Raw genomic sequence first — 288,358 nt, forward strand, 5'->3', positions numbered from 1 at the left:
TAAATCCAACACGGTTTGTGCTAGCTTCTTGAAACTTGACACAACAAAATAGTTTCACGTTCTATCTCTACGTTTTGTTTCCTCTTGATGTAGCCCTAAGCAGTGACTGGCGAGAAACACTTTCATGGGAAGGGTTTGCCAAGTCTCCAAAAATTACGAATCTCCAGAAATCTCAGCAAATATTTTTTCACCCAAACTGGATGATACTTTCAGGTAATGATCAGTACACTAAGGCGACTTGGTTCCCCAAATTTCGTTGTTCTATGTTGAAGCGTTCATTTCCAGTAACAGTTTGAATTTTTAGGTTTCACTCTGTTTTCTCCTATATTGATAGATGTATTTGGAACTCTAAATCCAACACGGTTTGTGCTAGCTTCTTGAAACTTGTCACAACAAAGTAGTTTCAAGTTCTATCTCTACGTTTTGTTTCCTCTTGATGTAGCCCTAAGCAGTGACTCCCGAGAAATACTTTCATGGTAAGGGGATGCCAAGTCTCCAAAAATTACGAATCTCCAGAAATCTCAGCAAATATTTTTTCACCCAAACTGGATGATACTTTCAGGTAATGATCAGTACACTAAGGCGACTTGGTTCCCCAAATTTCGTTGTTCTATGTTGAAGCGTTCATTTCCAGTAACAGTTTGAATTTTTAGGTTTCACTCTGTTTTCTCCTATATTGATAGATGTATTTGGAACTCTAAATCCAACACGGTTTGTGCTAGCTTCTTGAAACTTGACACAACAAAATAGTTTCACGTTCTATCTCTACGTTTTGTTTCCTCTTGATGTAGCCCTAAGCAGTGACTGGCGAGAAACACTTTCATGGAAAGGGGTTGCCAAGCTTCCAAAAATTACGAATCTCCAATAATCTCAGCAAATATTTTTTCACCCAAACTGGATGATACTTTCAGGTAATGATCAGTACACTAAGGCGACTTGGTTCCCCAAATTTCGTTCTTCTATGTTGAAGCGTTCATTTCCAGTAACAGTTTGAATTTTTAGGTTTCACTCTGTTTTCTCCTATATTAATAGATGTATTTGGAACTATAAATCCAACACGGTTTGTGCTAGCTTCTTGAAACTTGACACAACAAAGTAGTTCCATGTTCTATCTCTACGTTTTGTTTCCTCTTGATGTAGCCCTAAGCAGTGACTGGCGAGAAACTCTTTCATGGAAAGGGGTTGCCAAGCTTCCAAAAATTACGAATCTCCAATTATCTCAGCAAATATTTTTTCACCCAAACTGGATGATACTTTCAGGTAATGATCAGTACACTAAAACGACTTGGTTCCCCAAATTTCGTTCTTCTATGTTGAAGCGTTCATTTCCAGTAACAGTTTGAATTTTTAGGTTTCACTCTGTTTTCTCATATAATGATAGATGTATTTGGAACTCTAAATCCAACACGGTTTGTGCTGGCTTCTTGAAACTTGACACAACAAAGTAGTTTCACGTTCTATCTCTACGTTTTGTTTCCTCTTGATGTAGCCCTAAGCAGTGACTGGCGAGAAACACTTTCATGGGAAGGGCATGCCAAGTCTCCAAAAATTACGAATCTCCAGAAATCTCAGCAAATATTTTTTCACCCAAACTGGATGATACTTTCAGGTAATGATCAGTACACTAAGGCAACTTGGTTCCCCAAATTTCATTCTTCTATGTTGAAGCGTTCATTTCCAGTAACAGTTTGAATTTTTAGGTTTCACTCTGTTTTCTCCTATATTGATAGATGTATTTGGAACTATAAATCCAACACGGTTTGTGCTAGCTTCTTGAAACTTGTCACAACAAAGTAGTTTCAAGTTCTATCTCTACGTTTTGTTTCCTCTTGATGTAGCCCTAAGCAGTGACTGGCGAGAAATACTTTCATGGGAAGGGGATGCCAAGTCTCCAAAAATTACGAATCTCCAGAAATCTCAGCAAACATTTTTTCACCCAAACTGGATGATACTTTCAGGTAATGATCAGTACACTAAGGCGACTGGGTTCCCCAAATTTCATTCTTCTATGTTGAAGCGTTCATTTCCAGTAACAGTTTGAATTTTTAGGTTTCACTCTGTTTTCTCCTATATTGATAGATGTATTTGGAACTCTAAATCCAACACGGTTTGTGCTAGCTTCTTGAAACTTGACACAACAAAATAGTTTCACGTTCTATCTCTACGTTTTGTTTCCTCTTGATGTAGCCCTAAGCAGTGACTGGCGAGAAACACTTTCATGGAAAGGGGTTGCCAAGCTTCCAAAAATTACGAATCTCCAATAATCTCAGCAAATATTTTTTCACCCAAACTGGATGATACTTTCAGGTAATGATCAGTACACTAAGGCGACTTGGTTCCCCAAATTTCGTTCTTCTATGTTGAAGCGTTCATTTCCAGTAACAGTTTGAATTTTTAGGTTTCACTCTGTTTTCTCCTATATTGATAGATGTATTTGGAACTCTAAATCCAACACGGTTTGTGCTAGCTTCTTGAAACTTGACACAACAAAGTAGTTTCACGTTCTATCTCTACGTTTTGTTTCCTCTTGATGTAGCCCTAAGCAGTGACTGGCGAGAAACACTTTCATGGGAAGGGGTTGCCCAGCTTCCAAAAATTACGAATCTCCAGAAATCTCAGCAAATATTTTTTCACCCAAACTGGATGATACTTTCAGGTAATGATCAGTACACTAAGGCGACTTGGTTACCCAAATTTCGTTCTTCTATGTTGAAGCGTTCTTTTCCAGTAACAGTTTGAATTTTTAGGTTTCACTCTGTTTTCTCCTATATTGATAGATGTATTTGGAACTCTAAATACAACACGGTTTGTGCTAGCTTCTTGAAACTTGACACAACAAAGTAGTTTCACGTTCTATCTCTACGTTTTGTTTCCTCTTGATGTAGCCCTAAGCAGTGACTGGCGAGAAACACTTTCATGGAAAGGGGTTGCCAAGCTTCCAAAAATTACGAATCTCCAATAATCTCAGCAAATATTTTTTCACCCAAACTGGATGATACTTTCAGGTAATGATCAGTACACTAAGGCGACTTGGTTCCCCAAATTTCGTTCTTCTATGTTGAAGCGTTCATTTCCAGTAACAGTTTGAATTTTTAGGTTTCACTCTGTTTTCTCCTATATTGATAGATGTATTTGGAACTCTAAATCCAACACGGTTTGTGCTAGCTTCTTGAAACTTGACACAACAAAGTAGTTTCACGTTCTATCTCTACGTTTTGTTTCCTCTTGATGTAGCCCTAAGCAGTGACTGGCGAGAAACACTTTCATGGGAAGGGGTTGCCCAGCTTCCAAAAATTACGAATCTCCAGAAATCTCAGCAAATATTTTTTCACCCAAACTGGATGATACTTTCAGGTAATGATCAGTACACTAAGTCGACTTGGTTCCCCAAATTTCGTTCTTCTATGTTGAAGCGTTCATTTCCAGTAACAGTTTGAATTTTTAGGTTTCACTCTGTTTTCTCCTATATTGATAGATGTATTTGGAACTCTAAATCCAACACGGTTTGTTCTAGCTCCTTGAAACTTGACACAACAAAGTAATTTCACGTTCTATCTCTACGTTTTGTTTCCTCTTGATGTAGCCCTAAGCAGTGACTGGCGAGAAACACTTTCATGGGAAGGGGTTGCCAAACTTCCAAAAATTACGAATCTCCAGAAATCTCAGCAAATATTTTTTCACCCAAACTGGATGATACTTTCAGGTAATGATCAGTACACTAAGGCAACTTGGTTCCCCAAATTTCATTCTTCTATGTTGAAGCGTTCATTTCCAGTAACAGTTTGAATTTTTAGGTTTCACTCTGTTTTCTCCTATATTGATAGATGTATTTGGAACTATAAATCCAACACGGTTTGTGCTAGCTTCTTGAAACTTGTCACAACAAAGTAGTTTCAAGTTCTATCTCTACGTTTTGTTTCCTCTTGATGTAGCCCTAAGCAGTGACTGGCGAGAAATACTTTCATGGGAAGGGGATGCCAAGTCTCCAAAAATTACGAATCTCCAGAAATCTCAGCAAACATTTTTTCACCCAAACTGGATGATACTTTCAGGTAATGATCAGTACACTAAGGCGACTGGGTTCCCCAAATTTCATTCTTCTATGTTGAAGCGTTCATTTCCAGTAACAGTTTGAATTTTTAGGTTTCACTCTGTTTTCTCCTATATTGATAGATGTATTTGGAACTCTAAATCCAACACGGTTTGTGCTAGCTTCTTGAAACTTGACACAACAAAATAGTTTCACGTTCTATCTCTACGTTTTGTTTCCTCTTGATGTAGCCCTAAGCAGTGACTGGCGAGAAACACTTTCATGGAAAGGGGTTGCCAAGCTTCCAAAAATTACGAATCTCCAATAATCTCAGCAAATATTTTTTCACCCAAACTGGATGATACTTTCAGGTAATGATCAGTACACTAAGGCGACTTGGTTCCCCAAATTTCGTTCTTCTATGTTGAAGCGTTCATTTCCAGTAACAGTTTGAATTTTTAGGTTTCACTCTGTTTTCTCCTATATTGATAGATGTATTTGGAACTCTAAATCCAACACGGTTTGTGCTAGCTTCTTGAAACTTGACACAACAAAGTAGTTTCACGTTCTATCTCTACGTTTTGTTTCCTCTTGATGTAGCCCTAAGCAGTGACTGGCGAGAAACACTTTCATGGGAAGGGGTTGCCCAGCTTCCAAAAATTACGAATCTCCAGAAATCTCAGCAAATATTTTTTCACCCAAACTGGATGATACTTTCAGGTAATGATCAGTACACTAAGGCGACTTGGTTACCCAAATTTCGTTCTTCTATGTTGAAGCGTTCTTTTCCAGTAACAGTTTGAATTTTTAGGTTTCACTCTGTTTTCTCCTATATTGATAGATGTATTTGGAACTCTAAATACAACACGGTTTGTGCTAGCTTCTTGAAACTTGACACAACAAAGTAGTTTCACGTTCTATCTCTACGTTTTGTTTCCTCTTGATGTAGCCCTAAGCAGTGACTGGCGAGAAACACTTTCATGGAAAGGGGTTGCCAAGCTTCCAAAAATTACGAATCTCCAATAATCTCAGCAAATATTTTTTCACCCAAACTGGATGATACTTTCAGGTAATGATCAGTACACTAAGGCGACTTGGTTCCCCAAATTTCGTTCTTCTATGTTGAAGCGTTCATTTCCAGTAACAGTTTGAATTTTTAGGTTTCACTCTGTTTTCTCCTATATTGATAGATGTATTTGGAACTCTAAATCCAACACGGTTTGTGCTAGCTTCTTGAAACTTGACACAACAAAGTAGTTTCACGTTCTATCTCTACGTTTTGTTTCCTCTTGATGTAGCCCTAAGCAGTGACTGGCGAGAAACACTTTCATGGGAAGGGGTTGCCCAGCTTCCAAAAATTACGAATCTCCAGAAATCTCAGCAAATATTTTTTCACCCAAACTGGATGATACTTTCAGGTAATGATCAGTACACTAAGTCGACTTGGTTCCCCAAATTTCGTTCTTCTATGTTGAAGCGTTCATTTCCAGTAACAGTTTGAATTTTTAGGTTTCACTCTGTTTTCTCCTATATTGATAGATGTATTTGGAACTCTAAATCCAACACGGTTTGTTCTAGCTCCTTGAAACTTGACACAACAAAGTAATTTCACGTTCTATCTCTACGTTTTGTTTCCTCTTGATGTAGCCCTAAGCAGTGACTGGCGAGAAACACTTTCATGGGAAGGGGTTGCCAAACTTCCAAAAATTACGAATCTCCAGAAATCTCAGCAAATATTTTTTCACCCAAACTGGATGATACTTTCAGGTAATGATCAGTACACTAAGGCGACTTGGTTACCCAAATTTCGTTCTTCTATGTTGAAGCGTTCTTTTCCAGTAACAGTTTGAATTTTTAGGTTTCACTCTGTTTTCTCCTATATTGATAGATGTATTTGGAACTCTAAATACAACACGGTTTGTGCTAGCTTCTTGAAACTTGACACAACAAAGTAGTTTCACGTTTCTATCTCTACGTTTTGTTTCCTTTTGATGTAGCCCTAAGCAGTGACTGGCGAGAAACACTTGCATGGGAAGGGTTTGCCAAGTCTCCAAAAATTACGAATCTCCAGAAACCTCAGCAAATATTTTTTCACCCAAACTGGATGATACTTTCCGGTAATGATCAGTACACTAAGGCGACTTTGTTCCCCAAATTTCGTTCTTCTATGTTGAAGCGTTCATTTCCAGTAAAAGTTTGAATTTTTAGGTTTCACTCTGTTTTCTCCTATATTGATAGATGTATTTGGAACTCTAAATCCAACACGGTTTGTGCTAGCTTCTTGAAACTTGACACAACAAAGTAGTTTCAAGTTCTATCTCTACGTTTTGTTTCCTCTTGATGTAGCCCTAAGCAGTGACTGGCGAGAAACACTTTCATGGGAAGGGGATGCCAAGTCTCCAAAAATTACGAATCTCCAGAAATCTCAGCAAATATTTTTTCACCCAAACTGGATGATACTTTCAGGTAATGATCAGTACACTAAGGCGACTGGGTTCCCCAAATTTCATTCTTCTATGTTGAAGCGTTCATTTCCAGTAACAGTTTTAATTTTTAGGTTTCACTCTGTTTTCTCTTATATTGATAGATGTATTTGGAACTCGAAATCCAACACGGTTTGTGCTAGCTTCTTGAAACTTGACACAACAAAGTATTTTCACGTTCTATCTCTAAGTTTTGTTTCCTGTTGATGTAGCCCTAAGCAGTGACTGGCGAGAAACACTTGCATGGGAAGGGTTTGCCAAGTCTCCAAAGATTACGAATCTCTAGAAATCTCAGCAAATATTTTTTCACCCAAACTGGATGATACTTTCAGTAATGATCAGTACACTAAGGGGACTTGGTTCCCCAAATTTCGTTCTTCTATGTTGATGCGTTCATTTCCAGTAACAGTTTGAATTTTTAGGTTTCACTCTGTTTTCTCCTATATTAATAGATGTATTTGGAACTCTAAATCCAACACGGTTTGTGCTAGCTTCTTGAAACTTGTCACAACAAAGTAGTTTCAAGGTCTATCTCTACGTTTTGTTTCCTCTTGATGTAGCCCTAAGCAGTGACTGGCGAGAAACACTTTCATGGGAAAGGGTTGCCAAGTCTCCAAAAATTACGAATCTCCAGAAATCTCAGCAAATATTTTTTCACCCAAACTGGATGATACTTTCAGGTAATGATCAGTACACTAAGGCGACGTGGTTCCCCAAATTTCGTTCTTCTATGTTGAAGCGTTCATTTCCAGTAACAGTTTGAATTTTTAGGTTTCACTCTGTTTTCTCTTATATTGATAGATGTATTTGGAACTCTAAATCCAACACGGTTTGTGCTAGCTTCTTGAAACTTGACACAACAAAGTAGTTTCACGTTCTATCTCTACGTTTTGTTTCCTGTTGATGTAGCCCTAAGCAGTGACTGGCGAGAAACACTTGCATGGGAAGGGTTTGCCAAGTCTCCAAAAATTACGAATCTCCAGAAATCTCAGCAAATATTTTTTCACCCAAACTGGATGATACTTTCTGGTAATGATCAGTACACTAAGGCGACTTGGTTCCCCAAATTTCATTCTTCTATGTTGAAGCGTTCATTTCCAGTAACAGTTTGAATTTTTAGGTTTCACTCTGATTTCTCCTATATTGATAGATGTATTTGGAACTCTAATTCCAACACGGTTTGTGCTAGCTTCTTGAAACTTGACACAACAAAGTAGTTTCACGTTCTATCTCTACATTTTGTTTCCTCTTGATGTAGCCCTAAGCAGTGACTGGCGAGAAACATTTTCATGGGAAGGGGTTGCCAAGCTTCCAAAAATTACGAATCTCCAGAAATCTCAGCAAATATTTTTTCACCCAAACTGGATGATACTTTCAGGTAATGATCAGTACACTAAGGCGACTTGGTTACCCAAATTTCGTTCTTCTATGTTGAAGCGTTCATTTCCAGTAACAGTTTGAATTTTTAGGTTTCACTCTGTTTTCTCCTATATTGATAGATGTATTTGGAACTCTAATTCCAACACGGTTTGTGCTAGCTTCTTGAAACTTGACACAACAAAGTAGTTTCACGTTCTATCTCTACATTTTGTTTCCTCTTGATGTAGCCCTAAGCAGTGACTGGCGAGAAACATTTTCATGGGAAGGGGTTGCCAAGCTTCCAAAAATTACGAATCTCCAGAAATCTCAGCAAATATTTTTTCACCCAAACTGGATGATACTTTCAGGTAATGATCAGTACACTAAGGCGACTTGGTTACCCAAATTTCGTTCTTCTATGTTGAAGCGTTCATTTCCAGTAACAGTTTGAATTTTTAGGTTTCACTCTGTTTTCTCCTATATTGATAGATGTATTTGGAACTCTAAATCCAACAGGGTTTGTGCTAGCTTCTTGAAACTTGACACAACAAAGTAGTTTCACGTTCTATCTCTACGTTTTGGTTCCTCTTGATGTAGCCCTAAGCAGTGACTGGCGAGAAACACTTCATCGGAAGGGTTTGCCAAGTCTCCAAAAATTACGAATCTCCAGAAATCTCAGCAAATATTTTTTCACCCAAACTGGATGATACTTTCAGGTAATGATCAGTACACTAAGGCAACTTGGTTCCCCAAATTTCGTTCTTCTATGTTGAAGCGTTCATTTCCAGTAAAAGTTTGAATTTTTAGGTTTCACTCTGTTTTCTCCTATATTGATAGATGTATTTGGAACTATAAATACAACACGGTTTGTGCTAGCTTCTTGAAACTTGACACAACAAAGTAGTTTCACGTTCTATCTCTACGTTTTGGTTCCTCTTGATGTAGCCCTAAGCAGTGACTGGCGAGAAACACTTTCATGGGAAGTGGATGCCAAGTCTCCAAAAATTACGAATCTCCAGAAATCTCAGCAAATATTTTTTCACCCAAACTGGATGATTCTTTCAGGTAATGATCAGTACACTAAGGCGACTGGGTTCCCCAAATTTCATTCTTCTATGTTGAAGCTTTAATTTCCAGTAACAGTTTGAATTTTTAGGTTTCACTCTGTTTTCTCCTATATTGATAGATGTATTTGGAACTCTAAATCCAACACGGTTTGTGCTAGCTTCTTGAAACTTGACACAACAAAGTAGTTTCACGTTCTATCTCTACGTTTTGTTTCCTGTTGATGTAGCCCTAAGCAGTGACTGGCGAGAAACACTTGCATGGGAAGGGTTTGCCAAGTCTCCAAAAATTACGAATCTCCAGAAATCTCAGCAAATATTTTTTCACCCAAACTGGATGATACTTTCTGGTAATGATCAGCACACTAAGGCGACTTGGTTCCCCAAATTTCATTCTTCTATGTTGAAGCGTTCATTTCCAGTAACAGTTTGAATTTTTAGGTTTCACTCTGTTTTCTCCTATATTGATAGATGTATTTGGAACTCTAATTCCAACACGGTTTGTGCTAGCTTGTTGAAACTTGACACAACAAAGTAGTTTCACGTTCTCTCTCTACATTTTGTTTCCTCTTGATGTAGCCCTAAGCAGTGACTGGCGAGAAACACTTTCATGGGAAGGGGTTGCCAAGCTTCCAAAAATTACGAATCTCCAGAAATCTCAGCAAATATTTTTTCACCCAAACTGGATGATACTTTCAGGTAATGATCAGTACACTAAGGCGACATGGTTACCCAAATTTCGTTCTTCTATGTTGAAGCGTTCATTTCCAGTAACAGTTTGAATTTTTAGGTTTCACTCTGTTTTCTCCTATATTGATAGATATATTTGGAACTCTAAATCCAACAGGGTTTGTGCTAGCTTCTTGAAACTTGACACAACAAAGTAGTTTCACGTTCTATCTCTACGTTTTGGTTCCTCTTGATGTAGCCCTAAGCAGTGACTGGCGAGAAACACTTCATCGGAAGGGTTTGCCAAGTCTCCAAAAATTACGAATCTCCAGAAATCTCAGCAAATATTTTTTCACCCAAACTGGATGATACTTTCAGGTAATGATCAGTACACTAAGGCAACTTGGTTCCCCAAATTTCGTTCTTCTATGTTGAAGCGTTCATTTCCAGTAAAAGTTTGAATTTTTAGGTTTCACTCTGTTTTCTCCTATATTGATAGATGTATTTGGAACTATAAATACAACACGGTTTGTGCTAGCTTCTTGAAACTTGACACAACAAAGTAGTTTCATGTTCTATCTCTACGTTTTGGTTCCTCTTGATGTAGCCCTAAGCAGTGACTGGCGAGAAACACTTTCATGGGAAGGGGATGCCAAGTCTCCAAAAATTACGAATCTCCAGAAATCTCAGCAAATATTTTTTCAACCAAACTGGATGATACTTTCAGGTAATGATCAGTACACTAAGGCGACTGGGTTCCCCAAATTTCATTCTTCTATGTTGAAGCTTTAATTTCCAGTAACAGTTTGAATTTTTAGGTTTCACTCTGTTTTCTCCTATATTGATAGATGTATTTGGAACTCTAAATCCAACACGGTTTGTGCTAGCTTCTTGAAACTTGACACAACAAAGTAGTTTCACGTTCTATCTCTACGTTTTGTTTCCTGTTGATGTAGCCCTAAGCAGTGACTGGCGAGAAACACTTGCATGGGAAGGGTTTGCCAAGTCTCCAAAAATTACGAATCTCCAGAAATCTCAGCAAATATTTTTTCACCCAAACTGGATGATACTTTCTGGTAATGATCAGCACACTAAGGCGACTTGGTTCCCCAAATTTCATTCTTCTATGTTGAAGCGTTCATTTCCAGTAACAGTTTGAATTTTTAGGTTTCACTCTGTTTTCTCCTATATTGATAGATGTATTTGGAACTCTAATTCCAACACGGTTTGTGCTAGCTTCTTGAAACTTGACACAAGAAAGTAGTTTCACGTTCTCTCTCTACATTTTGTTTCCTCTTGATGTAGCCCTAAGCAGTGACCTGCGAGAAACACTTTCATGGGAAGGGGTTGCCAAGCTTCCAAAAATTACGAATCTCCAGAAATCTCAGCAAATATTTTTTCACCCAAACTGGATGATACTTTCTGGTAATGATCAGTACACTAAGGCGACTTGGTTCCCCAAATTTCATTCTTCTATGTTGAAGCGTTCATTTCCAGTAACAGTTTGAATTTTTAGGTTTCACTCTGATTTCTCCTATATTGATAGATGTATTTGGAACTCTAATTCCAACACGGTTTGTGCTAGCTTCTTGAAACTTGACACAACAAAGTAGTTTCACGTTCTATCTCTACATTTTGTTTCCTCTTGATGTAGCCCTAAGCAGTGACTGGCGAGAAACATTTTCATGGGAAGGGGTTGCCAAGCTTCCAAAAATTACGAATCTCCAGAAATCTCAGCAAATATTTTTTCACCCAAACTGGATGATACTTTCAGGTAATGATCAGTACACTAAGGCGACTTGGTTACCCAAATTTCGTTCTTCTATGTTGAAGCGTTCATTTCCAGTAACAGTTTGAATTTTTAGGTTTCACTCTGTTTTCTCCTATATTGATAGATGTATTTGGAACTCTAATTCCAACACGGTTTGTGCTAGCTTCTTGAAACTTGACACAACAAAGTAGTTTCACGTTCTATCTCTACATTTTGTTTCCTCTTGATGTAGCCCTAAGCAGTGACTGGCGAGAAACACTTCATCGGAAGGGTTTGCCAAGTCTCCAAAAATTACGAATCTCCAGAAATCTCAGCAAATATTTTTTCACCCAAACTGGATGATACTTTCAGGTAATGATCAGTACACTAAGGCAACTTGGTTCCCCAAATTTCGTTCTTCTATGTTGAAGCGTTCATTTCCAGTAAAAGTTTGAATTTTTAGGTTTCACTCTGTTTTCTCCTATATTGATAGATGTATTTGGAACTATAAATACAACACGGTTTGTGCTAGCTTCTTGAAACTTGACACAACAAAGTAGTTTCACGTTCTATCTCTACGTTTTGGTTCCTCTTGATGTAGCCCTAAGCAGTGACTGGCGAGAAACACTTTCATGGGAAGGGGATGCCAAGTCTCCAAAAATTACGAATCTCCAGAAATCTCAGCAAATATTTTTTCACCCAAACTGGATGATACTTTCAGGTAATGATCAGTACACTAAGGCGACTGGGTTCCCCAAATTTCATTCTTCTATGTTGAAGCTTTAATTTCCAGTAACAGTTTGAATTTTTAGGTTTCACTCTGTTTTCTCCTATATTGATAGATGTATTTGGAACTCTAAATCCAACACGGTTTGTGCTAGCTTCTTGAAACTTGACACAACAAAGTAGTTTCACGTTCTATCTCTACGTTTTGTTTCCTGTTGATGTAGCCCTAAGCAGTGACTGGCGAGAAACACTTGCATGGGAAGGGTTTGCCAAGTCTCCAAAAATTACGAATCTCCAGAAATCTCAGCAAATATTTTTTCACCCAAACTGGATGATACTTTCTGGTAATGATCAGCACACTAAGGCGACTTGGTTCCCCAAATTTCATTCTTCTATGTTGAAGCGTTCATTTCCAGTAACAGTTTGAATTTTTAGGTTTCACTCTGTTTTCTCCTATATTGATAGATGTATTTGGAACTCTAATTCCAACACGGTTTGTGCTAGCTTCTTGAAACTTGACACAACAAAGTAGTTTCACGTTCTATCTCTACATTTTGTTTCCTCTTGATGTAGCCCTAAGCAGTGACTGGCGAGAAACACTTTCATGGGAAGGGGTTGCCAAGCTTCCAAAAATTACGAATCTCCAGAAATCTCAGCAAATATTTTTTCACCCAAACTGGATGATACTTTCAGGTAATGATCAGTACACTAAGGCGACTGGGTTCCCCAAATTTCATTCTTCTATGTTGAAGCGTTCATTTCCAGTAACAGTTTGAATTTTTAGGTTTCACTCTGTTTTCTCCTATATTGATAGATGTATTTGGAACTCTAAATCCAACACGGTTTGTGCTAGCTTCTTGAAACTTGACACAACAAAGTAGTTTCACGTTCTATCTCTACGTTTTGTTTCCCGTTGATGTAGCCCTAAGCAGTGACTGGCGAGAAACACTTGCATGGGAAGGGTTTGCCAAGTCTCCAAAAATTACGAATCTCCAGAAATCTCAGCAAATATTTTTTCACCCAAACTGGATGATACTTTCTGGTAATGATCAGCACACTAAGGCGACTTGGTTCCCCAAATTTCATTCTTCTATGTTGAAGCGTTCATTTCCAGTAACAGTTTGAATTTTTAGGTTTCACTCTGTTTTCTCCTATATTGATAGATGTATTTGGAACTCTAATTCCAACACGGTTTGTGCTAGCTTCTTGAAACTTGACACAACAAAGTAGTTTCACGTTCTATCTCTACATTTTGTTTCCTCTTGATGTAGCCCTAAGCAGTGACTGGCGAGAAACACTTTCATGGGAAGGGGTTGCCAAGCTTCCAAAAATTACGAATCTCCAGAAATCTCAGCAAATATTTTTTCACCCAAACTGGATGATACTTTCTGGTAATGATCAGTACACTAAGGCGACTTGGTTCCCCAAATTTCATTCTTCTATGTTGAAGCGTTCATTTCCAGTAACAGTTTGAATTTTTAGGTTTCACTCTGTTTTCTCCTATATTGATAGATGTATTTGGAACTCTAATTCCAACACGGTTTGTGCTACCTTCTTGAAACTTGACACAACAAAGTAGTTTCACGTTCTATCTCTACATTTTGTTTCCTCTTGATGTAGCCCTAAGCAGTGACTGGCGAGAAACACTTTCATGGGAAGGGGTTGCCAAGCTTCCAAAAATTACGAATCTCCAGAAATCTCAGCAAATATTTTTTCACCCAAACTGGATGATACTTTCTGGTAATGATCAGTACACTAAGGCGACTTGGTTACCCAAATTTCGTTCTTCTATGTTGAAGCGTTCATTTCCAGTAACAGTTTGAATTTTTAGGTTTCACTCTGTTTTCTCCTATATTGATAGATGTATTTGGAACTCTAAATCCAACAGGGTTTGTGCTAGCTTCTTGAAACTTGACAAAACAAAGTAGTTTCAAGTTCTATCTCTACGTTTTGTTTCCTCTTGATGTAGCCCTAAGCAGTGACTGGCGAGAAACACTTTCATGGGAAGGGTTTGCCAAGTCTCCAAAAATTACGAATCTCCAGAAATCTCAGCAAATATTTTTTCACCCAAACTGGATGATACTTTCAGGTAATGATCAGTACACTAAGGCAACTTGGTTCCCCAAATTTCGTTCTTCTATGTTGAAGCGTTCATTTCCAGTAACAGTTTGAATTTTTAGGTTTCACTCTGTTTTCTCCTATATTGATAGATGTATTTGGAACTATAAATACAACACGGTTTGTGCTAGCTTCTTGAAACTTGTCACAACAAAGTAGTTTCACGTTCTATCTCTACGTTTTGTTTCCTCTTGATGTAGCCCTAAGCAGTGACTGGCGAGAAACACTTTCATGGGAAGGGGATGCCAAGTCTCCAAAAATTACGAATCTCCAGAAATCTCAGCAAATATTTTTTCACCCAAACTGGATGATACTTTCAGGTAATGATCAGTACACTAAGGCGACTTGGTTCCCCAAATTTCATTCTTCTATGTTGAAGCGTTCATTTCCAGTAACAGTTTGAATTTTTAGGTTTCACTCTGTTTTCTCCTATATTGATAGATGTATTTGGAACTCTAAATCCAACACGGTTTGTGCTAGCTTCTTGAAACTTGACACAACAAAGTAGTTTCACGTTCTATCTCTACGTTTTGTTTCCTCTTGATGTAGCCCTAAGCAGTGACTGGCGAGAAACACTTTCATGGGAAGGGTTTGCCAAGTCTCCAAAAATTACGAATCTCCAGAAATCTCAGCAAATATTTTTTCACCCAAACTGGATGATACTTTCAGGTAATGATCAGTACACTAAGGCGACTTGGTTCCCCAAATTTCGTTCTTCTATGTTGAAGCGTTCATTTCCAGTAACAGTTTGAATTTTTAGGTTTCACTCTGTTTTCTCCTATATTGATAGATGTATTTGGAACTATAAATCCAACACGGTTTGTGCTAGCTTCTTGAAACTTGTCACAACAAAGTAGTTTCAAGTTCTATCTCTACGTTTTGTTTCCTTTTGATGTAGCCCTAAGCAGTGACTGGCGAGAAATACTTTCACGGGAAGGGGATGCCAAGTCTCCAAAAATTATGAATCTCCAGAAATCTCAGCAAATATTTTTTCACCCAAACTGGATGATACTTTCAGGTAATGATCAGTACACTAATACGACTGGGTTCCCCAAATTTCATTCTTCTATGTAGAAGCGTTCATTTCCAGTAACAGTTTGAATTTTTAGGTTTCACTCTGTTTTCTCCTATATTGATAGATGTATTTGGAACTCTAAATCCAACACGGTTTGTGCTAGCTTCTTGAAACTTGACACAACAAAATAGTTTCACGTTCTATCTCTACGTTTTGTTTCCTCTTGATGTAGCCCTAAGCAGTGACTGGCGAGAAACACTTTCATGGAAAGGGGTTGCAAAGCTTCCAAAAATTACGAATCTCCAATAATCTCAGCAAATATTTTTTCACCCAAACTGGATGATACTTTCAGGTAATGATCAGTACACTAAGGCGACTGGGTTCCCCAAATTTCATTCTTCTATGTTGAAGCGTTCATTTCCAGTAACAATTTGAATTTTTAGGTTTCACTCTGTTTTCTCCTATATTGATAGATGTATTTGGAACTCTAAATCCAACACGGTTTGTGCTAGCTTCTTGAAACTTGACACAACAAAGTAGTTTCACGTTCTATCTCTACGTTTTGTTTCCTCTTGATGTAGCCCTAAGCAGTGACTGGCGAGAAACACTTTCATGGGAAGGGTTTGCCAAGTCTCCAAAAATTACGAATCTCCAGAAATCTCAGCAAATATTTTTTCACCCAAACTGTATGATACTTTCAGGTAATGATCAGTACACTAAGGCGACTTGGTTCCCCAAATTTCGTTCTTCTATGTTGAAGCGTTCATTTCCAGTAACAGTTTGAATTTTTAGGTTTCACTCTGTTTTCTCCTATAATGATAGATGTATTTGGAACTCTAAATCCAACACGGTTTGTGCTGGCTTCTTGAAACTTGACACAAGAAAGTAGTTTCACGTTCTATCTCTACGTTTTGTTTCCTCTTGATGTAGCCCTAAGCAGTGACTGGCGAGAAACACTTTCATGGGAAGGGGATGCCAAGTCTCCAAAAATTACGAATCTCCAGAAATCTCAGCAAATATTTTTTCACCCAAACTGGATGATACTTTCAGGTAATGATCAGTACACTAAGGCGACTTGGTTCCCCAAATTTCGTTCTTCTATGTTGAAGCGTTCATTTCCAGTAACAGTTTGAATTTTTAGGTTTCACTCTGTTTTCTCCTATATTGATAGATGTATTTGGAACTATAAATCCAACACGGTTTGTGCTAGCTTCTTGAAACTTGTCACAACAAAGTAGTTTCAAGTTCTATCTCTACGTTTTGTTTCCTCTTGATGTAGCCCTAAGCAGTGACTGGCGAGAAACACTTTCATGCGAAGGGGATGCCAAGTCACCAAAAATTACGAATCTCCAGAAATCTCAGCAAATATTTTTTCACCCAAACTGGATGATACTTTCAGGTAATGATCAGTACACTAAGGCGACTGGGTTACCCAAATTTCATTCTTCTATGTTGAAGCGTTCATTTCCAGTAACAGTTTGAATTTTTAGGTTTCACTCTGTTTTCTCCTATATTGATAGATGTATTTGGAACTCTAAATCCAACACGGTTTGTGCTAGCTTCTTGAAACTTGACACAACAAAATAGTTTCACGTTCTATCTCTACATTTTGTTTCCTCTTGATGTAGCCCTAAGCAGTGACTGGCGAGAAACACTTTCATGGAAAGGGGTTGCCAAGCTTCCAAAAATTACGAATCTCCAATAATCACAGCAAATATTTTTTCACCCAAACTGGATGATACTTTCAGGTAATGATCAGTACACTAAGGCGACTTGGTTCCCCAAATTTCGTTCTTCTATGTTGAAGCGTTCATTTCCAGTAACAGTTTGAATTTTTAGGTTTCACTCTGTTTTCTCCTATATTGATAGATGTATTTGGAACGATAAATCCAACACGGTTTGTGCTAGCTTCTTGAAACTTGACACAACAAAGTAGTTTCATGTTCTATCTCTACGTTTTGTTTCCTCTTGATGTAGCCCTAAGCAGTGACTGGCGAGAAACACTTTCATGGAAAGGCGTTGCCAAGCTTCCAAAAATTAGGAATCTCCAATAATCTCAGCAAATATTTTTTCACCCAAACTGGATGATACTTTCAGGTAATGATCAGTACACTAAAACGACTTGGTTCCCCAAATTTCGTTCTTCTATGTTGAAGCGTTCATTTCCAGTAACAGTTTGAATTTTTAGGTTTCACTCTGTTTTCTCCTATATTGATAGATGTATTTGGAACTCTAAATCCAACACGGTTTGTGCTAGCTTCTTGAAACTTGACACAACAAAGTAGTTTCACGTTCTATCTCTACGTTTTGTTTCCTCTTGATGTAGCCCTAAGCAGTGATTGGCGAGAAACACTTTCATGGGAAGGGGTTTCCGAGCTTCCAAAAATTACGAATCTCCAGAAATCTCAGCAAATATTTTTTCACCCAAACTGGATGATACTTTCAGGTAATGATCAGTACACTAAGGCGACTTGGTTCCCCAAATTTCGTTCTTCTATGTTGAAGCGTTCATTTCCAGTAACAGTTTGAATTTTTAGGTTTCACTCTGTTTTCTCCTATATTGATAGATGTATTTGGAACTCTAAATCCAACACGGTTTGTTCTAGCTCCTTGAAACTTGACACAACAAAGTAATTTCACGTTCTATCTCTACGTTTTGTTTCCTCTTGATGTAGCCCTAAGCAGTGACTGGCGAGAAACACTTTCATGGGAAGGGGTTGCCAAACTTCCAAAAATTACGAATCTCCAGAAATCTCAGCAAATATTTTTTCACCCAAACTGGATGATACTTTCAGGTAATGATCAGTACACTAAGGCGACTTGGTTACCCAAATTTCGTTCTTCTATGTTGAAGCGTTCTTTTCCAGTAACAGTTTGAATTTATAGGTTTCACTCTGTTTTCTCCTATATTGATAGATGTATTTGGAACTCTAAATCCAACACGGTTTGTGCTAGCTTCTTGAAACTTGACACAACAAAGTAGTTTCACGTTCTATCTCTACGTTTTGTTTCCTCTTGATGTAGCCCTAAGCAGTGACTGGCGAGAAACACTTTCATGGGAAGGGGTTGCCAAGCTTCCAAAAATTATGAATCTCCAGAAATCTCAGCAAATATTTTTTCACCCAAACTGGATGATACTTTCAGGTAATGATCAGTACACTAAGGCGACTGGGTTCCCCAAATTTCATTCTTCTATGTTGAAGCGTTCATTTCCAGTAACAGTTTGAATTTTTAGGTTTCACTCTGTTTTCTCCTATATTGATAGATGTATTTGGAACTCTAAATCCAACACGGTTTGTGCTAGCTTCTTGAAACTTGACACAACAAAGTAGTTTCACGTTTCTATCTCTACGTTTTGTTTCCTCTTGATGTAGCCCTAAGCAGTGACTGGCGAGAAACCCTTTCATGGAACGGGGTTGCCAAGCTACCAAAAATTACTTATCTCCAGAAATCTCAGCAAATATTTTTTCACCCAAACTGGATGATACTTTCAGGTAATGATCAGTACACTAAGGCGACTTGGTTCCCCAAATTTCGTTCTTCTATGTTGAAGCGTTCTTTTCCAGTAACAGTTTGAATTTTTAGGTTTCACTCTGTTTTCTCCTATATTGATAGATGTATTTGGAACTCTAAATCCAACACGGTTTGTTCTAGCTTCTTGAAACTTGTCACAACAAAGTAGTTTCAAGTTCTATCTCTACGTTTTGTTTCCTCTTGATGTAGCCCTAAGCAGTGACTCCCGAGAAATACTTTCATGGGAAGGGGATGCCAAGTCTCCAAAAATTACGAATCTCCAGAAATCTCAGCAAATATTTTTTCACCCAAACTGGATGATACTTTCAGGTAATGATCAGTACACTAAGGCGACTGGGTTCCCCAAATTTCATTCTTCTATGTTGAAGCGTTCATTTCCAGTAACAGTTTGAATTTTTAGGTTTCACTCTGTTTTCTCCTATATTGATAGATGTATTTGGAACTCTAAATCCAACACGGTTTGTGCTAGCTTCTTGAAACTTGACACAACAAAATAGTTTCACGTTCTATCTCTACGTTTTGTTTCCTCTTGATGTAGCCCTAAGCAGTGACTGGCGAGAAACACTTTCATGGAAAGGGGTTGCCAAGCTTCCAAAAATTACGAATCTCCAATAATCTCAGCAAATATTTTTTCACCCAAACTGGATGATACTTTCAGGTAATGATCAGCACACTAAGGCGACTTGGTTCCCCAAATTTCGTTCTTCTATGTTGAAGCGTTCATTTCCAGTAACAGTTTGAATTTTTAGGTTTCACTCTGTTTTCTCCTATATTAATAGATGTATTTGGAACTATAAATCCAACACGGTTTGTGCTAGCTTCTTGAAACTTGACACAACAAAGTAGTTCCATGTTCTATCTCTACGTTTTGTTTCCTCTTGATGTAGCCCTAAGCAGTGACTGGCGAGAAACTCTTTCATGGAAAGGGGTTGCCAAGCTTCCAAAAATTACGAATCTCCAATTATCTCAGCAAATATTTTTTCACCCAAACTGGATGATACTTTCAGGTAATGATCAGTACACTAAGGCGACTTGGTTCCCCAAATTTCGTTCTTCTATGTTGAAGCGTTCATTTCCAGTAACAGTTTGAATTTTTAGGTTTCACTCTGTTTTCTCCTATATTGATAGATGTATTTGGAACTCTAAATCCAACACGGTTTGTGCTAGCTTCTTGAAACTTGACACAACAAAGTAGTTTCACGTTCTATCTCTACGTTTTGTTTCCTCTTGATGTAGCCCTAAGCAGTGACTGGCGAGAAACACTTTCATGGGAAGGGGTTGCCCAGCTTCCAAAAATTACGAATCTCCAGAAATCTCAGCAAATATTTTTTCACCCAAACTGGATGATACTTTCAGGTAATGATCAGTACACTAAGTCGACTTGGTTCCCCAAATTTCGTTCTTCTATGTTGAAGCGTTCATTTCCAGTAACAGTTTGAATTTTTAGGTTTCACTCTGTTTTCTCCTATATTGATAGATGTATTTGGAACTCTAAATCCAACACGGTTTGTTCTAGCTCCTTGAAACTTGACACAACAAAGTAATTTCACGTTCTATCTCTACGTTTTGTTTCCTCTTGATGTAGCCCTAAGCAGTGACTGGCGAGAAACACTTTCATGGGAAGGGGTTGCCAAACTTCCAAAAATTACGAATCTCCAGAAATCTCAGCAAATATTTTTTCACCCAAACTGGATGATACTTTCAGGTAATGATCAGTACACTAAGGCGACTTGGTTACCCAAATTTCGTTCTTCTATGTTGAAGCGTTCTTTTCCAGTAACAGTTTGAATTTTTAGGTTTCACTCTGTTTTCTCCTATATTGATAGATGTATTTGGAACTCTAAATACAACACGGTTTGTGCTAGCTTCTTGAAACTTGACACAACAAAGTAGTTTCACGTTCTATCTCTACGTTTTGTTTCCTCTTGATGTAGCCCTAAGCAGTGACTGGCGAGAAACACTTTCATGGGAAGGGGTTGCCAAGCTTCCAAAAATTATGAATCTCCAGAAATCTCAGCAAATATTTTTTCACCCAAACTGGATGATACTTTCAGGTAATGATCAGTACACTAAGGCGACTGGGTTCCCCAAATTTCATTCTTCTATGTTGAAGCGTTCATTTCCAGTAACAGTTTGAATTTTTAGGTTTCACTCTGTTTTCTCCTATATTGATAGATGTATTTGGAACTCTAAATCCAACACGGTTTGTGCTAGCTTCTTGAAACTTGACACAACAAAGTAGTTTCACGTTTCTATCTCTACGTTTTGTTTCCTCTTGATGTAGCCCTAAGCAGTGACTGGCGAGAAACACTTGCATGGGAAGGGTTTGCCAAGTCTCCAAAAATTACGAATCTCCAGAAATCTCAGCAAATATTTTTTCACCCAAACTGGATGATACTTTCCGGTAATGATCAGTACACTAAGGCGACTTTGTTCCCCAAATTTCGTTCTTCTATGTTGAAGCGTTCATTTCCAGTAACAGTTTGAATTTTTAGGTTTCACTCTGTTTTCTCCTATATTGATAGATGTATTTGGAACTCTAAATCCAACACGGTTTGTGCTAGCTTCTTGAAACTTGACACAACAAAGTAGTTTCAAGTTCTATCTCTACGTTTTGTTTCCTCTTGATGTAGCCCTAAGCAGTGACTGGCGAGAAACACTTTCATGGGAAGGGGATGCCAAGTCTCCAAAAATTACGAATCTCCAGAAATCTCAGCAAATATTTTTTCACCCAAACTGGATGATACTTTCAGGTAATGATCAGTACACTAAGGCGACTGGGTTCCCCAAATTTCATTCTTCTATGTTGAAGCGTTCATTTCCAGTAACAGTTTTAATTTTTAGGTTTCACTCTGTTTTCTCTTATATTGATAGATGTATTTGGAACTCTAAATCCAACACGGTTTGTGCTAGCTTCTTGAAACTTGACACAACAAAGTATTTTCACGTTCTATCTCTAAGTTTTGTTTCCTGTTGATGTAGCCCTAAGCAGTGACTGGCGAGAAACACTTGCATGGGAAGGGTTTGCCAAGTCTCCAAAAATTACGAATCTCCAGAAATCTCAGCAAATATTTTTTCACCCAAACTGGATGATACTTTCTGGTAATGATCAGTACACTAAGGCGACTTGGTTCCCCAAATTTCATTCTTCTATGTTGAAGCGTTCATTTCCAGTAACAGTTTGAATTTTTAGGTTTCACTCTGATTTCTCCTATATTGATAGATGTATTTGGAACTCTAATTCCAACACGGTTTGTGCTAGCTTCTTGAAACTTGACACAACAAAGTAGTTTCACGTTCTATCTCTACATTTTGTTTCCTCTTGATGTAGCCCTAAGCAGTGACTGGCGAGAAACATTTTCATGGGAAGGGGTTGCCAAGCTTCCAAAAATTACGAATCTCCAGAAATCTCAGCAAATATTTTTTCACCCAAACTGGATGATACTTTCAGGTAATGATCAGTACACTAAGGCGACTTGGTTACCCAAATTTCGTTCTTCTATGTTGAAGCGTTCATTTCCAGTAACAGTTTGAATTTTTAGGTTTCACTCTGTTTTCTCCTATATTGATAGATGTATTTGGAACTCTAATTCCAACACGGTTTGTGCTAGCTTCTTGAAACTTGACACAACAAAGTAGTTTCACGTTCTATCTCTACATTTTGTTTCCTCTTGATGTAGCCCTAAGCAGTGACTGGCGAGAAACACTTTCATGGGAAGGGGTTGCCAAGCTTCCAAAAATTACGAATCTCCAGAAATCTCAGCAAATATTTTTTCACCCAAACTGGATGATACTTTCAGGTAATGATCAGTACACTAAGGCGACTTGGTTACCCAAATTTCGTTCTTCTATGTTGAAGCGTTCATTTCCAGTAACAGTTTGAATTTTTAGGTTTCACTCTGTTTTCTCCTATATTGATAGATGTATTTGGAACTCTAAATCCAACAGGGTTTGTGCTAGCTTCTTGAAACTTGACACAACAAAGTAGTTTCACGTTCTATCTCTACGTTTTGGTTCCTCTTGATGTAGCCCTAAGCAGTGACTGGCGAGAAACACTTCATCGGAAGGGTTTGGAAAGTCTCCAAAAATTACGAATCTCCAGAAATTTCAGCAAATATTTTTTCACCCAAACTGGATGATACTTTCAGGTAATGATCAGTACACTAAGGCAACTTGGTTCCCCAAATTTCGTTCTTCTATGTTGAAGCGTTCATTTCCAGTAAAAGTTTGAATTTTTAGGTTTCACTCTGTTTTCTCCTATATTGATAGATGTATTTGGAACTATAAATACAACACGGTTTGTGCTAGCTTCTTGAAACTTGACACAACAAAGTAGTTTCACGTTCTATCTCTACGTTTTGGTTCCTCTTGATGTAGCCCTAAGCAGTGACTGGCGAGAAACACTTTCATGGGAAGTGGATGCCAAGTCTCCAAAAATTACGAATCTCCAGAAATCTCAGCAAATATTTTTTCACCCAAACTGGATGATTCTTTCAGGTAATGATCAGTACACTAAGGCGACTGGGTTCCCCAAATTTCATTCTTCTATGTTGAAGCTTTAATTTCCAGTAACAGTTTGAATTTTTAGGTTTCACTCTGTTTTCTCCTATATTGATAGATGTATTTGGAACTCTAAATCCAACACGGTTTGTGCTAGCTTCTTGAAACTTGACACAACAAAGTAGTTTCACGTTCTATCTCTACGTTTTGTTTCCTGTTGATGTAGCCCTAAGCAGTGACTGGCGAGAAACACTTGCATGGGAAGGGTTTGCCAAGTCTCCAAAAATTACGAATCTCCAGAAATCTCAGCAAATATTTTTTCACCCAAACTGGATGATACTTTCTGGTAATGATCAGCACACTAAGGCGACTTGGTTCCCCAAATTTCATTCTTCTACGTTTAAGCGTTCATTTCCAGTAACAGTTTGAATTTTTAGGTTTCACTCTGTTTTCTCCTATATTGATAGATGTATTTGGAACTCTAATTCCAACACGGTTTGTGCTAGCTTGTTGAAACTTGACACAACAAAGTAGTTTCACGTTCTCTCTCTACATTTTGTTTCCTCTTGATGTAGCCCTAAGCAGTGACTGGCGAGAAACACTTTCATGGGAAGGGGTTGCCAAGCTTCCAAAAATTACGAATCTCCAGAAATCTCAGCAAATATTTTTTCACCCAAACTGGATGATACTTTCAGGTAATGATCAGTACACTAAGGCGACTTGGTTCCCCAAATTTCGTTCTTCTATGTTGAAGCGTTCATTTCCAGTAACAGTTTGAATTTTTAGGTTTCACTCTGTTTTCTCCTATATTGATAGATGTATTTGGAACTCTAAATCCAACACGGTTTGTGCTAGCTTCTTGAAACTTGACACAACAAAGTAGTTTCACATTCTATCTCTACGTTTTGTTTCCTCTTGATGTAGCCCTAAGCAGTGACTGGCGAGAAACACTTTCATGGGAAGGGGATGCCAAGTCTCCAAAAATTACGAATCTCCAGAAATCTCAGCAAATATTTTTTCACCCAAACTGGATGATACTTTCAGGTAATGATCAGTACACTAAGGCGACTGGGTTCCCCAAATTTCATTCTTCTATGTTGAAGCGTTCATTTCCAGTAACAGTTTTAATTTTTAGGTTTCACTCTGTTTTCTCTTATATTGATAGATGTATTTGGAACTCTAAATCCAACACGGTTTGTGCTAGCTTCTTGAAACTTGACACAACAAAGTATTTTCACGTTCTATCTCTAAGTTTTGTTTCCTGTTGATGTAGCCCTAAGCAGTGACTGGCGAGAAACACTTGCATGGGAAGGGTTTGCCAAGTCTCCAAAAATTACGAATCTCCAGAAATCTCAGCAAATATTTTTTCACCCAAACTGGATGATACTTTCTGGTAATGATCAGTACACTAAGGCGACTTGGTTCCCCAAATTTCATTCTTCTATGTTGAAGCGTTCATTTCCAGTAACAGTTTGAATTTTTAGGTTTCACTCTGATTTCTCCTATATTGATAGATGTATTTGGAACTCTAATTCCAACACGGTTTGTGCTAGCTTCTTGAAACTTGACACAACAAAGTAGTTTAACGTTCTATCTCTACATTTTGTTTCCTCTTGATGTAGCCCTAAGCAGTGACTGGCGAGAAACACTTGCATGGGAAGGGGTTGCCAAGCTTCCAAAAATTACGAATCTCCAGAAATCTCAGCAAATATTTTTTCACCCAAACTGGATGATACTTTCAGGTAATGATCAGTACACTAAGGCGACTTGGTTACCCAAATTTCGTTCTTCTATGTTGAAGCGTTCATTTCCAGTAACAGTTTGAATTTTTAGGTTTCACTCTGTTTTCTCCTATATTGATAGATGTATTTGGAACTCTAATTCCAACACGGTTTGTGCTAGCTTCTTGAAACTTGACACAACAAAGTAGTTTCACGTTCTATCTCTACATTTTGTTTCCTCTTGATGTAGCCCTAAGCAGTGACTGGCGAGAAACACTTTCATGGGAAGGGGTTGCCAAGCTTCCAAAAATTACGAATCTCCAGAAATCTCAGCAAATATTTTTTCACCCAAACTGGATGATACTTTCAGGTAATGATCAGTACACTAAGGCGACTTGGTTACCCAAATTTCGTTCTTCTATGTTGAAGCGTTCATTTCCAGTAACAGTTTGAATTTTTAGGTTTCACTCTGTTTTCTCCTATATTGATAGATGTATTTGGAACTCTAAATCCAACAGGGTTTGTGCTAGCTTCTTGAAACTTGACACAACAAAGTAGTTTCACGTTCTATCTCTACGTTTTGGTTCCTCTTGATGTAGCCCTAAGCAGTGACTGGCGAGAAACACTTCATCGGAAGGGTTTGGAAAGTCTCCAAAAATTACGAATCTCCAGAAATCTCAGCAAATATTTTTTCACCCAAACTGGATGATACTTTCAGGTAATGATCAGTACACTAAGGCAACTTGGTTCCCCAAATTTCGTTCTTCTATGTTGAAGCGTTCATTTCCAGTAAAAGTTTGAATTTTTAGGTTTCACTCTGTTTTCTCCTATATTGATAGATGTATTTGGAACTATAAATACAACACGGTTTGTGCTAGCTTCTTGAAACTTGACACAACAAAGTAGTTTCACGTTCTATCTCTACGTTTTGGTTCCTCTTGATGTAGCCCTAAGCAGTGACTGGCGAGAAACACTTTCATGGGAAGTGGATGCCAAGTCTCCAAAAATTACGAATCTCCAGAAATCTCAGCAAATATTTTTTCACCCAAACTGGATGATTCTTTCAGGTAATGATCAGTACACTAAGGCGACTGGGTTCCCCAAATTTCATTCTTCTATGTTGAAGCGTTCATTTCCAGTAACAGTTTGAATTTTTAGGTTTCACTCTGTTTTCTCCTATATTGATAGATGTATTTGGAACTCTAATTCCAACACGGTTTGTGCTAGCTTCTTGAAACTTGACACAACAAAGTAGTTTCACGTTCTATCTCTACGTTTTGTTTCCTGTTGATGTAGCCCTAAGCAGTGACTGGCGAGAAACACTTGCATGGGAAGGGTTTGCCAAGTCTCCAAAAATTACGAATCTCCAGAAATCTCAGCAAATATTTTTTCACCCAAACTGGATGATACTTTCTGGTAATGATCAGCACACTAAGGCGACTTGGTTCCCCAAATTTCATTCTTCTACGTTGAAGCGTTCATTTCCAGTAACAGTTTGAATTTTTAGGTTTCACTCTGTTTTCTCCTATATTGATAGATGTATTTGGAACTCTAATTCCAACACGGTTTGTGCTAGCTTGTTGAAACTTGACACAACAAATTAGTTTCACGTTCTCTCTCTACATTTTGTTTCCTCTTGATGTAGCCCTAAGCAGTGACTGGCGAGAAACACTTTCATGGGAAGGGGTTGCCAAGCTTCCAAAAATTACGAATCTCCAGAAATCTCAGCAAATATTTTTTCACCCAAACTGGATGATACTTTCAGGTAATGATCAGTACACTAAGGCGACTTGGTTACCCAAATTTCGTTCTTCTATGTTGAAGCGTTCATTTCCAGTAACAGTTTGAATTTTTAGGTTTCACTCTGTTTTCTCCTATATTGATAGATGTATTTGGAACTCTAAATCCAACAGGGTTTGTGCTAGCTTCTTGAAACTTGACACAACAAAGTAGTTTCACGTTCTATCTCTACGTTTTGGTTCCTCTTGATGTAGCCCTAAGCAGTGACTGGCGAGAAACACTTCATCGGAAGGGTTTGCCAAGTCTCCAAAAATTACGAATCTCCAGAAATCTCAGCAAATATTTTTTCACCCAAACTGGATGATACTTTCAGGTAATGATCAGTACACTAAGGCAACTTGGTTCCCCAAATTTCGTTCTTCTATGTTGAAGCGTTCATTTCCAGTAAAAGTTTGAATTTTTAGGTTTCACTCTGTTTTCTCCTATATTGATAGATGTATTTGGAACTATAAATACAACACGGTTTGTGCTAGCTTCTTGAAACTTGACACAACAAAGTAGTTTCACGTTCTATCTCTACGTTTTGGTTCCTCTTGATGTAGCCCTAAGCAGTGACTGGCGAGAAACACTTTCATGGGAAGGGGATGCCAAGTCTCCAAAAATTACGAATCTCCAGAAATCTCAGCAAATATTTTTTCACCCAAACTGGATGATACTTTCAGGTAATGATCAGTACACTAAGGCGACTGGGTTCCCCAAATTTCATTCTTCTATGTTGAAGCTTTAATTTCCAGTAACAGTTTGATTTTTTAGGTTTCACTCTGTTTTCTCCTATATTGATAGATGTATTTGGAACTCTAAATCCAACACGGTTTGTGCTAGCTTCTTGAAACTTGACACAACAAAGTAGTTTCACGTTCTATCTCTACGTTTTGTTTCCTGTTGATGTAGCCCTAAGCAGTGACTGGCGAGAAACACTTGCATGGGAAGGGTTTGCCAAGTCTCCAAAAATTACGAATCTCCAGAAATCTCAGCAAATATTTTTTCACCCAAACTGGATGATACTTTCTGGTAATGATCAGCACACTAAGGCGACTTGGTTCCCCAAATTTCATTCTTCTACGTTGAAGCGTTCATTTCCAGTAACAGTTTGAATTTTTAGGTTTCACTCTGTTTTCTCCTATATTGATAGATGTATTTGGAACTCTAATTCCAACACGGTTTGTGCTAGCTTGTTGAAACTTGACACAACAAAGTAGTTTCACGTTCTCTCTCTACATTTTGTTTCCTCTTGATGTAGCCCTAAGCAGTGACTGGCGAGAAACACTTTCATGGGAAGGGGTTGCCAAGCTTCCAAAAATTACGAATCTCCAGAAATCTCAGCAAATATTTTTTCACCCAAACTGGATGATACTTTCAGGTAATGATCAGTACACTAAGGCGACTTGGTTCCCCAAATTTCGTTCTTCTATGTTGAAGCGTTCATTTCCAGTAACAGTTTGAATTTTTAGGTTTCACTCTGTTTTCTCCTATATTGATAGATGTATTTGGAACTCTAAATCCAACACGGTTTGTGCTAGCTTCTTGAAACTTGACACAACAAAGTAGTTTCACATTCTATCTCTACGTTTTGTTTCCTCTTGATGTAGCCCTAAGCAGTGACTGGCGAGAAACACTTTCATGGGAAGGGGATGCCAAGTCTCCAAAAATTACGAATCTCCAGAAATCTCAGCAAATATTTTTTCACCCAAACTGGATGATACTTTCAGGTAATGATCAGTACACTAAGGCGACTGGGTTCCCCAAATTTCATTCTTCTATGTTGAAGCGTTCATTTCCAGTAACAGTTTTAATTTTTAGGTTTCACTCTGTTTTCTCTTATATTGATAGATGTATTTGGAACTCTAAATCCAACACGGTTTGTGCTAGCTTCTTGAAACTTGACACAACAAAGTATTTTCACGTTCTATCTCTAAGTTTTGTTTCCTGTTGATGTAGCCCTAAGCAGTGACTGGCGAGAAACACTTGCATGGGAAGGGTTTGCCAAGTCTCCAAAAATTACGAATCTCCAGAAATCTCAGCAAATATTTTTTCACCCAAACTGGATGATACTTTCTGGTAATGATCAGTACACTAAGGCGACTTGGTTCCCCAAATTTCATTCTTCTATGTTGAAGCGTTCATTTCCAGTAACAGTTTGAATTTTTAGGTTTCACTCTGATTTCTCCTATATTGATAGATGTATTTGGAACTCTAATTCCAACACGGTTTGTGCTAGCTTCTTGAAACTTGACACAACAAAGTAGTTTAACGTTCTATCTCTACATTTTGTTTCCTCTTGATGTAGCCCTAAGCAGTGACTGGCGAGAAACACTTGCATGGGAAGGGGTTGCCAAGCTTCCAAAAATTACGAATCTCCAGAAATCTCAGCAAATATTTTTTCACCCAAACTGGATGATACTTTCAGGTAATGATCAGTACACTAAGGCGACTTGGTTACCCAAATTTCGTTCTTCTATGTTGAAGCGTTCATTTCCAGTAACAGTTTGAATTTTTAGGTTTCACTCTGTTTTCTCCTATATTGATAGATGTATTTGGAACTCTAAATCCAACAGGGTTTGTGCTAGCTTCTTGAAACTTGACACAACAAAGTAGTTTCACGTTCTATCTCTACGTTTTGGTTCCTCTTGATGTAGCCCTAAGCAGTGACTGGCGAGAAACACTTCATCGGAAGGGTTTGGAAAGTCTCCAAAAATTACGAATCTCCAGAAATCTCAGCAAATATTTTTTCACCCAAACTGGATGATACTTTCAGGTAATGATCAGTACACTAAGGCAACTTGGTTCCCCAAATTTCGTTCTTCTATGTTGAAGCGTTCATTTCCAGTAAAAGTTTGAATTTTTAGGTTTCACTCTGTTTTCTCCTATATTGATAGATGTATTTGGAACTATAAATACAACACGGTTTGTGCTAGCTTCTTGAAACTTGACACAACAAAGTAGTTTCACGTTCTATCTCTACGTTTTGGTTCCTCTTGATGTAGCCCTAAGCAGTGACTGGCGAGAAACACTTTCATGGGAAGTGGATGCCAAGTCTCCAAAAATTACGAATCTCCAGAAATCTCAGCAAATATTTTTTCACCCAAACTGGATGATTCTTTCAGGTAATGATCAGTACACTAAGGCGACTGGGTTCCCCAAATTTCATTCTTCTATGTTGAAGCGTTCATTTCCAGTAACAGTTTGAATTTTTAGGTTTCACTCTGTTTTCTCCTATATTGATAGATGTATTTGGAACTCTAATTCCAACACGGTTTGTGCTAGCTTCTTGAAACTTGACACAACAAAGTAGTTTCACGTTCTATCTCTACGTTTTGTTTCCTGTTGATGTAGCCCTAAGCAGTGACTGGCGAGAAACACTTGCATGGGAAGGGTTTGCCAAGTCTCCAAAAATTACGAATCTCCAGAAATCTCAGCAAATATTTTTTCACCCAAACTGGATGATACTTTCTGGTAATGATCAGCACACTAAGGCGACTTGGTTCCCCAAATTTCATTCTTCTACGTTGAAGCGTTCATTTCCAGTAACAGTTTGAATTTTTAGGTTTCACTCTGTTTTCTCCTATATTGATAGATGTATTTGGAACTCTAATTCCAACACGGTTTGTGCTAGCTTGTTGAAACTTGACACAACAAATTAGTTTCACGTTCTCTCTCTACATTTTGTTTCCTCTTGATGTAGCCCTAAGCAGTGACTGGCGAGAAACACTTTCATGGGAAGGGGTTGCCAAGCTTCCAAAAATTACGAATCTCCAGAAATCTCAGCAAATATTTTTTCACCCAAACTGGATGATACTTTCAGGTAATGATCAGTACACTAAGGCGACTTGGTTACCCAAATTTCGTTCTTCTATGTTGAAGCGTTCATTTCCAGTAACAGTTTGAATTTTTAGGTTTCACTCTGTTTTCTCCTATATTGATAGATGTATTTGGAACTCTAAATCCAACAGGGTTTGTGCTAGCTTCTTGAAACTTGACACAACAAAGTAGTTTCACGTTCTATCTCTACGTTTTGGTTCCTCTTGATGTAGCCCTAAGCAGTGACTGGCGAGAAACACTTCATCGGAAGGGTTTGCCAAGTCTCCAAAAATTACGAATCTCCAGAAATCTCAGCAAATATTTTTTCACCCAAACTGGATGATACTTTCAGGTAATGATCAGTACACTAAGGCAACTTGGTTCCCCAAATTTCGTTCTTCTATGTTGAAGCGTTCATTTCCAGTAAAAGTTTGAATTTTTAGGTTTCACTCTGTTTTCTCCTATATTGATAGATGTATTTGGAACTATAAATACAACACGGTTTGTGCTAGCTTCTTGAAACTTGACACAACAAAGTAGTTTCACGTTCTATCTCTACGTTTTGGTTCCTCTTGATGTAGCCCTAAGCAGTGACTGGCGAGAAACACTTTCATGGGAAGGGGATGCCAAGTCTCCAAAAATTACGAATCTCCAGAAATCTCAGCAAATATTTTTTCACCCAAACTGGATGATACTTTCAGGTAATGATCAGTACACTAAGGCGACTGGGTTCCCCAAATTTCATTCTTCTATGTTGAAGCTTTAATTTCCAGTAACAGTTTGAATTTTTAGGTTTCACTCTGTTTTCTCCTATATTGATAGATGTATTTGGAACTCTAAATCCAACACGGTTTGTGCTAGCTTCTTGAAACTTGACACAACAAAGTAGTTTCACGTTCTATCTCTACGTTTTGTTTCCTTTTGATGTAGCCCTAAGCAGTGACTGGCGAGAAACACTTGCATGGGAAGGGTTTGCCAAGTCTCCAAAAATTACGAATCTCCAGAAATCTCAGCAAATATTTTTTCACCCAAACTGGATGATACTTTCTGGTAATGATCAGCACACTAAGGCGACTTGGTTCCCCAAATTTCATTCTTCTATGTTGAAGCGTTCATTTCCAGTAACAGTTTGAATTTTTAGGTTTCACTCTGTTTTCTCCTATATTGATAGATGTATTTGGAACTCTAATTCCAACACGGTTTGTGCTAGCTTCTTGAAACTTGACACAACAAAGTAGTTTCACGTTCTCTCTCTACATTTTGTTTCCTCTTGATGTAGCCCTAAGCAGTGACTGGCGAGAAACACTTTCATGGGAAGGGGTTGCCAAGCTTCCAAAAATTACGAATCTCCAGAAATCTCAGCAAATATTTTTTCACCCAAACTGGATGATACTTTCTGGTAATGATCAGTACACTAAGGCGACTTGGTTCCCCAAATTTCATTCTTCTATGTTGAAGCGTTCATTTCCAGTAACAGTTTGAATTTTTAGGTTTCACTCTGATTTCTCCTATATTGATAGATGTATTTGGAACTCTAATTCCAACACGGTTTGTGCTAGCTTGTTGAAACTTGACACAACAAAGTAGTTTCACGTTCTCTCTCTACATTTTGTTTCCTCTTGATGTAGCCCTAAGCAGTGACTGGCGAGAAACACTTTCATGGGAAGGGGTTGCCAAGCTTCCAAAAATTACGAATCTCCAGAAATCTCAGCAAATATTTTTTCACCCAAACTGGATGATACTTTCAGGTAATGATCAGTACACTAAGGCGACTTGGTTACCCAAATTTCGTTCTTCTATGTTGAAGCGTTCATTTCCAGTAACAGTTTGAATTTTTAGGTTTCACTCTGTTTTCTCCTATATTGATAGATGTATTTGGAACTCTAAATCCAACAGGGTTTGTGCTAGCTTCTTGAAACTTGACACAACAAAGTAGTTTCACGTTCTATCTCTACGTTTTGGTTCCTCTTGATGTAGCCCTAAGCAGTGACTGGCGAGAAACACTTCATCGGAAGGGTTTGCCAAGTCTCCAAAAATTACGAATCTCCAGAAATCTCAGCAAATATTTTTTCACCCAAACTGGATGATACTTTCAGGTAATGATCAGTACACTAAGGCAACTTGGTTCCCCAAATTTCGTTCTTCTATGTTGAAGCGTTCATTTCCAGTAAAAGTTTGAATTTTTAGGTTTCACTCTGTTTTCTCCTATATTGATAGATGTATTTGGAACTATAAATACAACACGGTTTGTGCTAGCTTCTTGAAACTTGACACAACAAAGTAGTTTCACGTTCTATCTCTACGTTTTGGTTCCTCTTGATGTAGCCCTAAGCAGTGACTGGCGAGAAACACTTTCATGGGAAGTGGATGCCAAGTCTCCAAAAATTACGAATCTCCAGAAATCTCAGCAAATATTTTTTCACCCAAACTGGATGATACTTTCAGGTAATGATCAGTACACTAAGGCGACTGGGTTCCCCAAATTTCATTCTTCTATGTTGAAGCTTTAATTTCCAGTAACAGTTTGAATTTTTAGGTTTCACTCTGTTTTCTCCTATATTGATAGATGTATTTGGAACTCTAAATCCAACACGGTTTGTGCTAGCTTCTTGAAACTTGACACAACAAAGTAGTTTCACGTTCTATCTCTACGTTTTGTTTCCTGTTGATGTAGCCCTAAGCAGTGACTGGCGAGAAACACTTGCATGGGAAGGGTTTGCCAAGTCTCCAAAAATTACGAATCTCCAGAAATCTCAGCAAATATTTTTTCACCCAAACTGGATGATACTTTCTGGTAATGATCAGCACACTAAGGCGACTTGGTTCCCCAAATTTCATTCTTCTATGTTGAAGCGTTCATTTCCAGTAACAGTTTGAATTTTTAGGTTTCACTCTGTTTTCTCCTATATTGATAGATGTATTTGGAACTCTAATTCCAACACGGTTTGTGCTAGCTTCTTGAAACTTGACACAACAAAGTAGTTTCACGTTCTCTCTCTACATTTTGTTTCCTCTTGATGTAGCCCTAAGCAGTGACTGGCGAGAAACACTTTCATGGGAAGGGGTTGCCAAGTCTCCAAAAATTACGAATCTCCAGAAATCTCAGCAAATATTTTTTCACCCAAACTGGATGATACTTTCAGGTAATGATCAGTACACTAAGGCAACTTGGTTCCCCAAATTTCGTTCTTCTATGTTGAAGCGTTCATTTCCAGTAACAGTTTGAATTTTTAGGTTTCACTCTGTTTTCTCCTATATTGATAGATGTGTTTGGAACTATAAATACAACACGGTTTGTGCTAGCTTCTTGAAACTTGTCACAACAAAGTAGTTTCACGTTCTATCTCTACGTTTTGTTTCCTCTTGATGTAGCCCTAAGCAGTGACTGGCGAGAAACACTTTCATGGGAAGGGGATGCCAAGTCTCCAAAAATTACGAATCTCCAGAAATCTCAGCAAATATTTTTTCACCCAAACTGGATGATACTTTCAGGTAATGATCAGTACACTAAGGCGACTTGGTTCCCCAAATTTCATTCTTCTATGTTGAAGCGTTCATTTCCAGTAACAGTTTGAATTTTTAGGTTTCACTCTGTTTTCTCCTATATTGATAGATGTATTTGGAACTCTAAATCCAACACGGTTTGTGCTAGCTTCTTGAAACTTGACACAACAAAGTAGTTTCACGTTCTATCTCTACGTTTTGTTTCCTCTTGATGTAGCCCTAAGCAGTGACTGGCGAGAAACACTTTCATGGGAAGGGTTTGCCAAGTCTCCAAAAATTACGAATCTCCAGAAATCTCAGCAAATATTTTTTCACCCAAACTGGATGATACTTTCAGGTAATGATCAGTACACTAAGGCGACTTGGTTCCCCAAATTTCATTCTTCTATGTTGAAGCGTTCATTTCCAGTAACAGTTTGAATTTTTAGGTTTCACTCTGTTTTCTCCTATATTGATAGATGTATTTGGAACTATAAATCCAACACGGTTTGTGCTAGCTTCTTGAAACTTGTCACAACAAAGTAGTTTCAAGTTCTATCTCTACGTTTTGTTTCCTTTTGATGTAGCCCTAAGCAGTGACTGGCGAGAAATACTTTCATGGGAAGGGGATGCCAAGTCTCCAAAAATTATGAATCTCCAGAAATCTCAGCAAATATTTTTTCACCCAAACTGGATGATACTTTCAGGTAATGATCAGTACACTAAGGCGACTGGGTTCCCCAAATTTCATTCTTCTATGTAGAAGCGTTCATTTCCAGTAACAGTTTGAATTTTTAGGTTTCACTCTGTTTTCTCCTATATTGATAGATGTATTTGGAACTCTAAATCCAACACGGTTTGTGCTAGCTTCTTGAAACTTGACACAACAAAATAGTTTCACGTTCTATCTCTACGTTTTGTTTCCTCTTGATGTAGCCCTAAGCAGTGACTGGCGAGAAACACTTTCATGGAAAGGGTTTGCCAAGCTTCCAAAAATTACGAATCTCCAATAATCTCAGCAAATATTTTTTCACCCAAACTGGATGATACTTTCAGGTAATGATCAGTACACTAAGGCGACTGGGTTCCCCAAATTTCATTCTTCTATGTTGAAGCGTTCATTTCCAGTAACAATTTGAATTTTTAGGTTTCACTCTGTTTTCTCCTATATTGATAGATGTATTTGGAACTCTAAATCCAACACGGTTTGTGCTAGCTTCTTGAAACTTGACACAACAAAGTAGTTTCACGTTCTATCTCTACGTTTTGTTTCCTCTTGATGTAGCCCTAAGCAGTGACTGGCGAGAAACACTTTCATGGGAAGGGTTTGCCAAGTCTCCAAAAATTACGAATCTCCAGAAATCTCAGCAAATATTTTTTCACCCAAACTGGATGATACTTTCAGGTAATGATCAGTACACTAAGGCGACTTGGTTCCCCAAATTTCGTTCTTCTATGTTGAAGCGTTCATTTCCAGTAACAGTTTGAATTTTTAGGTTTCACTCTGTTTTCTCCTATAATGATAGATGTATTTGGAACTCTAAATCCAACACGGTTTGTGCTGGCTTCTTGAAACTTGACACAAGAAAGTAGTTTCACGTTCTATCTCTACGTTTTGTTTCCTCTTGATGTAGCCCTAAGCAGTGACTGGCGAGAAACACTTTCATGGGAAGGGGATGCCAAGTCTCCAAAAATTACGAATCTCCAGAAATCTCAGCAAATATTTTTTCACCCAAACTGGATGATACTTTCAGGTAATGATCAGTACACTAAGGCGACTTGGTTCCCCAAATTTCGTTCTTCTATGTTGAAGCGTTCATTTCCAGTAACAGTTTGAATTTTTAGGTTTCACTCTGTTTTCTCCTATATTGATAGATGTATTTGGAACTATAAATCCAACACGGTTTGTGCTAGCTTCTTGAAACTTGTCACAACAAAGTAGTTTCAAGTTCTATCTCTACGTTTTGTTTCCTCTTGATGTAGCCCTAAGCAGTGACTGGCGAGAAACACTTTCATGCGAAGGGGATGCCAAGTCTCCAAAAATTACGAATCTCCAGAAATCTCAGCAAATATTTTTTCACCCAAACTGGATGATACTTTCAGGTAATGATCAGTACACTAAGGCGACTGGGTTACCCAAATTTCATTCTTCTATGTTGAAGCGTTCATTTCCAGTAACAGTTTGAATTTTTAGGTTTCACTCTGTTTTCTCCTATATTGATAGATGTATTTGGAACTCTAAATCCAACACGGTTTGTGCTAGCTTCTTGAAACTTGACACAACAAAATAGTTTCACGTTCTATCTCTACATTTTGTTTCCTCTTGATGTAGCCCTAAGCAGTGACTGGCGAGAAACACTTTCATGGAAAGGGGTTGCCAAGCTTCCAAAAATTACGAATCTCCAATAATCTCAGCAAATATTTTTTCACCCAAACTGGATGATACTTTCAGGTAATGATCAGTACACTAAGGCGACTGGGTTCCCCAAATTTCATTCTTCTATGTTGAAGCGTTCATTTCCAGTAACAATTTGAATTTTTAGGTTTCACTCTGTTTTCTCCTATATTGATAGATGTATTTGGAACTCTAAATCCAACACGGTTTGTGCTAGCTTCTTGAAACTTGACACAACAAAGTAGTTTCACGTTCTATCTCTACGTTTTGTTTCCTCTTGATGTAGCCCTAAGCAGTGACTGGCGAGAAACACTTTCATGGGAAGGGTTTGCCAAGTCTCCAAAAATTACGAATCTCCAGAAATCTCAGCAAATATTTTTTCACCCAAACTGGATGATACTTTCAGGTAATGATCAGTACACTAAGGCGACTTGGTTCCCCAAATTTCGTTCTTCTATGTTGAAGCGTTCATTTCCAGTAACAGTTTGAATTTTTAGGTTTCACTCTGTTTTCTCCTATAATGATAGATGTATTTGGAACTCTAAATCCAACACGGTTTGTGCTGGCTTCTTGAAACTTGACACAAGAAAGTAGTTTCACGTTCTATCTCTACGTTTTGTTTCCTCTTGATGTAGCCCTAAGCAGTGACTGGCGAGAAACACTTTCATGGGAAGGGGATGCCAAGTCTCCAAAAATTACGAATCTCCAGAAATCTCAGCAAATATTTTTTCACCCAAACTGGATGATACTTTCAGGTAATGATCAGTACACTAAGGCGACTTGGTTCCCCAAATTTCGTTCTTCTATGTTGAAGCGTTCATTTCCAGTAACAGTTTGAATTTTTAGGTTTCACTCTGTTTTCTCCTATATTGATAGATGTATTTGGAACTATAAATCCAACACGGTTTGTGCTAGCTTCTTGAAACTTGTCACAACAAAGTAGTTTCAAGTTCTATCTCTACGTTTTGTTTCCTCTTGATGTAGCCCTAAGCAGTGACTGGCGAGAAACCTTTTCATGCGAAGGGGATGCCAAGTCTCCAAAAATTACGAATCTCCAGAAATCTCAGCAAATATTTTTTCACCCAAACTGGATGATACTTTCAGGTAATGATCAGTACACTAAGGCGACTGGGTTACCCAAATTTCATTCTTCTATGTTGAAGCGTTCATTTCCAGTAACAGTTTGAATTTTTAGGTTTCACTCTGTTTTCTCCTATATTGATAGATGTATTTGGAACTCTAAATCCAACACGGTTTGTGCTAGCTTCTTGAAACTTGACACAACAAAATAGTTTCACGTTCTATCTCTACATTTTGTTTCCTCTTGATGTAGCCCTAAGCAGTGACTGGCGAGAAACACTTTCATGGAAAGGGGTTGCCAAGCTTCCAAAAATTACGAATCTCCAATAATCTCAGCAAATATTTTTTCACCCAAACTGGATGATACTTTCAGGTAATGATCAGTACACTAAGGCGACTTGGTTCCCCAAATTTCGTTCTTCTATGTTGAAGCGTTCATTTCCAGTAACAGTTTGAATTTTTAGGTTTCACTCTGTTTTCTCCTATATTGATAGATGTATTTGGAACGATAAATCCAACACGGTTTGTGCTAGCTTCTTGAAACTTGACACAACAAAGTAGTTTCATGTTCTATCTCTACGTTTTGTTTCCTCTTGATGTAGCCCTAAGCAGTGACTGGCGAGAAACACTTTCATGGAAAGGCGTTGCCAAGCTTCCAAAAATTAGGAATCTCCAATAATCTCAGCAAATATTTTTTCACCCAAACTGGATGATACTTTCAGGTAATGATCAGTACACTAAAACGACTTGGTTCCCCAAATTTTGTTCTTCTATGTTGAAGCGTTCATTTCCAGTAACAGTTTGAATTTTTAGGTTTCACTCTGTTTTCTCCTATATTGATAGATGTATTTGGAACTCTAAATCCAACACGGTTTGTGCTAGCTTCTTGAAACTTGACACAACAAAGTAGTTTCACGTTCTATCTCTACGTTTTGTTTCCTCTTGATGTAGCCCTAAGCAGTGACTGGCGAGAAACACTTTCATGCGAAGGGGATGCCAAGTCTCCAAAAATTACGAATCTCCAGAAATCTCAGCAAATATTTTTTCACCCAAACTGGATGATACTTTCAGGTAATGATCAGTACACTAAGGCGACTTGGTTCCCCAAATTTCGTTCTTCTATGTTGAAGCGTTCATTTCCAGTAACAGTTTGAATTTTTAGGTTTCACTCTGTTTTCTCCTATATTGATAGATGTATTTGGAATTCTAAATCCAACACGGTTTGTGCTAGCTTCTTGAAACTTGACACAAAAAAAGTAGTTTCACATTCTATCTCTACGTTTTGTTTCCTCTTGATGTAGCCCTAAGCAGTGATTGGCGAGAAACACTTTCATGGGAAGGGGTTTCCGAGCTTCCAAAAATTACGAATCTCCAGAAATCTCAGCAAATATTTTTTCACCCAAACTGGATGATACTTTCAGGTAATGATCAGTACACTAAGTCGACTTGGTTCCCCAAATTTCGTTCTTCTATGTTGAAGCGTTCATTTCCAGTAACAGTTTGAATTTTTAGGTTTCACTCTGTTTTCTCCTATATTGATAGATGTATTTGGAACTCTAAATCCAACACGGTTTGTTCTAGCTCCTTGAAACTTGACACAACAAAGTAATTTCACGTTCTATCTCTACGTTTTGTTTCCTCTTGATGTAGCCCTAAGCAGTGACTGGCGAGAAACACTTTCATGGGAAGGGGTTGCCAAACTTCCAAAAATTACGAATCTCCAGAAATCTCAGCAAATATTTTTTCACCCAAACTGGATGATACTTTCAGGTAATGATCAGTACACTAAGGCGACTTGGTTACCCAAATTTCGTTCTTCTATGTTGAAGCGTTCTTTTCCAGTAACAGTTTGAATTTATAGGTTTCACTCTGTTTTCTCCTATATTGATAGATGTATTTGGAACTCTAAATCCAACACGGTTTGTGCTAGCTTCTTGAAACTTGACACAACAAAGTAGTTTCACGTTCTATCTCTACGTTTTGTTTCCTCTTGATGTAGCCCTAAGCAGTGACTGGCGAGAAACACTTTCATGGGAAGGGGTTGCCAAGCTTCCAAAAATTATGAATCTCCAGAAATCTCAGCAAATATTTTTTCACCCAAACTGGATGATACTTTCAGGTAATGATCAGTACACTAAGGCGACTGGGTTCCCCAAATTTCATTCTTCTATGTTGAAGCGTTCATTTCCAGTAACAGTTTGAATTTTTAGGTTTCACTCTGTTTTCTCCTATATTGATAGATGTATTTGGAACTCTAAATCCAACACGGTTTGTGCTAGCTTCTTGAAACTTGAAACAACAAAGTAGTTTCACGTTTCTATCTCTACGTTTTGTTTCCTCTTGATGTAGCCCTAAGCAGTGACTGGCGAGAAACCCTTTCATGGAACGGGGTTGCCAAGCTACCAAAAATTACTAATCTCCAGAAATCTCAGCAAATATTTTTTCACCCAAACTGGATGATACTTTCAGGTAATGATCAGTACACTAAGGCGACTTGGTTCCCCAAATTTCATTCTTCTATGTTGAAGCGTTCATTTCCAGTAACAGTTTGAATTTTTAGGTTTCACTCTGTTTTCTCCTATATTGATAGATGTATTTGGAACTCTAAATCCAACACGGATTGTGCTAGCTTCTTGAAACTTGACACAACAAAGTAGTTTCACGTTCTATCTTTACGTTTTGTTTCCTGTTGATGTAGCCCTTTGCAGTGACTGGCGAGAAACACTTGCATGGGAAGGGTTTGCCAAGTCTCCAAAAATTACGAATCTCCAGAAATCTCAGCAAATATTTTTTCACCCAAACTGGATGATACTTTCTGGTAATGATCAGCACACTAAGGCGACTTGGTTCCCCAAATTTCATTCTTCTATGTTGAAGCGTTAATTTCCAGTAACAGTTTGAATTTTTAGGTTTCACTCTGTTTTCTCCTATATTGATAGATGTATTTGGAACTCTAATTCCAACACGGTTTGTGCTAGCTTCTTGAAACTTGACACAACAAAGTAGTTTCACGTTCTATCTCTACGTTTTTTTTCCTCTTGATGTAGCCCTAAGCAGTGACTGGCGAGAAACACTTTCATGGGAAGGGGTTGCCCAGTCTCCAAAAATTACGAATCTCTAGAAATCTCAGCAAAAATTTTTTCACCCAAACTGGATGATACTTACAGGTAATGATCAGTACACTAAGGCGACTTGGTTCCCCAAATTTCATTCTTCTATGTTGAAGCGTTCATTTCCAGTAACAGTTTGAATTTTTAGGTTTCACTCTGTTTTCTCCTATATTGATAGATGTATTTGGAACGATAAATCCAACACGGTTTGTGCTAGCTTCTTGAAACTTGACACAACAAAGTAGTTTCATGTTCTATCTCTACGTTTTGTTTCCTCTTGATGTAGCCCTAAGCAGTGACTGGCGAGAAACACTTTCATGGGAAGGGGTTGCCAAGTCTCCAAAAATTACGAATCTCCAGCAATCTCAGCAAATATTTTTTCACCCAAACTGGATGATACTTTCAGGTAATGATCAGTACACTAAGGCGACTTGGTTCCCCAAATTTCGTTCTTCTATGTTGAAGCGTTCATTTCCAGTAACAGTTTGAATTTTTAGGTTTCACTCTGTTTTCTCCTATATTGATAGATATGTATATGGAACTCTAAATCCAACACGGTTTGCGCTAGCTTCTTGAAACTTGACACAACAATGTAGTTTCACGTTCTATCTCTACGTTTTGTTTCCTCTTGATGTAGCAGTAAGCAGTGACTGGCGAGAAACACTTTCATGGGAAGGGGTTGCCAAGCTACCAAAAATTACGAATCTCCAGAAATCTCAGCAAATATTTTTTCACCCAAACTGGATGATACTTTCAGGTAATGATCAGTACACTAAGGCGACTTGGTTCCCCAAATTTCGTTCTTCTATGTTGAAGCGTTCATTTCCAGTAACAGTTTGAATTATTAGGTTTCACTCTGTTTTCTCCTATATTGAAAGATGTATTTGGAACTCTAAATCCAACACGGTTTGTTCTAGCTTCTTGAAACTTGACACAACAAAGTAGTTTCACGTTCTATCTCTACGTTTTGTTTCCTCTTGATGTAGCCCTAAGCAGTGACTGGCGAGAAACACTTTCATGGGAAGGGTTTGCCAAGTCTCCAAAAATTACGAATCTCCAGAAATCTCAGCAAAAATTTGTTCACCCAAACTGGATGATACTTACAGGTAATGATCAGTACACTAAGGCGACTTGGTTCCCCAAATTTCATTCTTCTATATTGAAGCGTTCATTTCCAGTAACAGTTTGAATTTTTAGGTTTCACTCTGTTTTCTCCTATATTGATAGATGTATTTGGAACTCTAAATCCAACACGGTTTGTGCTAGCTTCTTCAAACTTGACACCACAAAGTACTTTCACGTTCTATCTCTACGTTTTGTTTCCTCTTGATGTAGCCCTAAGCAGTGACTGGCGAGAAACACTTTCATGGGAAGGGGTTGCCAAGCTTCCAAAAATTACGAATCTCCAGAAATCTCAGCAAATATTTTTTCACCCAAACTGGATGATACTTTCAGGTAATGATCAGTACACTAAGGCGACTTGGTTCCCCAAATTTCGTTCTTCTATGTTGAAGCGTTCATTTCCAGTAACAGTTTGAATTTTTAGGTTTCACTCTGGTTTCTCCTCTATTGATAGATGTATATGGAACTCTAAATCCAACAGAGTTTGCGCTAGCTTCTTGAAACTTGACACAACAATGTAGTTTCACGTTCTATCTCTACGTTTTGTTTCCTCTTGATGTAGCACTAAGCAGTGACTGGCGAGAAACACTTTCATGGGAAGGGTTTGCCAAGTCTCCAAAAATTACGAATCTCCAGAAATCTCAGCAAATATTTTTTCACCCAAACTGGATGATACTTTCAGGTAATGGTCAGTACACTAAGGCGACTTGGTACCCAAATTTCATTCTTCTATGTTGAATCGTTCATTTCCAGTAACAGTTTGAATTTTTAGGTTTCACTCTGTTTTCTCCTATATTGATAGATGTATTTGGAACTCTAAATCCAACACGGTTTGTGCTAGCTTCTTGAAACTTGACACAACAAAGTAGTTTCACGTTCAATCTCTACGTTTTGTTTCCTCTTGATGCAGCCCTAAGCAGTGACTGGCAAGAAACTCTTTCATGGTAAGGGTTTGCCAAGTCTCCAAAAATTACGAATCCCCAGAAATCTCACCAATATTTTTTCACCCAAACTGGATGATACTTTCAGGTAATGATCAGTACACTAAGGCGACTTAGTACCCCAAATTTCGTTCTTCTATGTTGAAGCGTTCCTTTCCAGTAACAGTTTGAATTTTTAGGTTTCACTCTGTTTTCTCCTATATTGATAGATGTATATGGAACTCTAAATCCAACACGGTTTGAGCTAGCTTCTTGAAACTTGACACAACAAAGTAGTTTCAAGTTCTATCTCTACATTTTGTTTCCTCTTGATGTAGCCCTAAGCAGTGACTGGCGAGAAACACTTACATGGGAAGGGGTTGCCAAGTCTCCAAAAATTACGAATCTCCAGAAATCTCAGCAAATATTTTTTCACCCAAACTGGATGATACTTTCAGGTAATGATCAGTACACTAAGGCGACTTGGTTCCCCAAATTTCATTCTTCTATGTTGAAGCGTTCATTTCCAGTAACAGTTTGATTTTTTAGGTTTCACTCTGTTTTCTCCTATATTGACAGATGTATTTGGAACTCTAAATCCAACACGGTTTGTGCTAGCTTCTGCAAACTTGACACCACAAAGTACTTTCACGTTCTATCTCTACGTTTTGTTTCCTCTTGATGTAGCCCTAAGCAGTGACTGGCGAGAAGCACTTTAATGGGAAGGGGTTGCCAAGCTTCCAAAAATTACGAATCTCCAGAAATCTCAGCAAATATTTTTTCACCCAAACTGGATGATACTTTCAGGTAATGATCAGTACACTAAGGCGACTTGGTTACCCAAATTTCGTTCTTCTATGTTGAAGCGTTCATTTCCAGTAACAGTTTGAATTTTTAGGTTTCACTCTGTTTTCTCCTATATTGATAGATGTATTTGGAACTCTAAATCCAACACGGTTTGTGCTAGCTTCTTGAAACTTGTCACAACAAAGTAGTTTCAAGTTCTATCTCTACGTTTTGTTTCCTCTTGATGTAGCCCTAAGCAGTGACTGGCGAGAAACACTTTCATGGGAAGAGGATGCCAAGTCTCCAAAAATTACGAATCTCCAGAAATCTCAGCAAATATTTTTTCACCCAAACTGGATGATACTTTCAGGTAATGATCAGTACACTATGGCGACTTGGTTCCCCAAATTTCGTTCTTCTATGTTGAAGCGTTCATTTCCAGTAACAGTTTGAATTTTTAGGATTCACTCTGTTTTCTCCTATATTGATAGATGTATTTGGAACTCTAAATCCAACACGGTTTGTGCTAGCTTCTTGAAACTTGACACAACAAAGTAGTTTCACGTTCTATCTCTACGTTTTTTTTCCTCTTGATGTAGCCCTAAGCAGTGACTGGCGAGAAACACTTTCATGGGAAGGGGTTGCCCAGTCTCCAAATATTACGAATCTCCAGAAATCTCAGCAAAAATTTTTTCACCCAAACTGGATGATACTTACAGGTAATGATCAGTACACTAAGGCGACTTGGTTCCCCAAATTTCATTCTTCTATGTTGAAGCGTTCATTTCCAGTAACAGTTTGATTTTTTAGGTTTCACTCTGTTTTCTCCTATATTGACAGATGTATTTGGAACTCTAAATCCAACACGGTTTGTGCTAGCTTCTTCAAACTTGACACCACAAAGTACTTTCACGTTCTATCTCTACGTTTTGTTTCCTCTTGATGTAGCCCTAAGCAGTGACTGGCGAGAAACACTTTCATGCGAAGGGGTTGCCAAGTCTCCAAAAATTACGACTCTCCAGCAATCTCAGCAAATATTTTTTCACCCAAACTGGATGATACTTTCAAGTAATGATCAGTACACTAAGGCGACTTGGTTCCCCAAATTTCGTTCTTCTATGTTGAAGCGTTCATTTCCAGTAACAGTTTGAATTTTTAGGTTTCACTCTGTTTTCTCCTATATTGATGGATATGTATATGGAACTCTAAATCCAACACGGTTTGCGCTAGCTTCTTGAAACTTGACACAACAATGTAGTTTCATGTTCTATCTCTACGTTTTGTTTCCTCTTGATGTAGCCCTAAGCAGTGACTGGCGAGAAACACTTTCATGGGAAGGGGTTGCCAAGCTACCAAAAATTACGAATCTCCAGAAATCTCAGCAAATATTTTTTCACCCAAACTGGATGATACTTTCAGGTAATGATCAGTACACTAAGGCGACTTGGTTCCCCAAATTTCGTTCTTCTATGTTGAAGCGTTCATTTCCAGTAACAGTTTGAATTATTAGGTTTCACTCTGTTTTCTCCTATATTGAAAGATGTGTTTGGAACTCTAAATCCAACACGGTTTGTGCTAGCTTCTTGAAACTTGACACAACAAAGTAGTTTCACGTTCTATCTCTACGTTTTGTTTCCTCTTGATGTAGCCCTAAGCAGTGACTGGCGAGAAACACTTTCATGGGAATGGTTTGCAAAGTCTCCAAAAATTACGAATCTCCAGAAATCTCAGCAAAAATTTTTTCACCCAAACTGGATGATACTTACAGGTAATGATCAGTACACTAAGGCGACTTGGTTCCCCAAATTTCATTCTTCTATGTTGAAGCGTTCATTTCCAGTAACAGTTTGAATTTTTAGGTTTCACTCTGTTTTCTCCTATATTTATAGATGTATTTGGAACTCTAAATCCAACACGGTTTGTGCTAGCTTCTTCAAACTTGACACCACAAAGTACTTTCACGTTCTATCTCTACGTTTTGTTTCCTCTTGATGTAGCCCTAAGCAGTGACTGGCGAGAAACACTTTCATGGGAAGGGGTTGCCAAGCTTCCAAAAATTACGAATCTCCAGAAATCTCAGGAAATATTTTTTCACCCAAACTGGATGATACTTTCAGGTAATGATCAGTACACTAAGGCGACTTGGTTCCCCAAATTTCGTCTTCTATGTTGAAGCGTTCATTTCCAGTAACAGTTTGAATTTTTAGGTTTCACTCTGGTTTCTCCTATATTGATAGATGTATATGGAACTCTAAATCCAACACAGTTTGCGCTAGCTTCTTGAAACTTGACACAACAATGTAGTTTCACGTTCTATCTCTACGTTTTGTTTCCTCTTGATGTAGCACTAAGCAGTGACTGGCGAGAAACACTTTCATGGGAAGGGGTTGCCAAGCTTCCAAAAATTACGAATCTCCAGCAATCTCAGCAAATATTTTTTCACCCAAACTGGATAATACTTTCAGGTAATGATCAGTACACTAAGGCGACTTGGTTCCCCAAATTTCGTTCTTCTATGTTGTAGCGTTCATTTCCAGTAACAGTTTGAATTTTTAGGTTTCACTCTGTTTTCTCCTATATTGATAGATGTATTTGGAACTCTAAATCCAACACGGTTTGTGCTAGCTTCTTGAAACTTGACACAACAAAGTAGTTTCACGTTCTATCTCTACGTTTTGTTTCCTCTTGATGTAGCCCTAAGCAGTGACTGGCGAGAAACACTTTCATGGGAAGGGTTTGCCAAGTCTCCAAAAATTACGAATCTCCAGAAATCTCAGCAAATATTTTTTCACCCAAACTGGATGATACTTTCAGGTAATGATCAGTACACTAAAACAACTTGGTTCCCCAAATTTCATTCTTCTATGTTGAAGCGTTCATTTCCAGTAACAGTTTGAATTTTTAGGTTTCACTCTGTTTTCTCCTATATTGATAGATGTATTTGGAACTCTAAATCCAACACGGTTTGTGCTAGCTTCTTGAAACTTGACACAACAAAGTAGTTTCACGTTCTATCTCTACGTTTTGTTTCCTCTTGATGTAGCCCTAAGCAGTGACTGGCGAGAAACCCTTTCATGGAACGGGGTTGCCAAGCTACCAAAAATTACTAATCTCCAGAAATCTCAGCAAATATTTTTTCACCCAAACTGGATGATACTTTCAGGTAATGATCAGTACACTAAGGCGACTTGGTTCCCCAAATTTCATTCTTCTATGTTGAAGCGTTCATTTCCAGTAACAGTTTGAATTTTTAGGTTTCACTCTGTTTTCTCCTATATTGATAGATGTATTTGGAACTCTAAATCCAACACGGTTTGTGCTAGCTTCTTGAAACTTGACACAACAAAGTAGTTTCACGTTCTATCTCTACGTTTTGTTTCCTGTTGATGTAGCCCTTTGCAGTGACTGGCGAGAAACACTTGCATGGGAAGGGTTTGCCAAGTCTCCAAAAATTACGAATCTCCAGAAATCTCAGCAAATATTTTTTCACCCAAACTGGATGATACTTTCTGGTAATGATCAGCACACTAAGGCGACTTGGTTCCCCAAATTTCATTCTTCTATGTTGAAGCGTTCATTTCCAGTAACAGTTTGAATTTTTAGGTTTCACTCTGTTTTCTCCTATATTGATAGATGTATTTGGAACTCTAATTCCAACACGGTTTGTGCTAGCTTCTTGAAACTTGACACAACAAAGTAGTTTCACGTTCTATCTCTACATTTTGTTTCCTCTTGATGTAGCCCTAAGCAGTGACTGGCGAGAAACACTTTCATGGAAGGGGTTGCCAAGCTTCCAAAAATTACGAATCTCCAGAAATCTCAGCAAATATTTTTTCACCCAAACTGGATGATACGTTCTGGTAATGATCAGTACACTAAGGCGACTTGGTTCCCCAAATTTCATTCTTCTATGTTGAAGCGTTCATTTCCAGTAACAGTTTGAATTATTAGGTTTCACTCTGTTTTCTCCTATATTGATAGATGTATTTGAAACTCTAATTACAATACGGTTTGTGCTAGCTTCTTGAAACTTGACACAACAAAGTAGTTTCACGTTCTATCTCTACATTTTGTTTCCTCTTGATGTAGCCCTAAGCAGTGACTGGCGAGAAACACTTTCATGGGAAGGGGTTGCCAAGCTTCCAAAAATTAGGAATCTCCAATAATCTCAGCAAATATTTTTTCACCCAAACTGGATGATACTTTCAGGTAATGATCAGTACACTAAAACGACTTGGTTCCCCAAATTTCGTTCTTCTATGTTGAAGCGTTCATTTCCAGTAACAGTTTGAATTTTTAGGTTTCACTCTGTTTTCTCCTATATTTATAGATGTATTTGGAACTCTAAATCCAACACGGATTGTGCTAGCTTCTTGAAACTTGACACAACAAAGTAGTTTCACGTTCTATCTCTACGTTTTGTTTCCTCTTGATGTAGCCCTAAGCAGTGACTGGCGAGAAACACTTTCATGCGAAGGGGATGCCAAGTCTCCAAAAATTACGAATCTCCAGAAATCTCAGCAAATATTTTTTCACCCAAACTGGATGATACTTTCAGGTAATGATCAGTACACTAAGGCGACTTGGTTCCCCAAATTTCGTTCTTCTATGTTGAAGCGTTCATTTCCAGTAACAGTTTGAATTTTTAGGTTTCACTCTGTTTTCTCCTATATTGATAGATGTATTTGGAATTCTAAATCCAACACGATTTGTGCTAGCTTCTTGAAACTTGACACAAAAAAGTAGTTTCACATTCTATCTCTACGTTTTGTTTCCTCTTGATGTAGCCCTAAGCAGTGACTGGCGAGAAACACTTTCATGGGAAGGGATTGCCAAGTCTCCAAAAATTACGAATCTCCAGAAATCACAGCAAATATTATTTCACCCGAACTGGATGATACTTTCAGGTAATGGTCAGTACACTAAGGCGACTTGGTTCCCCAAATTTCATTCTTCTATGTTGAAGCGTTCATTTCCAGTAACAGTTTGAATTTTTAGGTTTCACTCTGTTTTCTCCTATATTGATAGATGTATTTGGAACTCTAAATCCAACACGGTTTGTGCTAGCTTCTTGAAACTTGACACAACAAAGTAGTTTCATGTTCTATCTCTACGTTTTGTTTCCTCTTGATGTAGCCCTAAGCAGTTACTGGCGAGATACACTTCCATGGGAAGGGGTTGCCAAGCTTCCAAAAATTACGAATCTCCAGAAATCACAGCAAATATTTTTTCACCCAAACTGGATGATACTTTCAGGTAATGATTAGTACACTAAGGCGACTTGGTTACCCAAATTTCGTTCTTCTATGTTGAAGCGTTCATTTCCAGTAACAGTTTGAATTTTTAGGTTTCACTCTGTTTTCTCCTATATTGATAGATGTATTTGGAACTCTAAATCCAACACGGTTTGTGCTAGCTTCTTGAAACTAGACACAAAAAAGTAGTTTCACATTCTATCTCTACGTATTGTTTCCTCTTGATGTAGCCCTAAGCAGTGACTGGCGAGAAACACTTTCATGGGAAGGGTTTGCCAAGTCTCCAAAAATTACGAATCTCCAGAAATCTCAGCAAATATTTTTTCACCCAAACTGGATGATACTTTCTGGTAATGATCAGTACACTAAGGCGACTTGGTTCCCCAAATTTCGTTCTTCTATGTTGAAGCGTTCATTTCCAGTAACAGTTTGAATTTTTAGGTTTCACTCTGTTTTCTCCTATATTTATAGATGTATTTGGAACTATAAATCCAACACGGTTTGTGCTAGCTTCTTGAAACTTGTCACAACAAAGTAGTTTCAAGTTCTATCTCTACGTTTTGTTTCCTCTTGATGTAGCCCTAAGCAGTGACTGGCGAGAAATACTTTCATGGGAAGGGGATGCCAAGTCTCCAAAAATTACGAATCTCCAGAAATCTCAGCAAATATTTTTTCACCCAAACTGGATGATACTTTCAGGTAATGATCAGTACACTAAGGCGACTGGGTTCCCCAAATTTCATTCTTCTATGTTGAAGCGTTCATTTCCAGTAACAGTTTGAATTTTTAGGTTTCACTCTGTTTTCTCCTATATTGATAGATGTATTTGGAACTCTAAATCCAACACGGTTTGTGCTAGCTTCTTGAAACTTGACACAACAAAATAGTTTCACGTTCTATCTCTACGTTTTGTTTCCTCTTGATGTAGCCCTAAGCAGTGACTGGCGAGAAACACTTTCATGGAAAGGGGTTGCCAAGCTTCCAAAAATTACGAATCTCCAATAATCTCAGCAAATATTTTTTCACCCAAACTGGATGATACTTTCAGGTAATGATCAGTACACTAAGGCGACTTGGTTCCCCAAATTTCGTTCTTCTATGTTGAAGCGTTCATTTCCAGTAACAGTTTGAATTTTTAGGTTTCACTCTGTTTTCTCCTATATTAATAGATGTATTTGGAACTATAAATCCAACACGGTTTGTGCTAGCTTCTTGAAACTTGACACAACAAAGTAGTTTCATGTTCTATCTCTACGTTTTGTTTCCTCTTGATGTAGCCCTAAGCAGTGACTGGCGAGAAACTCTTTCATGGAAAGGGGTTGCCAAGCTTCCAAAAATTACGAATCTCCAATTATCTCAGCAAATATTTTTTCACCCAAACTGGATGATACTTTCAGGTAATGATCAGTACACTAAAACGACTTGGTTCCCCAAATTTCGTTCTTCTATGTTGAAGCGTTCATTTCCAGTAACAGTTTGAATTTTTAGGTTTCACTCTGTTTTCTCCTATAATGATAGATGTATTTGGAACTCTAAATCCAACACGGTTTGTGCTGGCTTCTTGAAACTTGAAACAACAAAGTAGTTTCACGTTCTATCTCTACGTTTTGTTTCCTCTTGATGTAGCCCTAAGCAGTGACTGGCGAGAAACACTTTCATGCGAAGGGGATGCCAAGTCTCCAAAAATTACGAATCTCCAGAAATCTCAGCAAATATTTTTTCACCCAAACTGGATGATACTTTCAGGTAATGATCAGTACACTAAGGCGACTTGGTTCCCCAAATTTCGTTCTTCTATGTTGAAGCGTTCATTTCCAGTAACAGTTTGAATTTTTAGGTTTCACTCTGTTTTCTCCTATATTGATAGATGTATTTGGAACTATAAATCCAACACGGTTTGTGCTAGCTTCTTGAAACTTGTCACAACAAAGTAGTTTCAAGTTCTATCTCTACGTTTTGTTTCCTCTTGATGTAGCCCTAAGCAGTCACTGGCGAGAAATACTTTCATGGGAAGGGGATGCCAAGTCTCCAAAAATTACGAATCTCCAGAAATCTCAGCAAATATTTTTTCACCCAAACTGGATGATACTTTCAGGTAATGATCAGTACACTAAGGCGACTGGGTTCCCCAAATTTCATTCTTCTATGTTGAAGCGTTCATTTCCAGTAACAGTTTGAATTTTTAGGTTTCACTCTGTTTTCTCCTATATTGATAGATGTATTTGGAACTCTAAATCCAACACGGTTTGTGCTAGCTTCTTGAAACTTGACACAACAAAATAGTTTCACGTTCTATCTCTACATTTTGTTTCCTCTTGATGTAGCCCTAAGCAGTGACTGGCGAGAAACACTTTCATGGGAAGGGGTTGCCAAGCTTCCAAAAATTACGAATCTCCAATAATCTCAGCAAATATTTTTTCACCCAAACTGGATGATACTTTCAGGTAATGATCAGTACACTAAGGCGACTTGGTTCCCCAAATTTCGTTCTTCTATGTTGAAGCGTTCATTTCCAGTAACAGTTTGAATTTTTAGGTTTCACTCTGTTTTCTCCTATATTGATAGATGTATTTGGAACTCTAAATCCAACACGGTTTGTGCTAGCTTCTTGAAACTTGACACAACAAAGTAGTTTCATGTTCTATCTCTACGTTTTGTTTCCTCTTGATGTAGCCCTAAGCAGTGACTGGCGAGAAACACTTTCATGGAAAGGCGTTGCCAAGCTTCCAAAAATTAGGAATCTCCAATAATCTCAGCAAATATTTTTTCACCCAAACTGGATGATACTTTCAGGTAATGATCAGTACACTAAAACAACTTGGTTCCCCAAATTTCGTTCTTCTATGTTGAAGCGTTCATTTCCAGTAACAGTTTGAATTTTTAGGTTTCACTCTGTTTTCTCCTATATTGATAGATGTATTTGGAACTCTAAATCCAACACGGTTTGTGCTAGCTTCTTGAAACTTGACACAACAAAGTAGTTTCACGTTCTATCTCTACGTTTTGTTTCCTCTTGATGTAGCCCTAAGCAGTGACTGGCGAGAAACACTTTCATGCGAAGGGGATGCCAAGTCTCCAAAAATTACGAATCTCCAGAAATCTCAGCAAATATTTTTTCACCCAAACTGGATGCTACTTTCAGGTAATGATCAGTACACTAAGGCGACTTGGTTCCCCAAATTTCGTTCTTCTATGTTGAAGCGTTCATTTCCAGTAACAGTTTGAATTTTTAGGTTTCACTCTGTTTTCTCCTATATTGATAGATGTATTTGGAATTCTAAATCCAACACGGTTTGTGCTAGCTTCTTGAAACTTGACACAAAAAAAGGAGTTTCACATTCTATCTCTACGTTTTGTTTCCTCTTGATGTAGCCCTAAGCAGTGACTGGCGAGAAACACTTTCATGGGAAGGGGTTTCCGAGCTTCCAAAAATTACGAATCTCCAGAAATCTCAGCAAATATTTTTTCACCCAAACTGGATGATACTTTCAGGTAATGATCAGTACACTAAGTCGACTTGGTTCTCCAAATTTCGTTCTTCTATGTTGAAGCGTTCATTTCCAGTAACAGTTTGAATTTTTAGGTTTCACTCTGTTTTCTCCTATATTGATAGATGTATTTGGAACTCTAAATCCAACACGGTTTGTTCTAGCTCCTTGAAACTTGACACAACAAAGTAATTTCACGTTCTATCTCTACGTTTTGTTTCCTCTTGATGTAGCCCTAAGCAGTGACTGGCAAGAAACACTTTCATGGGAAGGGGTTGCCAAACTTCCAAAAATTACGAATCTCCAGAAATCTCAGCAAATATTTTTTCACCCAAACTGGATGATACTTTCAGGTAATGATTAGTACACTAAGGCGACTTGGTTACCCAAATTTCGTTCTTCTATGTTGAAGCGTTCTTTTCCAGTAACAGTTTGAATTTATAGGTTTCACTCTGTTTTCTCCTATATTGATAGATGTATTTGGAACTCTAAATCCAACACGGTTTGTGCTAGCTTCTTCAAACTTGACACAACAAAGTAGTTTCACGTTCTATCTCTACATTTTGTTTCCTCTTGATGTAGCCCTAAGCAGTGACTGGCGAGAAACACTTTCATGGGAAGGGGTTGCCAAGCTTCCAAAAATTATGAATCTCCAGAAATCTCAGCAAATATTTTTTCACCCAAACTGGATGATACTTTCAGGTAATGATCAGTACACTAAGGCGACTGGGTTCCCCAAATTTCATTCTTCTATGTTGAAGCGTTCATTTCCAGTAACAGTTTGAATTTTTAGGTTTCACTCTGTTTTCTCCAATATTGATAGATGTATTTGGAACTCTAAATCCAACACGGTTTGTGCTAGCTTCTTGAAACTTGACACAACAAAGTAGTTTCACGTTTCTATCTCTACGTTTTGTTTCCTCTTGATGTAGCCCTAAGCAGTGACTGGCGAGAAACCCTTTCATGGAACGGGGTTGCCAAGCTACCAAAAATTACTAATCTCCAGAAATCTCAGCAAATATTTTTTCACCCAAACTGGATGATACTTTCAGGTAATGATCAGTACACTAAGGCGACTTGGTTCCCCAAATTTCATTCTTCTATGTTGAAGCGTTCATTTCCAGTAACAGTTTGAATTTTTAGGTTTCACTCTGTTTTCTCCTATATTGATAGATGTATTTGGAACTCTAAATCCAACACGGTTTGTGCTAGCATCTTGAAACTTGACACAACAAAGTAGTTTCACGTTCTATCTCTACGTTTTGTTTCCTGTTGATGTAGCCCTTTGCAGTGACTGGCGAGAAACACTTGCATGGGGAGGGTTTGCCAAGTCTCCAAAAATTACGAATCTCCAGAAATCTCAGCAAATATTTTTTCACCCAAACTGGATGATACTTTCTGGTAATGATCAGCACACTAAGGCGACTTGGTTCCCCAAATTTCATTCTTCTATGTTGAAGCGTTCATTTCCAGTAACAGTTTGAATTTTTAGGTTTCACTCTGTTTTCTCCTATATTGATAGATGTATTTGGAACTCTAATTCCAACACGGTTTGTGCTAGCTTCTTGAAACTTGACACAACAAAGTAGTTTCACGTTCTATCTCTACATTTTGTTTCCTCTTGATGTAGCCCTAAGCAGTGACTGGCGAGAAACACTTTCATGGGAAGGGGTTGCCAAGCTTCCAAAAATTACGAATCTCCAGAAATCTCAGCAAATATTTTTTCACCCAAACTGGATGATACTTTCTGGTAATGATCAGTACACTAAGGCGACTTGGTTCCCCAAATTTCATTCTTCTATGTTGAAGCGTTCATTTCCAGTAACAGTTTGAATTATTAGTTTTCACTCTGTTTTCTCCTATATTGATAGATGTATTTGAAACTCTAATTACAATACGGTTTGTGCTAGCTTCTTGAAACTTGACACAACAAAGTAGTTTCACGTTCTATCTCTACATTTTGTTTCCTCTTGATGTAGCCCTAAGCAGTGACTGGCGAGAAACACTTTCATGGGAAGGGGTTGCCAAGCTTCCAAAAATTACGAATCTCCAGAAATCTCAGCAAATATTTTTTCACCCAAACTGGATGATACTTTCAGGTAATGATCAGTACACTAAGGCGACTTAGTACCCCAAATTTCGTTCTTCTATGTTGAAGCGTTCCTTTCCAGTAACAGTTTGAATTTTTAGGTTTCACTCTGTTTTCTCCTATATTGATAGATGTATTTGGAACTCTAAATCCAACACGGTTTGAGCTAGCTTCTTGAAACTTGACACAACAAAGTAGTTTCAAGTTCTATCTCTACGTTTTGTTTCCTCTTGATGTAGCCCTAAGCAGTGACTGGCGAGAAACACTTTCATGGGAAGGGGTTGCCAAGTCTCCAAAAATTACGATTCTCCAGAAATCTCAGCAAATATTTTTTCACCCAAACTGGATGATACTTTCAGGTAATGATCAGTACACTAAGGCGACTTGGTTCCCCAAATTTCGTTCTTCTATGTTGAAGCGTTCATTTCCAGTAACAGTTTGAATTTTTAGGATTCACTCTGTTTTCTCCTATATTGATAGATGTATTTGGAACTCTAAATCCAACACGGTTTGTGCTAGCTTCTTGAAACTTGACACAACAAAATAGTTTCACGTTCTATCTCTACGTTTTTTTTCCTCTTGATGTAGCCCTAAGCAGTGACTGGCGAGAAACACTTTCATGGGAAGGGGTTGCCCAGTCTCCAAAAATTACGAATCTCCAGAAATCTCAGCAAAAATTTTTTCACCCAAACTGGATGATACTTACAGGTAATGATCAGTACACTAAGGCGACTTGGTTCCCCAAATTTCATTCTTCTATGTTGAAGCGTTCATTTCCAGTAACAGTTTGATTTTTTAGGTTTCACTCTGTTTTCTCCTATATTGACAGATGTATTTGGAACTCTAAATCCAACACGGTTTGTGCTAGCTTCTTCAAACTTGACACCACAAAGTACTTTCACGTTCTATCTCTACGTTTTGTTTCCTCTTGATGTAGCCCTAAGCAGTGACTGGCGAGAAACACTTTCATGGGAAGGGGTTGCCAAGTCTCCAAAAATTACGAATCTCCAGCAATCTCAGCAAATATTTTTTCACCCAAACTGGATGATACTTTCAGGCAATGATCAGTACACTAAGGCGACTTGGTTCCCCAAATTTCGTTCTTCTATGTTGAAGCGTTCATTTCCAGTAACAGTTTGAATTTTTAGGTTTCACTCTGTTTTCTCCTATATTGATAGATATGTATATGGAACTCTAAATCCAACACGGTTTGCGCTAGCTTCTTGAAACTTGACACAACAATGTAGTTTCACGTTCTATCTCTACGTTTTGTTTCCTCTTGATGTAGCAGTAAGCAGTGACTGGCGAGAAACACTTTCATGGGAAGGGGTTGCCAAGCTACCAAAAATTACGAATCTCCAGAAATCTCAGCAAATATTTTTTCACCCAAACTGGATGATACTTTCAGGTAATGATCAGTACACTAAGGCGACTTGGTTCCCCAAATTTCGTTCTTCTATGTTGAAGCGTTCATTTCCAGTAACAGTTTGAATTATTAGGTTTCACTCTGTTTTCTCCTATATTGAAAGATGTATTTGGAACTCTAAATCCAACACGGTTTGTTCTAGCTTCTTGAAACTTGACACAACAAAGTAGTTTCACGTTCTATCTCTACGTTTTGTTTCCTCTTGATGTAGCCCTAAGCAGTGACTGGCGAGAAACACTTTCATGGGAAGGGTTTGCCAAGTCTCCAAAAATTACGAATCTCCAGAAATCTCAGCAAAAATTTTTTCACCCAAACTGGATGATACTTACAGGTAATGATCAGTACACTAAGGCGACTTGGTTCCCCAAATTTCATTCTTCTATGTTGAAGCGTTCATTTCCAGTAACAGTTTGAATTTTTAGGTTTCACTGTGTTTTCTCCTATATTGATAGATGTATTTGGAACTCTAAGTCCAACACGGTTTGTGCTAGCTTCTTCAAACTTGACACCACAAAGTACTTTCACGTTCTATCTCTACGTTTTGTTTCCTCTTGATGTAGCCCTAAGCAGTGACTGGCGAGAAACACTTTCATGGGAAGGGGTTGCCAAGCTTCCAAAAATTACGAATCTCCAGAAATCTCAGCAAATATTTTTTCACCCAAACTGGATGATACTTTCAGGTAATGATCAGTACACTAAGGCGACTTGGTTCCCCAAATTTCGTTCTTCTATGTTGAAGCGTTCATTTCCAGTAACAGTTTGAATTTTTAGGTTTCACTCTGGTTTCTCCTATATTGATAGATGTATATGGAACTCTAAATCCAACACAGTTTGCGCTAGCTTCTTGAAACTTGACACAACAATGTAGTTTCACGTTCTATCTCTACGTTTTGTTTCCTCTTGATGTAGCACTAAGCAGTGACTGGCGAGAAACACTTTCATGGGAAGGGGTTGCCAAGCTTCCAAAAATTACGAATCTCCAGCAATCTCAGCAAATATTTTTTCACCCAAACTGGATAATACTTTCAGGTAATGATCAGTACACTAAGGTGACTTGGTTCCCCAAATTTCGTTCTTCTATGTTGAAGCGTTCATTTCCAGTAACAGTTTGAATTTTTAGGTTTCACTCTGTTTTCTCCTATATTGATAGATGTATTTGGAACTCTAAATCCAACACGGTTTGTGCTAGCTTCTTAAAACTTGACACAACAAAGTAGTTTCACGTTCTATCTCTACGTTTTGTTTCCTCTTGATGTAGCCCTAAGCAGTGACTGGCGAGAAACACTTTTATGGGAAGGGTTTGCCAAGTCTCCAAAAATTACGAATCTCCAGAAATCTCAGCAAATATTTTTTCACCCAAACTGGATGATACTTTCAGGTAATGGTCAGTACACTAAGGCGACTTGGTACCCAAATTTCATTCTTCTATGTTGAATCGTTCATTTCCAGTAACAGTTTGAATTTTTAGGTTTCACTCTGTTTTCTCCTATATTGATAGATGTATTTGGAACTCTAAATCCAACACGGTTTGTGCTAGCTTCTTGAAACTTGACACAACAAAGTAGTTTCACGTTCAATCTCTACGTTTTGTTTCCTCTTGATGCAGCCCTAAGCAGTGACTGGCAAGAAACTCTTTCATGGGAAGGGTTTGCCAAGTCTCCAAAAATTACGCATCTCCAGAAATCTCAGCAAATATTTTTTCACCCAAACTGGATAATACTTTCAGGTAATGATCAGTACACTAAGGCGACTTGGTTCCCCAAATTTCGTTCTTCTATGTTGAAGCGTTCATTTCCAGTAACAGTTTGAATTTTTAGGTTTCACTCTGTTTTCTCCTATATTGATAGATGTATTTGGAACTCTAAATCCAACATGGTTTGTGCTAGCTTCTTGAAACTTGACACAACAAAATAGTTTCACGTTCTATCTCTACGTTTTGTTTCCTCTTGATGTAGCCCTAAGCAGTGACTGGCGAGAAACACTTTCATGGAAAGGGGTTGCCAAGCTTCCAAAAATTACGAATCTCCAGAAATCTCAGCAAATATTTTTTCACCCAAACTGGATGATACTTTCAGGTAATGGTCAGTACACTAAGGCGACTTGGTACCCAAATTTCATTCTTCTATGTTGAAGCGTTCATTTCCAGTAACAGTTTGAATTTTTAGGTTTCACTCTGTTTTCTCCTATATTGATAGATGTATTTGGAACTCTAAATCCAACACGGTTTGTGCTAGCTTCTTGAAACTGGACACAACAAAGTAGTTTCATGTTCTATCTCTACGTTTTGTTTCCTCTTGATGTAGCCCTAAGCAGTGACTGGCGAGAAACTCTTTCATGGAAAGGGGTTGCCAAGCTTCCAAAAATTACGAATCTCCAATTATCTCAGCAAATATTTTTTCACCCAAACTGGATGATACTTTCAGGTAATGATCAGTACACTAAAACGACTTGGTTCCCCAAATTTCGTTCTTCTATGTTGAAGCGTTCATTTCCAGTAACAGTTTGAATTTTTAGGTTTCACTCTGTTTTCTCCTATAATGATAGATGTATTTGGAACTCTAAATCCAACAGGGTTTGTGCTGGCTTCTTGAAACTTGACACAAGAAAGTAGTTTCACGTTCTATCTCTACGTTTTGTTTCCTCTTGATGTAGCCCTAAGCAGTGACTGGCGAGAAACACTTTCATGGGAAGGGGATGCCAAGTCTCCATAAATTACGAATCTCCAGAAATCTCAGCAAATATTTTTTCACCCAAACTGGATGATACTTTCAGGTAATGATCAGTACACTAAGGCGACTTGGTTCCCCAAATTTCGTTCTTCTATGTTGAAGCGTTCATTTCCAGTAACAGTTTGAATTTTTAGGTTTCACTCTGTTTTCTCCTATATTGATAGATGTATTTGGAACTCTAAATCCAACACGGTTTGTGCTAGCTTCTTGAAACTTGTCACAACAAAGTAGTTTCAAGTTCTATATCTACGTTTTGTTTCCTCTTGATGTAGCCCTAAGCAGTGACTGGCGAGAAATACTTTCATGGGAAGGGGATGCCAAGTCTCCAAAAATTACGAATATCCAGAAATCTCAGCAAATATTTTTTCACCCAAACTGGATGATACTTTCAGGTAATGATCAGTACACTAAGGCGACTGGGTTCCCCAAATTTCATTCTTCTATGTTGAAGCGTTCATTTCCAGTAACAGTTTGAATTTTTAGGTTTCACTCTGTTTTCTCCTATATTGATAGATGTATTTGGAACTCTAAATCCAACACGGTTTGTGCTAGCTTCTTGAAACTTGACACAACAAAACAGTTTCATGTTCTATCTCTACGTTTTGTTTCCTCTTGATGTAGCCCTAAGCAGTGACTGGCGAGAAACACTTTCATGGAAAGGGGTTGCCAAGCTTCCAAAAATTACGAATCTCCAATAATCTCAGCAAATATTTTTTCACCCAAACTGGATGATACTTTCAGGTAATGATCAGCACACTAAGGCGACTTGGTTCCCCAAATTTCGTTCTTCTATGTTGAAGCGTTCATTTCCAGTAACAGTTTGAATTTTTAGGTTTCACTCTGTTTTCTCCTATATTGATAGATGTATTTGGAACTCTAAATCCAACACGGATTGTGCTAGCTTCTTGAAACTTGACACAACAAAGTAGTTTCAGGTTCTATCTCTACGTTTTGTTTCCTCTTGATGTAGCCCTAAGCAGTGACTGGCGAGAAACACTTTCATGGGAAGGGGTTGCCAAGCTTCCAAAAATTAGGAATCTCCAATAATCTCAGCAAATATTTTTTCACCCAAACTGGATGATACTTTCAGGTAATGATCAGTACACTAAAACGACTTGGTTCCCCAAATTTCGTTCTTCTATGTTGAAGCGTTCATTTCCAGTAACAGTTTGAATTTTTAGGTTTCACTCTGTTTTCTCCTATATTTATAGATGTATTTGGAACTCTAAATCCAACAGGGTTTGTGCTAGCTTCTTGAAACTTGACACAACAAAGTAGTTTCACGTTCTATCTCTATGTTTTGTTTCCTCTTGATGTAGCCCTAAGCAGTGACTGGCGAGAAACACTTTCATGCGAAGGGGATGCCAAGTCTCCAAAAATTACGAATCTCCAGAAATCTCAGCAAATATTTTTTCACCCAAACTGGATGATACTTTCAGGTAATGATCAGTACACTAAGGCGACTTGGTTCCCCAAATTTCGTTCTTCTATGTTGAAGCATTCATTTCCAGTAACAGTTTGAATTTTTAGGTTTCACTCTGTTTTCTCCTATATTGATAGATGTATTTGGAATTCTAAATCCAACACGATTTGTGCTAGCTTCTTGAAACTTGACACAAAAAAGTAGTTTCACATTCTATCTCTACGTTTTGTTTCCTCTTGATGTAGCCCTAAGCAGTGACTGGCGAGAAACACTTTCATGGGAAGGGATTGCCAAGTCTCCAAAAATTACGAATCTCCAGAAATCACAGCAAATATTATTTCACCCGAACTGGATGATACTTTCAGGTAATGGTCAGTACACTAAGGCGACTTGGTTCCCCAAATTTCATTCTTCTATGTTGAAGCGTTTATTTCCAGTAACAGTTTGAATTTTTAGGTTTCACTCTGTTTTCTCCTATATTGATAGATGTATTTGGAACTCTAAATCCTACACGGTTTGTGCTAGCTTCTTGAAACTTGACACAACAAAGTAGTTTCACGTTCTATCACTATGGTTTGTTTCCTCTTGATGTAGCCCTAAGCAGTGACTGGCGAGAAACACTTTCATGGGAAGGGGTTGCCCAGGTTCCAAAAATTACGAATCTCCAGAAATCTCAGCAAATATTTTTTCACCCAAACTGGATGATACTTTCAGGTAATGATCAGTACACTAAGTCGACTTGGTTCCCCAAATTTCGTTCTTCTATGTTGAAGCGTTCATTTCCAGTAACAGTTTGAATTTTTAGGTTTCACTCTGTTTTCTCCTATATTGATAGATGTATTTGGAACTCTAAATCCAACACGGTTTGTGCTAGCTTCTTGAAACTTGACACAACAAAATAGTTTCACGTTCTATCTCTACGTTTTGTTTCCTCTTGATATAGCCCTAAGTAGTGACTGGCGAGAAACTCTTTCATGGGAAGGGTTTGCCAAGTCTCCAAAAATTACGAATCTCCAGAAATCTCAGCAAATATTATTTCACCCAAACTGGATGATACTTTCAGGTAATGGTCAGTACACTAAGGCGACTTGGTTCCCCAAATTTCATTCTTCTATGTTGAAGCGTTCATTTCCAGTAACAGTTTGAATTTTTAGGTTTCACTCTGTTTTCTCCTATATTGATAGATGTATTTGGAACTCTAAATCCAACACGGTTTGTGCTAGCTTCTTGAAACTTGACACAACAAAGTAGTTTCATGTTCTATCTCTACGTTTTGTTTCCTCTTGATGTAGCCCTAAGCAGTTACTGGCGAGATACACTTCCATGGGAAGGGGTTGCCAAGCTTCCAAAAATTACGAATCTCCAGAAATCACAGCAAATATTTTTTCACCCAAACTGGATGATACTTTCAGGTAATGATTAGTACACTAAGGCAACTTGGTTACCCAAATTTCGTTCTTCTATGTTGAAGCGTTCATTTCCAGTAACAGTTTGAATTTTTAGGTTTCACTCTGTTTTCTCCTATATTGATAGATGTATTTGGAACTCTAAATCCAACACGGTTTGTGCTAGCTTCTTGAAACTAGACACAAAAAAGTAGTTTCACATTCTATCTCTACGTATTGTTTCCTCTTGATGTAGCCCTAAGCAGTGACTGGCGAGAAACACTTTCATGGGAATGGTTTGCCAAGTCTCCAAAAATTATGAATCTCCAGAAATCTCAGCAAATATTTTTTCACCCAAACTGGATGATACTTTCAGGTAATGATCAGTACACTAAGGCGACTTGGATCCCCTAATTTCATTCTTCTATGTTGAAGCGTTCATTTCCAGTAACAGTTTGAATTTTTAGGTTTCACTCTGTTTTCTCCTATATGGATAGATGTATTTGGAACTCTAAATCCAACACGGTTTGTGCTAGCTTCTTGAAACTTGACACAACAAAGTAGTTTCACGTTCTATCTCTACGTTTTGTTTCCTCTTGATGTAGCCCTAAGCAGTGACTGGCGAGAAATACTTGCATTGGAAGTGGATGCCAAGTCTCCAAAAATTACGAATCTCCAGAAATCTCAGCAAATATTTTTTCACCCAAACTGGATGATACTTTCAGGTAATGATCAGTACACTAAGGCGACTGGGTTCCCCAAATTTCATTCTTCTATGTTGAAGCGTTCATTTCCAGTAACAGTTTGAATTTTTAGGTTTCACTCTGTTTTCTCCTATATTGATAGATGTTTTTGGAACTCTAAATCCAACACGGTTTGTGCTAGCTTCTTGAAACATGACACAACAAAGTAGTTTCACGTTCTATCTCTACGTTTTGTTTCCTCTTGATGTAGCCCTAAGCAGTGACTGGCGAGAAACACTTTCATGGAAAGGGGTTGCCAAGCTTCCAAAAATTACGAATCTCCAATAATCTCAGCAAATATTTTTTCACCCAAACTGGATGATACTTTCAGGTAATGATCAGTACACTAAGGCGACTTGGTTCCCCAAATTTCGTTCTTCTATGTTGAAGCGTTCATTTCCAGTAACAGTTTGAATTTTTTGGTTTCACTCTGTTTTCTCCTATATTGATAGATGTATTTGGAACTATAAATCCAACACGGTTTGTGCTAGCTTCTTGAAACTTGACACAACAAAGTAGTTTCACGTTCTATCTCTACGTTTTGTTTCCTCTTGATGTAGCCCTAAGCAGTGACTGGCGAGAAACACTTTCATGGAAAGGGGTTGCCAAGCTTCCAAAAATTACGAATCTCCAATAATCTCAGCAAATATTTTTTCACCCAAAGTGGATGATACTTTCAGGTAATGATCAGTACACTAAGGCGACTTGGTTCCCCAAATTTCGTTCTTCTATGTTGAAGCATTCATTTCCAGTAACAGTTTGAATTTTTAGGTTTCACTCTGTTTTCTCCTATATTTATAGATGTATTTGGAACTCTAAATCCAACACGGTTTGTGCTAGCTTCTTGAAACTTGACACAACAAAGTAGTTTCACGTTCTATCTCTACATTTTGTTTCCTCTTGATGTAGCCCTAAGCAGTGACTGGCGAGAAACACTTTCATGGGAAGGGGATGCCAAGTCTCCAAAAATTACGAATCTCCAGAAATCTCAGCAAATATTTTTTCACCCAAACTGGATGATACTTTCAGGTAATGGTCAGTACACTAAGGCGACTTGGTTCCCCAAATTTCATTCTTCTATGTTGAAGCGTTCATTTCCAGTAACAGTTTGAATTTTTAGGTTTCACTCTGTTTTCTTCTATATTGATAGATATATTTGGAACTCTAAATCCAACACGGTTTGTGCTAGCTTCTTCAAACTTGACACCACAAAGTACTTTCACGTTCTATCTCTACGTTTTGTTTCCTCTTGATGTAGCCCTAAGCAGTGACTGGCGAGAAACACTTTCATGGGAAGGGGTTGCCAAGATTCCAAAAATTACGAATCTCCAGCAATCTCAGCAAATATTTTTTCACCCAAACTGGATGATACTTTCAGGTAATGATCAGTACACTAAGGCGAGTTGGTTCCCCAAATTTCGTTCTTCTATGTTGAAGCGTTCATTTCCAGTAACAGTTTGAATTTTTAGGTTTCACTCTGTTTTCTCCTATATTGATAGATGTATTTGGAACTCTAAATCCAACACGGTTTGTGCTAGCTTCTTGAAACTTGACACAACAAAGTAGTTTCACGTTCTATCTCTACGTTTTGTTTCCTCTTGATGTAGCCCTAAGCAGTGACTGGCGAGAAACACTTTCATGGGAAGGGTTTGCCAAGTCTCCAAAAATTACGAATCTCCAGAAATCTCAGCAAATATTTTTTCACCCAAACTGGATGATACTTTCAGGTAATAATCAGTACACTAAGGTTACTTGGTTCCCCAAATTTCGTTCTTCTATGTTGAAGCGTTCATTTCCAGTAGCAGTTTGAATTTTTAGGTTTCACTCTGTTTTCTCCTATATTGATAGATGTATTTGGAACTCTAAATCCAACACGGTTTGTGCTAGCTTCTTGAAACTTGACACAACAAAGTAGTTTCACGTTCTATCTCTACGTTTTGTTTCCTGTTGATGTAGCCCTAAGCAGTGACTGGCGAGATACACTTGCATGGGAAGGGTTTGCCAAGTCTCCAAAGATTACGAATGTCCAGAAATCTCAGCAAATATTTTTTCACCCAAACTGGATGATACTTTCAGGTAATGATCAGTACAGTAAGGCGACTTGGTTCCCCAAATTTTATTCTTCTATGTTGAAGCGTTCATTTCCAGTAACAGTTTGAATTTTTAGGTTTCATTCTGTTTTATCCTATATTGATAGATGTATTTGGAACTCTAAATCCAACACGGTTTGTGCTAGCTTCTTGAAACTTGACACAACAAAGTAGTTTCACGTTCTATCTCTACGTTTTGTTTCCTCTTGATGTAGCCCTAAGCAGTGACTGGCGAGAAACTCTTTCATGGAAAGGGGTTGCCAAGCTTCCAAAAATTACGAATCTCCAATTATCTCAGCAAATATTTTTTCACCCAAACTGGATGATACTTTCAGGTAATGATCAGTACACTAAGGCGACTTGGTTCCCCAAATTTCGTTCTTCTATGTTGAAGCGTTCATTTCCAGTAACAGTTTGAATTTTTAGGTTTCACTCTGTTTTCTCCTATATTGATAGATGTATTTGGAACTATAAATCCAACATGGTTTGTGCTAGCTTCTTGAAACTGGACACAACAAAGTAGTTTCATGTTCTATCTCTACGTTTTGTTTCCTCTTGATGTAGCCCTAAGCAGTGACTGGCGAGAAACTCTTTCATGGAAAGGGGTTGCCAAGCTTCCAAAAATTACGAATCTCCAATTATCTCAGCAAATATTTTTTCACCCAAACTGGATGATACTTTCAGGTAATGATCAGTACACTAAAACGACTTGGTTCCCCAAATTTCGTTCTTCTATGTTGAAGCGTTCATTTCCAGTAACAGTTTGAATTTTTAGGTTTCACTCTGTTTTCTCCTATAATGATAGATGTATTTGGAACTCTAAATCCAACACGGTTTGTGCTGGCTTCTTGAAACTTGACACAAGAAAGTAGTTTCACGTTCTATCTCTACGTTTTGTTTCCTCTTGATGTAGCCCTAAGCAGTGACTGGCGAGAAACACTTTCATGGGAAGGGGATGCCAAGTCTCCATAAATTACGAATCTCCAGAAATCTCAGCAAATATTTTTTCACCCAAACTGGATGATACTTTCAGGTAATGATCAGTACACTAAGGCGACTTGGTTCCCCAAATTTCGTTCTTCTATGTTGAAGCGTTCATTTCCAGTAACAGTTTGAATTTTTAGGTTTCACTCTGTTTTCTCCTATATTGATAGATGTATTTGGAACTCTAAATCCAACACGGTTTGTGCTAGCTTCTTGAAACTTGTCACAACAAAGTAGTTTCAAGTTCTATATCTACGTTTTGTTTCCTCTTGATGTAGCCCTAAGCAGTGACTGGCGAGAAATACTTTCATGGGAAGGGGATGCCAAGTCTCCAAAAATTACGAATATCCAGAAATCTCAGCAAATATTTTTTCACCCAAACTGGATGATACTTTCAGGTAATGATCAGTACACTAAGGCGACTGGGTTCCCCAAATTTCATTCTTCTATGTTGAAGCGTTCATTTCCAGTAACAGTTTGAATTTTTAGGTTTCACTCTGTTTTCTCCTATATTGATAGATGTATGTGGAACTCTAAATCCAACACGGTTTGTGCTAGCTTCTTGAAACTTGACACAACAAAACAGTTTCATGTTCTATCTCTACGTTTTGTTTCCTTTTGATGTAGCCCTAAGCAGTGACTGGCGAGAAACACTTTCATGGAAAGGGGTTGCCAAGCTTCCAAAAATTACGAATCTCCAATAATCTCAGCAAATATTTTTTCACCCAAACTGGATGATACTTTCAGGTAATGATCAGTACACTAAGGCGACTTGGTTCCCCAAATTTCGTTCTTCTATGTTGAAGCGTTCATTTCCAGTAACAGTTTGAATTTTTAGGTTTCACTCTGTTTTCTCCTATATTGATAGATGTATTTGGAACTCTAAATCCAACACGGATTGTGCTAGCTTCTTGAAACTTGACACAACAAAGTAGTTTCATGTTCTATCTCTACGTTTTGTTTCCTCTTGATGTAGCCCTAAGCAGTGACTGGCGAGAAACACTTTCATGGGAAGGGGTTGCCAAGCTTCCAAAAATTAGGAATCTCCAATAATCTCAGCAAATATTTTTTCACCCAAACTGGATGATACTTTCAGGTAATGATCAGTACACTAAAACGACTTGGTTCCCCAAATTTCGTTCTTCTATGTTGAAGCGTTCATTTCCAGTAACAGTTTGAATTTTTAGGTTTCACTCTGTTTTCTCCTATATTTATAGATGTATTTGGAACTCTAAATCCAACACGGTTTGTGCTAGCTTCTTGAAACTTGACACAACAAAGTAGTTTCACGTTCTATCTCTACGTTTTGTTTCCTCTTGATGTAGCCCTAAGCAGTGACTGGCGAGAAACACTTTCATGCGAAGGGGATGCCAAGTCTCCAAAAATTACGAATCTCCAGAAATCTCAGCAAATATTTTTTCACCCAAACTGGATGATACTTTCAGGTAATGATCAGTACACTAAGGCGACTTGGTTCCCCAAATTTCGTTCTTCTATGTTGAAGCGTTCATTTCCAGTAACAGTTTGAATTTTTAGGTTTCACTCTGTTTTCTCCTATATTGATAGATGTATTTGGAATTCTAAATCCAACACGATTTGTGCTAGCTTCTTGAAACTTGACACAAAAAAGTAGTTTCACATTCTATCTCTACGTTTTGTTTCCTCTTGATGTAGCCCTAAGCAGTGACTGGCGAGAAACACTTTCATGGGAAGGGATTGCCAAGTCTCCAAAAATTACGAATCTCCAGAAATCACAGCAAATATTATTTCACCCGAACTGGATGATACTTTCAGGTAATGGTCAGTACACTAAGGCGACTTGGTTCCCCAAATTTCATTCTTCTATGTTGAAGCGTTTATTTCCAGTAACAGTTTGAATTTTTAGGTTTCACTCTGTTTTCTCCTATATTGATAGATGTATTTGGAACTCTAAATCCTACACGGTTTGTGCTAGCTTCTTGAAACTTGACACAACAAAGTAGTTTCACGTTCTATCACTATGGTTTGTTTCCTCTTGATGTAGCCCTAAGCAGTGACTGGCGAGAAACACTTTCATGGGAAGGGGTTGCCCAGGTTCCAAAAATTACGAATCTCCAGAAATCTCAGCAAATATTTTTTCACCCAAACTGGATGATACTTTCAGGTAATGATCAGTACACTAAGTCGACTTGGTTCCCCAAATTTCGTTCTTCTATGTTGAAGCGTTCATTTCCAGTAACAGTTTGAATTTTTAGGTTTCACTCTGTTTTCTCCTATATTGATAGATGTATTTGGAACTCTAAATCCAACACGGTTTGTGCTAGCTTCTTGAAACTTGACACAACAAAATAGTTTCACGTTCTATCTCTACGTTTTGTTTCCTCTTGATGTAGCCCTAAGCAGTGACTGGCGAGAAACTCTTTCATGGGAAGGGTTTGCCAAGTCTCCAAAAATTACGAATCTCCAGAAATCTCAGCAAATATTATTTCACCCAAACTGGATGATACTTTCAGGTAATGGTCAGTACACTAAGGCGACTTGGTTCCCCAAATTTCATTCTTCTATGTTGAAGCGTTCATTTCCAGTAACAGTTTGAATTTTTAGGTTTCACTCTGTTTTCTCCTATATTGATAGATGTATTTGGAACTCTAAATCCAACACGGTTTGTGCTAGCTTCTTGAAACTTGACACAACAAAGTAGTTTCATGTTCTATCTCTACGTTTTGTTTCCTCTTGATGTAGCCCTAAGCAGTTACTGGCGAGATACACTTCCATGGGAAGGGGTTGCCAAGCTTCCAAAAATTACGAATCTCCAGAAATCACAGCAAATATTTTTTCACCCAAACTGGATGATACTTTCAGGTAATGATTAGTACACTAAGGCAACTTGGTTACCCAAATTTCGTTCTTCTATGTTGAAGCGTTCATTTCCAGTAACAGTTTGAATTTTTAGGTTTCACTCTGTTTTCTCCTATATTGATAGATGTATTTGGAACTCTAAATCCAACACGGTTTGTGCTAGCTTCTTGAAACTAGACACAAAAATGTAGTTTCACATTCTATCTCTACGTATTGTTTCCTCTTGATGTAGCCCTAAGCAGTGACTGGCGAGAAACACTTTCATGGGAATGGTTTGCCAAGTCTCCAAAAATTATGAATCTCCAGAAATCTCAGCAAATATTTTTTCACCCAAACTGGATGATACTTTCAGGTAATGATCAGTACACTAAGGCGACTTGGATCCCCTAATTTCATTCTTCTATGTTGAAGCGTTCATTTCCAGTAACAGTTTGAATTTTTAGGTTTCACTCTGTTTTCTCCTATATGGATAGATGTATTTGGAACTCTAAATCCAACACGGTTTGTGCTAGCTTCTTGAAACTTGACACAACAAAGTAGTTTCACGTTCTATCTCTACGTTTTGTTTCCTCTTGATGTAGCCCTAAGCAGTGACTGGCGAGAAATACTTGCATGGGAAGTGGATGCCAAGTCTCCAAAAATTACGAATCTCCAGAAATCTCAGCAAATATTTTTTCACCCAAACTGGATGATACTTTCAGGTAATGATCAGTACACTAAGGCGACTGGGTTCCCCAAATTTCATTCTTCTATGTTGAAGCGTTCATTTCCAGTAACAGTTTGAATTTTTAGGTTTCACTCTGTTTTCTCCTATATTGATAGATGTTTTTGGAACTCTAAATCCAACACGGTTTGTGCTAGCTTCTTGAAACATGACACAACAAAGTAGTTTCACGTTCTATCTCTACGTTTTGTTTCCTCTTGATGTAGCCCTAAGCAGTGACTGGCGAGAAACACTTTCATGGAAAGGGGTTGCCAAGCTTCCAAAAATTACGAATCTCCAATAATCTCAGCAAATATTTTTTCACCCAAACTGGATGATACTTTCAGGTAATGATCAGTACACTAAGGCGACTTGGTTCCCCAAATTTCGTTCTTCTATGTTGAAGCGTTCATTTCCAGTAACAGTTTGAATTTTTTGGTTTCACTCTGTTTTCTCCTATATTGATAGATGTATTTGGAACTATAAATCCAACACGGTTTGTGCTAGCTTCTTGAAACTTGACACAACAAAGTAGTTTCACGTTCTATCTCTACGTTTTGTTTCCTCTTGATGTAGCCCTAAGCAGTGACTGGCGAGAAACACTTTCATGGAAAGGGGTTGCCAAGCTTCCAAAAATTACGAATCTCCAATAATCTCAGCAAATATTTTTTCACCCAAACTGGATGATACTTTCAGGTAATGATCAGTACACTAAGGCGACTTGGTTCCCCAAATTTCGTTCTTCTATGTTGAAGCGTTCATTTCCAGTAACAGTTTGAATTTTTAGGTTTCACTCTGTTTTCTCCTATATTTATAGATGTATTTGGAACTCTAAATCCAACACGGTTTGTGCTAGCTTCTTGAAACTTGACACAACAAAGTAGTTTCACGTTCTATCTCTACGTTTTGTTTCCTCTTGATGTAGCCCTAAGCAGTGACTGGCGAGAAACACTTTCATGGGAAGGGGATGCCAAGTCTCCAAAAATTACGAATCTCCAGAAATCTCAGCAAATATTTTTTCACCCAAACTGGATGATACTTTCAGGTAATGGTCAGTACACTAAGGCGACTTGGTTCCCCAAATTTCGTTCTTCTATGTTGAAGCGTTCATTTCCAGTAACAGTTTGAATTTTTAGGTTTCACTCTGTTTTCTCCTATATTTATAGATGTATTTGGAACTCTAAATCCAACACGGTTTGTGCTAGCTTCTTGAAACTTGACACAACAAAGTAGTTTCACGTTCTATCTCTACGTTTTGTTTCCTCTTGATGTAGCCCTAAGCAGTGACTGGCGAGAAACACTTTCATGGGAAGGGGATGCCAATTCTCCAAAAATTACGAATCACCAGAAATCTCAGCAAATATTTTTTCACCCAAACTGGATGATACTTTCAGGTAATGATCAGTACACTAAGGCGACTTGGTTCCTCAAATTTCATTCTTCTATGTTGAAGCGTTCATTTCCAGTAACAGTTTGAATTTTTAGGTTTCACTCTGTTTTCTCCTATATTGATAGATATATTTGGAACTCTAAATCCAACACGGTTTGTGCTAGCTTCTTCAAACTTGACACCACAAAGTACTTTCACGTTCTATCTCTACGTTTTGTTTCCTCTTGATGTAGCCCTAAGCAGTGACTGGCGAGAAACACTTTCATGGGAAGGGGTTGCCAAGCTTCCAAAAATTACGAATCTCCAGCAGTCTCAGCAAATATTTTTTCACCCAAACTGGATGATACTTTCAGGTAATGATCAGTACACTAAGGCGAGTTGGTTCCCCAAATTTCGTTCTTCTATGTTGAAGCGTTCATTTCCAGTAACAGTTTGAATTTTTAGGTTTCACTCTGTTTTCTCCTATATTGATAGATGTATTTGGAACTCTAAATCCAACACGGTTTGTGCTAGCTTCTTGAAACTTGACACAACAAAGTAGTTTCACGTTCTATCTCTACGTTTTGTTTCCTCTTGATGTAGCCCTTAGCAGTGACTGGCGAGAAACACTTTCATGGGAAGGGTTTGCCAAGTCTCCAAAAATTACGAATCTCCAGAAATCTCAGCAAATATTTTTTCACCCAAACTGGATGATACTTTCAGGTAATAATCAGTACACTAAGGTTACTTGGTTCCCCAAATTTCGTTCTTCTATGTTGAAGCGTTCATTTCCAGTAGCAGTTTGAATTTTTAGGTTTCACTCTGTTTTCTCCTATATTGATAGATGTATTTGGAACTCTAAATCCAACACGGTTTGTGCTAGCTTCTTGAAACTTGACACAACAAAGTAGTTTCACGTTCTATCTCTACGTTTTGTTTCCTCTTGATGTAGCCCTAAGCAGTCACTGGCGAGAAACACTTTCATGGGAAGGGTTTGCGAAGTCTCAAAAAATTACGAATCTCCAGAAATCTCAGCAAATATTTTTTCACCAAACTGGATGATACTTTCAGGTAATGATCAGTACACTACGGCGACTTGGTTCCCCAAATTTCGTTCTTCTATGTTGAAGCGTTCATTTCCAGTAACAGTTTGAATTTTTAGGTTTCACTCTGTTTTCTCCTATATTGATAGATGTATTTGGAAGTATAAATCCAACACGGTTTGTGCTAGCTTCTTGAAACTTGACACAACAAAGTAGTTTCATGTTCTATCTCTACGTTTTGTTTCCTCTTGATGTAGCCCTAAGCAGTGACTGGCGAGAAACACTTTCATGGAAAGGGGTTGCCAAGCTTCCAAAAATTAGGAATCTCCAATAATCTCAGCAAATATTTTTTCACCCAAACTGGATGATACTTTCAGGTAATGATCAGTACACTAAAACGACTTGGTTCCCCAAATTTCGTTCTTCTATGTTGAAGCGTTCATTTCCAGTAACAGTTTGAATTTTTAGGTTTCACTCTGTTTTCTCCTATATTGATAGATGTATTTGGAACTCTAAATCCAACACGGTTTGTGCTAGCTTCTTGAAACTTGACACAACAAAGTAGTTTCACGTTCTATCTCTACGTTTTGTTTCCTCTTGATGTAGCCCTAAGCAGTGACTGGCGAGAAACACTTTCATGCGAAGGGGATGCCAAGTCTCCAAAAATTACGAATCTCCAGAAATCTCAGCAAATATTTTTTCACCCAAACTGGATGATACTTTCAGGTAATGATCAGTACACTAAGGCGACTTGGTCCCCAAATTTCGTTCTTCTATGTTGAAGCATTCATTTCCAGTAACAGTTTGAATTTTTAGGTTTCACTCTGTTTTCTCCTATATTGATAGATGTATTTGGAATTCTAAATCCAACACGATTTGTGCTAGCTTCTTGAAACTTGACACAAAAAAGTAGTTTCACATTCTATCTCTACGTTTTGTTTCCTCTTGATGTAGCCCTAAGCAGTGACTGGCGAGAAACACTTTCATGGGAAGGGATTGCCAAGTCTCCAAAAATTACGAATCTCCAGAAATCACAGCAAATATTATTTCACCCGAACTGGATGATACTTTCAGGTAATGGTCAATACACTAAGGCGACTTGGTTCCCCAAATTTCATTCTTCTATGTTGAAGCGTTCATTTCCAGTAACAGTTTGAATTTTTAGGTTTCACTCTGTTTTCTCCTATATTGATAGATGTATTTGGAACTCTAAATCCAACACGGTTTGTGCTAGCTTCTTGAAACTTGACACAACAAAGTAGTTTCAAGTTCTATCTCTACGTTTTGTTTCCTCTTGATGTAGCCCTAAGCAGTGACTGGCGAGAAACACTTTCATGCGAAGGGGATGCCAAGTCTCCAAAAATTACGAATCTCCAGAAATCTCAGCAAATATTTTTTCACCCAAACTGGATGATACTTTCAGGTAATGATCAGTACACTAAGGCGACTGGGTTCCCCAAATTTCATTCTTCTATGTTGAAGCGTTCATTTCCAGTAACAGTTTTAATTTTTAGGTTTCACTCTGTTTTCTCTTATATTGATAGATGTATTTGGAACTCTAAATCCAACACGGTTTGTGCTAGCTTCTTGAAACTTGACACAACAAAGTAGTTTCACGTTCTATCTCTACGTTTTGTTTCCTGTTGATGTAGCCCTAAGCAGTGACTGGCGAGATACACTTGCATGGGAAGGGTTTGCCAAGTCTCCAAAGATTACGAATGTCCAGAAATCTCAGCAAATATTTTTTCACCCAAAGTGGATGATACTTTCAGGTAATGATCAGTACAGTAAGGCGACTTGGTTCCCCAAATTTTATTCTTCTATGTTGAAGCGTTCATTTCCAGTAACAGTTTGAATTTTTAGGTTTCATTCTGTTTTCTCCTATATTGATAGATGTATTTGGAACTCTAAATCCAACACGGTTTGTGCTAGCTTCTTGAAACTTGACACAACAAAGTAGTTTCAAGTTCTATCTCTACGTTTTGTTTCCTCTTGATGTAGCCCTAAGCAGTGACTGGCGAGAAACTCTTTCATGGGAAGGGTTTGCCAAGTCTCCAAAAATTACGAATCTCCAGAAATCTCAGCAAATATTATTTCACCCAAACTGGATGATACTTTCAGGTAATGGTCAGTACACTAAGGCGACTTGGTTCCCCAAATTTCATTCTTCTATGTTGAAGCATTCATTTCCAGTAACAGTTTGAATTTTTAGGTTTCACTCTGTTTTCTCCTATATTGATAGATGTATTTGGAACTCTAAATCCAACACGGTTTGTGGTAGCTTCTTGAAACTTGACACAACAAAGTAGTTTCATGTTCTATCTCTACGTTTTGTTTCCTCTTGATGTAGCCCTAAGCAGTTACTGGCGAGATACACTTCCATGGGAAGGGGTTGCCAAGCTTCCAAAAATTACGAATCTCCAGAAATCACAGCAAATATTTTTTCACCCAAACTGGATGATACTTTCAGGTAATGATTAGTACACTAAGGCGACTTGGTTACCCAAATTTCGTTCTTCTATGTTGAAGCGTTCATTTCCAGTAACAGTTTGAATTTTTAGGTTTCACTCTGTTTTCTCCTATATTGATAGATGTATATGGAACTCTAAATCCAACACGGTTTGTGCTAGCTTCTTGAAACTAGACACAAAAAAGTAGTTTCACATTCTATCTCTACGTATTGTTTCCTCTTGATGTAGCCCTAAGCAGTGACTGGCGAGAAACACTTTCATGGGAATGGTTTGCCAAGTCTCCAAAATTTACGAATCTCCAGAAATCTCAGCAAATATTTTTTCACCCAAACTGGATGATACTTTCAGGTAATGATCAGTACACTAAGGCGACTTGGTTCCCCAAATTTCATTCTTCTATGTTGAAGCGTTCATTTCCAGTAACAGTTTGAATTTTTAGGTTTCACTCTGTTTTCTCCTATATTGATAGATGTATTTGGAACTCTAAATCCAACACGGTTTGTGCTAGCTTCTTGAAACTTGACACAACAAAGTAGTTTCACGTTCTATCTCTACGTTTTGTTTCCTCTTGATGTAGCCCTAAGCAGTGACTGGCGAGAAATACTTGCATGGGAAGTGGATGCCAAGTCTCCAAAAATTACGAATCTCCGGAAATCTCAGCAAATATTTTTTCACCCAAACTGGATGATACTTTCAGGTAATGATCAGTACACTAAGGCGACTGGGTTCCCCAAATTTCATTCTTCTATGTTGAAGCGTTCATTTCCAGTAACAGTTTGAATTTTTAGGTTTCACTCTGTTTTCTCCTATATTGATAGATTTTTTTGGAACTCTAAATCCAACACGGTTTGTGCTAGCTTCTTGAAACATGACACAACAAAGTAGTTTCACGTTCTATCTCTACGTTTTGTTTCCTCTTGATGTAGCCCTAAGCAGTGACTGGCGAGAAACACTTTCATGGAAAGGGGTTGCCAAGCTTCCAAAAATTACGAATCTCCAATAATCTCAGCAAATATTTTTTCACCCAAACTGGATGATACTTTCAGGTAATGATCAGTACACTAAGGCGACTTGGTTCCCCAAATTTCGTTCTTCTATGTTGAAGCGTTCATTTCCAGTAACAGTTTGAATTTTTAGGTTTCACTCTGTTTTCTCTTATATTGATAGATGTATTTGGAACTATAAATCCAACACGGTTTGTGCTAGCTTCTTGAAACTTGACACAACAAAGTAGTTTCACGTTCTATCTCTACGTTTTGTTTCCTCTTGATGTAGCCCTAAGCAGTGACTGGCGAGAAACACTTTCATGGGAAGGGGATGCGAAGTCTCCAAAAATTACGAATCTCCAGAAATCTCAGCAAATATTTTTTCACCCAAACTGGATGATACTTTCAGGTAATGGTCAGTACACTAAGGCGACTTGGTTCCCCAAATTTCATTCTTCTATGTTGAAGCGTTCATTTCCAGTAACAGTGTGAATTTTTAGGTTTCACTCTGTTTTCTCCTATATTGATAGATATATTTGGAACTCTAAATCCAACACGGTTTGTGCTAGCTTCTTCAAACTTGACACCACAAAGTACTTTCACGTTCTATCTCTACGTTTTGTTTCCTCTTGATGTAGCCCTAAGCAGTGACTGGCGAGAAACACTTTCATGGGAAGGGTTTGCCAAGTCTCCAAAAATTACGAATCTCCAGAAATCTCAGCAAATATTTTTTCACCCAAACTGGATGATACTTTCAGGTAATAATCAGTACACTAAGGTTACTTGGTTCCCCAAATTTCCTTCTTCTATGTTGAAGCGTTCATTTCCAGTAGCAGTTTGAATTTTTAGGTTTCACTCTGTTTTCTCCTATATTGATAGATGTATTTGGAACTCTAAATCCAACACGGTTTGTGCTAGCTTCTTGAAACTTGACACAACAAAGTGTTTTCACGTTCTATCTCTACGTTTTGTTTCCTCTTGATGTAGCCCTAAGCAGTGACTGGCGAGAAACACTTTCATGGGAAGGGTTTGCGAAGTCTCAAAAAATTACAAATCTCCAGAAATCTCAGCAAATATTTTTTCACCAAACTGGATGATACTTTCAAGTAATGATCAGTACACTAAGGCGACTTGGTTCCCCAAATTTCGTTCTTCTATGTTGAAGCGTTCATTTCCAGTAACAATTTGAATTTTTAGGTTTCACTCTGTTTTCTCCTATATTGATAGATGTATTTGGAACTCTAAATCCAACACGGTTTGTGCTAGCTTCTTGAAACTTGACACAACAAAGTAGTTTCACATTCTATCTCTACGTTTTGTTTCCTCTTGATGTAGCCCTAAGTAGTGACTGGCGAGAAACACTTTCATGGGAAGGGGTTGCCAAGCTTCCAAAAATTACGAATCTCCAGGAATCTCAGCAAATATTTGTTCACCCAAACTGGATGATACTTTCAGGTAATGATCAGTACACTAAGGCGACTTGGTTCCCCAAATTTCGTTCTTCTATGTTGAAGCGTTCATTTCCAGTAACAGTTTGAATTTTTAGGTTTCACACTGTTTTCTCCTATATTGATAGATGTATTTGGAACTCTAAATCCAACACGGTTTGTGCTAGCTTCTTGAAACTTGACACAACAAAGTAGTTTCACGTTCTATCTCTACGTTTTGTTTCCTCTTGATGTAGCCCTAAGCAGTGACTGGCGAGAAACGCTTTCATAGAACGGGGTTGCCAAGCTTCCAAAAATTACGAATCTCCAGAAATCTCAGCAAATATTTTTTCACCCAAACTGGATGATACTTTCAGGTAATGATCAGTACACTAAGGTGACTTGGTTCCCCAAATTTCGTTCTTCTATGTTGAAGCATTCATTTCCAGTAACAGTTTGAATTTTTACGTTTCACTCTGTTTTCTCCTATATTAATAGATGTATTTGGAACTCTAAATCCAACACGGTTTGTGCTAGATTCTTGAAACTTGTCACAACAAAGTAGTTTCAAGTTCTATCTCTATGTTTTGTTTCCTCTTGATGTAGCCCTAAGCAGTGACTGGCGAGAAACACTTTCATGGGAATGGGTTGCCAAGCTTCCAAAAATTACGAATCTCCAGAAATCTCAGCAAATATTTTTTCACCCAAACTGGATGATACTTTCAGGTAATGATCAGTACACTAATGCGACTTGGTTCCCCAAATTTCGTTCTTCTATGTTGAAGCGTTCATTTCCAGTAACAGTTTGAAATTTTAGGTTTCACTCTGTTTTCTCCTATATTAATAGATGTATTTGGAACTCTAAATCCAACACGGTTTGTGCTAGCTTCTTGAAACTTGTCACAACAAAGTAGTTTCAAGTTCTATCTCTACGTTTTGTTTCCTCTTGATGTAGCCCTAAGCAGTGACTGGCGAGAAACACTTTCATGGGAAGGGGTTGCCAAGTCTCCAAAAATTACGAATCTCCAGAAATCTCAGCAAATATTTTTTCACCCAAACTGGATGATACTTTCAGGTAATGATCAGTACACTAAGGCGACTTGGTTCCCCAAATTTCGTTCTTCTATGTTGAAGCGTTCATTTCCAGTAACAGTTTGAATTTTTAGGTTTCACTCTGTTTTCTCCTATATTGATAGATGTATTTGGAACTCTAAATCCAACACGGTTTGTGCTAGCTTCTTGAAACTTGACACAACAAAGTAGTTTCACATTCTATCTCTACGTTTTGTTTCCTCTTGATGTAGCCCTAAGCAGTGACTGGGGAGAAACACTTACATGGGAAGGGGTTGCCAAGCTTCCAAAAATTACGAATCTCCAGGAATCTCAGCAAATATTTTTTCACCCAAACTGGATGATACTTTCAGGTAATGATCAGTACACTAAGGCGACTTGGTTCCCCAAATTTCGTTCTTCTATGTTGAAGCGTTCATTTCCAGTAACAGTTTGAATTTTTAGGTTTCACTCTGTTTTCTCCTATATTGATAGATGTATTTGGAACTCTAAATCCAACACGGTTTGTGCTAGCTTCTTGAAACTTGACACAACAAAGTAGTTTCACGTTCTATATCTACGTTTTGTTTCCTCTTGATGTAGCCCTAAGCAGTGACTGGCGAGAAACGCTTTCATAGAACGGGGTTGCCAAGGTTCCAAAAATTACGAATCTCCAGAAATCTCAGCAAATATTTTTTCACCCAAACTGGATGATACTTTCAGGTAATGATCAGTACACTAAGGCGACGTGGTTCCCCAAATTTCGTTCTTCTATGTTGAAGCGTTCATTTCCAGTAACAGTTTGAATTTTTAGGTTTCACTCTGTTTTCTCCTATATTGATAGATGTATTAGGAACTCTAAATCCAACACGGTTTGTGCTAGCTTCTTGAAACTTGACACAACAAAGTAGTTTCACGTTCTATCTCTACGTTTTGTTTCCTCTTAATGTAGCCCTAAGCAGTGACTGGCGAGAAACACTTTCATGGGAAGGGGTTGCCAAGCTTCCAAAAATTACGAATCTCCAGAAATCACAGCAAATATTTTTTCACCCAAACTGGATGATACTTTCAGGTAATGATTAGTACACTAAGGCGACTTGGTTACCCAAATTTCGTTCTTCTATGTTGAAGCGTTCATTTCCAGTAACAGTTTGAATTTTTAGGTTTCACTCTGTTTTCTCCTATATTGATAGATGTATATGGAACTCTAAATCCAACACGGTTTGTGCTAGCTTCTTGAAACTAGACACAAAAAAGTAGTTTCACATTCTATCTCTACGTATTGTTTCCTCTTGATGTAGCCCTAAGCAGTGACTGGCGAGAAACACTTTCATGGGAATGGTTTGCCAAGTCTCCAAAATTTACGAATCTCCAGAAATCTCAGCAAATATTTTTTCACCCAAACTGGATGATACTTTCAGGTAATGATCAGTACACTAAGGCGACTTGGTTCCCCAAATTTCATTCTTCTATGTTGAAGCGTTCATTTCCAGTAACAGTTTGAATTTTTAGGTTTCACTCTGTTTTCTCCTATATTGATAGATGTATTTGGAACTCTAAATCCAACACGGTTTGTGCTAGCTTCTTGAAACTTGACACAACAAAGTAGTTTCACGTTCTATCTCTACGTTTTGTTTCCTCTTGATGTAGCCCTAAGCAGTGACTGGCGAGAAATACTTGCATGGGAAGTGGATGCCAAGTCTCCAAAAATTACGAATCTCCGGAAATCTCAGCAAATATTTTTTCACCCAAACTGGATGATACTTTCAGGTAATGATCAGTACACTAAGGCGACTGGGTTCCCCAAATTTCATTCTTCTATGTTGAAGCGTTCATTTCCAGTAACAGTTTGAATTTTTAGGTTTCACTCTGTTTTCTCCTATATTGATAGATTTTTTTGGAACTCTAAATCCAACACGGTTTGTGCTAGCTTCTTGAAACATGACACAACAAAGTAGTTTCACGTTCTATCTCTACGTTTTGTTTCCTCTTGATGTAGCCCTAAGCAGTGACTGGCGAGAAACACTTTCATGGAAAGGGGTTGCCAAGCTTCCAAAAATTACGAATCTCCAATAATCTCAGCAAATATTTTTTCACCCAAACTGGATGATACTTTCAGGTAATGATCAGTACACTAAGGCGACTTGGTTCCCCAAATTTCGTTCTTCTATGTTGAAGCGTTCATTTCCAGTAACAGTTTGAATTTTTAGGTTTCACTCTGTTTTCTCTTATATTGATAGATGTATTTGGAACTATAAATCCAACACGGTTTGTGCTAGCTTCTTGAAACTTGACACAACAAAGTAGTTTCACGTTCTATCTCTACGTTTTGTTTCCTCTTGATGTAGCCCTAAGCAGTGACTGGCGAGAAACACTTTCATGGAAAGGGGTTGCCAAGCTTCCAAAAATTACGAATCTCCAATAATCTCAGCAAATATTTTTTCACCCAAACTGGATGATACTTTCAGGTAATGATCAGTACACTAAGGCGACTTGGTTCCCCAAATTTCGTTCTTCTATGTTGAAGCGTTCATTTCCAGTAACAGTTTGAATTTTTAGGTTTCACTCTGTTTTCTCCTATATTTATAGATGTATTTGGAACTCTAAATCCAACACAGTTTGTGCTAGCTTCTTGAAACTTGACACAACAAAGTAGTTTCACGTTCTATCTCTACGTTTTGTTTCCTCTTGATGTAGCCCTAAGCAGTGACTGGCGAGAAACACTTTCATGGGAAGGGGATGCGAAGTCTCCAAAAATTACGAATCTCCAGAAATCTCAGCAAATATTTTTTCACCCAAACTGGATGATACTTTCAGGTAATGGTCAGTACACTAAGGCGACTTGGTTCCCCAAATTTCATTCTTCTATGTTGAAGCGTTCATTTCCAGTAACAGTGTGAATTTTTAGGTTTCACTCTGTTTTCTCCTATATTGATAGATATATTTGGAACTCTAAATCCAACACGGTTTGTGCTAGCTTCTTCAAACTTGACACCACAAAGTACTTTCACGTTCTATCTCTACGTTTTGTTTCCTCTTGATGTAGCCCTAAGCAGTGACTGGCGAGAAACACTTTCATGGGAAGGGTTTGCCAAGTCTCCAAAAATTACGAATCTCCAGAAATCTCAGCAAATATTTTTTCACCCAAACTGGATGATACTTTCAGGTAATAATCAGTACACTAAGGTTACTTGGTTCCCCAAATTTCCTTCTTCTATGTTGAAGCGTTCATTTCCAGTAGCAGTTTGAATTTTTAGGTTTCACTCTGTTTTCTCCTATATTGATAGATGTATTTGGAACTCTAAATCCAACACGGTTTGTGCTAGCTTCTTGAAACTTGACACAACAAAGTGTTTTCACGTTCTATCTCTACGTTTTGTTTCCTCTTGATGTAGCCCTAAGCAGTGACTGGCGAGAAACACTTTCATGGGAAGGGTTTGCGAAGTCTCAAAAAATTACAAATCTCCAGAAATCTCAGCAAATATTTTTTCACCAAACTGGATGATACTTTCAAGTAATGATCAGTACACTAAGGCGACTTGGTTCCCCAAATTTCGTTCTTCTATGTTGAAGCGTTCATTTCCAGTAACAATTTGAATTTTTAGGTTTCACTCTGTTTTCTCCTATATTGATAGATGTATTTGGAACTCTAAATCCAACACGGTTTGTGCTAGCTTCTTGAAACTTGACACAACAAAGTAGTTTCACATTCTATCTCTACGTTTTGTTTCCTCTTGATGTAGCCCTAAGTAGTGACTGGCGAGAAACACTTTCATGGGAAGGGGTTGCCAAGCTTCCAAAAATTACGAATCTCCAGGAATCTCAGCAAATATTTGTTCACCCAAACTGGATGATACTTTCAGGTAATGATCAGTACACTAAGGCGACTTGGTTCCCCAAATTTCGTTCTTCTATGTTGAAGCGTTCATTTCCAGTAACAGTTTGAATTTTTAGGTTTCACACTGTTTTCTCCTATATTGATAGATGTATTTGGAACTCTAAATCCAACACGGTTTGTGCTAGCTTCTTGAAACTTGACACAACAAAGTAGTTTCACGTTCTATCTCTACGTTTTGTTTCCTCTTGATGTAGCCCTAAGCAGTGACTGGCGAGAAACGCTTTCATAGAACGGGGTTGCCAAGCTTCCAAAAATTACGAATCTCCAGAAATCTCAGCAAATATTTTTTCACCCAAACTGGATGATACTTTCAGGTAATGATCAGTACACTAAGGTGACTTGGTTCCCCAAATTTCGTTCTTCTATGTTGAAGCATTCATTTCCAGTAACAGTTTGAATTTTTACGTTTCACTCTGTTTTCTCCTATATTAATAGATGTATTTGGAACTCTAAATCCAACACGGTTTGTGCTAGATTCTTGAAACTTGTCACAACAAAGTAGTTTCAAGTTCTATCTCTATGTTTTGTTTCCTCTTGATGTAGCCCTAAGCAGTGACTGGCGAGAAACACTTTCATGGGAATGGGTTGCCAAGCTTCCAAAAATTACGAATCTCCAGAAATCTCAGCAAATATTTTTTCACCCAAACTGGATGATACTTTCAGGTAATGATCAGTACACTAATGCGACTTGGTTCCCCAAATTTCGTTCTTCTATGTTGAAGCGTTCATTTCCAGTAACAGTTTGAAATTTTAGGTTTCACTCTGTTTTCTCCTATATTAATAGATGTATTTGGAACTCTAAATCCAACACGGTTTGTGCTAGCTTCTTGAAACTTGTCACAACAAAGTAGTTTCAAGTTCTATCTCTACGTTTTGTTTCCTCTTGATGTAGCCCTAAGCAGTGACTGGCGAGAAACACTTTCATGGGAAGGGGTTGCCAAGTCTCCAAAAATTACGAATCTCCAGAAATCTCAGCAAATATTTTTTCACCCAAACTGGATGATACTTTCAGGTAATGATCAGTACACTAAGGCGACTTGGTTCCCCAAATTTCGTTCTTCTATGTTGAAGCGTTCATTTCCAGTAACAATTTGAATTTTTAGGTTTCACTCTGTTTTCTCCTATATTGATAGATGTATTTGGAACTCTAAATCCAACACGGTTTGTGCTAGCTTCTTGAAACTTGACACAACAAAGTAGTTTCACATTCTATCTCTACGTTTTGTTTCCTCTTGATGTAGCCCTAAGCAGTGACTGGGGAGAAACACTTACATGGGAAGGGGTTGCCAAGCTTCCAAAAATTACGAATCTCCAGGAATCTCAGCAAATATTTTTTCACCCAAACTGGATGATACTTTCAGGTAATGATCAGTACACTAAGGCGACTTGGTTCCCCAAATTTCGTTCTTCTATGTTGAAGCGTTCATTTCCAGTAACAGTTTGAATTTTTAGGTTTCACTCTGTTTTCTCCTATATTGATAGATGTATTTGGAACTCTAAATCCAACACGGTTTGTGCTAGCTTCTTGAAACTTGACACAACAAAGTAGTTTCACGTTCTATATCTACGTTTTGTTTCCTCTTGATGTAGCCCTAAGCAGTGACTGGCGAGAAACGCTTTCATAGAACGGGGTTGCCAAGGTTCCAAAAATTACGAATCTCCAGAAATCTCAGCAAATATTTTTTCACCCAAACTGGATGATACTTTCAGGTAATGATCAGTACACTAAGGCGACGTGGTTCCCCAAATTTCGTTCTTCTATGTTGAAGCGTTCATTTCCAGTAACAGTTTGAATTTTTAGGTTTCACTCTGTTTTCTCCTATATTGATAGATGTATTAGGAACTCTAAATCCAACACGGTTTGTGCTAGCTTCTTGAAACTTGACACAACAAAGTAGTTTCACGTTCTATCTCTACGTTTTGTTTCCTCTTAATGTAGCCCTAAGCAGTGACTGGCGAGAAACACTTTCATGGGAAGGGGTTGCCAAGCTTCCAAAAATTACGAATCTCCAGAAATCTCAGCAAATATTTTTTCACCCAAACTGGATGATACTTTCAGGTAATGATCAGTACACTAAGGTGACTTGGTTCCCCAAATTTCGTTCTTCTATGTTGAAGCGTTCATTTCCAGTAACAGTTTGAATTTTTACGTTTCACTCTGTTTTCTCCTATATTAATAGATGTATTTGGAACTCTAAATCCAACACGGTTTGTGCTAGATACTTGAAACTTGTCACAACAAAGTAGTTTCACGTTCTATCTCTACGTTTTGTTTCCTCTTGATGTAGCCCTAAGCAGTGACTGGTGAGAAACACTTTCATGGGAATGGGTTGCCAAGCTTCCAAAAATTACGAATCTCAAGAAATCTCAGCAAATATTTTTTCACCCAAACTGGATGATACTTTCAGGTAATGATCAGTACACTAATGGGACTTGGTTCCCCAAATTTCGTTCTTCTATGTTGAAGATTTCATTTCCAGTAACAGTTTGAAATTTTAGGTTTCACTCTGTTTTCTCCTATATTAATAGATGTATTTGGAACTCTAAATCCAACACGGTTTGTGCTAGCTTCTTGAAACTTGTCACAACAAAGTAGTTTCAAGTTCTATCTCTACATTTTGTTTCCTCTTGATGTAGCCCTAAGCAGTGACTGGCGAGAAACACTTTCATGGGAAGGGTTTGCCAAGTCTCCAAAAATTACGAATCTCCAGAAATCTCAGCAAATATTTTTTCACCCAAACTGGATGATACTTTCAGGTAATGATTAGTACACTAAGGCGACTTGGTTACCCAAATTTCGTTCTTCTATGTTGAAGCGTTCATTTCCAGTAACAGTTTGAATTTTTAGGTTTCACTCTGTTTTCTCCTATATTGATAGATGTATTTGGAACTATAAATCCAACACGGTTTGTGCTAGCTTCTTGAAACTTGTCACAACAAAGTAGTTTCAAGTTCTATCTCTACGATTTGTTTCCTTTTGATGTAGCCCTAAGCAGTGACTGGCGAGACATACTTTCATGGGAAGGGGATGCCAAGTCTCCAAAAATTATGAATCTCCAGAAATCTCAGCAAATATTTTTTCACCCAAACTGGATGATACTTTCAGGTAATGATCAGTACACTAAGGCGACTTGGTTCCCCAAATTTTGTTCTTCTATGTTGAAGCGTTCATTTCCAGTAACAGTTTGAATTTTTAGGTTTCACTCTGTTTTCTCCTATATTGATAGATGTATTTGGAACTCTAAATCCAACACGGTTTGTGCTAGCTTCTTGAAACTTGACACAACAAAGTAGTTTCACGTTCTCTCTCTACGTTTTGTTTCCTCCTGATGTAGCCCTAAGCAGTGACTGGCGAGAAACACTTTCATGGGTAGGGTTTGCCAAGTCTCCAAAAATTACGAATCTCCAGAAATCTCAGCAAATATTTTTTCACCCAAACTGGATGATACTTTCAGGTAATAATCAGTACACTAAGGTTAATTGGTTCCCCAACTTTCGTTCTTCTATGTTGAAGCGTTCATTTCCAGTAACTGTTTGAATTTTTAGGTTTCACTCTGTTTTCTCCTATATTGATAGATGTATTAGGAACTCTAAATCCAACACGGTTTGTGCTAGCTTCTTGAAACTTGACACAACAAAGTAGTTTCACGTTCTATCTCTACGTTTTGTTTCCTCTTGATGTAGCCCTAAGCAGTGACTGGCGAGAAACACTTTCATGGGAAGGGGTTGCCAAGCTTCCAAAAATTACGAATCTCCAGAAATCTCAGCAAATATTTTTTCACCCAAACTGGATGATACTTTCAGGTAATGATCAGTACACTAAGGCGACTTGGTTCCCCAAATTTCGTTCTTCTATGTTGAAGCGTTCATTTCCAGTAACAGTTTGAATTTTTAGGTTTCACTCTGTTTTCTCCTATATTGATAGATGTACTTGGAACTCTAAATCCAACACGGTTTGTGCTAGCTTCTTGAAACTTGACACAACAAAGTAGTTTCAGGTTCTATCTCTACGTTTTCTTTCCTCTTGATGTAGCCCTAAGCAGTGACTGGCGAGAAACACTTTCATGGGAAGGGGTTGCCAAGCTTCCAAAAATTACGAATCTCAAGAAATCTCAGCAAATATTTTTTCACCCAAACTGGATGATACTTTCAGGTATTGATCAGTACACTAAGGCGACTTGGTTCCCCAAATTTCGTTCTTCTATGTTGAAGCGTTCATTTCCAGTAACAGTTTGAATTTTTAGGTTTCACTCTGTTTTCTCCTATATTGATAGATGTATTTGGAACTCTAAATCCAACACGGTTTGTGCTAGCTTCTTGAAACTTGACACAAAAAAGTAGTTTCACGTTCTATCTCTACATTTTGTTTCCTCTTAATGAAGCCCTAAGCAGTGACTGGCGAGAAACGCTTTCATAGAACGGGGTTGCCAAGCTTCCAAAAATTACGAATCTCCAGAAATCTCAGCAAATATTTTTTCACCCAAACTGGATGATACTTTCAGGTAATGATCAGTACACTAAGGCGACGTGGTTCCCCAAATTTCGTTCTTCTAAGTTGAAGCGTTCATTTCCAGTAACAGTTTGAATTTTTAGGTTTCACACTGTTTTCTCCTATATTGATAGATGTATTAGGAACTCTAATTCCAACACGGTTTGTGCTACCTTCTTGAAACTTGACACAACAAAGCAGTTTCACGTTCTATCTCTACGTTTTGTTTGCTCTTAATGTAGCCCTAAGCAGTGACTGGCGAGAAACCCTTTCATGGCACGGGGTTGCCAAGCATCCAAAAATTACGAATCTCCAGAAATCTCAGCAAATATTTATTCACCCTAACTGGATGATACTTTCAGGTAATGATCAGTACACTAAGGCGACTTGGTTCCCCAAATTTCGTTCTTCTATGTTGAAGCGTTCATTTTCAGTAACAGTTTGAATTTTTAGATTTCACTCTCTTTTCTCCTATATTGATAGATGTATTTGGAACTCTAAATCCAACACGGTTTGTGCTAGCTTCTTGAAACTTGACACAACAAAGTAGTTTCACGTTCCATCTCTACGTTTTGTTTCCTCTTGATGTAGCCCTAAGCAGTGACTGGCGAGAAACACTTTCATGGGAAGGGGTTGCCAAGCTTCCAAAAATTACGAATCTCCAGAAATCTCAGCAAATATTTTTTCACCCAAACTGGATGATACTTTCAGGTAATGATCAGTACACTAAGGCGACTTGGTTCCCCAAATTTCATTCTTCTATGTTGAAGCGTTCATTTCCAGTAACAGTTTGAATTTTTAGGTTTCACTCTGTTTTCTCCTATATTGATAGATGTATTTGGAACTCTAAATCCAACACGGTTTGTGCTAGCTTCTTGAAACTTGACACAACAAAGTAGTTTCACGTTCTATCTCTACGTTTTGTTTCCTCTTGATGTAGCCCTAAGCAGTGACTGGCGAGAAACACTTTCATGGGAAGGGTTTGCCAAGTCTCCAAAAATTACGAATCTCCAGAAATCTCAGCAAATATTTTTTCACCCAAACTGGATGATACTTTCAGGTAATGATCAGTACACTAAGGCGACTTGGTTCCCCAAATTTCGTTCTTCTATGTTGAAGCGTTCATTTCCAGTAACAGTTTGAATTTTTAGGTTTCACTCTGTTTTCTCCTATATTGATAGATGTATTTGGAACTATAAATCCAACACGGTTTGTGCTAGCTTCTTGAAACTTGTCACAAAAAAGTAGTTTCAAGTTCTATCTCTACGTTTTGTTTCCTTTTGATGTAGCCCTAAGCAGTGACTGGCGAGAAATACTTTCATGGGAAGGGGATGCCAAGTCTCCAAAAATTATGAATCTCCAGAAATCTCAGCAAATATTTTTTCACCCAAACTGGATGATACTTTCAGGTAATGATCAGTACACTAAGGCGACTGGGTTCCCCAAATTTCATTCTTCTATGTAGAAGCGTTCATTTCCAGTAACAGTTTGAATTTTTAGGTTTCACTCTGTTTTCTCCTATATTGATAGATGTATTTGGAACTCTAAATCCAACACGGTTTGTGCTAGCTTCTTGAAACTTGACACAACAAAATAGTTTCACGTTCTATCTCTACGTTTTGTTTCCTCTTGATGTAGCCCTAAGCAGTGACTGGCGAGAAACACTTTCATGGAAAGGGGTTGCCAAGCTTCCAAAAATTACGAATCTCCAATAATCTCAGCAAATATTTTTTCACCCAAACTGGATGATACTTTCAGGTAATGATCAGTACACTAAGGCGACTGGGTCCCCAAATTTCATTCTTCTATGTTGAAGCGTTCATTTCCAGTAACAATTTGAATTTTTAGGTTTCACTCTGTTTTCTCCTATATTGATAGATGTATTTGGAACTCTAAATCCAACACGGTTTGTGCTAGCTTCTTGAAACTTGACACAACAAAATAGTTTCACGTTCTATCTCTACATTTTGTTTCCTCTTGATGTAGCCCTAAGCAGTGACTGGCGAGAAACACTTTCAAGGAAAGGGGTTGCCAAGCTTCCAAAAATTACGAATCTCCAATAATCTCAGCAAATATTTTTTCACCCAAACTGGATGATACTTTCAGGTAATGATCAGTACACTAAGGCGACTTGGTTCCCCAAATTTCGTTCTTCTATGTTGAAGCGTTCATTTCCAGTAACAGTTTGAATTTTTAGGTTTCACTCTGTTTTCTCCTATATTGATAGATGTATTTGGAACTATAAATCCAACACGGTTTGTGCTAGCTTCTTGAAACTTGTCACAACAAAGTAGTTTCAAGTTCTATCTCTACGTTTTGTTTCCTTTTGATGTAGCCCTAAGCAGTGACTGGCGAGAAATACTTTCATGGGAAGGGGATGCCAAGTCTCCAAAAATTATGAATCTCCAGAAATCTCAGCAAATATTTTTTCACCCAAACTGGATGATACTTTCAGGTAATGATCAGTACACTAAGGCGACTGGGTTCCCCAAATTTCATTCTTCTATGTAGAAGCGTTCATTTCCAGTAACAGTTTGAATTTTTAGGTTTCACTCTGTTTTCTCCTATATTGATAGATGTATTTGGAACTCTAAATCCAACACGGTTTGTGCTAGCTTCTTGAAACTTGACACAACAAAATAGTTTCACGTTCTATCTCTATGTTTTGTTTCCTCTTGATGTAGCCCTAAGCAGTGACTGGCGAGAAACACTTTCATGGAAAGGGGTTGCCAAGCTTCCAAAAATTACGAATCTCCAATAATCTCAGCAAATATTTTTTCACCCAAACTGGATGATACTTTCAGGTAATGATCAGTACACTAAGGCGACTGGGTTCCCCAAATTTCATTCTTCTATGTTGAAGCGTTCATTTCCAGTAACAATTTGAATTTTTAGGTTTCACTCTGTTTTCTCCTATATTGATAGATGTATTTGGAACTCTAAATCCAACACGGTTTGTGCTAGCTTCTTGAAACTTGACACAACAAAGTAGTTTCACGTTCTATCTCTACGTTTTGTTTCCTCTTGATGTAGCCCTAAGCAGTGACTGGCGAGAAACACTTTCATGGGAAGGGTTTGCCAAGTCTCCAAAAATTACGAATCTCCAGAAATCTCAGCAAATATTTTTTCACCCAAACTGGATGATACTTTCAGGTAATGATCAGTACACTAAGGCGACTTGGTTCCCCAAATTTCGTTCTTCTATGTTGAAGCGTTCATTTCCAGTAACAGTTTGAATTTTTAGGTTTCACTCTGTTTTCTCCTATAATGATAGATGTATTTGGAACTCTAAATCCAACACGGTTTGTGCTGGCTTCGTGAAACTTGACACAAGAAAGTAGTTTCACGTTCTATCTCTACGTTTTGTTTCCTCTTGATGTAGCCCTAAGCAGTGACTGGCGAGAAACACTTTCATGGGAAGGGGATGCCAAGTCTCCAAAAATTACGAATCTCCAGAAATCTCAGCAAATATTTTTTCACCCAAACTGGATGATACTTTCAGGTAATGATCAGCACACTAAGGCGACTTGGTTCCCCAAATTTTGTTCTTCTATGTTGAAGCGTTCATTTCCAGTAACAGTTTGAATTTTTAGGTTTCACTCTGTTTTCTCCTATATTGATAGATGTATTTGGAACTATAAATCCAACACGGTTTGTGCTAGCTTCTTGAAACTTGTCACAACAAAGTAGTTTCAAGTTCTATCTCTACGTTTTGTTTCCTCTTGATGTAGCCCTAAGCAGTGACTGGCGAGAAACACTTTCATGCGAAGGGGATGCCAAGTCTCCAAAAATTACGAATCTCCAGAAATCTCAGCAAATATTTTTTCACCCAAACTGGATGATACTTTCAGGTAATGATCAGTACACTAAGGCGACTGGGTTCCCCAAATTTCATTCTTCTATGTTGAAGCGTTCATTTCCAGTAACAGTTTGAATTTTTAGGTTTCACTCTGTTTTCTCCTATATTGATAGATGTATTTGGAACTCTAAATCCAACACGGTTTGTGCTAGCTTCTTGAAACTTGACACAACAAAATAGTTTCACGTTCTATCTCTATGTTTTGTTTCCTCTTGATGTAGCCCTAAGCAGTGACTGGCGAGAAACACTTTCATGGAAAGGGGTTGCCAAGCTTCCAAAAATTACGAATCTCCAATAATCTCAGCAAATATTTTTTCACCCAAACTGGATGATACTTTCAGGTAATGATCAGTACACTAAGGCGACTGGGTTCCCCAAATTTCATTCTTCTATGTTGAAGCGTTCATTTCCAGTAACAATTTGAATTTTTAGGTTTCACTCTGTTTTCTCCTATATTGATAGATGTATTTGGAACTCTAAATCCAACACGGTTTGTGCTAGCTTCTTGAAACTTGACACAACAAAGTAGTTTCACGTTCTATCTCTACGTTTTGTTTCCTCTTGATGTAGCCCTAAGCAGTGACTGGCGAGAAACACTTTCATGGGAAGGGTTTGCCAAGTCTCCAAAAATTACGAATCTCCAGAAATCTCAGCAAATATTTTTTCACCCAAACTGGATGATACTTTCAGGTAATGATCAGTACACTAAGGCGACTTGGTTCCCCAAATTTCGTTCTTCTATGTTGAAGCGTTCATTTCCAGTAACAGTTTGAATTTTTAGGTTTCACTCTGTTTTCTCCTATAATGATAGATGTATTTGGAACTCTAAATCCAACACGGTTTGTGCTGGCTTCGTGAAACTTGACACAAGAAAGTAGTTTCACGTTCTATCTCTACGTTTTGTTTCCTCTTGATGTAGCCCTAAGCAGTGACTGGCGAGAAACACTTTCATGGGAAGGGGATGCCAAGTCTCCAAAAATTACGAATCTCCAGAAATCTCAGCAAATATTTTTTCACCCAAACTGGATGATACTTTCAGGTAATGATCAGCACACTAAGGCGACTTGGTTCCCCAAATTTCGTTCTTCTATGTTGAAGCGTTCATTTCCAGTAACAGTTTGAATTTTTAGGTTTCACTCTGTTTTCTCCTATATTGATAGATGTATTTGGAACTATAAATCCAACACGGTTTGTGCTAGCTTCTTGAAACTTGTCACAACAAAGTAGTTTCAAGTTCTATCTCTACGTTTTGTTTCCTCTTGATGTAGCCCTAAGCAGTGACTGGCGAGAAACACTTTCATGCGAAGGGGATGCCAAGTCTCCAAAAATTACGAATCTCCAGAAATCTCAGCAAATATTTTTTCACCCAAACTGGATGATACTTTCAGGTAATGATCAGTACACTAAGGCGACTGGGTTCCCCAAATTTCATTCTTCTATGTTGAAGCGTTCATTTCCAGTAACAGTTTGAATTTTTAGGTTTCACTCTGTTTTCTCCTATATTGATAGATGTATTTGGAACTCTAAATCCAACACGGTTTGTGCTAGCTTCTTGAAACTTGACACAACAAAATAGTTTCACGTTCTATCTCTACATTTTGTTTCCTCTTGATGTAGCCCTAAGCAGTGACTGGCGAGAAACACTTTCATGGAAAGGGGTTGCCAAGCTTCCAAAAATTACGAATCTCCAATAATCTCAGCAAATATTTTTTCACCCAAACTGGATGATACTTTCAGGTAATGATCAGTACACTAAGCCGACTTGGTTCCCCAAATTTCGTTCTTCTATGTTGAAGCGTTCATTTCCAGTAACAGTTTGAATTTTTAGGTTTCACTCTGTTTTCTCCTATATTGATAGATGTATTTGGAACGATAAATCCAACACGGTTTGTGCTAGCTTCTTGTAACTTGACACAACAAAGTAGTTTCATGTTCTATCTCTACGTTTTGTTTCCTCTTGATGTAGCCCTAAGCAGTGACTGGCGAGAAACACTTTCATGGAAAGGCGTTGCCAAGCTTCCAAAAATTAGGAATCTCCAATAATCTCAGCAAATATTTTTTCACCCAAACTGGATGATACTTTCAGGTAATGATCAGTACACTAAAACGACTTGGTTCCCCAAATTTCGTTCTTCTATGTTGAAGCGTTCATTTCCAGTAACAGTTTGAATTTTTAGGTTTCACTCTGTTTTCTCCTATATTGATAGATGTATTTGGAACTCTAAATCCAACACGGTTTGTGCTAGCTTCTTGAAACTTGACACAACAAAGTAGTTTCACGTTCTATCTCTATGTTTTGTTTCCTCTTGATGTAGCCCTAAGCAGTGACAGGCGAGAAACACTTTCATGCGAAGGGGATGCCAAGTCTCCAAAAATTACGAATCTCCAGAAATCTCAGCAAATATTTTTTCACCCAAACTGGATGATACTTTCAGGTAATGATCAGTACACTAAGGCGACTTGGTTCCCCAAATTTCGTTCTTCTATGTTGAAGCGTTCATTTCCAGTAACAGTTTGAATTTTTAGGTTTCACTCTGTTTTCTCCTATATTGATAGATGTATTTGGAATTCTAAATCCAACACGGTTTGTGCTAGCTTCTTGAAACTTGACACAAAAAAAGTAGTTTCACATTCTATCTCTACGTTTTGTTTCCTCTTGATGTAGCCCTAAGCAGTGATTGGCGAGAAACACTTTCATGGGAAGGGGTTTCCGAGCTTCCAAAAATTACGAATCTCCAGAAATCTCAGCAAATATTTTTTCACCCAAACTGGATGATACTTTCAGGTAATGATCAGTACACTAAGTCGACTTGGTTCCCCAAATTTCGTTCTTCTATGTTGAAGCGTTCATTTCCAGTAACAGTTTGAATTTTTAGGTTTCACTCTGTTTTCTCCTATATTGATAGATGTATTTGGAACTCTAAATCCAACACGGTTTGTTCTAGCTCCTTGAAACTTGACACAACAAAGTAATTTCACGTTCTATCTCTACGTTTTGTTTCCTCTTGATGTAGCCCTAAGCAGTGACTGGCGAGAAACACTTTCATGGGAAGGGGTTGCCAAACTTCCAAAAATTACGAATCTCCAGAAATCTCAGCAAATATTTTTTCACCCAAACTGGATGATACTTTCAGGTAATGATCAGTACACTAAGGCGACTTGGTTACCCAAATTTCGTTCTTCTATGTTGAAGCGTTCTTTTCCAGTAACAGTTTGGATTTATAGGTTTCACTCTGTTTTCTCCTATATTGATAGATGTATTTGGAACTCTAAATCCAACACGGTTTGTGCTAGCTTCTTGAAACTTGACACAACAAAGTAGTTTCACGTTCTATCTCTACGTTTTGTTTCCTCTTGATGTAGCCCTAAGCAGTGACTGGCGAGAAACACTTTCATGGGAAGGGGTTGCCAAGCTTCCAAAAATTATGAATCTCCAGAAATCTCAGCAAATATTTTTTCACCCAAACTGGATGATACTTTCAGGTAATGATCAGTACACTAAGGCGACTGGGTTCCCCAAATTTCATTCTTCTATGTTGAAGCGTTCATTTCCAGTAACAGTTTGAATTTTTAGGTTTCACTCTGTTTTCTCCTATATTGATAGATGTATTTGGAACTCTAAATCCAACACGGTTTGTGCTAGCTTCTTGAAACTTGACACAACAAAGTAGTTTCACGTTTCTATCTCTACGTTTTGTTTCCTCTTGATGTAGCCCTAAGCAGTGACTGGCGAGAAACCCTTTCATGGAACGGGGTTGCCAAGCTACCAAAAATTACTAATCTCCAGAAATCTCAGCAAATATTTTTTCACCCAAACTGGATGATACTTTCAGGTAATGATCAGTACACTAAGGCGACTTGGTTCCCCAAATTTCGTTCTTCTATGTTGAAGTGTTCATTTCCAGTAACAGTTTGAATTTTTAGGTTTCACTCTGTTTTCTCCTATATTGATAGATGTATTTGGAACTCTAAATCCAACACGGTTTGTGCTAGCTTCTTGAAACTTGACACAACAAAGTAGTTTCACATTCTATCTTTACGTTTTGTTTCCTGTTGATGTAGCCCTTTGCAGTGACTGGCGAGAAACACTTGCATGGGAAGGGTTTGCCAAGTCTCCAAAAATTACGAATCTCCAGAAATCTCAGCAAATATTTTTTCACCCAAACTGGATGATACTTTCTGGTAATGATCAGCACACTAAGGCGACTTGGTTCCCCAAATTTCATTCTTCTATGTTGAAGCGTTAATTTCCAGTAACAGTTTGAATTTTTAGGTTTCACTCTGTTTTCTCCTATATTGATAGATGTATTTGGAACTCTAATTCCAACACGGTTTGTGCTAGCTTCTTGAAACTTGACACAACAAAGTAGTTTCACGTTCTATCTCTACGTTTTTTTTCCTCTTGATGTAGCCCTAAGCAGTGACTGGCGAGAAACACTTTCATGGGAAGGGGTTGCCCAGTCTCCAAAAATTACGAATCTCCAGAAATCTCAGCAAAAATTTTTTCACCCAAACTGGATGATACTTACAGGTAATGATCAGTACACTAAGGCGACTTGGTTCCCCAAATTTCATTCTTCTATGTTGAAGCGTTCATTTCCAGTAACAGTTTGATTTTTTAGGTTTCACTCTGTTTTCTCCTATATTGACAGATGTATTTGGAACTCTAAATCCAACACGGTTTGTGCTAGCTTCTTCAAACTTGACACCACAAAGTACTTTCACGTTCTATCTCTACGTTTTGTTTCCTCTTGATGTAGCCCTAAGCAGTGACTGGCGAGAAACACTTTCATGGGAAGGGGTTGCCAAGTCTCCAAAAATTACGAATCTCCAGCAATCTCAGCAAATATTTTTTCACCCAAACTGGATGATACTTTCAGGTAATGATCAGTACACTAAGGCGACTTGGTTCCCCAAATTTCGTTCTTCTATGTTGAAGCGTTCATTTCCAGTAACAGTTTGAATTTTTAGGTTTCACTCTGTTTTCTCCTATATTGATAGATATGTATATGGAACTCTAAATCCAACACGGTTTGCGCTAGCTTCTTGAAACTTGACACAACAATGTAGTTTCAAGTTCTATCTCTACGTTTTGTTTCCTCTTGATGTAGCAGTAAGCAGTGACTGGCGAGAAACACTTTCATGGGAAGGGGTTGCCAAGCTACCAAAAATTACGAATCTCCAGAAATCTCAGCAAATATTTTTTCACCCAAACTGGATGATACTTTCAGGTAATGATCAGTACACTAAGGCGACTTGGTTCCCCAAATTTCGTTCTTCTATGTTGAAGCGTTCATTTCCAGTAACAGTTTGAATTATTAGGTTTCACTCTGTTTTCTCCTATATTGAAAGATGTATTTGGAACTCTAAATCCAACACGGTTTGTTCTAGCTTCTTGAAACTTGACACAACAAAGTAGTTTCACGTTCTATCTCTACGTTTTGTTTCCTCTTGATGTAGCCCTAAGCAGTGACTGGCGAGAAACACTTTCATGGGAAGGGTTTGCCAAGTCTCCAAAAATTACGAATCTCCAGAAATCTCAGCAAAAATTTGTTCACCCAAACTGGATGATACTTACAGGTAATGATCAGTACACTAAGGCGACTTGGTTCCCCAAATTTCATTCTTCTATATTGAAGCGTTCATTTCCAGTAACAGTTTGAATTTTTAGGTTTCACTCTGTTTTCTCCTATATTGATAGATGTATTTGGAACTCTAAATCCAACACGGTTTGTGCTAGCTTCTTCAAACTTGACACCACAAAGTACTTTCACGTTCTATCTCTACGTTTTGTTTCCTCTTGATGTAGCCCTAAGCAGTGACTGGCGAGAAACACTTTCATGGGAAGGGGTTGCCAAGCTTCCAAAAATTACGAATCTCCAGAAATCTCAGCAAATATTTTTTCACCCAAACTGGATGATACTTTCAGGTAATGATCAGTACACTAAGGCGACTTGGTTCCCCAAATTTCGTTCTTCTATGTTGAAGCGTTCATTTCCAGTAACAGTTTGAATTTTTAGGTTTCACTCTGGTTTCTCCTATATTGATAGATGTATATGGAACTCTAAATCCAACACAGTTTGCGCTAGCTTCTTGAAACTTGACACAACAATGTAGTTTCACGTTCTATCTCTACGTTTTGTTTCCTCTTGATGCAGCCCTAAGCAGTGACTGGCAAGAAACTCTTTCATGGTAAGGGTTTGCCAAGTCTCCAAAAATTACGAATCCCCAGAAATCTCACCAATATTTTTTCACCCAAACTGGATGATACTTTCAGGTAATGATCAGTACACTAAGGCGACTTAGTACCCCAAATTTCGTTCTTCTATGTTGAAGCGTTCCTTTCCAGTAACAGTTTGAATTTTTAGGTTTCACTCTGTTTTCTCCTATATTGATAGATGTATTTGGAACTCTAAATCCAACACGGTTTGAGCTAGCTTCTTGAAACTTGACACAACAAAGTAGTTTCAAGTTCTATCTCTACGTTTTGTTTCCTCTTGATGTAGCCCTAAGCAGTGACTGGCGAGAAACACTTTCATGGGAAGGGGTTGCCAAGTCTCCAAAAATTACGAATCTCCAGAAATCTCAGCAAATATTTTTTCACCCAAACTGGATGATACTTTCAGGTAATGATCAGTACACTAAGGCGACTTGGTTCCCCAAATTTCATTCTTCTATGTTGAAGCGTTCATTTCCAGTAACAGTTTGATTTTTTAGGTTTCACTCTGTTTTCTCCTATATTGACAGATGTATTTGGAACTCTAAATCCAACACGGTTTGTGCTAGCTTCTGCAAACTTGACACCACAAAGTACTTTCACGTTCTATCTCTACGTTTTGTTTCCTCTTGATGTAGCCCTAAGCAGTGACTGGCGAGAAGCACTTTCATGGGAAGGGGTTGCCAAGCTTCCAAAAATTACGAATCTCCAGAAATCTCAGCAAATATTTTTTCACCCAAACTGGATGATACTTTCAGGTAATGATCAGTACACTAAGGCGACTTGGTTACCCAAATTTCGTTCTTCTATGTTGAAGCGTTCATTTCCAGTAACAGTTTGAATTTTTAGGTTTCACTCTGTTTTCTCCTATATTGATAGATGTATTTGGAACTCTAAATCCAACACGGTTTGTGCTAGCTTCTTGAAACTTGTCACAACAAAGTAGTTTCAAGTTCTATCTCTACGTTTTGTTTCCTCTTGATGTAGCCCTAAGCAGTGACTGGCGAGAAACACTTTCATGGGAAGAGGATGCCAAGTCTCCAAAAATTACGAATCTCCAGAAATCTCAGCAAATATTTTTTCACCCAAACTGGATGATACTTTCAGGTAATGATCAGTACACTATGGCGACTTGGTTCCCCAAATTTCGTTCTTCTATGTTGAAGCGTTCATTTCCAGTAACAGTTTGAATTTTTAGGATTCACTCTGTTTTCTCCTATATTGATAGATTTATTTGGAACTCTAAATCCAACACGGTTTGTGCTAGCTTCTTGAAACTTGACACAACAAAGTAGTTTCACGTTCTATCTCTACGTTTTTTTTCCTCTTGATGTAGCCCTAAGCAGTGACTGGCGAGAAACACTTTCATGGGAAGGGGTTGCCCAGTCTCCAAAAATTACGAATCTCCAGAAATCTCAGCAAAAATTTTTTCACCCAAACTGGATGATACTTACAGGTAATGATCAGTACACTAAGGCGACTTGGTTCCCCAAATTTCATTCTTCTATGTTGAAGCGTTCATTTCCAGTAACAGTTTGATTTTTTAGGTTTCACTCTGTTTTCTCCTATATTGACAGATGTATTTGGAACTCTAAATCCAACACGGTTTGTGCTAGCTTCTTCAAACTTGACACCACAAAGTACTTTCACGTTCTATCTCTACGTTTTGTTTCCTCTTGATGTAGCCCTAAGCAGTGACTGGCGAGAAACACTTTCATGGGAAGGGGTTGCCAAGTCTCCAAAAATTACGAATCTCCAGCAATCTCAGCAAATATTTTTTCACCCAAACTGGATGATACTTTCAGGTAATGATCAGTACACTAAGGCGACTTGGTTCCCCAAATTTCGTTCTTCTATGTTGAAGCGTTCATTTCCAGTAACAGTTTGAATTTTTAGGTTTCACTCTGTTTTCTCCTATATTGATAGATATGTATATGGAACTCTAAATCCAACACGGTTTGCGCTAGCTTCTTGAAACTTGACACAACAATGTAGTTTCAAGTTCTATCTCTACGTTTTGTTTCCTCTTGATGTAGCAGTAAGCAGTGACTGGCGAGAAACACTTTCATGGGAAGGGGTTGCCAAGCTACCAAAAATTACGAATCTCCAGAAATCTCAGCAAATATTTTTTCACCCAAACTGGATGATACTTTCAGGTAATGATCAGTACACTAAGGCGACTTGGTTCCCCAAATTTCGTTCTTCTATGTTGAAGCGTTCATTTCCAGTAACAGTTTGAATTATTAGGTTTCACTCTGTTTTCTCCTATATTGAAAGATGTATTTGGAACTCTAAATCCAACACGGTTTGTTCTAGCTTCTTGAAACTTGACACAACAAAGTAGTTTCACGTTCTATCTCTACGTTTTGTTTCCTCTTGATGTAGCCCTAAGCAGTGACTGGCGAGAAACACTTTCATGGGAAGGGTTTGCCAAGTCTCCAAAAATTACGAATCTCCAGAAATCTCAGCAAAAATTTGTTCACCCAAACTGGATGATACTTACAGGTAATGATCAGTACACTAAGGCGACTTGGTTCCCCAAATTTCATTCTTCTATGTTGAAGCGTTCATTTCCAGTAACAGTTTGAATTTTTAGGTTTCACTCTGTTTTCTCCTATATTGATAGATGTATTTGGAACTCTAAATCCAACACGGTTTGTGCTAGCTTCTTAAAACTTGACACAACAAAGTAGTTTCACGTTCTATCTCTACGTTTTGTTTCCTCTTGATGTAGCCCTAAGCAGTGACTGGCGAGAAACACTTTCATGGGAAGGGTTTGCCAAGTCTCCAAAAATTACGAATCTCCAGAAATCTCAGCAAATATTTTTTCACCCAAACTGGATGATACTTTCAGGTAATGGTCAGTACACTAAGGCGACTTGGTACCCAAATTTCATTCTTCTATGTTGAATCGTTCATTTCCAGTAACAGTTTGAATTTTTAGGTTTCACTCTGTTTTCTCCTATATTGATAGATGTATTTGGAACTCTAAATCCAACACGGTTTGTGCTAGCTTCTTGAAACTTGACACAACAAAGTAGTTTCACGTTCAATCTCTACGTTTTGTTTCCTCTTGATGCAGCCCTAAGCAGTGACTGGCAAGAAACTCTTTCATGGTAAGGGTTTGCCAAGTCTCCAAAAATTACGAATCTCCAGAAATCTCAGCAAATATTTTTTCACCCAAACTGGATGATACTTTCAGGTAATGATCAGTACACTAAGGCGACTTAGTACCCCAAATTTCGTTCTTCTATGTTGAAGCGTTCCTTTCCAGTAACAGTTTGAATTTTTAGGTTTCACTCTGTTTTCTCCTATATTGATAGATGTATTTGGAACTCTAAATCCAACACGGTTTGAGCTAGCTTCTTGAAACTTGACACAACAAAGTAGTTTCAAGTTCTATCTCTACATTTTGTTTCCTCTTGATGTAGCCCTAAGCAGTGACTGGCGAGAAACACTTTCATGGGAAGGGGTTGCCAAGTCTCCAAAAATTACGAATCTCCAGAAATCTCAGCAAATATTTTTTCACCCAAACTGGATGATACTTTCAGGTAATGATCAGTACACTAAGGCGACTTGGTTCCCCAAATTTCATTCTTCTATGTTGAAGCGTTCATTTCCAGTAACAGTTTGATTTTTTAGGTTTCACTCTGTTTTCTCCTATATTGACAGATGTATTTGGAACTCTAAATCCAACACGGTTTGTGCTAGCTTCTGCAAACTTGACACCACAAAGTACTTTCACGTTCTATCTCTACGTTTTGTTTCCTCTTGATGTAGCCCTAAGCAGTGACTGGCGAGAAGCACTTTCATGGGAAGGGGTTGCCAAGCTTCCAAAAATTACGAATCTCCAGAAATCTCAGCAAATATTTTTTCACCCAAACTGGATGATACTTTCAGGTAATGATCAGTACACTAAGGCGACTTGGTTACCCAAATTTCGTTCTTCTATGTTGAAGCGTTCATTTCCAGTAACAGTTTGAATTTTTAGGTTTCACTCTGTTTTCTCCTATATTGATAGATGTATTTGGAACTCTAAATCCAACACGGTTTGTGCTAGCTTCTTGAAACTTGTCACAACAAAGTAGTTTCAAGTTCTATCTCTACGTTTTGTTTCCTCTTGATGTAGCCCTAAGCAGTGACTGGCGAGAAACACTTTCATGGGAAGGGGTTGCCAAGTCTCCAAAAATTACGAATCTCCAGCAATCTCAGCAAATATTTTTTCACCCAAACTGGATGATACTTTCAGGTAATGATCAGTACACTAAGGCGACTTGGTTCCCCAAATTTCGTTCTTCTATGTTGAAGCGTTCATTTCCAGTAACAGTTTGAATTTTTAGGTTTCACTCTGTTTTCTCCTATATTGATAGATATGTATATGGAACTCTAAATCCAACACGGTTTGCGCTAGCTTCTTGAAACTTGACACAACAATGTAGTTTCACGTTCTATCTCTACGTTTTGTTTCCTCTTGATGCAGCCCTAAGCAGTGACTGGCGAGAAACACTTTCATGGGAAGGGGTTGCCAAGCTACCAAAAATTACGAATCTCCAGAAATCTCAGCAAATATTTTTTCACCCAAACTGGATGATACTTTCAGGTAATGATCAGTACACTAAGGCGACTTGGTTCCCCAAATTTCATTCTTCTATGTTGAAGCGTTCATTTCCAGTAACAGTTTGATTTTTTAGGTTTCACTCTGTTTTCTCCTATATTGAAAGATGTATTTGGAACTCTAAATCCAACACGGTTTGTGCTAGCTTCTGTAAACTTGACACCACAAAGTACTTTCACGTTCTATCTCTACGTTTTGTTTCCTCTTGATGTAGCCCTAAGCAGTGACTGGCGAGAAGCACTTTCATGGGAAGGGGTTGCCAAGCTTCCAAAAATTACGAATCTCCAGAAATCTCAGCAAATATTTTTTCACCCAAACTGGATGATACTTTCAGGTAATGATCAGTACACTAAGGCGACTTGGTTACCCAAATTTCGTTCTTCTATGTTGAAGCGTTCATTTCCAGTAACAGTTTGAATTTTTAGGTTTCACTCTGTTTTCTCCTATATTGATAGATGTATTTGGAACTCTAAATCCAACACGGTTTGTGCTAGCTTCTTGAAACTTGTCACAACAAAGTAGTTTCAAGTTCTATCTCTACGTTTTGTTTCCTCTTGATGTAGCCCTAAGCAGTGACTGGCGAGAAACACTTTCATGGGAAGGGGTTGCCAAGTCTCCAAAAATTACGAATCTCCAGCAATCTCAGCAAATATTTTTTCACCCAAACTGGATGATACTTTCAGGTAATGATCAGTACACTAAGGCGACTTGGTTCCCCAAATTTCGTTCTTCTATGTTGAAGCGTTCATTTCCAGTAACAGTTTGAATTTTTAGGTTTCACTCTGTTTTCTCCTATATTGATAGATATGTATATGGAACTCTAAATCCAACACGGTTTGCGCTAGCTTCTTGAAACTTGACACAACAATGTAGTTTCACGTTCTATCTCTACGTTTTGTTTCCTCTTGATGTAGCAGTAAGCAGTGACTGGCGAGAAACACTTTCATGGGAAGGGGTTGCCAAGCTACCAAAAATTACGAATCTCCAGAAATCTCAGCAAATATTTTTTCACCCAAACTGGATGATACTTTCAGGTAATGATCAGTACACTAAGGCGACTTGGTTCCCCAAATTTCGTTCTTCTATGTTGAAGCGTTCATTTCCAGTAACAGTTTGAATTATTAGGTTTCACTCTGTTTTCTCCTATATTGAAAGATGTATTTGGAACTCTAAATCCAACACGGTTTGTTCTAGCTTCTTGAAACTTGACACAACAAAGTAGTTTCACGTTCTATCTCTACGTTTTGTTTCCTCTTGATGTAGCCCTAAGCAGTGACTGGCGAGAAACACTTTCATGGGAAGGGTTTGCCAAGTCTCCAAAAATTACGAATCTCCAGAAATCTCAGCAAAAATTTTTTCACCCAAACTGGATGATACTTACAGGTAATGATCAGTACACTAAGGCGACTTGGTTCCCCAAATTTCATTCTTCTATGTTGAAGCGTTCATTTCCAGTAACAGTTTGAATTTTTAGGTTTCACTCTGTTTTCTCCTATATTGAAAGATGTATTTGGAACTCTAAATCCAACACGGTTTGTTCTAGCTTCTTGAAACTTGACACAACAAAGTAGTTTCACGTTCTATCTCTACGTTTTGTTTCCTCTTGATGTAGCCCTAAGCAGTGACTGGCGAGAAACACTTTCATGGGAAGGGGTTGCCAAGCTTCCAAAAATTACGAATCTCCAGAAATCTCAGCAAATATTTTTTCACCCAAACCGGATGATACATTCAGGTAATGATCAGTACACTAAGGCGACTTGGTTCCCCAAATTTCGTTCTTCTATGTTGAAGCGTTCATTTCCAGTAACAGTTTGAATTTTTAGGTTTCACTCTGGTTTCTCCTATATTGATAGATGTATATGGAACTCTAAATCCAACACAGTTTGCGCTAGCTTCTTGAAACTTGACACAACAATGTAGTTTCACGTTCTATCTCTACGTTTTGTTTCCTCTTGATGTAGCCCTAAGCAGTGACTGCCGAGAAACACTTTCATGGGAAGGGGTTGCCAAGCTTCCAAAAATTACGAATCTCCAGCAATCTCAGCAAATATTTTTTCACCCAAACTGGATGATACTTTCAGGTAATGATCAGTACACTAAGGCGACTTGGTTCCCCAAATTTCATTCTTCTATGTTGAAGCGTTCATTTCCAGTAACAGTTTGAATTTTTAGGTTTCACTCTGTTTTCTCCTATATTGATAGATGTATTTGGAACTCTAAATCCAACACGGTTTGTGCTAGCTTCTTGAAACTTGACACAACAAAGTACTTTCACGTTCTATCTCTACGTTTTGTTTCCTCTTGATGTAGCCCTAAGCAGTGACTGGCGAGAAACACTTTCATGGGAAGGGGTTGCCAAGCTTCCAAAAATTACGAATCTCCAGAAATCTCAGCAAATATTTTTTCACCCAAACTGGATGATACTTTCAGGTAATGATCAGTACACTAAGGCGACTTGGTTCCCCAAATTTCGTTCTTCTATGTTGAAGCGTTCATTTCCAGTAACAGTTTGAATTTTTAGGTTTCACTCTGGTTTCTCCTATATTGATAGATGTATATGGAACTCTAAATCCAACACAGTTTGCGCTAGCTTCTTGAAACTTGACACAACAATGTAGTTTCACGTTCTATCTCTACGTTTTGTTTCCTCTTGATGTAGCACTAAGCAGTGACTGGCGAGAAACACTTTCATGGGAAGGGGTTGCCAAGCTTCCAAAAATTACGAATCTCCAGCAATCTCAGCAAATATTTTTTCACCCAAACTGGATAATACTTTCAGGTAATGATCAGTACACTAAGGTGACTTGGTTCCCCAAATTTCGTTCTTCTATGTTGAAGCGTTCATTTCCAGTAACAGTTTGAATTTTTAGGTTTCACTCTGTTTTCTCCTATATTGATAGATGTATTTGGAACTCTAAATCCAACACGGTTTGTGCTAGCTTCTTAAAACTTGACACAACAAAGTAGTTTCACGTTCTATCTCTACGTTTTGTTTCCTCTTGATGTAGCCCTAAGCAGTGACTGGCGAGAAACACTTTCATGGGAAGGGAATGTCAAGTCTCCAAAAATTACGAATCTCCAGAAATCTCAGCAAATATTTTTTCACCCAAACTGGATGATACTTTCAGGTAATGGTCAGTACACTAAGGCGACTTGGTACCCAAATTTCATTCTTCTATGTAGAATCGTTCATTTCCAGTAACAGTTTGAATTTTTAGGTTTCACTCTGTTTTCTCCTATATTGATAGATGTATTTGGAACTCTAAATCCAACACGGTTTGTGCTAGCTTCTTGAAACTTGACACAACAAAGTAGTTTCACGTTCAATCTCTACGTTTTGTTTCCTCTTGATGCAGCCCTAAGCAGTGACTGGCAAGAAACTCTTTCATGGGAAGGGTTTGCCAAGTCTCCAAAAATTACGAATCTCCAGAAATCTCAGCAAATATTTTTTCACCCAAACTGGATGATACTTTCAGGTAATGATCAGTACACTAAGGCGACTTGGTTCCCATTATTTCGTTCTTCTATGTTGAAGCGTTCATTTCCAGTAACAGTTTGAATTTTTAGGTTTCACTCTGTTTTCTCCTATATTGATAGATGTATTTGGAACTCTAAATCCAACACGGTTTGTGCTAGCTTCTTGAAACTTGACACAACAAAATAGTTTCACGTTCTATCTCTACGTTTTGTTTCCTCTTGATGTAGCCCTAAGCAGTGACTGGCGAGAAACACTTTCATGGAAAGGGGTTGCCAAGCTTCCAAAAATTACGAATCTCCAGAAATCTCAGCAAATATTTTTTCACCCAAACTGGATGATACTTTCAGGTAATGGTCAGTACACTAAGGCGACTTGGTACCCAAATTTCATTCTTCTATGTTGAATCGTTCATTTCCAGTAACAGTTTGAATTTTTAGGTTTCACTCTGTTTTCTCCTATATTGATAGATGTATTTGGAACTCTAAATCCAACACGGTTTGTGCTAGCTTCTTGAAACTGGACACAACAAAGTAGGTTCATGTTCTATCTCTACGTTTTGTTTCCTCTTGATGTAGCCCTAAGCAGTGACTGGCGCGAAACTCTTTCATGGAAAGGGGTTGCCAAGCTTCCAAAAATTACGAATCTCCAATTATCTCAGCAAATATTTTTTCACCCAAACTGGATGATACTTTCAGGTAATGATCAGTACACTAAAACGACTTGGTTCCCCAAATTTCGTTCTTCTATGTTGAAGCGTTCATTTCCAGTAACAGTTTGAATTTTTAGGTTTCACTCTGTTTTCTCCTATAATGATAGATGTATTTGGAACTCTAAATCCAACACGGTTTGTGCTGGCTTCTTGAAACTTGACACAAGAAAGTAGTTTCACGTTCTATCTCTACGTTTTGTTTCCTCTTGATGTAGCCCTAAGCAGTGACTGGCGAGAAACACTTTCATGGGAAGGGGATGCCAAGTCTCCATAAATTACGAATCTCCAGAAATCTCAGCAAATATTTTTTCACCCAAACTGGATGATACTTTCAGGTAATGATCAGTACACTAAGGCGACTTGTTTCCCCAAATTTCGTTCTTCTATGTTGAAGCGTTCATTTCCAGTAACAGTTTGAATTATTAGGTTTCACTCTGTTTTCTCCTATATTGAAAGATGTATTTGGAACTCTAAATCCAACACGGTTTGTTCTAGCTTCTTGAAACTTGACACAACAAAGTAGTTTCACGTTCTATCTCTACGTTTTGTTTCCTCTTGATGTAGCCCTAAGCAGTGACTGGCGAGAAACACTTTCATGGGAAGGGTTTGCCAAGTCTCCAAAAATTACGAATCTCCAGAAATCTCAGCAAAAATTTTTTCACCCAAACTGGATGATACTTACAGGTAATGATCAGTACACTAAGGCGACTTGGTTCCCCAAATTTCATTCTTCTATGTTGAAGCGTTCATTTCCAGTAACAGTTTGAATTTTTAGGTTTCACTCTGTTTTCTCCTATATTGATAGATGTATTTGGAACTCTAAATCCAACACGGTTTGTGCTAGCTTCTTGAAACTTGACACAACAAAGTACTTTCAGGTTCTATCTCTACGTTTTGTTTCCTCTTGATGTAGCCCTAAGCAGTGACTGGCGAGAAACACTTTCATGGGAAGGGGTTGCCAAGCTTCCAAAAATTACGAATCTCCAGAAATCTCAGCAAATATTTTTTCACCCAAACTGGATGATTCTTTCAGGTAATGATCAGTACACTAAGGCGACTTGGTTCCCCAAATTTCGTTCTTCTATGTTGAAGCGTTCATTTCCAGTAACAGTTTGAATTTTTAGGTTTCACTCTGGTTTCTCCTATATTGATAGATGTATATGGAACTCTAAATCCAACACAGTTTGCGCTAGCTTCTTGAAACTTGACACAACAATGTAGTTTCACGTTCTATCTCTACGTTTTGTTTCCTCTTGATGTAGCCCTAAGCAGTGACTGGCGAGAAACACTTTCATGGGAAGGGGTTGCCAAGCTTCCAAAAATTACGAATCTCCAGCAATCTCAGCAAATATTTTTTCACCCAAACTGGATAATACTTTAAGGTAATGATCAGTACACTAAGGTGAATTGGTTCCCCAAATTTCGTTCTTCTATGTTGAAGCGTTCATTTCCAGTAACAGTTTGAATTTTTAGGTTTCACTCTGTTTTCTCCTATATTGATAGATGTATTTGGAACTCTAAATCCAACACGGTTTGTGCTAGCTTCTTAAAACTTGACACAACAAAGTAGTTTCACGTTCTATCTCTACGTTTTGTTTCCTCTTGATGTAGCCCTAAGCAGTGACTGGCGAGAAACACTTTCATGGGAAGGGATTGCCAAGTCTCCAAAAATTACGAATCTCCAGAAATCTCAGCAAATATTTTTTCACCCAAACTGGATGATACTTTCAGGTAAAGGTCAGTACACTAAGGCGACTTGGTACCCAAATTTCATTCTTCTATGTAGAATCGTTCATTTCCAGTAACAGTTTGAATTTTTAGGTTTCACTCTGTTTTCTCCTATATTGATAGATGTATTTGGAACTCTAAATCCAACACGGTTTGTGCTAGCTTCTTGAAACTTGACACAACAAAACAGTTTCATGTTCTATCTCTACGTTTTGTTTCCTCTTGATGTAGCCCTAAGCAGTGACTGGCGAGAAACACTTTCATGGAAAGGGGTTGCCAAGCTTCCAAAAATTACGAATCTCCAATAATCTCAGCAAATATTTTTTCACCCAAACTGGATGATACTTTCAGGTAATGATCAGCACACTAAGGCGACTTGGTTCCCCAAATTTCGTTCTTCTATGTTGAAGCGTTCATTTCCAGTAACAGTTTGAATTTTTAGGTTTCACTCTGTTTTCTCCTATATTGATAGATGTATTTGGAACTCTAAATCCAACACGGATTGTGCTAGCTTCTTGAAACTTGACACAACAAAGTAGTTTCATGTTCTATCTCTACGTTTTGTTTCCTCTTGATGTAGCCCTAAGCAGTGACTGGCGAGAAACACTTTCATGGGAAGGGGTTGCCAAGCTTCCAAAAATTAGGAATCTCCAATAATCTCAGCAAATATTTTTTCACCCAAACTGGATGATACTTTCAGGTAATGATCAGTACACTAAAACGACTTGGTTCCCCAAATTTCGTTCTTCTATGTTGAAGCGTTCATTTCCAGTAACAGTTTGAATTTTTAGGTTTCACTCTGTTTTCTCCTATATTTATAGATGTATTTGGAACTCTAAATCCAACACGGTTTGTGCTAGCTTCTTGAAACTTGACACAACAAAGTAGTTTCACGTTCTATCTCTACGTTTTGTTTACTCTTGATGTAGCCCTAAGCAGTGACTGGCGAGAAACACTTTCATGCGAAGGGGTTGCCCAGGTTCCAAAAATTACGAATCTCCAGAAATCTCAGCAAATATTTTTTCACCCAAACTGGATGATACTTTCAGGTAATGATCAGTACACGAAGTCGACTTGGTTCCCCAAATTTCGTTCTTCTATGTTGAAGCGTTCATTTCCAGTAACAGTTTGAATTTTTAGGTTTCACTCTGTTTTCTCCTATATTGATAGATGTATTTGGAACTCTAAATCCAAAACGGTTTGTGCTAGCTTCTTGAAACTTGACACAACAAAATAGTTTCACGTTCTATCTCTACGTTTTGTTTCCTCTTGATGTAGCCCTAAGCAGTGACTGGCGAGAAACTCTTTCATGGGAAGGGTTTGCCAAGTCTCCAAAAATTACGAATCTCCAGAAATCTCAGCAAATATTATTTCACCCAAACTGGATGATACTTTCAGGTAATGGTCAGTACACTAAGGCGACTTGGTTCCCCAAATTTCATTCTTCTATGTTGAAGCGTTCATTTCCAGTAACAGTTTGAATTTTTAGGTTTCACTCTGTTTTCTCCTATATTGATAGATGTATTTGGAACTCTAAATCCAACACGGTTTGTGCTAGCTTCTTGAAACTTGACACAACAAAGTAGTTTCATGTTCTATCTCTACGTTTTGTTTCCTCTTGATGTAGCCCTAAGCAGTTACTGGCGAGATACACTTCCATGGGAAGGGGTTGCCAAGCTTCCAAAAATTACGAATCTCCAGAAATCACAGCAAATATTTTTTCACCCAAACTGGATGATACTTTCAGGTAATGATTAGTACACTAAGGCAACTTGATTACCCAAATTTCGTTCTTCTATGTTGAAGCGTTCATTTCCAGTAACAGTTTGAATTTTTAGGTTTCACTCTGTTTTCTCCTATATTGATAGATGTATTTGGAACTCTAAATCCAACACGGTTTGTGCTAGCTTCTTGAAACTAGACACAAAAAAGTAGTTTCACATTCTATCTCTACGTATTGTTTCCTCTTGATGTAGCCCTAAGCAGTGACTGGCGAGAAACACTTTCATGGGAATGGTTTGCCAAGTCTCCAAAAATTATGAATCTCCAGAAATCTCAGCAAATAATTTTTCACCCAAACTGGATGATACTTTCAGGTAATGATCAGTACACTAAGGCGACTTGGATCCCCTAATTTCATTCTTCTATGTTGAAGCGTTCATTTCCAGTAACAGTTTGAATTTTTAGGTTTCACTCTGTTTTCTCCTATATGGATAGATGTATTTGGAACTCTAAATCCAACACGGTTTGTGCTAGCTTCTTGAATCTTGACACAACAAAGTAGTTTCACGTTCTATCTCTACGTTTTGTTTCCTCTTGATGTAGCCCTAAGCAGTGACTGGCGAGAAATACTTGCATGGGAAGTGGATGCCAAGTCTCCAAAAATTACGAATCTCCAGAAATCTCAGCAAATATTTTTTCACCCAAACTGGATGATACTTTCAGGTAATGATCAGTACACTAAGGCGACTGGGTTCCCCAAATTTCATTCTTCTATGTTGAAGCGTTCATTTTCAGTAACAGTTTGAATTTTTAGGTTTCACTCTGTTTTCTCCTATATTGATAGATGTTTTTGGAACTCTAAATCCAACACGGTTTGTGCTAGCTTCTTGAAACATGACACAACAAAGTAGTTTCACGTTCTATCTCTACGTTTTGTTTCCTCTTGATGTAGCCCTAAGCAGTGACTGGCGAGAAACACTTTCATGGAAAGGGGTTGCCAAGCTTCCAAAAATTACGAATCTCCAATAATCTCAGCAAATATTTTTTCACCCAAACTGGATGATACTTTCAGGTAATGATCAGTACACTAAGGCGACTTGGTTCCCCAAATTTCGTTCTTCTATGTTGAAGCGTTCTTTTCCAGTAACAGTTTGAATTTTTTGGTTTCACTCTGTTTTCTCCTATATTGATAGATGTATTTGGAACTATAAATCCAACACGGTTTGTGCTAGCTTCTTGAAACTTGACACAACAAAGTAGTTTCACGTTCTATCTCTACGTTTTGTTTCCTCTTGATGTAGCCCTAAGCAGTGACTGGCGAGAAACACTTTCATGGAAAGGGGTTGCCAAGCTTCCAAAAATTACGAATCTCCAGAAATATCAGCAAATATTTTTTCACCCAAACTGGATGATACTTTCAGGTAATGATCAGTACACTAAGGCGACTTGGTTCCCCAAATTTCGTTCTTCTATGTTGAAGCGTTCATTTCCAGTAACAGTTTGAATTTTTAGGTTTCACTCTGTTTCTCCTATATTGATAGATGTATTTGGAACTCTAAATCCAACACGGTTTGTACTAGCTTCTTGAAACTTGACACAACAAAGTAGTTTCACGTTCTATCTCTACGTTTTGTTTCCTCTTGATGTAGCCCTAAGCAGTGACTGGCGAGAAACACTTTCATGGGCAGGGGTTGCCAAGCTTCCAAAAATTACGAATCTCCAGAAATCTCAGCAAATATTTTTTCACCCAAACTCGATGATACTTTCAGGTAATGATCAGTACACTAAGGCGACTTGGTTCCCCAAATTTCGTTCTTCTATGTTGAAGCGTTCATTTCCAGTAACAGTTTGAACTTTTAGGTTTCACTCTGTTTTCTCCTATATTGATAGATGTATTTGGAACTCTAAATCCAACACGGTTTGTGCTAGCTTCTTGAAACTTGACACAACAAAGTAGTTTCACGTTCTATCTCTACATTTTGTTTCCTCTTGATGTAGCCCTAAGCAGTGACTGGCGAGAAACACTTTCATGGGAAGGGGTTGCCAAGCTTCCAAAAATTACGAATCTCCAGAAATCTCAGCAAATATTTTTTCACCCAAACTCGATGATACTTTCAGGTAATGATCAGTACACTAAGGCGACTTGGTTCCCCAAATTTCGTTCTTCTATGTTGAAGCGTTCATTTCCAGTAACAGTTTGAATTTTTAGGTTTCACTCTGTTTTCTCCTATATTGATAGATGTATTTGGAACTCTAAATCCAACGCGGTTTTTACTAGCTTCTTGAAACTTGACACAACAAAGTAGTTTCACGTTCTATCTCTACGTTTTGTTTCCTCTTGATGTAGCCCTAAGCAGTGACTGGCGAGAAACACTTTCCTGGGAAGGGTTTGCAAGCTTCCAAAAATTACGAATCTCCAGAAATCTCAGCAAATATTTTTTCACCCAAACTGGATGATACTTTCTGGTAATGATCAGTACACTAAGGCGACTTGGTTCCCCAAATTTCGTTCTTCTATGTTTTCGCGTTCATTTCCAGTAACAGTTTGAATTTTTAGGTTTCACTCTGTTTTCTCCTATATTGATAGATGTATTTGGAACTCTAAATCCAACACGGTTTGTGCTAGCTTCTTGAAACTTGACACAACAAAGTAGTTTCACGTTCTATCTCTACGTTTTGTTTCCTCTTGATGTAACCCTAAGCAGTGACTGGCGAGAAACCCTTTCATGGGACGGGGTTGCCAAGCTTCCAAAAATTACGAATCTCCAGAAATCTCAGCAAATATTTTTTCACCCAAACTGGATGATACTTTCAGGTAATGATCAGTACACCAAGGCAACTTGGTTCCCCAAATTTCGTTCTTCTATGTTGAAGCGTTCATTTCCAGTAACAGTTTGAATTTTTAGGTTTCTCTCTGTTTTCTCCTATATTGATAGATGTATTTGGAACTCTAAATCCAACACGGTTTGTGCTAGCTTCTTGAAACTTGACACAACAAAGTAGTTTCACGTTCTATCTCTACATTTTGTCCTCTTGATGTAGCCCTAAGCAGTGACTGGCGAGAAACACTTTCATGGGAAGGGGTTGCCAAGCTTCCAAAAATTACGAATCTCCAGAAATCTCAGCAAATATTTTTTCACCCAAACTGGATGATACTTTCAGGTAATGATCAGTACACTAAGGCGACTTGGTTCCCCAAATTTCGTTTTTCTATGTTGAAGCGTTCATTTCCAGTAACAGTTTGAATTTTTAGGTTTCACTCTGTTTTCTCCTATATTGATAGATGTATTTGGAACTCTAAATCCAACACGGTTTGTGCTAGCTTCTTGAAACTTCACACAATAAAGTAGTTTCATGTTCTATCTCTATGTTTTGTTTCCTCTTGATGTAGCCCTAAGCAGTGACTGGCGAGAAACACTTTCATGGGAAGGGGTTGACAAGCTTCCAAAAATTACGAATCTCCAGAAATCTCAGCAAATATTTTTTCACCCAAACTGGATGATACTTTCAGGTAACGATCAGTACACTAAGGTGACTTGGTTCCCCAAATTTCGTTCTTCTATGTTGAAGCGTTCATTTCCAGTAACAGTTTGAATTTTTAGGATTCACTCTGTTTTCTCCTATATTGATAGATGTATTTGGAACTCTAAATCCAACACGGTTTGTGCTAGCTTCTTGAAACTTGAAACTACAAAGTAGTTTCAGGTTCTATCTCTACGTTTTGTTTCCTCTTGATGTAGCCCTAAGCAGTGACTGGCGAGAAACACTTTCATGGGAAGGGGTTGCCAAGCTTCCAAAAGTTACGAATCTCCAGAAATCTCAGCAAATATTTTTTCACCGAAACTGGATGATACTTTCAGGTAATGATCAGTACACTAAGGCAACTTGGTTCCCCAAATTTCGTTCTTCTATGTTGAAGCGTTCATTTCCAGTAACAGTTTGAATTTTTAGGTTTCACTCTGTTTTCTCCTATATTGATAGATGTATTTGGAACTCTAAATCCAACACGGTTTGTGCTAGCTTCTTGAAACTTGACACAACAAAGTAGTTTCACGTTCTATCTCTACGTTTTGTTTCCTCTTGATGTAGCCCTAAGCAGTGACTGGCGAGAAACATTTTCATGGGAAGGGGTTGCCAAGCTTCCAAAAATTACGAATCTCCAGAAATCTCAGCAAATATTTTTTCACCCAAACTCGATGATACTTTCAGGTAATGATCAGTACACTAAGGCAACTTGGTTCCCCAAATTTCGTTCTTCTATGTTGAAGCGTTCATTTCCAGTAACAGTTTGAATTTTTAGGTTTCACTCTGTTTTCTCCTATATTGATAGATGTATTTGGAACTCTAAATCCAACACGGTTTGTGCTAGCTTCTTGAAACTTGACACAACAAAGTAGTTTCACGTTCTATCTCTACGTTTTGTTTCCTCTTGATGTAGCCCTAAGCAGTGACTGGCGAGAAACACTTTCATGGGAAGAGGTTGCCCAGTCTCCAAAAATTACGAATCTCCAGAAATCTCAGCAAATATTTTTTCACCCAAACTGGATGATACTTTCAGGTAATTATCAGTACACTAAGGCGACTTGGTTCCCCAAAATTCATTCTTCTATGTTGAAGCATTCATTTCCAGTAACAGTTTGAATTTTTAGGTTTCACTCTGTTTTCTCCTATATTGATAGATGTATTTGGAACTCTAAATCCAACACGGTTTGTGCTAGCTTCTTGAAACTTGACACAACAAAGTAGTTTCACGTTCTATCTCTACATTGTGTTTCCTCTTGATGTAGCCCTAAGCAGTGACTGGCGAGAAACACTTTAATGGGAAGGGGTTGCCAAGCTTCCAAAAATTACGAATCTCCAGAAATCTCAGCAAATATTTTTTCACCCAAACTCGATGATACTTTCAGGTAATGATCAGTACACTAAGGCGACTTGGTTCCCCAAATTTCGTTCTTCTATGTTGAAGCGTTCATTTCCAGTAACAGTTTGAATTTTTAGGTTTCACTCTATTTTCTCCTATATTGATAGATGTATTTGGAACTCTAAATCCAACACGGTTTGTACTAGCTTCTTGAAACTTGACACAACAAAGTAGTTTCACGTTCTGTCTCTACGTTTTGTTTCCTCTTGATGTAGCCCTAAGCAGTGACTGGCGAGAAACACTTTCATGGGCAGGGGGTGCCAAGCTTCCAAAAATTACGAATCTCCGGAAATCTCAGCAAATATTTTTTCACCCAAACTCGATGATACTTTCAGGTAATGATCAGTACACTAAGGCGACTTGGTTCCCCAAATTTCGTTCTTCTATGTTGAAGCGTTCATTTCCAGTAACAGTTTGAACTTTTAGGTTTCACTCTGTTTTCTCCTATATTGATAGATGTATTTGGAACTCTAAATCCAACACGGTTTGTGCTAGCTTCTTGAAACTTGACACAACAAAGTAGTTTCACGTTCTATCTCTACGTTTTGTTTCCTCTTTATGTAGCCCTAAGCAGTGACTGGCGAGAAACACTTTCATGGGAAGGGGTTGCCAAGCTTCCAAAAATTACGAATCTCCAGAAATCTCAGCAAATATTTTTTCACCCAAACTGGATGATACTTTCAGGTAATGATCAGTACACTAAGGCGACTTGGTTCCCCAAATTTCATTCTTCTATGTTGAAGCGTTCATTTCCACTAACAGTTTGAATTTTTAGGTTTCACTCTGTTTTCTCCTATATTGATAGATGTATTTGGAACTCTAAATCCAACACGGTTTGTGCTAGCTTCTTGAAACTTGACACAACAAAGTAGTTTCACGTTCTATCTCTACATTGTGTTTCCTCTTGATGTAACCCTAAGCAGTGACTGGCGAGAAACACTTTCATGGGAAGGGGTTGCCAAGCTTCCAAAAATTACGAATCTCCAGAAATCTCAGCAAATATTTTTTCACCCAAACTGGATGATACTTTCAGGTAATGATCAGTACACTAAGGCGACTTGGTTCCCCAAATTTCGTTCTTCTATGTTGAAGCGTTCATTTCCAGTAACAGTTTGAATTTTTAGGTTTCACTCTGTTTTCTCCTATATTGATAGATGTATTTGGAACTCTAAATCCAACGCGGTTTTTACTAGCTTCTTGAAACTTGACACAACAAAGTAGTTTCACGTTCTATCTCTACGTTTTGTTTCCTCTTGATGTAGCCCTAAGCAGTGACTGGCGAGAAACACTTTCATGGGAAGGGTTTGCAAGCTTCCAAAAATTACGTATCTCCAGAAATCTCAGCAAATATTTTTTCACCCAAACTGGATGATACTTTCAGGTAATGATCAGTACACTAAGGCGACTTGGTTCCCCAAATTTCATTCTTCTATGTTGAAGCGTTCATTTCCAGTAACAGTTTGAATTTTTAGGTTTCACTCTGTTTTCTCCTATATTCATAGATGTATTTGGAACTCTAAATCCAACACGGTTTGTGCTAGCTTCTTGAAACTTGACACAACAAAGTAGTTTCACGTTCTATCTCTACATTTTGTTTCCTCTTGATGTAGCCCTAAGCAGTGACTGGCGAGAAACACTTTCATGGGAAGGGGTTGCCAAGCTTCCAAAAATTACGAATCTCCAGAAATCTCAGCAAATATTTTTTCACCCAAACTGGATGATACTTTCAGGTAATGATCAGTACACTAAGGCGACTTGGTTCCCCAAATTTCGTTCTTCTATGTTTTCGCGTTCATTTCCAGTAACAGTTTGAATTTTTAGGTTTCACTCTGTTTTCTCCTATATTGATAGATGTATTTGGAACTCTAAATCCAACACGGTTTGTGCTAGCTTCTTGAAACTTGACACAACAAAGTAGTTTCACGTTCTATCTCTACGTTTTGTTTCCTCTTGATGTAACCCTAAGCAGTGACTGGCGAGAAACCCTTTCATGGGACGGGGTTGCCAAGCTTCCAAAAATTACGAATCTCCAGAAATCTCAGCAAATATTTTTTCACCCAAACTGGATGATACTTTCAGGTAATGATCAGTACACCAAGGCGACTTGGTTCCCCAAATTTCGTTCTTCTATGTTGAAGCGTTCATTTCCAGTAACAGTTTGAATTTTTAGGTTTCACTCTGTTTTCTCCTATATTGATAGATGTATTTGGAACTCTAAATCCAACACGGTTTGTGCTAGCTTCTTGAAACTTGACACAACAAAGTAGTTTCACGTTCTATCTCTACATTTTGTCCTCTTGATGTAGCCCTAAGCAGTGACTGGCGAGAAACACTTTCATGGGCAGGGGTTGCCAAGCTTCCAAAAATTACGAATCTCCAGAAATCTCAGCAAATATTTTTTCACCCAAACTCGATGATACTTTCAGGTAATGATCAGTACACTAAGGCGACTTGGTTCCCCAAATTTCGTTCTTCTATGTTGAAGCGTTCATTTCCAGTAACAGTTTGAACTTTTAGGTTTCACTCTGTTTTCTCCTATATTGATAGATGTATTTGGAACTCTAAATCCAACACGGTTTGTGCTAGCTTCTTGAAACTTGACACAACAAAGTAGTTTCACGTTCTATCTCTACATTTTGTTTCCTCTTGATGTAGCCCTAAGCAGTGACTGGCGAGAAACACTTTCATGGGAAGGGGTTGACAAGCTTCCAAAAATTACGAATCTCCAGAAATCTCAGCAAATATTTTTTCACCCAAACTCGATGATACTTTCAGGTAATGATCAGTACACTAAGGCGACTTGGTTCCCCAAATTTCGTTCTTCTATGTTGAAGCGTTCATTTCCAGTAACAGTTTGAATTTTTAGGTTTCACTCTGTTTTCTCCTATATTGATAGATGTATTTGGAACTCTAAATCCAACGCGGTTTTTACTAGCTTCTTGAAACTTGACACAACAAAGTAGTTTCACGTTCTATCTCTACGTTTTGTTTCCTCTTGATGTAGCCCTAAGCAGTGACTGGCGAGAAACACTTTCCTGGGAAGGGTTTGCAAGCTTCCAAAAATTACGAATCTCCAGAAATCTCAGCAAATATTTTTTCACCCAAACTGGATGATACTTTCAGGTAATGATCAGTACACTAAGGCGACTTGGTTCCCCAAATTTCGTTCTTCTATGTTTTCGCGTTCATTTCCAGTAACAGTTTGAATTTTTAGGTTTCACTCTGTTTTCTCCTATATTGATAGATGTATTTGGAACTCTAAATCCAACACGGTTTGTGCTAGCTTCTTGAAACTTGACACAACAAAGTAGTTTCACGTTCTATCTCTACGTTTTGTTTCCTCTTGATGTAGCCCTAAGCAGTGACTGGCGAGAAACACTTTCATGGGAAGGGGTTGCCAAGCTTCCAAAAACTACGAATCTCCAGAAATATCAGCAAATATTTTTTCACCCAAACTGGATGACACTTTCAGGTAATGATCAGTACACTAAGGCGACTTGGTTCCCCAAATTTCGTTCTTCTATGTTGAAGCGTTCATTTCCAGTAACAGTTTGAATTTTTAGGTTTCCCTCTGTTTTCTCCTATATTGATAGATGTATTTGGAACTCTAAATCCAACACGGTTTGTGCTAGCTTCTTGAAACTTGACACAACAAAGTAGTTTCGCGTTCTATCTCTACATTTTGTTTCCTCTTGATGTAGCCCTAAGCAGTGACTGGCGAGAAACACTTTCATGGGAAGGGGTTGCCAAGCTTCCAAAAATTACGAATCTCCAGAAATCTCAGCAAATATTTTTTCACCCAAACTGGATGATACTTTCAGGTAATGATCAGTACACTAAGGCGACTTGGTTCCCCAAATTTCGTTCTTCTATGTTTTCGCGTTCATTTCCAGTAACAGTTTGAATTTTTAGGTTTCACTCTGTTTTCTCCTATATTGATAGATGTATTTGGAACTCTAAATCCAACACGGTTTGTGCTAGCTTCTTGAAACTTGACACAACAAAGTAGTTTCACGTTCTATCTCTACGTTTTGTTTCCTCTTGATGTAACCCTAAGCAGTGACTGGCGAGAAACCCTTTCAGGGGACGGGGTTGCCAAGCTTCCAAAAATTACGAATCTCCAGAAATCTCAGCAAATATTTTTTCACCCAAACTGGATGATACTTTCAGGTAACGATCAGTACACTAAGGCGACTTGGTTTCCCAAATTTCGTTCTTCTATGTTGAAGCGTTCATTTCCAGTAACAGTTTGAATTTTTAGGTTTCACTCTGTTTTCTCCTATATTGATAGATGTATTTGGAACTCTAAATCCAACACGGTTTGTGCTAGCTTCTTGAAACTTGACACAACAAAGTAGTTTCACGTTCTATCTCTACATTTTGTCCTCTTGATGTAGCCCTAAGCAGTGACTGGCGAGAAACACTTTCATGGGAAGGGGTGGCCAAGCTTCCAAAAATTACGAATCTCCAGAAATCTCAGCAAATATTTTTTCACCCAAACTGGATGATACTTTCAGGTAATGATCAGTACACTAAGGCGACTTGGTTCCCCAAATTTCGTTTTTCTATGTTGAAGCGTTCATTTCCAGTAACAGTTTGAATTTTTAGGTTTCACTCTGTTTTCTCCTATATTGATAGATGTATTTGGAACTCTAAATCCAACACGGTTTGTGCTAGCTTCTTGAAACTTGACACAATAAAGTAGTTTCATGTTCTATCTCTATGTTTTGTTTCCTCTTGATGTAGCCCTAAGCAGTGACTGGCGAGAAACACTTTCATGGGAAGGGGTTGCCAAGCTTCCAAAAATTACGAATCTCCAGAAATCTCAGCAAATATTTTTTCACCCAAACTGGATGATACTTTCAGGTAACGATCAGTACACTAAGGCGACTTGGTTCCCCAAATTTCGTTCTTCTATGTTGAAGCGTTCATTTCCAGTAACAGTTTGAATTTTTAGGATTCACTCTGTTTTCTCCTATATTGATAGATGTATTTGGAACTCTAAATCCTACACGGTTTGTGCTAGCTTCTTGAAACTTGAAACTACAAAGTAGTTTCAGGTTCTATCTCTACGTTTTGTTTCCTCTTGATGTAGCCCTAAGCAGTGACTGGCGAGAAACACTTTCATTGGAAGGGGTTGCCAAGCTTCCAAAAATTACGAATCTCCAGAAATCTCAGCAAATATTTTTTCACCCAAACTGGATGACACTTTCAGGTAATGATCAGTAAACTAAGGCGACTTGGTTCCCCAAATTTCGTTCTTCTATGTTGAAGCGTTCATTTCCAGTAACAGTTTGAATTTTTAGGTTTCACTCTGTTTTCTCCTATATTGATAGATGTATTTGGAACTCTAAATCCAACACGGTTTGTGCTAGCTTCTTGAAACTTGACACAACAAAGTAGTTTCACGTTCTTTCTCTACGTTTTGTTTCCTCTTGATGTAGCCCTAAGCAGTGACTGGCGAGAAATACTTGAATGGGAAGTGGATGCCAAGTCTCCAAAAATTACGAATCTCCGGAAATCTCAGCAAATATTTTTTCACCCAAACTGGATGATACTTTCAGGTAATGATCAGTACACTAAGGCGACTTGGTTCCCCAAATTTCGTTCTTCTATGTTGAAGCGTTCATTTCCAGTAACAGTTTGAATTTTTAGGTTTCACTCTGTTTTCTCCTATATTTATAGATGTATTTGGAACTCTAAATCCAACACGGTTTGTGCTAGCTTCTTGAAACTTGACACAACAAAGTAGTTTCACGTTCTATCTCTACGTTTTGTTTCCTCTTGATGTAGCCCTAAGCAGTGACTGGCGAGAAACACTTTCATGGGAAGGGGATGCGAAGTCTCCAAAAATTACGAATCTCCAGAAATCTCAGAAAATATTTTTTCACCCAAACTGGATGATACTTTCAGGTAATGGTCAGTACACTAAGGCGACTTGGTTCCCCAAATTTCATTCTTCTATGTTGAAGCGTTCATTTCCAGTAACAGTGTGAATTTTTAGGTTTCACTCTGTTTTCTCCTATATTGATAGATATATTTGGAACTCTAAATCCAACACGGTTTGTGCTAGCTTCTTCAAACTTGACACCACAAAGTACTTTCACGTTCTATCTCTACGTTTTGTTTCCTCTTGATGTAGCCCTAAGCAGTGACTGGCGAGAAACACTTTCATGGGAAGGGTTTGCCAAGTCTCCAAAAATTACGAATCTCCAGAAATCTCAGCAAATATTTTTTCACCCAAACTGGATGATACTTTCAGGTAATAATCAGTACACTAAGGTTACTTGGTTCCCCAAATTTCCTTCTTCTATGTTGAAGCGTTCATTTCCAGTAGCAGTTTGAATTTTTAGGTTTCACTCTGTTTTCTCCTATATTGATAGATGTATTTGGAACTCTAAATCCAACACGGTTTGTGCTAGCTTCTTGAAACTTGACACAACAAAGTGTTTTCACGTTCTATCTCTACGTTTTGTTTCCTCTTGATGTAGCCCTAAGCAGTGACTGGCGAGAAACACTTTCATGGGAAGGGTTTGCGAAGTCTCAAAAAATTACAAATCTCCAGAAATCTCAGCAAATATTTTTTCACCAAACTGGATGATACTTTCAAGTAATGATCAGTACACTAAGGCGACTTGGTTCCCCAAATTTCGTTCTTCTATGTTGAAGCGTTCATTTCCAGTAACAATTTGAATTTTTAGGTTTCACTCTGTTTTCTCCTATATTGATAGATGTATTTGGAACTCTAAATCCAACACGGTTTGTGCTAGCTTCTTGAAACTTGACACAACAAAGTAGTTTCACATTCTATCTCTACGTTTTGTTTCCTCTTGATGTAGCCCTAAGTAGTGACTGGCGAGAAACACTTTCATGGGAAGGGGTTGCCAAGCTTCCAAAAATTACGAATCTCCAGGAATCTCAGCAAATATTTGTTCACCCAAACTGGATGATACTTTCAGGTAATGATCAGTACACTAAGGCGACTTGGTTCCCCAAATTTCGTTCTTCTATGTTGAAGCGTTCATTTCCAGTAACAGTTTGAATTTTTAGGTTTCACACTGTTTTCTCCTATATTGATAGATGTATTTGGAACTCTAAATCCAACACGGTTTGTGCTAGCTTCTTGAAACTTGACACAACAAAGTAGTTTCACGTTCTATCTCTACGTTTTGTTTCCTCTTGATGTAGCCCTAAGCAGTGACTGGCGAGAAACGCTTTCATAGAACGGGGTTGCCAAGCTTCCAAAAATTACGAATCTCCAGAAATCTCAGCAAATATTTTTTCACCCAAACTGGATGATACTTTCAGGTAATGATCAGTACACTAAGGTGACTTGGTTCCCCAAATTTCGTTCTTCTATGTTGAAGCATTCATTTCCAGTAACAGTTTGAATTTTTACGTTTCACTCTGTTTTCTCCTAAATTAATAGATGTATTTGGAACTCTAAATCCAACACGGTTTGTGCTAGATTCTTGAAACTTGTCACAACAAAGTAGTTTCAAGTTCTATCTCTATGTTTTGTTTCCTCTTGATGTAGCCCTAAGCAGTGACTGGCGAGAAACACTTTCATGGGAATGGGTTGCCAAGCTTCCAAAAATTACGAATCTCCAGAAATCTCAGCAAATATTTTTTCACCCAAACTGGATGATACTTTCAGGTAATGATCAGTACACTAATGCGACTTGGTTCCCCAAATTTCGTTCTTCTATGTTGAAGCGTTCATTTCCAGTAACAGTTTGAAATTTTAGGTTTCACTCTGTTTTCTCCTATATTAATAGATGTATTTGGAACTCTAAATCCAACACGGTTTGTGCTAGCTTCTTGAAACTTGTCACAACAAAGTAGTTTCAAGTTCTATCTCTACGTTTTGTTTCCTCTTGATGTAGCCCTAAGCAGTGACTGGCGAGAAACACTTTCATGGGAAGGGGTTGCCAAGTCTCCAAAAATTACGAATCTCCAGAAATCTCAGCAAATATTTTTTCACCCAAACTGGATGATACTTTCAGGTAATGATCAGTACACTAAGGCGACTTGGTTCCCCAAATTTCGTTCTTCTATGTTGAAGCGTTCATTTCCAGTAACAGTTTGAATTTTTAGGTTTCACTCTGTTTTCTCCTATATTGATAGATGTATTTGGAACTCTAAATCCAACACGGTTTGTGCTAGCTTCTTGAAACTTGACACAACAAAGTAGTTTCACATTCTATCTCTACGTTTTGTTTCCTCTTGATGTAGCCCTAAGCAGTGACTGGGGAGAAACACTTACATGGGAAGGGGTTGCCAAGCTTCCAAAAATTACGAATCTCCAGAAATCTCAGCAAATATTTTTTCACCCAAACTGGATGATACTTTCAGGTAATGATCAGTACACTAAGGCGACTTGGTTCCCCAAATTTCGTTCTTCTATGTTGAAGCGTTCATTTCCAGTAACAGTTTGAATTTTTAGGTTTCACTCTGTTTTCTCCTATATTGATAGATGTATTTGGAACTCTAAATCCAACACGGTTTGTGCTAGCTTCTTGAAACTTGACACAACAAAGTAGTTTCACGTTCTATATCTACGTTTTGTTTCCTCTTGATGTAGCCCTAAGCAGTGACTGGCGAGAAACGCTTTCATAGAACGGGGTTGCCAAGGTTCCAAAAATTACGAATCTCCAGAAATCTCAGCAAATATTTTTTCACCCAAACTGGATGATACTTTCAGGTAATGATCAGTACACTAAGGCGACGTGGTTCCCCAAATTTCGTTCTTCTATGTTGAAGCGTTCATTTCCAGTAACAGTTTGAATTTTTAGGTTTCACTCTGTTTTCTCCTATATTGATAGATGTATTAGGAACTCTAAATCCAACACGGTTTGTGCTAGCTTCTTGAAACTTGACACAACAAAGTAGTTTCACGTTCTATCTCTACGTTTTGTTTCCTCTTAATGTAGCCCTAAGCAGTGACTGGCGAGAAACACTTTCATGGGAAGGGGTTGCCAAGCTTCCAAAAATTACGAATCTCCAGAAATCTCAGCAAATATTTTTTCACCCAAACTGGATGATACTTTCAGGTAATGATCAGTACACTAAGGTGACTTGGTTCCCCAAATTTCGTTCTTCTATGTTGAAGCGTTCATTTCCAGTAACAGTTTGAATTTTTACGTTTCACTCTGTTTTCTCCTATATTAATAGATGTATTTGGAACTCTAAATCCAACACGGTTTGTGCTAGATACTTGAAACTTGTCACAACAAAGTAGTTTCACGTTCTATCTCTACGTTTTGTTTCCTCTTGATGTAGCCCTAAGCAGTGACTGGTGAGAAACACTTTCATGGGAATGGGTTGCCAAGCTTCCAAAAATTACGAATCTCAAGAAATCTCAGCAAATATTTTTTCACCCAAACTGGATGATACTTTCAGGTAATGATCAGTACACTAATGGGACTTGGTTCCCCAAATTTCGTTCTTCTATGTTGAAGATTTCATTTCCAGTAACAGTTTGAAATTTTAGGTTTCACTCTGTTTTCTCCTATATTAATAGATGTATTTGGAACTCTAAATCCAACACGGTTTGTGCTAGCTTCTTGAAACTTGTCACAACAAAGTAGTTTCAAGTTCTATCTCTACATTTTGTTTCCTCTTGATGTAGCCCTAAGCAGTGACTGGCGAGAAACACTTTCATGGGAAGGGGTTGCCAAGTCTCCAAAAATTACGAATCTCCAGAAATCTCAGCAAATATTTTTTCACCCAAACTGGATGATACTTTCAGGTAATGATTAGTACACTAAGGCGACTTGGTTACCCAAATTTCGTTCTTCTATGTTGAAGCGTTCATTTCCAGTAACAGTTTGAATTTTTAGGTTTCACTCTGTTTTCTCCTACATTGATAGATGTATTTGGAACTCTAAATCCAACACGGTTTGTGCTAGCTTCTTGAAACTTGACACAACAAAGTAGTTTCACGTTCTATCTCTACGTTTTGTTTCCTCTTGATGTAGCCCTAAGCAGTGACTGGCGAGAAATACTTGCATGGGAAGTGGATGCCAAGTCTCCAAAAATTACGAATCTCCGGAAATCTCAGCAAATATTTTTTCACCCAAACTGGATGATACTTTCAGGTAATGATCAGTACACTAAGGCGACTTGGTTCCCCAAATTTCGTTCTTCTATGTTGAAGCGTTCATTTCCAGTAACAGTTTGAATTTTTAGGTTTCACTCTGTTTTCTCCTATATTTATAGATGTATTTGGAACTCTAAATCCAACACGGTTTGTGCTAGCTTCTTGAAACTTGACACAACAAAGTAGTTTCACGTTCTATCTCTACGTTTTGTTTCCTCTTGATGTAGCCCTAAGCAGTGACTGGCGAGAAACACTTTCATGGGAAGGGGATGCGAAGTCTCCAAAAATTACGAATCTCCAGAAATCTCAGAAAATATTTTTTCACCCAAACTGGATGATACTTTCAGGTAATGGTCAGTACACTAAGGCGACTTGGTTCCCCAAATTTCATTCTTCTATGTTGAAGCGTTCATTTCCAGTAACAGTGTGAATTTTTAGGTTTCACTCTGTTTTCTCCTATATTGATAGATATATTTGGAACTCTAAATCCAACACGGTTTGTGCTAGCTTCTTCAAACTTGACACCACAAAGTACTTTCACGTTCTATCTCTACGTTTTGTTTCCTCTTGATGTAGCCCTAAGCAGTGACTGGCGAGAAACACTTTCATGGGAAGGGTTTGCCAAGTCTCCAAAAATTACGAATCTCCAGAAATCTCAGCAAATATTTTTTCACCCAAACTGGATGATACTTTCAGGTAATAATCAGTACACTAAGGTTACTTGGTTCCCCAAATTTCCTTCTTCTATGTTGAAGCGTTCATTTCCAGTAGCAGTTTGAATTTTTAGGTTTCACTCTGTTTTCTCCTATATTGATAGATGTATTTGGAACTCTAAATCCAACACGGTTTGTGCTAGCTTCTTGAAACTTGACACAACAAAGTGTTTTCACGTTCTATCTCTACGTTTTGTTTCCTCTTGATGTAGCCCTAAGCAGTGACTGGCGAGAAACACTTTCATGGGAAGGGTTTGCGAAGTCTCAAAAAATTACAAATCTCCAGAAATCTCAGCAAATATTTTTTCACCAAACTGGATGATACTTTCAAGTAATGATCAGTACACTAAGGCGACTTGGTTCCCCAAATTTCGTTCTTCTATGTTGAAGCGTTCATTTCCAGTAACAATTTGAATTTTTAGGTTTCACTCTGTTTTCTCCTATATTGATAGATGTATTTGGAACTCTAAATCCAACACGGTTTGTGCTAGCTTCTTGAAACTTGACACAACAAAGTAGTTTCACATTCTATCTCTACGTTTTGTTTCCTCTTGATGTAGCCCTAAGTAGTGACTGGCGAGAAACACTTTCATGGGAAGGGGTTGCCAAGCTTCCAAAAATTACGAATCTCCAGGAATCTCAGCAAATATTTGTTCACCCAAACTGGATGATACTTTCAGGTAATGATCAGTACACTAAGGCGACTTGGTTCCCCAAATTTCGTTCTTCTATGTTGAAGCGTTCATTTCCAGTAACAGTTTGAATTTTTAGGTTTCACACTGTTTTCTCCTATATTGATAGATGTATTTGGAACTCTAAATCCAACACGGTTTGTGCTAGCTTCTTGAAACTTGACACAACAAAGTAGTTTCACGTTCTATCTCTACGTTTTGTTTCCTCTTGATGTAGCCCTAAGCAGTGACTGGCGAGAAACGCTTTCATAGAACGGGGTTGCCAAGCTTCCAAAAATTACGAATCTCCAGAAATCTCAGCAAATATTTTTTCACCCAAACTGGATGATACTTTCAGGTAATGATCAGTACACTAAGGTGACTTGGTTCCCCAAATTTCGTTCTTCTATGTTGAAGCATTCATTTCCAGTAACAGTTTGAATTTTTACGTTTCACTCTGTTTTCTCCTAAATTAATAGATGTATTTGGAACTCTAAATCCAACACGGTTTGTGCTAGATTCTTGAAACTTGTCACAACAAAGTAGTTTCAAGTTCTATCTCTATGTTTTGTTTCCTCTTGATGTAGCCCTAAGCAGTGACTGGCGAGAAACACTTTCATGGGAATGGGTTGCCAAGCTTCCAAAAATTACGAATCTCCAGAAATCTCAGCAAATATTTTTTCACCCAAACTGGATGATACTTTCAGGTAATGATCAGTACACTAATGCGACTTGGTTCCCCAAATTTCGTTCTTCTATGTTGAAGCGTTCATTTCCAGTAACAGTTTGAAATTTTAGGTTTCACTCTGTTTTCTCCTATATTAATAGATGTATTTGGAACTCTAAATCCAACACGGTTTGTGCTAGCTTCTTGAAACTTGTCACAACAAAGTAGTTTCAAGTTCTATCTCTACGTTTTGTTTCCTCTTGATGTAGCCCTAAGCAGTGACTGGCGAGAAACACTTTCATGGGAAGGGGTTGCCAAGTCTCCAAAAATTACGAATCTCCAGAAATCTCAGCAAATATTTTTTCACCCAAACTGGATGATACTTTCAGGTAATGATCAGTACACTAAGGCGACTTGGTTCCCCAAATTTCGTTCTTCTATGTTGAAGCGTTCATTTCCAGTAACAGTTTGAATTTTTAGGTTTCACTCTGTTTTCTCCTATATTGATAGATGTATTTGGAACTCTAAATCCAACACGGTTTGTGCTAGCTTCTTGAAACTTGACACAACAAAGTAGTTTCACATTCTATCTCTACGTTTTGTTTCCTCTTGATGTAGCCCTAAGCAGTGACTGGGGAGAAACACTTACATGGGAAGGGGTTGCCAAGCTTCCAAAAATTACGAATCTCCAGAAATCTCAGCAAATATTTTTTCACCCAAACTGGATGATACTTTCAGGTAATGATCAGTACACTAAGGCGACTTGGTTCCCCAAATTTCGTTCTTCTATGTTGAAGCGTTCATTTCCAGTAACAGTTTGAATTTTTAGGTTTCACTCTGTTTTCTCCTATATTGATAGATGTATTTGGAACTCTAAATCCAACACGGTTTGTGCTAGCTTCTTGAAACTTGACACAACAAAGTAGTTTCACGTTCTATATCTACGTTTTGTTTCCTCTTGATGTAGCCCTAAGCAGTGACTGGCGAGAAACGCTTTCATAGAACGGGGTTGCCAAGGTTCCAAAAATTACGAATCTCCAGAAATCTCAGCAAATATTTTTTCACCCAAACTGGATGATACTTTCAGGTAATGATCAGTACACTAAGGCGACGTGGTTCCCCAAATTTCGTTCTTCTATGTTGAAGCGTTCATTTCCAGTAACAGTTTGAATTTTTAGGTTTCACTCTGTTTTCTCCTATATTGATAGATGTATTAGGAACTCTAAATCCAACACGGTTTGTGCTAGCTTCTTGAAACTTGACACAACAAAGTAGTTTCACGTTCTATCTCTACGTTTTGTTTCCTCTTAATGTAGCCCTAAGCAGTGACTGGCGAGAAACACTTTCATGGGAAGGGGTTGCCAAGCTTCCAAAAATTACGAATCTCCAGAAATCTCAGCAAATATTTTTTCACCCAAACTGGATGATACTTTCAGGTAATGATCAGTACACTAAGGTGACTTGGTTCCCCAAATTTCGTTCTTCTATGTTGAAGCGTTCATTTCCAGTAACAGTTTGAATTTTTACGTTTCACTCTGTTTTCTCCTATATTAATAGATGTATTTGGAACTCTAAATCCAACACGGTTTGTGCTAGATACTTGAAACTTGTCACAACAAAGTAGTTTCACGTTCTATCTCTACGTTTTGTTTCCTCTTGATGTAGCCCTAAGCAGTGACTGGTGAGAAACACTTTCATGGGAATGGGTTGCCAAGCTTCCAAAAATTACGAATCTCAAGAAATCTCAGCAAATATTTTTTCACCCAAACTGGATGATACTTTCAGGTAATGATCAGTACACTAATGGGACTTGGTTCCCCAAATTTCGTTCTTCTATGTTGAAGATTTCATTTCCAGTAACAGTTTGAAATTTTAGGTTTCACTCTGTTTTCTCCTATATTAATAGATGTATTTGGAACTCTAAATCCAACACGGTTTGTGCTAGCTTCTTGAAACTTGTCACAACAAAGTAGTTTCAAGTTCTATCTCTACATTTTGTTTCCTCTTGATGTAGCCCTAAGCAGTGACTGGCGAGAAACACTTTCATGGGAAGGGGTTGCCAAGTCTCCAAAAATTACGAATCTCCAGAAATCTCAGCAAATATTTTTTCACCCAAACTGGATGATACTTTCAGGTAATGATTAGTACACTAAGGCGACTTGGTTACCCAAATTTCGTTCTTCTATGTTGAAGCGTTCATTTCCAGTAACAGTTTGAATTTTTAGGTTTCACTCTGTTTTCTCCTACATTGATAGATGTATTTGGAACTATAAATCCAACACGGTTTGTGCTAGCTTCTTGAAACTTGTCACAACAAAGTAGTTTCAAGTTCTATCTCTACGTTTTGTTTCCTTTTGATGTAGCCCTAAGCAGTGACTGGCGAGACATACTTTCATGGGAAGGGGATGCCAAGTCTCCAAAAATTATGAATCTCCAGAAATCTCAGCAAATATTTTTTCACCCAAACTGGATGATACTTTCAGGTAATGATCAGTACACTAAGGCGACTTGGTTCCCCAAATTTTGTTCTTCTATGTTGAAGCGTTCATTTCCAGTAACAGTTTGAATTTTTAGGTTTCACTCTGTTTTCTCCTATATTGATAGATGTATTTGGAACTCTAAATCCAACACGGTTTGTGCTAGCTTCTTGAAACTTGACACAACAAAGTAGTTTCACGTTCTCTCTCTACGTTTTGTTTCCTCCTGATGTAGCCCTAAGCAGTGACTGGCGAGAAACACTTTCATGGGTAGGGTTTGCCAAGTCTCCAAAAATTACGAATCTCCAGAAATCTCAGCAAATATTTTTTCACCCAAACTGGATGATACTTTCAGGTAATAATCAGTACACTAAGGTTAATTGGTTCCCCAACTTTCGTTCTTCTATGTTGAAGCGTTCATTTCCAGTAACTGTTTGAATTTTTAGGTTTCACTCTGTTTTCTCCTATATTGATAGATGTATTAGGAACTCTAAATCCAACACGGTTTGTGCTAGCTTCTTGAAACTTGACACAACAAAGTAGTTTCACGTTCTGTCTCTACGTTTTGTTTCCTCTTGATGTAGCCCTAAGCAGTGACTGGCGAGAAACACTTTCATGGGAAGGGGTTGCCAAGCTTCCAAAAATTACGAATCTCCAGAAATCTCAGCAAATATTTTTTCACCCAAACTGGATGATACTTTCAGGTAATGATCAGTACACTAAGGCGACTTGGTTCCCCAAATTTCGTTCTTCTATGTTGAAGCGTTCATTTCCAGTAACAGTTTGAATTTTTAGGTTTCACTCTGTTTTCTCCTATATTGATAGATGTACTTGGAACTCTAAATCCAACACGGTTTGTGCTAGCTTCTTGAAACTTGACACAACAAAGTAGTTTCAGGTTCTATCTCTACGTTTTCTTTCCTCTTGATGTAGCCCTAAGCAGTGACTGGCGAGAAACACTTTCATGGGAAGGGGTTGCCAAGCTTCCAAAAATTACGAATCTCAAGAAATCTCAGCAAATATTTTTTCACCCAAACTGGATGATACTTTCAGGTATTGATCAGTACACTAAGGCGACTTGGTTCCCCAAATTTCGTTCTTCTATGTTGAAGCGTTCATTTCCAGTAACAGTTTGAATTTTTAGGTTTCACTCTGTTTTCTCCTATATTGATAGATGTATTTGGAACTCTAAATCCAACACGGTTTGTGCTAGCTTCTTGAAACTTGACACAAAAAAGTAGTTTCACGTTCTATCTCTACATTTTGTTTCCTCTTAATGAAGCCCTAAGCAGTGACTGGCGAGAAACGCTTTCATAGAACGGGGTTGCCAAGCTTCCAAAAATTACGAATCTCCAGAAATCTCAGCAAATATTTTTTCACCCAAACTGGATGATACTTTCAGGTAATGATCAGTACACTAAGGCGACGTGGTTCCCCAAATTTCGTTCTTCTAAGTTGAAGCGTTCATTTCCAGTAACAGTTTGAATTTTTAGGTTTCACACTGTTTTCTCCTATATTGATAGATGTATTAGGAACTCTAATTCCAACACGGTTTGTGCTACCTTCTTGAAACTTGACACAACAAAGCAGTTTCACGTTCTATCTCTACGTTTTGTTTGCTCTTAATGTAGCCCTAAGCAGTGACTGGCGAGAAACCCTTTCATGGAAAGGGGTTGCCAAGCATCCAAAAATTACGAATCTCCAGAAATCTCAGCAAATATTTATTCACCCTAACTGGATGATACTTTCAGGTAATGATCAGTACACTAAGGCGACTTGGTTCCCCAAATTTCGTTCTTCTATGTTGAAGCGTTCATTTCCAGTAACAGTTTGAATTTTTAGATTTCACTCTCTTTTCTCCTATATTGATAGATGTATTTGGAACTCTAAATCCAACACGGTTTGTGCTAGCTTCTTGAAACTTGACACAACAAAGTAGTTTCACGTTCCATCTCTACGTTTTGTTTCCTCTTGATGTAGCCCTAAGCAGTGACTGGCGAGAAACACTTTCATGGGAAGGGGTTGCCAAGCTTCCAAAAATTACGAATCTCCAGAAATCTCAGCAAATATTTTTTCACCCAAACTGGATGATACTTTCAGGTAATGATCAGTACACTAAGGCGACTTGGTTCCCCAAATTTCATTCTTCTATGTTGAAGCGTTCATTTCCAGTAACAGTTTGAATTTTTAGGTTTCACTCTGTTTTCTCCTATATTGATAGATGTATTTGGAACTCTAAATCCAACACGGTTTGTGCTAGCTTCTTGAAACTTGACACAACAAAGTAGTTTCACGTTCTATCTCTACGTTTTGTTTCCTCTTGATGTAGCCCTAAGCAGTGACTGGCGAGAAACACTTTCATGGGAAGGGTTTGCCAAGTCTCCAAAAATTACGAATCTCCAGAAATCTCAGCAAATATTTTTTCACCCAAACTGGATGATACTTTCAGGTAATGATCAGTACACTAAGGCGACTTGGTTCCCCAAATTTCGTTCTTCTATGTTGAAGCGTTCATTTCCAGTAACAGTTTGAATTTTTAGGTTTCACTCTGTTTTCTCCTATATTGATAGATGTATTTGGAACTATAAATCCAACACGGTTTGTGCTAGCTTCTTGAAACTTGTCACAAAAAAGTAGTTTCAAGTTCTATCTCTACGTTTTGTTTCCTTTTGATGTAGCCCTAAGCAGTGACTGGCGAGAAATACTTTCATGGGAAGGGGATGCCAAGTCTCCAAAAATTATGAATCTCCAGAAATCTCAGCAAATATTTTTTCACCCAAACTGGATGATACTTTCAGGTAATGATCAGTACACTAAGGCGACTGGGTTCCCCAAATTTCATTCTTCTATGTAGAAGCGTTCATTTCCAGTAACAGTTTGAATTTTTAGGTTTCACTCTGTTTTCTCCTATATTGATAGATGTATTTGGAACTCTAAATCCAACACGGTTTGTGCTAGCTTCTTGAAACTTGACACAACAAAATAGTTTCACGTTCTATCTCTATGTTTTGTTTCCTCTTGATGTAGCCCTAAGCAGTGACTGGCGAGAAACACTTTCATGGAAAGGGGTTGCCAAGCTTCCAAAAATTACGAATCTCCAATAATCTCAGCAAATATTTTTTCACCCAAACTGGATGATACTTTCAGGTAATGATCAGTACACTAAGGCGACTGGGTTCCCCAAATTTCATTCTTCTATGTTGAAGCGTTCATTTCCAGTAACAATTTGAATTTTTAGGTTTCACTCTGTTTTCTCCTATATTGATAGATGTATTTGGAACTCTAAATCCAACACGGTTTGTGCTAGCTTCTTGAAACTTGACACAACAAAGTAGTTTCACGTTCTATCTCTACGTTTTGTTTCCTCTTGATGTAGCCCTAAGCAGTGACTGGCGAGAAACACTTTCATGGGAAGGGTTTGCCAAGTCTCCAAAAATTACGAATCTCCAGAAATCTCAGCAAATATTTTTTCACCCAAACTGGATGATACTTTCAGGTAATGATCAGTACACTAAGGCGACTTGGTTCCCCAAATTTCGTTCTTCTATGTTGAAGCGTTCATTTCCAGTAACAGTTTGAATTTTTAGGTTTCACTCTGTTTTCTCCTATAATGATAGATGTATTTGGAACTCTAAATCCAACACGGTTTGTGCTGGCTTCGTGAAACTTGACACAAGAAAGTAGTTTCACGTTCTATCTCTACGTTTTGTTTCCTCTTGATGTAGCCCTAAGCAGTGACTGGCGAGAAACACTTTCATGGGAAGGGGATGCCAAGTCTCCAAAAATTACGAATCTCCAGAAATCTCAGCAAATATTTTTTCACCCAAACTGGATGATACTTTCAGGTAATGATCAGCACACTAAGGCGACTTGGTTCCCCAAATTTCGTTCTTCTATGTTGAAGCGTTCATTTCCAGTAACAGTTTGAATTTTTAGGTTTCACTCTGTTTTCTCCTATATTGATAGATGTATTTGGAACTATAAATCCAACACGGTTTGTGCTAGCTTCTTGAAACTTGTCACAACAAAGTAGTTTCAAGTTCTATCTCTACGTTTTGTTTCCTCTTGATGTAGCCCTAAGCAGTGACTGGCGAGAAACACTTTCATGCGAAGGGGATGCCAAGTCTCCAAAAATTACGAATCTCCAGAAATCTCAGCAAATATTTTTTCACCCAAACTGGATGATACTTTCAGGTAATGATCAGTACACTAAGGCGACTGGGTTCCCCAAATTTCATTCTTCTATGTTGAAGCGTTCATTTCCAGTAACAGTTTGAATTTTTAGGTTTCACTCTGTTTTCTCCTATATTGATAGATGTATTTGGAACTCTAAATCCAACACGGTTTGTGCTAGCTTCTTGAAACTTGACACAACAAAATAGTTTCACGTTCTATCTCTACATTTTGTTTCCTCTTGATGTAGCCCTAAGCAGTGACTGGCGAGAAACACTTTCATGGAAAGGGGTTGCCAAGCTTCCAAAAATTACGAATCTCCAATAATCTCAGCAAATATTTTTTCACCCAAACTGGATGATACTTTCAGGTAATGATCAGTACACTAAGCCGACTTGGTTCCCCAAATTTCGTTCTTCTATGTTGAAGCGTTCATTTCCAGTAACAGTTTGAATTTTTAGGTTTCACTCTGTTTTCTCCTATATTGATAGATGTATTTGGAACGATAAATCCAACACGGTTTGTGCTAGCTTCTTGTAACTTGACACAACAAAGTAGTTTCATGTTCTATCTCTACGTTTTGTTTCCTCTTGATGTAGCCCTAAGCAGTGACTGGCGAGAAACACTTTCATGGAAAGGCGTTGCCAAGCTTCCAAAAATTAGGAATCTCCAATAATCTCAGCAAATATTTTTTCACCCAAACTGGATGATACTTTCAGGTAATGATCAGTACACTAAAACGACTTGGTTCCCCAAATTTCGTTCTTCTATGTTGAAGCGTTCATTTCCAGTAACAGTTTGAATTTTTAGGTTTCACTCTGTTTTCTCCTATATTGATAGATGTATTTGGAACTCTAAATCCAACACGGTTTGTGCTAGCTTCTTGAAACTTGACACAACAAAGTAGTTTCACGTTCTATCTCTATGTTTTGTTTCCTCTTGATGTAGCCCTAAGCAGTGACAGGCGAGAAACACTTTCATGCGAAGGGGATGCCAAGTCTCCAAAAATTACGAATCTCCAGAAATCTCAGCAAATATTTTTTCACCCAAACTGGATGATACTTTCAGGTAATGATCAGTACACTAAGGCGACTTGGTTCCCCAAATTTCGTTCTTCTATGTTGAAGCGTTCATTTCCAGTAACAGTTTGAATTTTTAGGTTTCACTCTGTTTTCTCCTATATTGATAGATGTATTTGGAATTCTAAATCCAACACGGTTTGTGCTAGCTTCTTGAAACTTGACACAAAAAAAGTAGTTTCACATTCTATCTCTACGTTTTGTTTCCTCTTGATGTAGCCCTAAGCAGTGATTGGCGAGAAACACTTTCATGGGAAGGGGTTTCCGAGCTTCCAAAAATTACGAATCTCCAGAAATCTCAGCAAATATTTTTTCACCCAAACTGGATGATACTTTCAGGTAATGATCAGTACACTAAGTCGACTTGGTTCCCCAAATTTCGTTCTTCTATGTTGAAGCGTTCATTTCCAGTAACAGTTTGAATTTTTAGGTTTCACTCTGTTTTCTCCTATATTGATAGATGTATTTGGAACTCTAAATCCAACACGGTTTGTTCTAGCTCCTTGAAACTTGACACAACAAAGTAATTTCACGTTCTATCTCTACGTTTTGTTTCCTCTTGATGTAGCCCTAAGCAGTGACTGGCGAGAAACACTTTCATGGGAAGGGGTTGCCAAACTTCCAAAAATTACGAATCTCCAGAAATCTCAGCAAATATTTTTTCACCCAAACTGGATGATACTTTCAGGTAATGATCAGTACACTAAGGCGACTTGGTTACCCAAATTTCGTTCTTCTATGTTGAAGCGTTCTTTTCCAGTAACAGTTTGAATTTATAGGTTTCACTCTGTTTTCTCCTATATTGATAGATGTATTTGGAACTCTAAATCCAACACGGTTTGTGCTAGCTTCTTGAAACTTGACACAACAAAGTAGTTTCACGTTCTATCTCTACGTTTTGTTTCCTCTTGATGTAGCCCTAAGCAGTGACTGGCGAGAAACACTTTCATGGGAAGGGGTTGCCAAGCTTCCAAAAATTATGAATCTCCAGAAATCTCAGCAAATATTTTTTCACCCAAACTGGATGATACTTTCAGGTAATGATCAGTACACTAAGGCGACTGGGTTCCCCAAATTTCATTCTTCTATGTTGAAGCGTTCATTTCCAGTAACAGTTTGAATTTTTAGGTTTCACTCTGTTTTCTCCTATATTGATAGATGTATTTGGAACTCTAAATCCAACACGGTTTGTGCTAGCTTCTTGAAACTTGACACAACAAAGTAGTTTCACGTTTCTATCTCTACGTTTTGTTTCCTCTTGATGTAGCCCTAAGCAGTGACTGGCGAGAAACCCTTTCATGGAACGGGGTTGCCAAGCTACCAAAAATTACTAATCTCCAGAAATCTCAGCAAATATTTTTTCACCCAAACTGGATGATACTTTCAGGTAATGATCAGTACACTAAGGCGACTTGGTTCCCCAAATTTCGTTCTTCTATGTTGAAGTGTTCATTTCCAGTAACAGTTTGAATTTTTAGGTTTCACTCTGTTTTCTCCTATATTGATAGATGTATTTGGAACTCTAAATCCAACACGGTTTGTGCTAGCTTCTTGAAACTTGACACAACAAAGTAGTTTCACGTTCTATCTTTACGTTTTGTTTCCTGTTGATGTAGCCCTTTGCAGTGACTGGCGAGAAACACTTGCATGGGAAGGGTTTGCCAAGTCTCCAAAAATTACGAATCTCCAGAAATCTCAGCAAATATTTTTTCACCCAAACTGGATGATACTTTCTGGTAATGATCAGCACACTAAGGCGACTTGGTTCCCCAAATTTCATTCTTCTATGTTGAAGCGTTAATTTCCAGTAACAGTTTGAATTTTTAGGTTTCACTCTGTTTTCTCCTATATTGATAGATGTATTTGGAACTCTAATTCCAACACGGTTTGTGCTAGCTTCTTGAAACTTGACACAACAAAGTAGTTTCACGTTCTATCTCTACGTTTTTTTTCCTCTTGATGTAGCCCTAAGCAGTGACTGGCGAGAAACACTTTCATGGGAAGGGGTTGCCCAGTCTCCAAAAATTACGAATCTCCAGAAATCTCAGCAAAAATTTTTTCACCCAAACTGGATGATACTTACAGGTAATGATCAGTACACTAAGGCGACTTGGTTCCCCAAATTTCATTCTTCTATGTTGAAGCGTTCATTTCCAGTAACAGTTTGATTTTTTAGGTTTCACTCTGTTTTCTCCTATATTGACAGATGTATTTGGAACTCTAAATCCAACACGGTTTGTGCTAGCTTCTTCAAACTTGACACCACAAAGTACTTTCACGTTCTATCTCTACGTTTTGTTTCCTCTTGATGTAGCCCTAAGCAGTGACTGGCGAGAAACACTTTCATGGGAAGGGGTTGCCAAGTCTCCAAAAATTACGAATCTCCAGCAATCTCAGCAAATATTTTTTCACCCAAACTGGATGATACTTTCAGGTAATGATCAGTACACTAAGGCGACTTGGTTCCCCAAATTTCGTTCTTCTATGTTGAAGCGTTCATTTCCAGTAACAGTTTGAATTTTTAGGTTTCACTCTGTTTTCTCCTATATTGATAGATATGTATATGGAACTCTAAATCCAACACGGTTTGCGCTAGCTTCTTGAAACTTGACACAACAATGTAGTTTCAAGTTCTATCTCTACGTTTTGTTTCCTCTTGATGTAGCAGTAAGCAGTGACTGGCGAGAAACACTTTCATGGGAAGGGGTTGCCAAGCTACCAAAAATTACGAATCTCCAGAAATCTCAGCAAATATTTTTTCACCCAAACTGGATGATACTTTCAGGTAATGATCAGTACACTAAGGCGACTTGGTTCCCCAAATTTCGTTCTTCTATGTTGAAGCGTTCATTTCCAGTAACAGTTTGAATTATTAGGTTTCACTCTGTTTTCTCCTATATTGAAAGATGTATTTGGAACTCTAAATCCAACACGGTTTGTTCTAGCTTCTTGAAACTTGACACAACAAAGTAGTTTCACGTTCTATCTCTACGTTTTGTTTCCTCTTGATGTAGCCCTAAGCAGTGACTGGCGAGAAACACTTTCATGGGAAGGGTTTGCCAAGTCTCCAAAAATTACGAATCTCCAGAAATCTCAGCAAAAATTTGTTCACCCAAACTGGATGATACTTACAGGTAATGATCAGTACACTAAGGCGACTTGGTTCCCCAAATTTCATTCTTCTATATTGAAGCGTTCATTTCCAGTAACAGTTTGAATTTTTAGGTTTCACTCTGTTTTCTCCTATATTGATAGATGTATTTGGAACTCTAAATCCAACACGGTTTGTGCTAGCTTCTTCAAACTTGACACCACAAAGTACTTTCACGTTCTATCTCTACGTTTTGTTTCCTCTTGATGTAGCCCTAAGCAGTGACTGGCGAGAAACACTTTCATGGGAAGGGGTTGCCAAGCTTCCAAAAATTACGAATCTCCAGAAATCTCAGCAAATATTTTTTCACCCAAACTGGATGATACTTTCAGGTAATGATCAGTACACTAAGGCGACTTGGTTCCCCAAATTTCGTTCTTCTATGTTGAAGCGTTCATTTCCAGTAACAGTTTGAATTTTTAGGTTTCACTCTGGTTTCTCCTATATTGATAGATGTATATGGAACTCTAAATCCAACACAGTTTGCGCTAGCTTCTTGAAACTTGACACAACAATGTAGTTTCACGTTCTATCTCTACGTTTTGTTTCCTCTTGATGCAGCCCTAAGCAGTGACTGGCAAGAAACTCTTTCATGGTAAGGGTTTGCCAAGTCTCCAAAAATTACGAATCCCCAGAAATCTCACCAATATTTTTTCACCCAAACTGGATGATACTTTCAGGTAACGATCAGTACACTAAGGCGACTTAGTACCCCAAATTTCGTTCTTCTATGTTGAAGCGTTCCTTTCCAGTAACAGTTTGAATTTTTAGGTTTCACTCTGTTTTCTCCTATATTGATAGATGTATTTGGAACTCTAAATCCAACACGGTTTGAGCTAGCTTCTTGAAACTTGACACAACAAAGTAGTTTCAAGTTCTATCTCTACGTTTTGTTTCCTCTTGATGTAGCCCTAAGCAGTGACTGGCGAGAAACACTTTCATGGGAAGGGGTTGCCAAGTCTCCAAAAATTACGAATCTCCAGAAATCTCAGCAAATATTTTTTCACCCAAACTGGATGATACTTTCAGGTAATGATCAGTACACTAAGGCGACTTGGTTCCCCAAATTTCATTCTTCTATGTTGAAGCGTTCATTTCCAGTAACAGTTTGATTTTTTAGGTTTCACTCTGTTTTCTCCTATATTGACAGATGTATTTGGAACTCTAAATCCAACACGGTTTGTGCTAGCTTCTGCAAACTTGACACCACAAAGTACTTTCACGTTCTATCTCTACGTTTTGTTTCCTCTTGATGTAGCCCTAAGCAGTGACTGGCGAGAAGCACTTTCATGGGAAGGGGTTGCCAAGCTTCCAAAAATTACGAATCTCCAGAAATCTCAGCAAATATTTTTTCACCCAAACTGGATGATACTTTCAGGTAATGATCAGTACACTAAGGCAACTTGGTTACCCAAATTTCGTTCTTCTATGTTGAAGCGTTCATTTCCAGTAACAGTTTGAATTTTTAGGTTTCACTCTGTTTTCTCCTATATTGATAGATGTATTTGGAACTCTAAATCCAACACGGTTTGTGCTAGCTTCTTGAAACTTGTCACAACAAAGTAGTTTCAAGTTCTATCTCTACGTTTTGTTTCCTCTTGATGTAGCCCTAAGCAGTGACTGGCGAGAAACACTTTCATGGGAAGAGGATGCCAAGTCTCCAAAAATTACGAATCTCCAGAAATCTCAGCAAATATTTTTTCACCCAAACTGGATGATACTTTCAGGTAATGATCAGTACACTATGGCGACTTGGTTCCCCAAATTTCGTTCTTCTATGTTGAAGCGTTCATTTCCAGTAACAGTTTGAATTTTTAGGATTCACTCTGTTTTCTCCTATATTGATAGATTTATTTGGAACTCTAAATCCAACACGGTTTGTGCTAGCTTCTTGAAACTTGACACAACAAAGTAGTTTCACGTTCTATCTCTACGTTTTTTTTCCTCTTGATGTAGCCCTAAGCAGTGACTGGCGAGAAACACTTTCATGGGAAGGGGTTGCCCAGTCTCCAAAAATTACGAATCTCCAGAAATCTCAGCAAAAATTTTTTCACCCAAACTGGATGATACTTACAGGTAATGATCAGTACACTAAGGCGACTTGGTTCCCCAAATTTCATTCTTCTATTTTGAAGCGTTCATTTCCAGTAACAGTTTGATTTTTTAGGTTTCACTCTGTTTTCTCCTATATTGACAGATGTATTTGGAACTCTAAATCCAACACGGTTTGTGCTAGCTTCTTCAAACTTGACACCACAAAGTACTTTCACGTTCTATCTCTACGTTTTGTTTCCTCTTGATGTAGCCCTAAGCAGTGACTGGCGAGAAACACTTTCATGGGAAGGGGTTGCCAAGTCTCCAAAAATTACGAATCTCCAGCAATCTCAGCAAATATTTTTTCACCCAAACTGGATGATACTTTCAGGTAATGATCAGTACACTAAGGCGACTTGGTTCCCCAAATTTCGTTCTTCTATGTTGAAGCGTTCATTTCCAGTAACAGTTTGAATTTTTAGGTTTCACTCTGTTTTCTCCTATATTGATAGATATGTATATGGAACTCTAAATCCAACACGGTTTGCGCTAGCTTCTTGAAACTTGACACAACAATGTAGTTTCAAGTTCTATCTCTACGTTTTGTTTCCTCTTGATGTAGCAGTAAGCAGTGACTGGCGAGAAACACTTTCATGGGAAGGGGTTGCCAAGTCTCCAAAAATTACGAATCTCCAGAAATCTCAGCAAATATTTTTTCACCCAAACTGGATGATACTTTCAGGTAATGATCAGTACACTAAGGCGACTTGGTTCCCCAAATTTCATTCTTCTATGTTGAAGCGTTCATTTCCAGTAACAGTTTGATTTTTTAGGTTTCACTCTGTTTTCTCCTATATTGACAGATGTATTTGGAACTCTAAATCCAACACGGTTTGTGCTAGCTTCTGCAAACTTGACACCACAAAGTACTTTCACGTTCTATCTCTACGTTTTGTTTCCTCTTGATGTAGCCCTAAGCAGTGACTGGCGAGAAGCACTTTCATGGGAAGGGGTTGCCAAGCTTCCAAAAATTACGAATCTCCAGAAATCTCAGCAAATATTTTTTCACCCAAACTGGATGATACTTTCAGGTAATGATCAGTACACTAAGGCGACTTGGTTACCCAAATTTCGTTCTTCTATGTTGAAGCGTTCATTTCCAGTAACAGTTTGAATTTTTAGGTTTCACTCTGTTTTCTCCTATATTGATAGATGTATTTGGAACTCTAAATCCAACACGGTTTGTGCTAGCTTCTTGAAACTTGTCACAACAAAGTAGTTTCAAGTTCTATCTCTACGTTTTGTTTCCTCTTGATGTAGCCCTAAGCAGTGACTGGCGAGAAACACTTTCATGGGAAGAGGATGCCAAGTCTCCAAAAATTACGAATCTCCAGAAATCTCAGCAAATATTTTTTCACCCAAACTGGATGATACTTTCAGGTAATGATCAGTACACTATGGCGACTTGGTTCCCCAAATTTCGTTCTTCTATGTTGAAGCGTTCATTTCCAGTAACAGTTTGAATTTTTAGGATTCACTCTGTTTTCTCCTATATTGATAGATTTATTTGGAACTCTAAATCCAACACGGTTTGCGCTAGCTTCTTGAAACTTGACACAACAAAGTAGTTTCACGTTCTATCTCTACGTTTTTTTTCCTCTTGATGTAGCCCTAAGCAGTGACTGGCGAGAAACACTTTCATGGGAAGGGGTTGCCCAGTCTCCAAAAATTACGAATCTCCAGAAATCTCAGCAAATATTTTTTCACCCAAACTGGATGATACTTTCAGGTAATGATCAGTACACTAAGGCGACTTGGTTCCCCAAATTTCATTCTTCTATGTTGAAGCGTTCATTTCCAGTAACAGTTTGATTTTTTAGGTTTCACTCTGTTTTCTCCTATATTGACAGATGTATTTGGAACTCTAAATCCAACACGGTTTGTGCTAGCTTCTGTAAACTTGACACCACAAAGTACTTTCACGTTCTATCTCTACGTTTTGTTTCCTCTTGATGTAGCCCTAAGCAGTGACTGGCGAGAAGCACTTTCATGGGAAGGGGTTGCCAAGCTTCCAAAAATTACGAATCTCCAGAAATCTCAGCAAATATTTTTTCACCCAAACTGGATGATACTTTCAGGTAATGATCAGTACACTAAGGCGACTTGGTTACCCAAATTTCGTTCTTCTATGTTGAAGCGTTCATTTCCAGTAACAGTTTGAATTTTTAGGTTTCACTCTGTTTTCTCCTATATTGATAGATGTATTTGGAACTCTAAATCCAACACGGTTTGTGCTAGCTTCTTGAAACTTGTCACAACAAAGTAGTTTCAAGTTCTATCTCTACGTTTTGTTTCCTCTTGATGTAGCCCTAAGCAGTGACTGGCGAGAAACACTTTCATGGGAAGGGGTTGCCAAGTCTCCAAAAATTACGAATCTCCAGCAATCTCAGCAAATATTTTTTCACCCAAACTGGATGATACTTTCAGGTAATGATCAGTACACTAAGGCGACTTGGTTCCCCAAATTTCGTTCTTCTATGTTGAAGCGTTCATTTCCAGTAACAGTTTGAATTTTTAGGTTTCACTCTGTTTTCTCCTATATTGATAGATATGTATATGGAACTCTAAATCCAACACGGTTTGCGCTAGCTTCTTGAAACTTGACACAACAATGTAGTTTCACGTTCTATCTCTACGTTTTGTTTCCTCTTGATGAAGCAGTAAGCAGTGACTGGCGAGAAACACTTTCATGGGAAGGGGTTGCCAAGCTACCAAAAATTACGAATCTCCAGAAATCTCAGCAAATATTTTTTCACCCAAACTGGATGATACTTTCAGGTAATGATCAGTACACTAAGGCGACTTGGTTCCCCAAATTTCGTTCTTCTATGTTGAAGCGTTCATTTCCAGTAACAGTTTGAATTATTAGGTTTCACTCTGTTTTCTCCTATATTGAAAGATGTATTTGGAACTCTAAATCCAACACGGTTTGTTCTAGCTTCTTGAAACTTGACACAACAAAGTAGTTTCACGTTCTATCTCTACGTTTTGTTTCCTCTTGATGTAGCCCTAAGCACTGACTGGCGAGAAACACTTTCATTGAAATGGGTTGCCAAGCTTCCAAAAATTACGAATCTCCAGAAATCTCAGCAAAAATTTTTTCACCCAAACTGGATGATACTTACAGGTAATGATCAGTACACTAAGGCGACTTGGTTCCCCAAATTTCATTCTTCTATGTTGAAGCGTTCATTTCCAGTAACAGTTTGAATTTTTAGGTTTCACTCTGTTTTCTCCTATATTGAAAGATGTATTTGGAACTCTAAATCCAACACGGTTTGTTCTAGCTTCTTGAAACTTGACACAACAAAGTAGTTTCACGTTCTATCTCTACGTTTTGTTTCCTCTTGATGTAGCCCTAAGCAGTGACTGGCGAGAAACACTTTCATGGGAAGGGGTTGCCAAGCTTCCAAAAATTACGAATCTCCAGAAATCTCAGCAAATATTTTTTCACCCAAACCGGATGATACATTCAGGTAATGATCAGTACACTAAGGCGACTTGGTTCCCCAAATTTCGTTCTTCTATGTTGAAGCGTTCATTTCCAGTAACAGTTTGAATTTTTAGGTTTCACTCTGGTTTCTCCTATATTGATAGATGTATATGGAACTCTAAATCCAACACAGTTTGCGCTAGCTTCTTGAAACTTGACACAACAATGTAGTTTCACGTTCTATCTCTACGTTTTGTTTCCTCTTGATGTAGCCCTAAGCAGTGACTGCCGAGAAACACTTTCATGGGAAGGGGTTGCCAAGCTTCCAAAAATTACGAATCTCCAGCAATCTCAGCAAATATTTTTTCACCCAAACTGGATGATACTTTCAGGTAATGATCAGTACACTAAGGCGACTTGGTTCCCCAAATTTCATTCTTCTATGTTGAAGCGTTCATTTCCAGTAACAGTTTGAATTTTTAGGTTTCACTCTGTTTTCTCCTATATTGATAGATGTATTTGGAACTCTAAATCCAACACGGTTTGTGCTAGCTTCTTGAAACTTGACACAACAAAGTACTTTCACGTTCTATCTCTACGTTTTGTTTCCTCTTGATGTAGCCCTAAGCAGTGACTGGCGAGAAACACTTTCATGGGAAGGGGTTGCCAAGCTTCCAAAAATTACGAATCTCCAGAAATCTAGGCAAATATTTTTTCACCCAAACTGGATGATACTTTCAGGTAATGATCAGTACACTAAGGCGACTTGGTTCCCCAAATTTCGTTCTTCTATGTTGAAGCATTCATTTCCAGTAACAGTTTGAATTTTTAGGTTTCACTCTGGTTTCTCCTATATTGATAGATGTATATGGAACTCTAAATCCAACACAGTTTGCGCTAGCTTCTTGAAACTTGACACAACAATGTAGTTTCACGTTCTATCTCTACGTTTTGTTTCCTCTTGATGTAGCACTAAGCAGTGACTGGCGAGAAACACTTTCATGGGAAGGGGTTGCCAAGCTTCCAAAAATTACGAATCTCCAGCAATCTCAGCAAATATTTTTTCACCCAAACTGGATAATACTTTCAGGTAATGATCAGTACACTAAGGTGACTTGGTTCCCCAAATTTCGTTCTTCTATGTTGAAGCGTTCATTTCCAGTAACAGTTTGAATTTTTAGGTTTCACTCTGTTTTCTCCTATATTGATAGATGTATTTGGAACTCTAAATCCAACACGGTTTGTGCTAGCTTCTTAAAACTTGACACAACAAAGTAGTTTCACGTTCTATCTCTACGTTTTGTTTCCTCTTGATGTAGCCCTAAGCAGTGACTGGCGAGAAACACTTTCATGGGAAGGGAATGTCAAGTCTCCAAAAATTACGAATCTCCAGAAATCTCAGCAAATATTTTTTCACCCAAACTGGATGATACTTTCAGGTAATGGTCAGTACACTAAGGCGACTTGGTACCCAAATTTCATTCTTCTATGTAGAATCGTTCATTTCCAGTAACAGTTTGAATTTTTAGGTTTCACTCTGTTTTCTCCTATATTGATAGATGTATTTGGAACTCTAAATCCAACACGGTTTGTGCTAGCTTCTTGAAACTTGACACAACAAAGTAGTTTCACGTTCAATCTCTACGTTTTGTTTCCTCTTGATGCAGCCCTAAGCAGTGACTGGCAAGAAACTCTTTCATGGGAAGGGTTTGCCAAGTCTCCAAAAATTACGAATCTCCAGAAATCTCAGCAAATATTTTTTCACCCAAACTGGATGATACTTTCAGGTAATGATCAGTACACTAAGGCGACTTGGTTCCCATTATTTCGTTCTTCTATGTTGAAGCGTTCATTTCCAGTAACAGTTTGAATTTTTAGGTTTCACTCTGTTTTCTCCTATATTGATAGATGTATTTGGAACTCTAAATCCAACACGGTTTGTGCTAGCTTCTTGAAACTTGACACAACAAAATAGTTTCACGTTCTATCTCTACGTTTTGTTTCCTCTTGATGTAGCCCTAAGCAGTGACTGGCGAGAAACACTTTCATGGAAAGGGGTTGCCAAGCTTCCAAAAATTACGAATCTCCAGAAATCTCAGCAAATATTTTTTCACCCAAACTGGATGATACTTTCAGGTAATGGTCAGTACACTAAGGCGACTTGGTACCCAAATTTCATTCTTCTATGTTGAATCGTTCATTTCCAGTAACAGTTTGAATTTTTAGGTTTCACTCTGTTTTCTCCTATATTGATAGATGTATTTGGAACTCTAAATCCAACACGGTTTGTGCTAGCTTCTTGAAACTGGACACAACAAAGTAGTTTCATGTTCTATCTCTACATTTTGTTTCCTCTTGATGTAGCCCTAAGCAGTGACTGGCGCGAAACTCTTTCATGGAAAGGGGTTGCCAAGCTTCCAAAAATTACGAATCTCCAATTATCTCAGCAAATATTTTTTCACCCAAACTGGATGATACTTTCAGGTAATGATCAGTACACTAAAACGACTTGGTTCCCCAAATTTCGTTCTTCTATGTTGAAGCGTTCATTTCCAGTAACAGTTTGAATTATTAGGTTTCACTCTGTTTTCTCCTATATTGAAAGATGTATTTGGAACTCTAAATCCAACACGGTTTGTTCTAGCTTCTTGAAACTTGACACAACAAAGTAGTTTCACGTTCTATCTCTACGTTTTGTTTCCTCTTGATGTAGCCCTAAGCAGTGACTGGCGAGAAACACTTTCATGGGAAGGGTTTGCCAAGTCTCCAAAAATTACGAATCTCCAGAAATCTCAGCAAAAATTTGTTCACCCAAACTGGATGATACTTACAGGTAATGATCAGTACACTAAGGCGACTTGGTTCCCCAAATTTCATTCTTCTATGTTGAAGCGTTCATTTCCAGTAACAGTTTGAATTTTTAGGTTTCACTCTGTTTTCTCCTATATTGATAGATGTATTTGGAACTCTAAATCCAACACGGTTTGTGCTAGCTTCTTGAAACTTGACACAACAAAGTACTTTCAGGTTCTATCTCTACGTTTTGTTTCCTCTTGATGTAGCCCTAAGCAGTGACTGGCGAGAAACACTTTCATGGGAAGGGGTTGCCAAGCTTCCAAAAATTACGAATCTCCAGAAATCTCAGCAAATATTTTTTCACCCAAACTGGATGATTCTTTCAGGTAATGATCAGTACACTAAGGCGACTTGGTTCCCCAAATTTCGTTCTTCTATGTTGAAGCGTTCATTTCCAGTAACAGTTTGAATTTTTAGGTTTCACTCTGGTTTCTCCTATATTGATAGATGTATATGGAACTCTAAATCCAACACAGTTTGCGCTAGCTTCTTGAAACTTGACACAACAATGTAGTTTCACGTTCTATCTCTACGTTTTGTTTCCTCTTGATGTAGCCCTAAGCAGTGACTGGCGAGAAACACTTTCATGGGAAGGGGTTGCCAAGCTTCCAAAAATTACGAATCTCCAGCAATCTCAGCAAATATTTTTTCACCCAAACTGGATAATACTTTAAGGTAATGATCAGTACACTAAGGTGAATTGGTTCCCCAAATTTCGTTCTTCTATGTTGAAGCGTTCATTTCCAGTAACAGTTTGAATTTTTAGGTTTCACTCTGTTTTCTCCTATATTGATAGATGTATTTGGAACTCTAAATCCAACACGGTTTGTGCTAGCTTCTTAAAACTTGACACAACAAAGTAGTTTCACGTTCTATCTCTACGTTTTGTTTCCTCTTGATGTAGCCCTAAGCAGTGACTGGCGAGAAACACTTTCATGGGAAGGGATTGCCAAGTCTCCAAAAATTACGAATCTCCAGAAATCTCAGCAAATATTTTTTCACCCAAACTGGATGATACTTTCAGGTAAAGGTCAGTACACTAAGGCGACTTGGTACCCAAATTTCATTCTTCTATGTAGAATCGTTCATTTCCAGTAACAGTTTGAATTTTTAGGTTTCACTCTGTTTTCTCCTATATTGATAGATGTATTTGGAACTCTAAATCCAACACGGTTTGTGCTAGCTTCTTGAAACTTGACACAACAAAACAGTTTCATGTTCTATCTCTACGTTTTGTTTCCTCTTGATGTAGCCCTAAGCAGTGACTGGCGAGAAACACTTTCATGGAAAGGGGTTGCCAAGCTTCCAAAAATTACGAATCTCCAATAATCTCAGCAAATATTTTTTCACCCAAACTGGATGATACTTTCAGGTAATGATCAGCACACTAAGGCGACTTGGTTCCCCAAATTTCGTTCTTCTATGTTGAAGCGTTCATTTCCAGTAACAGTTTGAATTTTTAGGTTTCACTCTGTTTTCTCCTATATTGATAGATGTATTTGGAACTCTAAATCCAACACGGATTGTGCTAGCTTCTTGAAACTTGACACAACAAAGTAGTTTCATGTTCTATCTCTACGTTTTGTTTCCTCTTGATGTAGCCCTAAGCAGTGACTGGCGAGAAACACTTTCATGGGAAGGGGTTGCCAAGCTTCCAAAAATTAGGAATCTCCAATAATCTCAGCAAATATTTTTTCACCCAAACTGGATGATACTTTCAGGTAATGATCAGTACACTAAAACGACTTGGTTCCCCAAATTTCGTTCTTCTATGTTGAAGCGTTCATTTCCAGTAACAGTTTGAATTTTTAGGTTTCACTCTGTTTTCTCCTATATTTATAGATGTATTTGGAACTCTAAATCCAACACGGTTTGTGCTAGCTTCTTGAAACTTGACACAACAAAGTAGTTTCACGTTCTATCTCTACGTTTTGTTTCCTCTTGATGTAGCCCTAAGCAGTGACTGGCGAGAAACACTTTCATGCGAAGGGGTTGCCCAGGTTCCAAAAATTACGAATCTCCAGAAATCTCAGCAAATATTTTTTCACCCAAACTGGATGATACTTTCAGGTAATGATCAGTACACGAAGTCGACTTGGTTCCCCAAATTTCGTTCTTCTATGTTGAAGCGTTCATTTCCAGTAACAGTTTGAATTTTTAGGTTTCACTCTGTTTTCTCCTATATTGATAGATGTATTTGGAACTCTAAATCCAAAACGGTTTGTGCTAGCTTCTTGAAACTTGACACAACAAAATAGTTTCACGTTCTATCTCTACGTTTTGTTTCCTCTTGATGTAGCCCTAAGCAGTGACTGGCGAGAAACTCTTTCATGGGAAGGGTTTGCCAAGTCTCCAAAAATTACGAATCTCCAGAAATCTCAGCAAATATTATTTCACCCAAACTGGATGATACTTTCAGGTAATGGTCAGTACACTAAGGCGACTTGGTTCCCCAAATTTCATTCTTCTATGTTGAAGCGTTCATTTCCAGTAACAGTTTGAATTTTTAGGTTTCACTCTGTTTTCTCCTATATTGATAGATGTATTTGGAACTCTAAATCCAACACGGTTTGTGCTAGCTTCTTGAAACTTGACACAACAAAGTAGTTTCATGTTCTATCTCTACGTTTTGTTTCCTCTTGATGTAGCCCTAAGCAGTTACTGGCGAGATACACTTCCATGGGAAGGGGTTGCCAAGCTTCCAAAAATTACGAATCTCCAGAAATCACAGCAAATATTTTTTCACCCAAACTGGATGATACTTTCAGGTAATGATTAGTACACTAAGGCAACTTGATTACCCAAATTTCGTTCTTCTATGTTGAAGCGTTCATTTCCAGTAACAGTTTGAATTTTTAGGTTTCACTCTGTTTTCTCCTATATTGATAGATGTATTTGGAACTCTAAATCCAACACGGTTTGTGCTAGCTTCTTGAAACTAGACACAAAAAAGTAGTTTCACATTCTATCTCTACGTATTGTTTCCTCTTGATGTAGCCCTAAGCAGTGACTGGCGAGAAACACTTTCATGGGAATGGTTTGCCAAGTCTCCAAAAATTATGAATCTCCAGAAATCTCAGCAAATAATTTTTCACCCAAACTGGATGATACTTTCAGGTAATGATCAGTACACTAAGGCGACTTGGATCCCCTAATTTCATTCTTCTATGTTGAAGCGTTCATTTCCAGTAACAGTTTGAATTTTTAGGTTTCACTCTGTTTTCTCCTATATGGATAGATGTATTTGGAACTCTAAATCCAACACGGTTTGTGCTAGCTTCTTGAAACTTGACACAACAAAGTAGTTTCACGTTCTATCTCTACGTTTTGTTTCCTCTTGATGTAGCCCTAAGCAGTGACTGGCGAGAAATACTTGCATGGGAAGTGGATGCCAAGTCTCCAAAAATTACGAATCTCCAGAAATCTCAGCAAATATTTTTTCACCCAAACTGGATGATACTTTCAGGTAATGATCAGTACACTAAGGCGACTGGGTTCCCCAAATTTCATTCTTCTATGTTGAAGCGTTCATTTTCAGTAACAGTTTGAATTTTTAGGTTTCACTCTGTTTTCTCCTATATTGATAGATGTTTTTGGAACTCTAAATCCAACACGGTTTGTGCTAGCTTCTTGAAACATGACACAACAAAGTAGTTTCACGTTCTATCTCTACGTTTTGTTTCCTCTTGATGTAGCCCTAAGCAGTGACTGGCGAGAAACACTTTCATGGAAAGGGGTTGCCAAGCTTCCAAAAATTACGAATCTCCAATAATCTCAGCAAATATTTTTTCACCCAAACTGGATGATACTTTCAGGTAATGATCAGTACACTAAGGCGACTTGGTTCCCCAAATTTCGTTCTTCTATGTTGAAGCGTTCATTTCCAGTAACAGTTTGAATTTTTTGGTTTCACTCTGTTTTCTCCTATATTGATAGATGTATTTGGAACTATAAATCCAACACGGTTTGTGCTAGCTTCTTGAAACTTGACACAACAAAGTAGTTTCACGTTCTATCTCTACGTTTTGTTTCCTCTTGATGTAGCCCTAAGCAGTGACTGGCGAGAAACACTTTCATGGAAAGGGGTTGCCAAGCTTCCAAAAATTACGAATGTCCAGAAATATCAGCAAATATTTTTTCACCCAAACTGGATGATACTTTCAGGTAATGATCAGTACACTAAGGCGACTTGGTTCCCCAAATTTCGTTCTTCTATGTTGAAGCGTTCATTTCCAGTAACAGTTTGAATTTTTAGGTTTCACTCTGTTTTCTCCTATATTGATAGATGTATTTGGAACTCTAAATCCAACACGGTTTGTACTAGCTTCTTGAAACTTGACACAACAAAGTAGTTTCACGTTCTATCTCTACGTTTTGTTTCCTCTTGATGTAGCCCTAAGCAGTGACTGGCGAGAAACACTTTCATGGGCAGGGGTTGCCAAGCTTCCAAAAATTACGAATCTCCAGAAATCTCAGCAAATATTTTTTCACCCAAACTCGATGATACTTTCAGGTAATGATCAGTACACTAAGGCGACTTGGTTCCCCAAATTTCGTTCTTCTATGTTGAAGCGTTCATTTCCAGTAACAGTTTGAACTTTTAGGTTTCACTCTGTTTTCTCCTATATTGATAGATGTATTTGGAACTCTAAATCCAACACGGTTTGTGCTAGCTTCTTGAAACTTGACACAACAAAGTAGTTTCACGTTCTATCTCTACATTTTGTTTCCTCTTGATGTAGCCCTAAGCAGTGACTGGCGAGAAACACTTTCATGGGAAGGGGTTGCCAAGCTTCCAAAAATTACGAATCTCCAGAAATCTCAGCAAATATTTTTTCACCCAAACTCGATGATACTTTCAGGTAATGATCAGTACACTAAGGCGACTTGGTTCCCCAAATTTCGTTCTTCTATGTTGAAGCGTTCATTTCCAGTAACAGTTTGAATTTTTAGGTTTCACTCTGTTTTCTCCTATATTGATAGATGTATTTGGAACTCTAAATCCAACGCGGTTTTTACTAGCTTCTTGAAACTTGACACAACAAAGTAGTTTCACGTTCTATCTCTACGTTTTGTTTCCTCTTGATGTAGCCCTAAGCAGTGACTGGCGAGAAACACTTTCCTGGGAAGGGTTTGCAAGCTTCCAAAAATTACGAATCTCCAGAAATCTCAGCAAATATTTTTTCACCCAAACTGGATGATACTTTCTGGTAATGATCAGTACACTAAGGCGACTTGGTTCCCCAAATTTCGTTCTTCTATGTTTTCGCGTTCATTTCCAGTAACAGTTTGAATTTTTAGGTTTCACTCTGTTTTCTCCTATATTGATAGATGTATTTGGAACTCTAAATCCAACACGGTTTGTGCTAGCTTCTTGAAACTTGACACAACAAAGTAGTTTCACGTTCTATCTCTACGTTTTGTTTCCTCTTGATATAACCCTAAGCAGTGACTGGCGAGAAACCCTTTCATGGGACGGGGTTGCCAAGCTTCCAAAAATTACGAATCTCCAGAAATCTCAGCAAATATTTTTTCACCCAAACTGGATGATACTTTCAGGTAATGATCAGTACACCAAGGCGACTTGGTTCCCCAAATTTCGTTCTTCTATGTTGAAGCGTTCATTTCCAGTAACAGTTTGAATTTTTAGGTTTCTCTCTGTTTTCTCCTATATTGATAGATGTATTTGGAACTCTAAATCCAACACGGTTTGTGCTAGCTTCTTGAAACTTGACACAACAAAGTAGTTTCACGTTCTATCTCTACATTTTGTCCTCTTGATGTAGCCCTAAGCAGTGACTGGCGAGAAACACTTTCATGGGAAGGGGTTGCCAAGCTTCCAAAAATTACGAATCTCCAGAAATCTCAGCAAATATTTTTTCACCCAAACTGGATGATACTTTCAGGTAATGATCAGTACACTAAGGCGACTTGGTTCCCCAAATTTCGTTTTTCTATGTTGAAGCGTTCATTTCCAGTAACAGTTTGAATTTTTAGGTTTCACTCTGTTTTCTCCTATATTGATAGATGTATTTGGAACTCTAAATCCAACACGGTTTGTGCTAGCTTCTTGAAACTTGACACAATAAAGTAGTTTCATGTTCTATCTCTATGTTTTGTTTCCTCTTGATGTAGCCCTAAGCAGTGACTGGCGAGAAACACTTTCATGGGAAGGGGTTGACAAGCTTCCAAAAATTACGAATCTCCAGAAATCTCAGCAAATATTTTTTCACCCAAACTGGATGATACTTTCAGGTAACGATCAGTACACTAAGGTGACTTGGTTCCCCAAATTTCGTTCTTCTATGTTGAAGCGTTCATTTCCAGTAACAGTTTGAATTTTTAGGATTCACTCTGTTTTCTCCTATATTGATAGATGTATTTGGAACTCTAAATCCAACACGGTTTGTGCTAGCTTCTTGAAACTTGAAACTACAAAGTAGTTTCAGGTTCTATCTCTACGTTTTGTTTCCTCTTGATGTAGCCCTAAGCAGTGACTGGCGAGAAACACTTTCATGGGAAGGGGTTGCCAAGCTTCCAAAAGTTACGAATCTCCAGAAATCTCAGCAAATATTTTTTCACCGAAACTGGATGATACTTTCAGGTAATGATCAGTACACTAAGGCAACTTGGTTCCCCAAATTTCGTTCTTCTATGTTGAAGCGTTCATTTCCAGTAACAGTTTGAATTTTTAGGTTTCACTCTGTTTTCTCCTATATTGATAGATGTATTTGGAACTCTAAATCCAACACGGTTTGTGCTAGCTTCTTGAAACTTGACACAACAAAGTAGTTTCACGTTCTATCTCTACGTTTTGTTTCCTCTTGATGTAGCCCTAAGCAGTGACTGGCGAGAAACATTTTCATGGGAAGGGGTTGCCAAGCTTCCAAAAATTACGAATCTCCAGAAATCTCAGCAAATATTTTTTCACCCAAACTCGATGATACTTTCAGGTAATGATCAGTACACTAAGGCAACTTGGTTCCCCAAATTTCTTTCTTCTATGTTGAAGCGTTCATTTCCAGTAACAGTTTGAATTTTTAGGTTTCACTCTGTTTTCTCCTATATTGATAGATGTATTTGGAACTCTAAATCCAACACGGTTTGTGCTAGCTTCTTGAAACTTGACACAACAAAGTAGTTTCACGTTCTATCTCTACGTTTTGTTTCCTCTTGATGTAGCCCTAAGCAGTGACTGGCGAGAAACACTTTCATGGGAAGAGGTTGCCCAGTCTCCAAAAATTACGAATCTCCAGAAATCTCAGCAAATATTTTTTCACCCAAACTGGATGATACTTTCAGGTAATTATCAGTACACTAAGGCGACTTGGTTCCCCAAAATTCATTCTTCTATGTTGAAGCATTCATTTCCAGTAACAGTTTGAATTTTTAGGTTTCACTCTGTTTTCTCCTATATTGATAGATGTATTTGGAACTCTAAATCCAACACGGTTTGTGCTAGCTTCTTGAAACTTGACACAACAAAGTAGTTTCACGTTCTATCTCTACATTGTGTTTCCTCTTGATGTAGCCCTAAGCAGTGACTGGCGAGAAACACTTTAATGGGAAGGGGTTGCCAAGCTTCCAAAAATTACGAATCTCCAGAAATCTCAGCAAATATTTTTTCACCCAAACTCGATGATACTTTCAGGTAATGATCAGTACACTAAGGCGACTTGGTTCCCCAAATTTCGTTCTTCTATGTTGAAGCGTTCATTTCCAGTAACAGTTTGAATTTTTAGGTTTCACTCTATTTTCTCCTATATTGATAGATGTATTTGGAACTCTAAATCCAACACGGTTTGTACTAGCTTCTTGAAACTTGACACAACAAAGTAGTTTCACGTTCTGTCTCTACGTTTTGTTTCCTCTTGATGTAGCCCTAAGCAGTGACTGGCGAGAAACACTTTCATGGGCAGGGGGTGCCAAGCTTCCAAAAATTACGAATCTCCGGAAATCTCAGCAAATATTTTTTCACCCAAACTCGATGATACTTTCAGGTAATGATCAGTACACTAAGTCGACTTGGTTCCCCAAATTTCGTTCTTCTATGTTGAAGCGTTCATTTCCAGTAACAGTTTGAACTTTTAGGTTTCACTCTGTTTTCTCCTATATTGATAGATGTATTTGGAACTCTAAATCCAACACGGTTTGTGCTAGCTTCTTGAAACTTGACACAACAAAGTAGTTTCACGTTCTATCTCTACGTTTTGTTTCCTCTTGATGTAGCCCTAAGCAGTGACTGGCGAGAAACACTTTCATGGGAAGGGGTTGCCAAGCTTCCAAAAATTACGAATCTCCAGAAATCTCAGCAAATATTTTTTCACCCAAACTGGATGATACTTTCAGGTAATGATCAGTACACTAAGGCGACTTGGTTCCCCAAATTTCATTCTTCTATGTTGAAGCGTTCATTTCCAGTAACAGTTTGAATTTTTAGGTTTCACTCTGTTTTCTCCTATATTGATAGATGTATTTGGAACTCTAAATCCAACACGGTTTGTGCTAGCTTCTTGAAACTTGACACAACAAAGTAGTTTCACGTTCTATCTCTACATTGTGTTTCCTCTTGATGTAACCCTAAGCAGTGACTGGCGAGAAACACTTTCATGGGAAGGGGTTGCCAAGCTTCCAAAAATTACGAATCTCCAGAAATCTCAGCAAATATTTTTTCACCCAAACTGGATGATACTTTCAGGTAATGATCAGTACACTAAGGCGACTTGGTTCCCCAAATTTCGTTCTTCTATGTTGAAGCGTTCATTTCCAGTAACAGTTTGAATTTTTAGGTTTCACTCTGTTTTCTCCTATATTGATAGATGTATTTGGAACTCTAAATCCAACGCGGTTTTTACTAGCTTCTTGAAACTTGACACAACAAAGTAGTTTCACGTTCTATCTCTACGTTTTGTTTCCTCTTGATGTAGCCCTAAGCAGTGACTGGCGAGAAACACTTTCATGGGAAGGGTTTGCAAGCTTCCAAAAATTACGTATCTCCAGAAATCTCAGCAAATATTTTTTCACCCAAACTGGATGATACTTTCAGGTAATGATCAGTACACTAAGGCGACTTGGTTCCCCAAATTTCATTCTTCTATGTTGAAGCGTTCATTTCCAGTAACAGTTTGAATTTTTAGGTTTCACTCTGTTTTCTCCTATATTCATAGATGTATTTGGAACTCTAAATCCAACACGGTTTGTGCTAGCTTCTTGAAACTTGACACAACAAAGTAGTTTCACGTTCTATCTCTACATTTTGTTTCCTCTTGATGTAGCCCTAAGCAGTGACTGGCGAGAAACACTTTCATGGGAAGGGGTTGCCAAGCTTCCAAAAATTACGAATCTCCAGAAATCTCAGCAAATATTTTTTCACCCAAACTGGATGATACTTTCAGGTAATGATCAGTACACTAAGGCGACTTGGTTCCCCAAATTTCGTTCTTCTATGTTTTCGCGTTCATTTCCAGTAACAGTTTGAATTTTTAGGTTTCACTCTGTTTTCTCCTATATTGATAGATGTATTTGGAACTCTAAATCCAACACGGTTTGTGCTAGCTTCTTGAAACTTGACACAACAAAGTAGTTTCACGTTCTATCTCTACGTTTTGTTTCCTCTTGATGTAACCCTAAGCAGTGACTGGCGAGAAACCCTTTCATGGGACGGGGTTGCCAAGCTTCCAAAAATTACGAATCTCCAGAAATCTCAGCAAATATTTTTTCACCCAAACTGGATGATACTTTCAGGTAATGATCAGTACACAAAGGCGACTTGGTTCCCCAAATTTCGTTCTTCTATGTTGAAGCGTTCATTTCCAGTAACAGTTTGAATTTTTAGGTTTCACTCTGTTTTCTCCTATATTGATAGATGTATTTGGAACTCTAAATCCAACACGGTTTGTGCTAGCTTCTTGAAACTTGACACAACAAAGTAGTTTCACGTTCTATCTCTACATTTTGTCCTCTTGATGTAGCCCTAAGCAGTGACTGGCGAGAAACACTTTCATGGGCAGGGGTTGCCAAGCTTCCAAAAATTACGAATCTCCAGAAATCTCAGCAAATATTTTTTCACCCAAACTCGATGATACTTTCAGGTAATGATCAGTACACCAAGGCGACTTGGTTCCCCAAATTTCGTTCTTCTATGTTGAAGCGTTCATTTCCAGTAACAGTTTGAACTTTTAGGTTTCACTCTGTTTTCTCCTATATTGATAGATGTATTTGGAACTCTAAATCCAACACGGTTTGTGCTAGCTTCTTGAAACTTGACACAACAAAGTAGTTTCACGTTCTATCTCTACATTTTGTTTCCTCTTGATGTAGCCCTAAGCAGTGACTGGCGAGAAACACTTTCATGGGAAGGGGTTGACAAGCTTCCAAAAATTACGAATCTCCAGAAATCTCAGCAAATATTTTTTCACCCAAACTCGATGATACTTTCAGGTAATGATCAGTACACTAAGGCGACTTGGTTCCCCAAATTTAGTTCTTCTATGTTGAAGCGTTCATTTCCAGTAACAGTTTGAATTTTTAGGTTTCACTCTGTTTTCTCCTATATTGATAGATGTATTTGGAACTCTAAATCCAACGCGGTTTTTACTAGCTTCTTGAAACTTGACACAACAAAGTAGTTTCACGTTCTATCTCTACGTTTTGTTTCCTCTTGATGTAGCCCTAAGCAGTGACTGGCGAGAAACACTTTCCTGGGAAGGGTTTGCAAGCTTCCAAAAATTACGAATCTCCAGAAATCTCAGCAAATATTTTTTCACCCAAACTGGATGATACTTTCAGGTAATGATCAGTACACTAAGGCGACTTGGTTCCCCAAATTTCGTTCTTCTATGTTTTCGCGTTCATTTCCAGTAACAGTTTGAATTTTTAGGTTTCACTCTGTTTTCTCCTATATTGATAGATGTATTTGGAACTCTAAATCCAACACGGTTTGTGCTAGCTTCTTGAAACTTGACACAACAAAGTAGTTTCACGTTCTATCTCTACGTTTTGTTTCCTCTTGATGTAGCCCTAAGCAGTGACTGGCGAGAAACACTTTCATGGGAAGGGGTTGCCAAGCTTCCAAAAACTACGAATCTCCAGAAATATCAGCAAATATTTTTTCACCCAAACTGGATGACACTTTCAGGTAATGATCAGTACACTAAGGCGACTTGGTTCCCCAAATTTCGTTCTTCTATGTTGAAGCGTTCATTTCCAGTAACAGTTTGAATTTTTAGGTTTCCCTCTGTTTTCTCCTATATTGATAGATGTATTTGGAACTCTAAATCCAACACGGTTTGTGCTAGCTTCTTGAAACTTGACACAACAAAGTAGTTTCGCGTTCTATCTCTACATTTTGTTTCCTCTTGATGTAGCCCTAAGCAGTGACTGGCGAGAAACACTTTCATGGGAAGGGGTTGCCAAGCTTCCAAAAATTACGAATCTCCAGAAATCTCAGCAAATATTTTTTCACCCAAACTGGATGATACTTTCAGGTAATGATCAGTACACTAAGGCGACTTGGTTCCCCAAATTTCGTTCTTCTATGTTTTCGCGTTCATTTCCAGTAACAGTTTGAATTTTTAGGTTTCACTCTGTTTTCTCCTATATTGATAGATGTATTTGGAACTCTAAATCCAACACGGTTTGTGCTAGCTTCTTGAAACTTGACACAACAAAGTAGTTTCACGTTCTATCTCTACGTTTTGTTTCCTCTTGATGTAACCCTAAGCAGTGACTGGCGAGAAACCCTTTCAGGGGACGGGGTTGCCAAGCTTCCAAAAATTACGAATCTCCAGAAATCTCAGCAAATATTTTTTCACCCAAACTGGATGATACTTTCAGGTAACGATCAGTACACTAAGGCGACTTGGTTTCCCAAATTTCGTTCTTCTATGTTGAAGCGTTCATTTCCAGTAACAGTTTGAATTTTTAGGTTTCACTCTGTTTTCTCCTATATTGATAGATGTATTTGGAACTCTAAATCCAACACGGTTTGTGCTAGCTTCTTGAAACTTGACACAACAAAGTAGTTTCACGTTCTATCTCTACATTTTGTCCTCTTGATGTAGCCCTAAGCAGTGACTGGCGAGAAACACTTTCATGGGAAGGGGTGGCCAAGCTTCCAAAAATTACGAATCTCCAGAAATCTCAGCAAATATTTTTTCACCCAAACTGGATGATACTTTCAGGTAATGATCAGTACACTAAGGCGACTTGGTTCCCCAAATTTCGTTTTTCTATGTTGAAGCGTTCATTTCCAGTAACAGTTTGAATTTTTAGGTTTCACTCTGTTTTCTCCTATATTGATAGATGTATTTGGAACTCTAAATCCAACACGGTTTGTGCTAGCTTCTTGAAACTTGACACAATAAAGTAGTTTCATGTTCTATCTCTATGTTCTGTTTCCTCTTGATGTAGCCCTAAGCAGTGACTGGCGAGAAACACTTTCATGGGAAGGGGTTGCCAAGCTTCCAAAAATTACGAATCTCCAGAAATCTCAGCAAATATTTTTTCACCCAAACTGGATGATACTTTCAGGTAACGATCAGTACACTAAGGCGACTTGGTTCCCCAAATTTCGTTCTTCTATGTTGAAGCGTTCATTTCCAGTAACAGTTTGAATTTTTAGGATTCACTCTGTTTTCTCCTATATTGATAGATGTATTTGGAACTCTAAATCCTACACGGTTTGTGCTAGCTTCTTGAAACTTGAAACTACAAAGTAGTTTCAGGTTCTATCTCTACGTTTTGTTTCCTCTTGATGTAGCCCTAAGCAGTGACTGGCGAGAAACACTTTCATGGGAAGGGGTTGCCAAGCTTCCAAAAATTACGAATCTCCAGAAATCTCAGCAAATATTTTTTCACCCAAACTGGATGACACTTTCAGGTAATGATCAGTAAACTAAGGCGACTTGGTTCCCCAAATTTCGTTCTTCTATGTTGAAGCGTTCATTTCCAGTAACAGTTTGAATTTTTAGGTTTCACTCTGTTTTCTCCTATATTGATAGATGTATTTGGAACTCTAAATCCAACACGGTTTGTGCTAGCTTCTTGAAACTTGACACAACAAAGTAGTTTCACGTTCTATCTCTACGTTTTGTTTCCTCTTGATGTAGCCCTAAGCAGTGACTGGCGAGAAACACTTTCATGGGAAGGGGTTGCCAAGCTTCCAAAAATTACGAATCTCCAGAAATCTCAGCAAATATTTTTTCACCCAAACTGGATGATACTTTCAGGTAATGATCAGTACACTAAGGCGACTTGATTCCCCAAATTTCGTTCTTCTATGTTGAAGCGTTCATTTCCAGTAACAGTTTGAATTTTTAGGTTTCACTCTGTTTTCTCCTATATTGATAGATGTATTTGGAACTCTAAATCCAACACGGTTTGTGCTAGCTTCTTGAAACTTGACACAACAAAGTAGTTTCACGTTCTATCTCTACATTGTGTTTCCTCTTGATGTAGCCCTAAGCAGTGACTGGCGAGAAACACTTTCATGGGAAGGGGTTGACAAGCTTCCAAAAATTACGAATCTCCAGAAATCTCAGCAAATATTTTTTCACCCAAACTGGATGATACTTTCAGGTAATGATCAGTACACTAAGGCGACTTGGTTCCCCAAATTTCGTTCTTCTATGTTGAAGCGTTCATTTCCAGTAACAGTTTGAATTTTTAGGTTTCACTCTGTTTTCTCCTATATTGATAGATGTATTTGGAACTCTAAATCCAACACGGTTTGTGCTAGCTTCTTGAAACTTGACACAACAAAGTAGTTTCTCGTTCTATCTCTACGTTTTGTTTCCTCTTGATGTAGCCCTAAGCAGTGACTGGCGAGAAACACTTTCATGGGAAGGGGTTGCCAAGCTTCCAAAAATTACGAATCTCCAGAAATCTCAGCAAATATTTTTTCACCCAAACTGGATGATACTTTCAGGTAATGATCAGTACACTAAGGCGACTTGGTTCCCCAAATTTCATTCTTCTATGTTGAAGCGTTCATTTCCAGTAACAGTTTGAATTTTTAGGTTTCACTCTGTTTTCTCCTATATTAATAGATGTATTTGGAAATCTAAATCCAACACGGATTGTGCTAGCTTCTTGAAACTTGACACAATAAAGTAGTTTCACGTTCTATCTCTACGGTTTGTTTCCTCTTGATGTAACCCTAAGCAGTGACTGGCGAGAAACACTTTCATGGGAAGGGGTTGCCAAGCTTCCAAAAATTACGAATCTCCAGAAATCTCATCAAATATTTTTTCACCCAAACTGGATGATACTTTCAGGTAATGATCAGTACACTAAGGCGACTTGGTTCCCCAAATTTCGTTCTTCTATGTTGAAGCGTTCATTTCCAGTAACAGTTTGAATTTTTAGGTTTCACTCTGTTTTCTCCTATATTGATAGATGTATTTGGAACTCTAAATCCAACACGGTTTGTGCTAGCTTCTTGAAACTTGACACAACAAAGTAGTTTCACGTTCTATCTCTACGTTTTGTTTCCTCTTGATGTAGCCCTAAGCAGTGACTGGCGAGAAACACTTTCATGGGAAGAGGTTGCCCAGTCTCCAAAAATTACGAATCTCCAGAAATCTCAGCAAATATTTTTTCACCCAAACTGGATGATACTTTCAGGTAATTATCAGTACACTAAGGCGACTTGGTTCCCCAAAATTCATTCTTCTATGTTGAAGCATTCATTTCCAGTAACAGTTTGAATTTTTAGGTTTCACTCTGTTTTCTCCTATATTGATAGATGTATTTGGAACTCTAAATCCAACACGGTTTGTGCTAGCTTCTTGAAACTTGACACAACAAAGTAGTTTCACGTTCTATCTCTACATTGTGTTTCCTCTTGATGTAGCCCTAAGCAGTGACTGGCGAGAAACACTTTAATGGGAAGGGGTTGCCAAGCTTCCAAAAATTACGAATCTCCAGAAATCTCAGCAAATATTTTTTCACCCAAACTCGATGATACTTTCAGGTAATGATCAGTACACTAAGGCGACTTGGTTCCCCAAATTTCGTTCTTCTATGTTGAAGCGTTCATTTCCAGTAACAGTTTGAATTTTTAGGTTTCACTCTATTTTCTCCTATATTGATAGATGTATTTGGAACTCTAAATCCAACACGGTTTGTACTAGCTTCTTGAAACTTGACACAACAAAGTAGTTTCACGTTCTGTCTCTACGTTTTGTTTCCTCTTGATGTAGCCCTAAGCAGTGACTGGCGAGAAACACTTTCATGGGCAGGGGGTGCCAAGCTTCCAAAAATTACGAATCTCCGGAAATCTCAGCAAATATTTTTTCACCCAAACTCGATGATACTTTCAGGTAATGATCAGTACACTAAGGCGACTTGGTTCCCCAAATTTCGTTCTTCTATGTTGAAGCGTTCATTTCCAGTAACAGTTTGAACTTTTAGGTTTCACTCTGTTTTCTCCTATATTGATAGATGTATTTGGAACTCTAAATCCAACACGGTTTGTGCTAGCTTCTTGAAACTTGACACAACAAAGTAGTTTCACGTTCTATCTCTACATTTTGTTTCCTCTTGATGTAGCCCTAAGCAGTGACTGGCGAGAAACACTTTCATGGGAAGGGGTTGACAAGCTTCCAAAAATTACGAATCTCCAGAAATCTCAGCAAATATTTTTTCACCCAAACTCGATGATACTTTCAGGTAATGATCAGTACACTAAGGCGACTTGGTTCCCCAAATTTCGTTCTTCTATGTTGAAGCGTTCATTTCCAGTAACAGTTTGAATTTTTAGGTTTCACTCTGTTTTCTCCTATATTGATAGATGTATTTGGAACTCTAAATCCAACACGGTTTGTGCTAGCTTCTTGAAACTTGACACAACAAAGTAGTTTCACGTTCTATCTCTACATTGTGTTTCCTATTGATGTAGCCCTAAGCAGTGAGTGGCGAGAAACACTTTCATGGGAAGGGGTTGACAAGCTTCCAAAAATTACGAATCTCCAGAAATCTCATCAAATATTTTTTCACCCAAACTCGATGATACTTTCAGGTAATGATCAGTACACTAAGGCGACTTGGTTCCCCAAATTTCGTTCTTCTATGTTGAAGCGTTCATTTCCAGTAACAGTTTGAATTTTTAGGTTTCACTCTGTTTTCTCCTATATTGATAGATGTATTTGGAACTCTAAATCCAACACGGTTTGTACTAGCTTCTTGAAACTTGACACAACAAAGTAGTTTCACTTTCTATCTCTACGTTTTGTTTCCTCTTGATGTAGCCCTAAGCAGTGACTGGCGAGAAACACTTTCATGGGCAGGGGTTGCCAAGCTTCCAAAAATTACGAATCTCCAGAAATCTCAGCAAATATTTTTTCACCCAAACTGGATGATACTTTCAGGTAATGATCAGTACACTAAGGCGACTTGGTTCCCCAAATTTCGTTCTTCTATGTTGAAGCGTTCATTTCCAGTAACAGTTTGAATTTTTAGGTTTCACTAAGTTTTCTCCTATATTGATAGATGTATTTGGAACTCTAAATCCAACGCGGTTTTTACTAGCTTCTTGAAACTTGACACAACAAAGTAGTTTCACGTTCTATCTCTACGTTTTGTTTCCTCTTGATGTAGCCCTAAGCAGTGACTGGCGAGAAACACTTTGATGGGAAGGGTTTGCAAGCTTCCAAAAATTACGTATCTCCAGAAATCTCAGCAAATATTTTTTCACCCAAACTGGATGATACTTTCAGGTAATGATCAGTACACTAAGGCGACTTGGTTCCACAAATTTCATTCTTCTATGTTGAAGCGTTCATTTCCAGTAACAGTTTGAATTTTTAGGTTTCACTCTGTTTTCTCCTATATTCATAGATGTATTTGGAACTCTAAATCCAACACGGTTTGTGCTAGCTTCTTGAAACTTGACACAACAAAGTAGTTTCACGTTCTATCTCTACATTTTGTTTCCTCTTGATGTAGCCCTAAGCAGTGACTGGCGAGAAACACTTTCATGGGAAGGGGTTGCCAAGCTTCCAAAAATTACGAATCTCCAGAAATCTCAGCAAATATTTTTTCACCCAAACTGGATGATACTTTCAGGTAATGATCAGTACACTAAGGCGACTTGGTTCCCCAAATTTCGTTCTTCTATGTTTTCGCGTTCATTTCCAGTAACAGTTTGAATTTTTAGGTTTCACTCTGTTTTCTCCTATATTGATAGATGTATTTGGAACTCTAAATCCAACACGGTTTGTGCTAGCTTCTTGAAACTTGACACAACAAAGTAGTTTCACGTTCTATCTCTACGTTTTGTTTCCTCTTGATGTAACCCTAAGCAGTGACTGGCGAGAAACCCTTTCATGGGACGGGGTTGCCAAGCTTCCAAAAATTACGAATCTCCAGAAATCTCAGCAAATATTTTTTCACCCAAACTGGATGATACTTTCAGGTAATGATCAGTACACCAAGGCGACTTGGTTCCCCAAATTTCGTTCTTCTATGTTGAAGCGTTCATTTCCAGTAACAGTTTGAATTTTTAGGTTTCACTCTGTTTTCTCCTATATTGATAGATGTATTTGGAACTCTAAATCCAACACGGTTTGTGCTAGCTTCTTGAAACTTGACACAACAAAGTAGTTTCACGTTCTATCTCTACATTTTGTCCTCTTGATGTAGCCCTAAGCAGTGACTGGCGAGAAACACTTTCATGGGAAGGGGTTGCCAAGCTTCCAAAAATTACGAATCTCCAGAAATCTCAGCAAATATTTTTTCACCCAAACTGGATGATACTTTCAGGTAATGATCAGTACACGAAGGCGACTTGGTTCCCCAAATTTCGTTTTTCTATGTTGAAGCGTTCATTTCCAGTAACAGTTTGAATTTTTAGGTTTCACTCTGTTTTCTCCTATATTGATAGATGTATTTGGAACTCTAAATCCAACACGGTTTGTGCTAGCTTCTTGAAACTTGACACAATAAAGTAGTTTCATGTTCTATCTCTATGTTTTGTTTCCTCTTGATGTAGCCCTAAGCAGTGACTGGCGAGAAACACTTTCATGGGAATTGGTTGCCAAGCTTCCAAAAATTACGAATCTCCAGAAATCTCAGCAAATATTTTTTCACCCAAACTGGATGATACTTTCAGGTAACGATCAGTACACTAAGGCGACTTGGTTCCCCAAATTTCGTTCTTCTATGTTGAAGCGTTCATTTCCAGTAACAGTTTGAATTTTTAGGATTCACTCTGTTTTCTCCTATATTGATAGATGTATTTGGAACTCTAAATCCAACACGGTTTGTGCTAGCTTCTTGAAACTTGAAACTACAAAGTAGTTTCAGGTTCTATCTCTACGTTTTGTTTCCTCTTGATGTAGCCCTAAGCAGTGACTGGCGAGAAACACTTTCATGGGAAGGGGTTGCCAAGCTTCCAAAAGTTACGAATCTCCAGAAATCTCAGCAAATATTTTTTCACCGAAACTGGATGATACTTTCAGGTAATGATCAGTACACTAAGGCAACTTGGTTCCCCAAATTTCGTTCTTCTATGTTGAAGCGTTCATTTCCAGTAACAGTTTGAATTTTTAGGTTTCACTCTGTTTTCTCCTATATTGATAGATGTATTTGGAACTCTAAATCCAACACGGTTTGTGCTAGCTTCTTGAAACTTGACACAACAAAGTAGTTTCACGTTCTATCTCTACGTTTTGTTTCCTCTTGATGTAGCCCTAAGCAGTGACTGGCGAGAAACATTTTCATGGGAAGGGGTTGCCAAGCTTTCAAAAATTACGAATCTCCAGAAATCTCAGCAAATATTTTTTCACCCAAACTCGATGATACTTTCAGGTAATGATCAGTACACTAAGGCAACTTGGTTCCCCAAATTTCGTTCTTCTATGTTGAAGCGTTCATTTCCAGTAACAGTTTGAATTTTTAGGTTTCACTCTGTTTTCTCCTATATTGATAGATGTATTTGGAACTCTAAATCCAACACGGTTTGTGCTAGCTTCTTGAAACTTGACACAACAAAGTAGTTTCACGTTCTATCTCTACATTTTGTTTCCTCTTGATGTAGCCCTAAGCAGTGACTGGCGAGAAACACTTTCATGGGAAGGGGTTGCCAAGCTTCCAAAAATTACGAATCTCCAGAAATCTCAGCAAATATTTTTTCACCCAAACTGGATGATACTTTCAGGTAATGATCAGTACACTAAGGCGACTTGGTTCCCCAAATTTCGTTCTTCTATGTTTTCGCGTTCATTTCCAGTAACAGTTTGAATTTTTAGGTTTCACTCTGTTTTCTCCTATATTGATAGATGTATTTGGAACTCTAAATCCAACACGGTTTGTGCTAGCTTCTTGAAACTTGACACAACAAAGTAGTTTCACGTTCTATCTCTACGTTTTGTTTCCTCTTGATGTAACCCTAAGCAGTGACTGGCGAGAAACCCTTTCATGGGACGGGGTTGCCAAGCTTCCAAAAATTACGAATCTCCAGAAATCTCAGCAAATATTTTTTCACCCAAACTGGATGATACTTTCAGGTAATGATCAGTACACCAAGGCGACTTGGTTCCCCAAATTTCGTTCTTCTATGTTGAAGCGTTCATTTCCAGTAACAGTTTGAATTTTTAGGTTTCACTCTGTTTTCTCCTATATTGATAGATGTATTTGGAACTCTAAATCCAACACGGTTTGTGCTAGCTTCTTGAAACTTGACACAACAAAGTAGTTTCACGTTCTATCTCTACATTTTGTCCTCTTGATGTAGCCCTAAGCAGTGACTGGCGAGAAACACTTTCATGGGAAGGGGTTGCCAAGCTTCCAAAAATTACGAATCTCCAGAAATCTCAGCAAATATTTTTTCACCCAAACTGGATGATACTTTCAGGTAATGATCAGTACACGAAGGCGACTTGGTTCCCCAAATTTCGTTTTTCTATGTTGAAGCGTTCATTTCCAGTAACAGTTTGAATTTTTAGGTTTCACTCTGTTTTCTCCTATATTGATAGATGTATTTGGAACTCTAAATCCAACACGGTTTGTGCTAGCTTCTTGAAACTTGACACAATAAAGTAGTTTCATGTTCTATCTCTATGTTTTGTTTCCTCTTGATGTAGCCCTAAGCAGTGACTGGCGAGAAACACTTTCATGGGAAGGGGTTGCCAAGCTTCCAAAAATTACGAATCTCCAGAAATCTCAGCAAATATTTTTTCACCCAAACTGGATGATACTTTCAGGTAACGATCAGTACACTAAGGCGACTTGGTTCCCCAAATTTCGTTCTTCTATGTTGAAGCGTTCATTTCCAGTAACAGTTTGAATTTTTAGGATTCACTCTGTTTTCTCCTATATTGATAGATGTATTTGGAACTCTAAATCCAACACGGTTTGTGCTAGCTTCTTGAAACTTGAAACTACAAAGTAGTTTCAGGTTCTATCTCTACGTTTTGTTTCCTCTTGATGTAGCCCTAAGCAGTGACTGGCGAGAAACACTTTCATGGGAAGGGGTTGCCAAGCTTCCAAAAGTTACGAATCTCCAGAAATCTCAGCAAATATTTTTTCACCGAAACTGGATGATACTTTCAGGTAATGATCAGTACACTAAGGCAACTTGGTTCCCCAAATTTCGTTCTTCTATGTTGAAGCGTTCATTTCCAGTAACAGTTTGAATTTTTAGGTTTCACTCTGTTTTCTCCTATATTGATAGATGTATTTGGAACTCTAAATCCAACACGGTTTGTGCTAGCTTCTTGAAACTTGACACAACAAAGTAGTTTCACGTTCTATCTCTACGTTTTGTTTCCTCTTGATGTAGCCCTAAGCAGTGACTGGCGAGAAACATTTTCATGGGAAGGGGTTGCCAAGCTTTCAAAAATTACGAATCTCCAGAAATCTCAGCAAATATTTTTTCACCCAAACTCGATGATACTTTCAGGTAATGATCAGTACACTAAGGCAACTTGGTTCCCCAAATTTCGTTCTTCTATGTTGAAGCGTTCATTTCCAGTAACAGTTTGAATTTTTAGGTTTCACTCTGTTTTCTCCTATATTGATAGATGTATTTGGAACTCTAAATCCAACACGGTTTGTGCTAGCTTCTTGAAACTTGACACAACAAAGTAGTTTCACGTTCTATCTCTACGTTTTGTTTCCTCTTAATGTAGCCCTAAGCAGTGACTGGCGAGAAACCCTTTCATGGAACGGGTTTGCCAAGCTTCCAAAAATTACGAATCTCCAGAAATCTCAGCAAATATTTTTTCACCCAAACTTGATGACACTTTCAGGTAATGATCAGTACACTAAGGCGACTTGGTTCCCCAAATTTCGTTCTTCTATGTTGAAGCGTTCATTTCCAGTAACAGTTTGAATTTTTAGGTTTCACTCTGTTTTCTCCTATATTGATAGATGTATTTGGAACTCTAAATCCAACACGGTTTGTGCTAGCTTCTTGAAACTTGACACAACAAAGTAGTTTCACGTTCTATCTCTACATTTTGTTTCCTCTTGATGTAGCCCTAAGCAGTGACTGGCGAGAAACACTTTCATGGGAAGGGGTTGACAAGCTTCCAAAAATTACGAATCTCCAGAAATCTCAGCAAATATTTTTTCACCCAAACTGGATGATACTTTCAGGTAATGATCAGTACACTAAGGCGACTTGGTTCCCCAAATTTCGTTCTTCTATGTTTTCGCGTTCATTTCCAGTAACAGTTTGAATTTTTAGGTTTCACTCTGTTTTCTCCTATATTGATAGATGTATTTGGAACTCTAAATCCAACACGGTTTGTGCTAGCTTCTTGAAACTTGACACAACAAAGTAGTTTCACGTTCTATCTCTACGTTTTGTTTCCTCTTGATGTAACCCTAAGCAGTGACTGGCGAGAAACCCTTTCATGGGACGGGGTTGCCAAGCTTCCAAAAATTACGAATCTCCAGAAATCTCAGCAAATATTTTTTCACCCAAACTGGATGATACTTTCAGGTAACGATCAGTACACTAAGGCGACTTGGTTCCCCAAATTTCGTTCTTCTATGTTGAAGCGTTCATTTCCAGTAACAGTTTGAATTTTTAGGTTTCACTCTGTTTTCTCCTATATTGATAGATGTATTTGGAACTCTAAATCCAACACGGTTTGTGCTAGCTTCTTGAAACTTGACACAACAAAGTAGTTTCACGTTCGATCTCTACATTTTGTCCTCTTGATGTAGCCGTAAGCAGTGACTGGCGAGAAACACTTTCATGGGAAGGGGTGGCCAAGCTTCCAAAAATTACGAATCTCCAGAAATCTCAGCAAATATTTTTTCACCCAAACTGGATGATACTTTCAGGTAATGATCAGTACACTAAGGCGACTTGGTTCCCCAAATTTCGTTTTTCTATGTTGAAGCGTTCATTTCCAGTAACAGTTTGAATTTTTAGGTTTCACTCTGTTTTCTCCTATATTGATAGATGTATTTGGAACTCTAAATCCAACACGGTTTGTGCTAGCTTCTTGAAACTTGAAACTACAAAGTAGTTTCAGGTTCTATCTCTACGTTTTGTTTCCTCTTGATGTAGCCCTAAGCAGTGACTGGCGAGAAACACTTTCATTGGAAGGGGTTGCCAAGCTTCCAAAAATTACGAATCTCCAGAAATCTCAGCAAATATTTTTTCACCCAAACTGGATGACACTTTGAGGTAATGATCAGTAAACTAAGGCGACTTGGTTCCCCAAATTTCGTTCTTCTATGATGAAGCGTTCATTTCCAGTAACAGTTTGAATTTTTAGGTTTCACTCTGTTTTCTCCTATATTGATAGATGTATTTGGAACTCTAAATCCAACACGGTTTGTGCTAGCTTCTTGAAACTTGACACAACAAAGTAGTTTCACGTTCTATCTCTACGTTTTGTTTCCTCTTGATGTAGCCCTAAGCAGTGACTGGCGAGAAACACTTTCATGGGAAGGGGTTGCCAAGCTTCCAAAAATTACGAATCTCCAGAAATCTCAGCAAATATTTTTTCACCCAAACTGGATGATACTTTCAGGTAATGATCAGTACACTAAGGCGACTTGATTCCCCAAATTTCGTTCTTCTATGTTGAAGCGTTCATTTCCAGTAACAGTTTGAATTTTTAGGTTTCACTCTGTTTTCTCCTATATTGATAGATGTATTTGGAACTCTAAATCCAACACGGTTTGTGCTAGCTTCTTGAAACTTGACACAACAAAGTAGTTTCACGTTCTATCTCTACATTGTGTTTCCTCTTGATGTAGACCTAAGCAGTGACTGGCCAGAGACACTTTCATGGGAAGGGGTTGCCAAGCTTCCAAAAATTACGAATCTCCAGAAATCTCAGCAAATATTTTTTCACCCAAACTGGATGATACTTTCAGGTAATGATCAGTACACTAAGGCGACTTGGTTCCCCAAATTTCGTTCTTCTATGTTGAAGCGTTCATTTCCAGTAACAGTTTGAATTTTTAGGTTTCACTCTGTTTTCTCCAATATTGATAGATGTATTTGGAACTCTAAATCCAACACGGTTTGTGCTAGCTTCTTGAAACTTGACACAACAAAGTAGTTTCACGTTCTATCTCTACATTGTGTTTCCTCTTGATGTAGCCCTAAGCAGTGACTGGCGAGAAACACTTTCATGGGAAGGGGTTGACAAGCTTCCAAAAATTACGAATCTCCAGAAATCTCAGCAAATATTTTTTCACCCAAACTGGATGATACTTTCAGGTAATGATCAGTACACTAAGGCGACTTGGTTCCCCAAATTTCGTTCTTCTATGTTGAAGCGTTCATTTCCAGTAACAGTTTGAATTTTTAGGTTTCACTCTGTTTTCTCCTATATTAATAGATGTATTTGGAAATCTAAATCCAACACGGTTTGTGCTAGCTTCTTGAAACTTGACACAACAAAGTAGTTTCACGTTCTATCTCTACGTTTTGTTTCCTCTTGATGTAGCCCTAAACAGTGACTGGCGAGAAACCCTTTCATGGAACGGGGTTGCCAAGCTTCCAAAAATTACGAATCTCCAGAAATCTCAGCAAATATTTTTTCACCCAAACTGGATGATACTTTCAGGTAATGATCAGTACACTAAGGCGACTTGGTTCCCCAAATTTCGTTCTTCTATGTTGAAGCGTTCATTTCCAGTAACAGTTTGAATTTTTAGGTTTCACTCTGTTTTCTCCTATATTGATAGATGTATTTGGAACTCTAAATCCAACACGGTTTGTGCTAGCTTCTTGAAACTTGACAGAACAAAGTAGTTTCACGTTCTGTCTCTACGTTTTGTTTCCTCTTGATGTAGCCCTAAGCAGTGACTGGCGAGAAACACTTTCATGGGAAGGGGTTGCCAAGCTTCCAAAAATTACGAATCTCCAGAAATCTCAGCAAATATTTTTTCACCCAAACTGGATGATACTTTCAGGTAATGATCAGTACACTAAGGCGACTTGGTTCCCCAAATTTCGTTCTTCTATGTTTTCGCGTTCATTTCCAGTAACAGTTTGAATTTTTAGGTTTCAGTCTGTTTTCTCCTATATTGATAGATGTATTTGGAACTCTAAATCCAACACGGTTTGTGCTAGCTTCTTGAAACTTGACACAACAAAGTAGTTTCACGTTCTATCTCTACGTTTTGTTTCCTCTTGATGTAACCCTAAGCAGTGACTGGCGAAAAACCCTTTCATGGGACGGGGTTGCCAAGCTTCCAAAAATTACGAATCTCCAGAAATCACAGCAAATATTTTTTCACCCAAACTGGATGATACTTTCAGGTAATGATCAGTACACCAAGGCGACTTGGTTCCCCAAATTTCGTTCTTCTATGTTGAAGCGTTCATTTCCAGTAACAGTTTGAATTTTTAGGTTTCACTCTGTTTTCTCCTATATTGATAGATGTATTTGGAACTCTAAATCCAACACGGTTTGTGCTAGCTTCTTGAAACTTGACACAACAAAGTAGTTTCACGTTCTATCTCTACATTTTGTCCTCTTGATGTAGCCCTAAGCAGTGACTGGCGAGAAACACTTTCATGGGAAGGGGTTGCCAAGCTTCCAAAAATTACGAATCTCCAGAAATCTCAGCAAATATTTTTTCACCCAAACTGGATGATACTTTCAGGTAACGATCAGTACACTAAGGCGACCTGGTTCCCCAAATTTCGTTCTTCTATGTTGAAGCGTTCATTTCCAGTAACAGTTTGAATTTTTAGGATTCACTCTGTTTTCTCCTATATTGATAGATGTATTTGGAACTCTAAATCCAACACGGTTTGTGCTAGCTTCTTGAAACTTGAAACTACAAAGTAGTTTCAGGTTCTATCTCTACGTTTTGTTTCCTCTTGATTTAGCCCTAAGCAGTGACTGGCGAGAAACACTTTCATTGGAAGGGGTTGCCAAGCTTCCAAAAATTACGAATCTCCAGAAATCTCAGCAAATATTTTTTCACCCAAACTGGATGATACTTTCAGGTAATGATCAGTACACTAAGGCGACTTGGTTCCCCAAATTTCGTTCTTCTATGTTGAAGCGTTCATTTCCAGTAACAGTTTGAATTTTTAGGTTTCACTCTGTTTTCTCCTATATTGATAGATGTATTTGGAACTCTAAATCCAACACGGTTTGTGCTAGCTTCTTGAAACTTGACACAACAAAGTAGTTTCACGTTCTATCTCTACGTTTTGTTTCCTCTTGATGTAGCCCTAAGCAGTGACTGGCGAGAAACCCTTTCATGGAACGGGTTTGCCAAGCTTCCAAAAATTACGAATCTCCAGAAATCTCAGCAAATATTTTTTCACCCAAACTGGATGATACTTTCAGGTAATGATCAGTACACTAAGGCGACTTGGTTCCCCAAATTTCGTTCTTCTATGTTGAAGCGTTCATTTCCAGTAACAGTTTGAATTTTTAGGTTTCACTCTGTTTTCTCCTATATTGATAGATGTATTTGGAACTCTAAATCCAACACGGTTTGTGCTAGCTTCTTGAAACTTGACAAAACAAAGTAGTTTCACGTTCTATCTCTACATTGTGTTTCCTCTTGATGTAGCCCTAAGCAGTGACTGGCCAGAGACACTTTCATGGGAAGGGGTTGCCAAGCTTCCAAAAATTACGAATCTCCAGAAATCTCAGCAAATATTTTTTCACCCAAACTGGATGATACTTTCAGGTAATGATCAGTACACTAAGGCGACTTGGTTCCCCAAATTTCGTTCTTCTATGTTGAAGCGTTCATTTCCAGTAACAGTTTGAATTTTTAGTTTTCACTCTGTTTTCTCCTATATTGATAGATGTATTTGGAACTCTAAATCCAACACGGTTTGTGCTAGCTTCTTGAAACTTGACACAACAAAGTAGTTTCACGTTCTATCTCTACGTTTTGTTTCCTCTTGATGTAACCCTAAGCAGTGACTGGCGAGAAACCCTTTCATGGGACGGGGTTGCCAAGCTTCCAAAAATTACGAATCTCCAGAAATCTCAGCAAATATTTTTTCACCCAAACTGGATGATACTTTCAGGTAATGATCAGTACACCAAGGCGACTTGGTTCCCCAAATTTCGTTCTTCTATGTTGAAGCGTTCATTTCCAGTAACAGTTTGAATTTTTAGGTTTCACTCTGTTTTCTCCTATATTGATAGATGTATTTGGAACTCTAAATCCAACACGGTTTGTGCTAGCTTCTTGAAACTTGACACAACAAAGTAGTTTCACGTTCTATCTCTACATTTTGTCCTCTTGATGTAGCCCTAAGCAGTGACTGGCGAGAAACACTTTCATGGGAAGGGGTTGCCAAGCTTCCAAAAATTACGAATCTCCAGAAATCTCAGCAAATATTTTTTCACCCAAACTGGATGATACTTTCAGGTAATGACCAGTACACTAAGGCGACTTGGTTCCCCAAATTTCGTTTTTCTATGTTGAAGCGTTCATTTCCAGTAACAGTTTGAATTTTTAGGTTTCACTCTGTTTTCTCCTATATTGATAGATGTATTTGGAACTCTAAATCCAACACGGTTTGTGCTAGCTTCTTGAAACTTGACACAATAAAGTAGTTTCATGTTCTATCTCTATGTTTTGTTTCCTCTTGATGTAGCCCTAAGCAGTGACTGGCGAGAAACACTTTCATGGGAAGGGGTTGCCAAGCTTCCAAAAATTACAAATCTCCAGAAATCTCAGCAAATATTTTTTCACCCAAACTGGATGATACTTTCAGGTAACGATCAGTACACTAAGGCGACTTGGTTCCCCAAATTTCGTTCTTCTATGTTGAAGCGTTCATTTCCAGTAACAGTTTGAATTTTTAGGATTCACTCTGTTTTCTCCTATATTGATAGATGTATTTGGAACTCTAAATCCAACACGGTTTGTGCTAGCTTCTTGAAACTGGAAACTACAAAGTAGTTTCAGGTTCTATCTCTACGTTTTGTTTCCTCTTGATTTAGCCCTAAGCAGTGACTGTCGAGAAACACTTTCATTGGAAGGGGTTGCCAAGCCTCCAAAAATTACGAATCTCCAGAAATCTCAGCAAATATTTTTTCACCCAAACTGGATGATACTTTCAGGTAATGATCAGTACACTAAGGCAACTTGGTTCCCCAAATTTCGTTCTTCTATGTTGAAGCGTTCATTTCCAGTAACAGTTTGAATTTTTAGGTTTCACTCTGTTTTCTCCTATATTGATAGATGTATTTGGAACTCTAAATCCAACACGGTTTGTGCTAGCTTCTTGAAACTTGACACAACAAATTAGTTTCACGTTCTATCTCTACGTTTTGTTTCCTCTTGATGTAGCCCTAAGCAGTGACTGGCGAGAAACACTTTCATGGGAAGGGGTTGCCAAGCTTCCAAAAATTACGAATCTCCAAAATCTCAGCAAATATTTTTTCACCCAAACTGGATGATACTTTCAGGTAATGATCAGTACACTAAGGCGACTTGGTTCCCCAAATTTCGTTCTTCTATGTTGAAGCGTTCATTTCCAGTAACAGTTTGATTTTTTAGGTTTCACTCTGTTTTCTCCTATATTGATAGATGTATTTGGAACTCTAAATCCAACACGGTTTGTGCTAGCTTCTTGAAACTTGACACAACAAAGTAGTTTCACGTTCTATCTCTACGTTTTGTTTCCTCTTAATGTAGCCCTAAGCAGTGACTGGCGAGAAACCCTTTCATGGAACGGGTATGCCAAGCTTCCAAAAATTACGAATCTCCAGAAATCTCAGCAAATATTTTTTCACCCAAACTGGATGATACTTTCAGGTAATGATCAGTACACTAAGGCGACTTGGTTCCCCAAATTTCGTTCTTCTATGTTGAAGCGTTCATTTCCAGTAACAGTTTGAATTTTTAGGTTTCACTCTGTTTTCTCCTATATTGATAGATGTATTTGGAACTCTAAATCCAACACGGTTTGTGCTAGCTTCTTGAAACTTGACACAACAAAGTAGTTTCACGTTCTATCTCTACGTTTTGTTTCCTCTTGATGTAGCCCTAAGCAGTGACTGGCGAGAAACACTTTCATGGGAAGGGGTTGCCAAGCTTCCAAAAATTACGAATCTCCAGAAATCTCAGCAAATATTTTTTCACCCAAACTGGATGATACTTTCAGGTAATGATCAGTACACTAAGGCGACTTGGTTCCCCAAATTTCGTTCTTCTATGTTGAAGCGTTCATTTCCAGTAACAGTTTGAATTTTTAGGTTTCACTCTGTTTTCTCCTATATTGATAGATGTATTTGGAACTCTAAATCCAACACGGTTTGTGCTAGCTTCTTGAAACTTGACACAACAAAGTAGTTTCACGTTCTATCTCTATGTTTTGTTTCCTCTTGATGTAGCCCTAAGCAGTGACTGGCGAGAAACACTTTCATGGGAAGGGGTTGCCAAGCTTCCAAAAATTACGAATCTCCAGAAATCTCAGCAAATATTTTTTCACCCAAACTGGATGATACTTTCAGGTAATGATCAGTACACTAAGGCGACTTGGTTCCCCAAATTTCGTTCTTCTATGTTTTCGCGTTCATTTCCAGTAACAGTTTGAATTTTTAGGTTTCACTCTGTTTTCTCCTATATTGATAGATGTATTTGGAACTCTAAATCCAACACGGTTTGTGCTAGCTTCTTGAAACTTGACACAACAAAGTAGTTTCACGTTCTATCTCTACGTTTTGTTTCCTCTTGATGTAACCCTAAGCAGTGACTGGCGAGAAACCCTTTCATGGGACGGGGTTGCCAAGCTTCCAAAAATTACGAATCTCCAGAAATCTCAGCAAATATTTTTTCACCCAAACTGGATGATACTTTCAGGTAATGATCAGTACACCAAGGCGACTTGGTTCCCCAAATTTCGTTCTTCTATGTTGAAGCGTTCATTTCCAGTAACAGTTTGAATTTTTAGGTTTCACTCTGTTTTCTCCTATATTGATAGATGTATTTGGAACTCTAAATCCAACACGGTTTGTGCTAGCTTCTTGAAACTTGACACAACAAAGTAGTTTCACGTTCTATCTCTACATTTTGTCCTCTTGATGTAGCCCTAAGCAGTGACTGGCGAGAAACACTTTCATGGGAAGGGGTTGCCAAGCTTCCAAAAATTACGAATCTCCAGAAATCTCAGCAAATATTTTTTCACCCAAACTGGATGATACTTTCAGGTAATGACCAGTACACTAAGGCGACTTGGTTCCCCAAATTTCGTTTTTCTATGTTGAAGCGTTCATTTCCAGTAACAGTTTGAATTTTTAGGTTTCACTCTGTTTTCTCCTATATTGATAGATGTATTTGGAACTCTAAATCCAACACGGTTTGTGCTAGCTTCTTGAAACTTGACACAATAAAGAAGTTTCATGTTCTATCTCTATGTTTTGTTTCCTCTTGATGTAGCCCTAAGCAGTGACTGGCGAGAAACACTTTCATGGGAAGGGGTTGCCAAGCTTCCAAAAATTACGAATCTCCAGAAATCTCAGCAAATATTTTTTCACCCAAACTGGATGATACTTTCAGGTAACGATCAGTACACTAAGGCGACTTGGTTCCCCAAATTTCGTTCTTCTATGTTGAAGCGTTCATTTCCAGTAACAGTTTGAATTTTTAGGATTCACTCTGTTTTCTCCTATATTGATAGATGTATTTGGAACTCTAAATCCAACACGGTTTGTGCTAGCTTCTTGAAACTGGAAACTACAAAGTAGTTTCAGGTTCTATCTCTACGTTTTGTTTCCTCTTGATTTAGCCCTAAGCAGTGACTGGCGAGAAACTCTTTCATTGGAAGGGGTTGCCAAGCCTCCAAAAATTACGAATCTCCAGAAATCTCAGCAAATATTTTTTCACCCAAACTGGATGATACTTTCAGGTAATGATCAGTACACTAAGGCAACTTGGTTCCCCAAATTTCGTTCTTCTATGTTGAAGCGTTCATTTCCAGTAACAGTTTGAATTTTTAGGTTTCACTCTGTTTTCTCCTATATTGATAGATGTATTTGGAACTCTAAATCCAACACGGTTTGTGCTAGCTTCTTGAAACTTGACACAACAAAGTAGTTTCACGTTCTATCTCTACGTTTTGTTTCCTCTTGATGTAGCCCTAAGCAGTGACTGGCGAGAAACACTTTCATGGGAAGGGGTTGCCAAGCTTCCAAAAATTACGAATCTCCAGAAATCTCAGCAAATATTTTTTCACCCAAACTGGATGATACTTTCAGGTAATGATCAGTACACTAAGGCGACTTGGTTCCCCAAATTTCGTTCTTCTATGTTGAAGCGTTCATTTCCAGTAACAGTTTGAATTTTTAGGTTTCACTCTGTTTTCTCCTATATTGATAGATGTATTTGGAACTCTAAATCCAACACGGTTTGTGCTAGCTTCTTGAAACTTGACACAACAAAGTAGTTTCACGTTCTCTTTCTACGTTTTGTTTCCTCTTAATGTAGCCCTAAGCAGTGACTGGCGAGAAACACTTTCATGGGAAGGGGTTGCCAAGCTTCCAAAAATTACGAATCTCCAGAAATCTCAGCAAATAATTTTTCACCCAAACTCGATGATACTTTCAGGTAATGATCAGTACACTAAGGCGACTTGGTTCCCCAAATTTCGTTCTTCTATGTTGAAGCGTTCATTTCCAGTAACAGTTTGAACTTTTAGGTTTCACTCTGTTTTCTCCTATATTGATAGATGTATTTGGAAATCTAAATCCAACACGGTTTGTGCTAGCTTCTTGAAACTTGACACAACAAAGTAGTTTCACGTTCTATCTCTACGTTTTGTTTCCTCTTGATGTAGCCCTAAGCAGTGACTGGCGAGAAACACTTTCATGGGAAGGGGTTGCCAAGCTTCCAAAAATTACGAATCTCCAGAAATCTCAGCAAATATTTTTTCACCCAAACTGGATGATACTTTCAGGTAATGATCAGTACACTAAGGCGACTTGGTTCCCCAAATTTCGTTCTTCTATGTTGAAGCGTTCATTTCCAGTAACAGTTTGAATTTTTAGGTTTCACTCTGTTTTCTCCTGTATGGATAGATGTATTTGGAACTCTAACTCCAACACGGTTTGTGCTAGCTTCTTGAAACTTGACACAACAAAGTAGTTTCACGTTCTATCTCTATGTTTTGTTTCCTCTTGATGTAGCCCTAAGCAGTGACTGGCGAGAAACACTTTCATGGGAAGAGGTTGCCCAGTCTCCAAAAATTACGAATCTCCAGGAATCTCAGCAAATATTTTTTCACCCAAACTGGATGATACTTTCAGGTAATGATCAGTACACGAAGGCGATTGGTTCCCCAAATTTCGTTCTTCTATGTTGAAGCGTTCATTTCCAGTAACAGTTTGAATTTTTAGGTTTCACTCTGTTTTCTCCTATATTGATAGATGTATTTGGAACTCTAAATCCAACACGGTTTGCGCTAGCTTCTTGAACCTTGACACAACAAAGTAGTTTCACGTTCTATCTCTACGTTTTGTTTCCTCTTGATGTAGCCCTAAGCAGTGACTGGCGAGAAACACTTTCATGGGAAGGGGTTGCCAAGCTTCCAAAAACTACGAATCTCCAGAAATATCAGCAAATATTTTTTCACCAAACTGGATGACACTTTCAGGTAATGATCAGTACTCTAAGGCTACTTGGTTCCCCAAATTTCGTTCTTCTATGTTGAAGCGTTCATTTCCAGTAACAGTTTGAATTTTTAGGTTTCACTCTGTTTTCTCCTATATTGATAGATGTATTTGGAAAACTAAATCCAACACGGTTTGTGCTAGCTTCTTGAAACTTGACACAACAAAGTAGTTTCACGTTCTATCTATACATTTTGTTTCCTCTTGATGTAACCCTAAGCAGTGACTGGCGAGAAACACTTTCATGGGAAGGGGTTGCCAAGCTTCCAAAAATAACGAATCTCCAGAAATCTCAGCAAATATTTTTTCACCCAAACTGGATGATACTTTCAGGTAATGATCAGTACACTAAGGCAACTTGGTTCCCCAAATTTCGTTCTTCTATGTTGAAGCGTTCATTTCCAGTAACAGTTTGAATTTTTAGGTTTCACTCTGTTTTCTCCTATATTGATAGATGTATTTGGAACTCTAAATCCAACACGGTTTGTGCTAGCTTCTTGAAACTTGACACAACAAAGTAGTTTCACGTTCTCTTTCTACGTTTTGTTTCCTCTTAATGTAGCCCTAAGCAGTGACTGGCGAGAAACCCTTTCATGGAACGGGGTTGCCAAGCTTCCAAAAATTACGAATCTCCAGAAATCTCAGCAAATAATTTTTCACCCAAACTGGATGATACTTTCAGGTAATGATCAGTACACTAAGGCGACTTGGTTCCCCAAATTTCGATCTTCTATGTTGAAGCGTTCATTTCCAGTAACAGTTTGAATTTTTAGGTTTCACTCTGTTTTCTCCTATATTAATAGATGTATTTGGAAATCTAAATCCAACACGGTTTGTGCTAGCTTCTTGAAACTTGACACAACAAAGTAGTTTCACGTTCTATCTCTACGTTTTGTTTCCTCTTGATGTAGCCCTAAGCAGTGACTGGCGAGAAACACTTTCATGGGAAGGGGTTGCCAAGCTTCCAAAAATTACGAATCTCCAGAAATCTCAGCAAATATTTTTTCACCCAAACTGGATGATACTTTCAGGTAATGATCAGTACACTAAGGCGACTTGGTTCCCCAAATTTCATTCTTCTATGTTGAAGCGTTCATTTCCAGTAACAGTTTGAATTTTTAGGTTACACTCTGTTTTCTCCTATATTGATAGATGTATTTGGAACTCTAAATCCAACACGGTTTGTGCTAGCTTCTTGAAACTTGACACAACAAAGTAGTTTCACGTTCTATCTATACATTTTGTTTCCTCTTGATATAACCCTAAGCAGTGACTGGCGAGAAACACTTTCATGGGAAGGGGTTGCCAAGCTTCCAAAAATAACGAATCTCCAGAAATTTCAGCAAATTTTTTTTCACCCAAACTGGATGATACTTTCAGGTAATGATCAGTACACTAAGGCGACTTGGTTCCCCAAATTTCGTTCTTCTATGTTGAAGCGTTCATTTCCAGTAACAGTTTGAATTTTTAGGTTTCACTCTGTTTTCTCCTATATTGATAGATGTATTTGGAACTCTAAATCCAACACGGTTTGTGCTAGCTTCTTGAAACTTGACACAACAAAGTAGTTTCACGTTCTCTTTCTACGTTTTGTTTCCTCTTAATGTAGCCCTAAGCAGTGACTGGCGAGAAACCCTTTCATGGAACGGGGTTGCCAAGCTTCCAAAAATTACGAATCTCCAGAAATCTCAGCAAATAATTTTTCACCCAAACTGGATGATACTTTCAGGTAATGATCAGTACACTAAGGCGACTTGGTTCCCCAAATTTCGATCTTCTATGTTGAAGCGTTCATTTCCAGTAACAGATTGAATTTTTAGGTTTCACTCTGTTTTCTCCTATATTAATAGATGTATTTGGAAATCTAAATCCAACACGGTTTGTGCTAGCTTCTTGAAACTTGACACAACAAAGTAGTTTCACGTTCTATCTCTATGTTTTGTTTCCTCTTGATGTAGCCCTAAGCAGTGACTGGCGAGAAACACTTTCATGGGAAGGGGTTGCCAAGCTTCCAAAAATTACGAATCTCCAGAAATCTCAGCAAATATTTTTTCACCCAAACTGGATGATACTTTCAGGTAATGATCAGTACACTAAGGCGACTTGGTTCCCCAAATTTCGTTCTTCTATGTTGAAGCGTTCATTTCCAGTAACAGTTTGAATTTTTAGGTTTCACTCTGTTTTCTCCTATATTGATAGATGTATTTGGAACTCTAAATCCAACACGGTTTGTGCTAGCTTCTTGAAACTTGACACAACAAAGTAGTTTCACGTTCTCTTTCTACGTTTTGTTTCCTCTTAATGTAGCCCTAAGCAGTGACTGGCGAGAAACCCTTTCATGGAACGGGGTTGCCAAGCTTCCAAAAATTACGAATCTCCAGAAATCTCAGCAAATAATTTTTCACCCAAACTGGATGATACTTTCAGGTAATGATCAGTACACTAAGGCGACTTGGTTCCCCAAATTTCGATCTTCTATGTTGAAGCGTTCATTTCCAGTAACAGATTGAATTTTTAGGTTTCACTCTGTTTTCTCCTATATTGATAGATGTATTTGGAACTCTAAATCCAACACGGTTTGTGCTAGCTTCTTGAAACTTGACACAACAAAGTAGTTTCACGTTCTATCTCTACGTTTTGTTTCCTCTTGATGTAGCCCTAAGCAGTGACTGGCGAGAAACACTTTCATGGGAAGGGGTTGCCAAGCTTCCAAAAATTACGAATCTCCAGAAATATCAGCAAATATTTTTTTCACCCAAACTGGATGATACTTTCAGTTAATGGTCAGTACACTAGGGCGACGTGGTTCCCCAAATTTCGTTCTTCTACGTTGAAGCGTTCATTTCCAGTAACAGTTTGAATTTTTAGGTTTCACTCTGTTTTCTCCTATATTGATAGATGTATTTGGAACTCTAAATCCAACACGGTTTGTGCTAGCTTCTTGAAACTTGACACAACAAAGTAGTTTCACGTTCTATCTTTACATTTTGTTTCCTCTTGATGTAGCCCTAAGCAGTGACTGGCGAGAAACACTTTCATGGGAAGGGGTTGCCAAGCGTCCAAAAATTACGAATCTCCAGAAATCTCAGCAAATATTTTTTCACCCAAACTGGATGATACTTTCAGGTAATGATCAGTACACTAAGGCGACTTGGTTCCCCAAATTTCGTTCTTCTATGTTGAAGCGTTCATTTCCAGTAACAGTTTGAATTTTTAGGTTTCACTCTGTTTTCTCCTATATTGATAGATGTATTTGGAACTCTAAATCCAACACGGTTTGTGCTAGCTTCTTGAAACTTGACACAACAAAGTAGTTTCACGTTCTACCTCTACATTTTGTTTCCTCTTGATGTAGCCCTAAGCAGTGACTGGCGAGAAACACTTTCATGGGAAGGGGTTGCCAAGCTTCCAAAAACTACGAATCTCCAGAAATATCAGCAAATATTTTTTCACCAAACTGGATGACACTTTCAGGTAATGAACAGTACACTAAGGCGACTTGGTTCCCCAAATTTCGTTCTTCTATGTTGAAGCGTTCATTTCCAGTAACAGTTTGAATTTTTAGGTTTCACTCTGTTTTCTCCTATATTGATAGATGTATTTGGAACTCTAACTCCAACACGGTTTGTGCTAGCTTCTTGAAACTTGACACAACAAAGTAGTTTCACGTTCTATCTCTACGTTTTGTTTCCTCTTGATGTAGCCCTAAGCAGTGACTGGCGAGAAACACTTTCATGGGAAGGGGTTGCCAAGCTTCCAAAAACTACGAATCTCCAGAAATATCAGCAAATATTTTTTCACCAAACTGGATGACTATTTCAGGTAATGATCAGTACACTAAAGCGACTTGGTTCCCCAAATTTCGTTCTTCTATGTTGAAGCGTTCATTTCCAGTAACAGTTTGAATTTTTAGGTTTCACTCTGTTTTCTCCTATATTGATAGATGTATTTGGAACTCTAAATCCAACACGGTTTGTGCTAGCTTCTTGAAACTTGACACAACAAAGTAGTTTCACGTTCTCTTTCTACGTTTTGTTTCCTCTTAATGTAGCCCTAAGCAGTGACTGGCGAGAAACCCTTTCATGGAACGGGGTTGCCAAGCTTCCAAAAATTACGAATCTCCAGAAATCTCAGCAAATAATTTTTCACCCAAACTGGATGATACTTTCAGGTAATGATCAGTACACTAAGGCGACTTGGTTCCCCAAATTTCGATCTTCTATGTTGAAGCGTTCATTTCCAGTAACAGATTGAATTTTTAGGTTTCACTCTGTTTTCTCCTATATTAATAGATGTATTTGGAAATCTAAATCCAACACGGTTTGTGCTAGCTTCTTGAAACTTGACACAACAAAGTAGTTTCACGTTCTATCTCTATGTTTTGTTTCCTCTTGATGTAGCCCTAAGCAGTGACTGGCGAGAAACACTTTCATGGGAAGGGGTTGCCAAGCTTCCAAAAATTACGAATCTCCAGAAATCTCAGCAAATATTTTTTCACCCAAACTGGATGATACTTTCAGGTAATGATCAGTACACTAAGGCGACTTGGTTCCCCAAATTTCGTTCTTCTATGTTGAAGCGTTCATTTCCAGTAACAGTTTGAATTTTTAGGTTTCACTCTGTTTTCTCCTATATTGATAGATGTATTTGGAACTCTAAATCCAACACGGTTTGTGCTAGCTTCTTGAAACTTGACACAACAAAGTAGTTTCACGTTCTCTTTCTACGTTTTGTTTCCTCTTAATGTAGCCCTAAGCAGTGACTGGCGAGAAACCCTTTCATGGAACGGGGTTGCCAAGCTTCCAAAAATTACGAATCTCCAGAAATCTCAGCAAATAATTTTTCACCCAAACTGGATGATACTTTCAGGTAATGATCAGTACACTAAGGCGACTTGGTTCCCCAAATTTCGATCTTCTATGTTGAAGCGTTCATTTCCAGTAACAGATTGAATTTTTAGGTTTCACTCTGTTTTCTCCTATATTGATAGATGTATTTGGAACTCTAAATCCAACACGGTTTGTGCTAGCTTCTTGAAACTTGACACAACAAAGTAGTTTCACGTTCTATCTCTACGTTTTGTTTCCTCTTGATGTAGCCCTAAGCAGTGACTGGCGAGAAACACTTTCATGGGAAGGGGTTGCCAAGCTTCCAAAAATTACGAATCTCCAGAAATATCAGCAAATATTTTTTTCACCCAAACTGGATGATACTTTCAGTTAATGGTCAGTACACTAGGGCGACGTGGTTCCCCAAATTTCGTTCTTCTACGTTGAAGCGTTCATTTCCAGTAACAGTTTGAATTTTTAGGTTTCACTCTGTTTTCTCCTATATTGATAGATGTATTTGGAACTCTAAATCCAACACGGTTTGTGCTAGCTTCTTGAAACTTGACACAACAAAGTAGTTTCACGTTCTATCTTTACATTTTGTTTCCTCTTGATGTAGCCCTAAGCAGTGACTGGCGAGAAACACTTTCATGGGAAGGGGTTGCCAAGCGTCCAAAAATTACGAATCTCCAGAAATCTCAGCAAATATTTTTTCACCCAAACTGGATGATACTTTCAGGTAATGATCAGTACACTAAGGCGACTTGGTTCCCCAAATTTCGTTCTTCTATGTTGAAGCGTTCATTTCCAGTAACAGTTTGAATTTTTAGGTTTCACTCTGTTTTCTCCTATATTGATAGATGTATTTGGAACTCTAAATCCAACACGGTTTGTGCTAGCTTCTTGAAACTTGACACAACAAAGTAGTTTCACGTTCTACCTCTACATTTTGTTTCCTCTTGATGTAGCCCTAAGCAGTGACTGGCGAGAAACACTTTCATGGGAAGGGGTTGCCAAGCTTCCAAAAACTACGAATCTCCAGAAATATCAGCAAATATTTTTTCACCAAACTGGATGACACTTTCAGGTAATGAACAGTACACTAAGGCGACTTGGTTCCCCAAATTTCGTTCTTCTATGTTGAAGCGTTCATTTCCAGTAACAGTTTGAATTTTTAGGTTTCACTCTGTTTTCTCCTATATTGATAGATGTATTTGGAACTCTAACTCCAACACGGTTTGTGCTAGCTTCTTGAAACTTGACACAACAAAGTAGTTTCACGTTCTATCTCTACGTTTTGTTTCCTCTTGATGTAGCCCTAAGCAGTGACTGGCGAGAAACACTTTCATGGGAAGGGGTTGCCAAGCTTCCAAAAACTACGAATCTCCAGAAATATCAGCAAATATTTTTTCACCAAACTGGATGACTATTTCAGGTAATGATCAGTACACTAAAGCGACTTGGTTCCCCAAATTTCGTTCTTCTATGTTGAAGCGTTCATTTCCAGTAACAGTTTGAATTTTTAGGTTTCACTCTGTTTTCTCCTATATTGATAGATGTATTTGGAACACTAAATCCAACACGGTTTGTGCTAGCTTCTTGAAACTTGACACAACAAAGTAGTTTCACGTTCTATCTCTACATTTTGTTTCCTCTTGATGTAACCCTAAGCAGTGACTGGCGAGAAACTCTTTCATGGGAAGGGGTTGCCAAGCTTCCAAAAATTATGAATCTCCAGAAATCTCAGCAAATATTTTTTCACCCAAACTGGATGATACTTTCAGGTAATGATCAGTACACTAAGGCGACTTGGTTCCCCAAATTTCGTTCTTCTATGTTGAAGCGTTCATTTCCAGTAACAGTTTGAATTTTTAGGTTTCACTCTGTTTTCTCCTATATTGATAGATGTATTTGGAACTCTAAATCCAACACGGTTTGTGCTAGCTTCTTGAAACTTGACACAACAAAGTAGTTTCACGTTCTATCTCTACGTTTTGTTTCCTCTTAATGTAGCCCTAAGCAGTGACTGGCGAGAAACCATTTCATGGAACGGGGTTGACAAGCTTCCAAAAATTACGAATCTCCAGAAATCTCAGCAAATATTTTTTCACCCAAACTGGATGATACTTTCAGGTAATGATCAGTACACTAAGGCGACTTGGTTCCCCAAATTTCGTTCTTCTATGTTGAAGCGTTCATTTCCAGTAACAGTTTGAATTTTTAGGTTTCACTCTGTTTTCTCCTATATTGATAGATGTATTTGGAACACTAAATCCAACACGGTTTGTGCTAGCTTCTTGAAACTTGACACAACAAAGTAGTTTCACGTTCTATCTCTTCGTTTTGTTTCCTCTGGATGTAGCCCTCAGCAGTGATTGGCGAGAAACACTTTCATGGGAAGGGTTTGCCAAGTCTCCAAAAATTACGAATCTTCAGAAATCTCAGCAAATATTTTTTCACCCAAACTGGATGATACTTTCAGGTAATGGTCAGTACACTAAGGCGACTTGGTTCCCCAAATTTCATTCTTCTATGTTGAAGCATTCATTTCCAGTAACAGTTTGAATTTTTAGGTTTCACTCTGTTTTCTCCTATATTGATAGATGTATTTGGAACTCTAAATCCAACACAGTTTGTGCTAGCTTCTTGAAACTTGACACAACAAAGTAGTTTCACGTTCTATCTCTACGTTTTGTTTCCTCTTGATGTAGCCCTAAGCAGTGACTGGCGAGAAACACTTTAATGGAAAGGGGTTGCCAAGCTTCCAAAAATTACGAATCTCCAGAAATATCAGCAAATATTTTTTCACCCAAACTGGATGATACTTTCAGTTAATGGTCAGTACACTAGGGCGACGTGGTTCCCCAAATTTCGTTCTTCTACGTTGAAGCGTTCATTTCCAGTAACAGTTTGAATTTTTAGGTTTCACTCTGTTTTCTCCTATATTGATAGATGTATTTGGAACTCTAAATCCAACACGGTTTGTGCTAGCTTCTTGAAACTTGACACAACAAAGTAGTTTCACGTTCTATCTTTACATTTTGTTTCCTCTTGATGTAGCCCTAAGCAGTGACTGGCGAGAAACACTTTCATGGGAAGGGGTTGCCAAGCGTCCAAAAATTACGAATCTCCAGAAATCTCAGCAAATATTTTTTCACCCAAACTGGATGATACTTTCAGGTAATGATCAGTACACTAAGGCGACTTGGTTCCCCAAATTTCGTTCTTCTATGTTGAAGCGTTCATTTCCAGTAACAGTTTGAATTTTTAGGTTTCACTCTGTTTTCTCCTATATTGATAGATGTATTTGGAACTCTAAATCCAACACGGTTTGTGCTAGCTTCTTGAAACTTGACACAACAAAGTAGTTTCACGTTCTACCTCTACATTTTGTTTCCTCTTGATGTAGCCCTAAGCAGTGACTGGCGAGAAACACTTTCATGGGAAGGGGTTGCCAAGCTTCCAAAAACTACGAATCTCCAGAAATATCAGCAAATATTTTTTCACCAAACTGGATGACACTTTCAGGTAATGATCAGTACACTAAGGCGACTTGGTTCCCCAAATTTCGTTCTTCTATGTTGAAGCGTTCATTTCCAGTAACAGTTTGAATTTTTAGGTTTCACTCTGTTTTCTCCTATATTGATAGATGTATTTGGAACTCTAAATCCAACACGGTTTGTGCTAGCTTCTTGAAACTTGACACAACAAAGTAGTTTCACGTTCTATCTCTACGTTTTGTTTCCTCTTGATGTAGCCCTAAGCAGTGACTGGCGAGAAACACTTTCATGGGAAGGGGTTGCCAAGCTTCCAAAAACTACGAATCTCCAGAAATCTCAGCAAATATTTTTTCACCAAACTGGATGACTATTTCAGGTAATGATCAGTACACTAAAGCGACTTGGTTCCCCAAATTTCGTTCTTCTATGTTGAAGCGTTCATTTCCAGTAACAGTTTGAATTTTTAGGTTTCACCCTGTTTTCTCCTGTATGGATAGATGTATTTGGAACTCTAACTCCAACACGGTTTGTGCTAGCTTCTTGAAACTTGACACAACAAAGTAGTTTCACGTTGTATCTCTACGTTTTGTTTCCTCTTGATGTAGCCCTAAGCAGTGATTGGCGAGAAACACTTTCATGGGAAGAAGTTGCCCAGTCTCCAAAAATTACGAATCTCCAGGAATCTCAGCAAATATTTTTTCACCCAAACTGGATGATACTTTCAGGTAATGATCAGTACACTAAGGCGACTTGGTTCCCCAAATTTCGTTCTTCTATGTTGAAGCGTTCATTTCCAGTAACAGTTTGAATTTTTAGGTTTCACTCTGTTTTCTCCTGTATGGATAGATGTATTTGGAACTCTAACTCCAACACGGTTTGTGCTAGCTTCTTGAAACTTGACACAACAAAGTAGTTTCACGTTCTATCTCTACGTTTTGTTTCCTCTTGATGTAGCCCTAAGCAGTGACTGGCGAGAAACACTTTCATGGGAAGAGGTTGCCCAGTCTCCAAAAATTACGAATCTCCAGGAATCTCAGCAAATATTTTTTCACCCAAACTGGATGATACTTTCAGGTAATGATCAGTACACTAAGGCGACTTGGTTCCCCAAATTTCATTCTTCTATGTTGAAGCGTTCATTTCCAGTAACAGTTTGAATTTTTAGGTTTCACTCTGTTTTCTCCTATATTGATAGATGTATTTGGAACTCTAAATCCAACACGGTTTGTGCTAGCTTCTTGAAACTTGACACAACAAAGTAGTTTCACGTTCTATCTCTACGTTTTGTTTCCTCTTGATGTAGCCCTAAGCAGTGACTGGCGAGAAACACTTTCATGGGAAGGGGTTGCCAAGCTTCCAAAAATTACGAATCTCCAGAAATATCAGCAAATATTTTTTTCACCCAAACTGGATGATACTTTCAGTTAATGGTCAGTACACTAGGGCGACGTGGTTCCCCAAATTTCGTTCTTCTACGTTGAAGCGTTCATTTCCAGTAACAGTTTGAATTTTTAGGTTTCACTCTGTTTTCTCCTATATTGATAGATGTATTTGGAACTCTAAATCCAACACGGTTTGTGCTAGCTTCTTGAAACTTGACACAACAAAGTAGTTTCACGTTCTATCTTTACATTTTGTTTCCTCTTGATGTAGCCCTAAGCAGTGACTGGCGAGAAACACTTTCATGGGAAGGGGTTGCCAAGCGTCCAAAAATTACGAATCTCCAGAAATCTCAGCAAATATTTTTTCACCCAAACTGGATGATACTTTCAGGTAATGATCAGTACACTAAGGCGACTTGGTTCCCCAAATTTCGTTCTTCTATGTTGAAGCGTTCATTTCCAGTAACAGTTTGAATTTTTAGGTTTCACTCTGTTTTCTCCTATATTGATAGATGTATTTGGAACTCTAAATCCAACACGGTTTGTGCTAGCTTCTTGAAACTTGACACAACAAAGTAGTTTCACGTTCTACCTCTACATTTTGTTTCCTCTTGATGTAGCCCTAAGCAGTGACTGGCGAGAAACACTTTCATGGGAAGGGGTTGCCAAGCTTCCAAAAACTACGAATCTCCAGAAATATCAGCAAATATTTTTTCACCAAACTGGATGACACTTTCAGGTAATGAACAGTACACTAAGGCGACTTGGTTCCCCAAATTTCGTTCTTCTATGTTGAAGCGTTCATTTCCAGTAACAGTTTGAATTTTTAGGTTTCACTCTGTTTTCTCCTATATTGATAGATGTATTTGGAACTCTAACTCCAACACGGTTTGTGCTAGCTTCTTGAAACTTGACACAACAAAGTAGTTTCACGTTCTATCTCTACGTTTTGTTTCCTCTTGATGTAGCCCTAAGCAGTGACTGGCGAGAAACACTTTCATGGGAAGGGGTTGCCAAGCTTCCAAAAACTACGAATCTCCAGAAATATCAGCAAATATTTTTTCACCAAACTGGATGACTATTTCAGGTAATGATCAGTACACTAAAGCGACTTGGTTCCCCAAATTTCGTTCTTCTATGTTGAAGCGTTCATTTCCAGTAACAGTTTGAATTTTTAGGTTTCACTCTGTTTTCTCCTATATTGATAGATGTATTTGGAACACTAAATCCAACACGGTTTGTGCTAGCTTCTTGAAACTTGACACAACAAAGTAGTTTCACGTTCTATCTCTACATTTTGTTTCCTCTTGATGTAACCCTAAGCAGTGACTGGCGAGAAACTCTTTCATGGGAAGGGGTTGCCAAGCTTCCAAAAATTATGAATCTCCAGAAATCTCAGCAAATATTTTTTCACCCAAACTGGATGATACTTTCAGGTAATGATCAGTACACTAAGGCGACTTGGTTCCCCAAATTTCGTTCTTCTATGTTGAAGCGTTCATTTCCAGTAACAGTTTGAATTTTTAGGTTTCACTCTGTTTTCTCCTATATTGATAGATGTATTTGGAACTCTAAATCCAACACGGTTTGTGCTAGCTTCTTGAAACTTGACACAACAAAGTAGTTTCACGTTCTATCTCTACGTTTTGTTTCCTCTTAATGTAGCCCTAAGCAGTGACTGGCGAGAAACCATTTCATGGAACGGGGTTGACAAGCTTCCAAAAATTACGAATCTCCAGAAATCTCAGCAAATATTTTTTCACCCAAACTGGATGATACTTTCAGGTAATGATCAGTACACTAAGGCGACTTGGTTCCCCAAATTTCGTTCTTCTATGTTGAAGCGTTCATTTCCAGTAACAGTTTGAATTTTTAGGTTTCACTCTGTTTTCTCCTATATTGATAGATGTATTTGGAACACTAAATCCAACACGGTTTGTGCTAGCTTCTTGAAACTTGACACAACAAAGTAGTTTCACGTTCTATCTCTTCGTTTTGTTTCCTCTGGATGTAGCCCTCAGCAGTGATTGGCGAGAAACACTTTCATGGGAAGGGTTTGCCAAGTCTCCAAAAATTACGAATCTTCAGAAATCTCAGCAAATATTTTTTCACCCAAACTGGATGATACTTTCAGGTAATGGTCAGTACACTAAGGCGACTTGGTTCCCCAAATTTCATTCTTCTATGTTGAAGCATTCATTTCCAGTAACAGTTTGAATTTTTAGGTTTCACTCTGTTTTCTCCTATATTGATAGATGTATTTGGAACTCTAAATCCAACACGGTTTGTGCTAGCTTCTTGAAACTTGACACAACAAAGTAGTTTCACGTTCTATCTCTACGTTTTGTTTCCTCTTGATGTAGCCCTAAGCAGTGACTGGCGAGAAACACTTTAATGGGAAGGGGTTGCCAAGCTTCCAAAAATTACGAATCTCCAGAAATATCAGCAAATATTTTTTCACCCAAACTGGATGATACTTTCAGTTAATGGTCAGTACACTAGGGCGACGTGGTTCCCCAAATTTCGTTCTTCTACGTTGAAGCGTTCATTTCCAGTAACAGTTTGAATTTTTAGGTTTCACTCTGTTTTCTCCTATATTGATAGATGTATTTGGAACTCTAAATCCAACACGGTTTGTGCTAGCTTCTTGAAACTTGACACAACAAAGTAGTTTCACGTTCTATCTTTACATTTTGTTTCCTCTTGATGTAGCCCTAAGCAGTGACTGGCGAGAAACACTTTCATGGGAAGGGGTTGCCAAGCGTCCAAAAATTACGAATCTCCAGAAATCTCAGCAAATATTTTTTCACCCAAACTGGATGATACTTTCAGGTAATGATCAGTACACTAAGGCGACTTGGTTCCCCAAATTTCGTTCTTCTATGTTGAAGCGTTCATTTCCAGTAACAGTTTGAATTTTTAGGTTTCACTCTGTTTTCTCCTATATTGATAGATGTATTTGGAACTCTAAATCCAACACGGTTTGTGCTAGCTTCTTGAAACTTGACACAACAAAGTAGTTTCACGTTCTACCTCTACATTTTGTTTCCTCTTGATGTAGCCCTAAGCAGTGACTGGCGAGAAACACTTTCATGGGAAGGGGTTGCCAAGCTTCCAAAAACTACGAATCTCCAGAAATATCAGCAAATATTTTTTCACCAAACTGGATGACACTTTCAGGTAATGATCAGTACACTAAGGCGACTTGGTTCCCCAAATTTCGTTCTTCTATGTTGAAGCGTTCATTTCCAGTAACAGTTTGAATTTTTAGGTTTCACTCTGTTTTCTCCTATATTGATAGATGTATTTGGAACTCTAAATCCAACACGGTTTGTGCTAGCTTCTTGAAACTTGACACAACAAAGTAGTTTCACGTTCTATCTCTACGTTTTGTTTCCTCTTGATGTAGCCCTAAGCAGTGACTGGCGAGAAACACTTTCATGGGAAGGGGTTGCCAAGCTTCCAAAAACTACGAATCTCCAGAAATCTCAGCAAATATTTTTTCACCAAACTGGATGACTATTTCAGGTAATGATCAGTACACTAAAGCGACTTGGTTCCCCAAATTTCGTTCTTCTATGTTGAAGCGTTCATTTCCAGTAACAGTTTGAATTTTTAGGTTTCACCCTGTTTTCTCCTGTATGGATAGATGTATTTGGAACTCTAACTCCAACACGGTTTGTGCTAGCTTCTTGAAACTTGACACAACAAAGTAGTTTCACGTTGTATCTCTACGTTTTGTTTCCTCTTGATGTAGCCCTAAGCAGTGATTGGCGAGAAACACTTTCATGGGAAGAAGTTGCCCAGTCTCCAAAAATTACGAATCTCCAGGAATCTCAGCAAATATTTTTTCACCCAAACTGGATGATACTTTCAGGTAATGATCAGTACACTAAGGCGACTTGGTTCCCCAAATTTCATTCTTCTATGTTGAAGTGTTCATTTCCAGTAACAGTTTGAATTTTGAGGTTTCACTCTGTTTTCTCCTATATTGATAGATGTATTTGGAACACTAAATCCAACACGGTTTGTGCTAGCTTCTTGAAACTTGACACAACAAAGTAGTTTCACGTTCTATCTCTTCGTTTTGTTTCCTCTGGATGTAGCCCTAAGCAGTGATTGGCGAGAAACACTTTCATGGGAAGGGTTTGCCAAGTCTCCAAAAATTACGAATCTTCAGAAATCTCAGCAAATATTTTTTCACCCAAACTGGATGATACTTTCAGGTAATGGTCAGTACACTAAGGCGACTTGGTTCCCCAAATTTCATTCTTCTATGTTGAAGCATTCATTTCCAGTAACAGTTTGAATTTTTAGGTTTCACTCTGTTTTCTCCTATATTGATAGATGTATTTGGAACTCTAAATCCAACACGGTTTGTGCTAGCTTCTTGAAACTTGACACAACAAAGTAGTTTCACGTTCTATCTCTACGTTTTGTTTCCTTTTGATGTAGCCCTAAGCAGTGACTGGCGAGAAACACTTTCATGGGAAGGGGTTGCCAAGCTTCCAAAAATTACGAATCTCCAGAAATATCAGCAAATATTTTTTCACCAAACTGGATGATACTTTCAGTTAATGGTCAGTACACTAGGGCGACGTGGTTCCCCAAATTTCGTTCTTCTACGTTGAAGCGTTCATTTCCAGTAACAGTTTGAATTTTTAGGTTTCACTCTGTTTTCTCCTATATTGATAGATGTATTTGGAACTCTAAATCCAACACGGTTTGTGCTAGCTTCTTGAAACTTGACACAACAAAGTAGTTTCACGTTCTATCTCTACATTTGTTTCCTCTTGATGTAGCCCTAAGCAGTGACTGGCGAGAAACACTTTCATGGGAAGGGGTTGCCAAGCGTCCAAAAATTACGAATCTCCAGAAATCTCAGCAAATATTTTTTCACCCAAACTGGATGATACTTTCAGGTAATGATCAGTACACTAAGGCGACTTGGTTCCCCAAATTTCGTTCTTCTATGTTTTCGCGTTCATTTCCAGTAACAGTTTGAATTTTTAGGTTTCACTCTGTTTTCTCCTATATTGATAGATGTATTTGGAACTCTAAATCCAACATGGTTTGTGCTAGCTTCTTGAAACTTGACACAACAAAGTAGTTTCACGTTCTATCTCTACGTTTTGTTTCCTCTTGATGTAGCCCTAAGCAGTGACTGGCGAGAAACACTTTCATGGGAAGGGGTTGCCAAGCTTCCAAAAACTACGAATCTCCAGAAATATCAGCAAATATTTTTTCACCAAACTGGATGACTCTTTCAGGTAATGATCAGTACACTAAAGCGACTTGGTTCCCCAAATTTCGTTCTTCTATGTTGAAGCGTTCATTTCCAGTAACAGTTTGAATTTTTAGGTTTCACTCTGTTTTCTCCTATATTAATAGATGTATTTGGAAATCTAAATCCAACACGGTTTGTGCTAGCTTCTTGAAACTTGACACAACAAAGTAGTTTCACGTTCTACCTCTACGTTTTGTTTCCTCTTGATGTAGCCCTAAGCAGTGACTGGCGAGAAACACTTTCATGGGAAGGGGTTGCCAAGCTTCCAAAAATTACGAATCTCCAGAAATCTCAGCAAATATTTTTTCACCCAAACTGGATGATACTTTCAGGTAATGATCAGTACACTAAGGCGACTTGGTTCCCCAAATTTCGTTCTTCTATGTTGAAGCGTTCATTTCCAGTAACAGTTTGAATTTTTAGGTTTCACCCTGTTTTCTCCTGTATGGATAGATGTATTTGGAACTCTAACTCCAACACGGTTTGTGCTAGCTTCTTGAAACTTGACACAACAAAGTAGTTTCACGTTGTATCTCTATGTTTTGTTTCCTCTTGATGTAGCCCTAAGCAGTGATTGGCGAGAAACACTTTCATGGGAAGAAGTTGCCCAGTCTCCAAAAATTACGAATCTCCAGGAATCTCAGCAAATATTTTTTCACCCAAACTGGATTATACTTTCAGGTAATGATCAGTACACTAAGGCGACTTGGTTCCCCAAATTTCATTCTTCTATGTTGAAGTGTTCATTTCCAGTAACAGTTTGAATTTTTAGGTTTCACTCTGTTTTCTCCTATATTGATAGATGTATTTGGAACACTAAATCCAACACGGTTTGTGCTAGCTTCTTGAAACTTGACACAACAAAGTAGTTTCACGTTCTATCTCTTCGTTTTGTTTCCTCTGGATGTAGCCCTAAGCAGTGATTGGCGAGAAACACTTTCATGGGAAGGGTTTGCCAAGTCTCCAAAAATTACGAATCTTCAGAAATCTCAGCAAATATTTTTTCACCCAAACTGGATGATACTTTCAGGTAATGGTCAGTACACTAAGGCGACTTGGTTCCCCAAATTTCATTCTTCTATGTTGAAGCATTCATTTCCAGTAACAGTTTGAATTTTTAGGTTTCACTCTGTTTTCTCCTATATTGATAGATGTATTTGGAACTCTAAATCCAACACGGTTTGTGCTAGCTTCTTGAAACTTGACACAACAAAGTAGTTTCACGTTCTATCTCTACGTTTTGTTTCCTCTTGATGTAGCCCTAAGCAGTGACTGGCGAGAAACACTTTCATGGGAAGGGGTTGCCAAGCTTCCAAAAATTACGAATCTCCAGAAATCTCAGCAAATATTTTTTCACCCAAACTGGATGATACTTTCAGTTAATGGTCTGTACACTAGGGCGACGTGGTTCCCCAAATTTCGTTCTTCTACGTTGAAGCGTTCATTTCCAGTAACAGTTTGAATTTTTAGGTTTCACTCTGTTTTCTCCTATATTGATAGATGTATTTGGAACTCTAAATCCAACACGGTTTGTGCTAGCTTCTTGAAACTTGACACAACAAAGTAGTTTCACGTTCTATCTTTACATTTTGTTTCCTCTTGATGTAGCCCTAAGCAGTGACTGGCGAGAAACACTTTCATGGGAAGGGGTTGCCAAGCGTCCAAAAATAACGAATCTCCAGAAATCTCAGCAAATTTTTTTTCACCCAAACTGGATGATACTTTCAGGTAATGATCAGTACACTAAGGCGACTTGGTTCCCCAAATTTCGTTCTTCTATGTTGAAGCGTTCATTTCCAGTAACAGTTTGAATTTTTAGGTTTCACTCTGTTTTCTCCTATATTGATAGATGTATTTGGAACTCTAAATCCAACACGGTTTGTGCTAGCTTCTTGAAACTTGACACAACAAAGTAGTTTCACGTTCTACCTCTACATTTTGTTTCCTCTTGATGTAGCCCTAAGCAGTGACTGGCGAGAAACACTTTCATGGGAAGGGGTTGCCAAGCTTCCAAAAACTACGAATCTCCAGAAATATCAGCAAATATTTTTTCACCAAACTGGATGAAACTTTCAGGTAATGATCAGTACACTAAGGCGACTTGGTTCCCCAAATTTCGTTCTTCTATGTTGAAGCGTTCATTTCCAGTAACAGTTTGAATTTTTAGGTTTCACTCTGTTTTCTCCTATATTGATAGATGTATTTGGAACTCTAAATCCAACACGGTTTGTGCTAGCTTCTTGAAACTTGACACAACAAAGTAGTTTCACGTTCTATCTCTACGTTTTGTTTCCTCTTGATGTAGCCCTAAGCAGTGACTGGCGAGAAACACTTTCATGGGAAGGGGTTGCCAAGCTTCCAAAAACTACGAATCTCCAGAAATATCAGCAAATATTTTTTCACCAAACTGGATGACTCTTTCAGGTAATGATCAGTACACTAAAGCGACTTGGTTCCCCAAATTTCGTTCTTCTATGTTGAAGCGTTCATTTCCAGTAACAGTTTGAATTTTTAGGTTTCACTCTGTTTTCTCCTATATTAATAGATGTATTTGGAAATCTAAATCCAACACGGTTTGTGCTAGCTTCTTGAAACTTGACACAACAAAGTAGTTTCACGTTCTACCTCTACGTTTTGTTTCCTCTTGATGTAGCCCTAAGCAGTGACTGGCGAGAAACACTTTCATGGGAAGGGGTTGCCAAGCTTCCAAAAATTACGAATCTCCAGAAATCTCAGCAAATATTTTTTCACCCAAACTGGATGATACTTTCAGGTAATGATCAGTGCACTAAGGCGACTTGGTTCCCCAAATTTCGTTCTTCTATGTTGAAGCGTTCATTTCCAGTAACAGTTTGAATTTTTAGGTTTCACCCTGTTTTCTCCTGTATGGATAGATGTATTTGGAACTCTAACTCCAACACGGTTTGTGCTAGCTTCTTGAAACTTGACACAACAAAGTAGTTTCACGTTGTATCTCTACGTTTTGTTTCCTCTTGATGTAGCCCTAAGCAGTGATTGGCGAGAAACACTTTCATGGGAAGAAGTTGCCCAGTCTCCAAAAATTACGAATCTCCAGGAATCTCAGCAAATATTTTTTCACCCAAACTGGATGATACTTTCAGGTAATGATCAGTACACTAAGGCGACTTGGTTCCCCAAATTTCATTCTTCTATGTTGAAGTGTTCATTTCCAGTAACAGTTTGAATTTTTAGGTTTCACTCTGTTTTCTCCTATATTGATAGATGTATTTGGAACACTAAATCCAACACGGTTTGTGCTAGCCTCTTGAAACTTGACACAACAAAGTAGTTTCACGTTCTATCTCTTCGTTTTGTTTCCTCTGGATGTAGCCCTAAGCAGTGATTGGCGAGAAACACTTTCATGGGAAGGGTTTGCCAAGTCTCCAAAAATTACGAATCTTCAGAAATCTCAGCAAATATTTTTTCACCCAAACTGGATGATACTTTCAGGTAATGGTCAGTACACTAAGGCGACTTGGTTCCCCAAATTTCATTCTTCTATGTTGAAGCATTCATTTCCAGTAACAGTTTGAATTTTTAGGTTTCACTCTGTTTTCTCCTATATTGATAGATGTATTTGGAACTCTAAATCCAACACGGTTTGTGCTAGCTTCTTGAAACTTGACACAACAAAGTAGTTTCACGTTCTATCTCTACGTTTTGTTTCCTTTTGATGTAGCCCTAAGCAGTGACTGGCGAGAAACACTTTCATGGGAAGGGGTTGCCAAGCTTCCAAAAATTACGAATCTCCAGAAATATCAGCAAATATTTTTTCACCAAACTGGATGATACTTTCAGTTAATGGTCAGTACACTAGGGCGACGTGGTTCCCCAAATTTCGTTCTTCTACGTTGAAGCGTTCATTTCCAGTAACAGTTTGAATTTTTAGGTTTCACTCTGTTTTCTCCTATATTGATAGATGTATTTGGAAATCTAAATCCAACACGGTTTGTGCTAGCTTCTTGAAACTTGACACAACAAAGTAGTTTCACGTTCTATCTTTACATTTTGTTTCCTCTTGATGTAGCCCTAAGCACTGACTGGCGAGAAACACTTTCATGGGAAGGGGTTGCCAAGCGTCCAAAAATTACGAATCTCCAGAAATCTCAGCAAATATTTTTTCACCCAAACTGGATGATACTTTCAGGTAATGATCAGTACACTAAGGCGACTTGGTTCCCCAAATTTCGTTCTTCTATGTTGAAGCGTTCATTTCCAGTAACAGTTTGAATTTTTAGGTTTCACTCTGTTTTCTCCTATATTGATAGATGTATTTGGAACTCTAAATCCAACACGGTTTGTGCTAGCTTCTTGAAACTTGACACAACAAAGTAGTTTCACGTTCTACCTCTACATTTTGTTTCCTCTTGATGTAGCCCTAAGCAGTGACTGGCGAGAAACACTTTCATGGGAAGGGGTTGCCAAGCTTCCAAAAACTACGAATCTCCAGAAATATCAGCAAATATTTTTTCACCAAACTGGATGAAACTTTCAGGTAATGATCAGTACACTAAGGCGACTTGGTTCCCCAAATTTCGTTCTTCTATGTTGAAGCGTTCATTTCCAGTAACAGTTTGAATTTTTAGGTTTCACTCTGTTTTCTCCTATATTGATAGATGTATTTGGAACTCTAAATCCAACACGGTTTGTGCTAGCTTCTTGAAACTTGACACAACAAAGTAGTTTCACGTTCTATCTCTACGTTTTGTTTCCTCTTGATGTAGCCCTAAGCAGTGACTGGCGAGAAACACTTTCATGGGAAGGGGTTGCCAAGCTTCCAAAAACTACGAATCTCCAGAAATATCAGCAAATATTTTTTCACCAAACTGGATGACTCTTTCAGGTAATGATCAGTACACTAAAGCGACTTGGTTCCCCAAATTTCGTTCTTCTATGTTGAAGCGTTCATTTCCAGTAACAGTTTGAATTTTTAGGTTTCACTCTGTTTTCTCCTATATTGATAGATGTATTTGGAACACTAAATCCAACACGGTTTGTGCTAGCTTCTTGAAACTTGACACAACAAAGTAGTTTCACGTTCTATCTCTACATTTTGTTTCCTCTTGATGTAACCCTAAGCAGTGACTGGCGAGAAACTCTTTCATGGGAAGGGGTTGCCAAGCTTCCAAAAATTATGAATCTCCAGAAATCTCAGCAAATATTTTTTCACCCAAACTGGATGATACTTTCAGGTAATGATCAGTACACTAAGGCGACTTGGTTCCCCAAATTTCGTTCTTCTATGTTGAAGCGTTCATTTCCAGTAACAGTTTGAATTTTTAGGTTTCACTCTGTTTTCTCCTATATTGATAGATGTATTTGGAACTCTAAATCCAACACGGTTTGTGCTAGCTTCTTGAAACTTGACACAACAAAGTAGTTTCACGTTCTATCTCTACGTTTTGTTTCCTCTTAATGTAGCCCTAAGCAGTGACTGGCGAGAAACCATTTCATGGAACGGGGTTGACAAGCTTCCAAAAATTACGAATCTCCAGAAATCTCAGCAAATAATTTTTCACCCAAACTGTGACACTTTCAGGTAATGATCACTACACTAAGGCGACTTGGTTCCCCAAATTTCGTTCTTCTACGTTGAAGCGTTCATTTCCAGTAACAGTTGAATTTTTAGGTTTCACTCTGTTTTCTCCTATATTAATAGATGTATTTGGAAATCTAAATCCAACACGGTTTGTGCTAGCTTCTTGAAACTTGACACAACAAAGTAGTTTCACGTTCTATCTCTACGTTTTGTTTCCTCTTGATGTAGCCCTAAGCAGTGACTGGCGAGAAACACTTTCATGGGAAGGGGTTGCCAAGCTTCCAAAAATTACGAATCTCCAGAAATCTCAGCAAATATTTTTTCACCCAAACTGGATGATACTTTCAGGTAATGATCAGTACACTAAGGCGACTTGGTTCCCCAAATTTCGTTCTTCTATGTTGAAGCGTTCATTTCCAGTAACAGTTTGAATTTTTAGGTTTCACTCTGTTTTCTCCTGTATGGATACATGTTTGGAACTCTAACTCCAACACGGTATGTGCTAGCTTCTTGAAACTTGACACAACAAAGTAGTTTCACGTTCTATCTCTACGTTTTGTTTCCTCTTGATGTAGCCCTAAGCAGTGACTGGCGAGAAACACTTTCATGGGAAGAAGTTGCCCAGTCTCCAAAAATTACGAATCTCCCGGAATCTCAGCAAATATTTTTTCACCCAAACTGGATGATACTTTCAGGTAATGATCAGTACACTAAGGCGACTTGGTTCCCCAAATTTCATTCTTCTATGTTGAAGCATTCATTTCCAGTAACAGTTTGAATTTTTAGGTTTCACTCTGTTTTCTCCTATATTGATAGATGTATTTGGAACACTAAATCCAACACGGTTTGTGCTAGCTTCTTGAAACTTGACACAACAAAGTAGTTTCACGTTCTATCTCTTCGTTTTGTTTCCTCTGGATGTAGCCCTAAGCAGTGATTGGCGAGAAACACTTTCATGGGAAGGGTTTGCCAAGTCTCCAAAAATTACGAATCTTCAGAAATCTCAGCAAATATTTTTTCACCCAAACTGGATGATACTTTCAGGTAACGGTCAGTACACTAAGGCGACTTGGTTCCCCAAATTTCATTCTTCTATGTTGAAGCATTCATTTCCAGTAACAGTTTGAATTTTTAGGTTTCACTCTGTTTTCTCCTATATTGATAGATGTATTTGGAACTCTAAATCCAACACGGTTTGTGCTAGCTTCTTGAAACTTGACACAACAAAGTAGTTTCACGTTCTATCTCTACGTTTTGTTTCCTCTTGATGTAGCCCTAAGCAGTGACTGGCGAGAAACACTTTCATGGGAAGGGGTTGCCAAGCTTCCAAAAATTACGAATCTCCAGAAATCTCAGCAAATATTTTTTCACCCAAACTGGATGATACTTTCAGTTAATGGTCAGTACACTAGGGCGACGTGGTTCCCCAAATTTCGTTCTTCTACGTTGAAGCGTTCATTTCCAGTAACAGTTTGAGTTTTTAGGTTTCACTCTGTTTTCTCCTATATTGATAGATGTATTTGGAACTCTAAATCCAACACGGTTTGTGCTAGCTTCTTGAAACTTGACACAACAAAGTAGTTTCACGTTCTATCTCTACATTTGTTTCCTCTTGATGTAGCCCTAAGCAGTGACTGGCGAGAAACACTTTCATGGGAAGGGGTTGCCAAGCGTCCAAAAATTACGAATCTCCAGAAATCTCAGCAAATATTTTTTCACCCAAACTGGATGATACTTTCAGGTAATGATCAGTACACTAAGGCGACTTGGTTCCCCAAATTTCGTTCTTCTATGTTGAAGCGTTCATTTCCAGTAACAGTTTGAATTTTTAGGTTTCACTCTGTTTACTCCTATATTGATAGATGTATTTGGAACTCTAAATCCAACACGGTTTGTGCTAGCTTCTTGAAACTTGACACAACAAAGTAGTTTCACGTTCTACCTCTACATTTTGTTTCCTCTTGATGTAGCCCTAAGCAGTGACTGGCGAGAAACACTTTCATGGGAAGGGGTTGCCAAGCTTCCAAAAACTACGAATCTCCAGAAATATCAGCAAATATTTTTTCACCTAAACTGGATGATACTTTCAGGTAATGATCAGTACACTAAGGCGACTTGGTTCCCCAAATTTCGTTCTTCTATGTTGAAGCGTTCATTTCCAGTAACAGTTTGAATTTTTAGGTTTCACTCTGTTTTCTCCTATATTGATAGATGTATTTGGAACTCTAAATCCAACACGGTTTGTGCTAGCTTCTTGAAACTTGACACAACAAAGTAGTTTCACGTTCTATCTCTACGTTTTGTTTCCTCTGGATGTAGCCCTAAGCAGTGATTGGCGAGAAACACTTTCATGGGAAGAGGTTGCCCAGTCTCCAAAAATTACGAATCTCCAGATATCTTAGCAAATATTTTTTCACCCAAACTGGATGATACTTTCAGGTAATGATCAGTACACTAAGGCGACTTGGTTCCCCAAATTTCATTCTTCTATGTTGAAGCGTTCATTTCCAGTAACAGTTTGAATTTTTAGGTTTCACTCTGTTTTCTCCTATATTGATAGATGTATTTGGAACACTAAATCCAACACGGTTTGTGCTAGCTTCTTGAAACTTGACACAACAAAGTAGTTTCACGTTCTATCTCTACGTTTTGTTTCCTCTTGATGTAGCCCTAAGCAGTGACTGGCGAGAAACACTTTCATGGGAAGGGGTTGCCAAGCTTCCAAAAATTACGAATCTCCAGAAATATCAGCAAATATTTTTTCACCTAAACTGGATGATACTTTCAGGTAATGATCACTACACTAAGGCGACTTGGTTCCCCAAATTTCGTTCTTCTATGTTGAAGCGTGCACTTCCAGTAACAGTTTGAATTTTTAGGTTTCACTCTGTTTTCTCCTATATTGATAGATGTATTTGGAACTCTAAATCCAACACGGTTTGTGCTAGCTTCTTGAAACTTGACACAACAAAGTAGTTTCACGTTCTATCTCTACATTTGTTTCCTCTTGATGTAGCCCTAAGCAGTGACTGGCGAGAAACACTTTCATGGGAAGGGGTTGCCAAGCGTCCAAAAATTACGAATCTCCAGAAATCTCAGCAAATATTTTTTCACCCAAACTGGATGATACTTTCAGGTAATGATCAGTACACTAAGGCGACTTGGTTCCCCAAATTTCGTTCTTCTATGTTGAAGCGTTCATTTCCAGTAACAGTTTGAATTTTTAGGTTTCACTCTGTTTTCTCCTATATTGATAGATGTATTTGGAACTCTAAATCCAACACGGTTTGTGCTAGCTTCTTGAAACCTGACACAACAAAGTAGTTTCACGTTCTATCTCTACATTTTGTTTCCTCTTGATGTAGCCCTAAGCAGTGACTGGCGAGAAACACTTTCATGGGAAGGGGTTGCCAAGCTTCCAAAAACTACGAATCTCCAGAAATATCAGCAAATATTTTTTCACCAAACTGGATGACACTTTCAGGTAATGATCAGTACACTAAGGCGACTTGGTTCCCCAAATTTCGTTCTTCTATGTTGAAGCGTTCATTTCCAGTAACAGTTTGAATTTTTAGGTTTCACTCTGTTTTCTCCTATATTGATAGATGTATTTGGAACTCTAAATCCAACACGGTTTGTGCTAGCTTCTTGAAACTTGACACAACAAAGTAGTTTCACGTTCTATCTCTACGTTTTGTTTCCTCTTGATGTAGCCCTAAGCAGTGACTGGCGAGAAACACTTTCATGGGAAGGGGTTAGCAAGCTTCCAAAAATTACGAATCTCCAGAAATCTCAGCAAATATTTTTTCACCCAAACTGGATGATACTTTCAGGTAATGATCAGTACACTAAGGCGACTTGGTTCCCCAAATTTCGTTCTTCTATGTTGAAGCGTTCATTTCCAGTAACAGTTTGAATTTTTAGGTTTCACTCTGTTTCTCCTATATTGATAGATGTATTTGGAACTCTAAATCCAACACGGTTTGTGCTAGCTTCTTGAAACTTGACACACCAAAGTAGTTTCACGTTCTATCTCTACGTTTTGTTTCCTCTGGATGTAGCCCTAAGCAGTGACTGGCGAGAAACACTTTCATGGGAAGAGGTTGCCCAGTCTCCAAAAATTACGAATCTCCAGAAATCTTAGCAAATATTTTTTCACCCAAACTGGATGATACTTTCAGGTAATGATCAGTACACTAAGGCGACTTGGTTCCCCAAATTTCATTCTTCTATGTTGAATCGATCATTTCCAGTAACAGTTTGAATTTTTAGGTTTCACTCTGTTTTCTCCTATATTGATAGATGTATTTGGAACTCTAAATCCAACACGGTTTGTGCTAGCTTCTTGAAACTTGACACAACAAAGTAGTTTCACGTTCTATCTCTATTTTTGTTTCCTCTTGATGTAGCCCTAAGCAGTGACTGGCGAGAAACACTTTCATGGGAAGGGGTTGCCAAGCTCCCAAAAATTACGAATCTCCAGAAATATCAGCAAATATTTTTTCACCTAAACTGGATGATACTTTCAGGTAATGATCAGTACACTAAGGCGACTTGGTTCCCCAAATTTCGTTCTTCTATGTTGAAGCGTTCATTTCCAGTAACAGTTTGAATTTTTAGGTTTCACTCTGTTTTCTCCTATATTGATAGATGTATTTGGAACGCTAAATCCAACAAGGTTTGCGCTAGCATCTTGAAACTTGACACAATAAAGTAGTTTCACGTTCTATCTCTACGTTTTGTTTCCTCTTGATGTAGCCCTAAGCAGTGACTGGCGAGAAACACTTTCATGGGAAGGGGTTGCCAAGCTTCCAAAAACTACGAATCTCCAGAAATATCAGCAAATATTTTTTCACCAAACTGGATGACACTTTCAGGTAATGATCAGTACACTAAGGCGACTTGGTTCCCCAAATTTCGTTCTTCTATGTTGAAGCGTTCATTTCCAGTAACAGTTTGAATTTTTAGGTTTCACTCTGTTTTCTCCTATATTGATAGATGTATTTGGAACTCTAAATCCAACACGGTTTGTGCTAGCTTCTTGAAACCTGACACAACAAAGTAGTTTCACGTTCTATCTCTACATTTTGTTTCCTCTTGATGTAGCCCTAAGCAGTGACTGGCGAGAAACACTTTCATGGGAAGGGGTTGCCAAGCTTCCAAAAACTACGAATCTCCAGAAATATCAGCAAATATTTTTTCACCAAACTGGATGACACTTTCAGGTAATGATCAGTACACTAAGGCGACTTGGTTCCCCAAATTTCGTTCTTCTATGTTGAAGCGTGCATTTCCAGTAACAGTTTGAATTTTTAGGTTTCACTCTGTTTTCTCCTATATTGATAGATGTATTTGGAACTCTAAATCCAACACGGTTTGTGCTAGCTTCTTGAAACTTGACACAACAAAGTAGTTTAACGTTCTATCTCTACGTTTGGTTTCCTCTTGATGTAGCCCTAAGCAGTGACTGGCGAGAAACACTTTCATGGGAAGGGGTTAGCAAGCTTCCAAAAATTACGAATCTCCAGAAATCTCAGCAAATATTTTTTCACCCAAACTGGATGATACTTTCAGGTAATGATCAGTACACTAAGGCGACTTGGTTCCCCAAATTTCGTTCTTCTATGTTGAAGCGTTCATTTCCAGTAACAGTTTGAATTTTTATGTTTCACTCTCTTTTCTCCTATATTGATAGATGTATTTGGAACTCTAAATCCAACACGGTTTGTGCTAGCTTCTTGAAACTTGACACAACAAAGTAGTTTCACGTTCTATCTCTATGTTTTGTTTCCTCTGGATGTAGCCCTAAGCAGTGATTGGCGAGAAACACTTTCATGGGAAGAGGTTGCCCAGTCTCCAAAAATTACGAATCTCCAGAAATCTCAGCAAATGTTTTTTCACCCAAACTGGATGATACTTTCAGGTAATGATCAGTACACTAAGGCGACTTGGTTCCCCAAATTTCATTCTTCTATGTTGAAGCGTTCATTTCCAGTAACAGTTTGAATTTTTAGGTTTCACTCTGTTATCTCCTATATTGATAGATGTATTTGGAACTCTAAATCCAACACGGTTTGTGGTAGCTTCTTGAAACTTGACACAACAAAGTAGTTTCACGTTCTATCTCTACGTTTTGTTTCCTCTTGATGTAGCCCTAAGCAGTGACGGGCGAGAAACACTTTCATGGGAAGGGGTTGCCAAGCTTCCAAAAATTACGAATCTCCAGAAATATCAGCAAATATTTTTTCACCTAAACTGGATGATACTTTCAGGTAATGATCAGTACACTAAGGCGACTTGGTTCCCCAAATTTCGTTCTTCTATGTTTTCGCGTTCATTTCCAGTAACAGTTTGAATTTTTAGGTTTCACTCTGTTTTCTCCTATATTGATAGATGTATTTGGAACTCTAAATCCAACATGGTTTGTGCTAGCTTCTTGAAACTTGACACAACAAAGTAGTTTCACGTTCTATCTCTACGTTTTGTTTCCTCTTGATGTAGCCCTAAGCAGTGACTGGCGAGAAACACTTTCATGGGAAGAAGTTGCCAAGCTTCCAAAAACTACGAATCTCCAGAAATATCAGCAAATATTTTTTCACCAAACTGGATGACTCTTTCAGGTAATGATCAGTACACTAAAGCGACTTGGTTCCCCAAATTTCGTTCTTCTATGTTGAAGCGTTCATTTCCAGTAACAGTTTGAATTTTTAGGTTTCACTCTGTTTTCTCCTATATTAATAGATGTATTTGGAAATCTAAATCCAACACGGTTTGTGCTAGCTTCTTGAAACTTGACACAACAAAGTAGTTTCACGTTCTATCTCTACGTTTTGTTTCCTCTTGATGTAGCCCTAAGCAGTGACTGGCCAGAAACACTTTCATGGGAAGGGGTTAGCAAGCTTCCAAAAATTACGAATCTCCAGAAATCTCAGCAAATATTTTTTCACCCAAACTGGATGATACTTTCAGGTAATGATCAGAACACTAAGGCGACTTGGTTCCCGAAATTTCGTTCTTCTATGTTGAAGCGTTCATTTCCAGTAACAGTTTGAATTTTTAGGTTTCACTCTGTTTTCTCCTATATTGATAGATGTATTTGGAACTCTAAATCCAACACGGCTTGTGCTAGCTTCTTGAAACTTGACACAACAAAGTAGTTTCACGTTCTATCTCTACGTTTGGTTTCCTCTGGATGTAGCCCTAAGCAGTGATTGGCGAGAAACACTTTCATGGGAAGAGGTTGCCCAGTCTCCAAAAATTACGAATCTCCAGAAATCTTAGCAAATATTTTTTCACCCAAACTGGATGATACTTTCAGGTAATGATCAGTACACTAAGGCGACTTGGTTCCCCAAATTTCATTCTTCTATGTTGAAGCGTTCATTTCCAGTAACAGTTTGAATTTTTAGGTTTCACTCTGTTTTCTCCTATATTGATAGATGTATTTGGAACTCTAAATCCAACACGGTTTGTGCTAGCTTCTTGAAACTTGACACAACAAAGTAGTTTCACGTTCTATCTCTACGTTTTGTTTCCTCTTGATGTAGCCCTAAGCAGTGACTGGCGAGAAACACTTTCATGGGAAGGGGTTGCCAAGCTTCCAAAAATTACGAATCTCCAGAAATCTCAGCAAATATTTTTTCACCCAAACTGGATGATACTTTCAGGTAATGATCAGTACACTAAGGCGACTTGGTTCCCCAAATTTCGTTCTTCTATGTTGAAGCGTTCATTTCCAGTAACAGTTTGAATTTTTAGGTTTCACTCTGTTTTCTCCTGTATGGATAGATGTATTTGGAACTCTAACTCCAACACGGTTTGTGCTAGCTTCTTGAAACTTGACACAACAAAGTAGTTTCACGTTCTATCTCTACGTTTTATTTCCTCTTGATGTAGCCCTAAGCAGTGACTGGCGAGAAACACTTTCATGGGAAGAAGTTGCCCAGTCTCCAAAAATTACGAATCTCAAGGAATATCAGCAAATATTTTTTCACCCAAACTGGATGATACTTTCAGGTAATGATCAGTACACTAAGGCGACTTGGTTCCCCAAATTTCATTCTTCTATGTTGAAGCGTTCATTTCCAGTAACAGTTTGAATTTTTAGGTTTCACTCTGTTTTCTCCTATATTGATAGATGTATTTGGAACACTAAATACAACACGGTTTGTGCTAGCTTCTTGAAACTTGACACAACAAAGTAGTTTCACGTTCTATCTCTTTGTTTTGTTTCCTCTGGATGTAGCCCTAAGCAGTGATTGGCGAGAAACACTTTCATGGTTAGTGGTTGCCAAGTCTCCAAAAATTACGAATCTTCAGAAATCTCAGCAAATATTTTTTCACCCAAACTGGATGATACTTTCAGGTAATGGTCAGTACACTAAGGCGACTTGGTTCCCCAAATTTCATTCTTCTATGTTGAAGCATTCATTTCCAGTAACAGTTTGAATTTTTAGGTTTCATTCTGTTTTCTCCTATATTGATAGATGTATTTGGAACTCTAAATCCAACACGGTTTGTGCTAGCTTCTTGAAACTTGACACAACAAAGTAGTTTCACGTTCTATCTCTACGTTTTGTTTCCTCTTGATGTAGCCCTAAGCAGTGACTGGCGAGAAACACTTTCATGGGAAGGGGTTGCCAAGCTTCCAAAAATTACTAATCTCCAGAAATCTCAGCAAATATTTTTTCACCCAAACTGGATGATACTTTCAGTTAATGGTCAGTACACTAGGGCGACGTGGTTCCCCAAATTTCGTTCTTCTACGTTGAAGCGTTCATTTCCAGTAACAGTTTGAGTTTTTAGGTTTCACTCTGTTTTCTCCTATATTGATAGATGTATTTGGAACTCTAAATCCAACACGGTTTGTGCTAGCTTCTTGAAACTTGACACAACAAAGTAGTTTCACGTTCTATCTCTACGTTTTGTTTCCTCTTGATGTAGCCCTAAGCAGTGACTGGCGAGAAACACTTTCATGGGAAGGGGTTAGCAAGCTTCCAAAAATTACGAATCTCCAGAAATCTCAGCAAATATTTTTTCACCAAACTGGATGACACTTTCAGGTAATGATCAGTACACTAAGGCGACTTGGTTCCCCAAATTTCGTTCTTCTAGGTTGAAGCGTTCATTTCCAGTAACAGTTTGAATTTTTAGGTTTCACTCTGTTTTCTCCTATATTGATAGATGTATTTGGAACACTAAATCCAACACGGTTTGTGCTAGCTTCTTGAAACTTGACACAACAAAGTAGTTTCACGTTCTATCTCTACATTTTGTTTCCTCTTGATGTAACCCTAAGCAGTGACTGGCGAGAAACACTTTCATGGGAAGGGGTTGCCAAGCTTCCAAAAATAACGAATCTCCAGAAATCTCAGCAAATATTTTTTAACCCAAACTGGATGATACTTTCAGTTAATGGTCAGTACACTAGGGCAACGTGGTTCCCCAAATTTCGTTCTTCTACGTTGAAGCGTTCATTTCCAGTAACAGTTTGAGTTTTTTGGTTTCACTCTGTTTTCTCCTATATTGATAGATGTATTTGGAACTCTAAATCCAACACGGTTTGTGCTAGCTTCTTGAAACTTGACACAACAAAGTAGTTTCACGTTCTATCTCTACATTTTGTTTCCTCTTGATGTAGCCCTAAGCAGTGAATGGCGAGAAACACTTTCATGGGAAGGGGTTGCCAAGCGTCCAAAAATTACGAATCTCCAGAAATCTCAGCAAATATTTTTTCACCCAAACTGGATGATACTTTCAGGTAATGATCAGTACACTAAGGCGACTTGGTTCCCCAAATTTCGTTCTTCTATATTGAAGCGTTCATTTCCAGTAACAGTTTGAATTTTTAGGTTTCACTCTGTTTTCTCCTATATTGATAGATGTATTTGGAACTCTAAATCCAACACGGTTTGTGCTAGCTTCTTGAAACTTGACACAACAAAGTAGTTTCACGTTCTATCTCGACATTTTGTTTCCTCTTGATGTAGCCCTAAGCAGTGACTGGCGAGAAACACTTTCATGGGAAGGGGTTGCCAAGCTTCCAAAAACTACGAATCTCCAGAAATATCAGCAAATATTTTTTCACCAAACTGGATGACACTTTCAGGTAATGATCAGTACACTAAGGCGACTTGGTTCCCCAAATTTCGTTCTTGTATATTGAAGCGTCCATTTCCAGTAACAGTTTGAATTTTTAGGTTTCACTCTGTTTTCTCCTATATTGATAGATGTATTTGGAACTCTAAATCCAACACGGTGTGTGCTAGCTTCTTGAAACTTGACACAACAAAGTAGTTTCACGTTCTATCTCTACGTTTTGTTTCCTCTGGATGTAGCCCTAAGCAGTGATTGGCGAGAAACACTTTCATGGGAAGAGGTTGCCCAGTCTCCAAAAATTACAAATCTCCAGAAATCTCAGCAAATATTTTTTCACCCAAACTGGATGATACTTTCAGGTAATGATCAGTACACTAAGGCGACTTGGTTCCCCAAATTTCGTTCTTCTATGTTGAAGCGTTCATTTCCAGTAACAGTTTGAATTTTTAGGTTTCACTCTGTTTTCTCCTATATTGATAGATGTATTTGGAACTCTAAATCCAACACGGTTTGCGCTAGCTTCTTGAAACTTGACACAACAAAGTAGTTTCACGTTCTATCTCTACATTTTGTTTCCTCTTGATGTAGCCCTAAGCAGTGACTGGCGAGAAACACTTTCATGGGAAGGGGTTGCCAAGCTTCCAAAAACTACGAATCTCCAGAAATATCAGCAAATATTTTTTCACCAAACTGGATGACACTTTCAGGTAATGATCAGTACACTAAGGCGACTTGGTTCCCCAAATTTCGTTCTTCTATGTTGAAGCGTGCATTTCCAGTAACAGTTTGAATTTTTAGGTTTCACTCTGTTTTCTCCTATATTGATAGATGTATTTAGAACTCTAAATCCAACACGGTTTGTGCTAGCTTCTTGAAACTTGACACAACAAAGTAGTTTCACGTTCTATCTCTACGTTTTGTTTCCTCTTGATGTAGCCCTAAGCAGTGACTGGCGAGAAACACTTTCATGGGAAGGGGTTAGCAAGCTTCCAAAAATTACGAATCTCCAGAAATCTCAGCAAATATTTTTTCACCCAAAATGGATGATACTTTCAGGTAATGATCAGTACACTAAGGCGACTTGGTTCCCCAAATTTCATTCTTCTATGTTGAAGCGTTCATTTCCAGTAACAGTTTGAATTTTAGGTTTCACTCTGTTTTCTCCTATATTGATAGATGTATTTGGAACTCTAAATCCAACACGGTATGTGGTAGCTTCTTGAAACTTGACACAACAAAGTAGTTTCACGTTCTATCTCTACGTTTTGTTTCCTCTTGATGTAGCCCTAAGCAGTGACTGGCGAGAAACACTTTCATGGGAAGGGGTTGCCAAGCTTCCAAAAATTACGAATCTCCAGAAATATCAGCAAATATTTTTTCACCTAAACTGGATGATACTTTCAGGTAATGATCAGTACACTAAGGCGACTTGGTTCCCCAAATTTCGTTCTTCTATGTTGAAGCGTTCATTTCCAATAACAGTTTGAATTTTTAGGTTTCACTCTGTTTTCTCCTATATTGATAGATGTATTTGGAACTCTAAATCCAACACGGTTTGCGCTAGCTTTTTGAAACTTGACACAACAAAGTAGTTTCACGTTCTATCTCTACGTTTTGTTTCCTCTTGATGTAGCCCTAAGCAGTGACTGGCGAGAAACACTTTCATGGGAAGGGGTTGCCAAGCTTCCAAAAACTACGAATCTCCAGAAATATCAGCAAATATTTTTTCACCAAACTGGATGACACTTTCAGGTAATGATCAGTACACTAAGGCGACTTGGTTCCCCAAATTTCGTTCTTCTATGTTGAAGCGTTCATTTCCAGTAACAGTTTGAATTTTTAGGTTTCACTCTGTTTTCTCCTATATTGATAGATGTATTTGGAACACTAAATCCAACACGGTTTGTGCTAGCTTCTTGAAACTTGACACAACAAAGTAGTTTCACGTTCTATCTATACATTTTGTTTCCTCTTGATGTAACCCTAAGCAGTGACTGGCGAGAAACACTTTCATGGGAAGGGGTTGCCAAGCTTCCAAAAATAACGAATCTCCAGTAATCTCAGCAAATATTTTTTCACCCAAACTGGATGATACTTTCAGGTAATGATCAGTACACTAAGGCGACTTGGTTCCCCAAATTTCGTTCTTCTATGTTGAAGTGTTCATTGCCAGTAACAGTTTGAATTTTTAGGTTTCACTCTGTTTTCTCCTATATTGATAGATGTATTTGGAACTCTAAATCCAACACGGTTTGTGCTAGCTTCTTGAAACTTGACACAACAAAGTAGTTTCACGTTCTCTCTCTACGTTTTGTTTCCTCTTAATGTAGCCCTAAGCAGAGACTGGCGAGAAACCCTTTCATGGAACGGGGTTGCCAAGCTTCCAAAAATTACGAATCTCCAGAAATCTCAGCAAATAATTTTTCACCCAAACTGGATGATACTTTCAGGTTATGATCAGTACACTAAGGTGACTTGGTTCCCCAAATTTCGATCTTCTATGTTGAAGCGTTCATTTCCAGTAACAGTTTGAATTTTTAGGTTTCACTCTGTTTTCTCCTATATTAATAGATGTATTTGGAAATCTAAATCCAACACGGTTTGTGCTAGCTTCTTGAAACTTGACACAACAAAGTAGTTTCACGTTCTATCTCTACGTTTTGTTTCCTCTTGATGTAGCCCTAAGCAGTGACTGGCGAGAAACACTTTCATGGGAAGGGGTTGCCAAGCTTCCAAAAACTACGAATCTCCAGAAATATCAGCAAATATTTTTTCACCAAACTGGATGACACTTTCAGGTAATTATCAGTACACTAAGGCGACTTGGTTCCCCAAATTTCGTTCTTCTATGTTGAAGCGTTCATTTCCAGTAACAGTTTGAATTTTTAGGTTTCACTCTGTTTTCTCCTATATTGATAGATGTATTTGGAACTCTAAATCCAACACGGTTTGTGCTAGCTTCTTGAAACCTGACACAACAAAGTAGTTTCACGTTCTATCTCTACATTTTGTTTCCTCTTGATGTAGCCCTAAGCAGTGACTGGCGAGAAACACTTTCATGGGAAGGGGTTGCCAAGCTTCCAAAAACTACGAATCTCCAGAAATATCAGCAAATATTTTTTCACCAAACTGGATGACACTTTCAGGTAATGATCAGTACACTAAGGCGACTTGGTTCCCCAAATTTCGTTCTTCTATGTTGAAGCGTGCATTTCCAGTAACAGTTTGAATTTTTAGGTTTCACTCTGTTTTCTCCTATATTGATAGATGTATTTGGAACTCTAAATCCAACACGGTTTGTGCTAGCTTCTTGAAACTTGACACAACAAAGTAGTTTCACGTTCTCTTTCTACGTTTTGTTTCCTCTTAATGTAGCCCTAAGCAGTGACTGGCGAGAAACACTTTCATGGGAAGGGGTTAGCAAGCTTCCAAAAATTACGAATCTCCAGAAATCTCAGCAAATATTTTTTCACCCAAACTGGATGATTCTTTCAGGTAATGATCAGTACACTAAGGCGACTTGGTTCCCCAAATTTCGTTCTTCTATGTTGAAGCGTTCATTTCCAGTAACAGTTTGAATTTTTAGGTTTCACTCTGTTTTCTCCTATATTGATAGATGTATTTGGAACTCTAAATCCAACACGGTTTGTGCTAGCTTCTTGAAACTTGACACAACAAAGTAGTTTCACGTTCTATCTCTACGTTTTGTTTCCTCTGGATGTAGCCCTAAGCAGTGATTGGCGAGAAACACTTTCATGGGAAGAGGTTGCCCAGTCTCCAAAAATTACGAATCTCCAGAAATCTTAGCAAAAATTTTTTCACCCAAACTGGATGATACTTTCAGGTTATGATCAGTACACTAAGGCGACTTGGTTCCCCAAATTTCATTCTTCTATGTTGAAGCGTTCATTTCCAGTAACAGTTTGAATTTTTAGGTTTCACTCTGTTTTCTCCTATATTGATAGATGTATTTGGAACTCTAAATCCAACACGGTTTGTGGTAGCTTCTTGAAACTTGACACAACAAAGTAGTTTCATGTTCTATCTCTACGTTTTGTTTCCTCTTGTTGTAGCCCTAAGCAGTGACTGGCGAGAAACACTTTCATGGGAAGGGGTTGCCAAGCTTCCAAAAATTACGAATCTCCAGAAATATCAGCAAATATTTTTTCACCTAAACTGGATGATACTTTCAGGTAATGATCAGTACACTAAGGCGACTTGGTTCCCCAAATTTCGTTCTTCTATGTTGAAGCGTTCATTTCCAGTAACAGTTTGAATTTTTAGGTTTCACTCTGTTTTCTCCTATATTGATAGATGTATTTGGAACTCTAAATCCAACACGGTTTACGCTAGCTTCTTGAAACTTGACACAACAAAGTAGTTTCACGTTCTATCTCTACGTTTTGTTTCCTCTTGATGTAGCCCTAAGCAGTGACTGGCGAGAAACACTTTCATGGGAAGGGGTTGCCAAGCTTCCAAAAACTACGAATCTCCAGAAATATCAGCAAATATTTTTTCACCAAACTGGATGACACTTTCAGGTAATGATAAGTACACTAAGGCGACTTGGTTCCCCAAATTTCGTTCTTCTATGTTGAAGCGTTCATTTCCAGTAACAGTTTGAATTTTTAGGTTTCACTCTGTTTTCTCCTATATTGATAGATGTATTTGGAACACTAAATCCAACACGGTTTGTGCTAGCTTCTTGAAACTTGACACAACAAAGTAGTTTCACGTTCTATCTATACATTTTGTTTCCTCTTGATGTAACCCTAAGCAGTGACTGGCGAGAAACACTTTCATGGGAAGGGGTTGCCAAGCTTCCAAAAATAACGAATCTCCAGAAATCTCAGCAAATACTTTTTTCACCCAAACTGGATGATACTTTCAGGTAATGATCAGTACACTAAGGCGACTTGGTTCCCCAAATTTCGTTCTTCTATGTTGAAGCGTTCATTTCCAGTAACAGTTTGAATTTTTAGGTTTCACTCTGTTTTCTCCTATATTGATAGATGTATTTGGAACTCTAAATCCAACACGGTTTGTGCTAGCTTCTTGAAACTTGACACAACAAAGTAGTTTCACGTTCTCTTTCTACGTTTTGTTTCCTCTTAATGTAGCCCTAAGCAGTGACTGGCGAGAAACCCTTTCATGGAACGGGGTTGCCAAGCTTCCAAAAATTACGAATCTCCAGAAATCTCAGCAAATAATTTTTCACCCAAACTGGATGATACTTTCAGGTAATGATCAGTACACTAAGGCGACTTGGTTCCCCAAATTTCGATCTTCTATGTTGAAGCGTTCATTTCCAGTAACAGTTTGAATTTTTAGGTTTCACTCTGTTTTCTCCTATATTAATAGATGTATTTGGAAATCTAAATCCAACACGGTTTGTGCTAGCTTCTTGAAACTTGACACAACAAAGTAGTTTCACGTTCTATCTCTACGTTTTGTTTCCTCTTGATGTAGCCCTAAGCAGTGACTGGCGAGAAACACTTTCATGGGAAGGGGTTGCCAAGCTTCCAAAAATTACGAAACTCCAGAAATCTCAGCAAATATTTTTTCACCCAAACTGGATGATACTTTCAGGTAATGATCAGTACACTAAGGCGACTTGGTTCCCCAAATTTCGTTCTTCTATGTTGAAGCGTTCATTTCCAGTAACAGTTTGAATTTTTAGGTTTCACTCTGTTTTCTCCTGTATGGATAGATGTATTTGGAACTCTAACTCCAACACGGTTTGTGCTAGCTTCTTGAAACTTGACACAACATAGTAGTTTCACGTTCTATCTCTATGTTTTGTTTCCTCTTGATGTAGCCCTAAGCAGTGACTGGCGAGAAACACTTTCATGGGAGAGGTTGCCCAGTCTCCAAAAATTACGAATCTCCAGGAATCTCAGCAAATAATTTTTCACCCAAACTGGATGATACTTTCAGGTAATGATCAGTACACTAAGGCGACTTGGTTCCCCAAATTTCATTCTTCTATGTTGAAGCGTTCATTTCCAGTAACAGTTTGAATTTTTAGGTTTCACTCTGTGTTCTCCTATATTGATAGATGTATTTGGAAATCTAAATCCAACACGGTTTGTGCTAGCTTCTTGAAACTTGACACAACAAAGTAGTTTCACGTTCTATCTCTTCGTTTTGTTTCCTCTGGATGTAGCCCTAAGCAGTGATTGGCGAGAAACACTTTCATGGGAAGGGGTTGCCAAGCGTCCAAAAATTACGAATCTCCAGAAATCTCAGCAAATATTTTATCACCCAAACTGGATGATACTTTCAGGTAATGATCAGTACACTAAGGCGACTTGGTTCCCCAAATTTCGTTCTTCTATGTTGAAGCGTTCATTTCCAGTAACAGTTTGAATTTTTAGGTTTCACTCTGTTTTCTCCTATATTGATAGATGTATTTGGAACTCTAAATCCAACACGGTTTGTGCTACCTTCTTGAAACTTGACACAACAAAGTAGTTTCATGTTCTATCTCTACATTTTGTTTCCTCTTGATGTAGCCCTAAGCAGTGACTGGCGAGAAACACTTTCATGGGAAGGGGTTGCCAAGCTTCCCAAAACTACTAATCTCCAGAGATATCAGCAAATATTTTTTCACCAAACTGGATGACACTTTCAGGTAATGATCAGTACACTAAGGCGACTTGGTTCCCCAAATTTCATTCTTCTATGTTGAAGCGTTCATTTCCAGTAACAGTTTGAATTTTTAGGTTTCACTCTGTTTTCTCCTATATTGATAGATGTATTTGGAAATCTAAATCCAACACGGTTTGTGCTAGCTTCTTGAAACTTGACACAACAAAGTAGTTTCACGTTCTATCTCTTCGTTTTGTTTCCTCTGGATGTAGCCCTAAGCAGTGATTGGCGAGAAACACTTTCATGGGAAGGGGTTGCCAAGCGTCCAAAAATTACGAATCTCCAGAAATCTCAGCAAATATTTTTTCACCCAAACTGGATGATACTTTCAGGTAATGATCAGTACACTAAGGCGACTTGGTTCCCCCAATTTCGTTCTTCTATGTTGAAGCGTTCATTTCCAGTAACAGTTTGAATTTTTAGGTTTCACTCTGTTTTCTCCTATATTGATAGATGTATTTGGAACTCTAAATCCAACACGGTTTGTGCTAGCTTCTTGAAACTTGACACAACAAAGTAGTTTCACGTTCTATCTCTACATTTTGTTTCCTCTTTATGTAGCCCTAAGCAGTGACTGGCGAGAAACACTTTCATGGGAAGGGGTTGCCAAGCTTCCAAAAACTACGAATCTCCAGAAATATCAGCAAATATTTTTTCACCAAACTGGATGACACTTTCAGGTAATGATCAGTACACTAAGGCGACTTGGTCCCCAAATTTCGTTCTTCTATGTTTTCGCGTTCATTTCCAGTAACAGTTTGAATTTTTAGGTTTCACTCTGTTTTCTCCTATATTGATAGATGTATTTGGAACTCTAAATCCAACACGGTTTGTGCTAGCTTCTTTAAACTTGACACAACAAAGTAGTTTCACGTTCTATCTCTACGTTTTGTTTCCTCATGATGTAGCCCTAAGCAGTGACTGGCGAGAAACACTTTCATGGGAAGGGGTTGCCAAGCTTCCAAAAATTACGAATCTCCAGAAATCTCAGCAAATATTTTTTCACCCAAACTGGATGATACTTTCAGTTAATGGTCAGTACACTAGGGCGACGTGGTTCCCCAAATTTCGTTCTTCTACGTTGAAGTGTTCATTTCCAGTAACAGTTTGAATTTTTAGGTTTCACTCTGTTTTCTCCTATATTGATAGATGTATTTGGAACTCTAAATCCAACACGGTTTGTGCTAGCTTCTTGAAACTTGACACAACAAAGTAGTTTCACGTTCTATCTCTACATTTTGTTTCCTCTTGATGTAGCCCTAAGCAGTGACTGGCGAGAAACACTTTCATGGGAAGGGGTTGCCAAGCGTCCAAAAATTACGAATCTCCAGAAATCTCAGCAAATATTTTATCACCCAAACTGGATGATACTTTCAGGTAATGATCAGTACACTAAGGCGACTTGGTTCCCCAAATTTCGTTCTTCTATGTTGAAGCGTTCATTTCCAGTAACAGTTTGAATTTTTAGGTCTCACTCTGTTTTCTCCTATATTGATAGATGTATTTGGAACTCTAAATCCAACACGGTTTGTGCTACCTTCTTGAAACTTGACACAACAAAGTAGTTTCATGTTCTATCTCTACATTTTGTTTCCTCTTGATGTAGCCCTAAGCAGTGACTGGCGAGAAACACGTTCATGGGAAGGGGTTGCCAAGCTTCCAAAAACTACTAATCTCCAGAAATATCAGCAAATATTTTTTCACCAAACTGGATGACACTTTCAGGTAATGATCAGTACACTAAGGCGACTTGGTTCCCCAAATTTCGTTCTTCTATGTTGAAGCGTTCATTTCCAGTAACAGTTTGAATTTTTAGGTTTCACTCTGTTTTCTCCTATATTGATAGATGTATTTGGAACTCTAAATCCAACACGGTTTGTGCTAGCTTCTTGAAACTTGACACAACAAAGTAGTTTCACGTTCTATCTCTACGTTTTGTTTCCTCTTGATGTAGCCCTAAGCAGTGACTGGCGAGAAACACTTTCATGGGAAAGGGTTGCCAAGCTTCCAAAAATTACGAATCTCCAGTAATCTCAGCAAATATTTTTTCACCCAAACTGGATGATACTTTCAGGTAATGATCAGTACACTAAGGCGACTTGGTTCCCCAAATTTCGTTCTTCTATGTTGAAGCGTTCATTTCCAGTAACAGTTTGAATTTTTAGGTTTCACTCTGTTTTCTCCTATATTGATAGATGTATTTGGAACTCTAAATCCAACACGGTTTGTGGTAGCTTCTTGAAACTTGACACAACAAAGTAGTTTCATGTTCTATCTCTACGTTTTGTTTCCTCTTGATGTAGCCCTAAGCAGTGACTGGCGAGAAACACTTTCATGGGAAGGGGTTGCCAAGCTTCCAAAAATTACGAATCTCCAGAAATATCAGCAAATATTTTTTCACCTAAACTGGATGATACTTTCAGGTAATGATCAGTACACTAAGGCGACTTGGTTCCCCAAATTTCGTTCTTCTATGTTGAAGCGTTCATTTCCAGTAACAGTTTGAATTTTTAGGTTTCACTCTGTTTTCTCCTATATTGATAGATGTATTTGGAACTCTAAATCCAACACGGTTTACGCTAGCTTCTTGAAACTTGACACAACAAAGTAGTTTCACGTTCTATCTCTACGTTTTGTTTCCTCTTGATGTAGCCCTAAGCAGTGACTGGCGAGAAACACTTTCATGGGAAGGGGTTGCCAAGCTTCCAAAAACTACGAATCTCCAGAAATATCAGCAAATATTTTTTCACCAAACTGGATGACACTTTCAGGTAATGATAAGTACACTAAGGCGACTTGGTTCCCCAAATTTCGTTCTTCTATGTTGAAGCGTTCATTTCCAGTAACAGTTTGAATTTTTAGGTTTCACTCTGTTTTCTCCTATATTGATAGATGTATTTGGAACACTAAATCCAACACGGTTTGTGCTAGCTTCTTGAAACTTGACACAACAAAGTAGTTTCACGTTCTATCTATACATTTTGTTTCCTCTTGATGTAACCCTAAGCAGTGACTGGCGAGAAACACTTTCATGGGAAGGGGTTGCCAAGCTTCCAAAAATAACGAATCTCCAGAAATCTCAGCAAATACTTTTTTCACCCAAACTGGATGATACTTTCAGGTAATGATCAGTACACTAAGGCGACTTGGTTCCCCGAATTTCGTTCTTCTATGTTGAAGCGTTCATTTCCAGTAACAGTTTGAATTTTTAGGTTTCACTCTGTTTTCTCCTATATTGATAGATGTATTTGGAACTCTAAATCCAACACGGTTTGTGCTAGCTTCTTGAAACTTGACACAACAAAGTAGTTTCACGTTCTCTTTCTACGTTTTGTTTCCTCTTAATGTAGCCCTAAGCAGTGACTGGCGAGAAACCCTTTCATGGAACGGGGTTGCCAAGCTTCCAAAAATTACGAATCTCCAGAAATCTCAGCAAATAATTTTTCACCCAAACTGGATGATACTTTCAGGTAATGATCAGTACACTAAGGCGACTTGGTTCCCCAAATTTCGATCTTCTATGTTGAAGCGTTCATTTCCAGTAACAGTTTGAATTTTTAGGTTTCACTCTGTTTTCTCCTATATTAATAGATGTATTTGGAAATCTAAATCCAACACGGTTTGTGCTAGCTTCTTGAAACTTGACACAACAAAGTAGTTTCACGTTCTATCTCTACGTTTTGTTTCCTCTTGATGTAGCCCTAAGCAGTGACTGGCGAGAAACACTTTCATGGGAAGGGGTTGCCAAGCTTCCAAAAATTACGAATCTCCAGAAATCTCAGCAAATATTTTTTCACCCAAACTGGATGATACTTTCAGGTAATGATCAGTACACTAAGGCGACTTGGTTCCCCAAATTTCGTTCTTCTATGTTGAAGCGTTCATTTCCAGTAACAGTTTGAATTTTTAGGTTTCACTCTGTTTTCTCCTGTATGGATAGATGTATTTGGAACTCTAACTCCAACACGGTTTGTGCTAGCTTCTTGAAACTTGACACAACAAAGTAGTTTCACGTTCTATCTCTATGTTTTGTTTCCTCTTGATGTAGCCCTAAGCAGTGACTGGCGAGAAACACTTTCATGGGAGAGGTTGCCCAGTCTCCAAAAATTACGAATCTCCAGGAATCTCAGCAAATAATTTTTCACCCAAACTGGATGATACTTTCAGGTAATGATCAGTACACTAAGGCGACTTGGTTCCCCAAATTTCATTCTTCTATGTTGAAGCGTTCATTTCCAGTAACAGTTTGAATTTTTAGGTTTCACTCTGTTTTCTCCTATATTGATAGATGTATTTGGAAATCTAAATCCAACACGGTTTGTGCTAGCTTCTTGAAACTTGACACAACAAAGTAGTTTCACGTTCTATCTCTTCGTTTTGTTTCCTCTGGATGTAGCCCTAAGCAGTGATTGGCGAGAAACACTTTCATGGGAAGGGGTTGCCAAGCGTCCAAAAATTACGAATCTCCAGAAATCTCAGCAAATATTTTTTCACCCAAACTGGATGATACTTTCAGGTAATGATCAGTACACTAAGGCGACTTGGTTCCCCCAATTTCGTTCTTCTATGTTGAAGCGTTCATTTCCAGTAACAGTTTGAATTTTTAGGTTTCACTCTGTTTTCTCCTATATTGATAGATGTATTTGGAACTCTAAATCCAACACGGTTTGTGCTAGCTTCTTGAAACTTGACACAACAAAGTAGTTTCACGTTCTATCTCTACATTTTGTTTCCTCTTTATGTAGCCCTAAGCAGTGACTGGCGAGAAACACTTTCATGGGAAGGGGTTGCCAAGCTTCCAAAAACTACGAATCTCCAGAAATATCAGCAAATATTTTTTCACCAAACTGGATGACACTTTCAGGTAATGATCAGTACACTAAGGCGACTTGGTTCCCCAAATTTCGTTCTTCTATGTTGAAGCGTTCATTTCCAGTAACAGTTTGAATTTTTAGGTTTCACTCTGTTTTCTCCTATATTGATAGATGTATTTGGAACTCTAAATCCAACACGGTTTGTGCTAGCTTCTTGAAACTTGACACAACAAAGTAGTTTCACGTTCTATCTCTACGTTTTGTTTCCTCATGATGTAGCCCTAAGCAGTGACTGGCGAGAAACACTTTCATGGGAAGGGGTTGCCAAGCTTCCAAAAATTACGAATCTCCAGAAATCTCAGCAAATATTTTTTCACCCAAACTGGATGATACTTTCAGTTAATGGTCAGTACACTAGGGCGACGTGGTTCCCCAAATTTCGTTCTTCTACGTTGAAGTGTTCATTTCCAGTAACAGTTTGAATTTTTAGGTTTCACTCTGTTTTCTCCTATATTGATAGATGTATTTGGAACTCTAAATCCAACACGGTTTGTGCTAGCTTCTTGAAACTTGACACAACAAAGTAGTTTCACGTTCTATCTCTACATTTTGTTTCCTCTTGATGTAGCCCTAAGCAGTGACTGGCGAGAAACACTTTCATGGGAAGGGGTTGCCAAGCGTCCAAAAATTACGAATCTCCAGAAATCTCAGCAAATATTTTATCACCCAAACTGGATGATACTTTCAGGTAATGATCAGTACACTAAGGCGACTTGGTTCCCCAAATTTCGTTCTTCTATGTTGAAGCGTTCATTTCCAGTAACAGTTTGAATTTTTAGGTTTCACTCTGTTTTCTCCTATATTGATAGATGTATTTGGAACTCTAAATCCAACACGGTTTGTGCTACCTTCTTGAAACTTGACACAACAAAGTAGTTTCATGTTCTATCTCTACATTTTGTTTCCTCTTGATGTAGCCCTAAGCAGTGACTGGCGAGAAACACTTTCATGGGAAGGGGTTGCCAAGCTTCCAAAAACTACTAATCTCCAGAAATATCAGCAAATATTTTTTCACCAAACTGGATGACACTTTCAGGTAATGATCAGTACACTAAGGCGACTTGGTTCCCCAAATTTCATTCTTCTATGTTGAAGCGTTCATTTCCAGTAACAGTTTGAATTTTTAGGTTTCACTCTGTTTTCTCCTATATTGATAGATGTATTTGGAAATCTAAATCCAACACGGTTTGTGCTAGCTTCTTGAAACTTGACACAACAAAGTAGTTTCACGTTCTATCTCTTCGTTTTGTTTCCTCTGGATGTAGCCCTAAGCAGTGATTGGCGAGAAACACTTTCATGGGAAGGGGTTGCCAAGCGTCCAAAAATTACGAATCTCCAGAAATCTCAGCAAATATTTTTTCACCCAAACTGGATGATACTTTCAGGTAATGATCAGTACACTAAGGCGACTTGGTTCCCCCAATTTCGTTCTTCTATGTTGAAGCGTTCATTTCCAGTAACAGTTTGAATTTTTAGGTTTCACTCTGTTTTCTCCTATATTGATAGATGTATTTGGAACTCTAAATCCAACACGGTTTGTGCTAGCTTCTTGAAACTTGACACAACAAAGTAGTTTCACGTTCTATCTCTACATTTTGTTTCCTCTTGATGTAGCCCTAAGCAGTGACTGGCGAGAAACACTTTCATGGGAAGGGGTTGCCAAGCTTCCAAAAACTACGAATCTCCAGAAATATCAGCAAATATTTTTTCACCAAACTGGATGACACTTTCAGGTAATGATCAGTACACTAAGGCGACTTGGTTCCCCAAATTTCGTTCTTCTATGTTGAAGCGTTCATTTCCAGTAACAGTTTGAATTTTTAGGTTTCACTCTGTTTTCTCCTATATTGATAGATGTATTTGGAACTCTAAATCCAACACGGTTTGTGCTAGCTTCTTGAAACTTGACACAACAAAGTAGTTTCACGTTCTATCTCTACGTTTTGTTTCCTCATGATGTAGCCCTAAGCAGTGACTGGCGAGAAACACTTTCATGGGAAGGGGTTGCCAAGCTTCCAAAAATTACGAATCTCCAGAAATCTCAGCAAATATTTTTTCACCCAAACTGGATGATACTTTCAGTTAATGGTCAGTACACTAGGGCGACGTGGTTCCCCAAATTTCGTTCTTCTACGTTGAAGTGTTCATTTCCAGTAACAGTTTGAATTTTTAGGTTTCACTCTGTTTTCTCCTATATTGATAGATGTATTTGGAACTCTAAATCCAACACGGTTTGTGCTAGCTTCTTGAAACTTGACACAACAAAGTAGTTTCACGTTCTATCTCTACATTTTGTTTCCTCTTGATGTAGCCCTAAGCAGTGACTGGCGAGAAACACTTTCATGGGAAGGGGTTGCCAAGCGTCCAAAAATTACGAATCTCCAGAAATCTCAGCAAATATTTTATCACCCAAACTGGATGATACTTTCAGGTAATGATCAGTACACTAAGGCGACTTGGTTCCCCAAATTTCGTTCTTCTATGTTGAAGCGTTCATTTCCAGTAACAGTTTGAATTTTTAGGTTTCACTCTGTTTTCTCCTATATTGATAGATGTATTTGGAACTCTAAATCCAACACGGTTTGTGCTACCTTCTTGAAACTTGACACAACAAAGTAGTTTCATGTTCTATCTCTACATTTTGTTTCCTCTTGATGTAGCCCTAAGCAGTGACTGGCGAGAAACACGTTCATGGGAAGGGGTTGCCAAGCTTCCAAAAACTACTAATCTCCAGAAATATCAGCAAATATTTTTTCACCAAACTGGATGACACTTTCAGGTAATGATCAGTACACTAAGGCGACTTGGTTCCCCAAATTTCGTTCTTCTATGTTGAAGCGTTCATTTCCAGTAACAGTTTGAATTTTTAGGTTTCACTCTGTTTTCTCCTATATTGATAGATGTATTTGGAACTCTAAATCCAACACGGTTTGTGCTAGCTTCTTGAAACTTGACACAACAAAGTAGTTTCACGTTCTATCTCTACGTTTTGTTTCCTCTTGATGTAGCCCTAAGCAGTGACAGGCGAGAAACACTTTCATGGGAAGGGGTTGCCAAGCTTCCAAAAATTACGAATCTCCAGTAATCTCAGCAAATATTTTTTCACCCAAACTGGATGATACTTTCAGGTAATGATCAGTACACTAAGGCGACTTGGTTCCCCAAATTTCGTTCTTCTATGTTGAAGCGTTCATTTCCAGTAACAGTTTGAATTTTTAGGTTTCACTCTGTTTTCTCCTATATTGATAGATGTATTTGGAACTCTAATTCCAACACGGTTTGTGCTAGCTTCTTGAAACTTGACACAACAAATTAGTTTCACGTTCTATCTCTACGTTTTGTTTCCTCTGGATGTAGCCCTAAGCAGTGATTGGCGAGAAACACTTTCATGGGAAGAGGTTGCCCAGTCTCCAAAAATTGCGAATCTCCAGAAATCTTAGCAAATATTTTTTCACCCAAACTGGATGATACTTTCAGGTAATGATCAGTACACTAAGGCGACTTGGTTCCCCAAATTTCATTCTTCTATGTTGAAGCGTTCATTTCCAGTAACAGTTTGAATTTTTAGGTTTCACTCTGTTTTCTCCTATATTGATAGATGTATTTGGAAATCTAAATCCAACACGTTTTTTGCTAGCTTCTTGAAACTTGACACAACAAAGTAGTTTCACGTTCTATCTCTACGTTTTGTTTCCTCTTGATGTAGCCCTAAGCAGTGACTGGCGAGAAACACTTTCATGGGAAGGGGTTGCCAAGCTTCCAAAAATTACGAATCTCCAGAAATATCAGCAAATATTTTTTCACCTAAACTGGATGATATTTTCAGGTAATGATCAGTACACTAAGGCGACTTGGTTCCCCAAATTTCGTTCTTCTATGTTGAAGCGTTCATTTCCAGTAACAGTTTGAATTTTTAGGTTTCACTGTTTTCTCCTATATTGATAGATGTATTTGGAACTCTAAATCCAACACGGTTTGCGCTAGCTTCTTGAAACTTGACACAACAAAGTAGTTTCACGTTCTATCTCTACGTTTTGTTTCCTCTTGATGTAGCCCTAAGCAGTGACTGGCGAGAAACACTTTCATGGGAAGGGGTTGCCAAGCTTCCAAAAACTACGAATCTCCAGAAATATCAGCAAATATTTTTTCACCAAACTGGATGACACTTTCAGGTAATGATCAGTACACTAAGGCGACTTGGTTCCCCAAATTTCGTTCTTCTATGTTGAAGCGTTCATTTCCAGTAACAGTTTGAATTTTTAGGTTTCACTCTGTTTTCTCCTATATTGATAGATGTATTTGGAACTCTAAATCCAACACGGTTTGTGCTAGCTTCTTGAAACTTGACACAACAAAGTAGTTTCACGTTCTATCTCTACATTTTGTTTCCTCTTGATGTAGCCCTAAGCAGTGACTGGCGAGAAACACTTTCATGGGAAGGGGTTGCCAAGCGTCCAAAAATTACGAATCTCCAGAAATCTCAGCAAATATTTTATCACCCAAACTGGATGATACTTTCAGGTAATGATCAGTACACTAAGGCGACTTGGTTCCCCAAATTTCGTTCTTCTATGTTGAAGCGTTCATTTCCAGTAACAGTTTGAATTTTTAGGTTTCACTCTGTTTTCTCCTATATTGATAGATGTATTTGGAACTCTAAATCCAACACGGTTTGTGCTACCTTCTTGAAACTTGACACAACAAAGTAGTTTCATGTTCTATCTCTACATTTTGTTTCCTCTTGATGTAGCCCTAAGCAGTGACTGGCGAGAAACACGTTCATGGGAAGGGGTTGCCAAGCTTCCAAAAACTACTAATCTCCAGAAATATCAGCAAATATTTTTTCACCAAACTGGATGACACTTTCAGGTAATGATCAGTACACTAAGGCGACTTGGTTCCCCAAATTTCGTTCTTCTATGTTGAAGCGTTCATTTCCAGTAACAGTTTGAATTTTTAGGTTTCACTCTGTTTTCTCCTATATTGATAGATGTATTTGGAACTCTAAATCCAACACGGTTTGTGCTAGCTTCTTGAAACTTGACACAACAAAGTAGTTTCACGTTCTATCTCTACGTTTTGTTTCCTCTTGATGTAGCCCTAAGCAGTGACTGGCGAGAAACACTTTCATGGGAAGGGGTTGCCAAGCTTCCAAAAATTACGAATCTCCAGTAATCTCAGCAAATATTTTTTCACCCAAACTGGATGATACTTTCAGGTAATGATCAGTACACTAAGGCGACTTGGTTCCCCAAATTTCGTTCTTCTATGTTGAAGCGTTCATTTCCAGTAACAGTTTGAATTTTTAGGTTTCACTCTGTTTTCTCCTATATTGATAGATGTATTTGGAACTCTAATTCCAACACGGTTTGTGCTAGCTTCTTGAAACTTGACACAACAAATTAGTTTCACGTTCTATCTCTACGTTTTGTTTCCTCTGGATGTAGCCCTAAGCAGTGATTGGCGAGAAACACTTTCATGGGAAGAGGTTGCCCAGTCTCCAAAAATTGCGAATCTCCAGAAATCTTAGCAAATATTTTTTCACCCAAACTGGATGATACTTTCAGGTAATGATCAGTACACTAAGGCGACTTGGTTCCCCAAATTTCATTCTTCTATGTTGAAGCATTCATTTCCAGTAACAGTTTGAATTTTTAGGTTTCACTCTGTTTTCTCCTATATTGATAGATGTATTTGGAAATCTAAATCCAACACGGTTTGTGCTAGCTTCTTGAAACTTGACACAACAAAGTAGTTTCACGTTCTATCTCTACGTTTTGTTTCCTCTTGATGTAGCCCTAAGCAGTGACTGGCGAGAAACACTTTCATGGGAAGGGGTTGCCAAGCTTCCAAAAATTACGAATCTCCAGAAATATCAGCAAATATTTTTTCACCTAAACTGGATGATATTTTCAGGTAATGATCAGTACACTAAGGCGACTTGGTTCCCCAAATTTCGTTCTTCTATGTTGAAGCGTTCATTTCCAGTAACAGTTTGAATTTTTAGGTTTCACTGTTTTCTCCTATATTGATAGATGTATTTGGAACTCTAAATCCAACACGGTTTGCGCTAGCTTCTTGAAACTTGACACAACAAAGTAGTTTCACGTTCTATCTCTACGTTTTGTTTCCTCTTGATGTAGCCCTAAGCAGTGACTGGCGAGAAACACTTTCATGGGAAGGGGTTGCCAAGCTTCCAAAAACTACGAATCTCCAGAAATATCAGCAAATATTTTTTCACCAAACTGGATGACACTTTCAGGTAATCATCAGTACACTAAGGCGACTTGGTTCCCCAAATTTCGTTCTTCTATGTTGAAGCGTTCATTTCCAGTAACAGTTTGAATTTTTAGGTTTCACTCTGTTTTCTCCTATATTGATAGATGTATTTGGAACACTAAATCCAACACGGTTTGTGCTAGCTTCTTGAAACTTGACACAACAAAGTAGTTTCACGTTCTATCTCTACATTTTGTTTCCTCTTGATGTAGCCCTAAGCAGTGACTGGCGAGAAACACTTTCATGGGAAGGGGTTGCCAAGCGTCCAAAAATTACGAATCTCCAGAAATCTCAGCAAATATTTTTTCACCCAAACTGGATGATACTTTCAGGTAATGATCAGTACACTAAGGCGACTTGGTTCCCCAAATTTCATTCTTCTATGTTGAAGCGTTCATTTCCAGTAACAGTTTGAATTTTTAGGTTTCACTCTGTTTTCTCCTATATTGATAGATGTATTTGGAACTCTAAATCCAACACGGTTTGCGGTAGCTTCTTGAAACTTGACACAACAAAGTAGTTTCACGTTCTATCTCTACGTTTTGTTTCCTCTTGATGTAGCCCTAAGCAGTGACTGGAGAGAAACACTTTCATGGGAAGGGGTTGCCAAGCTTCCAAAAATTACGAATCTCCAGAAATATCAGCAAATATTTTTTCACCTAAACTGGATGATACTTTCAGGTAATGATCAGTACACTAAGGCGACTTGGTTCCCCAAATTTCGTTCTTCTATGTTGAAGCGTTCATTTCCAGTAACAGTTTGAATTTTTAGGTTTCACTCTGTTTTCTCCTATATTGATAGATGTATTTGGAACTCTAAATCCAACACGGTTTGCGCTAGCTTCTTGAAACTTGACACAACAAAGTAGTTTCACGTTCTATCTCTACGTTTTGTTTCCTCTTGATGTAGCCCTAAGCAGTGACTGGCGAGAAACACCTTCATGGGAAGCGGTTGCCAAGCTTCCAAAAACTACGAATCTCCAGAAATATCAGCAAATATTTTTTCACCAAACTGGATGACACTTTCAGGTAATCATCAGTACACTAAGGTGACTTGGTTCCCCAAATTTCGTTCTTCTATGTTGAAGCGTTCATTTCCAGTAACAGTTTGAATTTTTAGGTTTCACTCTGTTTTCTCCTATATTGATAGATGTATTTGGAACACTAAATCCAACACGGTTTGTGCTAGCTTCTTGAAACTTGACACAACAAAGTAGTTTCACGTTCTATCTCTACATTTTGTTTCCTCTTGATGTAACCCTAAGCAGTGACTGGCGAGAAACACTTTCATGGGAAGGGGTTGCCAAGCTTCCAAAAATTACGAATCTCCAGAAATCTCAGCAAATATTTTTTCACCCAATCTGGATGATACTTTCAGTTAATGGTCAGTACACTAGGGCGACGTGGTTCCCCAAATTTCGTTCTTCTACGTTGAAGCGTTCATTTCCAGTAACAGTTTGAGTTTTTAGGTTTCACTCTGTTTTCTCCTATATTGATAGATGTATTTGGAACTCTAAATCCAACACGGTTTGTGCTAGCTTCTTGAAACTTGACACAACAAAGTAGTTTCACGTTCTATCTCTACATTTTGTTTCCTCTTGATGTAGCCCTAAGCAGTGACTGGCGAGAAACACTTTCATGGGAAGGGGTTGCCAAGCTTCCAAAAATTACGAATCTCCAGAAATATCAGCAAATATTTTTTCACCTAAACTGGATGATACTTTCAGGTAATGATCAGTACACTAAGGCGACTTGGTTCCCCAAATTTCGTTCTTCTATGTTGAAGCGTTCATTTCCAGTAACAGTTTGAATTTTTTGGTTTCACTCTGTTTTCTCCTATATTGATAGATGTATTTGGAACTCTAAATCCAACACGGTTTGCGCTAGCTTCTTGAAACTTGACACAACAAAGTAGTTTCACGTTCTATCTCTACGTTTTGTTTCCTCTTGATGTAGCCCTAAGCAGTGACTGGCGAGAAACACTTTCATGGGAAGGGGTTGCCAAGCTTCCAAAAACTACGAATCTCCATAAATATCAGCAAATATTTTTTCACCAAACTGGATGACACTTTCAGGTAATGATCAGTACACTAAGGCGACTTGGTTCCCCAAATTTCGTTCTTCTATGTTGAAGCGTTCATTTCCAGTAACAGTTTGAATTTTTAGGTTTCACTCTGTTTTCTCCTATATTGATAGATGTATTTGGAACACTAAATTCAACACGGTTTGTGCTAGCTTCTTGAAACTTGACACAACAAAGTAGTTTCACGTTCTATCTATACATTTTGTTTCCTCTTGATGTAACCCTAAGCAGTGACTGGCGAGAAACACTTTCATGGGAAGGGGTTGCCAAGCTTCCAAAAATAACGAATCTCCAGAAATCTCAGCAAATTTTTTTTCACCCAAACTGGATGATACTTTCAGGTAATGATCAGTACACTAAGGCGACTTGGTTCCCCAAATTTCATTCTTCTATGTTGAAGCGTTCATTTCCAGTAACAGTTTGAATTTTTAGGTTTCACTCTGTTTTCTCCTATATTGATAGATGTATTTGGAACTCTAAATCCAACACGGTTTGTGCTAGCTTCTTGAAACTTGACACAACAAAGTAGTTTCACGTTCTCTCTCTTCGTTTTGTTTCCTCTTAATGTAGCCCTAAGCAGTGACTGGCGAGAAACCCTTTCATGGAACGGGGTTGCCAAGCTTCCAAAAATTACGAATCTCCAGAAATCTCAGCAAATAATTTTTCACCCAAACTGGATGATACTTTCAGGTAATGATCAGTACACTAAGGCGACTTGGTTCCCCAAATTTCGATCTTCTATGTTGAAGCGTTCATTTCCAGTAACAGTTTGAATTTTTAGGTTTCACTCTGTTTTCTCCTATATTAATAGATGTATTTGGAAATCTAAATCCAACACGGTTTGTGCTAGCTTCTTGAAACTTGACACAACAAAGTAGTTTCACGTTCTATCTCTACGTTTTGTTTCCTCTTGATGTAGCCCTAAGCAGTGATTGGCGAGAAACACTTTCATGGGAAGGGGTTGCCAAGCTTCCAAAAACTACGAATCTCCAGAAATATCAGCAAATATTTTTTCACCAAACTGGATGACACTTTCAGGTAATGATCAGTACACTAAGGCGACTTGGTTCCCCAAATTTCGTTCTTCTATGTTGAAGCGTTCATTTCCAGTAACAGTTTGAATTTTTAGGTTTCACTCTGTTTTCTCCTATATTGATAGATGTATTTGGAACTCTAAATCCAACACGGTTTGTGCTAGCTTCTTGAAACCTGACACAACAACGTAGTTTCACGTTCTATCTCTACATTTTGTTTCCTCTTGATGTAGCCCTAAGCAGTGACTGGCGAGAAACACTTTCATGGGAAGGGGTTGCCAAGCTTCCAAAAACTACGAATCTCCAGAAATATAAGCAAATATTTTTTCACCAAACTGGATGACACTTTCAGGTAATGATCAGTACACTAAGGCGACTTGGTTCCCCAAATTTCGTTCTTCTATGTTGAAGCGTGCATTTCCAGTAACAGTTTGAATTTTTAGGTTTCACTCTGTTTTCTCCTATATTCATAGATGTATTTGGAACTCTAAATCCAACACGGTTTGTGCTAGCTTCTTGAAACTTGACACAACAAAGTAGTTTCACGTTCTATCTCTACGTTTTGTTTCCTCTTGATGTAGCCCTAAGCAGTGACTGGCGAGAAACACTTTCATGGGAAGGGGTTAACAAGCTTCCAAAAATTACGAATCTCCAGAAATCTCAGCAAATATTTTTTCACCCAAACTGGATGATACTTTCAGGTAATGATCAGTACACTAAGGCGACTTGGTTCCCCAAATTTCGTTCTTCTATGTTGAAGCGTTCATTTCCAGTAACAGTTTGAATTTTTAGGTTTCACTCTGTTTTCTCCTATATTGATAGATGTATTTGGAACTCTAAATCCAACACGGTTTGTGCTAGCTTCTTGAAACTTGACACAACAAAGTAGTTTCACGTTCTATCTCTACGTTTTGTTTCCTCTTGATGTAGCCCTAAGCAGTGACTGGCGAGAAACACTTTCATGGGAAGGGGTTGCCAAGCTTCCAAAAACTACGAATCTCCAGAAATATCAGCAAATATTTTTTCACCAAACTGGATGACACTTTCAGGTAATCATCAGTACACTAAGGCGACTTGGTTCCCCAAATTTCGTTCTTCTATGTTGAAGCGTTCATTTCCAGTAACAGTTTGAATTTTTAGGTTTCACTCTGTTTTCTCCTGTATGGATAGATGTATTTGGAACTCTAACTCCAACACGGTTTGTGCTAGCTTCTTGAAACTTGACACAACAAAGTAGTTTCACGTTCTATCTATACATTTTTTTCCTCTTGATGTAACCCTAAGCAGTGACTGGCGAGAAACACTTTCATGGGAAGGGGTTGCCAAGCTTCCAAAAATAACGAATCTCCAGAAATCTCAGCAATTTTTTTTTCACCCAAACTGGATGATACTTTCAGGTAATGATCAGTACACTAAGGCGACTTGGATCCCCAAATTTCGTTCTTCTATGTTGAAGCGTTCATTTCCAGTAACAGTTTGAATTTTTAGGTTTCACTCTGTTTTCTCCTATATTGATAGATGTATTTGGAACTCTAAATCCAACACGGTTTGTGCTAGCTTCTTGAAACTTGACACAACAAAGTAGTTTCATGTTCTCTTTCTACGTTTTGTTTCCTCTTAATGTAGCCCTAAGCAGTGACTGGCGAGAAACCGTTTCATGGAACGGGGTTGCCAAGCTTCCAAAAATTACGAATCTCCAGAAATCTCAGCAAATAATTTTTCACCCAAACTGGATGATACTTTCAGGTAATGATCAGTACACTAAGGCGACTTGGTTCCCCAAATTTCGTTCTTCTATGTTGAAGCGTTCATTTCCAGTAACAGTTTGAATTTTTAGGTTTCACTCTGTTTTCTCCTATATTGATAGATGTATTTGGAACTCTAAATCCAACACGTTTTCCGCTAGCTTCTTGAAACTTGACACAACAAAGTAGTTTCACGTTCTATCTCTACGTTTTGTTTCCTCTTGATGTAGCCCTAAGCAGTGACTGGCGAGAAACACTTTCATGGGAAGGGGTTGCCAAGCTTCCAAAAACTACGAATCTCCATAAATATCAGCAAATATTTTTTCACCAAACTGGATGACACTTTCAGGTAATGATCAGTACACTAAGGCGACTTGGTTCCCCAAATTTCGTTCTTCTATGTTGAAGCGTTCATTTCCAGTAACAGTTTGAATTTTTAGGTTTCACTCTGTTTTCTCCTATATTGATAGATGTATTTGGAACTCTAAATCCAACACGGTTTCCGCTAGCTTCTTGAAACTTGACACAACAAAGTAGTTTCACGTTCTATCTCTACGTTTTGTTTCCTCTTGATGTAGCCCTAAGCAGTGACTGGCGAGAAACACTTTCATGGGAAGGGGTTGCCAAGCTTCCAAAAACTACGAATCTCCATAAATATCAGCAAATATTTTTTCACCAAACTGGATGACACTTTCAGGTAATGATCAGTACACTAAGGCGACTTGGTTCCCCAAATTTCGTTCTTCTATGTTGAAGCGTTCATTTCCAGTAACAGTTTGAATTTTTAGGTTTCACTCTGTTTTCTCCTATATTGATAGATGTATTTGGAACACTAAATCCAACACGGTTTGTGCTAGCTTCTTGAAACTTGACACAACAAAGTAGTTTCACGTTCTATCTATACATTTTGTTTCCTCTTGATGTAACCCTAAGCAGTGACTGGCGAGAAACACTTTCATGGGAAGGGGTTGCCAAGCTTCCAAAAATAACGAATCTCCAGAAATCTCAGCAAATTTTTTTTCACCCAAACTGGATGATACTTTCAGGTAATGATCAGTACACTAAGGCGACTTGGTTCCCCAAATTTCGTTCTTCTATGTTGAAGCGTTCATTTCCAGTAACAGTTTGAATTTTTAGGTTTCACTCTGTTTTCTCCTGTATGGATAGATGTATTTGGAACTCTAACTCCAACACGGTTTGTGCTAGCTTCTTGAAACTTGACACAACAAAGTAGTTTCACGTTCTATCTATACATTTTTTTCCTCTTGATGTAACCCTAAGCAGTGACTGGCGAGAAACACTTTCATGGGAAGGGGTTGCCAAGCTTCCAAAAATAACGAATCTCCAGAAATCTCAGCAATTTTTTTTTCACCCAAACTGGATGATACTTTCAGGTAATGATCAGTACACTAAGGCGACTTGGTTCCCCAAATTTCGATCTTCTATGTTGAAGCGTTCATTTCCAGTAACAGTTTGAATTTTTAGGTTTCACTCTGTTTTCTCCTATATTAATAGATGTATTTGGAAATCTAAATCCAACACGGTTTGTGCTAGCTTCTTGAAACTTGACACAACAAAGTAGTTTCACGTTCTATCTCTACGTTTTGTTTCCTCTTGATGTAGCCCTAAGCAGTGACTGGCGAGAAACACTTTCATGGGAAGGGGTTGCCAAGCTTCCAAAAACTACGAATCTCCAGAAATATCAGCAAATATTTTTTCACCAAACTGGATGACACTTTCAGGTAATGATCAGTACACTAAGGCGACTTGGTTCCCCAAATTTCGTTCTTCTATGTTGAAGCGTTCATTTCCAGTAACAGTTTGAATTTTTAGGTTTCACTCTGTTTTCTCCTATATTGATAGATGTATTTGGAACTCTAAATCCAACATGGTTTGTGCTAGCTTCTTGAAACCTGACACAACAACGTAGTTTCACGTTCTATCTCTACATTTTGTTTCCTCTTGATGTAGCCCTAAGCAGTGACTGGCGAGAAACACTTTCATGGGAAGGGGTTGCCAAGCTTCCAAAAACTACGAATCTCCAGAAATATAAGCAAATATTTTTTCACCAAACTGGATGACACTTTCAGGTAATGATCAGTACACTAAGGCGACTTGGTTCCCCAAATTTCGTTCTTCTATGTTGAAGCGTGCATTTCCAGTAACAGTTTGAATTTTTAGGTTTCACTCTGTTTTCTCCTATATTGATAGATGTATTTGGAACTCTAAATCCAACACGGTTTGTGCTAGCTTCTTGAAACTTGACACAACAAAGTAGTTTCACGTTCTATCTCTACGTTTTGTTTCCTCTTGATGTAGCCCTAAGCAGTGACTGGCGAGAAACACTTTCATGGGAAGGGGTTGCCAAGCTTCCAAAAACTACGAATCTCCAGAAATATCAGCAAATATTTTTTCACCAAACTGGATGACACTTTCAGGTAATGATCAGTACACTAAGGCGACTTGGTTCCCCAAATTTCGTTCTTCTATGTTGAAGCGTTCATTTCCAGTAACAGTTTGAATTTTTAGGTTTCACTCTGTTTTCTCCTGTATGGATAGATGTATTTGGAACTCTAACTCCAACACGGTTTGTGCTAGCTTCTTGAAACTTGACACAACAAAGTAGTTTCACGTTCTCTCTATACATTTTGTTTCCTCTTGATGTAACCCTAAGCAGTGACTGGCGAGAAACACTTTCATGGGAAGGGGTTGCCAAGCTTCCAAAAATAACGAATCTCCAGAAATCTCAGCAAATTTTTTTTCACCCAAACTGGATGATACTTTCAGGTAATGATCAGTACACTAAGGCGACTTGGTTCCCCAAATTTCGTTCTTCTATGTTGAAGCGTTCATTTCCAGTAACAGTTTGAATTTTTAGGTTTCACTCTGTTTTCTCCTATATTGATAGATGTATTTGGAACTCTAAATCCAACACGGTTTGTGCTAGCTTCTTGAAACTTGACACAACAAAGTAGTTTCATGTTCTCTTTCTACGTTTTGTTTCCTCTTAATGTAGCCCTAAGCAGTGACTGGCGAGAAACCCTTTCATGGAACGGGGTTGCCAAGCTTCCAAAAATTACGAATCTCCAGAAATCTCAGCAAATAATTTTTCACCCAAACTGGATGATACTTTCAGGTAATGATCAGTACACTAAGGCGACTTGGTTCCCCAAATTTCGATCTTCTATGTTGAAGCGTTCATTTCCAGTAACAGTTTGAATTTTTAGGTTTCACTCTGTTTTCTCCTATATTAATAGATGTATTTGGAAATCTAAATCCAACACGGTTTGTGCTAGCTTCTTGAAACTTGACAAAACAAAGTAGTTTCACGTTCTATCTCTACGTTTTGTTTCCTCTTGATGTAGTCCTAAGCAGTGACTGGCGAGAAACACTTTCATGGGAAGGGGTTGCCAAGCTTCCAAAAATTACGAATCTCCAGAAATCTCAGCAAATATTTTTTCACCCAAACTGGATGATACTTTCAGGTAATGATCAGTACACTAAGGCGACTTGGTTCCCCAAATTTCGTTCTTCTATGTTGAAGCGTTCATTTCCAGTAACAGTTTGAATTTTTAGGTTTCACTCTGTTTTCTCCTGTATGGATAGATGTATTTGGAACTCTAACTCCAACACGGTTTGTGCTAGCTTCTTGAAACTTGACACAACAAAGTAGTTTCACGTTCTATCTCTATGTTTTGTTTCCTCTTGATGTAGCCCTAAGCAGTGACTGGTGAGAAACACTTTCATGGGAAGAGGTTGCCCAGTCTCCAAAAATTACGAATCTCCAGGAATCTCAGCAAATATTTTTTCACCCAAACTGGATGATACTTTCAGGTAATGATCAGTACACGAAGGCGACTTGGTTCCCCAAATTTCATTCTTCTATGTTGAAGCGTTCATTTCCAGTAACAGTTTGAATTTTTAGGTTTCACTCTGTTTCTCCTATATTGATAGATGTATTTGGAACTCTAAATCCAACACGGTTTGTGCTAGCTTCTTGAAACTTGACACAACAAAGTAGTTTCACGTTCTATCTCTTCGTTTTGTTTCCTCTGGATGTAGCCCTAAGCAGTGATTGGCGAGAAACACTTTCATGGGAAGGGGTTGCCAAGCGTCCAAAAATTACGAATCTCCAGAAATCTCAGCAAATATTTTTTCACCCAAACTGGATGATACTTTCAGGTAATGATCAGTACACTAAGGCGACTTGGTTCCCCAAATTTCGTTCTTCTATGTTGAAGCGTTCATTTCCAGTAACAGTTTGAATTTTTAGGTTTCACTCTGTTTTCTCCTATATTGATAGATGTATTTGGAACTCTAAATCCAACACGGTTTCTGCTAGCTTCTTGAAACTTGACACAACAAAGTAGTTTCACGTTCTATCTCTACATTTTGTTTCCTCTTGATGTAGCCCTAAGCAGTGACTGGCGAGAAACACTTTCATGGGAAGGGGTTGCCAAGCTTCCAAAAACTACGAATCTCCAGAAATATCAGCAAATATTTTTTCACCAAACTGGATGACACTTTCAGGTAATGATCAGTACACTAAGGCGACTTGGTTCCCCAAATTTCATTCTTCTATGTTGAAGCGTTCATTTCCAGTAACAGTTTGAATTTTTAGGTTTCACTCTGTTTTCTCCTGTATGGATAGATGTATTTGGAACTCTAACTCCAACACGGTTTGTGCTAGCTTCTTGAAACTTGACACAACAAAGTAGTTTCACGTTCTATCTATACATTTTGTTTCCTCTTGATGTAACCCTAAGCAGTGACTGGCGAGAAACACTTTCATGGGAAGGGGTTGCCAAGCTTCCAAAAATAACGAATCTCCAGAAATCTCAGCAAATTTTTTTTCACCCAAACTGGATGATACTTTCAGGTAATGATCAGTACACTAAGGCGACTTGGTTCCCCAAATTTCGTTCTTCTATGTTGAAGCGTTCATTTCCAGTAACAGTTTGAATTTTTAGGTTTCACTCTGTTTTCTCCTATATTGATAGATGTATTTGGAACTCTAAATCCAACACGGTTTGTGCTAGCTTCTTGAAACTTGACACAACAAAGTAGTTTCATGTTCTCTTTCTACGTTTTGTTTCCTCTTAATGTAGCCCTAAGCAGTGACTGGCGAGAAACCCTTTCATGGAACGGGGTTGCCAAGCTTCCAAAAATTACGAATCTCCAGAAATCTCAGCAAATAATTTTTCACCCAAACTGGATGATACTTTCAGGTAATGATCAGTACACTAAGGCGACTTGGTTCCCCAAATTTCGTTCTTCTATGTTGAAGCGTTCATTTCCAGTAACAGTTTGAATTTTTAGGTTTCACTCTGTTTTCTCCTATATTGATAGATGTATTTGGAACTCTAAATCCAACACGGTTTGCGCTAGCTTCTTGAAACTTGACACAACAAAGTAGTTTCACGTTCTATCTCTACGTTTTGTTTCCTCTTGATGTAGCCCTAAGCAGTGACTGGCGAGAAACACTTTCATGGGAAGGGGTTGCCAAGCTTCCAAAAACTACGAATCTCCATAAATATCAGCAAATATTTTTTCACCAAACTGGATGACACTTTCAGGTAATGATCAGTACACTAAGGCGACTTGGTTCCCCAAATTTCGTTCTTCTATGTTGAAGCGTTCATTTCCAGTAACAGTTTGAATTTTTAGGTTTCACTCTGTTTTCTCCTATATTGATAGATGTATTTGGAACACTAAATCCAACACGGTTTGTGCTAGCTTCTTGAAACTTGACACAACAAAGTAGTTTCACGTTCTATCTATACATTTTGTTTCCTCTTGATGTAACCCTAAGCAGTGACTGGCGAGAAACACTTTCATGGGAAGGGGTTGCCAAGCTTCCAAAAATAACGAATCTCCAGAAATCTCAGCAAATTTTTTTTCACCCAAACTGGATGATACTTTCAGGTAATGATCAGTACACTAAGGCGACTTGGTTCCCCAAATTTCGTTCTTCTATGTTGAAGCGTTCATTTCCAGTAACAGTTTGAATTTTTAGGTTTCACTCTGTTTTCTCCTATATTGATAGATGTATTTGGAACTCTAAATCCAACACGGTTTGTGCTAGCTTCTTGAAACTTGACACAACAAAGTAGTTTCACGTTCTCTCTCTTTGTTTTGTTTCCTCTTAATGTAGCCCTAAGCAGTGACTGGCGAGAAACCCTTTCATGGAACGGGGTTGCCAAGCTTCCAAAAATTACGAATCTCCAGAAATCTCAGCAAATAATTTTTCACCCAAACTGGATGATACTTTCAGGTAATGATCAGTACACTAAGGCGACTTGGTTCCCCAAATTTCGATCTTCTATGTTGAAGCGTTCATTTCCAGTAACAGTTTGAATTTTTAGGTTTCACTCTGTTTTCTCCTATATTAATAGATGTATTTGGAAATCTAAATCCAACACGGTTTGTGCTAGCTTCTTGAAACTTGACACAACAAAGTAGTTTCACGTTCTATCTCTACGTTTTGTTTCCTCTTGATGTAGCCCTAAGCAGTGACTGGCGAGAAACACTTTCATGGGAAGGGGTTGCCAAGCTTCCAAAAACTACGAATCTCCAGAAATATCAGCAAATATTTTTTCACCAAACTGGATGACACTTTCAGGTAATGATCAGTACACTAAGGCGACTTGGTTCCCCAAATTTTGTTCTTCTATGTTGAAGCGTTCATTTCCAGTAACAGTTTGAATTTTTAGGTTTCACTCTGTTTTCTCCTGTATGGATAGATGTATTTGGAACTCTAACTCCAACACGGTTTGTGCTAGCTTCTTGAAACTTGACACAACAAAGTAGTTTCACGTTCTATCTATACATTTTGTTTCCTCTTGATGTAACCCTAAGCAGTGACTGGCGAGAAACACTTTCATGGGAAGGGGTTGCCAAGCTTCCAAAAATAACGAATCTCCAGAAATCTCAGCAAATTTTTTTTCACCCAAACTGGATGATACTTTCAGGTAATGATCAGTACACTAAGGCGACTTGGTTCCCCAAATTTCGTTCTTCTATGTTGAAGCGTTCATTTCCAGTAACAGTTTGAATTTTTAGGTTTCACTCTGTTTTCTCCTATATTGATAGATGTATTTGGAACTCTAAATCCAACACGGTTTGTGCTAGCTTCTTGAAACTTGACACAACAAAGTAGTTTCATGTTCTCTTTCTACGTTTTGTTTCCTCTTAATGTAGCCCTAAGCAGTGACTGGCGAGAAACCCTTTCATGGAACGGGGTTGCCAAGCTTCCAAAAATTACGAATCTCCAGAAATCTCAGCAAATAATTTTTCACCCAAACTGGATGCTACTTTCAGGTAATGATCAGTACACTAAGGCGACTTGGTTCCCCAAATTTCGTTCTTCTATGTTGAAGCGTTCATTTCCAGTAACAGTTTGAATTTTTAGGTTTCACTCTGTTTTCTCCTATATTGATAGATGTATTTGGAACACTAAATCCAACACGGTTTGTGCTAGCTTCTTGAAACTTGACACAACAAAGTAGTTTCACGTTCTATCTCTACGTTTTGTTTCCTCTTGATGTAGCCCTAAGCAGTGACTGGCGAGAAACACTTTCATGGGAAGGGGTTGCCAAGCTTCCAAAAACTACGAATCTCCATAAATATCAGCAAATATTTTTTCACCAAACTGGATGACACTTTCAGGTAATGATCAGTACACTAAGGCGACTTGGTTCCCCAAATTTCGTTCTTCTATGTTGAAGCGTTCATTTCCAGTAACAGTTTGAATTTTTAGGTTTCACTCTGTTTTCTCCTATATTGATAGATGTATTTGGAACACTAAATCCAACACGGTTTGTGCTAGCTTCTTGAAACTTGACACAACAAAGTAGTTTCACGTTCTATCTATACATTTTGTTTCCTCTTGATGTAACCCTAAGCAGTGACTGGCGAGAAACACTTTCATGGGAAGGGGTTGCCAAGCTTCCAAAAATAACGAATCTCCAGAAATCTCAGCAAATTTTTTTTCACCCAAACTGGATGATACTTTCAGGTAATGATCAGTACACTAATGCGACTTGGTTCCCCAAATTTCGTTCTTCTATGTTGAAGCGTTCATTTCCAGTAACAGTTTGAATTTTTAGGTTTCACTCTGTTTTCTCCTATATTGATAGATGTATTTGGAACTCTAAATCCAACACGGTTTGTGCTAGCTTCTTGAAACTTGACACAACAAAGTAGTTTCACGTTCTCTCTCTTCGTTTTGTTTCCTCTTAATGTAGCCCTAAGCAGTGACTGGCGAGAAACCCTTTCATGGAACGGGGTTGCCAAGCTTCCAAAAATTACGAATCTCCAGAAATCTCAGCAAATAATTTTTCACCCAAACTGGATGATACTTTCAGGTAATGATCAGTACACTAAGGCGACTTGGTTCCCCAAATTTCGATCTTCTATGTTGAAGCGTTCATTTCCAGTAACAGTTTGAATTTTTAGGTTTCACTCTGTTTTCTCCTATATTAATAGATGTATTTGGAAATCTAAATCCAACACGGTTTGTGCTAGCTTCTTGAAACTTGACACAACAAAGTAGTTTCACGTTCTATCTCTACGTTTTGTTTCCTCTTGATGTAGCCCTAAGCAGTGACTGGCGAGAAACACTTTCATGGGAAGGGGTTGCCAAGCTTCCAAAAACTACGAATCTCCAGAAATATCAGCAAATATTTTTTCACCAAACTGGATGACACTTTCAGGTAATGATCAGTACACTAAGGCGACTTGGTTCCCCAAATTTCGTTCTTCTATGTTGAAGCGTTCATTTCCAGTAACAGTTTGAATTTTTAGGTTTCACTCTGTTTTCTCCTATATTGATAGATGTATTTGGAACTCTAAATCCAACACGGTTTGCGCTAGCTTCTTGAAACTTGACACAACAAAGTAGTTTCACGTTCTATCTGTACGTTTTGTTTCCTCTTGATATAGCCCTAAGCAGTGACTGGCAAGAAACACTTTCATGGGAAGGGGTTGCCAAGCTTCCAAAAATTACGAATCTCCAGAAATCTCAGCAAATATTTTTTCACCAAACTGGATGACACTTTCAGGTAATGATCAGTACACTAAGGCGACTTGGTTCCCCAAATTTCGTTCTTCTATGTTGAAGCGTTCATTTCCAGTAACAGTTTGAATTTTTAGGTTTCACTCTGTTTTCTCCTATATAGATAGATGTATTTGGAACACTAAATCCAACACGGTTTGTGCTAGCTTCTTGAAACTTGACACAACAAAGTAGTTTCACGTTCTATCTCTACATTTTGTTTCCTCTTGATGTAACCCTAAGCAGTGACTGGCGAGAAACACTTTCATGGAAAGGGGTTGCCAAGCTTTCAAAAATAACGAATCTCCAGAAATCTCAGCAAATATTTTTTCACCCAAACTGGATGATACTTTCAGGTAATGATCAGTACACTAAGGCGACTTGGTTCCCCAAATTTCGTTCTTCTATGTTGAAGCGTTCATTTCCAGTAACAGTTTGAATTTTTAGGTTTCACTCTGTTTTCTCCTATATAAATAGATGTATTTGGAAATCTAAATCCAACACGGTTTGTGCTAGCTTCTTGAAACTTGACACAACAAAGTAGTTTCACGTTCTATCTCTACGTTTTGTTTCCTCTTGATGTAGCCCTAAGCAGTGACTGGCGAGAAACACTTTCATGGGAAGGGGTTGCCAAGCTTCCAAAAATTACGAATCTCCAGAAATCTCAGCAAATATTTTTTCACCCGAACTGGATGATACTTTCAGGTAATGATCAGTACACTAAGGCGACTTGGTTCCCCAAATTTCGTTCTTCTATGTTGAAGCGTTCATTTCCAGTAACAGTTTGAATTTTTAGGTTTCACTCTGTTTTCTCCTGTATGGATAGATGTATTTGGAACTCTAAATCCAACATGGTTTGTGCTAGCTTCTTGAAACTTGACACAACAAAGTAGTTTCACGTTCTATCTCTTCGTTTTGTTTCCTCTGGATGTAGCCCTAAGCAGTGATTGGCGAGAAACACTTTCATGGGAAGGGTTTGCCAAGTCTCCAAAAATTACGAATCTTCAGAAATCTAAGCAAATATTTTTTCACCCAAACTGGATGATACTTTCAGGTAATGGTCAGTACACTAAGGCGACTTGGTTCCCCAAATTTCATTCTTCTATGTTGAAGCGTTCATTTCCAGTAACAGTTTGAATTTTTAGGTTTCACTCTGTTTTCTCCTATATTGATAGATGTATTTGGAACTCTAAATCCAACACGGTTTGTGCTAGCTTCTTGAAACTTGACACAACAAAGTAGTTTCACGTTCTATCTCTACGTTTTGTTTCCTCTGGATGTAGCCCTAAGCAGTGATTGGCGAGAAACACTTTCATGGGAAGAGGTTGCCCAGTCTCCAAAAATCACGAATCTCCAGAAATCAGAGCAAATATTTTTTCACCCAAACTGGATGATACTTTCAGGTAATGATCAGTACACTAAGGCGACTTGGTTCCCCAAATTTCATTCTTCTATGTTGAAGCGTTCATTTCCAGTAACAGTTTGAATTTTTAGGTTTCACTCTGTTTTCTCCTATATTGATAGATGTATTTGGAACTCTAAATCCAACACGGTTTGTGCTAGCTTCTTGAAACTTGACACAACAAAGTAGTTTCACGTTCTATCTCTACGTTTTGTTTCCTCTTGATGTAGCCCTAAGCAGTGACTGGCGAGAAACACTTTCATGGGAAGGGGTTGCCAAGCTTCCAAAAATTACGAATCTCCAGAAATATCAGCAAATATTTTTTCACCTAAACTGGATGATACTTTCAGGTAATGATCAGTACACTAAGGTGACTTGGTTCCCCAAATTTCGTTCTTCTATGTTGAAGCGTTCATTTCCAGTAACAGTTTGAATTTTTAGGTTTCACTCTGTTTTCTCCTATAATGATAGATGTATTTGGAACTCTAAATCCAACACGGTTTGCGCTAGCTTCTTGAAACTTGACACAACAAAGTAGTTTCACGTTCTATCTCTACGTTTTGTTTCCTCTTGATGTAGCCCTAAGCAGTGACTGGCAAGAAACACTTTCATGGGAAGGGGTTGCCAAGCTTCCAAAAATTACGAATCTCCAGAAATCTCAGCAAATATTTTTTCACCAAACTGGATGACACTTTCAGGTAATGATCAGTACACTAAGGCGACTTGGTTCCCCAAATTTCGTTCTTCTATGTTGAAGCGTTCATTTCCAGTAACAGTTTGAATTTTTAGGTTTCACTCTGTTTTCTCCTATATTGATAGATGTATTTGGAACACTAAATCCAACACGGTTTGTGCTAGCTTCTTGAAACTTGACACAACAAAGTAGTTTCACGTTCTATCTCTACATTTTGTTTCCTCTTGATGTAACCCTAAGCAGTGACTGGCGAGAAACACTTTCATGGGAAGGGGTTGCCAAGCTTTCAAAAATAACGAATCTCCAGAAATCTCAGCAAATATTTTTTCACCCAAACTGGATGATACTTTCAGGTAATGATCAGTACACTAAGGCGACTTGGTTCCCCAAATTTCGTTCTTCTATGTTGAAGCGTTCATTTCCAGTAACAGTTTGAATTTTTAGGTTTCACTCTGTTTTCTCCTATATTAATAGATGTATTTGGAAATCTAAATCCAACACGGTTTGTGCTAGCTTCTTGAAACTTGACACAACAAAGTTGTTTCACGTTCTATCTCTACGTTTTGTTTCCTCTTGATGTAGCCCTAAGCAGTGACTGGCGAGAAACACTTTCATGGGAGAGGTTGCCAAGCTTCCAAAAATTACGAATCTCCAGAAATCTCAGCAAATATTTTTTCACCCGAACTGGATGATACTTTCAGGTAATGATCAGTACACTAAGGCGACTTGGTTCCCCAAATTTCGTTCTTCTATGTTGAAGCGTTCATTTCCAGTAACAGTTTGAATTTTTAGGTTTCACTCTGTTTTCTCCTGTATGGATAGATGTATTTGGAACTCTAAATCCAACACGGTTTGTGCTAGCTTCTTGAAACTTGACACAACAAAGTAGTTTCATGTTCTATCTCTTCGTTTTGTTTCCTCTGGATGTAGCCCTAAGCAGTGATTGGCGAGAAACACTTTCATGGGAAGGGTTTGCCAAGTCTCCAAAAATTACGAATCTTCAGAAATCTAAGCAAATATTTTTTCACCCAAACTGGATGATACTTTCAGGTAATGGTCAGTACACTAAGGCGACTTGGTTCCCCAAATTTCATTCTTCTATGTTGAAGCGTTCATTTCCAGTAACAGTTTGAATTTTTAGGTTTCACTCTGTTTTCTCCTATATTGATAGATGTATTTGGAACTCTAAATCCAACACGGTTTGTGCTAGCTTCTTGAAACTTGACACAACAAAGTAGTTTCACGTTCTATCTCTACGTTTTGTTTCCTCTTGATGTAGCCCTAAGCAGTGACTGGCGAGAAACACTTTCATGGGAAGGGGTTGCCAAGCTTCCAAAAATTACGAATCTCCAGAAATCTCAGCAAATATTTTTTCACCCAAACTGGATGATACTTTCAGGTAATGATCAGTACACTAAGGCGACTTGGTTCCCCAAATTTCGTTCTTCTATGTTGAAGCGTTCATTTCCAGTAACAGTTTGAATTTTTAGGTTTCACTCTGTTTTCTCCTATATTGATAGATGTATTTGGAACTCTAAATCCAACACGGTTTGTGCTAGCTTCTTGAAACTTGACAAAACAAAGTAGTTTCACGTTCTATCTCTACGTTTTGTTTCCTCTTGATGTAGCCCTAAGCAGTGACTGGCGAGAAACACTTTCATGGGAAGGGGTTAGCAAGCTTCCAAAAATTACGAATCTCCAGAAATCTCAGCAAATATTTTTTCACCCAAACTGGATGATACTTTCAGGTAATGATCAGTACACTAAGGCGACTTGGTTCCCCAAATTTCGTTCTTCTATGTTGAAGCGTTCATTTCCAGTAACAGTTTGAATTTTTAGGTTTCACTCTGTTTTCTCCTATATTGATAGATGTATTTGGAACTCTAAATCCAACACGGTTTGTGCTAGCTTCTTGAAACTTGACACAACAAAGTAGTTTCACGTTCTATCTCTACGTTTTGTTTCCTCTAGATGTAGCCCTAAGCAGTGACTGGCGAGAAACACTTTCATGGGAAGGGGTTAGCAAGCTTCCAAAAATTACGAATCTCCAGAAATCTCAGCAAATATTTTTTCACCCAAACTGGATGATACTTTCAGGTAATGATCAGTACACTAAGGCAACTTGGTTCCCCAAATTTCGTTCTTCTATGTTGAAGCTTCATTTCCAGTAACAGTTTGAATTTTTAGGTTTCACTCTGTTTTCTCCTATATTGATAGATGTATTTGGAACTCTAAATCCAACACGGTTTGTGCTAGCTTCTTGAAACTTGACACAACAAAGTAGTTTCACGTTCTATCTCTACGTTTTGTTTCCTCTGGATGTAGCCCTAAGCAGTGATTGGCGAGAAACACTTTCATGGGAAGAGGTTGCCCAGTCTCCAAAAATTACGAATCTCCAGAAATCTTAGCAAATATTTTTTCACCCAAACTGGATGATACTTTCAGGTAATGATCAGTACACTAAGGCGACTTGGTTCCCCAAATTTCATTCTTCTATGTTGAAGCGTTCATTTCCAGTAACAGTTTGAATTTTTAGGTTTCACTCTGTTTTCTCCTATATTGATAGATGTATTTGGAACTCTAAATCCAACACGGTTTGTGGTAGCTTCTTGAAACTTCACACAACAAAGTAGTTTCACGTTCTATCTCTACGTTTTGTTTCCTCTTGATGTAGCCCTAAGCAGTGACTGGCGAGAAACACTTTCATGGGAAGGGGTTGCCAAGCTTCCAAAAATTACGAATCTCCAGAAATATCAGCAAATATTTTTTCACCTAAACTGGATGATACTTTCAGGTAATGATCAGTAAACTAAGGCGACTTGGTTCCCCCAATTTCGTTCTTCTATGTTGAAGCGTTCATTTCCAGTAACAGTTTGAATTTTTAGGTTTCACTCTGTTTTCTCCTATATTGATAGATGTATTTGGAACTCTAAATCCAACACGGTTTGTGCTAGCTTCTTGAAACTTGACACAACAAAGTAGTTTCACGTTCTATCTCTACATTTTGTTTCCTCTTGATGTAGCCCTAAGCAGTGACTGGCGAGAAACACTTTCATGGGAAGGGGTTGCCAAGCTTCCAAAAACTACGAATCTCCAGAAATATCAGCAAATATTTTTTCACCAAACTGGATGACACTTTCAGGTAATGATCAGTACACTAAGGCGACTTGGTTCCCCAAATTTCGTTCTTCTATGTTGAAGCGTTCATTTCCAGTAACAGTTTGAATTTTTAGGTTTCACTCTGTTTTCTCCTATATTGATAGATATATTTGGAACTCTAAATCCAACACGGTTTGTGCTAGCTTCTTGAAACTTGACACAACAAAGTAGTTTCACGTTCTATCTCTACGTTTTGTTTCCTCATGATGTAGCCCTAAGCAGTGACTGGCGAGAAACACTTTCATGGGAAGGGGTTGCCAAGCTTCCAAAAATTACGAATCTCCAGAAATCTCAGCAAATATTTTTTCACCCAAACTGGATGATACTTTCAGTTAATGGTCAGTACACTAGGGCGACGTGGTTCCTCAAATTTCGTTCTTCTACGTTGAAGTGTTCATTTCCAGTAAAAGTTTGAATTTTTAGGTTTCACTCTGTTTTCTCCTATATTGATAGATGTATTTGGAACTCTAAATCCAACACGGTTTGTGCTAGCTTCTTGAAACTTGACACAACAAAGTAGTTTCACGTTCTATCTCTACATTTTGTTTCCTCTTGATGTAGCCCTAAGCAGTGACTGGCGAGAAACACTTTCATGGGAAGGGGTTGCCAAGCGTCCAAAAATTACGAATCTCCAGAAATCTCAGCAAATATTTTTTCACCCAAACTGGATGATACTTTCAGGTAATGATCAGTACACTAAGGCGACTTGGTTCCCCAAATTTCGTTCTTCTATGTTGAAGCGTTCATTTCCAGTAACAGTTTGAATTTTTAGGTTCCACCCTGTTTTCTCCTATATTGATAGATGTATTTGGAACTCTAAATCCAACACGGTTTGTGCTAGCTTCTTGAAACTTGACACAACAAAGTAGTTTCATGTTCTATCTCTACATTTTGTTTCCTCTTGATGTAGCCCTAAGCAGTGACTGGCGAGAAACACTTTCATGGGAAGGGGTTGCCAAGCTTCCAAAAACTACTAATCTCCAGAAATCTCAGCAAATATTTTTTCACCAAACTGGATGACACTTTCAGGTAATGATCAGTACACTAAGGCGACTTGGTTCCCCAAATTTCGTTCTTCTATGTTGAAGCGTTCATTTCCAGTAACAGTTTGAATTTTTAGGTTTCACTCTGTTTTCTCCTGTATGGATAGATGTATTTGGAACTCTAACTCCAACACGGTTTGTGCTAGCTTCTTGAAACTTGACACAACAAAGTAGTTTCACGTTCTATCTATACATTTTGTTTCCTCTTGATGTAACCCTAAGCAGTGACTGGCGAGAAACACTTTCATGGGAAGGGGTTGCCAAGCTTCCAAAAATAACGAATCTCCAGAAATCTCAGCAAATACTTTTTTCACCCAAACTGGATGATACTTTCAGGTAATGATCAGTACACTAAGGCGACTTGGTTCCCCAAATTTCGTTCTTCTATGTTGAAGCGTTCATTTCCAGTAACAGTTTGAATTTTTAGGTTTCACTCTGTTTTCTCCTATATTGATAGATGTATTTGGAACTCTAAATCCAACACGGTTTGTGCTAGCTTCTTGAAACTTGACACAACAAAGTAGTTTCACGTTCTCTTTCTACGTTTTGTTTCCTCTTAATGTAGCCCTAAGCAGTGACTGGCGAGAAACCCTTTCATGGAACGGGGTTGCCAAGCTTCCAAAAATTACGAAACTCCAGAAATCTCAGCAAATAATTTTTCACCCAAACTGGATGATACTTTCAGGTAATGATCAGTACACTAAGGCGACTTGGTTCCCCAAATTTCGATCTTCTATGTTGAAGCGTTCATTTCCAGTAACAGTTTGAATTTTTAGGTTTCACTCTGTTTTCTCCTATATTAATAGATGTATTTGGAAATCTAAATCCAACACGGTTTGTGCTAGCTTCTTGAAACTTGACACAACAAAGTAGTTTCACGTTCTATCTCTACGTTTTGTTTCCTCTTGATGTAGCCCTAAGCAGTGACTGGCGAGAAACACTTTCATGGGAAGGGGTTGCCAAGCTTCCAAAAATTACGAATCTCCAGAAATCTCAGCAAATATTTTTTCACCCAAACTGGATGATACTTTCAGGTAATGATCAGTACACTAAGGCGACTTGGTTCCCCAAATTTTGTTCTTCTATGTTGAAGCGTTCATTTCCAGTAACAGTTTGAATTTTTAGGTTTCACTCTGTTTTCTCCTGTATGGATAGATGTATTTGGAACTCTAACTCCAACACGGTTTGTGCTAGCTTCTTGAAACTTGACACAACAAAGTAGTTTCACGTTCTATCTCTATGTTTTGTTTCCTCTTGATGTAGCCCTAAGCAGTGACTGGCGAGAAACACTTTCATGGGAGAGGTTGCCCAGTCTCCAAAAATTACGAATCTCCAGGAATCTCAGCAAATATTTTTTCACCCAAACTGGATGATACTTTCAGGTAATGATCAGTACACTAAGGCGACTTGGTTCCCCAAATTTCATTCTTCTATGTTGAAGCGTTCATTTCCAGTAACAGTTTGAATTTTTAGGATTCACTCTGTTTTCTCCTATATTGATAGATGTATTTGGAAATCTAAATCCAACACGGTTTGTGCTAGCTTCTTGAAACTTGACACAACAAAGTAGTTTCACGTTCTATCTCTTCGTTTTGTTTCCTCTGGATGTAGCCCTAAGCAGTGATTGGCGAGAAACACTTTCATGGGAAGGGTTTGCCAAGTCTCCAAAAATTACGAATCTCCAGAAATCTCAGCAAATATTTTTTCACCCAAACTGGATGATACTTTCAGGTAATGATCAGTACACTAAGGCGACTTGGTTCCCCCAATTTCGTTCTTCTATGTTGAAGCGTTCATTTCCAGTAACAGTTTGAATTTTTAGGTTTCACTCTGTTTTCTCCTATATTGATAGATGTATTTGGAACTCTAAATCCAACACGGTTTGTGCTAGCTACTTGAAACTTGACACAACAAAGTAGTTTCACGTTCTATCTCTACATTTTGTTTCCTCTTGATGTAGCCCTAAGCAGTGACTGGCGAGAAACACTTTCATGGGAAGGGGTTGCCAAGCTTCCAAAACTACGAATCTCCAGAAATATCAGCAAATATTTTTTCACCAAACTGGATGACACTTTCAGGTAATGATCAGTACACTACGGCGACTTGGTTCCCCAAATTTCGTTCTTCTATGTTGAAGCGTTCATTTCCAGTAACAGTTTGAATTTTTAGGTTTCACTCTGTTTTCTCCTATATTGATAGATGTATTTGGAACTCTAAATCCAACACGGTTTGTGCTAGCTTCTTGAAACTTGACACAACAAAGTAGTTTCAAGTTCTATCTCTACATTTTGTTTCCTCATGATGTAGCCCTAAGCAGTGACTGGCGAGAAACACTTTCATGAGAAGGGGTTGCCAAGCTTCCAAAAATTACGAATCTCCAGAAATCTCAGCAAATATTTTTTCACCCAAACTGGATGATACTTTCAGTTAATGGTCAGTACACTAGGGCGACGTGGTTCCCCCAATTTCGTTCTTCTACGTTGAAGCGTTCATTTCCAGTAACAGTTTGAATTTTTAGGTTCCACCCTGTTTTCTCCTATATTGATAGATGTATTTGGAACTCTAAATCCAACACGGTTTGTGCTAGCTTCTTGAAACTTGACACAACAAAGTAGTTTCATGTTCTATCTCTACATTTTGTTTCCTCTTGATGTAGCCCTAAGCAGTGACTGGCGAGAAACACTTTCATGGGAAGGGGTTGCCAAGCTTCCAAAAACTACTAATCTCCAGAAATCTCAGCAAATATTTTTTCACCAAACTGGATGACACTTTCAGGTAATGATCAGTACACTAAGGCGACTTGGTTCCCCAAATTTCGTTCTTCTATGTTGAAGCGTTCATTTCCAGTAACAGTTTGAATTTTTAGGTTTCACTCTGTTTTCTCCCGTATGGATAGATGTATTTGGAACTCTAACTCCAACACGGTTTGTGCTAGCTTCTTGAAACTTGACACAACAAAGTAGTTTCACGTTCTATCTATACATTTTGTTTCCTCTTGATGTAACCCTAAGCAGTGACTGGCGAGAAACACTTTCATGGGAAGGGGTTGCCAAGCTTCCAAAAATAACGAATCTCCAGAAATCTCAGCAAATACTTTTTTCACCCAAACTGGATGATACTTTCAGGTAATGATCAGTACACTAAGGCGACTTGGTTCCCCAAATTTCGTTCTTCTATGTTGAAGCGTTCATTTCCAGTAACAGTTTGAATTTTTAGGTTTCACTCTGTTTTCTCCTATATTGATAGATGTATTTGGAACTCTAAATCCAACACGGTTTGTGCTAGCTTCTTGAAACTTGACACAACAAAGTAGTTTCACGTTCTCTTTCTACGTTTTGTTTCCTCTTAATGTAGCCCTAAGCAGTGACTGGCGAGAAACCCTTTCATGGAACGGGGTTGCCAAGCTTCCAAAAATTACGAAACTCCAGAAATCTCAGCAAATAATTTTTCACCCAAACTGGATGATACTTTCAGGTAATGATCAGTACACTAAGGCGACTTGGTTCCCCAAATTTCGATCTTCTATGTTGAAGCGTTCATTTCCAGTAACAGTTTGAATTTTTAGGTTTCACTCTGTTTTGTCCTATATTGATAGATGTATTTGGAACTCTAAATCCAACACGGTTTGTGCTAGCTACTTGAAACTTGACACAACAAAGTAGTTTCACGTTCTATCTCTACATTTTGTTTCCTCTTGATGTAGCCCTAAGCAGTGACTGGCGAGAAACACTTTCATGGGAAGGGGTTGCCAAGCTTCCAAAACTACGAATCTCCAGAAATATCAGCAAATATTTTTTCACCAAACTGGATGACACTTTCAGGTAATGATCAGTACACTACGGCGACTTGGTTCCCCAAATTTCGTTCTTCTATGTTGAAGCGTTCATTTCCAGTAACAGTTTGAATTTTTAGGTTTCACTCTGTTTTCTCCTATATTGATAGATGTATTTGGAACTCTAAATCCAACACGGTTTGTGCTAGCTTCTTGAAACTTGACACAACAAAGTAGTTTCACGTTCTCTTTCTACGTTTTGTTTCCTCTTAATGTAGCCCTAAGCAGTGACTGGCGAGAAACCCTTTCATGGAACGGGGTTGCCAAGCTTCCAAAAATTACGAAACTCCAGAAATCTCAGCAAATAATTTTTCACCCAAACTGGATGATACTTTCAGGTAATGATCAGTACACTAAGGCGACTTGGTTCCCCAAATTTCGATCTTCTATGTTGAAGCGTTCATTTCCAGTAACAGTTTGAATTTTTAGGTTTCACTCTGTTTTCTCCTATATTGATAGATGTATTTGGAACTCTAAATCCAACACGGTTTGTGCTAGCTACTTGAAACTTGACACAACAAAGTAGTTTCACGTTCTATCTCTACATTTTGTTTCCTCTTGATGTAGCCCTAAGCAGTGACTGGCGAGAAACACTTTCATGGGAAGGGGTTGCCAAGCTTCCAAAACTACGAATCTCCAGAAATATCAGCAAATATTTTTTCACCAAACTGGATGACACTTTCAGGTAATGATCAGTACACTACGGCGACTTGGTTCCCCAAATTTCGTTCTTCTATGTTGAAGCGTTCATTTCCAGTAACAGTTTGAATTTTTAGGTTTCACTCTGTTTTCTCCTATATTGATAGATGTATTTGGAACTCTAAATCCAACACGGTTTGTGCTAGCTTCTTGAAACTTGACACAACAAAGTAGTTTCACGTTCTATCTCTACATTTTGTTTCCTCATGATGTAGCCCTAAGCAGTGACTGGCGAGAAACACTTTCATGAGAAGGGGTTGCCAAGCTTCCAAAAATTACGAATCTCCAGAAATCTCAGCAAATATTTTTTCACCCAAACTGGATGATACTTTCAGTTAATGATCAGTACACTAAGGCGACTTGGTTCCCCAAATTTCGTTCTTCTATGTTGAAGCGTTCATTTCCAGTAACAGTTTGAATTTTTAGGTTTCACTCTGTTTTCTCCTATATTGATAGATGTATTTGGAACTCTAAATCCAACACGGTTTGTGCTAGCTTCTTAAAACTTGACACAACAAAGTAGTTTCATGTTCTATCTCTACATTTTGTTTCCTCTTGATGTAGCCCTAAGCAGTGACTGGCGAGAAACACTTTCATGGGAAGGGGTTGCCAAGCTTCCAAAAACTACTAATCTCCAGAAATATCAGCAAATATTTTTTCACCAAACTGGATGACACTTTCAGGTAATGATCAGTACACTAAGGCGACTTGGTTCCCCAAATTTCGTTCTTCTATGTTGAAGCGTTCATTTCCAGTAACAGTTTGAATTTTTAGGTTTCACTCTGTTTTCTCCTATATTGATAGATGTATTTGGAACTCTAAATCCAACACGGTTTGTGCTAGCTTCTTGAAACTTGACACAACAAAGTAGTTTCACGTTCTATCTCTACGTTTTGTTTCCTCTTGATGTAGCCCTAAGCAGTGACTGGCGAGAAACACTTTCATGGGAAGGGGTTGCCAAGCTTCCAAAAATTACGAATCTCCAGAAATCTCAGCAAATATTTTTTCACCCAAACTGGATGATACTTTCAGGTAATGATCAGTACACTAAGGCGACTTGGTTCCCCAAATTTCGTTCTTCTATGTTGAAGCGTTCATTTCCAGTAACAGTTTGAATTTTTAGGTTTCACTCTGTTTTCTCCTATATTGATAGATGTATTTGGAACTCTAAATCCAACACGGTTTGTGCTAGCTTCTTGAAACTTGACACAACAAAGTAGTTTCACGTTCTATCTCTACGTTTTGTTTCCTCTTGATGTAGCCCTAAGCAGTGACTGGCGAGAAACACTTTCATGGGAAGGGGTTGCCAAGCTTCCAAAAACTACGAATCTCCAGAAATATCAGCAAATATTTTTTCACCAAACTGGATGACACTTTCAGGTAATGATCAGTATACTAAGGCGACTTGGTTCCCCAAATTTCGTTCTTCTATGTTGAAGCGTGCATTTCCAGTAACAGTTTGAATTTTTAGGTTTCACTCTGTTTTCTCCTATATTGATAGATGTATTTGGAACTCTAAATCCAACACGGTTTGTGCTAGCTTCTTGAAACTTGACACAACAAAGTAGTTTCACGTTCTATCTCTACGTTTTGTTTCCTCTTGATGTAGCCCTAAGCAGTGACTGGCGAGAAACACTTTCATGGGAAGGGGTTAGCAAGCTTCCAAAAATTACGAATCTCCAGAAATCTCAGCAAATATTTTTTCACCCAAACTGGATGATACTTTCAGGTAATGATCAGTACACTAAGGCGACTTGGTTCCCCAAATTTCGTTCTTCTATGTTGAAGCGTTCATTTCCAGTAACAGTTTGAATTTTTAGGTTTCACTCTGTTTTCTCCTATATTGATAGATGTATTTGGAACTCTAAATCCAACACGGTTTGTGCTAGCTTCTTGAAACTTGACACAACAAAGTAGTTTCACGTTCTATCTCTACGTTTTGTTTCCTCTGGATGTAGCCCTAAGCAGTGATTGGCGAGAAACACTTTCATGGGAAGAGGTTGCCCAGTCTCCAAAAATTACGAATCTCCAGAAATCTCAGCAAATATTTTTTCACCCAAACTGGATGATACTTTCAGGTAATGATCAGTACACTAAGGCGACTTGGTTCCCCAAATTTCGTTCTTCTATGTTGAAGCGTTCATTTCCAGTAACAGTTTGAATTTTTAGGTTTCACTCTGTTTTCTCCTATATTGATAGATGTATTTGGAACTCTAAATCCAACACGGTTTGTGCTAGCTTCTTGAAACTTGACACAACAAAGTAGTTTCATGTTCTATCTCTACATTTTGTTTCCTCTTGATGTAGTCCTAAGCAGTGACTGGCGAGAAACACTTTCATGGGAAGGGGTTGCCAAGCTTCCAAAAACTACTAATCTCCAGAAATATCAGCAAATATTTTTTCACCAAACTGGATGACACTTTCAGGTAATGATCAGTACACTAAGGCGACTTGGTTCCCCAAATTTCGTTCTTCTATGTTGAAGCGTTCATTTCCAGTAACAGTTTGAATTTTTAGGTTTCACTCTGTTTTCTCCTATATTGATAGATGTATTTGGAACACTAAATCCAACACGGTTTGTGCTAGCTTCTTGAAACTTGACACAACAAAGTAGTTTCACGTTCTATCTATACATTTTGTTTCCTCTTGATGTAACCCTAAGCAGGGACTGGCGAGAAACACTTTCATGGGAAGGGGTTGCCAAGCTTCCAAAAATAACGAATCTCCAGAAATCTCAGCAAATACTTTTTTCACCCAAACTGGATGATACTTACAGGTAATGATCAGTACACTAAGGCGACTTGGTTCCCCAAATTTCGTTCTTCTATGTTGAAGCGTTCATTTCCAGTAACAGTTTGAATTTTTAGGTTTCACTCTGTTTTCTCCTATATTGATAGATGTATTTGGAACTCTAAATCCAACACGGTTTGTGCTAGCTTCTTGAAACTTGACACAACAAAGTAGTTTCAAGTTCTCTTTCTACGTTTTGTTTCCTCTTTGTAGCCCTAAGCAGTGACTGGCGAGAAACCCTTTCATGGAACGGGGTTGCCAAGCTTCCAAAAATTACGAAACTCCAGAAATCTCAGCAAATAATTTTTCACCCAAACTGGATGATACTTTCAGGTAATGATCAGTACACTAAGGCGACTTGGTTCCCCAAATTTCGATCTTCTATGTTGAAGCGTTCATTTCCAGTAACAGTTTGAATTTTTAGGTTTCACTCTGTTTTCTCCTATATTAATAGATGTATTTGGAAATCTAAATCCAACACGGTTTGTGCTAGCTTCTTGAAACTTGACACAACAAAGTAGTTTCACGTTCTATCTCTACGTTTTGTTTCCTCTTGATGTAGCCCTAAGCAGTGACTGGCGAGAAACACTTTCATGGGAAGGGGTTGCCAAGCTTCCAAAAATTACGAATCTCCAGAAATCTCAGCAAATATTTTTTCACCCAAACTGGATGATACTTTCAGGTAATGATCAGTACACTAAGGCGACTTGGTTCCCCAAATTTTGTTCTTCTATGTTGAAGCGTTCATTTCCAGTAACAGTTTGAATTTTTAGGTTTCACTCTGTTTTCTCCTGTATGGATAGATGTATTTGGAACTCTAACTCCAACACGGTTTGTGCTAGCTTCTTGAAACTTGACACAACAAAGTAGTTTCACGTTCTATCTCTATGTTTTGTTTCCTCTTGATGTAGCCCTAAGCAGTGACTGGCGAGAAACACTTTCATGGGAGAGGTTGCCCAGTCTCCAAAAATTACGAATCTCCAGGAATCTCAGCAAATATTTTTTCACCCAAACTGGATGATACTTTCAGGTAATGATCAGTACACTAAGGCGACTTGGTTCCCCAAATTTCATTCTTCTATGTTGAAGCGTTCATTTCCAGTAACAGTTTGAATTTTTAGGTTTCACTCTGTTTTCTCCTATATTGATAGATGTATTTGGAAATCTAAATCCAACACGGTTTGTGCTAGCTTCTTGAAACTTGACACAACAAAGTAGTTTCACGTTCTATCTCTTCGTTTTGTTTCCTCTGGAAGTAGCCCTAAGCAGTGATTGGCGAGAAACACTTTCATGGGAAGGGGTTGCCAAGCTTCCAAAAACTACGAATCTCCAGAAATATCAGCAAATATTTTTTCACCAAACTGGATGACACTTTCAGGTAATGATCAGTACACTAAGGCGACTTGGTTCCCCAAATTTCGTTCTTCTATGTTGAAGCGTTCATTTCCAGTAACAGTTTGAATTTTTAGGTTTCACTCTGTTTTCTCCTATATTGATAGATGTATTTGGAACTGTAAATCCAACACGGTTTGTGCTAGCTTCTTGAAACTTGACACAACAAAGTAGTTTCACGTTCTATCTCTACGTTTTGTTTCCTCATGATGTAGCCCTAAGCAGTGATTGGCGAGAAACACTTTCATGAGAAGGGGTTGCCAAGTTTCCAAAAATTACGAATCTCCAGAAATCTCAGCAAATATTTTTTCACCCAAACTGGATGATACTTTCAGTTAATGGTCAGTACACTAGGGCGACGTGGTTCCCCAAATTTCGTTCTTCTACGTTGAAGTGTTCATTTCCAGTAACAGTTTGAATTTTTAGGTTTCACTCTGTTTTCTCCTATATTGATAGATGTATTTGGAACTCTAAATCCAACACGGTTTGTGCTAGCTTCTTGAAACTTGACACAACAAAGTAGTTTCACGTTCTATCTCTACATTTTGTTTCCTCTTGATGTAGCCCTAAGCAGTGACTGGCGAGAAACACTTTCATGGGAAGGGGTTGCCAAGCGTCCAAAAATTACGAATCTCCAGAAATCTCAGCAAATATTTTTTCACCCAAACTGGATGATACTTTCAGGTAATGATCAGTACACTAAGGCGACTTGGTTCCCCAAATTTCGTTCTTCTATGTTGAAGCGTTCATTTCCAGTAACAGTTTGAATTTTTAGGTTTCACTCTGTTTTCTCCTATATTGATAGATGTATTTGGAACTCTAAATCCAACACGGTTTGTGCTAGCTTCTTGAAACTTGACACAACAAAGTAGTTTCATGTTCTATCTCTACATTTTGTTTCCTCTTGATGTAGCCCTAAGCAGTGACTGGCGAGAAACACTTTCATGGGAAGGGGTTGCCAAGCTTCCAAAAATTACGAATCTCCAGAAATCTCAGCAAATATTTTTTCACCCAAACTGGATGATACTTTCAGGTAATGATCAGTACACTAAGGCGACTTGGTTCCCCAAATTTCGTTCTTCTATGTTGAAGCGTTCATTTCCAGTAACAGTTTGAATTTTTAGGTTTCACTCTGTTTTCTCCTATATTGATAGATGTATTTGGAACTCTAAATCCAACACGGTTTGTGCTAGCTTCTTGAAACTTGACACAACAAATTAGTTTCACGTTCTATCTCTACGTTTTGTTTCCTCTGGATGTAGCCCTAAGCAGTGATTGGCGAGAAACACTTTCATGGGAAGAGGTTGCCCAGTCTCCAAAAATTACGAATCTCCAGAAATCTTAGCAAATATTTTTTCACCCAAACTGGATGATACTTTCAGGTAATGATCAGTACACTAAGGCGACTTGGTTCCCCAAATTTCATTCTTCTATGTTGAAGCGTTCATTTCCAGTAACAGTTTGAATTTTTAGGTTTCACTCTGTTTTCTCCTATATTGATAGATGTATTTGGAACTCTAAATCCAACACGGTTTGTGGTAGCTTCTTGAAACTTGACACAACAAAGTAGTTTCACGTTCTATCTCTACGTTTTGTTTCCTCTTGATGTAGCCCTAAGCAGTGACTGGCGAGAAACACTTTCATGGGAAGGGGTTGCCAAGCTTCCAAAAATTACGAATCTCCAGAAATATCAGCAAATATTTTCACCTAAACTGGATGATACTTTCAGGTAATGATCAGTACACTAAGGCGACTTGGTTCCCCAAATTTCGTTCTTCTATGTTGAAGCGTTCATTTCCAGTAACAGTTTGAATTTTTAGGTTTCACTCTGTTTTCTCCTATATTGATAGATGTATTTGGAACTCTAAATCCAACACGGTTTGCGCTAGCTTCTTGAAACTTGACACAACAAAGTAGTTTCACGTTCTATCTCTACGTATTGTTTCCTCTTGATGTAGCCCTAAGCAGTGACTGGCGAGAAACACTTTCATGGGAAGGGGTTGCCAAGCTTCCAAAAACTACGAATCTCCAGAAATATCAGCAAATATTTTTTCACCAAACTGGATGACACTTTCAGGTAATCATCAGTACACTAAGGCGACTTGGTTCCCCAAATTTCGTTCTTCTATGTTGAAGCGTTCATTTCCAGTAACAGTTTGAATTTTTAGGTTTCACTCTGTTTTCTCCTATATTGATAGATGTATTTGGAACACTAAATCCAACACGGTTTGTGCTAGCTTCTTGAAACTTGACACAACAAAGTAGTTTCACGTTCTATCTCTACATTTTGTTTCCTCTTGATGTAACCCTAACAGTGACTGGCGAGAAACACTTTCATGGGAAGGGGTTGCCAAGCTTTCAAAAATAACGAATCTCCAGAAATCTCAGCAAATATTTTTCACCCAAACTGGATGATACTTTCAGTTAATGGTCAGTACCCTAGGGCGACGTGGTTCCCCAAATTTCGTTCTTCTACGTTGAAGCGTTCATTTCCAGTAACAGTTTGAGTTTTTAGGTTTCACTCTGTTTTCTCCTATATTGATAGATGTATTTGGAACTCTAAATCCAACACGGTTTGTGCTAGCTTCTTGAAACTTGACACAACAAAGTAGTTTCACGTTCTATCTCTACATTTTGTTTCCTCTTGATGTAGCCCTAAGCAGTGACTGGCGAGAAACACTTTCATGGGAAGGGGTTGCCAAGCGTCCAAAAATTACGAATCTCCAGAAATCTCAGCAAATATTTTTTCACCCAAACTGGATGATACTTTCAGGTAATGATCAGTACACTAAGGCGACTTGGTTCCCCAAATTTCGTTCTTCTATGTTGAAGCGTTCATTTCCAGTAACAGTTTGAATTTTTAGGTTTCACTCTGTTTTCTCCTATATTGATAGATGTATTTGGAACTCTAAATCCAACACGGTTTGTGCTAGCTTCTTGAAACTTGACACAACAAAGTAGTTTCACGTTCTATCTCTACGTTTTGTTTCCTCTTGATGTAGCCCTAAGCAGTGACTGGCGAGAAACACTTTCATGGGAAGGGGTTAGCAAGCTTCCAAAAATTACGAATCTCCAGAAATCTCAGCAAATATTTTTTCACCCAAACTGGATGATACTTTCAGGTAATGATCAGTACACTAAGGCGACTTGGTTCCCCAAATTTCGTTGTTCTATGTTGAAGCGTTCATTTCCAGTAACAGTTTGAATTTTTACGTTTCACTCTGTTTTCTCCTATATTGATAGATGTATTTGGAACTCTAAATCCAACACGGTTTGTGCTAGCTTCTTGAAACTTGACACAACAAAGTAGTTTCACATTCTATCTCTACGTTTTGTTTCCTCTGGATGTAGCCCTAAGCAGTGATTGGCGAGAAACACTTTCATGGGAAGAGGTTGCCTAGTCTCCAAAAATTACGAATCTCCAGAAATCTTAGCAAATAATTTTTCACCCAAACTGGATGATACTTTCAGGTAATGATCAGTACACTAAGGCGACTTGGTTCCCCAAATTTCATTCTTCTATGTTGAAGCGTTCATTTCCAGTAACAGTTTGAATTTTTAGGTTTCACTCTGTTTTCTCCTATATTGATAGATGTATTTGGAACTCTAAATCCAACACGGTTTGCGCTAGCTTCTTGAAACTTGACACAACAAAGTAGTTTCACGTTCTATATGTACGTTTTGTTTCCTCTTGATGTAGCCCTAAGCAGTGACTGGCGAGAAACACTTTCATGGGAAGGGGTTGCCAAGCTTCCAAAAACTACGAATCTCCAGAAATATCAGCAAATATTTTTTCACCAAACTGGATGACACTTTCAGGTAATGATCAGTACACTAAGGCGACTTGGTTCCCCAAATTTCGTTCTTCTATGTTGAAGCGTTCATTTCCAGTAACAGTTTGAATTTTTAGGTTTCACTCTGTTTTCTCCTATATTGATAGATGTATTTGGAACTCTAAATCCAACACGGTTTGTGCTAGCTTCTTGAAACCTGACACAACAAAGTAGTTTCACGTTCTATCTCTACATTTTGTTTCCTCTTGATGTAGCCCTAAGCAGTGACTGGCGAGAAACACTTTCATGGGAAGGGGTTGCCAAGCTTCCAAAAACTACGAATCTCCAGAAATATCAGCAAATATTTTTTCAACAAAATGGATGACACTTTCAGGTAATGATCAGTACACTAAGGTGACTTGGTTCCCCAAATTTCGTTCTTCTATGTTGAAGCGTGCATTTCCAGTAACAGTTTGAATTTTTAGGTTTCACTCTGTTTTCTCCTATATTGATAGATGTATTTGGAACTCTAAATCCAACACGGTTTGTGCTAGCTTCTTGAAACTTGACACAACAAAGGAGTTTCACGTTCTATCTCTACGTTTTGTTTCCTCTTGATGTAGCCCTAAGCAGTGACTGGCGAGAAACACTTTCATGGGAAGGGGTTAGCAAGCTTCCAAAAATTACGAATCTCCAGAAATCTCAGCAAATATTTTTTCACCCAAACTGGATGATACTTTCAGGTAATGATCAGTACACTAAGGCGACTTGGTTCCCCAAATTTCGATCTTCTATGTTGAAGCGTTCATTTCCAGTAACAGTTTGAATTTTTAGGTTTCACTCTGTTTTCTCCTATATTAATAGATGTATTTGGAAATCTAAATCCAACACGGTTTGTGCTAGCTTCTTGAAACTTGACACAACAAAATAGTTTCACGTTCTATCTCTACGTTTTGTTTCCTCTTGATGTAGCCCTAAGCAGTGACTGGCGAGAAACACTTTCATGGGAAGGGGTTGCCAAGCTTCCAAAAACTACGAATCTCCAGAAATATCAGCAAATATTTTTTCACCAAACTGGATGACACTTTCAGGTAATGATCAGTACACTAAGGCGACTTGGTTCCCCAAATTTCGTTCTTCTATGTTGAAGCGTTCATTTCCAGTAACAGTTTGAATTTTTAGGTTTCACTCTGTTTTCTCCTATATTGATAGATGTATTTGGAACTCTAAATCCAACACGGTTTGTGCTAGCTTCTTGAAACCTGACACAACAAAGTAGTTTCACGTTCTATCTCTACGTTTTGTTTCCTCTTGATGTAGCCCTAAGCAGTGACTGGCGAGAAACACTTTCATGGGAAGGGGTTGCCAAGCTTCCAAAAACTACGAATCTCCAGAAATATCAGCAAATATTTTTTCACCAAACTGGATGACACTTTCAGGTAATGATCAGTACACTAAGGCGACTTGGTTCCCCAAATTTCGTTCTTCTATGTTGAAGCGTTCATTTCCAGTAACAGTTTGAATTTTTAGGTTTCACTCTGTTTTCTCCTATATTGATAGATGTATTTGGAACTCTAAATCCAACACGGTTTGTGCTAGCTTCTTGAAACTTGACACAACAAAGTAGTTTCACGTTCTATCTCTACGTTTTGTTTCCTCTTGATGTAGCCCTAAGCAGTGACTGGCGAGAAACACTTTCATGGGAAGGGGTTAGCAAGCTTCCAAAAATTACGAATCTCCAGAAATCTCAGCAAATATTTTTTCACCCAAACTGGATGATACTTTCAGGTAATGATCAGTACACTAAGGCGACTTGGTTCCCCAAATTTCGTTCTTCTATGTTGAAGCGTTCATTTCCAGTAACAGTTTGAATTTTTAGGTTTCACTCTGTTTTCTCCTATATTGATAGATGTATTTGGAACTCTAAATCCAACACGGTTTGTGCTAGCTTCTTGAAACTTGACACAACAAAGTAGTTTCACGTTCTATCTCTACGTTTTGTTTCCTCTGGATGTAGCCCTAAGCAGTGATTGGCGAGAAACACTTTCATGGGAAGAGGTTGCCCAGTCTCCAAAAATTACGAATCTCCAGAAATCTTAGCAAATATTTTTTCACCCAAACTGGATGATACTTTCAGGTAATGATCAGTACACTAAGGCGACTTGGTTCCCCAAATTTCATTCTTCTATGTTGAAGCGTTCATTTCCAGTAACAGTTTGAATTTTTAGGTTTCACTCTGTTTTCTCCTATATTGATAGATGTATTTGGAACTCTAAATCCAACACGGTTTGTGGTAGCTTCTTGAAACTTGACACAACAAAGTAGTTTCACGTTCTATCTCTACGTTTTGTTTCCTCTTGATGTAACCCTAAGCAGTGACTGGCGAGAAACACTTTCATGGGAAGGGGTTGCCAAGCTTCCAAAAATAACGAATCTCCAGAAATATCAGCAAATATTTTTTCACCAAACTGGATGACACTTTCAGGTAATGATCAGTACACTAAGGCGACTTGGTTCCCCAAATTTCGTTCTTCTATGTTGAAGCGTTCATTTCCAGTAACAGTTTGAATTTTTAGGTTTCACTCTGTTTTCTCCTATATTGATAGATGTATTTGGAACTCTAAATCCAACACGGTTTGTGCTAGCTTCTTGAAACCTGACACAACAACGTAGTTTCACGTTCTATCTCTACATTTTGTTTCCTCTTGATGTAGCCCTAAGCAGTGACTGGCGAGAAACACTTTCATGGGAAGGGGTTGCCAAGCTTCCAAAAACTACGAATCTCCAGAAATATAAGCAAATATTTTTTCACCAAACTGGATGACACTTTCAGGTAATGATCAGTACACTAAGGCGACTTGGTTCCCCAAATTTCGTTCTTCTATGTTGAAGCGTGCATTTCCAGTAACAGTTTGAATTTTTAGGTTTCACTCTGTTTTCTCCTATATTGATAGATGTATTTGGAACTCTAAATCCAACACGGTTTGTGCTAGCTTCTTGAAACTTGACACAACAAAGTAGTTTCACGTTCTATCTCTACGTTTTGTTTCCTCTTGATGTAGCCCTAAGCAGTGACTGGCGAGAAACACTTTCATGGGAAGGGGTTAGCAAGCTTCCAAAAATTACGAATCTCCAGAAATCTCAGCAAATATTTTTTCACCCAAACTGGATGATACTTTCAGGTAATGATCAGTACACTAAGGCGACTTGGTTCCCCAAATTTCGTTCTTCTATGTTGAAGCGATCATTTCCAGTAACAGTTTGAATTTTTAGGTTTCACTCTGTTTTCTCCTATATTGATAGATGTATTTGGAACTCTAAATCCAACACGGTTTGTGCTAGCTTCTTGAAACTTGACACAACAAAGTAGTTTCACGTTCTATCTCTACGTTTTGTTTCCTCTGGATGTAGCCCTAAGCAGTGATTGGCGAGAAACACTTTCATGGGAAGTGGTTGCCCAGTCTCCAAAAATTACGAATCTCCAGAAATCTTAGCAAATATTTTTTCACCCAAACTGGATGATACTTTCAGGTAATGATCAGTACACTAAGGCGACTTGGTTCCCCAAATTTCATTCTTCTATGTTGAAGCGTTCATTTCCAGTAACAGTTTGAATTTTTAGGTTTCACTCTGTTTTCTCCTATATTGATAGATGTATTTGGAACTCTAAATACAACACGGTTTGTGGTAGCTTCTTGAAACTTGACACAACAAAGTAGTTTCACGTTCTATCTCTACGTTTTGTTTCCTCTTGATGTAGCCCTAAGCAGTGACTGGCGAGAAACACTTTCATGGGAAGGGGTTGCCAAGCTTCCAAAAATTACGAATCTCCAGAAATATCAGCAAATATTTTTTCACCTAAACTGGATGATACTTTCAGGTAATGATCAGTACACTAAGGCGACTTGGTTCCCCAAATTTCATTCTTCTATGTTGAAGCGTTCATTTCCAGTAACAGTTTGAATTTTTAGGTTTCACTCTGTTTTCTCCTATATTGATAGATGTATTTGGAACTCTAAATCCAACACGGTTTGTGCTAGCTTCTTGAAACTTGACACAACAAAGTAGTTTCACGTTCTATCTCTTCGTTTTGTTTCCTCTGGATGTAGCCCTAAGCAGTGATTGGCGAGAAACACTTTCATGGGAAGGGGTTGCCAAGCGTCCAAAAATTACGAATCTCCAGAAATCTCAGCAAATATTTTTTCACCCAAACTGGATGATACTTTCAGGTAATGATCAGTACACTAAGGCGACTTGGTTCCCCAAATTTCGTTCTTCTATGTTGAAGCGTTCATTTCCAGTAACAGTTTGAATTTTTAGGTTTCACTCTGTTTTCTCCTATATTGATAGATGTATTTGGAACTCTAAATCCAACACGGTTTGTGCTAGCTTCTTGAAACTTGACACAACAAAGTAGTTTCACGTTCTCTCTCTACGTTTTGTTTCCTCTTAATGTAGCCCTAAGCAGTGACTGGCGAGAAACCCTTTCATGGAACGGGGTTGCCAAGCTTCCAAAAATTACGAATCTCCAGAAATCTCAGCAAATAATTTTTCACCCAAACTGGATGATTCTTTCAGGTAATGATCAGTACACTAAGGCAACTTGGTTCCCCAAATTTCGATCTTCTATGTTGAAGCGTTCATTTCCAGTAACAGTTTGAATTTTTAGGTTTCACTCTGTTTTCTCCTATATTAATAGATGTATTTGGAAATCTAAATCCAACACGGTTTGTGGTAGCTTCTTGAAACTTGACACAACAAAGTAGTTTCACGTTCTATCTCTACGTTTTGTTTCCTCTTGATGTAGCCCTAAGCAGTGACTGGCGAGAAACACTTTCATGGGAAGAGGTTGCCCAGTCTCCAAAAACTACGAATCTCCAGAAATATCAGCAAATATTTTTTCACCCAAACTGGATGATACTTTCAGGTAATGATCAGTACACTAAGGCGACTTGGTTCCCCAAATTTCATTCTTCTATGTTGAAGCGTTCATTTCCAGTAACAGTTTGAATTTTTAGGTTTCACTCTGTTTTCTCCTATATTGATAGATGTATTTGGAACTCTAAATCCAACACGGTTTGTGCTAGCTTCTTGAAACTTGACACAACAAAGTAGTTTCACGTTCTATTTCTTCGTTTTGTTTCCTCTGGATGTAGCCCTAAGCAGTGATTGGCGAGAAACACTTTCATGGGAAGGGTTTGCCAAGTCTCCAAAAATTACGAATCTTCAGAAATCTAAGCAAATATTTTTTCACCCAAACTGGATGATACTTTCAGGTAATGGTCAGTACACTAAGGCGACTTGGTTCCCCAAATTTCATTCTTCTATGTTGAAGCGTTCATTTCCAGTAACAGTTTGAATTTTTAGGTTTCACTCTGTTTTCTCCTATATTGATAGATGTATTTGGAACTCTAAATCCAACACGGTTTGTGCTAGCTTCTTGAAACTTGACACAACAAAGTAGTTTCACGTTCTATCTCTACGTTTTGTTTCCTCTTGATGTAGCCCTAAGCAGTGACTGGCGAGAAACACTTTCATGGGAAGGGGTTAGCAAGCTTCCAAAAATTACGAATCTCCAGAAATCTCAGCAAATATTTTTTCACCCAAACTGGATGATACTTTCAGGTAATGATCAGTACACTAAGGCGACTTGGTTCCCCAAATTTCGTTCTTCTATGTTGAAGCGTTCATTTCCAGTAACAGTTTGAATTTTTAGGTTTCACTCTGTTTTCTCCTATATTGATAGATGTATTTGGAACTCTAAATCCAACACGGTTTGTGCTAGCTTCTTGAAACTTGACACAACAAAGTAGTTTCACGTTCTATCTCTACGTTTTGTTTCCTCTGGATGTAGCCCTAAGCAGTGATTGGCGAGAAACACTTTCATGGGAAGGGGTTGCCCAGTCTCCAAAAATTACGAATCTCCAGAAATCTCAGCAAATATTTTTTCACCCAAACTGGATGATACTTTCAGGTAATGATCAGTACACTAAGGCGACTTGGTTCCCCAAATTTCATTCTTCTATGTTGAAGCATTCATTTCCAGTAACAGTTTGAATTTTTAGGTTTCACTCTGTTTTCTCCTATATTGATAGATGTATTTGGAACTCTAAATCCAACACGGTTTGTGGTAGCTTCTTGAAACTTGACACAACAAAGTAGTTTCACGTTCTATCTCTACGTTTTGTTTCCTCTTGATGTAGCCCTAAGCAGTGACTGGCGAGAAACACTTTCATGGGAAGGGGTTGCCAAGCTTCCAAAAATTACGAATCTCCAGAAATATCAGCAAATATTTTTTCACCTAAACTGGATGATACTTTCAGGTAATGATCAGTACACTAAGGCGACTTGGTTCCCCAAATTTCGTTCTTCTATGTTGAAGCGTTCATTTCCAGTAACAGTTTGAATTTTTAGGTTTCACTCTGTTTTCTCCTATATTGATAGATGTATTTGGAACTCTAAATCCAACACGGTTTGTGCTAGCTTCTTGAAACTTGACACAACAAATTAGTTTCACGTTCTATCTCTACGTTTTGTTTCCTCTGGATGTAGCCCTAAGCAGTGTTTGGCGAGAAACACTTTCATGGGAAGAGGTTGCCCAGTCTCCAAAAATTACGAATCTCCAGAAATCTTAGCAAATATTTTTTCACCCAAACTGGATGATACTTTCAGGTAATGATCAGTACACTAAGGCGACTTGGTTCCCCAAATTTCGTTCTTCTATGTTGAAGCGTTCATTTCCAGTAACAGTTTGAATTTTTAGGTTTCACTCTGTTTTCTCCTATATTGATAGATGTATTTGGAACTCTAAATCCAACACGGTTTGTGGTAGCTTCTTGAAACTTCACACAACAAAGTAGTTTCACGTTCTATCTCTACGTTTTGTTTCCTCTTGATGTAGCCCTAAGCAGTGACTGGCGAGAAACACTTTCATGGGAAGGGGTTGCCAATCTTCCAAAAATTACGAATCTCCAGAAATCTCAGCAAATATTTTTTCACCCAAACTGGATGATACTTTCAGGTAATGATCAGTACACTAAGGCGACTTGGTTCCCCAAATTTCGTTCTTCTATGTTGAAGCGTTCATTTCCAGTAACAGTTTGAATTTTTAGGTTTCACTCTGTTTTCTCCTATATTGATAGATGTATTTGGAACTCTAAATCCAACACGGTTTGTGCTAGCTTCTTGAAACCTGACACAACAACGTAGTTTCACGTTCTATCTCTACATTTTGTTTCCTCTTGATGTAGCCCTAAGCAGTGACTGGCGAGAAACACTTTCATGGGAAGGGGTTGCCAAGCTTCCAAAAACTACGAATCTCCAGAAATATAAGCAAATATTTTTTCACCAAACTGGATGACACTTTCAGGTAATGATCAGTACACTAAGGCGACTTGGTTCCCCAAATTTCGTTCTTCTATGTTGAAGCGTGCATTTCCAGTAACAGTTTGAATTTTTAGGTTTCACTCTGTTTTCTCCTATATTGATAGATGTATTTGGAACTCTAAATCCAACACGGTTTGTGCTAGCTTCTTGAAACTTGACACAACAAAGTAGTTTCACGTTCTATCTCTACGTTTTGTTTCCTCTTGATGTAGCCCTAAGCAGTGACTGGCGAGAAACACTTTCATGGGAAGGGGTTAGCAAGCTTCCAAAAATTACGAATCTCCAGAAATCTCAGCAAATATTTTTTCACCCAAACTGGATGACACTTTCAGGTAATGATCAGTACACTAAGGCGACTTGGTTCCCCAAATTTCGTTCTTCTATGTTGAAGCGTTCATTTCCAGTAACAGTTTGAATTTTTAGGTTTCACTCTGTTTTCTCCTGTATGGATAGATGTATTTGGAACTCTAACTCCAACACGGTTTGTGCTAGCTTCTTGAAACTTGACACAACAAAGTAGTTTCACGTTCTATCTATACATTTTGTTTCCTCTTGATGTAACCCTAAGCAGTGACTGGCGAGAAACACTTTCATGGGAAGGGGTTGCCAAGCTTCCAAAAATAACGAATCTCCAGAAATCTCAGCAAATTTTTTTTCACCCAAACTGGATGATACTTTCAGGTAATGATCAGTACACTAAGGCGACTTGGTTCCCCAAATTTCGTTCTTCTATGTTGAAGCGTTCATTTCCAGTAACAGTTTGAATTTTTAGGTTTCACTCTGTTTTCTCCTATATTGATAGATGTATTTGGAACTCTAAATCCAACACGGTTTGTGCTAGCTTCTTGAAACTTGACACAACAAAGTAGTTTCATGTTCTCTTTCTACGTTTTGTTTCCTCTTAATGTAGCCCTAAGCAGTGACTGGCGAGAAACCCTTTCATGGAACGGGGTTGCCAAGCTTCCAAAAATTACGAGTCTCCAGATATCTCAGCAAATAATTTTTCACCCAAACTGGATGATACTTTCAGGTAATGATCAGTACACTAAGGCGACTTGGTTCCCCAAATTTCGATCTTCTATGTTGAAGCGTTCATTTCCAGTAACAGTTTGAATTTTTAGGTTTCACTCTGTTTTCTCCTATATTAATAGATGTATTTGGAAATCTAAATCCAACACGGTTTGTGCTAGCTTCTTGAAACTTGACAAAACAAAGTAGTTTCACGTTCTATCTCTACGTTTTGTTTCCTCTTGATGTAGTCCTAAGCAGTGACTGGCGAGAAACACTTTCATGGGAAGGGGTTGCCAAGCTTCCAAAAATTACGAATCTCCAGAAATCTCAGCAAATATTTTTTCACCCAAACTGGATTATACTTTCAGGTAATGATCAGTACACTAAGGCGACTTGGTTCCCCAAATTTCGTTCTTCTATGTTGAAGCGTTCATTTCCAGTAACAGTTTGAATTTTTAGGTTTCACTCTGTTTTCTCCTGTATGGATAGATGTATTTGGAACTCTAACTCCAACACGGTTTGTGCTAGCTTCTTGAAACTTGTCACAACAAAGTAGTTTCACGTTCTATCTCTATGTTTTGTTTCCTCTTGATGTAGCCCTAAGCAGTGACTGGCGAGAAACACTTTCATGGGAAGAGGTTGCCCAGTCTCCAAAAATTACGAATCTCCAGGAATCTCAGCAAATATTTTTTCACCCAAACTGGATGATACTTTCAGGTAATGATCAGTACACTAAGGCGACTTGGTTCCCCAAATTTCATTCTTCTATGTTGAAGCGTTCATTTCCAGTAACAGTTTGAATTTTTAGGTTTCACTCTGTTTCTCCTATATTGATAGATGTATTTGGAACTCTAAATCCAACACGGTTTGTGCTAGCTTCTTGAAACTTGACACAACAAAGTAGTTTCACGTTCTATCTCTTCGTTTTGTTTCCTCTGGATGTAGCCCTAAGCAGTGATTGGCGAGAAACACTTTCATGGGAAGGGGTTGCCAAGCGTCCAAAAATTACGAATCTCCAGAAATCTCAGCAAATATTTTTTCACCCAAACTGGATGATACTTTCAGGTAATGATCAGTACACTAAGGCGACTTGGTTCCCCAAATTTCGTTCTTCTATGTTGAAGCGTTCATTTCCAGTAACAGTTTGAATTTTTAGGTTTCACTCTGTTTTCTCCTATATTGATAGATGTATTTGGAACTCTAAATCCAACACGGTTTCTGCTAGCTTCTTGAAACTTGACACAACAAAGTAGTTTCACGTTCTATCTCTACATTTTGTTTCCTCTTGATGTAGCCCTAAGCAGTGACTGGCGAGAAACACTTTCATGGGAAGGGGTTGCCAAGCTTCCAAAAACTACGAATCTCCAGAAATATCAGCAAATATTTTTTCACCAAACTGGATGACACTTTCAGGTAATGATCAGTACACTAAGGCGACTTGGTTCCCCAAATTTCGTTCTTCTATGTTGAAGCGTTCATTTCCAGTAACAGTTTGAATTTTTAGGTTTCACTCTGTTTTCTCCTATATTGATAGATGTATTTGGAACTCTAAATCCAACACAGTTTGTGCTAGCTTCTTGAAACTTGACACAACAAAGTAGTTTCACGTTCTATCTCTACGTTTTGTTTCCTCTTGATGTAGCCCTAAGCAGTGACTGGCGAGAAACACTTTCATGGGAATGGGTTAGCAAGCTTCCAAAAATTGCGAATCTCCAGAAATCTCAGCAAATATTTTTTCACCCAAACTGGATGATACTTTCAGGTAATGATCAGTACACTAATGCGACTTGGTTCCCCAAATTTCGTTCTTCTATGTTGAAGCGTTCATTTCCAGTAACAGTTTGAATTTTTAGGTTTCACTCTGTTTTCTCCTATATTGATAGATGTATTTGGAACTCTAAATCCAACACGGTTTGTGCTAGCTTCTTGAAACTTGACACAACAAAGTAGTTTCACGTTCTATCTCTACGTTTTGTTTCCTCTGGATGTAGCCCTAAGCAGTGATTGGCGAGAAACACTTTCATGGGAAGAGGTTGCCCAGTCTCCAAAAATCACGAATCTCCAGAAATCTTAGCAAATATTTTTTCACCCAAACTGGATGATACTTTCAGGTAATGATCAGTACACTAAGGCGACTTGGTTCCCCAAATTTCATTCTTCTATGTTGAAGCGTTCATTTCCAGTAACAGTTTGAATTTTTAGGTTTCACTCTGTTTTCTCCTATATTGATAGATGTATTTGGAACTCTAAATCCAACACGGTTTGTGCTAGCTTCTTGAAACTTGACACAACAAAGTAGTTTTACGTTCTATCTCTACGTTTTGTTTCCTCTTGATGTAGCCCTAAGCAGTGACTGGCGAGAAACACTTTCATGGGAAGGGGTTGCCAAGCTTCCAAAAATTACGAATCTCCAGAAATATCAGCAAATATTTTTTCACCTAAACTGGATGATACTTTCAGGTAATGATCAGTACACTAAGGCGACTTGGTTCCCCAAATTTCGTTCTTCTATGTTGAAGCGTTCATTTCCAGTAACAGTTTGAATTTTTAGGTTTCACTCTGTTTTCTCCTATAATGATAGATGTATTTGGAACTCTAAATCCAACACGGTTTGCGCTAGCTTCTTGAAACTTGACACAACAAAGTAGTTTCACGTTCTATCTCTACGTTTTGTTTCCTCTTGATGTAGCCCTAAGCAGTGACTGGCAAGAAACACTTTCATGGGAAGGGGTTGCCAAGCTTTCAAAAATAACGAATCTCCAGAAATCTCAGCAAATATTTTTTCACCCAAACTGGATGATACTTTCAGTTAATGATCAGTACACTAAGGCGACTTGGTTCCCCAAATTTCGTTCTTCTATGTTGAAGCGTTCATTTCCAGTAACAGTTTGAATTTTTAGGTTTCACTCTGTTTTCTCCTATATAAATAGATGTATTTGGAAATCTAAATCCAACACGGTTTGTGCTAGCTTCTTGAAACTTGACACAACAAAGTAGTTTCACGTTCTATCTCTACGTTTTGTTTCCTCTTGATGTAGCCCTAAGCAGTGACTGGCGAGAAACACTTTCATGGGAAGGGGTTGCCAAGCTTCCAAAAATTACGAATCTCCAGAAATCTCAGCAAATATTTTTTCACCCGAACTGGATGATACTTTCAGGTAATGATCAGTACACTAAGGCGACTTGTTTCCCCAAATTTCGTTCTTCTATGTTGAAGCGTTCATTTCCAGTAACAGTTTGAATTTTTAGGTTTCACTCTGTTTTCTCCTGTATGGATAGATGTATTTGGAACTCTAAATCCAACACGGTTTGTGCTAGCTTCTTGAAACTTGACACAACAAAGTAGTTTCACGTTCTATCTCTTCGTTTTGTTTCCTCTGGATGTAGCCCTAAGCAGTGATTGGCGAGAAACACTTTCATGGGAAGGGTTTGCCAAGTCTCCAAAAATTACGAATCTTCAGAAATCTAAGCAAATATTTTTTCACCCAAACTGGATGATACTTTCAGGTAATGGTCAGTACACTAAGGCGACTTGGTTCCCCAAATTTCATTCTTCTATGTTGAAGCGTTCATTTCCAGTAACAGTTTGAATTTTTAGGTTTCACTCTGTTTTCTCCTATATTGATAGATGTATTTGGAACTCTAAATCCAACACGGTTTGTGCTAGCTTCTTGAAACTTGACACAACAAAGTAGTTTCACGTTCTATCTCTACGTTTTGTTTCCTCTTGATGTAGCCCTAAGCAGTGACTGGCGAGAAACACTTTCATGGGAAGGGGTTGCCAAGCTTCCAAAAATTACGTATCTCCAGAAATCTCAGCAAATATTTTTTCACCCAAACTGGATGATACTTTCAGGTAATGATCAGTACACTAAGGCGACTTGGTTCCCCAAATTTCGTTCTTCTATGTTGAAGCGTTCATTTCCAGTAACAGTTTGAATTTTTAGGTTTCACTCTGTTTTCTCCTATATTGATAGATGTATTTGGAACTCTAAATCCAACACGGTTTGTGCTAGCTTCTTGAAACTTGACACAACAAAGTAGTTTCACGTTCTATCTCTACGTTTTGTTTCCTCTTGATGTAGCCCTAAGCAGTGACTGGCGAGAAACACTTTCATGGGAAGGGGTTAGCAAGCTTCCAAAAATTACGAATCTCCAGAAATCTCAGCAAATATTTTTTCACCCAAACTGGATGATACTTTCAGGTAATGATCAGTACACTAAGGCGACTTGGTTCCCAAAATTTCGTTCTTCTATGTTGAAGCGTTCATTTCCAGTAACAGTTTGAATTTTTAGGTTTCACTCTGTTTTCTCCTATATTGATAGATGTATTTGGAACTCTAAATCCAACACGGTTTGTGCTAGCTTCTTGAAACTTGACACAACAAAGTAGTTTCACGTTCTATCTCTACGTTTTGTTTCCTCTGGATGTAGCCCTAAGCAGTGATTGGCGAGAAACACTTTCATGGGAAGAGGTTGCCCAGTCTCCAAAAATCACGAATCTCCAGAAATCTTAGCAAATATTTTTTCACCCAAACTGGATGATACTTTCAGGTAATGATCAGTACACTAAGGCGACTTGGTTCCCCAAATTTCATTCTTCTATGTTGAAGCGTTCATTTCCAGTAACAGTTTGAATTTTTAGGTTTCACTCTGTTTTCTCCTATATTGATAGATGTATTTGGAACTCTAAATCCAACACGGTTTGTGCTAGCTTCTTGAAACTTGACACAACAAAGTAGTTTCACGTTCTATCTCTACGTTTTGTTTCCTCTTGATGTAGCCCTAAGCAGTGACTGGCGAGAAACACTTTCATGGGAAGGGGTTGCCAAGCTTCCAAAAATTACGAATCTCCAGAAATATCAGCAAATATTTTTTCACCTAAACTGGATGATACTTTCAGGTAATGATCAGTACACTAAGGCGACTTGGTTCCCCAAATTTCGTTCTTCTATGTTGAAGCGTTCATTTCCAGTAACAGTTTGAATTTTTAGGTTTCACTCTGTTTTCTCCTATAATGATAGATGTATTTGGAACTCTAAATCCAACACGGTTTGCGCTAGCTTCTTGAAACTTGACACAACAAAGTAGTTTCACGTTCTATCTCTACGTTTTGTTTCCTCTTGATGTAGCCCTAAGCAGTGACTGGCAAGAAACACTTTCATGGGAAGGGGTTGCCAAGTTTCCAAAAATTACGAATCTCCAGAAATCTCAGCAAATATTTTTTCACCAAACTGGATGACACTTTCAGGTAATGATCAGTACACTAAGGCGACTTGGTTCCCCAAATTTCGTTCTTCTATGTTGAAGCGTTCATTTCCAGTAACAGTTTGAATTTTTAGGTTTCACTCTGTTTTCTCCTATATTGATAGATGTATTTGGAACACTAAATCCAACACGGTTTGTGCTAGCTTCTTGAAACTTGACACAACAAAGTAGTTTCACGTTCTATCTCTACATTTTGTTTCCTCTTGATGTAACCCTAAGCAGTGACTGGCGAGAAACACTTTCATGGGAAGGGGTTGCCAAGCTTTCAAAAATAACGAATCTCCAGAAATCTCAGCAAATATTTTTTCACCCAAACTGGATGATACTTTCAGGTAATGATCAGTACACTAAGGTGACTTGGTTCCCCAAATTTCGTTCTTCTATGTTGAAGCGTTCATTTCCAGTAACAGTTTGAATTTTTAGGTTTCACTCTGTTTTCTCCTATATAAATAGATGTATTTGGAAATCTAAATCCAACACGGTTTGTGCTAGCTTCTTGAAACTTGACACAACAAAGTAGTTTCACGTTCTATCTCTACGTTTTGTTTCCTCTTGATGTAGCCCTAAGCAGTGACTGGCGAGAAACACTTTCATGGGAAGGGGTTGCCAAGCTTCCAAAAATTACGAATCTCCAGAAATCTCAGCAAATATTTTTTCACCCGAACTGGATGATACTTTCAGGTAATGATCAGTACACTAAGGCGACTTGGTTCCCCAAATTTCGTTCTTCTATGTTGAAGCGTTCATTTCCAGTAACAGTTTGAATTTTTAGGTTTCACTCTGTTTTCTCCTGTATGGATAGATGTATTTGGAACTCTAAATCCAACACGGTTTGTGCTAGCTTCTTGAAACTTGACACAACAAAGTAGTTTCACGTTCTATCTCTTCGTTTTGTTTCCTCTGGATGTAGCCCTAAGCAGTGATTGGCGAGAAACACTTTCATGGGAAGGGTTTGCCAAGTCTCCAAAAATTACGAATCTTCAGAAATCTAAGCAAATATTTTTTCACCCAAACTGGATGATACTTTCAGGTAATGGTCAGTACACTAAGGCGACTTGGTTCCCCAAATTTCATTCTTCTATGTTGAAGCGTTCATTTCCAGTAACAGGTTGAATTTTTAGGTTTCACTCTGTTTTCTCCTATATTGATAGATGTATTTGGAACTCTAAATCCAACACGGTTTGTGCTAGCTTCTTGAAACTTGACACAACAAAGTAGTTTCACGTTCTATCTCTACGTTTTGTTTCCTCTTGATGTAGCCCTAAGCAGTGACTGGCGAGAAACACTTTCATGGGAAGGGGTTGCCAAGCTTCCAAAAATTACGTATCTCCAGAAATCTCAGCAAATATTTTTTCACCCAAACTGGATGATACTTTCAGGTAATGATCAGTACACTAAGGCGACTTGGTTCCCCAAATTTCGTTCTTCTATGTTGAAGCGTTCATTTCCAGTAACAGTTTGAATTTTTAGGTTTCACTCTGTTTTCTCCTATATTGATAGATGTATTTGGAACTCTAAATCCAACACGGTTTGTGCTAGCTTCTTGAAACTTGACACAACAAAGTAGTTTCACGTTCTATCTCTACGTTTTGTTTCCTCTTGATGTAGCCCTAAGCAGTGACTGGCGAGAAACACTTTCATGGGAAGGGGTTAGCAAGCTTCCAAAAATTACGAATCTCCAGAAATCTCAGCAAATATTTTTTCACCCAAACTGGATGATACATTCAGGTAATGATCAGTACACTAAGGCGACTTGGTTCCCCAAATTTCGTTCTTCTATGTTGAAGCGTTCATTTCCAGTAACAGTTTGAATTTTTAGGTTTCACTCTGTTTTCTCCTATATTGATAGATGTATTTGGAACTCTAAATCCAACACGGTTTGTGCTAGCTTCTTGAAACTTGACTCAACAAAGTAGTTTCACGTTCTATCTCTACGTTTTGTTTCCTCTGGATGTAGCCCTAAGCAGTGATTGGCGAGAAACACTTTCATGGGAAGAGGTTGCCCAGTCTCCAAAAATCACGAATCTCCAGAAATCTTAGCAAATATTTTTTCACCCAAACTGGATGATACTTTCAGGTAATGATCAGTACACTAAGGCGACTTGGTTCCCCAAATTTCATTCTTCTATGTTGAAGCGTTCATTTCCAGTAACAGTTTGAATTTTTAGGTTTCACTCTGTTTTCTCCTATATTGATAGATGTATTTGGAACTCTAAATCCAACACGGTTTGTGCTAGCTTCTTGAAACTTGACACAACAAAGTAGTTTCACGTTCTATCTCTACGTTTTGTTTCCTCTTGATGTAGCCCTAAGCAGTGACTGGCGAGAAACACTTTCATGGGAAGGGGTTGCCAAGCTGCCAAAAATTACGAATCTCCAGAAATATCAGCAAATATTTTTTCACCTAAACTGGATGATACTTTCAGGTAATGATCAGTACACTAAGGCGACTTGGTTCCCCAAATTTCGTTCTTCTATGTTGAAGCGTTCATTTCCAGTAACAGTTTGAATTTTTAGGTTTCACTCTGTTTTCTCCTATAATGATAGATGTATTTGGAACTCTAAATCCAACACGTTTTGCGCTAGCTTCTTGAAACTTGACACAACAAAGTAGTTTCACGTTCTATCTCTACGTTTTGTTTCCTCTTGATGTAGCCCTAAGCAGTGACTGGCAAGAAACACTTTCATGGGAAGGGGTTGCCAAGCTTCCAAAAATTACGAATCTCCAGAAATCTCAGCAAATATTTTTTCACCAAACTGGATGACACTTTCAGGTAATGATCAGTACACTAAGGCGACTTGGTTCCCCAAATTTCGTTCTTCTATGTTGAAGCGTTCATTTCCAGTAACAGTTTGAATTTTTAGGTTTCATTCTGTTTTCTCCTATATTGATAGATGTATTTGGAACACTAAATCCAACACGGTTTGTGCTAGCTTCTTGAAACTTGACACAACAAAGTAGTTTCACGTTCTATCTCTACATTTTGTTTCCTCTTGATGTAACCCTAAGCAGTGACTGGCGAGAAACACTTTAATGGGAAGGGGTTGCAAAGCTTTCAAAAATAACGAATCTCCAGAAATCTCAGCAAATATTTTTTCACCCAAACTGGATGATACTTTCAGGTAATGATCAGTACACTAAGGCGACTTGGTTCCCCAAATTTCGTTCTTCTATGTTGAAGCGTTCATTTCCAGTAACAGTTTGAATTTTTAGGTTTCACTCTGTTTTCTCCTGTATGGATAGATGTATTTGGAACTCTAAATCCAACACGGTTTGTGCTAGCTTCTTGAAACTTGACACAACAAAGTAGTTTCACGTTCTATCTCTTCGTTTTGTTTCCTCTGGATGTAGCCCTAAGCAGTGATTGGCGAGAAACACTTTCATGGGAAGGGGTTGCCAAGCGTCCAAAAATTACGAATCTCCAGAAATCTCAGCAAATTTTTTTTCACCCAAACTGGATGATACTTTCAGGTAATGATCAGTACACTAAGGCGACTTGGTTCCCCAAATTTCGTTCTTCTATGTTGAAGCGTTCATTTCCAGTAACAGTTTGAATTTTTAGGTTTCACTCTGTTTTCTCCTATATTGATAGATGTATTTGGAACTCTAAATCCAACACGGTTTGTGCTAGCTTCTTGAAACTTGACACAACAAAGTAGTTTCATGTTCTATCTCTACATTTTGTTTCCTCTTGATGTAGCCCTAAGCAGTGACTGGCGAGAAACACTTTCATGGGAAGGGGTTGCCAAGCTTCCAAAAACTACTAATCTCCAGAAATCTCAGCAAATATTTTTTCACCAAACTGGATGACACTTTCAGGTAATGATCAGTACACTAAGGCGACTTGGTTCCCCAAATTTCGTTCTTCTATGTTGAAGCGTTCATTTCCAGTAACAGTTTGAATTTTTAGGTTTCACTCTGTTTTCTCCTATATTGATAGATGTATTTGGAACACTAAATCCAACACGGTTTGTGCTAGCTTCTTGAAACTTGACACAACAAAGTAGTTTCACGTTCTATCTATACATTTTGTTTCCTCTTGATGTAGCCCTAAGCAGTGACTGGCGAGAAACACTTTCATGGGAAGGGGTTGCCAAGCTTCCAAAAATAACGAATCTCCAGAAATCTCAGCAAATACTTTTTTCACCCAAACTGGATGATACTTTCAGGTAATGATCAGTACACTAAGGCGACTTGGTTCCCCAAATTTCGTTCTTCTATGTTGAAGCGTTCATTTCCAGTAACAGTTTGAATTTTTAGGTTTCACTCTGTTTTCTCCTATATTGATAGATGTATTTGGAACTCTAAATCCAACACGGTTTGTGCTAGCTTCTTGAAACTTGACACAACAAAGTAGTTTCACGTTCTCTTTCTACGTTTTGTTTCCTCTTAATGTAGCCCTAAGCAGTGACTGGCGAGAAACCCTTTCATGGAACGGGGTTGCCAAGCTTCCAAAAATTACGAAACTCCAGAAATCTCAGCAAATAATTTTTCACCCAAACTGGATGATACTTTCAGGTAATGATCAGTACACTAAGGCGACTTGGTTCCCCAAATTTCGATCTTCTATGTTGAAGCGTTCATTTCCAGTAACAGTTTGAATTTTTAGGTTTCACTCTGTTTTCTCCTATATTAATAGATGTATTTGGAAATCTAAATCCAACACGGTTTGTGCTAGCTTCTTGAAACTTGACACAACAAAGTAGTTTCACGTTCTATCTCTATGTTTTGTTTCCTCTTGATGTAGCCCTAAGCAGTGACTGGCGAGAAACACTTTCATGGGAAGGGGTTGCCAAGCTTCCAAAAATTACGAATCTCCAGAAATCTCAGCAAATATTTTTTCACCCAAACTGGATGATACTTTCAGGTAATGATCAGTACACTAAGGCGACTTGGTTCCCCAAATTTTGTTCTTCTATGTTGAAGCGTTCATTTCCAGTAACAGTTTGAATTTTTAGGTTTCACTCTGTTTTCTCCTGTATGGATAGATGTATTTGGAACTCTAACTCCAACACGGTTTGTGCTAGCTTCTTGAAACTTGACACAACAAAGTAGTTTCACGTTCTATCTCTATGTTTTGTTTCCTCTTGATGTAGCCCTAAGCAGTGACTGGCGAGAAACACTTTCATGGGAAGAGGTTGCAAAGTCTCCAAAAATTACGAATCTCCAGGAATCTCAGCAAATATTTTTTCACCCAAACTTGATGATACTTTCAGGTAATGATCAGTACACTAAGGCGACTTGGTTCCCCAAATTTCATTCTTCTATGTTGAAGCGTTCATTTCCAGTAACAGTTTGAATTTTTAGGTTTCACTCTGTTTTCTCCTATATTGATAGATGTATTTGGAAATCTAAATCCAACACGGTTTGTGCTAGCTTCTTGAAACTTGACACAACAAAGTAGTTTCACGTTCTATCTCTTCGTTTTGTTTCCTCTGGATGTAGCCCTAAGCAGTGATTGGCGAGAAACACTTTCATGGGAAGGGTTTGCCAAGTCTCCAAAAATTACGAATCTCCAGAAATCTCAGCAAATATTTTTTCACCCAAACTGGATGATACTTTCAGGTAATGATCAGTACACTAAGGCGACTTGGTTCCCCCAATTTCGTTCTTCTATGTTGAAGCGTTCATTTCCAGTAACAGTTTGAATTTTTAGGTTTCACTCTGTTTTCTCCTATATTGATAGATGTATTTGGAACTCTAAATCCAACACGGTTTGTGCTAGCTACTTGAAACTTGACACAACAAAGTAGTTTCACGTTCTATCTCTACATTTTGTTTCCTCTTGATGTAGCCCTAAGCAGTGACTGGCGAGAAACACTTTCATGGGAAGGGGTTGCCAAGCTTCCAAAACTACGAATCTCCAGAAATATCAGCAAATATTTTTTCACCAAACTGGATGACACTTTCAGGTAATGATCAGTACACTAAGGCGACTTGGTTCCCCAAATTTCATTCTTCTATGTTGAAGCGTTCATTTCCAGTAACAGTTTGAATTTTTAGGTTTCACTCTGTTTTCTCCTATATTGATAGATGTATTTGGAACTCTAAATCCAACACGGTTTGTGGTAGCTTCTTGAAACTTGACACAACAAAGTAGTTTCACGTTCTATCTCTACGTTTTGTTTCCTCTTGATGTAGCCCTAAGCAGTGACTGGCGAGAAACACTTTCATGGGAAGGGGTTGCCAAGCTTCCAAAAATTACGAATCTCCAGAAATATCAGCAAATATTTTTTCACCTAAACTGGATGATACTTTCAGGTAATGATCAGTACACTAAGGCGACTTGGTTCCCCCAATTTCGTTCTTCTATGTTGAAGCGTTCATTTCCAGTAACAGTTTGAATTTTTAGGTTTCACTCTGTTTTCTCCTATATTGATAGATGTATTTGGAACTCTAAATCCAACACGGTTTGTGCTAGCTTCTTGAAACTTGACACAACAAAGTAGTTTCACGTTCTATCTCTACATTTTGTTTCCTCTTGATGTAGCCCTAAGCAGTGACTGGCGAGAAACACTTTCATGGGAAGGGGTTGCCAAGCTTCCAAAAACTACGAATCTCCAGAAATATCAGCAAATATTTTTTCACCAAACTGGATGACACTTTCAGGTAATGATCAGTACACTAAGGCGACTTGGTTCCCCAAATTTCGTTCTTCTATGTTGAAGCGTTCATTTCCAGTAACAGTTTGAATTTTTAGGTTTCACTCTGTTTTCTCCTATATTGATAGATGTATTTGGAACTCTAAATCCAACACGGTTTGTGCTAGCTTCTTGAAACTTGACACAACAAAGTAGTTTCACGTTCTATCTCTACGTTTTGTTTCCTCATGATGTAGCCCTAAGCAGTGACTGGCGAGAAACACTTTCATGGGAAGGGGTTGCCAAGCTTCCAAAAATTACGAATCTCCAGAAATCTCAGCAAATATTTTTTCACCCAAACTGGATGATACTTTCAGTTAATGGTCAGTACACTAGGGCGACGTGGTTCCTCAAATTTCGTTCTTCTACGTTGAAGTGTTCATTTCCAGTAACAGTTTGAATTTTTAGGTTTCACTCTGTTTTCTCCTATAATGATAGATGTATTTGGAACTCTAAATCCAACACGGTTTGTGCTAGCTTCTTGAAACTTGACACAACAAAGTAGTTTCACGTTCTATCTCTACATTTTGTTTCCTCTTGATGTAGCCCTAAGCAGTGACTGGCGAGAAACACTTTCATGGGAAGGGGTTGCCAAGCGTCCAAAAATTACGAATCTCCAGAAATCTCAGCAAATATTTTTTCACCCAAACTGGATGATACTTTCAGGTAATGATCAGTACACTAAGGCGACTTGCTTCCCCAAATTTCGTTCTTCTATGTTGAAGCGTTCATTTCCAGTAACAGTTTGAATTTTTAGGTTTCACTCTGTTTTCTCCTATATTGATAGATGTATTTGGAACTCTAAATCCAACACGGTTTGTGCTAGCTTCTTGAAACTTGACACAACAAAGTAGTTTCATGTTCTATCTCTACATTTTGTTTCCTCTTGATGTAGCCCTAAGCAGTGACTGGCGAGAAACACTCTCATGGGAAGGGGTTGCCAAGCTTCCAAAAACTACTAATCTCCAGAAATATCAGCAAATATTTTTTCACCAAACTGGATGACACTTTCAGGTAATGATCAGTACACTAAGGCGACTTGGTTCCCCAAATTTCGTTCTTCTATGTTGAAGCGTTCATTTCCAGTAACAGTTTGAATTTTTAGGTTTCACTCTGTTTTCTCCTATATTGATAGATGTATTTGGAACACTAAATCCAACACGGTTTGTGCTAGCTTCTTGAAACTTGACACAACAAAGTAGTTTCACGTTCTATCTATACATTTTGTTTCCTCCTGATGTAACCCTAAGCAGGGACTGGCGAGAAACACTTTCATGGGAAGGGGTTGCCAAGCTTCCAAAAATAACGAATCTCCAGAAATCTCAGCAAATACTTTTTTCACCCAAACTGGATGATACTTTCAGGTAATGATCAGTACACTAAGGCGACTTGGTTCCCCAAATTTCGTTCTTCTATGTTGAAGCGTTCATTTCCAGTAACAGTTTGAATTTTTAGGTTTCACTCTGTTTTCTCCTATATTGATAGATGTATTTGGAACTCTAAATCCAACACGGTTTGTGCTAGCTTCTTGAAACTTGACACAACAAAGTAGTTTCAAGTTCTCTTTCTACGTTTTGTTTCCTCTTAATGTAGCCCTAAGCAGTGACTGGCGAGAAACCCTTTCATGGAACGGGGTTGCCAAGCTTCCAAAAATTACGAAACTCCAGAAATCTCAGCAAATAATTTTTCACCCAAACTGGATGATACTTTCAGGTAATGATCAGTACACAAAGGCGACTTGGTTCCCCAAATTTCGATCTTCTATGTTGAAGCGTTCATTTCCAGTAACAGTTTGAATTTTTAGGTTTCACTCTGTTTTCTCCTATATTAATAGATGTATTTGGAAATCTAAATCCAACACGGTTTGTGCTAGCTTCTTGAAACTTGACACAACAAAGTAGTTTCACGTTCTATCTCTACGTTTTGTTTCCTCTTGATGTAGCCCTAAGCAGTGACTGGCGAGAAACACTTTCATGGGAAGGGGTTGCCAAGCTTCCAAAAATTACGAATCTCCAGAAATCTCAGCAAATATTTTTTCACCCAAACTGGATGATACTTTCAGGTAATGATCAGTACACTAAGGCGACTTGGTTCCCCAAATTTTGTTCTTCTATGTTGAAGCGTTCATTTCCAGTAACAGTTTGAATTTTTAGGTTTCACTCTGTTTTCTCCTGTATGGATAGATGTATTTGGAACTCTAACTCCAACACGGTTTGTGCTAGCTTCTTGAAACTTGACACAACAAAGTAGTTTCACGTTCTATCTCTATGTTTTGTTTCCTCTTGATGTAGCCCTAAGCAGTGACTGGCGAGAAACACTTTCATGGGAGAGGTTGCCCAGTCTCCAAAAATTACGAATCTCCAGGAATCTCAGCAAATATTTTTTCACCCAAACTGGATGATACTTTCAGGTAATGATCAGTACACTAAGGCGACTTGGTTCCCCAAATTTCATTCTTCTATGTTGAAGCGTTCATTTCCAGTAACAGTTTGAATTTTTGGGTTTCACTCTGTTTTCTCCTATATTGATAGATGTATTTGGAAATCTAAATCCAACACGGTTTGTGCTAGCTTCTTGAAACTTGACACAACAAAGTAGTTTCACGTTCTATCTCTTCGTTTTGTTTCCTCTGGAAGTAGCCCTAAGCAGTGATTGGCGAGAAACACTTTCATGGGAAGGGATTGCCAAGCGTCCAAAAATTACGAATCTCCAGAAATCTCAGCAAATATTTTTTCACCCAAACTGGATGATACTTTCAGGTAATGATCAGTACACTAAGGCGACTTGGTTCCCCCAATTTCGTTCTTCTATGTTGAAGCGTTCATTTCCAGTAACAGTTTGAATTTTTAGGTTTCACTCTGTTTTCTCCTATATTGATAGATGTATTTGGAACTCTAAATCCAACACGGTTTGTGCTAGCTTCTTGAAACTTGACACAACAAAGTAGTTTCACGTTCTATCTCTACATTTTGTTTCCTCTTGATGTAGCCCTAAGCAGTGACTGGCGAGAAACACTTTCATGGGAAGGGGTTGCCAAGCTTCCAAAAACTACGAATCTCCAGAAATATCAGCAAATATTTTTTCATCAAACTGGATGACACTTTCAGGTAATGATCAGTACACTAAGGCGACTTGGTTCCCCAAATTTCCTTCTTCTATGTTGAAGCGTTCATTTCCAGTAACAGTTTGAATTTTTAGGTTTCACTCTGTTTTCTCCTATATTGATAGATGTATTTGGAACTCTAAATCCAACACGGTTTGTGCTAGCTTCTTGAAACTTGACACAACAAAGTAGTTTCACGTTCTATCTCTACGTTTTGTTTCCTCATGATGTAGCCCTAAGCAGTGACTGGCGAGAAACACTTTCATGAGAAGGGGTTGCCAAGTTTCCAAAAATTACGAATCTCCAGAAATCTCAGCAAATATTTTTTCACCAAAACTGGATGATACTTTCAGTTAATGGTCAGTACACTAGGGCGACGTGGTTCCCCAAATTTCGTTCTTCTACGTTGAAGTGTTCATTTCTAGTAACAGTTTGAATTTTTAGGTTTCACTCTGTTTTCTCCTATATTGATAGATGTATTTGGAACTCTAAATCCAACACGGTTTGTGCTAGCTTCTTGAAACTTGACACAACAAAGTAGTTTCACGTTCTATCTCTACATTTTGTTTCCTCTTGATGTAGCCCTAAGCAGTGACTGGCGAGAAACACTTTCATGGGAAGGGGTTGCCAAGCTTCCAAAAATTACGAATCTCCAGAAATCTCAGCAAATATTTTTTCACCCAAACTGGATGATACTTTCAGGTAATGATCAGTACACTAAGGCGACTTGGTTCCCCAAATTTCGTTCTTCTATGTTGAAGCGTTCATTTTCAGTAACAGTTTGAATTTTTAGGTTTCACTCTGTTTTCTCCTATATTGATAGATGTATTTGGAACTCTAAATCCAACACGGTTTGTGCTAGCTTCTTGAAACTTGACACAACAAATTAGTTTCACGTTCTATCTCTACGTTTTGTTTCCTCTGGATGTAGCCCTAAGCAGTGATTGGCGAGAAACACTTTCATGGGAAGAGGTTGCCCAGTCTCCAAAAATTACGAATCTCCAGAAATCTTAGCAAATATTTTTTCACCCAAACTGGATGATACTTTCAGGTAATGATCAGTACACTAAGGCGACTTGGTTCCCCAAATTTCATTCTTCTATGTTGAAGCGTTCATTTCCAGTAACAGTTTGAATTTTTAGGTTTCACTCTGTTTTCTCCTATATTGATAGATGTATTTGGAACTCTAAATCCAACACGGTTTGTGGTAGCTTCTTGAAACTTGACACAACAAAGTAGTTTCACGTTCTATCTCTACGTTTTGTTTCCTCTTGATGTAGCCCTAAGCAGTGACTGGCGAGAAACACTTTCATGGGAAGGGGTTGCCAAGCTTCCAAAAATTACGAATCTCCAGAAATATCAGCAAATATTTTCACCTAAACTGGATGATACTTTCAGGTAATGATCAGTACACTAAGGCGACTTGGTTCCCCAAATTTCGTTCTTCTATGTTGAAGCGTTCATTTCCAGTAACAGTTTGAATTTTTAGGTTTCACTCTGTTTTCTCCTATATTGATAGATGTATTTGGAACTCTAAATCCAACACGGTTTGCGATAGCTTCTTGAAACTTGACACAACAAAGTAGTTTCACGTTCTATCTCTACGTTTTGTTTCCTCTTGATGTAGCCCTAAGCAGTGACTGGAGAGAAACACTTTCATGGGAAGGGGTTGCCAAGCTTCCAAAAACTACGAATCTCCAGAAATATCAGCAAATATTTTTTCACCAAACTGGATGACACTTTCAGGTAATCATCAGTACACTAAGGCGACTTGGTTCCCCAAATTTCGTTCTTCTATGTTGAAGCGTTCATTTCCAGTAACAGTTTGAATTTTTAGGTTTCACTCTGTTTTCTCCTATATTGATAGATGTATTTGGAACACTAAATCCAACACGGTTTGTGCTAGCTTCTTGAAACTTGACACAACAAAGTAGTTTCACGTTCTATCTCTACATTTTGTTTCCTCTTGATGTAACCCTAAGCAGTGACTGGCGAGAAACACTTTCATGGGAAGGGGTTGCCAAGCTTCCAAAAATAATGAATCTCCAGAAATCTCAGCAAATATTTTTCACCCAAACTGGATGATACTTTCAGTTAATGGTCAGTACAATAGGGCGACGTGGTTCCCCAAATTTCGTTCTTCTACGTTGAAGCGTTCATTTCCAGTAACAGTTTGAGTTTTTAGGTTTCACTCTGTTTTCTCCTGTATGGATAGATGTATTTGGAACTCTAACTCCAACACGGTTTGTGCTAGCTTCTTGAAACTTGACACAACCAAGTAGTTTCACGTTCTATCTCTACATTTTGTTTCCTCTTGATGTAGCCCTAAGCAGTGACTGGCGAGAAACACTTTCATGGGAAGGGGTTGCCAAGCGTCCAAAAATTACGAATCTCCAGAAATCTCAGCAAATATTTTTTCACCCAAACTGGATGATACTTTCAGGTAATGATCAGTACACTAAGGCGACTTGGTTCCCCAAATTTCGTTCTTCTATGTTGAAGCGTTCATTTCCAGTAACAGTTTGAATTTTTAGGTTTCACTCTGTTTTCTCCTATATTGATAGATGTTTTTGGAACTCTAAATCCAACACGGTTTGTGCTAGCTTCTTGAAACTTGACACAACAAAGTAGTTTCACGTTCTATCTCTACATTTTGTTTCCTCTTGATGTAGCCCTAAGCAGTGACTGGCGAGAAACACTTTCATGGGAAGGGGTTGCCAAGCTTCCAAAAACTACGAATCTCCAGAAATATCAGCAAATATTTTTTCACCCAAACTGGATGATACTTTCAGGTAATGATCAGTACACTAAGGCGACTTGGTTCCCCAAATTTCGTTGTTCTATGTTGAAGCGTTCATTTCCAGTAACAGTTTGAATTTTTACGTTTCACTCTGTTTTCTCCTATATTGATAGATGTATTTGGAACTCTAAATCCAACACGGTTTGTGCTAGCTTCTTGAAACTTGACACAACAAAGTAGTTTCACATTCTATCTCTACGTTTTGTTTCCTCTGGATGTAGCCCTAAGCAGTGATTGGCGAGAAACACTTTCATGGGAAGAGGTTGCCCAGTCTCCAAAAATTACGAATCTCCAGAAATCTTAGCAAATATTTTTTCACCCAAACTGGATGATACTTTCAGGTAATGATCAGTACAATAAGGCGACTTGGTTCCCCAAATTTCATTCTTCTATGTTGAAGCGTTCATTTCCAGTAACAGTTTGAATTTTTAGGTTTCACTCTGTTTTCTCCTATATTGATAGATGTATTTGGAACTCTAAATCCAACACGGTTTGCGCTAGCTTCTTGAAACTTGACACAACAAAGTAGTTTCACGTTCTATATCTACGTTTTGTTTCCTCTTGATGTAGCCCTAAGCAGTGACTGGCGAGAAACACTTTCATGGGAAGGGGTTGCCAAGCTTCCAAAAACTACGAATCTCCAGAAATATCAGCAAATATTTTTTCACCAAACTGGATGACACTTTCAGGTAATGATCAGTACACTAAGGCGACTTGGTTCCCCAAATTTCGTTCTTCTATGTTGAAGCGTTCATTTCCAGTAACAGTTTGAATTTTTAGGTTTCACTCTGTTTTCTCCTATATTGATAGATGTATTTGGAACTCTAAATCCAACACGGTTTGTGCTAGCTTCTTGAAACCTGACACAACAAAGTAGTTTCACGTTCTATCTCTACATTTTGTTTCCTCTTGATGTAGCCCTAAGCAGTGACTGGCGAGAAACACTTTCATGGGAAGGGGTTGCCAAGCTTCCAAAAACTACGAATCTCCAGAAATATCAGCAAATATTTTTTCACCAAAATGGATGACACTTTCAGGTAATGATCAGTACACTAAGGTGACTTGGTTCCCCAAATTTCGTTCTTCTATGTTGAAGCATGCATTTCCAGTAACAGTTTGAATTTTTAGGTTTCACTCTGTTTTCTCCTATATTGATAGATGTATTTGGAACTCTAAATCCAACACGGTTTGTGCTAGCTTCTTGAAACTTGACACAACAAAGGAGTTTCACGTTCTATCTCTACGTTTTGTTTCCTCTTGATGTAGCCCTAAGCAGTGACTGGCGAGAAAAACTTTCATGGGAAGGGGTTAGCAAGCTTCCAAAAATTACGAATCTCCAGAAATCTCAGCAAATATTTTTTCACCCAAACTGGATGATACTTTCAGGTAATGATCAGTACACTAAGGCGACTTGGTTCCCCAAATTTCGTTCTTCTATGTTGAAGCGTTCATTTCCAGTAACAGTTTGAATTTTTAGGTTTCACTCTGTTTTCTCCTATATTGATAGATGTATTTGGAACTCTAAATCCAACACGGTTTGAGCTAGCTTCTTGAAACTTGACACAACAAAGTAGTTTCACGTTCTATCTCTACGTTTTGTTTCCTCTTGATGTAGCCCTAAGCAGTGACTGGCGAGAAACACTTTCATGGGAAGGGGTTGCCAAGCTTCCAAAAATTACGAATCTCCAGAAATATCAGCAAATATTTTTTCACCTAAACTGGATGATACTTTCAGGTAATGATCAGTACACTAAGGCGACTTAGTTCCCCAAATTTCGTTCTTCTATGTTGAAGCGTTCATTTCCAGTAACAGTTTGAATTTTTAGGTTTCACTCTGTTTTCTCCTATATTGATAGATGTATTTGAACACTAAATCCAACACGGTTTGTGCTAGCTTCTTGAAACTTGACACAACAAAGTAGTTTCACGTTCTATCTATACATTTTGTTTCCTCTTGATGTAACCCTAAGCAGTGACTGGCGAGAAACACGTTCATGGGAAGGGGTTGCCAAGCTTCCAAAAATAACGAATCTCCAGAAATCTCAGCAAATATCTTTTCACCCAAACTGGATGATACTTTCAGGTAATGATCAGTACACTAAGGCGACTTGGTTCCCCAAATTTCGTTCTTCTATGTTGAAGCGTTCATTTCCAGTAACAGTTTGAATTTTTAGGTTTCACTCTGTTTTCTCCTATATTGATAGATGTATTTGGAACTCTAAATCCAACACGGTTTGTGCTAGCTTCTTGAAACTTGACACAACAAAGTAGTTTCACGTTCTCTCTCTACGTTTTGTTTCCTCTTAATGTAGCCCTAAGCAGTGACTGGCGAGAAACCCTTTCATGGAACGGGGTTGCCAAGCTTCCAAAAATTACGAATCTCCAGAAATCTCAGCAAATAATTTTTCACCCAAACTGGATGATACTTTCAGGTAATGATCAGTACACTAAGGCGACTTGGTTCCCCAAATTTCGATCTTCTATGTTGAAGCGTTCATTTCCAGTAACAATTTGAATTTTTAGGTTTCACTCTGTTTTCTCCTATATTAATAGATGTATTTGGAAATCTAAATCCAACACGGTTTGTGCTAGCTTCTTGAAACTTGACACAACAAAATAGTTTCACGTTCTATCTCTACGTTTTGTTTCCTCTTGATGTAGCCCTAAGCAGTGACTGGCGAGAAACACTTTCATGGGAAGGGGTTGCCAAGCTTCCAAAAACTACGAATCTCCAGAAATATCAGCAAATATTTTTTCACCAAACTGGATGACACTTTCAGGTAATGATCAGTACACTAAGGCGACTTGGTTCCCCAAATTTCGTTCTTCTATGTTGAAGCGTTCATTTCCAGTAACAGTTTGAATTTTTAGGTTTCACTCTGTTTTCTCCTATATTGATAGATGTATTTGAACACTAAATCCAACACGGTTTGTGCTAGCTTCTTGAAACTTGACACAACAAAATAGTTTCACGTTCTATCTATACATTTTGTTTCCTCTTGATGTAACCCTAAGCAGTGACTGGCGAGAAACACGTTCATGGGAAGGGGTTGCCAAGCTTCCAAAAATAACGAATCTCCAGAAATCTCAGCAAATATTTTTTCACCCAAACTGGATGATACTTTCAGGTAATGATCAGTACACTAAGGCGACTTGGTTCCCCAAATTTCGTTCTTCTATGTTGAAGCGTTCATTTCCAGTAACAGTTTGAATTTTTAGGTTTCACTCTGTTTTCTCCTATATTGATAGATGTATTTGGAACTCTAAATCCAACACGGTTTGTGCTAGCTTCTTGAAACCTGACACAACAAAGTAGTTTCACGTTCTATCTCTACGTTTTGTTTCCTCTTGATGTAGCCCTAAGCAGTGACTGGCGAGAAACACTTTCATTGGAAGGGGTTGCCAAGCTTCCAAAAACTACGAATCTCCAGAAATATCAGCAAATATTTTTTCACCAAACTGGATGACACTTTCAGGTAATGATCAGTACACTAAGGCGACTTGGTTCCCCAAATTTCGTTCTTCTATGTTGAAGCGTTCATTTCCAGTAACAGTTTGAATTTTTAGGTTTCACTCTGTTTTCTCCTATATTGATAGATGTATTTGGAACTCTAAATCCAACACGGTTTGTGCTAGCTTCTTGAAACTTGACACAACAAAGTAGTTTCACGTTCTATCTCTACGTTTTGTTTCCTCTTGATGTAGCCCTAAGCAGTGACTGGCGAGAAACACTTTCATGGGAAGGGGTTAGCAAGCTTCCAAAAATTACGAATCTCCAGAAATCTCAGCAAATATTTTTTCACCCAAACTGGATGATACTTTCAGGTAATGATCAGTACACTAAGGCGACTTGGTTCCCCAAATTTCGTTCTTCTATGTTGAAGCGTTCATTTCCAGTAACAGTTTGAATTTTTAGGTTTCACTCTGTTTTCTCCTATATTGATAGATGTATTTGGAACTCTAAATCCAACACGGTTTGTGCTAGCTTCTTGAAACTTGACACAACAAAGTAGTTTCACGTTCTCTCTCTACGTTTTGTTTCCTCTTAATGTAGCCCTAGGCAGTGATTGGCGAGAAACACTTTCATGGGAAGAGGTTGCCCAGTCTCCAAAAATTACGAATCTCCAGAAATCTTAGCAAATATTTTTTCACCCAAACTGGATGATACTTTCAGGTAATGATCAGTACACTAAGGCGACTTGGTTCCCCAAATTTCATTCTTCTATGTTGAAGCGTTCATTTCCAGTAACAGTTTGAATTTTAAGGTTTCACTCTGTTTTCTCCTATATTGATAGATGTATTTGGAACTCTAAATCCAACACGGTTTGTGGTAGCTTCTTGAAACTTGACACAACAAAGTAGTTTCACGTTCTATCTCTACGTTTTGTTTCCTCTTGATGTAGCCCTAAGCAGTGACTGGCGAGAAACACTTTCATGGGAAGGGGTTTCCAAGCTTCCAAAAACTACGAATCTCCAGAAATATCAGCAAATATTTTTTCACCAAACTGGATGACACTTTCAGGTAATGATCAGTACACTAAGGCGACTTGGTTCCCCAAATTTCGTTCTTCTATGTTGAAGCGTTCATTTCCAGTAACAGTTTGAATTTTTAGGTTTCACTCTGTTTTCTCCTATATTGATAGATGTATTTGGAACACTAAATCCAACACGGTTTGTGCTAGCTTCTTGAAACTTGACACAACAAAGTAGTTTCACGTTCTATCTATACATTTTGTTTCCTCTTGATGTAACCCTAAGCAGTGACTGGCGAGAAACACTTTCATGGGAAGGGGTTGCCAAGCTTCCAAAAATAACGAATCTCCAGAAATATCAGCAAATATTTTTTCACCAAACTGGATGACACTTTCAGGTAATGATCAGTACACTAAGGCGACTTG

Source organism: Spermophilus citellus, assembly GCF_964194105.1.
Source record: "Spermophilus citellus genome assembly, chromosome: 2".
In the NCBI taxonomy this organism is placed as follows: Eukaryota; Metazoa; Chordata; class Mammalia; order Rodentia; family Sciuridae; genus Spermophilus; species Spermophilus citellus.